At 35.0% G+C, this 288,358-nt stretch overlaps 1 protein-coding gene across 1 annotated transcript; it reads right to left on the bottom strand.

Moving 5' to 3' along the window:
• Positions 1-55,581: 55,581 nt before the first annotated feature.
• On the bottom strand, positions 55,582-230,034 carry CDH10 (cadherin 10). Its single transcript, XM_045998781.1, has 12 exons — positions 229,734-230,034; positions 164,275-164,630; positions 110,934-111,228; positions 109,066-109,185; positions 108,452-108,619; positions 82,415-82,602; positions 80,413-80,666; positions 75,830-75,966; positions 70,517-70,638; positions 65,232-65,340; positions 59,177-59,428; positions 55,582-56,579 (listed from the first exon to the last, which is right to left on the bottom strand). The coding sequence occupies exons 2-12, from the start codon at positions 164,503-164,505 to the stop codon at positions 56,089-56,091; spliced, it is 2,367 nt and encodes a 788-aa protein (XP_045854737.1). The 5' UTR covers positions 164,506-164,630; positions 229,734-230,034; the 3' UTR covers positions 55,582-56,088.
• Positions 230,035-288,358: the final 58,324 nt, after the last annotated feature.

Below are 288,358 nucleotides of genomic sequence, written 5' to 3'. Positions count from 1 at the left end.
GAGTTATTCCAGTGGTCACTAAGGACAGGCTCTGTTGACTATCATTTAAGGCTTGTTGGATGAACTTCATGAGGTCTTCTCTGTGTGCCAAAATGTGCTCTAGACAAACGGAGGGGGAAAAAAAGGTGGCAGCCAAATGATCAAACCAGTGGAAAACAGAACGTGCCATTTAGTCTTGAGGAGACTGGCAGCTTTAGGAACTTGACCAGGTTGTACATATCGTACATGTTGAATAGGAATGGGAGAACTGTCAGGGATAAGGAGATGGACCGGAAGCAAGGTGTACTAGACCAGGCCCCCCCATTTTCTCGCTTCTTTCAATAATGCATGTTTCGTTTGAGGCACAGTGTATTTCAACAGTCTGGCTTGCAGCAAAACAACAGGATCCTCGTAAAGATTGAGTAGTTTCCCCCTCTTCCAGGGTGCAAAGTAATTCACCCATCCTGGTGGGACATCCCATTGCAAGTTCCAGGACATAAAGCCTTTTCTAATTGCAAGTTCCAGGAGATAAAGCCTTTTCTAATTGCAAGCTCCAGGAGATAAAGCCTTTTCTATTTCTTTTTCTTTTCTTTTTTTTTTTTTTTTTGGTAGTTTCAAATTTTTATTTAAATTCCAGTTAGTTAACAGGTGTGGAATTTCATGATTCATCACTTACATACAACACCCAATGCTCATCACAGGTGTCCTCCTTAATACTCATCACTCATTTAACCCATCCCCCCACCTACCTCTCCTCCATCAACCCTCCGTTTGGTCTCTATAGTGAAGAGTTTCTTTTAATGGTTTGCTTCTCTCTTTTTTCTCCCCATGTTCATTTGTTTTGTTTCTTGAATTCCACATATGAGTGACTGTGTATGGTATTTGTCTTTCTCTGACTGTTTATTTTACTTAGCATAGTACTCTCTAGTTACTTCCACATTGTTATTAATGGCAAGATTTCATTTTTATGGTTGAGTAATACTCCATTATAGATACAGCACATCTTCTTTACCTTCATCAGCTGATGGACTTTTGGGCTCTTTCCATAATCTGGCTATTGCTGATAATGCTGCTACAAAAATTGGGGTACATGTATCCCTTCAAATTAGGATAATGCCTTTTATTTTCTTCTTTTTTAAGGTTTTATTTATTTTTAGAGAGAGAGAGATGTGAGCGGGGGTAAGGGCAGAGGGAACGGAAAAGAAAGAATTTCATGCAGACTCCATGCTGAGTGTGGAGACTGATGTGGTGCTCAATCCTGTGACCTGAGACAAAATCAAGTGTTGATATTTAACACTGAGCCACCCAGGCACCGCAGGATCATGCTTTTTCTACGTGTTATGGAACTTGGTGTTTTCAGCAGCAGAGCACACTGATCCAGTGAGAGTTGGGGCAATGGCTCTTTCCTGAGACTTTCACACTTTACGGGTGTTTCAGCAGAGTTCTACAATCTGGCATATACTATTGATATGATTGATCATTCAAACTTATTAAAGCCTGGCATAGTACTTTTGTCCACTGGCCCATGTGATTTTATTGTTAGTAATTTAATCTGCTGCACAAATACTCCATTCTTTTTTTCTACCAGCTCTGCTGCCTGTGAATTATATCAGAAATCTATTCAGTGCCATATTCTTTTGCCCAGACTAGCATACCATGACCTTTGAAATGGGTTGCCCAATCACTGTCTCTTTAATGAGGGTATCTATACATGATACACAGCTTTTCTAATCCCCTAATGGTGCAGCCTGGTTTGGGCAGCAACAGGGTAAACTTGGATTAGCCCAGATCCAATATCCACACAAACCAAAGCATATTAGAAACTTCACTTGGAGGGAGAGGTCAGTATACTTAATCTGATAATCCCTCACCATTTGCGAATTCCAGTGGATGACCCAGATTTCTTTGGCAATTGCTTTGGGCATTGTTTGCAACATACAAGAAATGCTGTTACTATAGTAATGAAGTCACTTATTTCAAGTGTAATAATATAGGCATTCTTGGCAATACTCTATCCCATCTAAGCACTACGGTGGCCACTTTTTCTATGAATCCAATTGGCTGTATCTACTGAAGGGTCAGATGTTAGGACTCATACCTGAGCTAGGGCATTAGCTTCTACTTGATGACCTTTTCCAACAAGAAGATTTGAAAATGATGAATAAACTGAGGGAGTAACATTTAAAATAAATAAAAGTAGTTCAAGCCTGTGCTATTAGTGTGGAAATAAACCAAATATAAATGAAAACGAATCTAGAGCCCCAAACAAAATATTAATCCATTTACTCATTAATTTATATTCTAATTTAAAATGCCAGAGTTATGCTCTTGTTTATATCATATTATTATCAGTGGGTCAAAAATAGACAATTTATTTCTTTTATTTTTCCATTTTATTCTTAATTCCCACTTTATTATTATTTCCCTAACTCCAGTAGATGTTCTACTCAAAAAACATTAAGTGTCCTTGAGTATATGTCTTTGAGCATATGCTTGGTTTTTATCCTAGGTTTGTACTGCTTAACTTACATTAATATTTTGCCATATACATTTTTCACTTCTTTTTTTTTAAACATTTTTTTAAAAGATTTTATTTATTTATTTGTCAGAGAGAGAGAGACAGAGAGAGAAAGATCACAAGTAGGCAGAGAGGTAGGCAGAGGCAGAGGGAGAAGCAGGCTCCCTGCCGAGCAAGGAGCCCTATATGGGACTCGATCCCAGGATGCTAGGATCATGACCTGAGCCGAAGGCAGCTGCTTAACCAACTGAGCCACCCAGGCGTCTACATTTTTCACTTCTTGATCTTTCTCATGCATCATGTGTATTATCACACATATCTACATTGTTAAATAGACATTTAGTTTTTGTTTCCATATTCCATAGTGTTTGTCTGATATTGCCCTGCAATAAAAACTTATGTTGTTTCCAAATTCTCATTCATACCCCAAACTATAGATACCAACTGTATAGACCATTTATATTTTTGCATGTAGTGTATCAGATTGCTTTAAACCAACTACTAAATATTCTACCCCTTCCTATGTATTTCAGTTACCATCTTTGTCATATCTACCTATGCACTTATATTTCTGTCCTTTCTGTTATGTTTCATTAGTCTTTTATTTTCCTGACTTTTTAGCAGAACAATTTTTTTGAAAAAAAATATGGCTTTGTAGTATACTTTTATACCTGCTATGTTGATTTCTACTTTTTTGCTCTTAAGAAATTAATTAGTAATGGACTTTTACACTTTTAAAATTTTAAAATTACTTTGTGCCTTGGATGAGAGGAAACTACCCATCTCTACTAGGATCCTGTTGTCCCAGTGCAAGGCTAAGGACATGTTTTATTTCCCTGAGGCAAGGGAAATAAAAGCAAAAATAAACTATTGGGACCACATAAAAATAAAAAGTTTTTTGGGGCACCTGGGTGACTCAGTGGGTTAGGCCACTGCCTTTGGCTCAGGTCATGATCTCAGGTTCCTGGGATCAAGTCCCGCATCGGGCTCTCTGCTTGGCAGGGAGACTGCTTCCCTCTCTCTCTCTCTGCCTGCCTCTCCATCTACTTGTGATCTCTCTCTATCAAAGAAATAAATAAATAATCTTAAAAAAATAAAAAATAAATAAAAAGTTTCTGTACAACAAAGGAAATAACCAACAAAAACTAAAAGACATCCTACTGAATAGGAGAAGATATTGTTAAATAACATACCTAAGAAAGGGTTAGTATCCAAAATCTGTAAAGAACTGATACAACTCGACATCAAACAAAACAAAACAAAACAAAACCAAAAAACACTACTAATAATAACTCAATTAAAAAGTACACAAACGACATGAACAGACATTTCTCCAAAGAAGACAGACATATGGTCAACAGACACATAAAAAGATGCTCATCATCACTTATCATCAGGGAAATGCAAATCAGAACCAGAAGGAGAGATCATCTCACACTTGTCAGAATGGCTAAAATCAAAACCAAAAGAAACAACAAGTGTTGACAATGATGTAAAGAAAAAGGAACCCTCTTGCACAGTTTATGGGAATGCAAACTGGAGCAGTCAGTGAGGAAAACAGTATGGCGTTTCCTTAGAAAGTTAAAAATAGAACTACTCTATGATCTGGTAAATGCACTACTGGGTATTTATACAGAGAATCAAAAACACTAATTCAAAAGGATTCAAGTAACTTATGTTTATTGCAGCAGTATTTACAGTAGCCAAATTATGGAAGGAACCCAAGTGTCCATTGATAAATGAATGGATAAAGAAGGAGTGGTGTATATATTCATTGGAATATTACTCAGCCATGAAAAAGAATGAAATCTTGCCATTTGCAACAACATGACTGGAGCTAAAGTATATAATTCTAAGCAAAATAAGTCAGTCAGAGAATGATAAATACCATATGTATTCACTCATATGTGGAATTTAAGAAGCAAAACAAGCAAAGTAAAAAGGAGAGATTGAGAGAGAGAGAGATAAGCCAAGAAACAAACTCTTAACTAAAGAACAAACTGATGGTTACCAAAGGGGAGGTGGGTGCGGGATGTGTGAAATAAGTTATGGGTATTAAGGAGGGCATCTGGTGTGATGAGCACTGGAAATTGTATGGGAATATTGAGTTGAATATTGAGTGGTTATGTTGTACACCTGAAACTAATATAACACTGTATGTTAACTACACTGGAATTAAAATAAGAACTTGATTTTATACATACTTCTTTGCTCTTAAGAAATTAATTTGTAATGGACTACTTTTTAAGAAATATAAGTGTGTAGAGTTGTTAAAAATACATAATTGAACTTATTTTTCTGTTACTGGGAGGGTGGGCCATCAAAAACTTAACGATGAAAAAATGTGTAACCCATGAACTAGTTTGCCTATTTTTTTTATCAAATCTTCTTTATATTGCTTGCTGCCATATGTTTTCTTATTGTCTTGTTCCTTCTTTATGTATTAACACTTAAATAATTTACTTTTTTGGTTTCTAATGATATCAATCTCCATTTTGGTTTATATAATAAATGCTATTCTACATAAAATTAAAGTTTACAAGCTGACTTATATTTTACAGTTATAATGAACTGTCACCAATTCTTATTTTAAGATTACAAGGAAGGTACAGAGATTTCCCAATACCTTCTGCCTCCACGCATGCATAGCCTTCCCATCATCGCCATCACTCACAAGAATGTTAAATTTTTTATACCAAGGATAAATCTACATTGACACATCATAATCACCCTAAGAACATTAGGGTTCAAGGTTGGTGTTGTACATTCTACAGGCTTAGGTAAATGTAGTAGGACATATACCCATTACTATAACACCAAACAGAGTATTTTCATTGACCTAAATGTTCTCTGTGTTCTGCCTAAACATTCCTCCTGCCTCCAACTCTGGCAATCATAGACTATTTAATTATATTCAGAGTTTTGCCTTTTTCAGAATGTCTTATAGTCAGAAGCATACTATATATAGGGTTTTCAGATTGAACTCTTTCATTTAGTAATAAACATAAAGCCCCTCCATGTCTTTCCATGAGTTGATAGCTCATTTCTTGTTTGTGCTAAATAATATTCCATTGTCTGGGTATACTACAATTTGCTTATTCATTCAACTATTGAAGGACATACTGGTTGCTTCCAAGTTTGGACAATTATGAATAAAGCTGCTATAAGATCCATGTGTAGCTTTTTGTATGGACATACATTTTCACTTCCTTTGGGTACATATCAAGAAGCGTGAATGCTCAATTCTTTGACATGTCTGTTTAATTTTTGAAGAAACCACCAAACTGTTTTCCCAAGTAGCTATGCCATTTTTCATTCCCACCAGCGAAATATAGGAGCTCCTGTTGCTTCTCCTCATCACCAGATTTGACATTCCCAGTCTTCTGTATTTAGAGGATTCTAATAGGTATGCAGTGATTTCTTCTTCTTGTTTTAATTTGCATTTCCCCGATACATAATGTGGAGCATCTTTTCATGTGCTTATTTGTCACCTGTACATCTTCTTTGCTCATATATTTATTGATATTTAGCCTATATTTTAAAACTCTGCTTTCATATTGTTGATTTTTAAGAGTTCTTTGTATATTTTGGGTAATAGTTCTTTATCACATGTGTCTTTTACAAATTATTTCTCCCACTCTGTGGTTTGACTTCTCATTTTTTGATACTGTCTTTTACAGAGCAAAAGTTTTCAATTTTAATGAAGTTCAACTTATCAGTCATTTCTTTCATGGGTGATGCCTTCCGTGCTGTATCTAAAAAGGCATCTTATCCAAGTCATACTGCTTTTCTCCTATGTTATTATCTCCTAAGGGTTTTATAGTTTTGTGTTTCATTTATGTCTATGATCCATTTTGAGTTAATTTGTGGAGGATGTAACCTCTGTTCTAGATTCATTTCTTTGGTGTGGGTGTCCAGTTATTCCAGAACTATTTGTTGAAGAGAATATCTTTGTTCTAGTGCATTGCCTTTGCTACATTGGCAAAAATCAGTTGACTGTATTTGTGGAGGTCTATTTCTGTGCTTTGTATTCCTTTATATTGATCTATTTGTCTATTCCTTCACCCATGAAACACTGTCTTGATTATTTTAGCTTTATAGTAAGTCTTGAAGTTGAGTAGCTTCTGTCCTCCTACTTGATTCTTCTCCTTTAATATTTTATTGGTTATTCTGGATCTTTGCCTTTTCCATATAAACTTTGGAATCCGTTCTTCAGTATCCATAAAATAACTTACTGAGAATGATATATCTTTTTAATGTGCCTGATAAAATCTGCAAATAATAAAAAAAAACCTTTTCTCACCTTAACAGATATCATACATTTTCTCACAGCATTATTTCCTATTTAAAAATATTGGCAAGATTCAACTTGAATGATAACAGTACTGGCAGACATGCTTTTATAAATTCTTTATCCAACTTTAAAAGAAATGCATGTTAGTTACTCCACAGATTTTAATGATTGCTTTAAGTGCACGCAATATAAACATCATAAGTTTAGAATGTTCCCATTTATTCCTTCATATGGAGTGTGGTTTTTTTTTTAATCACACATGTAAAACGAATTTATCGAAATGTTTTTCTGAATCTATTGATATTATCACTGCAATAGCAAAAATACAAAGTAGATTACAAATGAAACACTGGCAATAAAACAGTCCAAGATTTAAACAAAGCTTTGCAGTGCATAGAAAGATTTCCCATTAACTATTACTCTTTTCTGATAATCCCCCAAGAAACACACTATATCCTGATGACACTTTTTTCTTAAATGTCTTCTATTTCCAAAAGATTTTCACACAAATTTTTTATGTCAGTTTTCCAGATCCACATACTTCTCTCTCTCCTCTCACTTCTGAAGAAGCATCCCCATTTTTTGGAAGAAAGCCAACAGCTCATGCTGGTTATCCCTTTTTTTCCCCCAATCTGGAAATTTATTATGTCATAAATTTGACATTTCAAATCTGCAAGGTAAATATTAACTATTCAAAAATTATGTTGGATAATGGCTTCTGCATATAGGAAATTAAATTTAAGTTTATAGTTTGCATATATAGAAATTAATGGAAATTAGAGAACTAGTCATAAATAGAAAAACTCAAAAAGTATTGGAAAAACACATTTATGACTGAGAAAGAGATTTTATAAACAGCATCCAAAAATTAACTATATCAACATTAAAGACAGAAAATGATTTGGGGCACCTGGGTGGCTTAGTTGGGTAAGCAACTGCCTTCAGCTCAGGTCATGATCCTTGGAGTCCCAGAATCAAGTCCTACATTGGGCTCCCTGCTCTGCAGGCAGTCTGCTTCTCCCTCTGACCCTCCCCCTTCTCATGCTCTCTCTCTGTCTCTCTCTCTCAAATAACTAAAATCTTTAAAAAATAGATAATGATTTAAAAACAACATTTTTAAAGAAATAATCTTTAGCTATACAATATTGACAAGGTATTACTATCTAAGCCAAAGGAAAAAAGAAAATATATCATGAGTGATATCTTAGTAAAATAAACTCCCAAGAACTAAAGACTATAGAAATATTTAATAGACTTTTAGGTAACATATGACATTGAATTAAAGAAATTAAACATATAGGAAATTCAAACATGTAAAAATACAAAGAGACAAGATGATTTTAAAATTATTTAAATGGGATCTCTAAGACTGTTATTAAGTTTGAATCATAAAAGCTTATTGAATTTTAACCAGCAAATTCAACTTGACTGAAAAAATAGAAAACCTAAAATTAAGATACACATTATAGTTTAGATAGAAAGAAGGAAAAATATAAAAGGGAGTATAAAGAATCAGGAGGTTATTTAGCATGTATAGTAGATATTGCCATGGAAGGAAACAGAAGGAATGGAGAGATGGCAAAGGAATAATTTTGTGAAAGAAATCATTTCTCAGATTCAAAAGGCAGTTTTACGTAGGATAAATCTGAATGTCAGAATATCAGTAAAACTTCAGGGAACTAAATGTGATGACAAGTTTTTAAAGCAATTAGATCTTGGCATATCAATATCTAGAGTTAAGTTATTAAAAATTAATATAGTATCTTAGAGATTACTGAGAAAAACAATTAGTCACCAAGCGTGTCAGATACAAATCTGTGCTACCCTAGAACAGATTATTTTAAGGTTGTACATATATTTTTCAAACGTTTTAAGACAAATAAATAAATAAAATGTGTTAAGTCTAGGATACATGATAAAATTTCAAAAGTAGCCTTTTAAGGAAAAGAATAACAATGTACAAATTTTAAACCAGTGTGTGGAGAGGTGAGAAAATAAACAAACATCCAAAGTCCAAATATATCAGGAAAAAAAAAAGATAAAAAGATTAAGAAAAGGAACACACAAATTATAATGATAGAAATTAGTCCTAACATACTGAAAATCATAATCAAAATGGCCTAACTTCTACATACAAGGTAGATGATTTTAAGAATATTATAGTAGGAAAATTCTAAGTAAAGGAAAACTGTTGTTGCTATAATATCAATAGAAAAAATAACTGTAAAGCAAAAGTCTGGTAAGAGATAAACTGAGGCACATTGCGTTTACAAAAATTTATTTGAACAAACATCAACTTCAGTGAGATAAAGCCAAACCAAAACTGGTTAGGAGCACTCCATGGACGGAAGGTAGTTGAAAGGCTTTTATGGAGAAGATGTGGAAGGAAAGCAAATTGTATGTACATATATACAGCTGTGTATATACATGTATATATAATTTGCTTGTCTATTGCTTCAGCAATTGCTTTATTTTAAAAAACCTATTTGACTGTTTGTGATTAATTGTTTTTATTTATTTACTTATGTGTTTATTTATTTATGATTTTATTTATTTATTTGAGAGAGCATGCACAAGTGAGTAGAAGGGCAGAGGTAGAAACAGACTCCTCCCCACTAACTGAGGAACTCCCCACTAACTTGAGCTCCACATGGGGCTTGATCGCAGGCCCCTGAGATCATGACCTGAGCTGAAGTCAGATGCTTAACTGACTGAGTCACCCAGGTATCCCCGTGACTAGTTGTTCTTAAGTTTCATTTCCTCATATTTGAGTGTATTGTTTTGGCTTAGGTTTCATTTCCTTATGTAGGCGACCAAGGCGTTAGAGACACTTCAGTCTAATGGTCTCCTTGTTTAATTACTTTAAAAAGCCTTATTAGGCATCAAAAGTGTTATTAGTCTATCCATAAACTGGACCAGAACAGGAATGGGAAAGAAAAACAATGATTTATACTCACTTATGAATCTTGATACAAAAGGCTTAAGTAAATTAGCAGCAGTTAAAAAGTAAACAGGATCTTATTGTATTTATTTGCAGAAATGCAGGAACAATTTAACACTGAACAAGCTAGTGATGCAAATGACCATATTAACAGACCACCGGAAAAAAAATACGTAGAGATGTCATTAAAGATAGTCAATCAGGATTTAAATTAAAATATCTTGTTGACTAGAAATAGAAGGGAATGAATTACCTTAATCATAGAATCTACCAAACCTTACAGCAGCCACATTAACGGCGAACATTTGTGAATTTTTCACTTTTTAAAATACTCAACACCACTTTCCAGGTACCCTCTCTCATCACTTGTGTTTGCTACTGTGCTGGGCATCTTGGCAGTGGAAGCGAGCGCCCCATGCGGTCACCTGCGTCTGTGCAACCTTACAAGGCTCCTCCCACGCATGCTCACACACAGGCTTACCTCCGACAGAACGTGGCTCAGTTCCCGACTGCTACAGTAATGTGAAGATGACAGTAAAGTGAGTCAAATGTGTGTTTTTTTGGCTTCCCAGTGGATGTGAAAGTTATGCTTGCGCTCCACTGCAAGTGCACTAAGTGTACAATGGCGCTACGTCTACAAAAATTTTTCATACCTTAATTTAAAAACATTTTACTGCTAAAAGATGCTAACATCAACTGAGCATTCAGGAAGTTGGAATCACTGATTGTTACAGATTGTTATAGTTCACCATAACAAATTAAATAATAATGAAAAGGTTTGGACTATTGCGAGAGTTGCCAAATGTGCTACAGACATGAAGTGAGCAAATGCTGTTGGGAAAATGGTGCCCATAGACTTGCTGCACACAGAATTGCCATAGAACGTCAATTTGTGAACAACTTAATATCTCAAAGCACGATGGAATGAGGCCTGCCTGTATATCCTAATGATACACCTGATGGCTAGAAGAAATAAGCAAAGCTAACTTCTTTGCAGTTTCTGTCACCAACATGTTGGATACAATCTGCAAATAGTCCCTAAAATACAGCCAAAGAGTCCCATATGTATTTATTTCAGAAAATCAATTGTTTCTTACCTAAGCAATACACAATTAAAACATGTGCTGGAAAAAAATACTACTTCAAATAGTAATTAGAAAGTATTTCTAACATACGCTTGTTGGAGAGAGAAGCTAAGAATAGAATGCTAACATGTTGTTTAATTTGAACAGGCTAAAAGCACATAGAAGGACTTTTTAAGTTTAGGCTATCATTGATAGCTTAAGAGAAGAGATATGTAATGAAGGTTTATGCACGGCAAGTAAATAAAATTTGCTCAAGAAAGAAACAATAGAGGGTCGAACAGAAAAAATTTGAGTGAAACTCAGGTCATGAATGGGCTTATTATCTCAGTTTACAGAAATGACCTTTATTCTCCTGTCAGTGCTGATGGCAAAGAAACTGGTGCAACTTGAAAAACTGATTTAATAAAAACAGGGTTATATTTTAGGAAGAAGACAACTCTAGCAGCTGGACTGAAGCAGGGAGAGACTGAAGACAGGAAGATCATTTATGTCTATCTTCTCTATTATCATTTTAACTTTACATTTAACACACATTAAAACTTTCCAGTGAAGTTACTTTTGTAATCCATAACCATTCAAGCAGTGCTACCCTTGGAATGTGCATTAGTGTTTTCCTTCAGCATATTTATTTTTTGTAGCCTATAAACTTCCTCATATATCTTCTTAAAATTGCCATCACCACACAAAAAATCTCTTTCATATCTTATTAATATTGCAATAACCATTAAGACTATGAAACATATATCTCAGTAATATGGCAATACCCATTAGCTTATTTTAATGCTAATAAAATATATAAACATGTCACTGTACTATAGACTGCTAAGTTTATATGCGTTCATCGGTTGATGACTTTAATAGTATAATGAAAATGGAGATAGGTAGTAGAGTGGAAAGCCACGGACTTTGCAGTCTCATAGGCCTGACCTTAATTCCTGGCTCTACAGTTTTCCTGTGAAGAACCTAAACATTTTTTCTTCCCAGATTTAGATTTAAATCTCTTTACAGCTATGAATGGCAATGCTAACCACACAATGTGTGTTAATATCATTAGAAAAAATAACTGAGATGACGTATATGAGATGACATGTGAGATTTCTAGGCTACTTACTAGGCTATCATAGGTCCCAAATAAAAGGAGCGCGTTCAAGTTTCCCCTAACGCCACATAAAACAGTGAGAGGGAAAAGAAAGTATGATAGAAATGTCTTTACTCCTGTGTATGTGTGCATGTGTGTGTGTGTATGTGTGTGTGTGCATGTGTGTCATGGGTGAAGGTGGAGGACTTCCACAGGCTCCTAATAAAAAATATTAAAATGAGAACGGAAAAAATTAATTATTCATGCCCAATATATTCAAATAATTGAAAGCATACCAGTGATTAACTAAAGGTTTAGCAGTTAATGTAAGTCATTATTAATATCATGGTAGGTTAAACGAAATTCTTAAAAACAAAATCTACAAAATGATATAAATATTGAGAAAAGTTATAATTTTTCATGCCTATATTACTCACATGGTAATATATAATCAACAAAGTATATATAATACCTACCCTTACCGGAAATACAATATTTATCTTTAGAATCACCTTTAAATCCAATAAAACTTTAAAGATTTTAAAAGAGGATGTTTGTGCCCATGTGAGAGCTGTGTGTGTGGGGGTGTTTATTCAGATGATAAGAATGAAGTTGGAAGATAAGAGCACTGCAATTGACAAGACCACATAGTGATGTGGACTAGTGGCAACACAGAACCATAACAGCCAAAGCTAATGCCTTTTGTCCTAACCACGGGATCCATGATCAGGGGACTCTGGGGGCCCTGAAATCTGGTGCCCTGCGTCCGACAAGCTCAAGCCTTGGAGCTTTAACTGGATCAGTCTGGAGCAGTCTTTTTTTTTTTTTTTTTTATTCAAAAGAGGTATTTGTGTGTCAGCAAGCTCTCTGATATTCTTATATTGCGCATGGCAGATATTATTTTAAGTAAACTACTTAGAGATGCATATAGTAATGTGCTGTGTTGATTTAGGTCCACTGAAAAGAGTTCAACATGGGATGTACATTCACGAGGGATGAGAGAGGGAGCAGGAGAAGGGGAGACAAGTCCTGGGAGGTAAACAAAATGCCCTTGACATTCCTCTCAGCTGGACTAAACTTTAGACTGGCCTCGAGGTCCCTGACCCTCCTCTGCTGTCACAGGTATGTTCAGGTCATGACCTCTAGACTGTAGACTGCCTATACTCTCACAAAACCCAAATCACTTAAAAATAGAGGTCCTTTTCCTCCTTTTTCTTTAGAAAACAAGTCTTTGTAATTTCTTTGCTCTTTTGAGATGTAAATCTTTTTAATAGCCTTTGCCTGTTTTACAACCTTAGCCTGTGCTTCCCAAGGATCTAGGAGCCATCACTTTGAAATGTAATCATGAAGGAAGGAAGGAAGATAATCCCCATGTCGATCTGAGGAAAGATAAAGGACTAACCTCCATAGACCTTGCTTCAACTTGTAAAAGTATCTACTGTCATTTTTGGGTAAGACTATTGACAAACACTGATGGACTATTAGTTCCCCACCAAGGTTGCTCATTGAAGTTACCCTGCTTCTCTTTCTAATACACTGACCTTAACATTCTTGCCATCGTTGGCCAGTGGGGTCTACAGGAAATGTGGCCATGGCCCCAAACAGAGTTATGGAAACAGAGGGTTAGCAGTCACTTAGGATTCTCCAATATGAGAGTTGAGCAGAGCATTTTTATGGATTCCACTGTGCATACAGCTTATTTCTCTGTACAAGTTCAGGGAGCAGCTCTTCCATGGTTTCTGTGTTTTTTGTTTTTTTTTTTCCCTGGATGGTTGGACTTGTAAGGAATAGTTCCATGTCAAGGGCCGCATGTTGGCCCTCCTCCCTTGTTTTAAAGAAGCACCTTTTTTTTTTTTTTTTTAGGAGTTTTTATTTATCTCACAGTGATGGTATAAATATTTACCCTCAAATAATATTTCACCAAATTAATATTTAACATGCTAAATCCATCAGGGCTAAAAAAATTAATAAACATTATTTGAAGGTATATGTCCCATCACCATTATGAGATGAATAAAGATTTCAAACTTAAAAGTGCTGCCTTTTAAGAATAAATCACTTTAAAATTGTGAGTCTTTTCTCTCATTTTTTGCCCAATATTTTACCTACATCAAATAATCTTTCATACTTGGATTTGTTTTAGCACAAAAGTGTCTTTATTTTGCTTATCTAATAAAGAGCTGTGCTCCATAGTATGAGAGTGTAATAAGATTTTCATATTATGACACTCTTAAAGGTTGTGCTTGCTTTTATTCTGGAGGCAAATATCACCACTTCAAAAGACAAAACAGGCATAGCCAGAAAATTAATACTATGGGTTTCAACTGAATATGAATACTAACTATATGTATACAATGGAGTACATATACAAATACCACATCAGAATTAGAATTTTTGAGAAACTAGGCACAGCTTTAATAGACTGAGCTGATAGCAGTATGTGAGATTTATCAAGTTTTTAAATTTTTTCAGAGAATAGATTTTTGGTTTTGATTTTTCTCTACTGTATATCTGGTTTTCGTTGTTGTTATTTGATTATTTTAAATTTTTTCTTTCTACTTTGAGTTTGATTTATTTTTTTCTACTTTTATAAAAGAATATTTAATCATTGGATTTTAGTCTTTCTCCTTTTTAAATATATGCATTAATGGCTATTAGCTTCTAGTTAAACACTACTTTCCCTACATCCCCAGTCATTTTTTTTTTTTTTTAAGATTTTATTTATTTATTTGACAGGGGGAGATCACAAGTAGCAGAGAGGCATGCAGAGAGAGAGAGAGAGAGAGAGAGAGAGAGAGAGGGAAGCAGGCTCCCTGCTGAGCAGAGAGCCCAATGTGGGACTTGATCCCAGGACCCTGGGATCATGACCTGAGCTGAAGGCAGCAGCTTAACCCACTGAGCCTCCCAGGTGCCCCCCCAGTCATTTCTTTTTGATCGGGCAGTTCAAATTATTTTCAGTTTCTTTATGATTTCTTCTTTGGTCCAAAACTTCATTTTCAAACAGAAAATATCTAGTAATTATTAAATCCACAGTGATTAAAGAGCATCTTCTAAGTGATTTTACATCTTTGAAATATATTGAATATCAAAAACAAATGTATAATAATCTATCATATGATCAATTTGGGGAAATATTTCACTTTTACATGAAAATAATGTGATTCTGTTGATGCTGGGTACAATGTTTTACATCTAAAATGTAGCTCAAGTTTATTATCTGTATTGTGAAAATCTATGTCATTACTGATTATTTTTGTCTGCTGGAGCTACAAGTTAAAGTGAATTAATGTCTCCTGTTATTATCATGGATCAGGTTATTTTCTTTTTAGTTTTATCAATTAATGCTTTGTAATTTTGAAGTATTATTATTATGTACATATTGATTTAAAAGCAGTGTATCTTTCTGGTACATTTTTTACTCCACAGCAAACCCTAAAGAAGTCAGTGTCCTCTCAAAGAATCCTTCCCTCTGCATTTTCCCATCAATTTATGTGTTCAGATGCCTCTTCTTTTCTTACCTGGACTCCTACAATACTTTCTTTTACTCCTCTAGTCTTCCCTTATTCTCTTCAGTCTATCACAAGGACTACTTCTTAAGGTATATTTCTACTTAAATCATGGTTCTGCTCAGAACATCATTTTCCTTTAGGGCTGTTGCAGGTCAACTAATTTAAGATTAAAAGAAGCAGAGTCTTAACCAAACAGGTGACTTGAGAATAACTTCTGTGAATTTTACTGATGAAAACAATGCATGGCTGGAAGAAAGGAGTACAGAAGCAAGTTCACTGCTTGTGAATTGAAGTTGCCCTAACCATATCTGGCATGCACTTGTGGACCACACTAATCTCCAAATTAGGACTAAAGGCTCATACATTGGCCTCTCCTGAACTCAAGGAGTGGGGTGTTAGAGGGAGGTTTCTCAACCTTCCTGGGGAGTCCAAGGCAGAACTGTTCCTAGACTTGCATAGAGTCACTGGATTTTCCTCCTCCTCTTACGCCACTTGGGCCTAAGTGCAGTTTTGGGCCTGCTACCTTGAGGGTAAAAGATATTGTTACATTTAATGAAGAAATGTGCCAGAATATGGCTTAATGATAGTTTGGTGATAGATCATGTTTGGAAATAGTTCAACTTAACAGTAAATGCTACTTTCCTTGGAAGACTTAGTGACATAAGTTTATACTCAATTCAGTCATATAAAAGTAATTTCAAAGGGTGAAACTTATGAAAGAACTCTCCTACTTTGAAATTAACTAGTATTTGGTTTGCTGCAATGGATATTAAGCTAATCTAATTCTTGTTAAAACAACAAGTATGACATTAGTTTGTATAGGCTTTTTAAGGTATTAGGCAACCTTTTCATAGAGTACTGGAATTTACTGAGGAAAAAAGATAAACAATTTTTTTAAAGAACTTATTTTGCTTATTTCTAGTTCGAATCAAAATCTACAATTATTCTGTAGACCACTCAAAGTATTATGATATTTTTATGGATAGGGAGAAATTTGACAAGTTGAAATTTGATACGGTCACATTAGATAAAAACACTCCCAGTTTACTATGGCAATGTTAATTCATAATTCTGTTAAGGTGAAAACTATTTTAGACATTCAAAATTAAATTTCACATATTAAAGTTGATATTATTCTAAGAGGATTTTGATTATTTATTTTTTTCATTCGCTCCATCTTGTATTTTCATAGATAAAAGTTAAGTGTGTAAATTATATTGGACCTTCTGTGACTGAAGAACAAGAACGGTGGTTAGTGGACAAGGAAAAAATATTTTAGTAGTTAAGGGAATAAACTGCTCAAAAGTTATTTTTTCTTTCAAAGTGCCTATTAGCTTTCATTCACATAACAAATACTCCATATTTCGTTATTCTTTTCCTAAGTCTTCAATTTTGACCCTTGACTATAATTTCTTCATCCAGTCTTGTAAGGAGAAGGCAATGGGGTTAGGTTAATACAGTGATTCAAGGCAAGTGCCAAGGGCACTTCTCATGAGACTTATATTCTCCATAGAGAATCACAGAAGCATGGAGCACGGTGATATATATGAGTGTGGCACTGAAGTTCTACAGATGGATGTAGATATATTGAGTTAAGCACTTAGAGCAATTGCTTTCAGTCATCTCAATGATAAGCAGTCACAGATGAGATGTGTGCATTTGAGATGAAAGAGGTTGGTGTAAATTTAAATCAAATCCAAAGTCTGACATTTATTTCATTTTGGTTGGAGAGGAAAGAAATATATTTAAGGTTGAGAAACAACTTTAAATACTCAAGATAAGTTAAAAAGAGTTAGAAATTCTGTCACAGAATCTTCACTTAGCTTCACTGTACAAAAATGAGTTGTCAACAGCCTTGTGTATTTGTGTTTAGGTAAATAGAAGACTTCTTTGATGGGAAGAAATCAGATTAATGTGTGAAGATGTTTGTGTAATTATGAGAGACAATCAAAAAGGGGAACCATGGGGGCGCCTGGGTGGCTCAGTGGGTTAAGGCCTCTGCCTTCAGCTCAGGTCATGATCCCAGGGTCCTGGGATCGAGCTCCACATCGAGCTCTCTGCTCTGCAGGGAGCCTGCTTCCTCCTCTCTCTCTGCCTGCCTCTCTGCCTAGTTGTGATTTCTCTCTATCAAATAAATAAAATATTAAAAAAAAAGGGGGGGACCATGGTCATAAGGAAGTATACATAGTATTCTAGGTCCTTTCAATATAAATCACGCTGTACATAGAGTAGATAAGACAAAGTGATATATAAAAAAATTAAAATCACTGTGTCCTATTGACTACAATATACAACGAAACATAAGCTGTTGCTCATCATAAACTACTGTGAATTTAGACTTTTCAAGAAAATTTCTATATTTTTTAATTATACATATGACCCTTTCATATACAATGTCCCCAGTATTTTTTAATAAGTAAATCAGAAAAAAGGAGGTAAATGAGACAGAATTAATACTCAGAAACATTCATGAAATATTTTAGTTTATCTAATATTTATTATATACAGAATCATCTTGAGGAACTTTCCCCAATTGCCAAAACATGCCAATAGGAACGATTGCTCAATACCAGGTTCTAAACAAAATGGAGGGGCTGGAATTTTATTTTTATCCCATCTGCATTTTTTTATTCAGTGTGCCAACATATAGCATATCATTAGGTTTTCATGTAGTGTTCAATGATTCATTAGTTGCCTATAACACCCAGTGCTCATCACAACATGTGCCCTCCTTAACACCCATCACCTGGCCACCCCATATTTCCACCCCCATTCCTTCTGTAGCCCTCAATTTGGTTCCCAGAGTCCAGAGTCTGTCATGGTTTGTCTCCCTCTCTGATTTCTTCCCATCCAGTTTTCCCTCCCTTGCCTTGTGGTCCTCCATGCTATTCCTTACATTCCACATATGAGTGAAACCATATGATGTGGCTGGAATTTTTTACTGTGTGCCACACCTAAAGAGGGAATTAAAGTTAACATTCAACTAAATGAACAAGAGCTTCTGCAGGGCAGAAGGTTTTTATGACCTGGACATTCACCTTCATGATGAATGTAGCTAGGAACAGAGAAGATATGAATGACTAATACTTAATAGTAGTTTTGACCAACACTGGAAACTTTCCCCAATTGCTTACAAGGGGGAAGTAAGTGGGAAATTTTGCTTTTAAGATGTTATCTGAAATAGCAAATTCTACAGCAATCCCTGAAAATGATCACAATTTACTTTAAGTGTAGATCCCCTATATAAAGCACATTCCTCCCCTTATCACAAAAATAGAGGTATACTCATCTTTGGCCATTGACAAGCATTGCCCCCAACAAAAGGAGATATTTTGATTAGCTATTTTATCCAAAATAACTACTTGTTTAAAAATAAAAAGTCTTCTTACTCACAAATTTTTGAAATATTTAAAATAAACTTATTTCTCCTGTCACATTCAAGAGGTTATTATTTCTCCTTTTTATCATTGGGTTTGCAGGCCATAAATATGCTCTGAATGTGCTCTCTTTTTGCCATTTCTCACAAAAATAATATACCATTATAAGTGTAGAGAACTATGAAGTTAATCTACACAGCTCCACAGATACTGGCAGAGGGCAGGAGTCCCTTGGGTCAAAAATAAAGACCTGTATTATTCACTCAGAATTAGACAGCATGAAAAAAAAAAAAAAAGAATTAGGCAGCATGATTCTGTATTTGCATTGGATTCCTCTTGCCCCCCACCCTTGAGATTCACTAAGGTAATCTGGAAGTGGGCCAACTGTGCAAAGAACATACAGTGGATTTTTGGAATAGCTAAGGAACTCCAAGATTAAGAAAACCATATCTTATGAAGGGGTTGCTACCAAACCTGACCAAAATTTGCCCCAGATGGGGACACCATTTTTATCAGACTTGTCAGGAAACATACCTGTCCTCTCCCCTCAAAAGGAGACATGATTTCTATCATTCAAGGCTTTTTGCTATACAAACATCCTTGAAAATAGAGGTAGCAACAAAAGCTATCACAAGCCATGTAAAAATACCTTGGAGGATGACCTTCAAATACAAACTATAAACCAAAATATTTGAGAATCAACTAAGAGAAAGCAGAAGTTGAGATGACATCCTGAATAAAATATATGAATCAAATAGAATAGGAAGTCTAATCCCTCTTTAACATTACATGTGCTCATTAATTAAAACTTAATGATAATTGGGGCACTTGGGTGGCTCAGTGGGTTAAGCTTCTGCCTTCGGCTCAGGTCATGATCTCAGGGTCCTGGGATCAAGCCCCACATCAGGTTCTCTGCTCAGCAGGGAGCCTGCTTCCCCCTCTCTCTCTGCCTGCCTCTCTGCCTACTTATGATCTCTGTGAAATAAATAAATAAAATCTTAAAAAAAAACTTAATTATAATCAGTATCTTCTCTGTAACAAGTTCTTTCTACAGTGCCTTTTTTTTTTTTTTTTTTTTTTTTTGGTAAGTGCTCTTGCTTCTTTTCCATTGCCAGAATATTCAAGGGAAGTTTCTTCTGCACTGTTGACCTTTTGTTTAATTTAGTAATCATATTTTTCAGTAGTTGCCACTTATGACCTTGAGATATTTTGTGATCACTTCATGCAAACTACTGGTATAGATGTTATAAACCAAGGAAACACTAAGTTCAATCATTTTTCAAAAGGTCTTTATTTTCTTTAAAAAAATAAAACAGTTACAAGTAGGAAAACATAAACATTAAAGAATTTACACAAAATAAAAGGGATCCAGATACAATAAATGCAAAGAAAATAAATTATTATGCTAAGATTTCATCACTTTTTGAAAGGATTTTATCTTTTACAATAGCCCTAAACAGGCTTTTCTATTTTTTTTTTTCTTTTCAACTGGAGACATTACCTGTTTTTATTGGCTGAAGCTTACTATAGATTTGTAGCTTCAACTGAAATATATGGTCTATTTAACCTTCATCAGCCTTATTGTAACTTTTCCCCATGGTGCCAGAGAATAGATTTCCTGAAATTTACAGCCACTCTGCTCTTGGTGTATTGGAATTGGCACAGTATACAATATCTCAAATAGTAATTCCTATTACCTAACTGTACAGACCTAAAGTGAGACAAATCCATTGTACCAATCAAGCAAGACTTCTCAGGCAGCTCATGACTAATTGATATGAAAGTTCCTCTAGTTTCAAGTTTCTCACCACCACTGGGCAACATTTCATTAACAATATTCTAATCACTTGTTTTTTTTTTTTTTAAATTGACTATACAATGAGAAAAAGAAAAACATTTGCTTTGTATTTCATAGTATGTTCTTATAAATAATTTATAGTACTTCATTTATTTTACATTTTGTACAAGCTGTTTCTCCCCTTATTTTTTAAAGATTTATTCAAATTCCAATTAGTTAATATACAGCGTAATATTAGTTTCAGGTGTACAATTTAGTGATTCAACACTTCCATACATCACCTGGTGCTCATCACAAATGCATTACTTAATCTCCATCACCTATTTCACCATTACCCCACCAACTTCCCCTCTGATAATCATGAGTTAGTCCTCTGTATTTCAGACCCTGTTTCCTGGTTTGCCTCTTTTTTTTCTCTTATACTTGCTGTGTTTTGTTTCTTAAATTCCATATATAAGTGAAATCATATGGTATTTGCCTCTCTGACTGACTTATTTTTCTTAGCACAATACTCTCTAGTATATACTCTCTAGTATATATACTCTCTACCCACGTAGTTGCAAATGGCAAGATTTCACTTTCTTTATGGCTGAGTTTTATATATATATGTGCCACATGTACCACCTCTTCTTTATTCATTTATTCATTAGTCAATGGACATTTGGGCTGTTTCCATAATTTGGCTATTGTAGATAATGATGCTATCAGCATCGGGATGCATATATCCCTTTGAATTAGTATTTTTGTATTCTTTGGGTAAATTCCTAGCACTATAATTCCTGGATCATAGGGTAGTTCTATTTTTAACCTTTTCAGGAACCTCCATACTGTGTTCCAGAGTGGCTGCACCAGTTTGCATTCCCACCAACAGTGCAAGAGAGTTCCCACTTCTCCACATGTGTGCCAAAACTTGCTGTTTCTTGTGTTGTTGATTTTAGCCATACTGACAGATGGGAGGTGATATCTCATCATAGTTTTGATATGTAGTTCCCTGATGATGAGTGATGTTGAGCATCATTTCATTTGACTGTTGGCCACCGGCATGTCTTCTTTGGAAAAATGTCTATTCATGTCTTCTGCCCATTTTTTAATTGATAAGCCTCTAGCCAGATGTATCAAAAAAAAAAAAAAAGGATCCAAATAAATAAACTTACAAGTGAAAGGAAAGAAATAACAACACAGACCACAGGAATGCAAACAATTGTAAGGTAATATTATAAAAACTCTGTGCCAACAAATTGGGCAACTTGGAGGAAATAGATAAACTCTTAGATATAGATAAACATATAAACTATCAAACTGAAGTGGTAAGAAACAAGAACTTGAAAAGACCAATAACCAGCAAAAACATTGAATCAGTATTTAAAAAAAAGAGAAAATCTCCCAACAAACAAAAGTCCAGGGCCAGATGGCTTCACAGGTAAATTTTATCAAACATTTAAAGAAGAGTTAATACTCTTCTCAAACTATTCCAAAAAATCGAAAAGGAAAGAAAACTTTCAAATTCATTCTATGACACCAGTATTGCCTTGATACCAAAACTAAATAAAAACTTCACTTAAAAAAAAGAGAACTATAGGATAGTATACCTGATCAAAATAGATGCAAAAAAAATTTCTTAATAAAATACTAGCAAACTGAATCCAAAAATACATTAAAAGAATCATTCACCAAGATCAAAGAGGATTTATTCCTGGGTTGCAAGGAGGGTTCTATATTTGCAATTCAATCAGCTTGATATACCATATTAGTAAAAGAGGGGATAAGAACCATATGATCATTTTAATAGACACAGAAAAACCACTTGACAAAGTACAATATTCATAATAAAAATCCCCAACAAAGTAGGTTTAGAGGGAACATACCTCAACATACTAAAGGCCATATATAACAAACCCACTACTAATATAACCCTTGGTGGGAAAAAACAGAATTTTTTTCTCTACAGTTGGGAACAAGACAGGGTTGTCCACCATCACCACTGCTATTTAACATACAGCAGGAAGTCCTAGTCTCACAATCAGAAAACAAAAAGAAATAAATGCATCCAAATTAGCAAGGAAGAAGTCAAACTTTCACTATATGCAGATGACATGATACTCTATCTAAGAAACTCCGGGGTCCTGGGATTGAGCCATGCATTGAGCTCTCTGCTCAGAAGGGAGCCTACTCCACCACCACCCCCCCCCCCCCCGCCTGCCACTCTACCTACTTGTGATCTCTCTCTGTCAAATAAATAAATAAAATCTTTAAGAAAGCCAAAAGACCCAACAAAAACCCTGCTAGAATTGATAAACAAATGCAGTGAATTTGCAGGATACAAAATCAACATAGGGACATATTGCATTTATATACATCAAAAATGAAGCAACAAAAAGAGAAGTTAAGAATCAATCCCATTAACAGTCACACCAAAAACAATAAGATACACTGGAATAAATCTAACCAAAAAGGTGAAGGACCTGTACTCTGAAAACTATAATATACTGATAAAAGAAATTGAAAATGACACAAAGAAATGGGAAGACAGTCCATACTCATGGATTGGAAGAACAAATATTGTTAAAATATCAAAACTAGACAAAACAATGTATACATTTTATGCAATCCCTATCAAAATACCACTAGAGCTATAACAAACAATCCTAAAATGTGTATGGAACCACGAAAGATCCTACATAGCCAAAGCAACCTTGAAAAAGAAAAGAAAAACTAGAGGTATCACAATTCCAGACTTTAACTTCTATTCCAAAGCTGTCATCTGGTCCCTTGAATTTAGTTGGATATCTACCAAGCCATTCTGAACACACACAAATTCAAACTGAGATGTAAGAAGATGTATCTTATCTCTAAAAGTAGAAAAACTACTTATTGCAAGGAAGGGGGTGCAGAACCTTGAATATCAGAAGATAAACAGGGGAAGATGTAGCCTCCATAAGCTGGCCACCAGAAAGTGATATAAGACCAGAACGAAAAATCAGAACACCTGGAAATATGGTCTAGTAAAAGACACCCTTTTCTGAAAAGAGCACAGGGGATGAATAGGGCAGAATTCTGGGTGCATCACTGTGGTCTCAGGAATCCAGGAGACCCAGAAAAAACAAGAGAGCCTGAACTGATAGACTGCCTAAGCAGCCAGACTGGGGAGACTGTCAGTGAACTGACAGAGTGGGGCCAGTAGGGAGACCACCCTCTGCCTGACCACCCTGAAAATGTCTAGTTTGGGTTGTTTAACCTCCTAGTGGGCATATAAAATAGCTTGCACCTATGACAGGGCAACAGCTCTCAGGGCAGTGTGGCCCATGAAAGGACACTCGGGCAACACCAAGCCTTGAACTGGGATCCACGGAAGAGGGTGCATGCATGAGCCCACTGCTGCTAGCAATTGCAAAGTCACAAAGCACAGAGATGTTCATGGGTCCCTGTAACTTCCCAAAGGGGAGGAGGCTGCAGTGGGCATGAATATAGTGAGTCTGTGGAGTTTGGTACACGCAAATGTGGAGGTTTGACCTGGAGAGTTTAATGGAGAAAGGGAAACTGGACCCTGTGGCTCTGGGCCACAGATTTCCATATGGCCATATTTGTACTGACTCTCTAAAGAGGCACTGAAAGCCACTAGGGAACAAAAGCCCAAACAACTAGTTCACATTAAGTCCATCCCCCTGACAAGGGGTGGGGCAACTCTACCCAGGCAAAGACCCCTGAGAAGTATAGCAGCAGGCTCTTCCCCCAGAAGACATACTAGAAAAACAGGTTAATGATAAGCTTATTTCCCACAGGACTGTAAAACTCCAGTGCCAGAGGAAAATAATGTAGGGAGCTTTAGGTATTCCCTCATGACTTTTCATACCTCGGGCTAAAATTTTGCATTTCTTTTTTGTTCTTTTCTTATTCTTTTTTTTTTTTTTTTTTGAACTCTGCTCCCATTTCAAATAGATTCTTATTTCCCAACTTATGTTTTTAAGCTGCTTTTTAACTTTTAGTTTTTCACATCTACATTTTATAGATTCATGCCCCATACTAGCTTGTTTTTCATTCTATTCAATTTTATCTTGAATATATATACACACACACATATATATGTATATATATGTATATGTACCCACATATACATATGTATATACATATATACACACATATGTGTGTATATATATTTAAGATATGTGTGATATACACACACATATATATGTATATATACACATACACACATATACATATGTACATGTGCACATATGTACATATGTATATGTGTGTATGTGTATATATACATATATATATATATAAATATATATATATAAAATTTCTTTGCAATTTTAGGACATAGTGTCTTCTAATATAGAGACCAAAAATCAATCAGGAACAGGCAGATCACCCTACTTTGTCCACCTTTACAGATTATAACCCCCCTCCCCCCTTTTTTTATTGTTTTGGATCATCTTGGGTTTGGTTGCATGACTGTGGTAGCTTCTGACCACTTTGGATTTTTTCTAGGATGCATTTTGCTCGGGCTGTGGTTGGTATTTTGGACTCTGTTTACTCACTAAGCCATCCATTGACAGAAGGACTGGGAGGAGGAACTCTCAACAACGAAAAGAACCAGAGACAATGTTCTCTACCACAGAATTAATGCACATGGATAAAAGCAAGATGTCAGAGGTATAATTCAGGATAGCAATCTTGAAGTCAATAGCTAGGCTTGAAAAAGCATTAGTGACAATATAGAATCTCTAAGGGCAGAAATGAGATCTAATCAGGACAAACTTAAAAATGCTATGAATGAGAAGCAGTCTAAGCTGGATACTCTAAGAGCCAAGGTAAAATGAGGCAGAAGAGTAAATCAGTAATCCAGAAGATAAGCTGATAGAAAGGAAGGAAGTTGAGGAAAATAGGGATAGGCAGCTGATAGCCATTGAAAACAGAGAAATCAATGCTGCCATAAAAATGTTCCAATGTCAGAATTATTGGGATCCCTGAGGAGGTGTAGAGTGAGGACTATAAGGTACATTTGAGCAAACCATAGCTGAGAACTTCCCTAATCTAGGGAAGGAAACAAGCATTCCGGCCTGAGGCAGAGAGGACCCCTCCCAAAATCAATAAAAATAGATCAACACCCTAACATATAATAGTCAACCTTGCAAATCTTAGAGCCAAGGAAACCATCCTGAGAGCATCTAGAGGGAAGAGATTTCTTAGATACAGAGACAGAAAATCAGAATAACATCAGACCTATCCAGAGACCTGGCAACCCAGAAACGTCTGGCAGGACATATTGAAGGTACTAAATGAGAAGAACATGCAGCCAAGAATACTTTATCCAGCAAGGCTGTCATTCAGAATGGAAGGAGAGATAAAGAGTTTCCAGGATAGGCCAAAATTGAAAGAATATGTGATCGCCAAGCCAGCCCTGAAAGAAATATTAAGAGGGATTCGATAAATGAAGAAAGACCCCAAGAGTAATATAGATCAGAAATTAACATCTATAGAAACAGGGACTTTACAGACAATGCAATGGCCCTAAGTTCTTATCTTTCAATAGTTACTCTCAATGTAAATGGGCTGAACATTCCCATTAAAAGACACAGAGTTTCAGATTGGATAAAAAATCAAGACCAATCCATATGCTGTCTACAAAAGACTCATTTTGAATCTAAAGTCACCTCCAGATTGAAAATGAGGGGATGGAGAACAATTTACCATGACAATTCATCTCCCTAAAAAAGCTGTGGTTGCAACCTTCATATCAGACAAATTGTATTTTAAAACAAAGACAGTAGTAAGAGATGTAGAGGAACACTATATCATACTTAAAGGGTCTATCCAACGAGAAAATCTAACAATTGTAAGTATCTATACCCCCAACAGGGAAGCAGTCAATTTTATAAACCAATTAACAACCAAAATAAAGAAACATATTGATAATAATACATTAATAGTAGGAGACTTCAACACTCCATTCACAGCAATGGACAGATCATCTAAGCAGAAGATCAACAAACAAGAGATTTGAATGACATATTTTACCAGACTGTGCTTTAAGAGCTTGAAGGAAAATGTCAGAGAAAGATGTTTCTCAGTGCCTCCATTCTTCAGTTTTATTCAAAATCATCTTGGACATCAAACTCATTATTCTCTCTTGTCCCTGAAGTTGGTAAGAAGGCTTGAATTCAGATATTGACTTTCTCCAGCACAAATGGCTTGCATGCCTTCTCTAAGTCTTAATCCTTTATCAGATGCCTCTAAAATGTACCACTTCAGCTTCAACTTTCTGCAGAGTCATTTAGTGATCTTTGGACTACATCAGCCAATCTAAGAAATTTATGACTTATTCTCCTTTCAGTTTTTTTTTTCCCTACAAGTACTTTTCATGATAGCATTCTTACATTTTAGCATGGATTATACTTCTAGGTCCAAGTTTAAAAATATATTTTCTAGGAACATACATGAAATGTTCTTTTTTCCCTCATTTTCCCCTCCTACTACTTTGCTTTATACTCTGGGACCATATCACATTTATTTTGGTCAAAGTCATAGAAACAGAAATAACAATGTTAAAAATAGCAATATAGATATACTTTACTACTGTCAAAGTACTTTAATAAGAATTATTAATATACTTGACATTTATGTCAGCTCTCTGAGATCCGAAAATAATTCTCATGTTCGTATTACAGATGTGAAAACTGAGGCATATTAAGGACATGGTATATCCTTAAGTCTTACAATACTGAAAGAAAAGGTCAGAGACTGAACCTGGGATTTTTTTTTTTTCTTTTTTAATTAAAACTAAAAAAAAAGAGAAAAAAGCATACCCTTGACAATATCTCACAGAGCTTTCCTTTATTATTAGTTGTTTCATGCATTTATGTTTTGACTAATCATTTGGAGTTAAAAGGAAATTAGACATTTATTTGCTTGAATAATCTCAAATCATTATGCATATTCACATTAAAAAATTCTTGTGCTTTTTTCCATGTAAGAGTTCTTTAATTTGTATCCCATGAAGAAGCAACTGAAGCTGTCAGACTTCACATGCTGATGTTCTGTTTGATAACAACCTGTGTTGGTACTTTCTTATATAACTGCTAAGAGTCCTTGTATTTGTGCAAATCCATTTCCATTTTTGGAATCATTAGGCATACATAATGTAGTTCATTACTATCAGAATTTCATGCTCATATAATATAATTGACTCATAGTAATTAGTGGGATGCTCATTTCTGCCTGAAGTTAGAAATTTTCCTTTTTCTTCCTTTTTGACTCTTGGGTCAGAGATATAAAGCTAAGTAGAAATTTGTATAATTATCCTGTGGATTTCAAAAGTTCTAGAATGTCTAACCAATTTAAGTGATTAAATAGTTTTTTTCTCTTTTTTTTTCAAAATCTGTGAATTCAGGGAAATATAAAGCCTTTCAGATGTAATTAAATTAAGAAATCACATTTTATTTCACTTTGCCTAGCCAACTTCTTATTATCAACATTCCTAGCCTATATACTAAAAAATAATTAATTAAAATTTTATTTTAATCACTACATTGCTGGTATTTTAAAAAACCAAGACTTTTTTCTTAATTTCACACCATTTGTTCCCACACTTTTTTCAGTCATGCATTCATTTATCAGCTATTCATTTTATGTGTCAGATACTCAGGTAGGTAATTAAATAGAAAAACAAATAGGGCATGTCCTTGTTTTTACTTTGTATATTACATATTACATATTACATATTACATTCTAAAGGAGTAGGCAAAAATAGCCAAAGTAGAATGTAAGAAATACTCTAACAGAGGTGTGTATGTGTTACTTCAGTAAAACAGAGGAAGAGGAAGACACATTTGGTCTGCAGGTAAATTGGTTGTCAGGGAAGCTTTGCCAGAAAAGGCTGCTTTTAATCAGAATCCTAGAGTCTGGAGTAGTTTGCTGGGTATACCAGGCAGGATATAGGGAAAAGACACACACAAGACAAAACAGGCATCTTAAAATGCATGTATATTTCAAGCAGAGTGAGCAAAATATTGTTTGGGGAAAAGAATGGTGAAGAATATTGGGTGGGTGTCTTAGTGAGAAAACAACTTTTAAATGTTAAATTTGAAAGGGACATTAAAGTATGGTTGAATTATAGATAATGGAAAAGGCAGAACTTGGCTTGAATCCTCCTTCTACACTGTAACAACTGCCTCACCTTGGACAAATTGCTTGACAGCTATGTCTTGGTTTTCATACTTGAAATATGTGAGTGAATTTATAGGTTTTTCAGATTTAAATAAAATGCTAAAACTCATGTGGCGAGCAGAGTGCTGAACTCTACTCAGATTTCAACTATCAATGTGGTTCCTATTTTTATTACTACCACATTATTAGGGCTTTATTCCATAGGAAGATCATTCCAGCAGCTCTGTAGAGGGCTCATCGGTAGAGGAAAATACTGCAGGCTAGGGAGTCTCTTGATAGAGTATTACAACCACCCAGTCTACTGGATAAAGCAGAATAACAATATTGATAATAATAACAAAAACACTATATCAAATCATTTAGTGCCAAGGAAACAGAACCAGTATTTCACACACACACACACACACACACACACACACGTACACAGATACAGAGAGATAGACAGATAGAAAGAGACAAACAGAAGACGGAGACAGAGACAAGAAAGCAAAGAGGTAGAGATAGATTTATATGAAGGAATTGGCTCGCGTGATTGTGGGGACTAGAAACTGAAATCTGCGAGCTAGGTGGCAGGCTGGAAACGCAGACAGAATTTCTATGTTACAGTCATTTTGGCAGAATTCCTTCTCCTTCCAGAAACCTCAATTTTTGCTCTTAAAGCCTTAACTGGTTGGCCTTCACATTAGGAAGGATAATCTCCTTTACTCAGTTCTACTGGTTTTAAGTGTTAATCACATCTGAAAAATCTAGATAACCGTGACGCCTGGGTGGCTCAGTCGACCGAGTGTCTGTCTTCAGCTTGGGTCATGATTCCACAGTCCTGGGATAAAGTTCCATATTGGGTTCCCTGCTCGGTGGGCAGCATGCTTCTCCCTCTGCCTCTGCCCATCCCTCTGCCTGTGCTCTCTCTCTCTCTGATGAATAAATAAAATCTTAAAAAAAAAAATATATATATATATATATATATATATATATATATTCACACACACACATACACACACACACATATAACTTCACAGCAATATCTAGATTGGTGTTTGACCAAACCACTGGACACCATAGCCTCACCAATTTGACACATAAGATTAACCTTCACAACAGGGCTGATGAAACCAAGGTTTAGTACACTGAACTGCTAACATGTGAGATGTTCGAGAGGTAATGGCTGAGCCCCTGACTAATCTGACTTCAGACTCAGAATGTGTCCATCTGCTGTCTTGTCTCCTAATAAGAGTAGATAATGGAGATGAGAGTTTCCATGTGAAAACTGTGTCTACATGATGGAAATGGGAAAGCAGAGGGAGCATAAAATTGTTTCCAATAGTTACTTTTTAATGATTAGGTGACTGGTGGAGAGAGTCTGAAAAGGAGCGATTATGGAGGATGAAGAAATGGTGTGTTACGAATCACAGAAGTTTGAGTCCTACAAAGATCAACCTGTTACCTCCCTGAGTAAAAAACGTGGATTAAAAAAAAAATCATTGTTCCTTGCCTCTTTCCTTTCCAAATATCATCCCTGCTGCGTGAAATGTCTTTCCACATTTATCCACACCCAGCTCCCCACTCCTCCAAGTTTTGGATAGACGAGCGTGTTGGTTGTGAAGTCTTCCGTGAGTTTCCAGGCACACTTAGTCATCTCTCCCTTGCCTCCTTAGGCACAGCTTTGCCAATGCTGTCACACTCGCCAGCAGCCTCCTGCAGATGGCGACCCATGTCTGACCCGGCTTTGTGTACTCACAGCTCACAGAGTGTTTGGTCCCCAACACTGGGCAACAAGCCACTCCTGAACGAATAAAGATTAATCTCCTCATTTTATTAATGTGAGTATGTGTACGGTTGGTCAGGATTCTAAAATATTATGACAGATTTATGAATCCTTTTAAATATCTGGCTTAAGTATGAAGTAATAGGTTCGCTGTTCTATAAAGTGGAACCTAACTGTAAATTAAAATGTTGTCCCTGAACTCATTCACACCTCCCTGTGTTTTGTTTGTGTCAGGATTGATCCCAAATTATATATCATTCTTATGCCTCTATGTTCACGTGATTAAATGTGCTAGAAAAAATACCATTGATATGTCACTGCTTATTATGGTCTAACTTGAACTAAGTCTAAAAATAAATAATTAAAGAGGGGAAGGAATTAGTATATATTGGCTCACTGAATAAATTCAGCTTTAGAAAAAGGCTTTACTTCCTTTCATATTGAAAGGGGCAAACAAATTAGTCTTTTGCATTCTTTTTTTTTTTTTTTTGGCGTCTCACCCAGGTATTTCTTTATTTTATTTTTTTAACTCAGGAAAATAAGGGGGCTTTCTAATATTTTGATGCAGTTATATAACATTGCACTACAACTTAAAACTTTATAATCAAATAATTGATTCCAATTCTAATGACTAACATTTAGTTAATAATAGCAACTTTAGGAGTACATATTCTGCTCAAATGATAATACATATGAATTTATTTGGAAGGAGTGTGGATTTATCTACTTATATTTATATATTGTAATTTATATTCTGCTTTATATTCTGATCTATATATTCACTTTCAAGGCCCTGGAGTTTTGTCTGTCTTTGCAACATTGGACCACAGCGGAAGCGGGTCAGTCTTTCTGGGACACATAGGTGTCCAGTGAAATTGTGCTTGGCAGCTGGCATAGCCGGTGAACACATCATTGGCTGAGCACAAGAGCTCCCCTCTCAGTTGGAGCCACTTTCTGATTCGTTTTTGCATCTGTATATGGTTTTAGGCCAAAAATGAATGGATTAGCAGCAACTTGGAGCAGCATGATGACTACATACATGGGACTTTCTTTTGTAAAGACTTTAAATTTGTGTAATATTGGCATATAAAATTCCAGAAAGAAAAACAGAATGTCCGCTCACTTTCATGAGAAAATAATTCTACTATAAATAATAAAGATGCACAAATAAGGATATTTACAACCATCAACATTAAAGAAGCATAGAAAATACACCTTTTTTAGATCAAAGAATGTTTTTAGTATGCAGCATATTCTGTCAGAACCTTTGTTGACCTAGTTACACTTGACCTAGTCCATTCTAGGTGAAATGTTTCTTTCTTCATTCTCCTATTCTTTAACTGATTGGTTGTACAGTGTTATATATTCTTAATTGTAAGCCTTTGAATAAACATAGAATAGCTAACTCAATAGTATGTGGAATACAAAATATACCCTATTCAGATACAAATTTTTCATTTCCTTTACTATTAAATTATGTGGATAAATAACAAGTTGTAATTAGGTTAATTTACTCTATCCTAAATATATGTTTCTTTTATAAATGTTTCCTACTCTTAAAATGAATGTGCATATTTGGATTAGCATGTCTTTTCTGAATCTCCCCTTAGTTCTAAAAATTCAGGAGAATTGTATTAGCCTCTAGAACATTCTTAGAGTGCCTCCAGGGAGCTTCTCAGGTGCCAGCCCCTTCTTCCTATCTCACCTATAGTTTAAGGCACTTTACGATGCTTTACATAAAGGACATTGCCCTCATTTCTTTCTTGTATTTTTTTCAACTTTCTCTCTTGTAATAATTCAACAAACATATAGAGTGCCCACTAGATGTCAGACAATCTCCTAGTAATTAAAAAAGAAAGAAGAAAGAAGGAAAACTTTTCTTGATATCTTCACATGTGTAGAAAGAATGACACAAGAAAGAGCACAATGTGAGGAAGAACTAATTTTCTGTTATTTTCTCTTTGAAAATGAGGACGTATCCTGCTTCCTGAACATTTTCCAACTGGAGCTGGTTTTACAATTGACTGGATTATAACTCCATATCTTTAAACAATATTTCTGTAACAAATTAGCACAATAACAAATTACTCTTTTAAAGACTCATTTATAGAAGATGCTGCATTATTCATGCAGAAAATATATATATATATTTTTTTATTTATTTGACAGATAGAGATCCCAAGTAGGGAGAGAGGCAGGCAGAGAGAGAGAGAGAGAGGAGGAAGCAGGCTCCCTGCCAAGCAGAGAGCCCGATGTGGGGCTCGATCCCAGGACCCTGGGATCATGACCTGAGTGAAAGGCAGAGGCTTTAACCCACTGAGCCACCCAGGCGCCCCCTCATGCAGAAAATATTTTAAAGAAGTTTATAAATAATGTATTTTTTCATTTATTCACAAAACATCATTGGAGGTCCTATTCACAGTTTCTGTGAAGAAAACATAATAAAAAATGGTGCTTACTCAAACCTAGTGAGAGAGAAATTAATATAATAGTAGTCAGAAATGCATGTTGGAATGTGAACTTTACATGCTCAATTAACAAAGACAGAATTTAGGTGCCAATATAGAACTTAATTCCATTCTTATACCTTTGGGCAATTTTCACATTAAAAAAAAAAATCTATGACATGAATAAGACTTTATTAATTTTAACCAAAGATAAGCAGTCTTAAAAGAAAATAAAAGTTCAAGTTAAGAAAACATTTTGCATGTCTTGATATTATATTGCAGAAGAGGTCCATTTCTTTTTCTTATTCAATAAATATTATTTTGACAATACTTAGGCATGCTCCTAACTAAAAAGAGGCTTTAAGAAACCATAAGGCATTCACATTCTAAGGGAATTTACAGATTTCTACATTAAAAGAAGATTATTTCAAACTGTATTTTAAATTCAATATGCTGTATATGATAATTTACATTATGCTGAAGTAAAAATGTAATCTACAAGTTCATTGGTTGATTCTTATTTATTTTTTTAAAGATTTATTTGTTTGTTTTAGAGAAAGAGTGCAGGAATGAAGGGGGAGGGGCAAAGGGATAGAGAGAGAGAGAAAGGGAATCCCAAGCAGACTCTCCACTGAACTCAGAGCCCTCTTGTGGCGGCGGGGGATGGGGGTTGCTCCATCTCATGACCCTGAGATCATGACCTGAGTAGAAATCAAGAGCTGGACACTCAACTATCTGAGCTACCCAGGGGCCTCAGTTGATTCTTTTTCATATATGCAATATCCAAAGACATATCTTAGAAGAAGATTTTTTATGATATCTATTCTAAATCTATGATATCTATTCTAAAATCTTCTATTTTCTATGTTTATCATTTAATTTTATTGTTTTATTGTTTTAGTTCATTGCTTTAGTCTCACTGTAAAAGTTTTTTTTTGATGACTCTTACTTAATTTAATAACAACAACAACATAATTATTAATATATTATATAATTATTAATGATGATAACAACATTATTATTTGTAAATCCTATTCCAGTTCTAAGTTTCTATGTTCTGTTCCTAGATGTTGTGTAAGTTGGACAGAAGGTACTGCTCCTACTGAGAGGTACATTCCAGGGTCATTTCCTTTGGATGTGATCTGTTCCTTCCTTTCAGAGTGTAATTACCTTCCAAGAATATTTCTCCATCTCTTCATTCGCAGGACTGACGCTGCTCCAGCTCATGATCAAGTGCCACTACTGTGAGTTCTGAGAAAAATGGGAAGAACTCAAATGGTCTACTCATTCCAAATCTATTTCCCCCATTAGTCGCCTTGACAACCAGTGTTTCTAAGTTCATTGTTGCCTCTTACATGCATGGAGTCAGTTTGGCACTCTCTGGTGCTGGTCCTACTTTTGCAGTAATTATCTGCTATACTTGTTCTGGGAAGTGGTTTCTTGAAGTTTGAGATATGAACATGTGTACTTTCTAAATGTTAGGGTTCCCCTCAGTATCTCTGTAAAGTGACATCATTTTTTGTTGTTTTGTTAGACATCCATAGGTTTATTCTTACTTGTGAAATACTTTTTTGGGTTCATTTAATGGAATGTTAAGTGAGAGAGATAGAGTGTACATATTATTTTATTATTTTGTTCCATGTTGCAAGCTTATATTTATCTCTCAGTACCCTGAACACTGTACTCTTCCCAACACAATTTGTTGCTTAAATAGTTTTTTATTTGAAAATGGGCTTCTTTGATTCTTTGTTTCCATTCCTCGGGGGATGATAACAATATTCCCTCACTATACCTACACAAAACTTTAAAGTCTTGTTTCCTCTTCAATCCTATCCCCTCCATTTAAACTACTCAGTGAGATTTAATCTGTTAGCTGTAACTGGGTTCTTTTTCCTCTAATACTTTATATGAAATGTTGTCAAAATTTCCTTCACTTCCAATTTTCACTCCCACTATTTGGTTCCACAGCTACTGTTTCTTGACTGGCCTATTGCATTCAGCTCAGTGGTCATTGCCTTCTTTAATGTGCCCAGCTAATTAATTTATTTTACAGCAGATAAAATTATTCCTAAAGTGTAAATCAGATCTCATTTTCCCATGAATCTCCAATGACTTTGGAGAATGACCTATCATCCTAAATGGAACACAAAATCCTTCATGATTTTCAGCTCATATCTTTCTGACCGATTCCTGGCATCCATTAAATTTGGAGTTCTTTTCTCTGGTCCTCCAATTTCTAATATCCTTGATTGTGCATAGATCTCAACTGAGAAGTCTAGTCACACTAGTGTACAAATGGACATTTCAGAAAAACAGTCTGTTAATTTCTTGAATACCTATTGATTACAGACACTAAATGTGGAGGAGGTGGACTCTTGTGCCATTATTAAAACTCTCCCTCTCTTGTTTTCTAAGTATTTTCACCGCTGGCTTCTGTACACTTCTCAGGAACCAAAGAAAGGAAAAGACAACAACAACAAAAACTCTCTCAGAAAAGCATGAATAATAGTCCACCAGACTTACCCTTTTTTGACTCATTTTATTCACCAACAACATAAGAAATTCCTTTGGTGCCTCAGAGTTAACTTTCTAATATCAGATTAAGCCATATAAAATTATCAGATTTTTTCTTAGTCAAAAATGTCACATTTTGCCAATGTTATGTGATTTAACCTGGTATGTACACTATTGCATTCTACAAAATACTAGCAGCAGTAATTGTCTCTACCTCGTTACATTTCCAGTGATGACATGGTACTGCTCAGAGTTTGGTCTATCAGACACCTCACATGCTGATCTACCTCTTAATGTTATTTCATTCAGGTAAAGATATTTTTTCTGGCTGAAATGGCTCTAGCACTTTTTTAAAGAGATCGACTTTATTTCTTAGAGCAGTTTTAAGTTCACAACATAATAGAGTGGAAAATACAAAGTTTCCATTTACCCTCTGTCCCACATAGGACAGTCTCCCCTACTGCCAATATCCCCTAACTAGAGTGGGGCATTCGTAGCAATCAATAATGTTACAATGGCACATCATAATTGCCCTAAATCCTTAGCTTACGTTGAGTTAACTGTTGGTCTTGTACATTCTATGGGTTATGATGAATGCATAATGACATGTATTCACCATTATGGTGTCATACAGAATAGTTTCACCACGTAGAAAGTCCTCTCTGCTCCACCTATCCATCCTTTCCTCTCTTATCCCAATTCCTGGCATCCACTGATCTTCTTACATCTCCATAGTTTTGCCTTTTCCAAAATGTCATATAGCTGGAATCATGTAGTATGTAGCCTTTCCCGATTAGCTTCTTTCACTTAGTAGGATCCATTTAAAACTTGTCTATGTTTTTTCATGACTCATTTCTTTTTAGTGCTGAACCATACTTATTTACACATTCATCTACTGAAAGACATCCTAGTTGTTTATAAGTTTTGGCAATTTTGAATAAAGCTTCTGTAAACATCCATGTGCAGGTTCTTCTATGGACATGTGTTTCAGCTTGCTTGAATAAATACCAAGGGCATGATTGCAGGATGCTAAGAGTATATTTAGTTCTATTAAAAAAAAAAAAAAGACCAAACTGCCTTCTAAAGTGGTGATGTCATTATGAATTTTCATCAGACTTCACCACTTTTGTTAGCTAGGAGAACTCTCATCACTATTCGGGTGGAGCTCTCTTCTCTCTCTCTCTCTTTTAATGAAACTTTCACAATCTCCAGGTAAAACCAGGCCTTTTTTATCTCTATTCCACCAGAAATATTATTTTCTTAAAGCGTATGTTATGTAGACCCCGAATGAAGTCAAATCTAGGAAAAGAGGACAAGTGTCCTTGCAAAGGTCAACTCACTTCAGAAAGGTCTTGGTATAAGATCGTGACTTATATCAAATAAGAGAACTGAGTTACTACAGAACACTTGTTCTTGGGGGGAATGTATGTGTGTGTGTATACACATACACACACACACACACACATACATATATGTATGTATATGTATATATATATGTGTCCCGGGAATATATAATATATGAGTATTGCCAGTATCTTTTTAGAGTCCACCACACTAATCTATGGCTGCATATCAGTGAATGAAATTACAGTTTGCTCATGACTTTTCATGTGGGAGGCTTGATCTATTTTGGCAGAAGCTTTTATCTGAGTACCACATGGGAAGAGAGACTTCCTACCCTCAACATTGAAGTAGTACTTGGCAGATTGGGAACAGCACAGTGCCCTTGTCCAGGGTGCTTCCTATTGGGAACAGCTGCAGGATGGCAGAATTCAGCAGGAGAATTTGACTGGAGGAAGGGACTGCCTGGTCACAGGTTTATCCTGTCTTTGAAACCATGATCTTTGAACAGAATTCTTAAGGAAATTGAGACCAACACTTAATGACGTCCCTAAATGAGTTGATTTGTAACTCATCCTTAAGGGTTAACGACTGATAAAAATTATTCAGGATAGGGAATCAGTAGGGAATACCTCAAAATCAGCAGAAGGCCAGTGCCTTTGAAATATTGCTAATGAAATAAGCATGCAACAGAATCTACCAGTTATAGGAATGATTAGAGATCAAATAAAATAATGCATATTATTATACTTTGAAATAACATTCTATACAAGGTAAAGTATTATTTATTATAGAAATAAATATACTTTAATTATATTTTTAAAACCCTTAAAATAACTACATACTACTGCAGTTAATATCCCTTAATGGTTAAGATTAGTATAGGAAAAAGTCTTAAAAATTATTTCATTCAGTATGAAAATACAAATATAATTATTTGTTTCAGTTTTTTATTTTATAAATTCTTCCGGCATTTTTGACATTACTATTATCAAAGAAAAAAAGGGAGTTCACATAATATAGTAGATAACAGGCCTGAGGATCTAAAAAATTCAATACAAATCCTCAGGAGGATAACCTGTTACAATTTTTTAAATTTCTACATTGAAAAAATGACCATCATCAGGTTTTAAAAATGTATTCACATGTTTAAATGCCTGCCAAACCGGTAGTGAATCTTTAAATATTATTGTTTGTCTTATCATTAAACGAAGTGACATTGACAGAAACAAGGATATCTGCCAAGAAGAAACATTTGTTATTTCTTGTTCAAGAAGGTAGTAGAGATTGGACACAGTAATTCACCAAATACTCAACTTAGAGATTTTAGAAAAAAAGTTTTTGTATTATTTGAAAGTTGAAAAATGCTTATACAAATTTATATGTAATATAGATTTGGATTGTATACATTTTCTGTGAGAGTACTAAATGATAGTATGCATTTGACTGATTAGGCAAGATTGCTAAATATGGTAGTGGTTAAGAACATAGGTTCAACTTACAGTGTTAAATTTACAGTGTCAAATCTTGTTTTGGCAAATTATTATTATCTCAGTGACCTTGGATAAATTAACAGTAATTTTTTCACTGAGATGGTAGGGGGATTGAATAAGGTGACATCTATAAATGATTTAGAATAATGTGTTCAACATTTAAAATCAGTCAGTGTAATTTACCATATTAACAGAATAAAGAATAAAATCGATATGATCATCTTAATAGATGTAGACAAGATATTTAACAAAATGCAAAACCCAGTTGTAATAAACACTTTCAGTGACATAGTTACAAAGGAAACATCTTTAACATGATTTAACATTCCATGGAAAATCTATGGCAAGCATAATACTTAGTAAACAGACGACAATTTCCTTAAGCTGATTGGGAACAAAGCAAGGTTGTCTGCTCTCACTTCTATTCAATATTGTGCAAAAAGGAAAGAAAAAAATAGTTCTGATAAGAACAGAATTTTAAAAATTTGGCAGAAAACATAATTACATTTATATAAAATACTAGTTAATCTGGGGGAAAAATTAAGATTTTTAAAATTTTTTTTAATTTTTAAAAATTAAGATTATTAATAAGCAAATTTATCAAGATCATAGGCTTCAAATCAATATGAAACTTAATTATATTTTAGTATACCAGTAAACTATTGGAAATTATCAGTTTTAAAACAACAGCACTCACAACAATTTAATTTTTTTTTTAAGATTTTATTTATTTATTTGACAGAGAAAGATCACAAGTAGGCAGAGATGCAGGCAGAGAGAGTGAGAGGGAAGCAGGCTCCCTGCAGAGCAGAGAGCCCGATGTGGGACTTGATCCCAGGACCCTGAGATCATGACCTGAGCCGAAGGCAGCGGCTTAAACCACTGAGCCACCCAGGCGCCCCACACAACAATTTAATTTTAATTTAACTTAAATTTGGGGGCTCCTGCATGGCTCAATGGGTTAATCCTCTGCCTTTGGCTCAGGTCATGATCTCAGGGTCCTGGGATCAAGCCCTGCATCTGGCTCTCAGCTCAGCAGGGAGCCTGCTTCCCTCTCTCTCTCTGCCTGCCTCTCTGCCTACTTCTGATTTCTGCCTGTCAAATAAATAACCAAAATCTTTAAAAAAATAATTTAACCTAATTTTAAACTAAAAAATATATTATCTGGCAATAAATATGATAATCCCATTATAATGAAAACTATAAAATAGAGTAGAGAGAAATTAAAGAAAATCCAAATAAATGGAAAGGTGGTTTATATCACAAATTTAAGGGATTTAAGTACTATTAATACATAATCTTCTCAAAAACAATACATAAATTCAATATCCATCTCTGTAAATAACTCTAGAGGCTTTCTTACAGAAATTGACAAATTGATTCTAAAATGGACACACAAATGTAAAGGACCAAAAGAGAAGAGTTATGGTGCTTAATTTTAATACCATAGTTAGTATAAATAGGAGAATGTAGTGGTAGCAAATAGATCAATAGAACAGAGTCTCGAAATAGACATAAACAGACATAATCAATTAAATTTTAATGCAAGTACAAAGGTAATTAACTGCCGAAAGGTTTTTCTCTTCAACAGATGTTTTGAAACAACTGAAAATACATATCAGGGAAAATAAATCAACATCCCTACATCAAATGATTCATAAAAATTAAGTTGAAATGGATAATTGAACTGAGTGTAAAAGTTCAAACTATAAGCTTCAGAAGCAAACTTCGGATGTTATCTTTGCAACCTCTAAGTAGGTAAAGATTTATAAAAATACCAAAATAATTAAATATGGAAGAAAAAGAGAATAAATTGACTTTATCAAAATTATACACTTCTGCTGCTCAAAATATTGATAAAATGGAAGGGCAATCCACTAATTAGCAGGAAGCACTTAATAGATGTGAAGCTGTCAACAGACTTGTATCCAGAATTATCTCTGTCTCTGTTTGCACATGTGTGCCCATGTATAATTCAATTATAAGAGTAACAGTTTATAAGATGAGCAAAAGTCTTCTGAATCCCATGAGAGGATACTCAAAATATTAGTCATCAGGGATGCAAATTAAAACCACCGTGAAAAAGCACTTCATAATCATTTTAACGATAAAAATTAAAGTCTGATGCCACCATGTTAGTGAGAATGAGTGCTATTGAATCCCACACGCATTTCTGCCAGGAGTATAAGATACTACAGTCACAGCAGAACGTAGTTTGGCAGTTTCTTGTAAACAAGATCTATAATATAGTGCATCAATTCCAATCCACTAAACATATGACGCAGCAATTACTCCCAAGAGAATATTCCCAAAACTTCATTCATAGTAACCAAAAGGGAAATGACACTAATATCCATTAATGTCTTTATCCACTAATGGATAAAGAAATTGAGGCATTCAAACAATTCGTATCTGGTAATAAAATGGACAAACAACTGATGCATGCAGAGATATCGATGAATTTCAAAACTCTGTGGTAAGTGAAAGAAGCCAGTTACAACATGGTACATATAGCATGATGCCATTTATATTAAGTTCTAGACAGGCAAGTAATGGTGAGACAAGTAATGGTGAGAAGTCAGAAATTTGTTTTGCGCTGGAGGACTTGAGAGTGTGTATTTACTGACATAGGATCTAAGAAACATACAGTAGTGATGAAAATGTTCTAAGGTTAATTGGGATGGAGATTGCATCTTGCACATATTTGGCAAAACCCCCCAAATTCTATACTTAAAACACATCTTATAAAACAAAACAAAAAAACAAACAAACGAAAAACAAGAGTCCACCTGAAAGCAAAATAATTTAATCTATGACTAATGAACTATAACAAAAAACAGCTACAAGGAAATATTATATATAAAAAACATATAATAATATCTATATACTTATATAAATATAAAATTACATGTAGTATATGACAGTTTTATTATCTATACATATAACAGCATCATATGGCTATATGCATATATATGTATATTTATATGATGAATGACTGTATATACACATATACAGGTGGGGGTTTATATGTAACATATGTGATATGTCTCCCAGGATACACCAGTAAATGTTTAAAAAGATGGTTAGGAACAAACAAGAAAATTCAATATACATTTAAATACATTTTAAAGTTTGATCTTCTTTAGTTATTCAACTATATTTTGAAAAGTTCATTTGAATATCATCTTAAAAAGCATGTTTACATACTTAGATATTATCATTATTGTCACACCAAGGTAAAGCTTATTTTTAATATGTTGGTGATTCATGCAGATCATTTTAAGCAGATAAATTTTGTTTGTATTCTTAACATATTATTATTTCTTAAAAAGCAGTGTTTGTTTTTGGTTTTCTTGGGTTTTTTTGCTCTTTATAATAACAGAATAAAGTAGGGGCTTTTTTCTCTTCCTTGTGAGACAATCCTAAAATATTCTTAATAATTACAGTCTTAATTATAAACATACTTAAAGTTTAATAAGTAAATATAAGTCTGCTTCTTTTTTCTTTTCTGTAACAAAAAAAGAGAGTATTAACTAATATTTCCTTTAATCTTATTCTTTACCTATAAATTCAAATCCTCTTTTCTCAAATAATTGAGAAGATATATAATCCAAGACATAAGACGGTAGATTGTTAAGAAAGACTTGAGCCAAAAATCAGGCATTTGACCAAGGGAAAAACACACTTTGGCTCCCAGACTCTACCTTCAACCCACAAGAAGGACTGAGATTGATGGAACTGGCTTTACCAATACCACTAAATGCCGAAAACTTTGTGGGAATATATAAAGAGCCTATCTGGAAGGAATGGGAGGAATGCAACCCAACATTGGAGAAGCCACTACCTTTGGGTGAGCGAAGACAAGAGGACACACATTACGATAGAACAGCCTGGGAAAATATATTACCTGTGTTGTTGTTCTTTTGCAAACTGACCAAGAGGTATCTTATCCTACTGTTGTACAGTACAGAATGAGAGAGTCCTGGAGTTCATATGGCCAGCAATGTGCAAAGCAAAGTATATCAGTGTGTTCCTTCTTGTTTTTCCAAATCTACTTCCTAGCATGCATCATTTTCAAAATGCTTATCGACTACAACAGACAATTGCAGGCTAAAGATTGCATAGTGCCTAAAACAGTGGTGATTAAGAAGTTATTTGATGTTATAGGAAAACCTGTATACACCCAACACATAGGTGCGTGTGCACACACACACACCCACACACACACACCCCAAAAGTTTTACTAATACTAATATCCAAATCAAGCATCTAAATACATACCCAAGGTAAACATTCTGAGTTTTTAAAAAGTATCAAAAATCCCACAAAATGAAGTATCCAAATTAAGAAAAATACACAAAAAGAAGGATAGAATGCAAAGAGATTTGATTGGATTCAATAAGTCAAGAAAAAGAAAAATATACATCAAAAATAAAAGATGATATACAAAGGTGACAAATTAAAATAGATTAGGATGATATCTAATAAAACAAACTTATGAAAGGAAACAAAGAGAAATGAAAATGAAATAAAGAAGTGGAAGTGTCCAAAGTAAAAGTGATTGAAATAGAGGACGGGCAGATAAAGTCCACTATTCATGTACTTGAAGTTCTTGATGAAGAAAGCAAAACAGGCAAGGAATACATAAAACCACAACATCAAAAAATATTGTGGAAATGGTTTTTATTATCTTTTCTAAATATTTTATTTATGTATTTGACAGACAAAGATCACAAGTAGGCAGAGAGGCAGGCAGAGAAAGAGGAAGGGAAGCAGGATCCCGGCTGAGCAAAGAACCCAAAGCAGGGCTCAGGTCTGAAGACCCTGGGCGGAAGGCAGAGGCTTTAACCCACTGAACCACCCAGGCGCCCCTGGAAATGGTTTTTAAAACCTTAAATACATCTATTGAAATTTGAAATATTGAAATATTGTCTACTATATACCTTGGAAAAACAAGGCTGCAAAAAAAAAAAATCAATCCTAAGATATATTTTAGTTAAAGTTTTAGACCTTAAAACAAAGAAAAACGATCTGTGAAAACACTAAAAATACTGAACTACATAGAAATCAGTGAAATTCCAATGGCGTTAGCTTTTTTTAAATGCTACATGATAAAACTGGGCAATGAGATAGCAGACTTTCAAGAAACTCAGGAAACAAACACCAAAGATTTTATATTCCATCAAAAATGGATTCAGAAGCAACATTTTGAAAAGACAAAAATTCAGGTAATGCCCATGGTTGAGAGGGTAACTGGTCTAAGATTACTGCCTTGGCATCCAGTTCGTATAGCCTGAAGGGGCTTTGAACTACCCCAGCCACCCCCATGAGCCACAAGTGTATGCAAGTTCCTGCTATGCCTCTCCAAACTACCTGTGATAAGAATTTTTTTTCTCTCTCCAGAGTCTTCCCCTCATGTCACCCCTGTATAGAGTCCCCAAGAAACTCATCAAGACCTGATTCCTTTGATATGAATTGACCAACCTGGTCTTAGCCCAGGAATCACAAAGCACTTCCTTTGTGGACCCAACTAAAAGCATGTATCTGAGATCCTGCCCCACTCCTTCTGCCTATATCCTGTCTTGACATTTTATGGCCCCTCAAGGCAGGCTGTGTACCTCCTCCAGAACCCATGAATTAAACTTCTTTATTTCACTCTCCCTTGTTGTACCCTGACTCACCATTGGACACTTCAACACTTTAACACATGTTATTTAGTTAACAAAGTCACAACAATTGGCTTCACCAACAGAATTGGGATAGACCTTGGCGGAGGGGGTGGGGGGCATGTCTTTTAACTGCAAATGATTCTTTTTTTTTTTTTTTTTGAAGATTTTATTTATTTATTTGACTGAGAGAGATCACAAGCAGGCAGAGAGGCAGGCCAAGAGAGAGAGGGAAGCAGGCTCCCTGCTGAGCAGAGAGCCTGATGCAGGACTCGATCCCAGGACCCTGAGATCATGACCTGAGCCGAAGGCAGAGGCTTAACCCACTGAACCACCCAGGTGCCCTGCTGCAAATGATTCTAATGGCTAAATAGAAATGGCTGAAGCACCTAGCCCCAGCTCCCCCTAAGGCACTCCAGGAATTAAAAAGCTTCTTACTAAACCTAAAATGCCCATGGAAGAACTGGGCACTCCTCTGTGCCACAGCAGAACAATGTGTCAATGCTCTGGTTCTACCTTCTTAAGGCCTAGGGGACAGTCCTCAAGATCCTGTTGCCATGACACTAGGACCTTGGCCAATCCCAGTGAGGTCGACAGGGGCACCCTGGAGAGGAAATCAGCTGAGTATGAGTCAAACCAGTGTTCTGAGACATTCCACTCCATCTCTGAGCAACACAAAAGTAACAGCAGAGAGGATGGGCCGTTGCCCGAATATCAAAGCACCGGCCACTGAGGTCAGCCATGACTTCAAGGTACTCATTCAGCTCAGTCCTCCGATTCCTCTCCCTGTAAGACATCAGCTCACAATCAAGCTGTGCACCAGGCGCAGCACATATTAGGTCCCTTCACTGTTCAGAGGCATCAAGTTCCACACTTGTCCAGTCCACTTAAGGCTACTTGTGCTCTTACATGCAAATCAGTGTCTTGCCATTGGAGAGAATTTCAATGAACTCCCTTGAAGATGGTCCAGCGAGTCACTCAGCAGGCCCTGCTCTAGGCCCTCAGGGCTCAGATTTCTGAGTTGAGTCACAGGTGACATCTCATGGACATCGGTGTGATTCCATCTGGCTGCCCATGGGGTTTGGCATCCAATGCCTGCCCCAGAGAGCAGCCAGGTACATGCCACTCAAGCAGCAAAGTGTGAGAGCTCCCTGGACCCTTTAAGAGGCAGAGGCCCTCTCAGGCTCACGGCTCATACTGCTTCACACAAGTCCCCATCCTGCCTTGACAGTCTTAGCCTGACAACTGAGGTCTCACTGTTCAAAGGGGATGGGGTACCTTCAGGAAAGGGCGAAATTGGATATCAAGGGCCTTTCTAGATAATGGGAGAATGTAGCATCCCCAGTGCTCAGGCTCTTGCCCACTGACATGAAGGTGCTTCTACAGTACCCTCAGGAATGGCCCCACTGGCAGTCAGGAGGAGGACTGGGGACCAACTGACTGACAAGGGAGGGGAGTCAGTGTTCTTCAACAATGGCAGCACCACTGTTGTCCACGGTGCAGCGTGCTGGGAGGGTGCACCATTTCATCCTGCTCGTGGCATATCCCTAGTCCAGGAGGCGTCTCCTGTCTGGGTCCATCTGATAGATCAGTGGCAGTGGGGCTGGCTCTGTAACAGGCCATAAAATGAAAGCTGCAAAGGGCAGCATTTTTATTGATTCCTGGGTGGTAGCCAATAGGCTCACAGTTTGGTCTGGACAATGACAAAATAATAATATCATGATTCAAGGAAAGTCTCTCTGGGGTGTCTCCATGTGCGAAGAGATAGCCAACTCACATATGTTGACTATGATCACTCATGTCTGTGCACACATGCCAGCAAACACCAGAAGCACATTATATTAACATTGCAGACTACTTATTTAAATTGCATGCCTGTTCCAAGGCCCCACATGAGCCACCGCCTAGAGTATCAGTCACAACTCCAGATACAGAACAATCCTTACCCCTAGGCCCCACCCCAAGATGCCATTCTCTATTAGCAGAGTGAACCCACGTTGCATCAGGTAATGTGGAGTAATAGCACCACTGACTGGGCATACAGGGGTAATATCACCTCCTCACCCTGGCTCTAGCCAAAGTAGTGAAATTGTCCCCGCTTTTGGTCCCAAATAAATAAAATTCTAGAAGACTCCCAGGTAGGGACACGTGCCCCTAGGCAACAGACCTTAGGCTGAAAGGCTTACTGATTTTATTGGACCACTGCGCCCTTCAGTGGAACGAGTAGGTATGCAGCTACGATCATTTCTGCTTCGCAGGGATTCCCGGGACTGCTTCCTCCAGAAATGCTGCTTCCCATCATGTAAACTCTTTCTTAATCAGATATGTGCTCTTCTGTTTAGGCCCACTAGATGCTACACATCCAGGTTAAAGTTCTTACTTCCTCTCCAAGTTGTTCCATCATGGGCTGTAGAACAGGGAATCTCATGGCATTTCCATCTAGCTTAGCAGCCCCAAACAGCTGAATTTACAGAGGCATAACTGTCTATTCCAAGATATGCTCCTTAAGTTTTAAACAATAAATGTTCCCCAAATGGAGAGATATTTTATCCCAAGCTTTAACACAGATCTGGTCCTCAGATTTTCCAACCTCCCACACCAACTACCAGTCTCCCAGTACTTACAGGGAACCTTAGTCTTGGACATTAGAAAGGACATCGTTCACATCCTCTTACCGAAAAATGCTCCCCTCACCATCTTGATTTTTCCCACACACTGGCCACATACTTGAAGATGTATTGTACAATACCGCTCTCGTATCAGAGAGTGCAAGGGGACAAAGCCCTATGAAATTGCTTGGAAAGCACGATCATACAGATTTTACTGGCCCAGACAATTCAGCAGTGAATTTCAGGCCAAATGGGTGTGTTTAAAAACTACCACATTTTCCTGTTATTAGAAAGTTTATTCTCCATAACCCTGATGAAAGAAAGTGCTATCACCACTAGGTAAGATATTAAGATTGATTATTTTATCTTCACCAATAGTAAACTTGGGTTAAAAGGACTACCTCAAGAGTTGAGTCACATGTGTCCCCCGCTCCACTATGCAAAAAGTGTACAACCTTGGGCAATTTATGTAATTCTCACTTATATTTTTCTAATATGTCAAATGGAGATACTAACTGTAATTACCTCACAGAGTCATTATGACGATTAAATGTGTTAGTATATGTGAGACACTTTGAACAGTTCTTGACATTTTAATAGGCATATATATGTTAGTTATCATCATCATCATCTCTGTCATCATAATCATTACTATTACTATTATGGTAAATAAGACACAGCCTTACAATTCTATGTACAAGTTTTCCAAGCATACACATTAAAGATACTATTAATCACTGACATTTTAAGTACATCTTATGTACTTAATTTACCAGTTAGTACTAATTTACCATTGTAAAAATGCACCATTGCATTTTAAGTGATTCGGAGACTAGCCTTTCTATTTGTCCTTATTTTTTCTACTTTTCAACAAAATTTTAAAGTGTATACTAGGGACAGCTGGGTGGCTTGGTCAGTTAAGCATCTGCTTTCGGCTCAAATTGTGATCCCAGGGTCCTGGGATTGAGCCCTGCATCACATCAGGCTCCTTGCTCAGCAGAGAGCCTGCTTCTCCCTCTGCCCTTCCCCCATCTGGTGTTTGTGCATGCTCTCTCTATCAAATAAATAAGAAATAAAATCTTAAAAAAATAAAAATAATAAAGTTATACTGATGAATGTATCAAGATACAATTTTTTTTTAATATTTTATTTATTTGACAGAGATAGAGGTCACAAGTAGGCAGAGAGACAGGCAGAGAGAGAGGGAGAAACAGGCTCCCCGCTTGAGCAGAGAGCCCGACGCGGGGCTCGAACCCAGGACCCTGAGATCATGACCTGAGCCGAAGGCAGAGGCTTAAACCACTGAGCCACCCAGGCGCCCCTCAAGATACAAAATTTTAAAAAAAGATTAAAATTAAATGTGTTCGATATTCTGTATTAGTAATGCACTAAGATTTTAGCTTCACAGATAGAGAACCTGAGACATAATGTGATTGTCTTTAAATAACTTAAGTTACTCTCTTTGCCAAAAAATAAACTAAAAATTGAATTTCACTTTTTTTCCGTTCCTGTCTCAAAAATAAAGTTTATAAAAGAGTGCATTGAGTTTGGGTTTCCTTCCATCCAGTTATCTAAATGCTGTCTGCTCAAGCTATCACTTTTGGGAAGATGATGTAAGAACGTTTCAATATATGGTTGGCATAATTGTGCATAGCTGCTGTCAAGAATTCCTAGGCAGAGACTGTCATCTGAAAAGGTTACTGTGACATTTCTAGAATATGCTTTTTCAAATATGAATGAAACATGTTGCCTTTTTGGTTGAGGGTAGGGTAGGCATGGAACCTGACATTTTCCACAGTGCCAAAATTAGAAAACAAAGTATTAGAATGCCCAGATTAATCACTCAACAAGTATTTGTGTAGTACCTGCTTAGGTGTCCCCTGCACTGTTCAGGACTTGCATTTTATCAGGTATAAGTGTTTAATCAAATGAAACCGAAAAATCAAGGAAGGAGTTGCTTTAACCTAAATTATATAGATCTGCCAAGAGAATGTTCCATACGTTGGCTACTGAAATACCTACACACTTTTGAATGAATATTTTCTATGCTCAGTATTATTATAAATGTAGAATCAAATTCTGCCCTTAATAAAATTTCTTTGAAGAAATAGAAATACGAAATCTATGCAGCTAAGATGTGTATATATATATGTATATCTCAAATCATTACATTGTACACCTTAATCTTATACAATGTTATATGTCAATTATGTTTCAAGAAAGCTGGAAAAAAATAATAATTTCAAACAAGTAACTTGCAGTACTAAAGACTTGCTTTTCTAAAAGAAAAGTATGCCAGAAGTAAAATCAACCACTAAGCTTGGCTGTTCTTTACAAAGATGAATTGACATTAACAAAACTATTTAGGAAAGACTTATTTTAGGTTATATTAGTAATAAGGATAATGGAAATAAATATAAACTGCAACACAATGGCATGGATTTTACACATTGGTTTAATAAACTCATTTAAAATCCTTTTGACTATGAAAGGAGAGAGGCAAAGATCATGGCAAAAGTCTTAGGAATGCTTCTAAATATTTCACATTGTGTAGGAGGTTTATTCAGATAAATTTGGGAACGAAGTTGCTGTGCAATCCTTCCTGTGGAGTTGTAAATGTCATGTTCCAAATTCAGGATAATTCCACAGCTGGAAAAGAGTTTTCGCAAACGGTCTACCAGTTTTCTATTATGCTCTTAGTAATTGTTAATCCTTTCTTATACAAATCCCTTAATTTAATAAAGACTGCTCATTGTGCTACTTTATGCATACTTTAAAATAATCCCATTTATAATAATAGTAGAAAATAGGGTTGAACAAATTATCTTTATTTGCCTTTTTTTGGTTTTGCTCTTACTAATTAGAATTGTGAAAAGTGCTTTTTTCCCCCCTCTTCTTTTCCTTAGTTGAATTCCATGTCTGAAAATGAAATAGCTCATTCAGTATAGAGATAAATACTATATTTGTAGCCTTAAAGAAATAGTGAAATTATCAGGGGATTGAATGCAAACTATAATATGTATAATAAATGTTTCAGTGACTAAAATAAAAAAAAAACATGTATATATAATTAGATATAAATTATACATTACATATATTGTTTTGCTGGCTTTGGTTTGGAATATTATATAAAAAGGTATATATGTGCATATACTTTTTTTTAACCATCAGGGCTCTTTGCCTCCAAGCATCTTTATTCATTCATATCAGTTCTCTTGGCTTGTTTCCTTGGTTTTGTTGTGGGTTCCTGATTCAAGGTTGTGTCTAGAGTCCCTACTCAAGTAAGTTTGAAGGCGGTCCTCATTGCATATGAGTAAATCTGTATGTTTTTGGCAATTCCAACATGTGAAATTTTCTAAAAGTGATCAAGAAAATAGAGTCTTCTGTTCCATCTCAACATTCTTTTTCATCATAATCTTCCTCAAAACCTTCCCTGATCAACAGTCCCTTTATTTGTCCTTTTCACAGCACTATTAAAGTCCCCCAAATTGTGACACAGACCCCAGTGACACCAAAATAAAACCTGAAAAAGTAGTCATCTGTATTTCTAGCACTATTTTATTTTATGTCAATTCCCACTATCATAATTTTTGGTACTTCACAAATGTTCCAAATACATTTGTAATATAACTTCATTTGAAATAATGTTTTGCCTTTCTCAGATTTGTGTGTCCTTGAAGATTTATCTCTGCTCTCCTAAAGCAATTAGCCAAAATAATCATTGGCTAATTAACTTTTTTTTTCATTTTATTTATTTTTCTCAGCGTAACAGTATTCATTGTTTTTGCACAACACCCAGTGCTCCATGCAAAATGTGTCCTCCCTATTACCCACCACCTGTTCCCCAACCTCCCACCCCGACCCTTCAAAACCCTCAGGTTGTTTTTCAGAGTCCATAGTCTCTTATGGTTCGCCTCCCCTCCCCAATGTCCATAGCCCCCTCCCCCTCCCCCAGTCCCACCTCCCCCCAGCAAACCCCAGTTTGTTTTGTGAGATTAAGAGTCATTTATGGTTTGTCTCCCTCCCAATCCCATCTTGTTTCATTTATTCTTCTCCTATCCCCCTAACCCCCCATGTTGCTTCTCCATGTCCTCATATCAGGGAGATCATATGATAGTTGTCTTTCTCCGATTGACTTATTTCACTAAGCATGATACGCTCTAGTTCCATCCACGTCGTCGCAAATGGCAAGATTTCATTTCTTTTGATGGCTGCATAGTATTCCATTGTGTATATATACCACATCTTCTTGATCCATTCATCTGTTGATGGACATCTAGGTTCTTTCCATAGTTTGGCTATTGTAGACATTGCTGCTATAAACATTCGGGTACACATGCCCCTTCGGATCACTATGTTTGTATCTTTAGGGTAAATACCCAGTAGTGCAATTGCTGGGTCATAGGGTAGTTCTATTTTCAACATTTTGAGGAACCTCCATGCTGTTTTCCAGAGTGGTTGCACCAGCTTACATTCCCACCAACAGTGGAGGAGGGTTCCCCTTTCTCCGCATCCTCACCAGCATCTGTCATTTCCTGACTTGTTAATTTTAGCCATTCTGACTGGTGTGAGGTGATATCTCATGGTGGTTTTGATTTGTATTTCCCTGATGCCGAGTGACGTGGAGCACTTTTTCATGTGTCTGTTGGCCATCTGGATGTCTTCTTTGCAGAAATGTCTGTTCATGTCCTCTGCCCATTTCTTGATTGGATTGTTTGTTCTTTGGGTGTTGAGTTTGCTAAGTTCCTTATAGATTTTGGATACTAGCCCTTTATCTGATATGTCGTTTGCAAATATCTTCTCCCATTCTGTCAGTTGTCTTTTGGTTTTGTTAACTGTTTCCTTTGCTGTGCAAAAGCTAATTAACATTTATCTTTAAAATGATAGCCCAGTATAGAACCAGTCTGGAAACAAAACGTTTTCTAGTAAATGATCAAAAAAGCCACTGAGATTCCTCCTATAACTTTAAGAAGTTCACTATCTAAAGAAGGAAGAAATATCAGATACAAAGAATGTGTATATCTATATACATACATGTAAAATTAAGTATAATATGTGATCAATCCAATAGTACAATATTTATTAATCCTTCCAATTAATTGAGCACCTAAACAGACATAATTCTGTCTATTGAGCATCACAATGAATAAAACACAAAATCCTTGCTTTCATGAATTTTACATTCTATTTGAGAGAGACAGAAAGTAATCATAGTTAACAAGTAAGTCATAGAATATGTTAAAAAGGTAGTAGTGTTAGGGAGAAAACATGTGCAATATAAGCAATAGGACAGTCTACATCTCTCAAGTAGTTTGGATAGGGGAAGACCTTGATTTAAAAATAACATTAATAAAGATTTTTTTTATTATTATTATTTGATAAAGAATTTGAAAAAGGTAGGGACACAAGCTATGGAGGATAAATTGCCAGTGCAAACTCATGAAGACAAAAAGAAAGAGCAAAGAGTCAGTGACTGGAGCATAGTAAATAAATAGGAAAAGAGATCAAATGGCTTTGCAGAGGCTTTAAGGATATTATAAGAACGTTGCCTTTGACTCTGAGTTAAGATGAGGGAAGAGTAGAGTTTAGAACCAGGGAACAACCAAACGTGAAATTTATTTTGAAAGTATTTTGTAGATCTCAGTGCTGACAGGAGAGTGTAAGTGGGGAAGGCAACAACAGCGAGACCAAGTAGGAAGTTAATTGCTCCTAGTAATTGAGAGGTTGGAGGTTTAGTGCAGAATAATGGTAATGGTGAGAAGTGGTGGAATCCTGTGTATGTTTTTAAAAATGAAATGAATTCAACTTCTTGAGTGTGGGATTTACAAGAAAAAGTATGATTGCAAAGTCTTGACCTTGGGCTTAACATTGTAGTAAAAGGGAAAAGACAGCCCTTGCAACTAGATGCTACTGTTATACTATTTACAACCTCGGTGAGCCAGTACTGCACTCTTTCAAAGCAATGGGAGAGTCCCAGCCGCTGGAGAGATGACACAAGGAGACCAAAGGTTCACTTTATTTCAAACTCAGTAACAGGCTTCACTTCCAACAGATCTGAGTCAAGAAGATTCCTTTGTGGCTACCAGGGAGACTGCCCAGGTATTGCAGTGTTGCAGTGTTGCTTATGGGTGCCCCCCAGGCTCAAGTTCCTGGGACAGGGGAGCTGCTGCAGCTTTTGGTTAGTGGGTGTCTGGCAACAGATGGCCAGGTTGGGGGGGGGGTAATAGCTGGTGAAGGCATAATGAAGGCATTACATATAAATACTTGGGTAGATGTATTTGTCACTGAACCAAGATATTCCTAATTCTCAATCGTAAATCTTAGGGGATTTTACATTTTTTTAGACTATTTTAGACATCTAATTACTCATAATTTGTATGTTTAAGTCTACCAATAAATTTCTGGAACTTTTGCATTTGTGTGATAGTATCTACTTGGCATATAGAGAGAAACTTCAGCATAAAAGCATTAATTTATCTTTCCATAAACTTTCTTTGATATTTTGTTGAAAATAAACCAATGAGGATTGATTGACTTAATCACCATTTCTAATGACCAAAGGTTATAAATTATTTTATTTCACTCATCTGAATATTTAAAACATGAAAAAGGATGACAATAATTTTTCTTCTGTGTTTAAAAAAATTAATTACAGTAGAAGTTAGGTATTTTGTTAAAAATTCTGAGTGTTTTTATAACTATTTCACAATTTTTTCCATTTTCACTAAGAATTATTAACATATATAAAATTTATCCACAATTTTTTATTACATCTCTAGGGTCTAGACCACCCTTTGATTTTTATAATAGGTGCTCGGAATATTTGATGGATGAAGGAATAAATGGATGAATAAATGAAAGGCCCACAGTGTTCTGACATAATCAATGACACAATACTAGAGACATTTTCCACATTTCCAATATTAAAAAAATTGGACATAGAATAATCTGTGATTGAGCATTCTTTGGAAAAGCATCATACAAGGGAGATTACTGAGAGAGTTTGAACAATGAGAGTCATTGTAGGGACACTTTTTATTTTCAGGATCTCTAAGAACTTTTAACATTTGACCTTCATTGTAAAAATATAATAGGATATCTGTAACTAAGGACTGCTTCAGAACTCAGAAAAAAAACTATTTCTATACAACATAGTTCCTCTATTGCCAAAGAAACTTGCTAATCAGTCTCCTTCAGGATAATTTTTGGAGACCTGATTTGATGATACTAAAGATGACTGTCATCATAATTTTTAAATTTATTTAAAGTGGGTGATGAAATAAGTGACAGGGCAAGTTAATATCAGTTTGAAATTATCTGAATGAGGATAATTAAAAATATTCAAATAAGAATTCCAATTACTGATATGCAATATTAATAAAAATAGCTAACACTGGAAATTTTTGAACTAATTTTCAATCAAATGAATATTATATTTTGAATCATAATTAATGTGAAATGTTCATAAGATATACATTCTTTTAACTTTTCTACTTTTTGTTGATTTTATTTGAATGGATTATCCTAGGGTATTGAGGGTTTTCTCTCCCTTCACTTTGTTCCCACCCCCCTCCCCCCTTAAACTCCATCCTTTAAACAGTCAGCCTTCTAGTTGTATGAATGGGTTCTTGGAATATAAGAAGTCAAACAAGTTAAGTTTTACTATGATTTGATTTGACAACCCTTCTAATGTGACTAATTTTAACTAGACTACATGCCTTGTTTTTCTTTTATAAATACATTACCATGCAAACTAAAATGTCTATAGTCAGAGAAATGTGTGCCTTTTTACCCTGTAAAGTAGGGGACAAAATACATCATTCAAGAAGACTGAAATAAATAATTCCACATTAAGGATATGTCGATATTGTACTCTCCCTCCAAAAGCATAGCATTTTCACTAATTGGAAAGTACAAATCTTTGGTATTGTTTATGATATACTCAGCAGGGAATGTGACTTCCTAGCGCAGGCCCAACAGAGTGCTCCATTTATAAATAAATCATATTTGGAGCTTGAGAAACAAGAGATCAGTTGGTGGCAGTTGGCCTCTGTGAATCTCAGGAACTCCAGATAATTAACTACCAGTATTTTTTTTCCTCCTCTATTGAATCATTCATTGACAGAAAAACAGACTTAATTACAAATAAATATGTAATGCATTTTTGAAAACTTGACATAATCACATTGCTATATCTTAATGGCATATTCAGCATTATTACTGTCATTACTAGGCATTTTCAAAGTCACCATGGGAGGTAAGTATATTTTCCATTAAAGGATTATTTCAGGCTGAACTCTGTCTAAACTATTATTACCTATAACCCTCAGTAGCACAAATGTCATAGAAAAATAAGACAATGTTATATTCTTTCAGTTATTACTTAAGTGAGTAGAGCAAAACGAAATTACTATATTGCTGATGTTTCGGGACAGTTAGCATAAAGATGGCCATGTTTTAAATTGGCTTACAGGATAAATTTTAAGTGGTCTATATATAACTATTTCTTTTAATATGACAATTATTTCACAAGTCAAAACATAACAAAAATTCACTGGAGAAATAATTCTACCTCGATTTTGTTAATTTGGCTAGAGGTCTCCATAGTAATTATAATGATTTGGTGTCCTCACCTGCATTCATTGTCATTTTGTACCAAGATAGTGAGTCCACAAAGAAAAGTTTTCTTGCTAGGGATGGGATAGCTGGGTGGCTCAGTCAGTTAATCATCTGCCTTTGGCTTAGGTCATGATCCCAGGGTCCTGGGATCGAGTCCCACATCAGGTTCCTTGTTCACTGAGGAATTTGCTTCCCCCTCTGTGCTCTTCCCCCTGTTCATGCTGTCTTTCTCCTTCTCTCTCTGACAAATAAATAAATTAAAAAAAATTTTTTTTTTCTTCCTAGGGAAAAAAAATGAAGCTGGAGTCAAGGTAGTTGTAAAAACTTGTTTATTTTTTTTAAAAATAAATACAAAAATATAAATATAAAACATTAGCAGATAGAATTTGATGAAATGAAATTGCACAAACGTTTGTATACCAGGTTGCAAATCACACCTACTAACACCACATGTACATTTTTTTTTCTTTTTAATTTAATGTACAGAACAGGATATACCTTAAATTTTTTCTTCACCTTTTTAAAAGCTTCATTGGCAAGGGCAGGACGTGTATCTAACAGAAGCGGCTTGTTTGTGAGGTTGCTTAAGGGAGAACTATCCTGTTCGTGTTTCTGAAATTACCTTTTATTTCTAAGATGGACAACACTGAATTTCCATAGCTTTGGCTCTTGGAAGTGATTAAATAAAATTTCGTATATATTCCGTGAGACATCCTACAGGAAAAAAAAAATTAATGTAATTAATGAACAAATTAAAAAGGAAATGGGAAAAAATTGTGCTGCGTGGCAGGAAAATTCTCCTGAATATCAAATATTGTGTAGTGGAGACGGCGTCCGTCCAGTTACTTCCTCTTGCTTGAACAGAATAGATGATGCGTATCCTCGGTTACGAGTCTTTGTCACTTTCCCCGCCACCGTACATCTCCGCCAGCTTATTAAACCGAGGGCCCCACTCTCGGAGGTAATCGTAGTTTTGGTCTCCGTCCGTAGTACCTGATTCTAGGGAGCTCAGAGACTCTGCCACCGAATCGTTTCCTTCGTAGGCGTAGGTTGCGAGCGAGTCGTAGGGGGGCGCCGTGGGGTCGAGGTCGTGCTCTTTGAGCCTTTCGTTAATGAAATCCCGGACGTCCGTGTTATCCGGCGCTGTGGGAGTCCTCCGAGGGATAAATAAAGTTTCCGGAATGATATCTCGCCGGAGCTTCTTCTCCTCGATGGCCGCGGGGTTCCGCAGGGTGCCGATATCAAAGGCCTGCGTGTCCTCCTCTCCGCCACCTTCGTCGTTATAGCTCACGATGTTGTCTCTGATGTCTTCTTTAGACAGGATCAGAGGCTCCTTTTTCCGCTGTCTTTTCAGGGCTGCAAACAGGACTACTATAACTTGAAAAAAAAAAAAAAAAGAAAGAAAAGGAGATTCATTAGCGGGCCGTCTACAACACTCCATAAATAACACGCGGAAGGACTGGGGAGGAATTGAAGGGATTGAGGTTGTCCGGGTCAGGCTAGGATTTCAGCTTAATGTTGTACTTCCATCGGTTCTGGAGCGGGGGTGGCGGCGGGGGGACAGAGGCAGCTGAAGACTTAGCCAGGATGGGTGGGGTAGCAAGCCGTGTTTTTAATGCATTTTTAAAGCCATCTGGGATATTTCTCAAAGGCTGTGAGATATTTTGTCTATTTTTCTAAGAACTGCTTGAAGTGAGTTCCTTATTGTACAGACATTATTTATACTTTGCATTGAATAGTGACATAAGGTGTTACATAAAAAATAGACACAAATTGAATTCCGCTTCAAGTAAAACAATTAAGGAGGACGAAAATATGCTCATATTTTGCACATCCCTGTACAATATTAAAAAGGCAACATGCTTCACAAAATAGTGTTGGTTTTGGTTAAATAGCTTTGCTGATGGATTTACAGCACCGGTTTAGCCATCTCTGGGGTATGACATAGAAATATATATCACAGATGAGACCAAAAAGAAAGTTATCCAGTCATGTGATAGCAAAGAGTAAATTTCAATTTCTACATTGAATTACCTGTAGAAAGCATGTAGATATAGCTAGATATATATCAAACAACAGGAGATCTACAAATAGAAATGTATATTATTCAGAAAGGGCATCTCCTGGATGCCTGGGTGGCTCAGTGGGTAAACCTCTGCCTTCCGCGCAGGTCATGATCTGATTGAGCCCTGGGATTGAGCCCCCCATCAGGCTCTCTGTTCAGCGGGGAGCCTGTTCCTCCTCTCTCTCTCTGCCTGCCTCTCTGCCTACTTGTGATCTCTGTCTTTCAAATGAATAAATAAAATCTTTAAAAAAACAGAAGAATGGCATTTCCTTACTACTGATACCTAAGAAGTTATCACTAATAGCAACATAATGATTTTACTAATCATGATGATAATAGCATAAAAGATAGGAGAATGTTAAAGTCTCTCTGTCTGTATTAGTTTCCCACTCTCATTCACTATTTCCAAACATTATGGACACGATCCTTGAAAAGAATAATTTTCAAGGAAACAGATCTGAATCCAATTAAATAAGAAAAGAGGGGAAAGTATTTTACAGGTATATGTATGATAAAATAGCTATATTTATTTAGCTTCTTTAGAAGAAACATTTAACAGATATGGGATTTATGATTATTATGAACTGAATGTATCCTTTCAAAATTCATGTTAAAGCCCAAATCCCCAAAGTGATGGTATTTGGAAGTGGTGAGGTGCTTAGGGGATAATTAAGTCAAAGCATGGAGCTGTCATGAATTGGATTAGGTGGTTTTATGAAAAGAAACAAGAGAGAAGACTGCTGTCTATCCTATGGGGATACAGCATAGACAGCCACCACGAAACCAGGAAGTACGCCCCCACCAAATCTGGAATCTGCCAGTGCCTTGATTTTGGACTTTCCAGCCTCCAAAATGGTGAGAAATACATTTCTGTAGTTAAAACCATCCAGTCTATGGTATGGTTAGAGCGGACTGAACTAAGAGAATTACATTAGTATAGGGAGGGCTCTTAAATCTTTTCTTTTTTATTAACACAGGACAGTCAGACTACCTGCCTTCAAGCTTCTGTGAAAGGGCAAACAAGGGAAATTTTTAATGCAAAAAAAAAAAATTAATAATAATAAGGTTTTAACCAACTAGTAAGTATTCTTGACCTTCAAAGTGGTTAAAAATAAATAGGCCACCACTAAGACAGAAAAAAATACATTTATTCTTCAAGTCTTTCAGAAAAATTTGCTTAAATTCATATATTCATGCACACACATAAACTCATAATGTAAAGATTTTAAACCTTAGATGGTTTATTGTCAGCCAAACGATCTTACCCAGTAAAAAATGTTCTAATAATGAGGTTAATGAATCTTACTAAGATTGGCTCCAAAACCCAAGTTCATTTTACTGCTTCTTAAAATGTCAGATACGATGTTTTTTGATTAGGGTCACAGGAATATACACAATAGTTTTAAGATAATGCAACTGAAGAATAAACTTAATCTGATTTTTCATTCAAAAGCAGTTAAAAAGCAATTTGCTCCAGGTTATAAAATCAAGTATTATTGTTTCAGGGAAAGGTGAACCATGTAAAGGGCCATTTTAATATGATTTCAGTGGAAAAGTTCCATCCATCCATCGTACAAGTAAAAAGCTGGGAATAAACTTTACATTTCCTGAAAAACTCGCTACAATGGACAGCAAAGTACCTGGCCTTCGTTGAGCCCCTCAGAAATTGTGTAACCTTGAAAAATCTTTCAGATAGCTCTAATTTTCAGTCTCGTGATTTAAGAAAGGCAATAAATATCTGATCAGATAAACTATTTTAATATAAACAACATCCCATCATTAATGTAGGTCTATCTTAGATGATGGAGTTAATGGGGGAGGAGTTATTTTCATCACAGAATCTCTTATCCACAAATACACTAACGCCAACAGTCCAGGAAATAATCACGTTTTCTATGAGGTCGCTTACCCAGCAGAATAATGATGCAGAGTAGAATGGCGATGAGGGCGCCGGTGCTCAGGCCAGCGGGGAGGAGCAAGGCTTCGGCGCTGCAGGACTGCATGTTGCCTTGGCTGTCACAGGCGCACACGCGGATGGTCAGCGTGCCTGTGCTGCTCTGAATCGGGTAATCGTTGTCCGAGATCACCACAGGCAAGAGATACGTACTTATTTCGTGTCTATTGAATCCATTTTTTCTGGTTAAGATTCTGGCGGTATTATCTACAATAAATTTTAACATATTACAGATGGCTTGGGATCGTCAATTTCTCTCATGCTGATCCCCGTGGGTTGATAGACAAGTAAAGAGATGTTTATGTAAAATATAAAATGAAGATCGGTTTTCCTGTAACATGCCTACAATGCAACATTTTAAAATACAGATAAGATAAATTAGGTAATTTGAGGAGTCTCAGACTATGACTATTTATTTGATTTCCAAGTTTTTGGCAGATAATGCTTTTAAGATGGTGAGTTTTTATAAGTGAACATTTTATCAGGATAACAAGGATAAGGGCATACTGTTTTTCAGAGTTTTCAGAAAACACCAATAAGCATACCCAGAAAAAAAATCATAGTGAATGTTTTCTATTTATGTATGCATATATGTTTATACATACACACATACACACAGAATACACACATTAACCCAATACACATGAAGAAAAATATGAACGAGGATATTTTACGGATAGTTGCGCTTTTAAAATCAATGACACGCTCGAAATCCTTCAAGAGTCACAATATATGAACAATGGTGAACAAGTTTGGTTTTTTATTTCTTTTTAAGATTTTATTATTTATTTATGTATTTTATTTATTTATTTCTTATGTATTTATTTATTTCAGAGAGAGAGAAAGAGAGAGTGTGAACAGGGGAAGGGGCACAGGGAAAGCGAGAGACAGAATCCCAGGCAGACTCCACACTGAGCACAGACCTGCTGCAGGGCCCGATCCCATGACCCTGGGATCCTGACCTGAACCTAAATCAAGAGTGGGACACTCAACCAAGACACCCAGGTGACCCAGAAAGTTATTTAATGTTTCTGAACTTTTGATTTCTACTCATTAAAACGAATACAATCTATAACCCATCTGGCCACTGATGCGGACTACTTGATAAATGCACAGGCAGATGTAAGGATTTAAAAAACCCAAGCATCCTACTAACTAGTATATTGCTACAGATATTTTCTTTATCTGATAACATCCAGTATCCTTCAATGGCGGTTGTGCTTTTACTTTTTTTTTTTGAGGTTGTGCTTTTAACAAAGAAGATTTCACCTAACCCCTATAATCAATATTTTAAAAAAAATCAGTATGTAGATATTCTGTTTGTCCAATGCACTTAGTCTTCTTTAGCCAACCCGATAAGCCTGCGCAAAATGCTAATGTAGGGAAAGGAGTGAGTCAGCCAGTTGCTAAATCAAATATGATGGGGAAAAAAGATGAAAATTTCTTGCAGGTAGAGTTGTTGAACATAAAACAATAATTTCCTAAATTATTAGTAAGAAGTCATTTCTACTACATCAGTTAACTATAAAGGCTAGGAAAGAAAATTACCAAAATATAAGACGTACATAAGCAAATTTAAAAAATAAATTTAATCCTGGCATTTTGAAATTTGACTTATCTTCCAAAAAGTATTAGGGTATAATTCTTCCGTTCTCAAACCTACACTAAAATAAATATTTATATGCATATGGGTATATTTTTTCCCATTTTCTTTTTTTAAGTTTTTAATTATATTTTAGTTAGCATACAATGTAATATTAATTTCAGGTGTAGAATTTAGTAATTTATCACTTCTACACAACACCCGGTACTCATCATAAGTGCATTCCTTAATCCCCATCACCTACTGGACCTGTTCACTCACCCACCTCCCCTCTGATAACCATCAGTTTGTTCTCAACAGTTAAGTGTTTATTTCTTGGTTTGCCCCTCTTTTTCCCTTTATACCTTTGTGTTGTTTTTTTTTCTTAATTCCACAACTGAGTGAAATCATACGGTATTTGTCTTTCTCTGACTGACCTATTTAGCTTAGCATAATACTCTGAAGCTCTCCCCATGTCATATCAAATGACCAAGATTTCATTCTTTTTTGGTGGCTAAGCAATATATATATATGTATATATATGGCACTTCCTCTTTATCCATTCATCAGTTGATGGACACTAGGACTGTTCCCATAATTTGGCTATTGTAGATAATGCCGCTATAAACATTGAGGTGCATATATCCCTTGAATTAGTACTTTTGTGTTCTTTGGGTAAGTAACTAGTAGTGCAATGACTATATCACAGGGTGCTTCTATTTTTAACTTTCTGAGAACCTCCATACTGTTTTCCAGGGTGGGTGCAGAAGTTTGCATTCCCACCAACAGTGCAAGAGGGTTATCCTTTCTCCACATCCTTGTCAACACTCATTCATGTTAACAACCCTCAACAAAGTAGGTTTAGAGGGACCATGTCTCAATATCATGAAGGCCATACATGAAAAACCCACAACTAATATCCTCCTCAATGGGGAAAAACTGAAATCTTTTTCTCCAAGGTCAAGAATAAGAAGGGATATCACTTCTCACCACTGTTATTTAACAAAATACTGGAAGTCCAAGCCTCAGCAATCAGACAACCAAAAGAAATAAAAGACATCAGAATCAGCAAGGAAGAAGTAAAGTTTCTACTGTTTCCAGATGGCATGATACTCCATAAGGAAACCTAAAGACTCCACTAAAAAACACTAGAACTGATAATGGGATTTAGTGAAGTTGCAGGATACAAAATCAATGTAGAGAAATCTGTTGCATTTCTATATATCGATAATGAAAATTAAATTAAGGAATCAATTCTCAAAAACCAAAAGATATGTAGGAATAAACCTAACCAAAGGATGAAAGATCTGTACTCTGAAAAGTATAAAACACTGATGAAAGAAACTGAAGATGACACAAGGAAGTGGAAAGACATTCCGTGCTCATGGATTGGAAGGACAAATACTGTTAAAATGTCTATACTACCCAAACAGCCTGCACATTTAATACAATCCCCACCATTTTTCCACAACTAGAAAAAACAATTCTAAAATCTGTATGGAACCCCGAATAGCTAAAGCAAACTTGAAAAGGCAAAGCAAAGCTGGATACATCATACTTCCAGACTTCAGCTTCTATTACAAAGCTATAGTGATCCAAACAGTACTGGCGTAAAAACAGACACATTGATCAACAGAACAGAATAGAAAACCCAGAAATGAAACCATAACTATATGGTCAACTAATGTGTAACAAAGTAGTAAAGAATATCCAAGGAGGAGAAGACAGTCTCTTCAACAAATTGTGTTGGAAAAACCGGACAACGACATGCAAAAGAATAGAAGTGAACAATTTTTTTTTTTAAATGTCAAGCACCAAAATAAATTCTAAATGGACTAAAGACCTAAATGACTTAAATGTTAGTTAGACCTGAAACCATAAAAATCCTAGAGGAGAACACAGGCAGTAACCTCTTTGACTTGGCCATAGCACCTTCTTTCTAGATATTTCTCTGGAGGCCAGGGAAACAAAACCAAAGATAAACTATTGGGAATTCGTCAAAATTAAAAGCATCTACACAGTGAAAAGAAACAGTCAACAAAACTAAAAAGCTTTCTAAGGAATGAGACAACATATTTGCAAATGACATATCTGATAAATGGTTAGTATCTAAAATATATAAGGAATTTATAAAACTCAACAGCCAAGAAACAACTCCCCAAAACAAAAATAAAAACAAAAAAAAACCCAACTAAACCAATTAAAAAGTGGGCAGAAGATATGAATAGATATTCCCAAAGAAAACATACAGATGGCCAACAGAGACATGAAAAGTGCTCAATATCACTGATCATCAGGAAAATACAAATCAAAACTATAATGAGACATCACCTCACACCTGTCAGAATGACTAAAATCAACAACAGAAGAAACAACAGATGTTGGCATATCGGTATATTTAGGATCTTCTTGTCTTATTCTTTGTTAACTTTTCAAAAGGTTCTAAATCTTATTTTTGCCTACAATACTTTTAATACATTGAAGAATAAAATCAAGTTTTACCCTAAACTAACCATCCTATTCAAATCATTTTATTAAACATTCAGAAAGTCATCATACAGTTATGCTTTTGACCTATAAGTTAAGGAATGGGAATTTTAAGAATCAAAAGCTCCAAGTCTGGTATCACAGAAACAGGGAATTAATTTTTAAAAATGATAACATAAAATTAAAGTTTTCTAATATGAACATTTAGACAAATACAAGGGCATTTTCTTAAGAAGAGCAATAAGGTGATGTCTGTATCATTGGAATTTCTTTCAAAATGCACTCCTTAATCCCCATCACCTACTGGACCTATTCACTTGCCCACCTCCCCTCTGATAACCATCAGTTTGGTTTAATAAAAAAAAAAACAAAACAGTGAGTTTATGCACTTTGGAATAGTGAGTTATGCAATAGTGAGTTCATTCCATCTGACTTTAGTGGTACTCTATATAATGACATGTTCAAATACATACTCATATGGCTTCGATTCTTGTTTTGAATAACTTATATAAGATCAGGAAGTCTTCTGAATATAGAAAGATGGCCCTACTTGTTAAAAATAAATTAAGATTCGTCTTAAGGTGCTTACCTATTAACTGTGAGATGCTGTGATAAGGTAACACTATTTCAAGTCTCTATTACTTTTTAAAATTGAGAGATGGCTTGTTGGGATCCATGACTCAGTTTAACAGAAACATAAAACAAATTAAAATTCACTTAGAAAGAGATATAATATTGTCAAATCAGTACCAGGGATGTCTAATCTAAGTTCTATATTTAGGAAGCCAGATTGAGCAAATAAAATGATGGGTGCTGTTTTGCTGATATTCAAATGGAACTGGACATCTTGTACCTTATCTGCCAACTCTATGACAATTTTTCACATTGCAATTATTTTAGATGAACATCAGATGTTGAGATGGAAAAGATGTTCAGATGGAAAAGAGACATTTCAAAAACTACGATTTATTAAACAGATGTTACCAGTGGATGCCCTCTTTTCAACTGAATCGTGTAGTTCCTGCCATATCAAACACCTCAAACAATAATTGGATTAATGTAAAACTATCCATTATCTTACACTTCTTTCTGACATTCTGAAAGCCACCGAGAGGTGATAGTGCAGTCTGGTTCTGCCAGTGGATATATATTGTTACAGAGGTATTATAAATATGCCAATGAGGTTATTAAATGTATTTTAAGAATAACTATATCTACCCCCATATAAGATAAGTATGCCTTTTTAAAGAAAGATTAGCTGATATAATTAGTTTAACATAAATTTATTAAGGGGAACCAGGCTCTAACTATATACTTTTGTTTAGACTAGAATAATTACCATGTATATTTTTCAAAGAATAAAGCTGTTCAGCTTTTTAAAAATAGTAACCATTTTCATATTTTTTCCTCTAAAATATGTTTTTGTCCTGGGGAATATAAGAAATATAAACAGTATTTTTAATCACAGAGACATTATAAAATTTATATATTGCACAGAAGAATAGTGTATCTTACCTTTGCAACTGCTTTTGTAGTTAAGCCCCTCACAGACTAATATGGATACTTCTTCTCACTCATATTCCATGCTTCTTTGGTTTTGTGAGTATGTTGCCACTAAATCTCATTGAAATTTGCACAAGGATCTCACTGAATCATTCATTTCTCTACCCCATGTGTCTGATTATTTCCAGCCTTTCTAATGTTTTCAAGATTCAAACTTTTGAATAGTATTCATATTGAACCTTCTTTCACATCTTTATTGTTTTGAAATTTAAGAGAATGAACACAGTCAAGAAAGAAATTAATATCTCATTAAATGTCTGATGAAAACAACGTTTTGTAACACAGATCAGTACATTAATACATAAAGTGATTGTTACTTTGGAGAAAAGGTCTTGCTAATGTCACCTGAAATCATAATGATGACGGTCTAAAATTTACCTTCATTATCCTGTACTGTGAAGTTTGGATTGACAGCAGCTAAACTGAAGAAAAATTTCTGTCCACCTAAAGGGTCATCTTTGTCTACTGCGCTTATAGTCTGTATTAGCTGCAGAAAAGAGAAAAATGCATATTTATCAAACATCTATGGTTATAATCTGCTTTACAATATGTAATTTTTTAACATTTACTTTTGTCTAAATTTAAAGGCAGTTGATTTTCTTCCTTGTGCATGAATCTTTATTTTATTCCATCTTTTTAATTATTACATTGACTTTAACAAAGTCTCTATCTCTCTCTCTCCCTCCCTCTCTTTTTTCTGTCTCTATTTCTCTTTCCCTCCTTCTCAATTTCTCCTAAATATTATCCATTTCTTCAAAATAATAAATGGCAAAATTATATTCTTTGCAGTCTTATTAACTTAGATATAGTATTTGACATGAGTAGGTTATTACATATGTATTTAAACAATGATCTGGAAAAGCTTATCTAATGGAGGAAAAAGTTAGGAAACTATTGTGATTATGGCTTTTGTCCTTATCAAAAGTGAAAATTATTCAAAGAATGTATAGATTTCATAGATAATATTATGCAAAACTTTTTAAAGGAAAGACTTAAAGATTATGATCTACTTTAATAGTAATGGTTCACTTTATTTGTATTGTCAATAAAATTACATTTTTAATTCAATATATGTATTATTTTATAATCATCTCTGATTTATTTGATAAGATACAATATAAGGAGCTATCTGGTAACAAAGCATAAAATGTAACACTTAGATCACTTTGAACATGTATGATTAATATTATATAAATATATATGTACCATATGGCTATGTACTTTTTTGCATATATATAGAATTTGTCCTTAACTTATATGTATAACAACATTTTATGTAATTTTTTGCATATCTTAATTTTGCAAGAGAGCATCAGAAGTTGTTAAATTTGTATACCATATATAAATGGTGAGATTTATGCTTAACTGAAAAGAATATGCCTTACCACATTGACTTATTTAACATTATATCAATACTTGATGAAAATATTTGTTGCTGATGTTTTGTTGGTGTAAAAAGAGATTTCAAGTTTAAAATATTACATAATTGTAAAAAAATAAGGAATTATTTTAACCTTTCTATACTCAATTAATTTTCTTTTAAATTACCTTATAAAAATAAAAATGTGATAAATTTTAGCTTCTCCCTATTTTAATTACAACCCTAGCCACTGATTTCAAAATAATACAAGAAATATAATTAGATCTAACAAAGATAAATGTTTATCATCTAGGAATAAGCAGCCCAAAAAATCGTTTAAACCAAGTAATTTTAAAATAGATTTTAAAATGTAACATAACTTATTTAATGAAGTTTTAATGGTAATTTAAGTTTAAATAGAAAGCAAGGATTTATTGCTAATTGTTTACCTATCCAATACAAACCAAAAATGGTACATATGTGAAGGAATTAAAGAGAAAAATGTATAGAAAGTATTAGCTAATACCCTTTAAGAGGTTTCAATTCAGTTACAAAATCATCCTTGATGGACTTGTTTGTCAAGCAGTCTAAAAGATTTTATTTTTAGTGATTTAAGAATAAGTTGAAGGGAGAAAATGACATAAATGAAACAACATCAAGTAAGGTAGTAGACTTAATAAAATTTCTATGTTTGTATATATCATTGAGATTAATGATTTAGCACATATATAGATACAAAATAATAGAAATTTAAAAGTAAAGCTAACAGTCTTTTAAAAAAACAAAAATATAATATCTCATAATAAATGTGCATTTTCAACTGTGATTACAAATTATAACTTCAGTTTATATTTATAAACCAAAATAATACATTTCAGAGAACAAAATGGCCATATCTTTACATATATCTGTAAGAAGTTATAATGGTTTACAAAAAAATTCTTAATTAATATGTTATTTGAATAAAAGATGATAGCATTGTTGGTTTCAAAATTAGAAATTCACTGATATATATTTTTTTTAAGATTTTATTTATTTATTTGACAGAGAGATCACAAGTAGGCAGAGAGGCAGGCAGAGAGAAAGCAGGAAGCAGGCTTCCCGCTGAGCAGAAAGCCCAATGCAATGTGCTTTCTATCCCAGAACCCTGGGGTCATGACCTGAGCCAAAGGCAGAGGCTTTAACCCACTGAGCCACCCAGGTGCCCCGACTGATATATTTTCTTAAATGTTATTAAGGAACTAGCCCCTGAGTTGGTCAAGGATCAAATACATTTTGTTTTGGCATATATGTGTTTATTTGTTTCAGTATATGTACCATATATACATGGGTATAACATATACATAGGCATATGTACATATGTGTGTATGTATATACATGTAATATGTGCTAAAATAGAATTCAGAAGTTGGCAACATGAAGGAGATAAAACCACCTGGTCTTTCTATATAAACACTTGCAATGTTATTCCTCCTGGAGTCAAGTTCATTTTGACTCATTTCCAATATGCCACAATTATGGGGGGAAAATAAAAACGCTGGTGATGTCCAGTATTCATTTTGAACATATGAAGAACAGACACAGATAAATCATTTATATTTAATCTCCTTAGCTGTTATATAATTGGTTTGCATTTTTCTAGGCTATTCTAAAATAATCTCAAATAAACTTGAGGGTTTTTTCAGTGATCATAGCGTAATGGAGTGTGGGATGACGACAGGATTTTAAGATATTTAAGTAAGAAAACTGGTCACTAAGTTTTAATGTTTTAGCTTTTTCAGTGGAAAGAGTACCAGTTAGGGAAGTAACTAAACATTGTTCCATGGAAATATGTAATGGGATATTTGGGGTCTGACAAAGGCCTAGAGCTTAGATACAATCTGTGGGTAAGTGTAAGCAGCAGTCCTCCCTGGGAAGACTCGGGAAAACCTGGGAGACTGAAATGCTATTCCTTCCCATAAAGATTGAAAATTATTAAAATATATTGACTGAAGGAGTAAAATTTATTGACTGAAGGAGTGAGACGTGCGTGAGGGAAAATGAAAGAAAATTGAAATGGCTAGTCTTCTCGCCTCTCCTTTTCCAAGATGCTCTTTTTGAGATGGAAAAGACAGGGAGTTAGGGAGCCTATTCAGGTGGAAGAGGAGACTGTGAATTTACACCAGGTTTAAGTTGCATCTTTTCCAAAGGGGAAAGTCTCCTACCCTTAGAGTAGAGAATAGGCAGAAAAGGAAGAGGGAATGGCAACTAACTTTACCTGTCTTCTTATTTTGTCCACACACCAAATAGAGGGAATCATTCCCTATGCCGTCCTTCAAAGTACCACTTTAATAAAACAGTACTTAATTCAGAGGAGAATTGAGTGGGTTGAAATACTCTATAAATAACTAAAGTACACCCGGGAGTTCTAACAAGCTACAACATCCCTAGAAGGAGGGGAGACAGAGTTAACATAAATTTCAAGGAAGGTTCCGTGAAGGACTTTTCCAAATAACCCCCTTGGTTTTGCCTGCTAGGCTCTTGCAACCTAGAATTCCATCACTGAGTACATAATGGTTTAGTTCAAGCAACCTTTTATCAGCCAGGAGACCAAAATGACATTTAACAAACTGATCTTATTAAATATAACTACTATGGGAAGCTATAGCACATTCAGCCAATTAGATAAAAATTACTAATCATGTTATTCTTATCAAGTTTGTCCAAATAGGCTACTTTTTAAATTAAAATTGTCTTTTTTTTTTTTTTTTAGATTTTTATTTATTTATTTGACAGACAGAGATCACAAGTAAGCAGAGAGGCAGGCAGAGAGAGAGGAGAAAGCAGGCTCCCCGCAGAGCAGAGAGCCCGATGTGGGGCTCGATCCCAGGACTCCAGGATCATGACCTGAGCTGAAGGCAGAGGCTTTAACCCACTGAGCCACCCAGGCGCCCCAAATTAAAATTGTCTTTGATTTTATTATTTTCCTGCAATGTGCCAACTGGTTTCTAAAATCCCCAAATTATAAAGTTACAGAACCAGATTTAGTTTTTATTTTTTAAAGAGGCATAAGGGGAAAAAAAACCACAATCCCTTATTTTGTATATTTTGAACACATTTGGAAATCAGTATTTTAAATGACTCAAATGCTCTGAAAAGATATCTCTTGAAAATCAAATGGAATAACCATAGAGGGAGCAATGCATGAGGCAGTTGTAAAGTGGGTAATTTATCTCTTAGAGAAAAGGCTTCAACTTATATCCTGCTGAGCCTGCCAAGCAAAGGACTATTTGGAATGGTATTTTCAGGGCAAACACTGTTTCCTTACTAAGTAGGTCAGAAGTAGCTTTGTCATTTAAATATTCCAAATTAAACATTTCCATAACATTTTCAAATAAAAAAAAAAATGAATCCAATTGCAGCAATTTCACCATTTCAAACAATAGACAGGCTATTGAATTCCTGTTAGAATCTTCAGAAGGAAGACTTCGTGTTATCCCACAACGTAATTTGCATAAAAATGTAACAATGACATTGATGTTTATAGAGAGCATCAAATGATGTCAAAACACAATGTAGTTTTGTGATGGCTCCTCTTTCTTTAATAAAACACATTTGATTCCCAATTATTATTTATAACATGCAGCTTCCTTCTGTGAAGATAGTACTCAAACCAATTAAGAACATTTCTTTTCAGCCATATACACTGGAGCTTTTCAAACAACAAAATGAGTCCACTGAGAAAAAGACTTAAAGAGTTATAAACAAAGCTGATATAGAATGTTCTAAAGGAGGAAAACTAAGTCATTAAGCACTCTAAGTGTTGCTATAATGATGAAGTACAAGTATACATTTAAGGAGTGAATCCTGCAGCCCTGTTTTGAAATCATTTGCATACATTGGAATACTGATGCAATATTTTGCTGATCCCATGTATCTGTCCGTGTTCTCCTAACTTCCATCTCCCATCTCTTCTAGCGGTTATCAATATTTACGTAGAAAAATAGCAGAGGGCTATTTTTCCTGGTTTTGTTTGAGAAAATTTACAAAGTGAAAGTTATTTCTTCTTACATCTTGATTGTTGTGGCAATAATGATATCTTATACTTTTATACTTATACATTTGAACTTCACAAAAGAAATGTGAAACAAGCTATAGGGTCATTTGGAACCCTAAAATATCAGCCTTTTTTTAATTTTTAATATTACTGGGACTTATATGAGCATTTTTATTTCTGTTTATTCATTCTTCTTAAGATTGGGAATGGAAAACATTTAATAAGCCATTAAAATTTTCCAAAACTTTTAGTCTTATGGGTGCTCACCTGCCCTGGTCTTGCATTTTCACATACAAAAGTGTCATAGAACACAGCAAATTGTGGGGCATTGTCGTTAACGTCCAAAATTCTCACAAAAACAGCCACGCGAGTCATCTCTTTGGGATTGTCTAGAGAAGGGAAAAGAAAAATTTGTTTAGGAAGACACATTTGTGCACCAGGTTTAATTTATACAAGCATCTTGTGGATATTAAGTGCTCACATAAAAATAAGCATTGTGTTCATTCTGCCAACATAATAAGCAAATACAATAAAGAAAATTACTACAGAGCCTAATTAAGTAGTCGTAAATTCAGTTATTATTGGTCTCAAGAGAACTAGTATTATTTTGGAAAATCTTTTAAAAAGCACAATCCAGTGTAACTGAGTTCATTTTGTATTTGTGGCTTTACTCCCCAAATATGTAAAATAAGAACAAGTATTTATTAAAATTTGTCATGCCGTATTATATTAAGCTTTGCTGAGTTTTTGGATGAAGAAATAATTTTAAATAAACTATTAACTTGCCCAAGCTCATTAGCTCCTAAGTGGGAGTTGTTATATTACAACTTAACCTCCTGACTACTTTAATCATGAAAATGTGGTCCAATGGCTACTCTGAACTCCCCTTTTGGAAATTTTAATATATAGCTACTAATTTTATGAGTTCAGTGGAAATTCACAGGAAAATATAAGCACTTGAATGTTTCATTAATTGTTACCTGTACCACTTCGGTAACCCAGGCTCAATTTTGTATAACAAAATTAGCTCAATAGTGACATATAGTATAATAATCATGATTTTTTTTTGCTACAAATATTGAAATCAAAAGCATCCAAGTGTTCACATAAAAATACGCATTAAAAATCGTCTTGATTTGTAAATGGAATTTTAAAATATGAATGTCTATTTGGTTTAACCTTGGGTAACACCCTCGTATTAGTCAGAATTGTATTATCTCCACAAATGGGCTTTTCTAGGCACTAGTACTGGTATCTGAGAGTGTTCTGACATCTTAAATTCAGGTTATATTTATCAGCCTTGTGATATCCCAAGCTTAGTCTTTGGATGCAGTTCAGCTTCTGTGTGGACTTCAGCAAAGTCAAACTGAAGATCAACAGAAAAGAAGAAAGGAGGTAAGTTGCTAAAAGCAAAGCAAAACAAATCGAATAACAGATGAGTGAGGGACAATAGCAATCTTATTAAACAGACTCTACTAACATGGGTCAGGGATCATACTATTTACCTTTGTGAAACGTATCTGACTTGCTAATTTTATCTATAGAGTTTTCAATATACAAGGGTAAGAAAGTATTGTCTTGTACAGATAGGGAGGTTATTACCATGCAAAATAATTTATTTCTCTGCCTTTCTCTCCATGTAATTATAATGTTAGTAAAATAATGAAGTCAGCACTTTTAAAAATAATGTGGAAGAAATGATTACTCAGCAGGGACGTTTACAAGGTTGAGTCCTTATGAAGGAAGGCAGACAGAATTCTAAATCCGTGTGAAGTGTCTTTATCTGCTTTCTTTTTTTCAAGAGAACCTTTGAAAGGCATCCTGCGACACTCCTTTCCAGTCTTATCACCCACGTGCATTCCATTCTTAGGTTTTGATTTCCCATTTGCTAATGTAAGTGCCTTTTGTTTACTTCTTAGCACGTCAGGTGGTTGGAGAGTCCAGACCCTGGTGCAGAACAGAGCTGCTTGAATTCCCAGATTCACCACTCACTCATTGTGTGCCTTTGGTCAATTTATTCCATCTCTCAAATGCCTCAATTTACCCAATTAGAAATCAAAATAGAACTTCTAATCTATGGAGTTATTTGAAAAATGAAGTCAATTAATGCATGAAAACTATCAAACGCTATTATCAAAATATTAGTTCCTTGGTAAACACTCAATATATGTCAACTATTAAAATCATCTTTATTATCACTGTGATACCTCTTTCATCTTCTTACATTGCTTGAGAGTTTATGCTACGTCAGTTCACACAAAGTACTCACACAATAAAAAAAGATGTTAACTAGTTTCCCTACAGTTCATACATTTGGGGAGCAGTGGAGAAAGGAGAAAAAAAAAAGAAGAAAAATTCTATTCCTATCTTTTTCTAACCCACCTAGTCCTAAACCATTTGCAAATAACCAGAGTTCACCTACAAAGGGTTCACCACAAATGAATCCACAACCTACTAGAGCTATGGCGTTTTTATGAGTATAAGTGGGAAGGTATGATTCTTCCATATTTTCTAGCATGTGGTGTTTCAACCTAATAGAGTTAGTGAACACAAGCAAAATATTTTCTTTCGATTGTCTTGTCATCAATGTAACACTTGCTAGAAGTCAAGAGAGGCAGAACAATATCAGATCTGAAAACTGCACTGTCAGGCCTTTCCCTGACACAAAATGAAGATTCTCCAGCTTTACAGATAACCCAAAAAGTCTCTTCAAATCAAAAGCTAAATCCACAAGGATAAATGTGTTTGTAAAACATTAGGCTTAGAATCACCTGTTCAAACAACAGTGCTCACACTAATCTTTTCACTGGTAGATATTGCAGCTTATGTACAAGTAAAAACATAAAGCATTCCATGAAGCATCATAGGGAACGGTAGCTGGAATATTTACCACCCAATTCTCTCTCAGAGTCATGCAGGCACACTCTACTCTAGCAAGAATGTATCAGCAATAAAGGACCTTAGAACGTGAAAGCATTCCGATCTATTCACGGTCTTTGCCCTATCCAAGAAAACAAAAGCTTAAATCATTATCTAGAAACCCCAGCCTTTAGAAAGGTGTATCTTTTCTACTTGCTTAGCACAAGAATTTCCACTCTCAGGGAACTAGGTATAGATAATGGAGTTCTTTGGTCATAAACTTTGCTCTACTGTTCTCAGAATGTATTGCAATGACTATAGTCAAGTTTTCAGATGTGGTGAGAGGAACGCATTAGTTTCTACAACGGATTTCTACGATCCAATTGTGACCTTAATTTTAGATTCTTAATTCTCCAAATGGCATTTAAAAAATATTTTTGAAGAAGGAAAAGAGAAGTTATTTCATGGTGCAATGCACAAAATATTCACCTGAGGTGGCGCTTGCCATATGATGTGATACCTGCTGTGGAAGGTAGAATTAAAGTGTTAGAGGCAGGGCTTGAAAATGCACTGGTAAGAAGTACATTTAAAAGTCATTCTGCCTTACTTAGGGCTTGGTGTAATGCACACTTACCACAAACCCAGTGCTTAAAATCTAGTAAAAACAATTTCCTATATGCCGTGTCCCTCTCTTCCTTATCCATTTAATGCCCAGAACAGCATAATGGGCTTCTGACTGCTTGTGGCTTGGCAGGTAGGCATTTCCAGCAGTTACTCCATAAATTGATTTCACTTAAGGGCAAAAAATAGGTTTAGTTCTTAAAAAGAAGAACGTAATTGGCTTAGCTTTTTACAGAATTGTAATTACTTCAACTAGCTTTAGAACCTAAATTTCTCAAAGTATCTGAAATGGAAAATGCAATTCCTAACTCATTAGGCTTGAATTGGGATCTTGAATCAAGCAGAGAGCACAGACGACCATGATGCTAGAATGATCAGATTGGACCCTGTCGGACACATCTAACTGCGGTGATATGGAGAGAGATAATAGGGAAAAAAAAAAAAAAAGGAAAAAGACAAAAGAAAGAAAAGAAAGAAAAAAGCTTTCCTTAAAAGAAAAACAAAAAAAAATTCTTCAGTCGCTCTTAAAAGACACAGCCGTTTATACCTCACTACGGAAAAACTGGGTCATTTCGATGGTGGAATTAATCAGTATTTCAGAGCCAGATTTAAGGAGAAAGCTAAATCTACCATTTTATCCTGAAGCTTTGAATTCATTGTTAATGATCAGTCCAGCCTCGTTCCATCTTTCTGAGACTTTTGGCAATTTGGCCCCATTGCTCTGCCTTCCAAATCCTGGAACGGTGTCTTCAAATAACTTGACCTTGATACGTGTTTGCGAATTCAGCTTCCTATTTCAGGTCTGGAATTTATAGGCTTAGTTTTTCACCATCATTCAGTCCCTAATTAATGCTTCTTTTTTAAAATAAAGAGTTGCTTCATTCCAGTAAATCACAGCACAGGAAGTGCAGACCTGAACAAGTTTGCCTGAGTGGACAAAGTGGCTGCACAGGCATGTGTCGCTGTACAGGGCTTCACTCTAAGAAGGGCCCCATGCTTATTTTAAGGCTCTGCTATTCCCATGTTAAATGTTTTGGTCATTTTTGAGCAAGACGTCTGACGTTTTGTTTTATAATGCCCCCCACAAATTATGCGGCAAGTCCTGTGAATAGGCAAGAACCTTTGCAATTAGAGACAGATGTGATTTTGAATCCTGGATCTGACTGTTATTACTTGGATAAAATTCTGTAAATTGGGTGTAGAATTAAGTATTGGATCTGGAAAGAGAAGGATTAGTTTTAAATCTCAGTTTTACTACTTCTGGCATGGTGACTTTGGGCAAGGTACCAAAACCTCTGGATCCTTAGTTCCTTCTCTGTGAAAAAAGGTCAGTAAGAATATTACTAGAAATTAATATAAAATTCCTAGAATAATACCTGGCATAGAGTGCTTAATGTTAGCTATTATTACCAATACCTTGTTTGCTCATCTGTAAAGAGGAAGAAATAATACTTACCTACATGCTTGTTAAATGGTACATACCCGCATTTAGCATACATTTTAATTTATAGCATCTATGTAATAAATCTAATTCATGTATTTCCCCCCAAAAGAGGATATCTTTAGGTCCAATTCTAGATAATTTTTATTAGTCAATATTAAATGTTGATTTGGTCTACCTATAACTATCCCTCAGTATATAGGGCAACTATTGAAAAGAATTATAGATGTTGAGAAGTCTTTTTTTTTTTTGCTTGAAATCAATGCTTTATTCTTTTTTTATCAAGATTTTACTTAAATTCAAGTTAGTTAATATATAGTGTAGTATTAGTTTGAAGCCTTTTAAAACCTTAGATTAAAATTACAATTCATGTGTATAATGAGAAGAAATTATTATTATTTTTAAAGATTTTATTTATTTATTTGACAGACAGAGATCACAAGTTGGCAGAGAGACAGAGAGAGAGAGGAGAAAGCAGGCTCCCCGCTGAGTAGAGAGCCTGATGCGGGGCTTGATCCCAGGAACCTGGGATCATGACCCAAGCTGAAGGCAGAGGCTTTAACCCACTGAGCCACCCAGGTGCCCCGAGAAGAAATCATTTTTAATATGAAATAAAACCCAATATATGTTAAATATTATATACATATAGTTTATCTTACTGATTTCAGCAGCTATAACAGTAAGATTGTGCCATTGAGATAGTTCACGGTCAAGTGGCTTTGATGTATAAAGGGATCCATTTCCAGAATGTATGTTAAAGATCCTGTCAAGGTCTGTATGGCGATCCAAGGAAAATCTGGACATAGAAAGTGAAGAAAAATACATGGCAACATTACCGGTTTGTAGGAGAAAATGGTGTAATGTGAACACACACGTAGTAAAATGCAATAATTTCTTAGGAGTATATACAATACTGATGTAGAATGAAGACTGTTTCGTCAATTTATCACACACACATATATGTACAGAACACGCTCCCTCCTACCTCCCCCATCTCCCCCACCCCCCCACCGCCCTAAATCTCTACCTTCCTCCTCTTCCCAAGGCATGAGCTGGCACTTTGTTCAGCATTTAAAATGATGGCCTTTCGAATATTTGTTTTATTAAATCACTATCTATTGCCATATTGAACTGACTGGGAAGTTTTTTTTTTTTTTTTCTCACAAAGTAGTTGGCATTACAGATGGTTACATTACCGACTGACCTTACCTTGGAGCTGAAAATTCTGTTAAGGAGTTACTGTAAGGATCAAATGCAAAAAAGCATTCTTTTTCATAGTTATAAAATTGGAGCCAATATTAGTTTCAACAGACTAGTGTGTTATCAATTTATGATGCTGTTTATTAACTCTATGGTATGATACTCATGTAGCTTCAGTTTATTAACCATATATATCATTTAAAAATGTATACATTTTAACTAGAGATGTTTTAAAAGCAGAAAAGTTGGGATAAGAGTTTTCATACATTTGTGCCAAGTAAAGTCTTAGTAAAAAAATAAAGTCTTAGCATATGTATAAGAAACCAACTATGCTGTAAATTGATTAAAGTCATTGTGTTGGATATCATTCTAAAGTCAGGTTTATCAATCAGGTTGCTAAAGTTGGGATAAATCCCATTATTTGGGAGATTGTCAGGCAAGGTTTAAAATAGTTATATCCCTCATCAGTTCCCACCACTTCACAATCCTGGTGGCTTAAAAATGCTTTAGTCCTTGGGTTAACAAGCATAATCCTCAAGTAATACTTAATTTCCATATTAAAAAAAAAGTAAAACAAAACAAAGATGACAAGTCTGGGAGTAACATTCAATAATGGCATATCTTTTCCCAAGCCCCAACTGTCACTTACATTAGGAAAACTTCATGGAATACTATTTTTAAATTGTGGTTTTGAATAATAGTACAAAATAATGTTTAAGTGCCATAAAACTCTTTTCTCTTTTAATGTTCCAAACCTGTTCCAAAAATCAGTTGAAACGTATAATCCTTATGCTGGGTTTTGAATAATTGCATTAGAAGAACAACTTAAGCCATCAATAGGGCTAATGTGATTCTACTTTGAAGGACTGCTTAATTTAGATTTTTATTTTAAGAGTTAGATTTTTATTTTAAATCAGCTCTAACTGGAACAGACCAGTAATTAACAAATCTCCTTAATAAGCCCTAGCCCTCTCTATTAATACAATATAAACTCAGTTTTGCTTTTAAACCCTTCACACATAAGCTTCCATAACACTGAATCTCTGGAATAATTCACAAATTCTCTTTCAAGTAGACAAAATTATTTTACTACTGAAAGACTCAATGTAAATTTACCTTCTCCTTTGAGTGTTTCCTGATTACTAAAGTAGAAGCTTATTTGTCTCCTTCCCTCCCAAAGTATCTTTTACCACTCATCTCTAAATGTAGTATCAAAGTGTACCATTTACCACATTGTATTAGGAATTCATTTCAACATCAAAATGTGGTTACATTTCAGACAGGAAATCAAGCATGAAAAAAACAAGTATCATTCTTGAAGTATATTAAGCACTCAATGAATATTATTTCTCATACTGGGTCGTCTTCCCTAACAGACTGTGAACTTCTTGAGAAATATGTTAATATCTGATATGGTGATCCACAAATATTTGTTAAAGAAAGAAAGAACAACTGAATTCTTTGGCATTTTGGCAAATAAGGTTTTTCATTTCTATAGAAACATCATGTGAAGTTGCAATATATAAATCAATATAAAGCATTATTGTCCTTGTCAAATCATCTTACATGTGTTTTATCTAATTTCTTATAATTTAGTTTAAAAACTAATGACACAATTTAGAGGATTATGTAAAATTGTATTAAAGATAAAGAGAGACCCTGGTTCTTTTTCAAACATGATGTAATTATATTTTCCAATTCTCTGTTGGCAAATTATGTATGCTAATTTTTATTTTCCTTTTTAGATCATTTCCAGAACAAGCATTTAAGTAAATCCCTTTGATTCTCGCATTAACATCCATAATATGACCTGAACAATTTATATGCCCAGTATTATATTATCTATCCCATAAATACATTGCATTAGTAAAACTACTTTATCCCTGATTTTATATCAGTTAGTTTTATCATTATTAACACCTAAAAATATTCAATTGCATTTTCTACATCAAGTTAGCATAAATTCAATTATATGACAACCTTTTTGGAATAGATTTTGTCATTAGTAAGCATTAATTCTGTTACCATATAGTATAGGTAAATGGATTCTTCCCTTAGATTTGCATTCTGATTAAATATTTTATTTTTGTTTCAAAAATCCACAGGCATAGTTTGACATATAATAACCACCAGTCTATAAGAGGATATAAAATCTACTTCATTGTGTGAAGAGTATCTTTGTATTGCCACTTTATAACACTACTGGATTTAAATTGAACTCTTTTTAAAAAATATTATATTTCACCAAAAAAAAGGCCACTTTAAAACCAGGAACACAGCACACAGCCTGCTAAAGTTTCTTAGGAGCTATGCCAGGAAAATGCTTGGTAAGTATTGAATAGGTAAAATTAAACATGTATATTGGTTCTATAAAAGATCCAAAGGGGGAAAAAAAATCCAAGCAATACAGCAATTTCAATGAAGACAAATGGACTGGGGAAGAGGCAATTATGGAGAATTCATGTTGGCAGCTGGGAGCTGTACATCATTACCATATATGTAACCTGTGATGCTCTACGTGGATGGATGGACCTAGAGAGTATAATGTTAGACAAAGTAAGTCAGAGAAAGACAAATACCATATGATTTCACTCATATGTGGAATTTAAGAGACAAAACAAATGGGCAAAGAAAAGGAGAGAGAGACAGAGACAGAGACAGAGACAGAGAGAAACCAAAAAACAAAACAAAACAAAAACAAAGACAAAGACAAAAACAAACAAACAAAAAAAACAGACTCTAAGCTGCAGAGAACAAACAGATGGTTACCAGAGGGGAGCTGGTTGGGGATTGGGTGAAACAGGTGATGAGACTGAGAATAGACTGGTCTTGATGAGCACGGACTAACATATGGAACTGTTGTATCACTATATTGTACATCTGAAACTGTATGTTAACCACACTGGAATTAAACACACACACACACACAAGCAAACAAAAAGAAAATATTTAGATAAAATTATATAAATCAAATACTAATTTTAATATATAGAAGATATGACTTCACTTGAAGATGTGGCAGAAACTATCGCACTTTTAACTTTAACATGAGTTACAGTCGCGAGGCATACAAAATTAGAGATTCTCTACATCCTGCTGCTGTATTCTTAGGAATCAGAGAAGAGTGTGCTTGGAAATTGTTAACCATCATTTAAACTCTTACTTGTCCGGTCCATGTGGAACAAGGAGGAGACAAAATTAACCTGTTGAGAATAGGGAAGGGAATGAAATCCAAAACACGTGCTACACTAACAGTTTAACATGAACAGTCATTTTGATGGTCAATATATATATATATATATATATATAGATCTCTGTATTTCTGTAAAATGATAGAACAGATGTCAATAAAAACTTCCGAGTCTTTCTCATTTGTATATTTATTCATATCCCATACATTTTTAAGCTGCCATAAGAAAGCAAAGCAAAAACAAAACAAAACAAAACAAAACAGAAAAACAACACACACACACACAAACTGAAATTACTGTGATCTTTCTGGAATGCTCTGATTTTTTAAAAATATTTTTTGATACAGCCAAAATAGAAACAAATGAACAAAACCTTCCCTTCTTTGATGGTAGGAGTAGAGAGGATTTTCTAAAATGTAACTTAATTGCATTATGAGGGTGCTGTAATTATATTCTTTTAACTGTTACAACTCTCAACTTATCATTTAAGTTTCATTCATTTAATTGAAAGCCAAATAAAGTGAATCGGTTACACTGTAAATACACAGCTGACACAGAGCCCTTTATCTGTACCTGGGTCAGAACAAATACCTTAAAAAGACAGACAAATGATGCAAGCTAGGTTTTAGGCTAAAAGGCATGATTTAAACTGGACCAAAAGATAAAGCTATACATGACTTGCCCCAAAACATTCAGAGACAATTTACTTCAAACACCTGTGCTCCTCAAATTCGTGTACAGCTAAGGAGAGACTCATATATTTCACTGCATTAAATGCTATAAATAGAATTTCATGATCTCTAGGCTTATTTTAATTCCCATTCTTTCATCTGAAACATAGCCATAGTTACCTAATGGGGCTAGAAGCAGAATCTGGGTCCCTTGCCATTACGGTTCCAATGATCGTCCCTACTTCAATATCTTCATGAACTTCAAACAGGTAGGAGGATCGGCTAAAAATAGGAGGTTCATCCACATCTTCTACAGAGATTTTTACAATTGTTGTATCTTTAAATGGTCCCAGGTAATAAAAACGTGGATCCACATGGGTATTTTCTGCTTCAACCTTCAGAGTGTAAAGTCTTCGACTCTCATAGTCAAGAGGCTGTATAAATAAGTAAATCATCAAATTAGAGTGAGGGAAATTGGATTATATGTTCCTTTCAAGTCACAGTGTGATTTTTAAAGCCTGGCTGAGTTCTGTCAGGTTGCTCATTAAGTGTAAATAATTAAAAGCAATAAAAAATAGTAATATAACCTTTACATATTGGATAGGGTTCAATTTTTACTTTTTATGGATTCAATGTGTAATACTTCAGAACATAGGAAAATTAGATTTTAAATCTTGGACCCATTGGAAAGGATATTAAAACCTACTTATATGTGGTGACTAGTTACAAAAAAACGAGCTGGGAAACCGTGTTGTGTTTACGTGTGTATGTGTGTGGGCTGAGGTGTTGGCTACTGCTTAATGTTGGTAAGCAAAAAATTTTATGTTTATGTTGTGATATTTCCACTCAGCTTAATGGCATGGTACTACATAAACTATAAAATTTTGAAAACTAATATAAAACTCTCAACAGTTGGGGTGCCTGGGTGGCTCAGTGGGTTAAAGCCTCTGCCTTCGGCTCGAGTCATGATCCCAGGGTCCTGGGATCGAGCCCTGCATCGGGCTCTCTGCTCAGCAGGGAGCCTGCTTCCTCCTCCTCTCTCTCTCTCTCTGCCAGTCTCTTTGTCTACTCATGATCTCTATCTGTCAAATAAATAACTAAAATCTTAAAAAAAAAAAAAACTCTCAACAGTTGTATGAAATACCGAAGATAAGGAAAACATTGAGTAAAGAACAGAGAAAAACTTTGATAGCAACCTAGTAATTAGGTTACATATGAAACAAAATTCTGGAATTTAAATATTGATGTAGTTTAACTGTCACAAATATAAAATCAAGCTCCTCCCCTCTCACGTCTATAAAAGGTACAGTTTGTTAACAGAAAAAAAGACATTGTTGATTTACAGTCCTTCAACCTTCCTTTTTTTTCTTTTTTAATCTGATAAACTGTAGATTCTATTTGCATTACTATTACTTTTCAGGCATGAAAAACAACAAAGAAGCTGCGTCCTCCTTTGTTGGTCCCTGTCCATTTAAAACCCTTTGGTTGTATATCTTGGCCTTCACAACAGACTCTCTGGATAGCTTTGCCATTACTCAGTGTTTTCAGTGGTTACTTCGTGCAATAGAATATGTAGCACATTTCATTGGGATCTTTCCCTGGGCCTTATTTTTTTCTTATAATGGTGGTATTGACTCTACCATAAAAAAAAAAAAGCTAGTTACCTTTAAACTGTATCACTGAGCATATGTTAGCAGAAAAGTTTAATTTATGTAGCAGAAGGGAAAATGTGAACAATTAAATTATCTTCCAGAATACGCTCTCTTTTTATTAGCAACTCTAATTATTGCTTCATACATCTGCATAGATGGCATGCTACTTTTTATGCCTCCAACTGTGATGATACATTGCCGTTATTAGCTATTAACAGCTTTTTTCTGCAGAATATAATGTTGTTATGGGGGGGCTTTTATTCAGGTGGCTCAGAAATAGGGTCACCCATCTATTAATTTGCCTTTTAAACTTTGTGAGAACTCAGGTTTCATGCTCCAACCAACAAAAACATTTGGTCAAAATGTGTCCAAGGATATCTTTGGCTTTATGTTTCTTGTACTTGTGCCTGACATAATCACATTGGGACTGATACTGCTGTCTCCTAATGGATAACGTGCGAGTGGAGAGCGCATAAAGAGATCTTTATTTGCTAAATGTGCAGGTGCTTATTTATACTGAGGCTGGGCACCTTTTTCACAGTTATGATGCCTTCCTGTGTGTCCGTCTCAGTTATGATGTCAAACATATCCGTCCCATCGCCATCAATGATTCGGTACTCTACTTCTGCGTTTTTCCCTGTGTCAGCGTCCGTTGCTTTTACGCTCCCGATGGCTGTGCCAACTGGCGAAGACTCGAGAACTCGGAGGTGGATGGTGTCTGCAAAATATAGAGAAAAGGGAAGGGGGGGGGGAGAGGTAGAAATATCTCAATAGAATATTCAAGAGTAAACTGTGTATGAGAAAATATTCCAAATCTAGAGCACTACATCAATGTTGACTGATGAATGAGTTGAATACACACGGTATGGATAACATTAAATTAAGGTCTAGGAATGGAAAAAGTGGAATTTGGGAGGCTTGGGTCTGTGCATTTTACAAATACTGAGTACCAGTCTCTAAGAGTGTTAAGAATTCTGGTTTGAAAATGAGCACATTGTCTTTTTTTTTTTTCCTTTTTTTTTTTTTTGCATTTGCATAAATAACTAGAGATCAGCTTTGAGCGCGGGGAGGTACCTGTGTTTGTTTATACCATCACAACAAATCCCAGGATATACAGTGAATATTTAAATTTCATTATTTCCCCTTTGTTGTATTTAGTTACTAACTACCCTTAGGTTATTTGAGTTGAAGGACAGAACATTACAAAATTCCATGAATTCAGCTGTAATGGAGAGGAATCCTATTTTCCAGTTGTGACAGGAGAAACAAAGGATAGTCTGTAGGAGAAATACAAGGAGGCCCTTCACGGTATCACTGCGAAAACACTCAATTCTGACAAATTCCTCTCTGTTCCACAGCAAAACAAGAATTTAGCTAAGCCCCTAGTGCACCTAGATGTGCTTCCAGTGGGAACAACCTCTACCGCTAATGAGATTTATGTTCTAGCACCTGATCATAAACCACATATTACTGACAGATTAATCGACCTGAAGCACACTTCTGATTATAGCACGTTCATGCTCATAAACCCTAAGTAATTCTCCTTAATATAGACAATAAAGCCCAGACCTCTTAGCTAGTCATGCTCTTGCCTGAGTATATCTTTCCCACTGTATTTTCCTTTAGTCACTTCTCTGAAAGATTTGCACCACACTGGACATTTCAAAGTGTGCTTGTCAAAACTTAATTTCCTAAATCTCTTTGTTTTTCACATGCTATTTCACTCATGTAAAATTCTTCCCCCACTATCCTCTCATAATCACAGTACAATTTATCAGATCTGAGGAAATGGCCCTGTTAGAGTGTTCAGTAAGTGTTTGAGGGTTGTGCTCCTCAAAATTCATATACTGACGCCAGAACCCCCATTCAGTACCACAGAATGTGACTACATTAGGAGACAGGGTCTTTAAAGAGGTGATTAAGAGGGGCGCCTGGGTTGCTCAGTGGGTTAAAGTCTGCCTTCAGCTCAGATCATGATCCCAGAGTCCTGGGATCGAGCCCCACATCAGGCTCTCTGCTCCGTGGGGAGCCTGCTTCCTCCTCTCTCTCTCTGCCTGCCTCTCTGCCTACTAATGATCTCTGTCAAATAAATAAATAAAATATATTTTAAAAAAGAGGTAATTAAGATTAAATAGGGTCATTAGGGGAGGCTCTAATCCAGTATGGTTGGTTCCTTACAAGAGTAGGAGATCTGGACACAGTCACAGAGCAGAGACTGTGCGAAGACACAGGGATAAGATGGCCGTCTAAAAGCCAAGTAGAGGCCTCAGAAGAAACCGACCCTGCTGCTCTTGAACCTCAGTCTTGGACTTTCAGCTTCCAGATCGGTGAGGAATCAAACTTCTGTTGTTTAAGGCACCCAATCTGGAGCACCTTGTTATGGCGGCCCTAACAACCTCACACATGCACTTCTCTCTATCTGCTCAGTTTGGGAAGTTGTTTCCGAGGAGACATCAGCAAGATGTGGCTTCCTCTACACCCCAATTAGTCTCAGTCTCAGTTCTTTTTTTGTTTGTTTTTACATTTTCCTCTCCACATTTTCCTCTCCATCTATTTTTGGTAACACATTTCTAAAAGCAACTCTCGACTCATTCCTTGGCTAGTGTCTTATTGGCTCTCTACCTTTGCCGTTTCCTCTAGAAGTCCCTGTCCCTGAATATTCAGATGCTCTCACTCCCGTCCTTCAGATGACAGCTCAACTGTGACCTCCTCAGAAGCTTTCATCAATAACCTTACTGAAAAAAAGCAGCCGTATTGGGGAAAAAAAAAAAAAAAAAACTCCCAATTTTCTTCCTAATACTTGCAACAGCTAGTTGTTTTATTATTTACTTATTTATTTATATGTACCACGAAGACGTAATGCAAAACAGGGACTTGGTATTTTTCTGCCATTATTTTCTCCTTCTATTTCTTTGAATGTAGTAGCCACTATATACTGATTTGTGTATTGGATAATGAGAAGCTTTCTAAATTACCTCCCACAGCTTTACTTGACTAAATCCAATCAAATCTCAGATACTCTCATCACACACTGTGGCCATAGTATCACTTTGAAAACAATGCTCTTATGGATATTTATTCAGAGCTTCAGACTTCTTTGATTGGTCCCATTATACTTAAAATAAAACATACATAAGCTTGTCCTCCATAAATTGGCTTCTCTGTCTTGTCATCCTTTCTCTTAATTAATATTCTCTACAACACTGGTCTTTTTTAGATTTAGGTATCTCCACTATGTTTTTCTTATTTTGATTTTCCACACAACTCTTTGCCTGGCCACCTCTGATGCTCTCTGTTGAAAATATCTATTTCACTATGCTTCTATCAGAACATCATCAACTCAACATATTGACTGCAAGAACTTTCTTTAAAAAAATTAAATTTTATAGAAGCAGCACTTTGACAAATTAATTTATTATATTGTAGCAGAAATAACTTTTCTAAAATAAAAAAATAATATCACTGCTCTACTGAAAACACTTATTATTGACATTAGGATAATTTTTAAAATTTCATTATTTAGTTTATAATGTCTATAAAATTTGCTTTCTGATAAAATCTTCAGTATCATGATTATCTATTCTCAGATCTAGAGTGTATGTGAAATATAGCCATAATAATTTTTTTCAATTAATGATTAGTTAACTAGGCCAAGAATATGGAATATATGGAATATTTAACAAAATAAGTAAAAATAATATGAATGATTTGATTGATATACTTATGAAATCTCCACAAATGACCTAGAGGATGTAGATTTTTTTTAAGTAGACATTAAGCACTGAATCTTATTTGATCAAGAATTAAATTATTAGACATGCTTGAATAAATTTTAACAAATCAGTATCAACTCTCTGACCCTGCTACAATTAAAGCAGAGGTTACTATGAAGAAAAGCACTCCTAAATACTTAGAGTCCTGAAAAGTTAAAAGAAAACTAAAAGTAATTCCTATGTAACTAATGGTTCAAATAAGATACAAATATAGAGACTGAAAAATAATTGAACCAGGAATGAAAAGAAATTAAACCATGGGGCAAGAAAAATAATTCTACTTAGAGAAGGTAATTTACAACTTTATGTGTTTTTATACAAAGAAAAGACAAGTTGAAATTAATGAGCTAAGGCTTAAACATAAGAACCTAGAAAAGAAAGACATAATAACCATCAAAGAAAAAGAAGGAAATAACTAAGATTTAAAAACAAGTTGAAAACAAATACAGAAACAAGAGTATAAAAACGTCAGAAGTTAGTTTTTTAAAGAACTCTCAAAATAAATATATATGACAAAAATGGTTCATGGAAAGGGGAAAAAGGGCAAAAACTATTAAGAATTATTTTAAAGAAATGCAACTACAGAAAATGTAGTTTAAAAGATTAGAAAATATTATGAACACTTTTATGTCAATAAAATTAACTAGTTAGCTAAACTGGTAAATTCCTAAAGATAATTAAAAATATACCAATGATACCAAAGAGGAAATAAAGTATGATTTTAAATACAATTTAATACATGATTAAATATCATTTAATATATGATATATGATTTAAAATGATCTGTCCTCCTAAATACTAGCAGCTCAAATATTTTTTTAAAGATTTTATTTATTTATTTTTGAGAGAGAGAGAGAGAGAGAGAGAGAAAGAGAGCATGCACACATGAGTGGGGAGGTGGCGCAAAGGGAGAAGCAGTCTTTGCCCACTGAGCAGAAAGCCTGATGCAGGACTGGATCCCAGTACCCTGGGATTATGACTTAAGCCAAAAGCAGAGGATTAACCCCCTGAACCACCCAGGCGCCCTTAGCAGCTCAAATATTTTTAAGGAACATTCATGAAGCCGAAAATTCCTTATTATCAGTTCTTATTTAAATTTTCCTATAGAAAAGAAAAATGAGGACTCTTTCCGAGCTCCTTTTGAGATCAATATAACCCTGATACCAACAGCAGACAAGAGTCCATGGTTATATAGTGTGGACTAAGATTCAAGATCCACCACACCTAATTGCATAACATTTAGCAAGTTCATTTTTTAAATTTTTGACCCACCAACATTTACCAACATTTGGAGTTAGTTTTCACCAACATAGTTGAGTTTAGTTTTGGGGAAATGTTATTTTAATCACTTTACTATTAACTAATTCCAATTCGGATTTCACCGGCTTTTCCATTAAAGCCTTTTCAGAGGAGTGCGTGGGTGGCTCAGTTGATTGAGCATCTGACTCTTGAGTTACCCTCAAGTCATGATCTCAGAGGTCATGAGGTCAAGCCCTGCATTTGGCTCTGCACTCAGCACCGAGTCTGCTTGAGATTTGTTCTTCCCCTCTCCATCTGCCTCTCCCAAATACCCTCAAAATAAATAAATAGATAGACAGATAGATAGATAAATAAATAGATAAAGCCTTGCAGAGATCCCGCTTTGCATTTGGTGGTCATGTTCAATTACTCCCTCAAATCTGTGAGAACTTTTCAGTCTTTCCTTGTCTTCTCTATCTTCTATGTCTTGACGCTTTTAAGGAATACTGGTCAGTTACTCTGTAAAATGTCTTTCAATCCGGGTCTGTCTTATATTTTCTCATGATTAGATTGAGGTTTTGCATTTTTGTCAACAGTACACAGAAATGATCTATTCTCACTGTATCACATATCAGGGAGCAAATGATGTCAGTCTGTCGGTTAAGAAGGTATTTCTGTCAGTTTCCACCATTAGTAATAAGCGATTTTTAAAATAATTAATGTATATCTTGGAAGATATACTGTAAGATTATGCAAATATTCTGTTTCTCCTCAAAAATCTGCCCATCAATTTTAGTACTGATCAGTGATCTCCTCTTCAGTGATTAATACTGTGATTTTCTAATGATGATTTTCTATTTTGTTGATTCTTTTCACATTTACTACTTGGAATTCTCCTGAAAGGAAGAGCTGCTCCTTCTTCCCTTTTATTTATTAATATTAGTATACATTTTAATTAGTATAGACTCAAAGACATTTTATTTTATACTGTGTATTTCAATCCAATAATATCCTATATATTGCTTTGTGTAAATTCTTACAGGTTTCTTCAGTGGGCGATCTTTTAGGTTGTTTATGATGTCTTTTCAACATGGCTCCATCACTTTTTTTAAAAACTAATGTCAAAAAAATTTGGAAGGGGAGGTGAACCATATGAGACTATGGACTCTGAAAAACAACCTGAGGGTATTGAAGGGTCAGGGGTGGGAGGTTGGGGGAACAGGTGGTGGGTAATGGGGAGGGCACGTTTTGCATGGAGCACTGGGTGTTGTGCAAAAACAATGAATACTGTTACGCTGAAAAAATAAATAAAATGGAAAAAAAAAAACAAACTAATTTCAACACTCAACATGGGGAAGAACTCACAACTCCAAGTCAGGAGTCAAACGCTCTACCAACTTAGCCAGCCGGGTGCCCCATCACTTTTTTTTTTTTCTTTTCTTTTCTTTTCTTTCCTTCTTTCTTTTTTTTTTTTTTTTTGAGTACTTCCCTTAATATCAGGCATCACAAAATGTTACAGGTTCATCTTATATTTTCTTTGACCAAGCCCTTAAAATCAGCTATATCTCAAAGTCCTTGCTCCATTTAATAGAAATAGAACCATAATTTTGGGTATTATGTGGTATTCAAAGACTTATAATAAATGGAATAAGTCTTGATTCATAATGTGAAATGTGTCAAAAAGCCAAAAGGAAGGTAACTATTTGTATTTGAAATAAGAAACCTAATTATACCTTTGATATAAAAATAGAGATAACAGTAAGTTATTGTCTTTCAACTTGCTAATTGATCTTTGTTTTAAAAATAAAACATCTGTATCCTTCAAAAGGAATTTAGATGCTATGATTTATAATATTAGTGTTAAGCTTTTATAGCCTAAAGGAAAATCCTGTACTATAATAGAATAAAATATTTCATACTGTTATTATAATATTGTTATAATATTAAAACTGATTTTATAAATTCATACTTAGAAACTAGTGTATTTTTATTTTTATTTTAATTGTGGTCTCTGAAAAGGTCTAGAATTTTATTCCACCAGCATGAAACACAGCCCTAATGTCATCACCCTTCTATGCCCAAATGCTGGTCACAAGAGTTTTCTATAGTATGAGCTAAATTTTATTGGAGATTTGCTATTCCAAATTGGAGGAATGGAAAGGAAAGTAAGATTAGGATTTCCTCAGACAGAAATTGAGATATCAGATTAATGGGATCATAGAAAAACACAGAAATCAACTTGTTACTACTGTCCATCATTTTGAAAATTTGATCATCAATAATATAATAATTTAGTTGATTGAAAAACATTAAATCAGGCTCCTGGCAATGCAAGCTAAGTAACTCAGTTCAACTGAAAAACAGTAACTATGGATCACAAATTGAGATAGAAATATACATTTGAAGTTATTAAAAATGTACAAACCCCAAACTGACAGAAAATAAAAACCTACAAAAGTAAATAGAAAACTGAAGTCACCTTTTGGCCTGAGGATATTTGCTATTTCCATAAAATTGATCATTATTTTTATGGCCTCTTGAAGTAGGGAGGACATACATCACCCTCCAAGTCATCCACAGACTAGTTATACAACAGCAACTAGTCTCCTCAATAAAGTTAAGACTCGTGTTTTGCTTGGAAACATGGTCTAGGCACAAACCACCCTCACAAACTTTAAATTCATACTATGGGTTCAAATGACCCTAAAGAACTATATTTTTACAGACATAAGAGCTTTCGCCGCTAGGGGAGACAGCTGACACCATGGCCTCCGTCAACACAAAGGGTCAACACAAAAGGTCATCAGGCAGTCTGCAATGACTTCAAGGAGACTCTGTATGGATGAGAAAAGCATTGAAGTTGTGCTACCTGGGAGGACCCTTCTTCACTGCCTCTTGCCATCTCTTTCTTTTTCAAGTGCTTTTTAGAAAAGGGAGAGACCTTAAGACAAAAGATATGTTATAGTTCCATGAAAATATAGTTGTAAATACTTGGCTCATAAAGATACAAAGGAAGGAAAATGATGGCATTAGGTGCCATAACATAGAAGACAACATATCAAATGCCTCAAATGTCTCCTGAGATACACACACACACACACACACACACACACATAGATACACAAACACATACATATGAATATATATCTCCATATGTACTTATATGAACACATATTCTTATCAAATAAGTAGTTCTTTAATATTTTAATGGACTATTTTATCAACAGTCTTTACAAATAAGCTTTTAAAATTTCCTAATGAAAATTAATTCAGCCCTGTCAGAGGGTTGCAGGAATTTTTGCCTTGATTATGACAAGATTACTTCTTCGAATTAACATCAAAAGTTTCTTCTCTTCTTCCTTCATGTTTCAGAATAATTCTTGAACTATAAAATATTAAGTCATACCTGCATATTAATTAAATTATTTTATTGCTAAAGACAACTTTAACCTGCATAGAAGGGTGATGACATGGAGATATGTTAAGTTCCGATTTTATCCTGCAAAGGTCTTCACATATGCAAAAGTTTTAGTACAAATTCTGAGCCAGATCTTTTTGGTTTTCCACAACAATCCTCAATGCGCGCACACACACACACACACACACACACTCGCAAACTGCTTCTAAAACTTTAATTTACAAGTAAATATAGGCCAATAATTTAGGAATCTTTAGTAAGGGAAATATTTCTAAAATAAGACAAATGATTAACAAAGCATAAAATAAAAGGTTGTAAATCAATCTATGCCCTAATTAACAATTTCTATAAATAAAAGACAATACAGAGATAGTGAAACATATTTTTTAAAAAAGAACAATTTCATATTGGCAAACATATTATCTCTAAAGATTCATAAGAAAAGACAGAGAAGCCACCAGAAAAATTAGTCAAGGATATGATCAATGAACAGTTTATAGTAGAGGAAACAAGAAAGACAAATAAAAATACACTGGATTTCGGGACGCCTGGGTGGCTCAGTTGGTTAAGCGGCTGTCTTCGGCTCAGGTCATGATCCCGGTGTCTTGGGATCGAGTCCCACATCGGGTTCCTTGCTGGGCAGGGAGCCTGCTTCTCCCTCTGCCTCTGCCTGCCACTCTGTCTGCCTGTGTTCTCTCTCTCTCTCTCTGACAAATAAATAAATAAAATCTTAAAAAAAAATACACTGGATTTTAATCAAACAAATGCAAATTAAGGCCATGATGTGCTACCATTTTATACCTACTAAGCTGGAAAAATTTAAAGCTGACAAAACCAAGTATTAAAAGTATGTGGTATAATGGGAACAATTATGCAGAGCTGATGGGTGTTAAATTTGGTGCAATGAGTTTGGGAAATGTATTAATTAGCTAGGGCTGCTTTAACGAAGTACAAAAAAGTAGGTGGCTTAATACAATAGGTAATTGTCTTATGGTTCTGGAGTCTAGAAGTCTGAAGTCCAGGTATCTGGCATGGCCATGCTTTCTATCATAGCTATGGGAAAAACACTTCTTTCCCTCTTCTAGCTTCTGGTGTTTGAGAACAATCTTTTGTGTTCATTGACTTATAAGTCCATCAGTCCAGTTACATGGCTGTCTTCTGCCTGTTGGTTCACATTGTCTTTACTGTGTGAATATTTCTATGTCCAAATTGCCTTTTTTATATGCACACCAGTCATAATGGATTAAAGCCCTAACCCTAAAGACCTCCTTTTAAATTGATTACCTCTTTAAAGACCCTATTTTTATATAAAGGCACATTCTGACATACTGAGATTTTACACTTAAGAATAGAATTTTTAGGGACACCTGGGTGCACAGTTGGTGGAGCGGATGACTCTTGGTTTCAGCTCAGTCCAGATCAGGGTTGTGAGATCCTGCCCTCGGACCTGGGTCAGGCTCCGCACTCAACAGGGAATCTGCTTGAGATTCTCTCTCTCTCCTTCTCCCTCTGTCCCTACCCAACTCGAGTCTCTCTCTCTCTCAAATACATAAATAAATATTTAAAGAAAGGGAAAAAAAATTGAAGGGATGCAATTCAACCCATAACAGGAAACGGTATGGGATTACATAATGTGAAGTTAAATAGTAGCATAAACAAAATCCAGCAGTGCATATGAGAATAGTTGCAGAAATGCCATATGGAATTACTATTTGTAAAATGAAAAGAGAGAGAAGAGAACCCAAATGCCAGACAGCATGAGAATAGGTAAATAAACTTTTTACATAACACACATTCCTACATAATTCAAAAATGAAAACTGTGAGCTACAGTTATGTGGGAAAAATACAGATGAATCTTAGATACATAATAAGTGGAAATAGGAATGTATCAGAAAATTATAAACAGTGTGATATCATTTTCATAAACCATAAACAATCAGAAAACAGTATGTTCAGTGATATATAAATGCTATATGTATATTTATAATCTCTCTATGTAAATATATATATCAAACAACATTAAATCTGAGCATCATACATGTTAACCAATCTATTTTTAAATTCCTTGAATGATTTAAAGTGGTACTACTTATATTCTCTTGTAGTTATTATACACTATGTGAAAATTTAAAACAAACAAGCAAACCCATACACACCACAAATAGTCGTCAAGCAGCACTTAAAAGTATTGGTAGTGTTCCTAGCACTTGACAGATGCAGACATTTTCCTTTTAGGATTGAACAACAAGCTTCACAAATTTCAACTATATATCCCAGATTTATAAATTATATATTGTATATATTACATATTATTAAAATAATATATTATATAGTAATATATTATTTTATGTCATTCTATCATATATTTAAAAATATATTTGGGCATTATATATTATCCATATAATTATATAATATTTTATAAATATTAATTATATATTAAGTTGTATAGTACTATATGATATTAATATAAATTAATTATAAAGTAATATAAATATTATATATAGTAACAATAACATGTGTAAGTGTGTGTGTGTGTGTGTGTGTGTATGAAGCAATACAACAAAACGTGAGTATCACAGGAAAACAAAAGAAAAGCACTAAAAAGTAACAACAATAAAAAATTCCAGGAGCGCCTGGGTGGCTCAGTGGGTTAAAGCCTCTGCCTTCAGCTCAGGTCATGATCCCAGAGTCCTGGGATCGAGCCCCACATCGGGCTCTCTGCTCAGCAGGGAACCTGCTTCCTCCTCCTCTCCTCTCTCTCTCTCTCTCTGCCTACTTGTGATCTCTGTCAAATAAATAAATAAAATCTTTAAAAAAAAAAAATTCCAAAAGCAAGAAAATGAAACAAAATCCTGTAGTTAAATCAGATCAACAAAACAATTAATGTGGACATTTTAAAGTATATTCAATATGCCTTAAGAAGTAAAAGAAGTGGTCATAAAAATCTCACCATATAATAACTATAAAAAGTGGCTGGGTTTTTTTGTTATAGAGTCAAATACAAGAAATAGATATTTACAATATGATAATTGAAGTTAAAAAATAATGGATGGGGGCGCCTGGGTGGTTCAGTGAGTTAAAGCCTCTGCCTTTGGCTCAGGTCATGATCCCAAGATCCTGGGATCAAGCCCTGCATCAGGCTCTCTGCTCAGCAGGGAGCCTGCTTCCTCCTCTCTCTCTGCCTGCCTCTCTGCCTACTTGAGATCTCTGTCTGTCAAATTAAAAAAAAAAAAAATCTTAAAAAGAAATAATAATGGATGAACTAAGTTGAAGATCATGATCATCCAAGGGGGACTTTGTGAGCAAGAGGATAAATGGAAGGAAGTAGACACCATGAAAATGAAGATGTAACTGTAAGGTTGGGGAAAAAAAAGACATGGATTAAAATGTCAATGGACCTTACAAGGTAACCCCTGATGCTAGAAAAATATTAAGCAATGTCATCAAAATTTGATGATGAAATTATTTTGTACCTCGCCAGCATATTAATCAAGTGCGATAACCGGATAAGGACATTTTCAGACTCAGCAACTTTCTCTGTCTTTGAGCCTTTTCAAAGAACCTAATGAAGAATGTATTCCAGGAAAATAAGAGGCTAAATTAAGATATGGGAATACATGAGAACTAGACGGCTTTGTATCCAAATTACAGAAGTAAAGAGTCTGGGATGGCAGGATTTTCTGAGTTCTAAAGATGAGCCACCCGTGTTGAAATGAGAATACTAAGGGCTCTAGGTGTGCAGCCCTGAATGCTGGCAAATGGAAGCTAAATGCTATAGAGCTGCTCGCTGACGAATTCTGAGCAGCTGTCCACACAGCACACTGAAAATTCAAAGTTGTAGTATCTTGGAAAAATACAACTTTGCTCAAGAGGATCTTTAATATTCAGTAGTTGAAATTATTACATGGGAAATCAAATGTCTGGCCAGTGCATCCTCTATCAAACATGTTGGCACACAAGATCAAAACTTTACATAGTTAATAGCATAGTATTTTGATATGCTCATTGTGAAAATTGCAGGGATTTTTTAGACAATTAAAAAATCTATATATAGCTAGTGCTTCTGTGAAAATGCTGTTGGGACAGAAAAAAGAGAGACAGAATGGTGGAAATTAAAAAATTAATTACATATTATTTAAATTTGCTAAAATAACTGATAGAGAAATGGGAAAAAAAACAATATATTTACAAAGGGGGAGAATAGGCTGAAATGTTGCTGAGCTTCCTTTTCATCAATGGTGAAAGGAAGTCAAAGACGATATATATAAAAATATTTCATCAAATAATACAATATTGCTTACATAATTGCAGCATGAAGTAAAAAGTAAGTTTAAAGTTGTTTTCTGTAAGGATTAGAGCTATAGGTAAGGAAGAGTGGAAGAGGTGTCTCATTTTCCTTTTTTTTTTTTAATCTATAAACAATACTTTGATGCAAAATATTTTTTAAAACTTCAGTAGAAAATGTTCCTGGTATTAGGGATTGTCAGGTTCTGGTGAAAGGTTTCCATATCATGGATCTTCTTTTAACAAATCGAGAAAGAACAAAAGAACAAAAGGTTTTATTGTTTCATTAATTTTACTGTCACATAGATTTTACTGAGTATTGTCTCTGGGAATTTGTTCTCCCACTTTTTATTTTTAGCTTGGACATTTTTGAGAATGCTTGTATTTTTAGCCACATGCTTAGATTCTGAAAATCTGTCTGCTTTAAACTTGTCATTATAGTTCTGGTCAAGGATCCAAAATTATTTATCATTTCATTTTATTTCTTAGTTGGTGCAGGATTTATTTCCACCACAAAGTTTATTTCCTTTTGAGGAGAGTAGGCATTATCTGTGTTAATTTTCAGTACCTTCCGAAACTTGCACAGGTAAGCAATCACGTTTCATTGATTCATATTATCATAAGCCTAAATTATATATTACATATATATGCATCTATGCATATGTATATCAGTTCTCTTCCACAATAATTTGTTGGAAGAGACACACAAACACACACTCACACAGACATATAGAAGGTGAGTTGTGAATGTGTGTGTAACATACATGCACGTACATATATATATTTTTTTATCCCAGAAACATTAATAAAAGTGTTTTCAAGGAGTCTCATACTTTCCAAAGAGGTCACGATAAAGATCGAGCCCATTCATCAAAATAGTATAGATTTAATTCTCTGTTAAGTAATTCAACAGCTATATTATAAAGATAGATATGTTGTATATACACATAAAAGATGCACATTCATGATTATTTTAATTATATGGCAACTTAAGTAATTAATTTGTTCAAGAACTATTTATTCAACTTGTGGAGCATAAGGAATAACATGGAGGACATTGGGAGATGGCAAGAAGTGAGTTGGAGGAAATCGGAGGGGGAGATGAACCATGAGAGACTGTGGACTCTGAGAAACAAACTGAGGGTTTTGCAGGGGAGGGGGGTAGCGGGGTGTGGGTGAGTCTGGTGGTGGGTATTATGGAGCACTTGTATAGCATGGAGCACTGGGTGTGGTGCATAAACAATGAATTTTGGAACACTAAAGAAAAAGAAATTTAAAAAAAAAGAACTATTTATTCAGTGCCCAACATATATAATTTGATAATGCTTTCTCTGGAATTATGTTAATGCTCATTAACCTATTTAGGGAAATTTATTTGGTCTATTTTCAAGTTAATAGACTACATTTCTATTTTTTAAATGCATGAAAGAGCTATTCATTCACATTTCCTAATTCATGTCCAAGAGTAGTGTATGGAAGGCAAGTATCCTAGTTTGTCAAACTAACTGAAATTACTTAACTTTCACTAGGAAGAGCCTGCAAGGGTGTTTACCATGTAGGCGGAGCAGCGGGAGGGGCATCAGAAAGGAGACAGATTGTTATGCATACAGTTACAAAAGCAAAGTAGCTCCTGTCACCCATCTCACGTTTCATTTTTCCTTAAAGACATCTATTTGCATGCTCCTTATTTTTTATCTTACAGTTGATGGAGCTTTAATTATGTGGTACGCTTTCCTATCAATTCCAATTTATAGTTGTTTTAAAATCATTCCCAGGTGTCAGATTGAATCATTTGCTTCTCTTTTAATGTTCAGAGCAGATAAATGCTTCTTCCTGGTGAGTATGCTCTTACTTTGGTTATTGACTTAAACACAAAGGCAGGGATGCAAGGAGGAGCTGTCATTTCTGTATCACATAGGGGAAGTCGCATTTAGAAGTACAATCTGAAACGTCATATTGCAAAGACTTCCCAAGGACTGGGCAAAAATACAGGGTAAGTGCACTTTGAGACCATTATTGACAACCTCACACAACACCTGAATTTTCACTATTAAAGATTTCAAACAATTTCAATGTATTTCTTGTTTTCTAGGATTCAAGACTAAACATTTCAGGTCACTTATTTTACCAAAATTTTGATCAATAGGACCTTGGCCCTTGAATATTAAAGACACTGCAGATTTGTGTACTAGAATTAGAAATAATTGACGGCTCGATGTGCGAACCTTTGGAGGAAAGACATAAGACAGCCAGAGTAAGAGCTGTGACAAGGTGACATCCCTAGAAACCACAGAAGAGGTGCCAGGAAGCAATGGGAGGGCAACAAGGGCAAACTCGGGTTTTGAGCTTGGCAACAAAGAGCTGCTGTTTTGTTTTGTTGATAAAAAACAGTAAGGTTCAAAGAGATATAATTTATCTTTTTCCTTTGTTCCCTGCCCTTGTCTCTATTCACATTTACATAAGAACTCTCTACATTTCCAGCATTGTGATAAAAAAAAGCACCACATATATGAATCAACAAAATAATTTAACATTAGTTTAATTTTTTTATTTGCTTTGTGTGTAATCTTATTGTAACATCTCTATGCGGCATAATAATCTCAAACAATACTTGCTTTAAGAAAAATGACACAATTATGCATGTTTATAAACCATTCCATTGTATAATGTTTAAAAGATGTTTTTTAATGAGCTTAACAGGAAGAAATTAAAAACAAGATAAAGCTCCTTGGAGGAAACTGCACAGTAGTTACGGAAATTATGCAATGCTAAATGGGCATTTAGGAGAGAGGAGAGGAGAGCTGAAAGCCACACTGGAGACTGACAAAGGAATGAGGCTTTGCAACTGAAGGTCCTCACCAGAGGAAAGACAGAAACCTAAATTTGTGAGCGCTGGAGACATGATCACCAACTTCGCTTTGGGCATTGAAGTTAAATTAGAGCAAAACGAGATGCTGGGTGATGTCTTAGTTTCCTGTTCATTGAGGAAAGCCACAGGACAAAGCTTTTAGAGAAGCTGCCATTGATCCCCAAAGGGTAGGAAATCCATCTTGATATACATCTTGGAAACTGTCTCCAAGGTAACTGGCATCCATAGATGCGCACAATTGCAATGTATAGAAACGAGAATGTATATAGGACTTGGGGAGGTTAAGATAACCTTAAATTAGTCATTCATAAACAGATTACACTGTATCAGATACTCCCTCTGTTTGCAATGTGTTTCCCAGAAGGCATAATAAAATTCTGTAACAGCTAAACATATTTGCACAGCTAGTGCTTATCTAAGTATTTATATCTATACCTATTAAGGGGTATTTTTCAACTTTGCTCTGGAGGATCCAAAGGAACTTTGAATCCCATTTTGCGAAATGCCAAGTAGCTTAGTCTAAGGCAACTTTCCATGGAATAACAGGAGAGTTTCAAGTGAATTTTTGTATACTTTCCATGCACATTATTTCTCTGAAGGATTTATATATTTCAGCACACCAAGAGTACTGTGCACTGTCTACGGCCATACCACCCTGGACACGCCCGATCTCGTCTGGAATATTGTGCATTTCCCCAGTTCTGTCACTCTAAACATTGAGCTTAGCTGAGATCACACACGTCTCTTTTCACTTGTATGTCACGCATGTACCTCAGATCCGCATATCTCACTACTCCTAGAGATTTAAAACCTACTGTCTTTCCACAGGCATCGTAATTCAAAATGTTCAAATCAAAATGAAATCGCTCTCTGTCTTCAAACAAGTTCTTCTGGTATAAAGCTAGAAAATAGCTTTTTCCTTTGCTCTCTTCTCTCCCTCAGACCTTTTATCGACCTAATTACTAAGTCCTGTCGCTTGCCCACTTAGATATATCTCTAATCCCTCCTCTCTCAGCATTGGTTCAGACCCTCATCCACGTTTGCTTCTCTGATCCAAGCAGTGAGCTTCATTGCTGCCAGAATAATTAGCCAAAAGGAAGAACTGTGCCTGCGGCTCTCTCAAAAAATATTCCTTCAGCTAATATATATGGCATTTTATTTTTATATCCATCCCTTTTCCTGATGCTAACCCTGCCTTCTCATCTCCCCATCCCCGCTGCTAACCCTGGGTCCGGCCACACCAAATTGTACTCATTTCCCTGATACGACCTTTTTTCTTCTTGTCCTTCTTAATGAAAATGCCCTCCCCTCAATGCCCATTGTTTTCCCATCTAGAAAACTCCTAAATAATTGTCTCTTTCCTGATCTTCCTGATCCACTTACATCTAAAGAGTTCATCATTTTATGATTTAGACTTTAATTGGCAATTATAGCATGAATCTTACTGTATCGTTCCCCAATTATATGTGTGCACATGACATATACATATGAACACATACTTGTGTATATATACTTATATATACTTGTGTATATATACTTGTACTCATGCATATGTATTTACATATAATCTATATCTACCACGAAAGCAAGAAGAAAAGTGAAGAAGAGAATGGGTATGAGAGAAACTACAATGTAACAAACAAGGGGGTATATGTGTGTATGTGTGCATGAGAGAGAGAGGAGGGAAATAGAGAATTTGTGTCTATACAACCTTTCAAAATAAAACAATTTATGGATGTATCCTGTATCTCGTATCCCTCTTTATTCATTTATTAATATTTCCTAGCATAGTTCCTGCCCACACGAGAGAGTTTCAGTCGGTGCTTTATAAATCAAAGAATGCTTTTATAACATAATTTCTTTGTAATTCTTATAAACTATAGATATTAGGACCATGGGGAAGAATCCTACAAATATTTTGGTGGTCCCAGAAAAAATCACAGGTATATCTAACCAATATAAATTACAGAATAATATAAATTATATATATCTTTTAAATATAAAGATATTCAATTTTTTCTAGACAATAAAAAAGGGAACAAGAAGCATTTTCAATTTCATTCCTTTTTTCTCATGCTAGAGCTTCTTCCTTGGGACATACCTGACTCTTGCTCTAGTTGAAATGTGCTTGATAATTTTAAAATATGCAGATCAGCCCGAGGCCTACATTACCTTGGAATCCCCAGTGGAGGAGAGGTTGACTCTATTTACAAAGCGAAAATCAGCACTTATTAAATCAAATCTCTCTTGTACGAGGCAGGGATTATGGTAGTCTCACAGCTCACTGAATGAACGGGCCTTAAGTCCCTATGTATATCATATAGACGTTTCCTTGGAAGACCCTGTCTCATGCAAACTTGTTCATTTATCTGTCCAAGGAGTAGAAGGATCCCAGCAAAAAGTCAGTCATGTGTGGTCCCTGAGTATTGCAAATACACCAATCAATAAAGGTTTCATTTCCCTGTTTGTGTAAAATGCATAGACATTTTAAGAATTTAGTACACCTTATATAAAGTTGTCTGTGTAATCTATATATAAGTAGTGAATCATGGAATTAATGAAAAGCAAGATGCTCCAGGGAAGATAAAGAGAATCTTTGATGTACCAACTTCTTTCTTGGTGTAGTAGTTTTTGAACCAAAGAAGCTTGATCCCCAATCTGACTTTTATTTCCCAGTTGTAGAACTTTGAACAAGTAACTTAAGTTGACATGTTTCTGTTTGTTTGTTTTTTTTAACTAATAAAATGGCATGGGCAATTATATTGTTATTATAATTACAAAAATGTGAAGTTTTAATGAGTTAATATTTGTATTATATTTTATAGTGTTTAGCAAATGCTGTAATATTGTGTCTATTACTATTATTTTTTTAAAGGTTTTATTTATTTATTTGACAGACAGAGATCACAAGTAGGCAGAGAGGCAGGCAGAGAGAGGGGAAAGGAAGCAGGCTCCCTGCCGAGCAGACAGCCCAGGGCTCAATCCCAGGGCCCTAGAATCATGAGCTGAGCTGAAGGCAGAGGCTTAACCCACTGAGCCACCCAGGCGTCCCTATTACTATTATTTTTACAATGCTGCTTTATTTTATTTAAATTTAGGCAAACCAGATAACCCATATTTATGTAACTTAATAGGCTAAATAAGGTTAGTGGCTAATCTAGGTCATTCAGATAAAACACGCAAATATACATATGAAATCTTTTTGTAGACTCTGAGTGATTCTGGAATTGTTTACTATTGCTTCTAAATTGGGTATAGTTTTGTATAATCTTTAGAGACACTTTGATGGGAATATAAAGAGATAGTATTAAAATAGTGAGAAAATTAGAGTCTCATTAAGTTTATTTGCACACCCAAAATGTCCCATTACCTATAATTTATCTTCATAGAAACTGTCTTATAAAGGGGGAAATCTGTGTTAATTTTCAGAACTAATAACCCAATGAAGGACTGATTTTTGTTGTTATTCTTAATAATTCATGGCAAAAAGTATCATAGAAGCAATAAATTCACTTGGGATAGCTCTTAGAATTTATGTAACAAATATTATGTCAAATTCTCATATATTTGATGATTATCTACATACATAATGTCCTAAAACTTATCTTAAGAGAGTCAATGATAAATAAACACAAATAAAACTATCACTCAGTTTGCTTGCATTTTATAAATCCTCCCCCCCATAAAGTCTCAGCTTAGCTGACATTACATAAATATACAGCTACTGCTCCCTCACTCCTACCTGTCCACCTAAGCTTGGTGCAAACATGTCTGTGACTCAATACTAAGTAGAAGAGGGGCATGTTTCTATGACAGTTGGTTTTCTCAGGAGCCCATACCCACAGTTAAGATGATGAGAAAATAATCTACTCTCTCTGTCTTTTGTTTGTGATAGGATGTGTGGGAAATCACCTAAATGTGAGTAAAGAGCTGTGGTCTTGAACTATGCCCTTGAGCTGGCTCATTTGTGGTTTGGAGCTTCTTGCCTGGGTATCAGATATTTAGCTTCCTTCCTTCTTCTTGAATCCTAGTGAAATATCGGCCATCAAAAAACTAAAGCCAAGGGTACCTGGGTGGCTCAGTGGGTGAAAGCCTTTGCCTTCTGCTCAGGTCATGATCCCAGAGTCCTGGGATGGAGCCCCGCATCGGGTTCTCTCTCTGCCTGCCTCTCTGCCTACTTGTGACCGCCCCCCTTTGTCAAATAAATAATAATAATAATAATAATAATAATAATAATAATAAAATCTTAAAAAAAAAAAAACAAAAAAACTAGAGCCAAGACCTAGGTACCAGCTGGCAGGATAGGACCCTGGCCAAAAGAAGATGGGACAAAGGCACTCAACTATTCAAGCAGGATACCGGGAGCTCAGATTTCAGGGGAGGAAGTGTGATGTTCTCCGTGTTAGCCTGGTGACACAGCAACACTCAGGACCACTGAACATTTGACTGGTTGACGAGTGGGAAAAGGCGCTCTGGAGTCCGCATTCATGCAAGTATTTATTTGTTCTTGTGAGGCAAGCACGTTCATTTTGCTGTGGCCAGGGAGGTTACAGGTCTCTCCAGGCTTAAGGTGTTTTTATTTAATCTTTGGCCACAAAAGAACAGCAGCACAGCAGCAGAGACAGGAAAATAGTAAGATCAGAAATATTAGATATACTCCTGGAGAAGGAAAAGGGAAGGGGAGGAAATCCATTTTTATCAAGAACCTATTATATATTGCCTTTACTACGGAAGACGTTTTACATATTTGACCTTATTTCTTAACTGCGACACTCTCAGTATTGTACAGAACTAAGGTCTAGAAAAGCTAAATTGCCTAATTTTATGCACTTTCAGTTTCTGAAATTATGCAGGACTCCTTAGACAAGCCCCCCGCAACATAACCCCCCCTAAAAGAGTACCCCTGCCATTCTCTAGCCCCTTAACCGCTTTATGTTCCTCACAGCACTTACCACACCTCCTCACATTACATTCATGCCCTTATCACTTTATTGTCTAAACCTTCAACCTGGAGCACAGGTCTTTTGTTCACCACTGCAGCTTAATTCCTGCTCAGGGGCTGGCGGAAAGGAGGCGTGCAGAAATTATCTACTAAGCCACCCTTAATTCAAGATTTTTTTTCTAACTACTACAATATATTCTTTTTCTATTTTATTTTCTTGTTCCTCTTAGCTTCTTAAAGTATAGGCGTTATTTCTTCAATCCTTTTTCCTGCTTTTCTTTTATTCCTCAACTTAATATCCTCCAGTTTCTTCCAAATGATTGCAACTAAAACCAGTTGGGAAAGATCAACCACGATTGCTCCCATTATGTAAATTCCAATAGCTGCTATCTTGTGCTCATTTAATTGGACTTCTTGGAAACAACTGTCACTTTTGTCCTTTCCATTCTATTTTTCTTTGGGCTTTTTAGCATTAAGTTACAAAATATATAAAAATAAAAAATACAGAAAAGCAAACATTAAAATCATCTATTATTTCATCACCAAAAAATCTCCACAACCACCTTGAAGCATTTATCTTTTTTTTTCCTGAACAGAATACGCGCTTTCATAAATCAGAAATTTGCTAATTTCCAACTTTGTGAATTCTTCTTGTCCTCTCTTTATGGCATTCAGTAGTTTTAAGAAAAGAATTGAATCAAAAGGTAAGTTTTCCAAGAGCTCCTGGGTGGCTCAGCCAGTTAAGTATCTGATTCTTGGTTTAGGCTCAGGTCATAATCTTGGGGTCCTGGGATTGAGCCTCACGTTGGGCTCCACAGTCAACATGGAGTCTGCTTGACATTCTTTCTCTTCCTCTGCCCCTCCCCCTGCCTATGCGCGCGTTCTCTCTCTCTCCCTCTCTAAAATAAACAAACCTTTTAAAAAAGAGAGGCAAAAAAGCTCTCCAAAAAAGCTTCAACCGAACTGATGCACTCAGACCCTCGCCCCCCTATTTGGATAAGTGCTGCTCTTGTGTTCGCCCATTGCATTCTCTGCAAACTTCCCTTATCACACATGATTTTCTATTGAAATATTCTCTCCCCTGTTAGACAATAAGCCACTCATAATGAGGAATCAGGACATTAATCTTGATATGCTAAGGTGCAAACACAGTGCTTGCCAGTGGAACATAAGCAATAGATTTTTGTTCCTCACTTATTGTTTCAAAAATAAATTATGTCACTTGAAGTAACCCAGGACTATGAAACAATGTCAACAGAGGCATTTTTTTGGGAGTGAAAAATATAAGTTAGTATCTAGAGCAAAACAGCAGAAAATACTTTTGGGACTTCGGTTTTCAGGTGCTCCCTAACCTTCTAATGCATTGTCTCTCTTTTGGAATCATACTAAAGGTGGGTGCCCATGTTATATTAGCGTCACCTGTCCATCCACCTCTAAAAGCACAAGATGATGATGATAACTTACGTCAGGCTCTCCTGACCTAAGTTTGTTAATACCAATAAAAATTTACTATTGTCAAATTCCCTGTTAGTATATAGCTCTTTGATCTAATCTCCCACCAACTTCCTGTTGTTTGGGGTTCAGCCACAACGTCTTTAGTTCTTGACATTCATCCCTCAATTTCTTTTTTTTTTTTTAAAGATTTTATTTGTTTATTTGACAGATAGAAATAACAAGTAGGCAGAGAGGCAGGCAGAGAGAGAGAAGGGGAAGCAAGCTCCCTGCTGAGCAGAGAGCCTGATGCGGGGCTCGATCCCAGGACCCTGAGATCATGACCTGAGCTGAAGGCAGAGGCTTTAACCCACTGAGCCACCCAGGTGCCCCTCATCCCTCAATTTCTAATCGAAGCACTTCTCACATGCCATTACCTCTGCTTGGTGGATTTTCCCATCTCTTTCTATGGCTGGGTCGATTCCATCTTGCCATGTTTGGATAAAATATTACCTCTTGAACAAGACCTTCCCTTTTCCTTCCCTCGGCACACACAGGTTTGTCTTTTTATCCATGACTGAGCCAAGACCTTGTATGTACATATTGTTTTTACTTATGTCTGATCTGCCTCCCTTACTGTAATGAAAGGTCATAGTGACAAAAACCAGGACTTTTTCTTTCTTTTTTTTTTTTTGACAAAATTCATATATCTCATTTCTATAATAGTGTTTGGTACAAGTGTGCTTTTAATAAATATTTTTAGGTAAATGAATTCATGATTTCACTTGTACAGACCCTCATATAACATATCAAAGTTTCCTAGCCACAGCACTATTGACACTTTGGGCCAAGTTATTCTTTCTCGTGTGAATTGCAAGGCTGTTCAGTAGCATTCCTATCTTCTACCCAGTAGATGCTAGGGGTAGCCACTAGTTGAGACAAGCAAAAATGTCTCAGGACATTGCTAAATGTTCTCTGGGTGGCAAAATTGTCCCTGACTGAGAATGACTGCTGTAGATCCAGACAATAAAATAAGGTCAACAACGAGGCAGGACATCTGAGTTTCCACCTCTAGCTGTTGTTCCAAATGACTAAGATTTTTATCTATCACAGATGAGCATTCTGGGAAATGTTGAATTCGGATCAGCCAATCTACATGGAAACTTAAGTTCTGAGGCTACTTTTATAATATTGACTAACAATAGTAATAGAGCAGCACTTGCACAAATCAACATTACTGAACCCGTAAACACGTTAGCGCCAGCCACTGAGCCAAGTGCTTCAGAGATGTCGGTGATTTAGTCTTACACTGGTCCATGGAGTGTGCACTGCTATCCAGGTTTACTGAATGGCACTGAAAAACAGAGCGTTCAATTGAACTGACCAATGGGAGAAAGCTACTAAGTGAAGAGGACAGCACTGGGACTCATGCAGAAGGACCCCACAGTCTGCTCTGTCAAGGTCCTATCATATGGCTGCCACTAGCCAAGCTACTCACTCTCATGCAGCTATTGACAGGAAATGGGGTTAGTCTGAACTGAGACTTGATCCAACTAGAAAATACTTGATGTCAGTGGGTATTTCAAAGAATTATGGGGAAAAAATTATTAAAATATCTGAATAAGTTTCATATTGATATGTATAAAGGACAATATTGCTAAAGAAAATATATGGTTAAAATACATATCTTCTGCTTCTTTTAACTTTTTCATATGGCTGATAAAAAAATAATAATTACATATGTGGCACGCACTTTTTTGGATTTACATTGTATTTCTATTAGGCAGCACTGGTTTGTTGTCCTTATCATTTCCACTCTGAATCTCCTTCACTTTCTCCATACATTGGGTAGAATAATAATAATAATAATAATAATAATAATAATAAGGAGTCTACATAGGTTAGTACTGAGTTCTCAATGTTATCCTGCATATGGTCTTCATAAACTGTGGAACTCTCTCCAAACATTGGTTATTTAATAAAATGATTAGAAATTAAAAACTAGTTTTCTGGATGTTAGATAACTTAAGCTATCAAGTAATATTCTAATTGTGATGACTGTGTGTTCCCAATAGTAAGGTATGGTTGCAAATATTCATAGCAGAAAAGATAATTGAGAAAATAAAAATCCACAAATTATGTTTCTGTCTATAATTAAAAAACAATGAGACAAGATACAAGGTACTCTAAAATCCCTCTAAATGTGCTGTACTGTACATCTGGAGTTGGACATGGATTTCAACACACCTCTTTCATTACTTATAGCTTGCCTTAACATCTACAACCTTGGTTTCCTCATTTCTAAAATGGAGATCATAATACTGAGCTGAATGAGTTATTGGGATTAAATATAATAGGTCAATAAATAACTTGGTACAATGTCTCCCAAAAAATGTTATTCAGAAAATAAGTTATGTTGCTGCTTCTTTTTATTATCATCATTATATTACTATCATTATTATTATTATTACCAGAGCTATGACTATTATAATTACGTTAGGGCTTGTGTAAAGTTCCTATCAGCTATCAACCATAAATTCTGACTTCACAAAAGTAAAGGAAATAATTATGAAATGAATTAATAGTAGTAGTAGTAAAATGAATTTTCATTGGACATTATGATTTTTCAAATATCTAATCTTTGCTTTTTTTTTTTTTTTAAAGATTTTATTTATTTATTTGACAGACAGAGATCACAAGTAGGTGGAGAGGCAGGCAGAGAGAGGAAGGGAAGCAGGCTCCCTGCTGAGCAGAGAGCCCGATGTGGGGCTCGATCCCAGGACCCTGGGATCATGACCTGAGCCGAAGGCAGCGGCTTAATCCACTGAGCCACCCAGGCGCCCCCTAATCTTTGCTTTTAATTAGAGTTATTAATTTGCTTAATTGGATGAGGCATTTTTAGATAAGCTGCATTTTTGATACATGGCTATATATGTTCCTGAGCATTTAAAATATAATACTGCTCTTAATGATCATTTATTATTGACAAAGTACTTTTTTGAGGAATACCTTTGATTGTTGCGAATAATGAGATTAATTGGTTATGGTTCATTCTCCTGGTAATAAGTTCATGCTAAGAGGTGGTCAGAAATATATGCACAATGTGAAATTTGAATTTTAATGCAACTAAGCATTAGATTTATTAGTCTTGAGATTAATCCTAGTCTTGAGATTTATTCTAAAAGAACTATTAAGGATTATTATTGGTTTTCTTTTCCCTGCCCATGCTACAGGTAATCTGGAGCTGTAATCTGGTTATTTGAAAAGAGCATAAATGAATACTCTTTTCTCTGTGTTTTGGGCCAACTACCATAATAGCAATCTAATAGACGTATAACTTAATATCTAACAAAAGGATCATCACAAATAATAAGCAAAAAATTAGTGTGCTCAAAAACATTCCATATGAATTTTATAATTTATCTACACACATGATTTTAAACAATTCAATTGAAATTGTCGCTATTATTAATAATCAATGTTAGATAAAAATAGCATAGAAGAGAGGTAAAATGCTTTTAAACAGTCAAAATAACCCTAATTTATTCTTCTTTGTAGTCTTTAGTATAAAAATATAAATATCACAAAATAGCTACATTTTAGTATGATATCACAAAAGTATTTAAGCTAAAACCAAACTAAAATTGAAGGATCGATTTAGAAATTAATACACAGCAAATGTTAAAACTTAAGGACTTATAACCTACTACAGCCTTTATATTATGCTACGTTTCTAACAACATAAAATTCTACCCTGAAGTGTAGGATCTTTCAGGTTAGCAGGACATTGTCTGATTCTTGGGAGTGAGAGATCCTCTACTCCCAAGGATCTAAGATCCAACATTACCCTCTCTGGTTGCATATCTACCAAATTTGTATAAAAAGGGAGAATAAATACATGGATTATATGGTCAGAAGCTAATGGTTCTTACCTACTGTTGATCTACTTTGAGAATTTGAAGGGTTCATTTTATAACAAAAATAGATCTAAATAGAAAACAGTAACACTGAAAAGATTCAGTGTTTTATAACTAAATACGTCAGGAATACAAAATGTTTCAATATTAAAAAAAAAAAAGTCTTAGTATCATTATCATTCCAAACACAGAAATAGTAACTTCAAGTCTGACCCAGTGATATTAAATACAAGTCTGATTAGTTTGTTAAGTTCTGGCTTATATCGCCTTTTCGGGCTGAGTCTTCATATTATGACAAATTAGACATTTTATTGAAAAATTTTACCCTCAGGTTAGGATCTTTCCTATTAAATTCTAAGTAGAAATAAACACATTCATAGTAGAAGTATGGCTTTGTTTAAAAAAAACCAAAAACACATTATTTCCTTTTACTAATCAGAAGAAATAGTTCTTGGATTACAGTCATAGATGCGGGTTTTGTGATCACAGATCCCTGTTTCCAAATGAAATATGTCTGAAATGTTTAATTTTTATATTTTAGTAACAGTGAATTCATTGGCATACACATTTTTCCTTCACATTTGTAGCCCATTTTTAATGCTTTTAAAATTAAATGATTGACAATTGCTTTTTGCTTTCTCTTCTCAGTTCAAAGCTTTTGCCCTGTGGAAAGACCATGAAAGGCAGCTTACTCTGGGGGAAGCGAGGCGGATTGTCATTTACATCTGTCAGTGTGATGTTCACCGTGGTGGTCCCCGATAAGCCTCCCATCTGGCCGCCCATATCTTTGGCCTGGATTACCACTTGATATTGCTCCCTGTTTTCTCTGTTCATGTTTGGTAAAGCAGTCCTGATGATGCCTTGAAGAAAATATAAAAGACTTTTGTTATCATCTTTAAAATCTCAGGAAGTAGCTGACTAAGACCACAAATTATCTATCTAGCGATTTTTGAAAGACAAAGTATATTTTTACGCTATCAATTTTTAATTGTCGAGAAATTGCAAAAGTGGTTCAATGTAAATATTTTACCCTGTGTGTGTGTGTGTGTGTGTGTGTGTTTTCTAGCACCTGAAGAGGGCCAGAAGTGCTATATAGTGACCTAAACCCGTAGGTTAAAAAACATAAAAACAGGTACATTTCCATCAGCTCAATCATTCAACTTCGAATTCTTAAATCTTTAACCGTGGCATCATCTCTCTTCAGTAAGTATTACAGTTAATGTTTTGTTCTTATTTTCCCACCTTTTTTCTACTTAAAAAGATCATAAAGATTTAAATTGACAAACACTGATTCATGATTCCTGACCTGTTTCAGGCTCCACAGAGAAATATGGCTGCCCTTGAAGGATGCTGTAAATGACTCTGGCGCTGTTCCCGTAGGAAGGGTCATCGGCATCTGTAGCTGTGACTTGCACCACAGAAGTACCTGAAGTATCCAAACTCAGCTTAGTTCTGCATAGTACCAGAAGGAGGAGCAAAAGCACTGGTTTTCATGGAAGACTCGAATGATTTTGGCTTTAATAATGACCCCTTAAAGAAATACTTATGTATAATTGGCATGAAAATCATGTTTATACTGTTACAGGAAAACTGTGAATTCAGCTACATAGTCAGCCAACAGGTATATTTTCATGCGTGCGTAGATAATGCTACAATATATCAGATTATAATAAATGCAGTTACTTTACAAATGCTAAGGTTTGATATTTAAATTCATTTTTCACATAATAGATTTGTTTAGTGTAAAGGGCATATCTGATCACAAGGGAGTAGGTGTGCTCCTCTTTCCTCCTCTCCACTAATTAACTATAAAAATAATTAACATCTGCTCTAGAATACAATTTTATGAATAGATTAAATTCTAAATTTAGAAACAATCCAAGATGATCCCTAGTTTCATGAACTATTAAAAGCTATTTAATAAAGTTCAAGAAATTGGGGCGCCTGGGTGGCTCAGTGGATTGAGCTGCTGCCTTCAGCTCAGGTCATGGTCTCAGGGTCCTGGGATCGAGCCCCGCATCGGGCTCTCTGCTCCGCAGGGAGCCTGCTTCCTCCTCTCTCTGCCTGCCTCTCTGCCTGCTTGTGATCTCTCTCTCTCTGTCAAATAAATAAATAAAATCTTTAAAAAAAAAAAAAAATATTAAAAAAAAAAAAAATAAATAAAGTTCAAGAAATATAAAAGGGCTTTACAATAAAGCAATTGCCAAAGTCCTTGGGATTTAGTGAAGTAAATATTAAATAATAATCCCAGAACAATGCTTTTGAGAAACGCAGAGTTGAAAATGTGCTGCTACAACTGTTAAAAGAAAAGTATCAGAATTATTTCATCGGTTTATATGACCTCTTCCACGTTTGAGAAATGAATCTATTCTACTAAGTCTAAATATACATCTCTAAAAAAAGTTATCATTGTTTCCTGATATTTACTCTTTTTGTCAATCTCTATTAATAAAAAAAATAAAGCAGTCTGAACTTTTTTTGCTTACAAACACAACTTTCATTTATTTCCAATAAAAAGGAAAATTCCATTATCTTGAATGTTATACTTACAGGTTTTTCAAGCCTTCTGTTTTACAGATTCTACAACCTAATTTTTTAAAATTCTGTATCAGTATGTGATTGTGGAATTTCAATTGGGTTATTTGAATAACAGATTTATATCAGCAGAGTTTTACATATAATGATTATAATTAAAAGATGTTTCAAAATACTTAATATGAAAGAATCAGATAATCTAATCAATTCTACCTTTTTATTATCTAGATAACTTAGACAAATTCTTTAGATAAATTATAGCTAGGCTATGGATGCAAAGACTCTATGACTATAGTGTTCTGAATGTTTGTATTTGAGGTCAGATTTTATACAGCTACTATACAAATCTATGTAATGAAGATATATTTCCATAGTTTTTTTTTTTACTGAAGCTCAATGATATTTTCTTGGGTTTTTGAGGGAAGTATCTACTTATTTGTAAAGACTTACAAGTCCATAGCGTGTAAGAAATTATTAATATTTTTTTCTGACTCATTTTCTGCATGAGGAAATTAAGTAAGTACTTTTGGAGGGGATCAAAGAAAATGTTAATTGACTGATTATAGTACTTTAAGAATTTCTTGATAATCATTTTTTATGCTTTTGGGATACCATGATAAATTTTATAAATGAACTTACCCACAACGGACATTTCTGGAACACTAGCTGTATAAATTTCTTCTGGGAACGTAGGTTCATTGTCATTGATATCATGGATTTTGATCACAAACTCAGACTCTGGTTCTACTGGTCTCAAAGTTCTTCTGTTAATAGCTTGTGCGCGCAGAGTATAAAAGGCCTTTTCTTCCCTATCAATTCTCCTTGTGGCATGAATGTCACCTGTTTTTTCATCAATAATAAAAAGAGTACCTGCTCCATCTCCAGATAAAATATATTTGAGTGATCCATCTCCTTTATCTTGGTCTGAATGAAGCTAGGGGAAATAAAAAAGAGCACATCCATGATAATGTCTAAAGGTACATAATGCTGAAAGAATTCAGAGTCTCTCGTGTCCCATCACTGAATAATGGGGTCAGTTATCTTAGTTCCTGAAATGAGAGTTGAATAAGTATGAACACACTCATGCATATATCTTAAACAATGAGACTAGCATCTCACACGTCAGTATGATTTTTACTCTAAATGGGAAAAAGTAATAAAAATAAACACAGTTCCCTTCTTTGCTTTGCTTGGTAAATAACCATTTTCATAGGCAATTAACTCCTGACAAAGATGTATGCCATCAGTCTTGACATGCTTGTGTCAACATTACTTCTCTCATCTCTTTCGGTGAGTAAAATATTCTTTTACTTTCATATTTTGAGGAAATTCTTACAAGCTTGTTATTGCATTTCCATTGGCGAATTAGTGATGTCTTAACTGTAAGACAGGCAATGTCTTTGTAATGTCTATGTAAGAGACATAGCTCCTATGTTAGAAACACTATGTATTATTTTTTGATTCACTCGGGCACACACACACACCACAAAAAAGATGGCCCCACAGATATATCTGGGACTCAGGGAAAGAGTATAAACAGATGTCTATATTTTAAAATTATAAATCAAGTTAATAAATTCTACAATAAAATGTGCTCTATATAGGTTCCTATTTACCTTGTGAAGTCTATCTTCTTAATAACCATAAGCAAGTTTTGTACAGGAAAAAGGAAATACAAAGCATGTGGGTTTCTTGCCCTTTGCCTATGTCCACAACACTAATCTTCCAGAATTCACTCGTCATGTCGAAGAGCTTTGCAAGCATTCACGTGGACTCCTCAGCCCAGTGTGTCACCCATCCCAGTGCAAATGCTACCCAGGATTCCATGATTTCACAGGCAAATTCTATCTATGTTGTATTTTAACAGATGTTCACTAGGCCTGCCCCCAGGATTAAAGATGTATATAACAGTGGGTATGACTGGCCTTTGGGCGACTGACCTGTAGGAGAGAGTCTCCTTGGACCTAAAAGTAAGCTCAAGGATGTCTGGGCAGGGAATAATGGGTCCCAAGTACCTTGAGTATGATCTGGAAATTGATGTGTAGATTCCATATATGAATATCCCCTGCTCTCCATGGAATTCTTACCCTGAACGGTGTGGGTTAGGTATTGGAGCAACAGAGCATGGCTTTGTAAAATACAAAGATTGTAAGTTTTTCTTTAATTGTACCATCCAACTAATAAACATTTTCTATGTTGAGATCACAGTTTAATTATTTGCAATAAGAGATTATGTCTTTAAAATTTGTTTTTTTTTATCAGATAAGAAATATGAAAACAATGTGTAGATTTTCTAAACTTCTATAAGGCATTTATTATAAGTTAGACATCAATGAAAACTTTTTTTAAAGATTTCATGTAAAATGTAGTCATAAATCAGAATGGGCACACTGATGTATAATTAAAAATTAAAAATGGAAGACAATATCCTTCAATTATTCAAAAAAATACAGAATTAGATATTCATCTAACTAAGGTTTGGTGTTTTGCTTTAGATTATTTACATCAACAGACATTTTCATCTAATTGCATATAGAAATTTAAACCGATTGCTTTCTATTTAATATGGAATTTTACTTCTTTATTTAAAATTTCTTTTTCTTTTTTGAAGCTTATGTCAGTGAACTTGGCTGTGGAAACATTTTTACATGAACATGAAATTGTTTAAAATAAATACATGTTAGAAACACACACCTATGACTAAGATGTTGTATTATTGGTTATTGTTGGGTCTATAAAAGCAGTCTACTCTTTAGTTAATGGTTTTTAATACTTAGCATGAAGCCATAAAATTTAGATCAAACTCAATTTTTCTGATTTCTCGACAAACAACTCATTATTACAGATATAACAAGGGGCAAAAAAAAAAAAAAAAAAAAAAACACCCAAAAAACACAACTGGATATGTTCTTTAAAGAAAAAGATAAGTCGGGTAACAAATAGCTTTTTACTGCATTTTTAGCTATTCATAAACAACAAGATATGGTTGAAAAACTCCAGAACTATCTGCTTTTAGCTTAAAAGTGCTTAGAAGAAACATATGACTGTGTTGTCCAGGGAACCACTCTAAAAAAGTCACAAGATTGATGCTTTTTAGTTATTGAAAATACACATAGTTGCCAGGAAACTTTCCAATTACATGAATGTGCAGCCGTGGCAATTTTCCAAATGGCAAATATAAGCACTGCATATTTCTTATTCTGTCTGGGAATCAAAATAATTCCAGAAAAGATTATTGATATTATCAATCATTTGATCAGATAACTGTGGTTTGTAGTAAACAGTTATGACTTTTATTGTCTATTCATTCAACAATTTTAATTGAGAAATGTGTGTTTACTCTCATAAGAATCAAGTACTTCTAAAAGTAAATCAACAATTCCATTCCTCTGCTATGGAAAATTCAAGTGCTGTGTGTAATAGAAATTCACAGGACATCTCTAAAGCTAGCCCACAGCAGAATGTGTGACTTTCCTACAGCACATAACACTTAAACTACCAGATAAGCAATATGGAGAGGTTTAAACTTGGGAAATTTTTGCATTTTACAAATCATACAGACCACGAGATGAATACAGAATGTAGATTTGGAGTGGGGAAGGATACAGAGCAAGATGGAATCATGAAGACCAGTTCTGCTATTCTAAACAGTTAGACATGCAAATAAAAAAATTCCCTAGAATGGTGAGATCTAATTATTATAAGGTTTAGTTTTGAAATATGAATCACAGCAGGATTTTTACCTTCACTTATACACAGCAAGAGAACATTGCGTCTTGTAATCGTGGAAGTTTCCATGGGATTAGAAAGTTGCGCATGGCAGAACGAAATCAGAGAGATGAGGGTTAAAATCTGGGCTGTAGGGAACCAGAAATGAGTCATAAGGAGGGCCACGTGTCATGATGAGCGCTAGGTGTTAAGGCCAACTAAGAAATGAAAGGATTTCTATTTCCTCATAATTAAGGGAAACAAATGAGACCTACACATTTATAAGTTTTGGTCTTGAAAATGAGTGCTGGGTGTTATATGCAAACAAAGAATCATGGAGCAGTACATCAAAAACTAAAACTGTATAGTGACTAACATAACATAATAAAAAAAAGGGAAAAAAGCCACATGTATAATGCACTTTTCTTAAACCATTAGAGCTTGCATAAAATTTAAAACAAAAAACAAAACAAAACGAACTTATCTTCCTTTCTCACAAGTACTAATACTAGAATAAGGGGCCCAAATGACCACATTTGGGGGCTTACCACTGGCCTGTGTTTATTAAAATGTGATTTAAATAAACATGTCTGGGAACTGGACAAGTAAAGAAACTGCAACGGATATTTACTATGAGGCAGAGAGATGTATTTCTAGACCCCCGAGACCTGGGGAGTTGAAACTGTGGTTGAAACCGTCCCAAGACAAGAGCTAACTCATAGCAGGTATGAACTGATTTCTTAACAGTTACAGAACAAGACCACTGGACAAAATTCTTGAATTATATTCTCCAGCTTAAGTGTTCTCTCTTCTCTTTAATTTGCTCTTTATTATTTTAATTATCTCTTCTTTTGCATATTTTCCCCACCCTTACCCTGGTATAATGTCTCTGCTCCTCATTCCTTATATGCATGATAAAATTTTATTTCACTTCTGACTCATTTACTAAGTAAGTAAAGATCAGACCAGGGTTAGTTAGTCCTTCTAATAATAGAAGGACTCTTCTCTCTCTCATTACTCTTCTCTCTCTCTCTCTCTCTTTTTAAATTTGGATGTTAGGTACCAATACTTGGCTTTATTAATCCTTAATTGAACAAAACCAGTTGTTTATGTTACCGAGAAATACGATTACGGATCATGTGCCAAGTGTCTTACAGCATCCACTTTGAAATAACTTTTGTATTGATTTGACCTTGTGCTATTTTATTACATGAGACATTAAGTTTTCTTTAAACAGAGAAAAAAATGTCAGAATATTGTGGCTTTAGTTCCTCAGTAACACCTGTTCTCCAGTGTGAAACATTTGTGCCACAAATCTTTAAGAAGAATTTTATGTTAATACTGACCTTTTCTTTCCTTGAGGAAAGCCTATTAAAAATTCACAACCTGCTGTGTTCCTTGTAAATTCACAAGCAGATAAAGGACATGGCAAGATACATGACAATTAATGAAAATAGAACAACCTGGTCCTGTGCTGCACATTTAAAAGTCATTTTCCTATTATTTAACTTTTCTATTTAGATGCAGTTAATTATATGACCCATTTGCTTGTATTGAGTAGCTTGCTCAATAATTAAAACTAAATAATCCATTGATTTTAAAGAAATGCTTGAACCACAAATTACGTAAGGAAAGCCTGTTAATTTTGAGTGTGACAAATTTCTGATAAATTTACATTTCATGTAAAGAGTCATCATAAGATATTTGTCCAAAACAAAGTTTGTGACCTAATCTAGGTCTCACAGCTTATCTAGTTTAAGGCCACCTTTTTTTTTTTTTAAGATGAAAAAACCGAGATATGATCAGTTTTGGTTTTTTGTTTGTTTTATGACACAGAAGTTAAATTAAAATTATACCTCAGGACAGCTGTTATGTTGGTGGAATCTTTATCTCTCAATATTAGTTCTTTTTTTAATTTTTCAGTTCCTCACATTAAGAAATATTATCTAAAAAAATCAAAGTATCTATCTGTAAAGTACAGGAAATTTAAATAATTTATTACCAAAAGAATAACTGATAAAAGATTTTACCTTGTGCTTTTACTCTTGGCTGCAAGAAAATGAAGAACAAACTTTAAAAAAGTAAAAAAACTGCCAAGAAAACTAATTACTACTTGTTCAGAGGAATCTGTATTGCTGTGTGAGATTCTTTCTCATTCAGAATATTGATATCTTTTTGGATCTTGGTAATTGTTAATATTTAATTCCATTCCAAAAACTGGAAAAAGGCAGAAGAGAACATTTGAATTATGTTTATAAAATCATGTTAGAATCATATTCATAATAGACTAGGTCTTTTTTTTTAGATTGTACTTATTCATTTGAGAGAGAGAGAGAGCAAGAGGGTGGGGAGGGGGGCGGATGGGGGGGGCAAGCAGATGGAGAGGAAGAAGCAGACTCCACACTGAGCAGGGAGCCCAAGGCTGAGCTTGTTGCCAGGACCCTGGGATCATGACCTGAGCCAAAGGCAGACATTTAACCAACTGAGCCACCCAGGCACCCCTAGACTAGTTCTTTTTTTTTTTTTTTTTTTTTTTAAAGATTTTATTTATTTATTTGACCAGAGAGAAATCACAAGAGAGGCAGGCAGAGAGAGAGGAAGGGAAGCAGGCTCTCCACTGAGCAGAGAGCCCAACGTGGGGCTCGATCCCAGGACCCTGAGATCACGACCTGAGCCGAAGGCAGCGGCTTAACCCACTGAGCCACCCAGGCGCCCCCTTTTTTTTTTTTTTTTTTAAGATTTTATTTATTTATTGAGAGACAGAGAGTGAGCAAGAGAGAGCACAAGCTGGAGGAGGGGCAGAGGGAGAGGGGGAAGCAGGCTTGCCTCTGAGCTGAGAGCCTGGGGCAGGGGGCGGGGCTTGGTTTCAGGACTCTGGGATAGGCAGCTGCTTAACCTACTGAGTCACCCAGGCATCCCTAGCATAGTTCTTTGAAGGATACATTTTGATGAACAAGTCACAAGGTCTATAACATTCACTACCTGAGTTTAAGAATTTTTCGTGTGTGTACATTAACTTTAAAATATCAGAAACTGTTGAATAGATTTTCTAATGCACAGTGATAATTTTATGACCATTACTCTTTCAAGCAGCCGACTTAGTCTATATTTGTTTAAATAAATCCAGAATGTGGCAAATATGCTGGGGTGTTCTGGCAGGATCATCATTAGCAATTTGCTCTAATTGCTCTTGTAATATAGTATCAAATGGAAAATAAGACATTGAATCAAATACTACAAATTTGTATCCAATAAAAAAATAGTAGTAAAGATGGGCAAGCATCAGAAAGCAGCTGAAAGCATGCTAAAGCAAGTAAACACAGTCTGGTCAGACATAAATACATAGTTACTCATTTTGTTGAGAATGGGTAAGAAAAGGGAAGAGGAGTGGTAAATCTTGAACTGGAGGATGTGAAGCTTATGGATTGAGACTGGGCATTATTTTAATATTAATGATATAGAAAAATAAAGCCAATTTTTATGAATCCCAACGAAACAATTTTCTCTTCAAAAACAGAAATGGAGAGGCGAAATTAAAGCTTATCAATGAAATGGATTGTAAAATAATTATGATCATTTTAAAATACCCCAAATATATGATTTAGATTGGCAAATACTTTTCTGAACAATCTTATTCTGGGACCAGAGGCAAGCACAGAGGATTAAATGATGGATGTAATGATGTCTGCTTAGCTTTGGGTCTGGTTAAAAAAAAAAAAAAAAGTGGTTTATTTTCCAAATTTGAGAGAGTTCTCTAGAGAGTGTCCTCCAAGAGGAAAATCCCCACTGGGGTCTAGAGTCAATAACTAGGGATTCCTTTTCCCATTTGGTCTTCCAAGGGAACAGCCTGTTGAACGCTGTGTGGGGTTGTTGTTGTTGTTGTTGTTGTGTTTTGTTATTTTTGCTTATGGACCACCCTAACTGGTGAGTGTAATCTGGCATCATCCTATAGTTTTGGGGCACTCTTTGAAGCCATTAGAAATTACTCAAGAGCCTGCCACAGGTCAGATTTCTTAGCAGAGAGAATTCTAAAATTCAAGAAGATATCAGTTAGAACTGCTGCTAACTCCCATCTTGAAACGTCTCAACTTGGGTACCTTGCTTTACTAGTACTGTACAGATACCAAGATTACACTGAAGGGATTTATTTAAGTTTTCCATAGACATAATTTTACAGGATATTATCTGCTTCAGGACTTTAAATGATATGTATAATACACAGTAATAATATTATTTCTGGTGTATTAGTTTATTCTTTCTAAAGAGAATTATTGGGAAAATATTTTAGATGAGGTTCATATTCTTTTTTTTTTTAAGATTTTTATTTATTTATTCGACAGGCAGAGATCACAAGTAGGCAGAGAGGCAGGCAGAGAGAGAGGAAGGGAAGCAGGCTCCCCGCAGAGCAGAGAGCCTGATGAGGGGCTCGATCCCAGGACCCTGGGATCATGACCTGAGCTGAAGGCAGAGGCTTTAACCCACTGAGCCACCCAGGCACCCCGAGGAGGTTCATATTCTTTTAGAAGCCTGGCATCTTCCTGCTTATAGTTTTGAAAATCATGAAATTATGCAATGTATCCCCTTGTGGTGTGAAAATTATGTGAAACATTTTACACCTCATTTTCCCCCGAAACTTGGAGAAGTCTTCTTAAACACCTTGGATTTATAATATAGGAATATATGTAAACACATGTCTAAATAGTTGTTAAGGAAATGTAAAATAATTAAAACTAAGAGATTTTCATTTTCAATCAACAAGATGAAAAGAAATTAGAGAAGAATTAATAAAGGACAATCACTTCTTTTCTATGGCTACATGGGCAGCTGAGAAACCTTCCTGCCTCCTTTTCACCAAACAAGGGCTGAAAATAGGAGGTGTAAAGTAAGGAAAGGGTTAGGTATAGTTATGCATCAAATAAATTTATTTAAATAAGTATTTCTTGAACTGGATTGAACTAATGTAAATTGAAGGAAATGATGAGAATTCTAAGTGCGATATTATAGGACTTAGAAATTTTGGAGATTTTGCTACAGAGGCAGTATTTGAAGCTATTGGGTTTCTAAGACTTGTAAAGGTGCTTTCATCTTGAAAGCTATAGAGTAACAAGTACATGATTGGATGCCCAAAGGAGGGGGACCAGGCAGCCGCCTGCTGTCTCTAGGGGCTATGGTCAAATAAATGAAAAGGGGTTTGGATCTTTACATGCATTGGATTTTTTGAAGCACTGGCTTAAATGAGAGTCTAAAAAAGGTTATGAGTGCTATCTTATAAAAGAAATTACATACATGTGTCTGTGTATGTGTGTAAAATATAAAAACAATGTTATATGTAGTATCAAAGAGTACAAATATCCTCTAAAATATGGCCACAGATCACTAACTTAAAAACTCCTATTCTAGGTCAACTTTCTCTGTTTTTCACACACAGAAAAAGGAACTGAGAAATCAGTATGGATGTTCTCTTCAGGAAAGGGGATTGCTCACTTGATTGAAAGACTTAGATTTCATCAAATGAGGAAACCTAGTTCCCAGACAATATCATGCCTCTATAACTTGTTTCCTTCCCTACTTCTTTGATTCACAGTCATTTCAAATTTCTTTGTAAGCCTGAATTAACCTCTTTTTCCTTTGTGCTCCAATTATAATTTGTATGTATATGTTATATATGTCTATATATATATGTGTGTGTATATATATGTCTATATATAATATATGTGTATATATGTATTACACACATGTGTGTGTAAAATTTCATAACATCTATAGAAATTTTCAACTACTATTTTTATATAAGTCTTTATGGAACTAAATACACTACAAATATATTTATTTTGAGGATAAAAACCAAGTTTTTATTCCTTTGGACTCTCAACATTTCACAGAATTATTTACTTGTGGAAGAAAATGAACCTCAGCACCAAATGCCACAGTCATGAGGAATAAAGAGTTCATGTTGTACTACTTTCTTAGAAAGCCTAAATATTCTGAATGGAGTGAAATGGAAGTAGAAGTTCATAATGAAAACTCCACATTATCAGTGCATATAAAGAAAATTTTCTTCTTTATATTGAAAAAGATTGGAGCTGTAAGCTAGTAGAAATTCCAGTTAGCTATGAGACTGGATCAGTGATATAAGATCTATACACAGAGTACCAGGGGACAAATTTAAGCTTTTCAGTGAAGAGCCAGGATAGAAATGCAAAACCAAATTTGTCTCTGAAACTGTACGGTAAGTCATTGTAAACACCTGTAATTTATCTTAAAAGTAGGATGAGGTAGTTAGGTAATAATAAAGGGATGATATTCCCACTGACAATGTATATAGAACAGCCAGGCAAATTACAAAGAAAATGGATTGCCAAGGCCAAGATGCTATGTAAACAAGAATTGAATGGACTAAAACTTGGGAGGAGAAAATGGTAGAAAAGTGAACTGGGGACTGGCAGCTGCTTTTTCCCTGTGGGGATTTGCCCACTCTGAGCTGGATTTGGAGGCAAATATCTGTGATTGTCCAAAGAGGATACCTCTGGGGAAAGAAGAAAACAGAACAGAGTTTAGAGTTCCTGTGATAACAGGAGTAAAAACACTGGAGAAATGAAGGTCCTCAAATGACTTCCTGTAAGACAATTGTTGAATTGTGGGTCTGTAGATAGCTAAAGGTCCAGGCTGGAAGCCTCTGAGAACCAAAATATAATTGTCCACATTCCTAGAGACTTGAGGTTCTAAGACTTGAAAGGAAAAACAACAGTGACTAGGTGAAATGAAGTTCTCCCAGGGAAAGTCAAACTGAACCCAAGGAAATGCAGAAATTTTTCATTTCGGGGCATACAGTAATTCTCAGTGCCTCTACAGGTTAAAAGTGTGGATTGAATCCTTGACAAACAGGGAGAAAAGAAAACAGGACACGTATTGTTTTTCATGCAAAGCTTAAGTGACAAAATACAGCTTATTCTCCTAGAGATTTCTGCCAATTGTTGAAGCAGCTTCATGCAAATGATCAATTTCTTTCTTTTTTTTTTTTTTTGAAGGGTAGAACTGTGGAATTCTGTGGCAGAGGAGTTAGGAGCCACTCTTACTCTCTCATAAAAGGTTCACCCTCTCAGGGCACCTGGGTGGCTCAGTGGGCTAAAGCCTCTGCTTTCGGCTCAGGTCATGATCCCAGGGTCCTGGGATCGAGCCCCACGTCGGGCACTCTGCTCCTCAGAGATCCTGCTTCCTCCTCTCTCTCCCTGCCTGCCTCTCTTGCCTACTTGTAACCTCTGACTGTCAAATAAATAAAATCTTTAAAAAAAAAAAAAGGTTCACCCTCTCATAAAAGGAATAAACTGCAGTAGAAATAGTCTTACCAAATGGCTATTCTAGCCTGATCTTCCTCAATCCCTGATTGAATTGTGGTCATGTATTAAGGTTCTCCAAAAAGCAGAACCAATAAGAGACATATATCTATAATTTTTTCCATCTTATCTTTTCTTTCTTTCTTTTTTTTTTTAAAGATTTTATTTATTTATTTGACAGACAGAGATCGCAAGTAGGCAGAGAGGCAGGCAGAGAGAGAGGAGGAAGCAGGCTCCCTGCGGAGCAGACAGCCGGATGTGAGGCTTGATCCCAGGACTCTGGGCCGAAGGCAGAGGTTCTAACCCACTGAGCCACCCAGGTTCCCCTCTTTTTTTTTTTTTTTTTTATAAAGATTTTATTTATTTATTTGACAGAAAGATAGAGAGTACAAGTAGGCAGAGCAGCAGGCAGAGGGAGAGGAAGAAGCAGGCTCTCTGCTGAGCAGGGAGCCCAATGCAGGGCTGGATCCCAGGACCCTGGCATCAACGACTGAGCCAAAGGCAGCTGCTTCACTGACTGAGCCATGCAGGACCCTCTATATCTTATCTTTTCTATCCAGAAAGAGAATAAGGAGTTGGCTCATGGGAATGAAAGCTAGAAAATCTAACATCGGTAAGGAAGAACGAAGTCTCAAAATTTAGGTAAGAGTCGATGTAATCTTCAGTCACGCCAGCAGGTAGAAACTCAGCAATGTTTCTATGTTACAATTTTAAGTTTCTTATAAAAGGTTCAGTTTTTGCTCTTAAGGCCTCCAGCTGATTGGATGAGGCCTGCCCATATCATGGAGAATAATTTGATTTAATTAGAGTTTGTTGATTGTAAAGGTTAATTACATTAAAAAATTACTTTCCTAGAAACATCTAGACTAGTGTTTGGCCAAACAACTGAGCATCACGTTTTAGTCAAGTTAATACATAAAATCAATGATCATGGATGATAACCAAATAATCCAATAAACACAGAAGATTTTCCAGTGAAAAACAACCCATTCTGGAGGCTTCAAATTCTTTATACATAATATGTAATAAGAATAAAAAGTTATTCTACATGCAGAAAAGCAAGATCATATGACTTATGCAAGAGTACAAACAGAATAGAGACTACACATAATTAGCATACTTAACAGACAAATTGAAAGGTAATTATGTACCTTTGAAAATGAAAGGAAAAATGGAAAAAACAGGTGAAAATGTAAATGAACAAGAATCAAAAGAGCATTCTAAAATGAAAGTAGAATGTCTGGCTTTCATAAATCAATAGAGAGATTTTACAACAGATTGGGTATAGTAAAACACAAGATTAGTCTTTTCAAAGGTAAATAGAGGTTGCCAACTTGGAGTTAGGTATATAGAAACTGAAATGCAGAGAGAAAATATATGAGAAAAAATAGATAAGATCATTGGATGCTTGTGAAATAAAATCAAAAGTTACAACACACATGAAATTGGATTCCCAGAAAGAGAGAGGAGAGAGAAACGCAGCACAAATTATATTTGAAGAGAAAATGGGGAAGAATTTTTTAAAACTGGTATAAGATATCTACCAATATGGGCGCCTGCGTGGCTTAGTGGGTTAAAGCCCCTGCCTTCGGCTCGGGTCATGATCCCAGAGTCCTGGGATCGAGCCCCGCATCGGGCTCTCTGCTTGGCAGGGAGCCTGCTTCCTCCTCTCTCTCTGCCTGCCTCTCTGCCTACTTGTGATCTCTGTCTGTCAAATAAATAAATAAATAAAAAATCTTTAAAGTAAAAAAGACGATATCTACCAATAAGTACAATAAGATCTGAGAAACTCTAATGGGACAAATAAAAGTAAAAGCAAACGAATCCCATTATAGTCACGTTTTCAAATTAAAGTGTAGAGAAAACTGTGAAAGTATTCAGGGGAAAAAAAAAAAAGATGCATTAACTTCAAAGCAGCAAGTTTTAGTCCCGAGTGCTGTTTTCTTAATAGAAATGATGGAAGCCAAAACACAACGGAATGACATCTTAAAGCACTGATAGGCAATACCTAGCAACCTAAATTCTACCATGTACAAAAATAGGCTTCACAAAGGAAAGTGCAATAAGTATGTTTTCAGATTAAGAAAAACAAAATAAAACAAAACAAAACAAAAAAAAAACAAAACCTAAGGTGTTTGTCCCACTGGGCATTCAGTAAAAGGAATATGAAACCAAAGTTTTCAAGATGGAAGAAAATGATCTCAAATAAAACTTCTGAAGGGAATTAAAAACACCAGAACTGTAATTATGTGGTAAATATAATGATTACCGAATTTACAAAGTAATAATAGTAATGTCTTTGGATATAGAAGTAAAGCATGTGACAATAACATAATAGAAATAAAGAAGAGGGAATGGAAGTTTAGAATATTCTAAATTTAAATCAGTTCATGACCATACATTGAATTGTGAAGTTTTGATATGCACATTTTCCTTCATGATTATTATACTTCAATACAGAGTTAGCATAATTTATTTTGATGTCTCCCCACCTTCCATCTGATCCCTTCATGCACCATCAACTCCAGGCCTACAAATCTGTCTTTAATCCCAAGGAAAATGGATGCCACCTCAATACAATATAAAGAAAAGCATAGAGAAAAATAAACCAAACACATGAGTGCCAGGATTCCATAAACATCAATATTTTGCCAAATTTATGTCAGGTCATTTTTGCTTTAAGCAGAAAAAAATAATTAAAATAAACTGTAGTTCCTACAATTGAAGAATTCTGTCATTTTGCTCCTTTCCTTATATCCTAACACATGCCACCATCCTGAAGAAACTTTTTTCTTCCACATTTTGTAAGTCTACAATTTTGAGCAATAGTGCTTTTCCTCAACAGAATGTTTTATTTCCACCCTCCCAACAAATCAACTCTTCTCATTTTAGGAAACTGCATAATTACCAAACCAGTTGCTCAAGCTAAAAATCTAGGGGTCATTGATTTTCCTCCCAACTACTCAATTATTCCATAAGCAAATCCTTTCTGACTCCAAACTCTATCTCCAACTGCTTCGAACTGCCTTCACAGCTGCTATCTCAATAAAAATCACCTTACTCTGCCACGATGCTTCCACACCATCTCCCAACTCTATTTCCGTCCTTTCGAGGTTACCACTCTCCACCTTCTTGCCAGTGATCATTGAAAAATGCATATTGATGCATATGACTACTCTGGCCAAAGTTCAGCAATGGCTTCCCATTCAATTTAGAACACTAAACATCGGGGCGCCTGGGTGGCTCAGTGGGTTAAGCCTCTGCCTTCAGCTCGGGTCATGATCTCAGGGTCCTGGGATCGAGCCCCATATCGGGCTCTCTGCTTGGCAGGGAGCCTGCTTCCTCCCCTCTCTGGCTGCTGCTCTGCCTACTTGTAATCTCTCTCTCTCTCTCTCTGTAAAAAAGAAAAAAAAAAAAAAGAACACTAAACATCTCACCCTGGACATAGTAAGGGCCTCGCCCCTGCTCTTGGACATCATGAGGGAGCTGGCTGGTTGGTTTGGGGCCTTCCACCAGCAGTGACTAGAAAGAGCCCCAGCACCCTCCTCAGGTGTGAAAGCCCCCACTTTTCTAAGCCAAATGGATATCATCGGCATTGTTTTTTTCTTTTACTTTTATTGTGATTTAGTTCTGATTTTCCAATTTGAGGTCTTGTTGCTCTACTGCTATATTCTTAATATTTTTCTCTATGCCATCTATTGAAATTTTTACAGTTGATATGATATCTTTACATTCTGAAGACAACATTTTCTATGTGAAAATTATATACATGTAGCACATAACATTTTCCACTGGTGGTTGCAACAATATTTCTAGCCTATTTCCCCTTCTGATAACTTATCACTGCCTAATCAAGAAAAATAACTCCACACTCCTCTTTGGAATCCCCATCAAGAAGCAGAGTCTAATTCCTTTCCCTTGAATCTCTTGTAATGAACAGAATGTAGTTAAGATAATGCTGCATAATTTTCTAGGGTGTGTTAGAAAACGTGGGGGATAAAAAGTGAAAAATTTACTGCCTTCTAAATATAACACGTGGACTATGGCCTTCAGTCACTGTGTAAGCAATCCAGTTGTGGAGCTATCAGGCTCTAAGGAATCCCTACTACACGTGGAGAAACCACAGGAAGAGAAGCACAGAGACAGACAAAGAGACAGACAGACCAACAGACAGAGACAAGAACCACGGCAAATAAAAAGATTCTTGTTGTGACAAGTCATTACATTTTGTGATGTTAGGCAGCAATGGCTAATCATAGAGTAATCTTTTATTTTTTTAAATTTTTTAGTGTAAAATATATGCACTTATACATATTAATATTGTATTATATATACATTGTATATAAATATATGTTCATCTTAAATACATGAAGAAGTTGTTTTTATGCTTTTTCTGCACATATTCTCTAATTCTTTCAAATTGTTTTTTGTATTTTTTCACTATGACTTATACTAACAGCTCTCTTCAAATGTCTTGATAGTTTAACTAGATATATAATGTTATGTACCAAATAATTTTTTCCTCAGAAAATTTTAGAAATGTGCTATTTTTATCTAACATCCATTTTTGGCTATTGAAGAAATCAACAGAATCTGCTTTTTATTTGATTATAATAAAAATAATTTTTAAAAAAGATATTCTGGGCATATTTAATCCAAAGTTCTTGTCCTCACAGTTTAAAAATCTCATAATAATAGTTCTAGAAATTAAGTGCCTTCATGTTAATCCTTTATGGAGTCTTTTCAACTTAATCCACTGATGTCTGACCTCAGCTTTGGGGAAAAAAATGTATTGTTTAATATTTGATTATCTCTGCATTTTCTGATCTTTATTCTCATTCTGTGTGTGTGTGTGTGTGTGTGTGTGTGTGTGTTCTTTTTCTCTCTCACCTTCACCTGTTCATCTTTTTCTAGTTTGTAATAGCTTATTAGTTCTTTAGAATTTATCCTTGACTCTATTATCCCTATCACCTCCTTTTAAAATTTGCTTTATTATAAAACCTGTTTCAAATGATTCTTTTTATAAAAAAATGTCCTACATTTTCCCCATTCTCTTAGAAGATACAGTTTAGTTATTCTAAAGTTCCTAACTGTTCTCTGACTTATTTCTTGTTTCCCCTGAGAGTGATGCTCTATTTATTAAATGAGGTACTTCCTTTTTTGTGTTACAGGAAATCCTAAAGTGTTACTGACATTTGGTTATTCTTCTACATTTGTGTAAAAGGTTCATTAGAGGCTTTAAATGGCTTTTCTCCTCCCTTACAAGACTGTTAAATGAGCATGAGGACAGCATGCTGTCCAAATAAGGTCCTCAAGTGGCAGAGCAGTTCCTAAGCAAAGCTTGGTAGCAGCTGTTGGTTAGCCTGCCATGCTTCGGTAGATGTGGCCACTAAAGATAAACTGAGGTCAACAGATTTAGACAGTTTATTACTCTGAAGCAGAGCAGCCTGACTAAACTTCATGTTTGTACTGGTTTCCCTTGTTCCCCAGTTCCTAAGGGGTGATGCAGAATCACACAGTGGATTTGTATCACAGCTGAAAGACACCAAGCCCAGGAAATCCCCAAGGAAATTTCTAGCATTACCTTTATTGCCCTGGAATAAGCAAAAGAGAGACAGAGAGTTTTTTACCTACGACTCTGAAACACCACTGAGGAGTGAGTTATTTTCTATTTGTACTATTCTGTAGCGTAAACTCATATAAGCAAATTGGCTGTTAATACCTAGAAGTGCAGAAATGTAAGAGGTTTATGAAAAGTTGTCTTCCAACAAAAATAGAATATGTCTATTGGGATTAAGAACTTCAAAATAAACTGTGCAAATGGGAAACAGGAAGTGAAGCTCCCACTATCCCATGCACAAATATTGGGTATTAGTGATACCCTCTTGAGAGCCGTAACCACTTCTTGGAAGATACCTGATTGACAGTTTTGCTTATGCTGGTAGAGGTAGGAGGAGGGGCAGTAGGAGGAAAAAGCCAATTAATATAGCTGACTGCCAATGAGTCCAAATTAAAGTTGAAATTAATACTTTCATATGAGCTTTCTTTTCTACTACGCTCATTAAAAGTTTACTTCTGTTCTGGTGAAGGGTGTAGCTATCACTTTGGACCCAATCCACTTTTAGTTGCCCATAAAGTTTTCACAATTTTTGTTCAACTGAAGTCTCATCCATTCCCTCTGTTTTTAGTTTGTACATATCTTTTCATTTTCTTCTTTTTTAGGTGGGAAAGGAAATAACAAATAGTGACCAGGTTGCTATGTTGAACAAAACCTACCTTCAAAAAAACAATAGTGCAATTGTATTGGGTCATATTGAAACTGTAAGCTCTCATTGTTCTATAAAAAGTGTGGTTTAGGGGTGCCTGGGTGGCTCAGTGGGTTAAGCCTCTGCCTTTCGCTCAGGTCATGATCCCAGCGTCCTGGGATCGAGCCCCGCATCGGGCTCTCTGCTTGATGGGGAGCCTGCTTCCTCCTCTCTCTCTCTCTCTCTCTATGCCTGCCTCTCTCCCTACTTGTGATCTCTATCTGTCAAATAAATAAATAAAATCTTTAAAAAAAAAAAGTGTGGTTTAAATTACATTATTAAATAAAATATAATAAATCCATTGAAATAATAATTAATATAATACAATATATAATATAATAAAATATAACAGGTTGGGAAGATAGTGCTAATTTTAATTTTTTGCTGTAGAATGCCCAGATTTCTAGAATATTTAAAAAACTATAAAATGTTTCCCTTTGCTCATTTGTTTCTTAAATTCCACATATGAATGAAATCATGTAGTACTTGTTTTTCTCTGACTTATTTCACTTAGCATAATACTCTCTAGTTCTACCCATGTTGTTGTAAATGGAAAAATTTCATTCCTTTCTATGGCTGAATAAAACTCCATGTATATATACTTCTTTTTTTTTCCATTTTATTTTATTTTATTTCTTTTCAGTGTTCCAGCATTCATTGTTTATGCACCACACCCAGTGCTCCATGCAATACATGCCCTCCTTAATACCCACCACCAGGCTCACCAACCCCCCACTCCCCTCCCCTCCAAAACCCTCAGTTTGTTTCTCAGAGTCCACAGTCTCTCATGGTTTATCTCCCCCTCCGATTTCCCCCAACTCACTTCTCTCCATCCCTTAACATCCTCCATGTTATTCCTTATGCTCTGCAAGTAAGTGAATGGACAATTGGACTGTTTCTATAGCTTGACCCTTATGGATAGTGCTGTTATAAACACTGGGGTACATGGATCCCTTTGAATTAGTATTTTCATATTCTTTGAGTAAATAATTAGTAATGCCAGAGAGAGGCAAACCAAGAAACAGACTCTTAACGATAGAGAACAAACTGATGGTTACCAGAGAGGAGGTGGGTCAGGAATCAGTTAAAAGGTGATGGGGATTAAGGAGTGCACTTGTGATGAGCACAGAGTGATGTACTGAAGCACTGAATTACTATAGTATATGCCTGAAACTAATATAAGTTAACTAACTGGAATTAAAATAAAAACTTAAAAAATAAATAAAGTCTATAAATATAGCTATTCTCTAGGATTAATGAGCTCAGTAGGCCTTCTTTATAAGGCTTAATTAAAATGATTAACTCAAAGCTCCATTCTTACTGAAAAATCCATTAAAGGTTCTTTTACCTTTAATGATTAAACAAAATTTTTGATTGAACTAACCATTAAACAGTAATTTCTTGGATGACTTTTTAAATTTAACGACTAGAAAACTATAAAGAATAAATTTAAAATATTAATAAAATTCAATAAAATATTTAATACGTCTCTATTAAGAAGCAGTCTATGGACTCTGAAAAACAACCTGAGGGTTTTGAAGGGTCAGGGGTGGGAGGTTGGGGGAACAGGTGGTGGGTAATAGGGAGGGCACGTTTTGCATGGAGCACTGGGTGTTGTGCAAAAACAATGAATACTGTTATGCTGAAAAAAATAAATAAAATGGGAAAAAAAAAAAGAAGCAGTCCTCTGATCTATAATAGAGACCAATGTATGACAGCATGTATGACAGCCTATAACAGCAGAAATTAATTGAGCATAATTTATTCTTCTTATTACACACTGATGACTATTAACATTCACTTGTATTATAGAGTTGTTCACAAAAAGATTTTTGCATATATTTTCATGCATTTGAAATTACTTAAAACCAAACTGATAAATTTGAATCACGGATTTTTTCATGTTTCTTCTATATAAATTATAACTATAAATTATAACTTAAGGTATTCTTCTTTTCAAGTTTGTTAGACCACCTTATTTCCTTTGCTTAAATACTTTGAAAACATTAATGTGTGTGTGTGGTGGCAATGTGGCAAGGGGGCGGTTGATGATTTCTGTTGTTGGTACTGTATTCTACAACTTTGAAGACAGCTAAAAGTGGGGTTATTAAAATCTCTCTTTTTTATTTTGTAAATACTTTAGTATCTCTCTGTTTGTAGTAAAATAGAACCTATTGCTGGCTGGAAAAAATGTCCAATATATTTCCATATAATTCCATGCTTAATTTCAATTAGAATCCTCCCCACATAAAAATAAAGATAACACACCGTTAATGTTTCATAGTTTAATTTCATTTTTCAACTAAGTTGTCTGCTTGCATTCTTCAGTCATTAGTCAAGGAAAAAGAGAATGAAACGAATTTCCATTCAGTTAGAAGAAGAAAAAGAAGAAGCTGAAGAAGAAGCAGAAGAAGCAGAAGCAGAAGAAGAAGAAGAAGAAGAAGAAGAAGAAGACGACGACGACAACGACGACAGTGATGGCAATGGCCTGCGGGCGCCTAGAGGTATCTCTGTCCACAAGAACAAATAACTACTTCAGCTTCTTTAGCAACTGATGTTGTTCCAAAAAGCACTGTGCTGAATTTGACAATTACTTTTTTTCATAGTCATGAAACAAAATAAGATGAATGGAATGGATTGAAGATGTAACTAATGATGCATAGCAGTTTTCTCAAGCAGGAATTGAATTTAATTGTTTTTAACTCTTTTGAGAAATCATGACAGAAATTTTATATTTTGCTTAAAATGTTTAACAACCTTAGAATTCAAGAATACTTTTGTGCTTATTATATTTTAATGAAATAGTAAACAAAATAAGCATAGAAAGAAAAGGCAAAGTATATGCTTTAAATTGAGAATAATAAAATAAGGATATTTTAAAACAGAGACTGTTTAAGTGTTGAAAATCTGTAAGACTTTCCCTAAGTAATGTTGAAAATTACTATGTTTGGGGGCAAATTTTCTGTAATTGAACTTGTTTAATACAATGCTAGTATATTTATTTTATCACCTCAGAAAATTTGGTTATATAGAAATTGCATAGAGAATTTAGATAACTATAATTCTTTAGTAATTCATTATAAGCTATGATTGGGATTCTGAATTTTCTGGAACATTCATAGTTTCAAATATTCTCCCAAACTATTATTTATGTTTAGCAAGTAAACTATGACAAAATAATATGAGGAAATAAGTAAAGTAATAAAATCTATTGGAATGAAAATTTAAAAAATCCTAATTAGTCTGGAGAGCTAATTTAGAATATTACATTTTTTATTTTAGATGACCACACAATCAGTGGCCTACTGGATGAACACTATCCAGTCCTCAAAAGGCGTAAGTATATATCTTAAGAAATATTAAAATGCATGACCATTCTCAGGGTATGCTTTTGAGTTTGAACAAAGAAAATAGTCAAAGTCAAGAAATGAAGATGTCAGCATAGAAATACAAAGAGAAAAAGGAACAGAGAAGAAAAAGTCAAAGAAAAATTATAAGGAGGGGCATCCAGATTATTATAATTTAAATGAGTTTGGTTCAACATACACTTCCAAATACATTCACTATGTTAGAATCTGGGGTTCATTATTGAAGAAGTCTTCATTTTTACCCTGCTGTGACCTGCTGATATAATGTAATATATCACATTGTGATAAATATATGTGATAAATGTAATGTATCATATTAGTTACTAAAATATTTTACATGAATGTGTTTTAAGATTTGGTGTCTTTTTGCATATGCCTAATCCAATGTCATTCAGTGTCCTGATTTTTAAATTTAAAAAGTTTTTTGTTTTGTTTTTTTTGTATCCTATCCCTTAAACACACATTTGCTTAGGGTGACTTAGTGGGGAGAGGAAGGAGGGAGGACTGCATAGTATGAATTATTTGTTTTAACTGGTCCCTGTAGAGAGTTATTCCCATAAAAACATTCACTTGATTCCTTATTTTGTTTTACTAGCCCACACAAATAAACATCCTGTTAGGAAATAAATACCAAAGCAATTATTCTCCCCTTGTTTAATAGAAATAAACAGATAAAGAAAATAAGCTGTGGTTATTTTACTCTTCAAGAAAATCATCTTACAAACTCTTTAGCCAAGTGGCATACCACAGCCAACTTTAGTAATGAGTAGACATCTGTTGAAATTTGTTGTTTGGTTCTGACATTTTTTAGCTATGAATCTGCACATACAAATGTATATCTAGGCACATAAAAGAAACATTCTTAATGAATACTTTTTATAACCAATGAATGCAGAGTTATAATATGCATAAACTGACCCTAGATCAATATCCAATCAACAACACTTTCTTTAAACATTTCACTATTGGACTGATTTATACTGCAGTACTCTGTTTTGAGAAATGTGTTTATTGGAAGAGAAAATTCAAAATTTCTGGTCTACTGAAAATATATCATGGGCAAGGAAGAGAAAAACAGTCTGTTCTAATAAGAAAATCTGTGGTGAAAATATTACCAGAAATGGATACATCTAACAATGGAACAAGTTATAACAGTAACTGATAGGTTTTAAAGAAGAAAAAAACTAGTTGCAAAATGACTCTTTGAGGACATAGATCAAATTTCCTAAGAGAGAAATGTCATAGCCTAGTTTAATATCACTATTCAGAAAACAAAGATTGAAAATTTTCTTTTGGAACTATTTAACTGATTAAAATGGAAAAAAAATCCATTTATTTACTAGGCCAGATTTCAGTTTTCATATTCTTTTAGGTCAGAGAATAATATAATTGTGTGATTATATTTCCCATGTTTTAAAGTGTGATTTTTAAAAATATTTTGATACTTCCATCTCATTGCCCTTAAATTATTTATCAGTTTTCATTAATATATCTCCAAATTGTGTACATCTATTTGTTTCTTTAACTTAACATTTTTTGACTTTACTTAGGAAACCATGATTCCAGCTGCTCAGTTAAGGCAAGATTTTCTTTTCTTTTTTCTTTTTTTTTTTTTAAATTATTTGACAGAGGGAGAGAGAGATCACAAGTAGGCAGAGAGGCAGACAGAGAGAGAGGGGGAAGCAGGCTCCCTGCTGAGCAGAGAGCCCGATGCCAGGCTCGATCCCAGGACCTTGAGATCATGACCTGAGCAGAAAGCAGAGGCTTAACCCACTGAGCCACCCAAGTGCTCCTAAAGGCAAGATTTTCTTAAGGACGCCTGGCTGGCTCAGTCTTGGGGGTGTGAGGTTGAAGCTGACATTGGGTGTAGAGATTACTTAAAATTAAAATCTTTGAAGAAAAAAAAAAAGCAAGATTTTCTTTTCCTTTTTGATTAAATTAAAATAAGATAATGATGTTTCCTTTAGAAATATTTCCAGTTCCCTGTGTGTCTGTTTGTGCGTATCTGTGTGCAATAATTTCCACAGTCCCCTTTGGCTTACATATTTCTGGCATATTCAACAGGCCAATAGGAAAATATGTTCGGAAAGAAGCCCTACCACTGACATAGCACATAGCCGGCATGTCATCTTTACTTATACTGCCCCTTCCATTTCTGAATAGTTCCTTTAGAGTCTTCTTTTCATTGATGTAATTAAAATTGCATTGAGTTAAATAAGCTATTGTGTTTTGTCACTGATGTGTGCCCTAAACTGTAATAATGTTGGTCATTTGGAGAGGGCTTGATAGATTTTAAAAAGTTTGCATATTTGTTATCTAATTTTGACTTTCAAAATTACAACTTGCATAAACAGATGTTGTTATTTCCTTTAAAAATATGAAAACTGCTCTCTAGGAGATTAGATCATGTTTTCAAGGAATCTTGGCTGCTAATGTGCACTGAAGTTGAAACTCGGGAGTTTTTCTTCTATAAATAGTTGTCAGTATTTTGAGAGTAAAGCAATTTCAGGTTGACTATTTAATGCTTATAAACTTACATATTCAATAAAAACCCTATCCCCCCAAAATAAAATAAAGTTATGTTTTCTCTGTGATGTTTTACATAATTGACTAATTACTATAGTTAAATAATCCAAGTTTCCTGGTAATAGAGTACTACATTTGAATTCTAGCTATATAATTTACTGGTTAAATAAGTAGCTTTGATACTTAGCTTCTATAAGCCTCACTTTCTGCTCGGCAAAGTAGAAATAGCAATCCTTGTGTTGCAAAGTGCTATGTAAATTTAGCATTTAAAGTGCCCAACAATAACTGGCATATACTTTGCTTCTAATAAATAATAACCAGTATTATTTTTATCATTTAATGTTTAAAATTATAGATAGTAAAATATACAAATGCAACAGAATATATATGGAATTTGAAAGCAGAAATATCAGAGGTTTCAACATATCAACATAAATTTCATACTATTTACTATTTACTTCATAAATATGTGCTTGGTATAAATTAGCATTTATTTCATAATCAAAAAATATTTTAAATATAAATTAAAAAATGGACTTCTGGTTTACAGTTCAGCCTCTGAAAATCTTACAGTTTCCCTTCATCTTAAGTAGAACAGAAACTTAACTAGAACTAGAACTAGAAATCTGAACAGTTTGAAGAATCAATAGCTCTTCTTGGGTCCATAAGTGAGGGAAAGACACGGGGCAAAATACTATCCACAAGATTAGAGGCAGAAAGGTAATCACAGGGACTCACTTAACAAACCAGAGATTCATAAGCTGAAACAAACACAGGAACCTGTACCAGGGTAGAGACACCTAAACTATAATTATGAATTGATGGAAATACAGTGAAGACCACTCTGAGTTAAAAAAACCAAGGGACTCAGTTACAAGGAGTACTATACAATATTGTGAGACTTATTTCCAGGAGTTTGAACAGGTTTCCACAGTAAATATCTGAGAAAAGTCCTCTCAGGCTTCCAGGAGAGGGAGAGGAAAAAGAACCATTTTGAAATATGCCAAAGAACTGCATTCCTCTTAACAAAGCCTGTCCTCAGGAGAAACTAGTTAACTAGGGCCTAACATGCTTGGGTATTAACAGAACCTAACTTTCCTAGGAAAGGGAAATACCCAACTCCAATCAGCTCTAACCTTCGACTTGGGAGAGTTTAATCACTCAACTCTAGGATCCTCTTGGGCGGTGGAGAAAAAACTGAGAAACATTTGTAAGGTTCACAGTCCAGAGGTAAAGGATCACTTATAGAATGCCTCCCTCCCCCTCACACCTCATCATCACATTAACAAAGAAATATTTATCCAGTAAATCAGGTCCAGCTATAAGGGGGGGGGGGAGACAAAGGGCATATTAAAAGGCAAAAAACAAACAAACAAACAAAAAATATGAACAAAATCACAATATGAAGAGAGAGAACAGGCATCAGAACTAGACATTAGAGATGTAAGAATTATCAAAATGGAGATTTAGATCAGCTATGATTGATATGTTAAGGGCTCTAATGGAGAAAGTAGACAGCACGCAAGAACAGATGGGCAATGTAGGAAGATAGATGGAAAATCCAAGAAAGAACCAAAAAGAAATGATAGAGATAATAAAAATAAAAAATTGTCACAAAAATGAAAAATGTCTTTGATGGGCAGATTGGCAGACTGTTCAGGGCTGAGGAGAAAAATCTCTGAGTCACAGTATATATGAACAGAATTCTCAAAAACTGGAGAGCAAAGGCAAAGATTTTAATGAGCAGAACAAAATATTCAAGGACTGTGAGGCAACTACAAAAGGTGTAACATGTATTTAATTAGAATACCAAAAGGAGAAGGATCTGACCTATAGAGGAATAAAGATAAGTTTTATGTTTTATGTTGGCTTCTCAGAAATTATGGAAGAAAGGGGTGCTTGGGTGACTCAGTCGGTTAAGGATCTGACTCTTGATCTCAGCTCACGTCTTGATCTCAGGGTCATGTTTTGAGTTCTACATTGGGCTCCATGTTGGGCATGGAGATTACAGGAAAGGAAAGGAAAGGGAAAGGAAGGGAAGGGAAGGGAAGAGAAGGGAAGGGAAGAGAAAGGGAAAGGGAAAGGGAAAAAAAGGAAAGGAAAGGAAAAGAATGGAATTATGCAAGAAGAAAGTAGTGGAAGTAAACATTTAAAGTGCTGGTAGAAAAAAATAAAATAAAAAATAAAATGCTGATAGAAAATTTAAAAAGATCACTAACCTTCAATTCTGTCCTCTTAAATTATTTTTTTCAAAAGTGAAGCAGAAATAAAGACTTTCTCAAATGACAACTGAGGGAATTTGTTGCCAGTAGACCTGCCTTGCAAGAAATGTTGAGAGTATCTTTAGAAAGAAGGAAAATAATATAGGTTTAGGTCTATATAAAGTAAACAACAGCCTTGGAGAAGGAATACTTGAAGGTAAAATAAAACCTTTTTGAGGGGCGCCTGGGTGGCTCAGTGGGTTAAAGCCTCTGCCTTCGGCTCAGGTCATGATCCCAGGGTCCTGGGATTGAGCCCCACATAGGGCTCTCTACTCCACAGGAAGCCTGCTTCCTCCTCTCTCTCTGCCTGCCTCTCTGCCTAGTTGTAATTTCTCTCTGTCAAATAAATAAAATATTAAAAAAAAACCTTTTTGATTTTATTATTCTTATTTGATCTGATAACATTTTTCAAGATAATAATTCCAAAAGTGTATTTGATTGTGCATGATTATGCATGTATCTTATATAAATGTTTATATGTGCTTATATTGAAGTAAAATGAATAACAGCAATTATACAAAGGAAGCATGGGAGAAATGGAAATTATGCTGTTATTATAAGATTCTCACACTATTTGGAAAGTGGTAGAGTGTTATTTGAAAGTGAACTTGGATTAGCTGTAAATGTATATGGCAAATTACATCAACCACTAAGAAAAAAAATTGAAACAAAAAAAAAATTATAACCACTATGCTAAGAAAAAGAGAGAAAATGGAGTCATTTAAAATGCTTAATTAAAATCAGAAAAGGCAGAAGAAGAGTGGAAGATTAAAATAGGACCAAAGGACAATGGTAGCAAATAGGAAACGAGAATTAATATGGTATCTATAGCATCTATATCAATAATCACTCTGAAATAAATGGTCTAAATCCACCAATTAAAAGATAGAGACCATCAGAGTAGATCAAAAGACCAGATCTAAGTATATGTTATCTACAAGAGACTCATTTTAAATATAAAGACACATATAGATTAAAAGTAAAAGTGTTGAAAAATATACCAGGCTAACACTAATCAAATGAAAGCAGTTTTAGTTTGTATTAGAAAGGAGTAGCTGTATTAATTCCAGACAGAGAAGACTTCAAAGCAAGAGAAGTTACCAGGGATAAAATAGGGCATTACATAATGATAAAAGAGTCAGTTCTTCAAGAGGACAGAAGAATTCATAATGTGTATATGCCTAACAAGAGAGCATCAACCTACATGAGGCAAAAACTGAGAGACTTACAAGGAGAAATGAATGAATCCCCTTTCAGAGAGACTTCAATACTCTTCTATCAGAAATAGACATGATCAGCAGGCAGAAAATCAATAAAGACATAGTGAACTCAACAACACAATCAATCCATTGGATATAACTGATTATCTATAGACCATTTGATCCAACAACAGCAGAATACATAGTTTCCTTAGACTCATATGGAATAGTCATCAAAATAAACCACAATCTGAACTGTAAAAAAATTCAACATCTTTAATAGAATAGAATCATACAATGTCTGGTCTCAGAACACAGTGATATTAAACTAGAAATTGGGGCACCTGCGTGGCTCAGTGGGTTAAGCCTCTGCCTTCTGCTTGAGTCATGATCTCAGGGTTCTGGGATCAAACCCCAAATCGAGCTCTCTGCTTGGCAGGGATCCTGTTTCCCCCTCTTTCTCTGCCTCCTTCTAATCTCTCTCTCTGTGTCAAATAAATAAATAAAATATTTAAAAAAACAAACTAGAAATCAGTAACAGAAATATAACCAGAATATTCCCAAGTAAGCAATAAGTAAACAACCTACTTCTAAATAACACATATGTACAAAACATTATGATAAATTTTAAAAAGTATTTTTAATTAAATGAAAATGAAAACACAACTTATCAAAATGAGTGGGATGCAGGGAAAGCAATGCTTGGAAATTTACATCAATGAAAGCAAAGTAGAAAAGAAAAAAATGTCTAAGATCAATTATCTAATTTTCCACATTAGGAACTTTAAAAAAAAAAGAGCAAGCAAATTAATTTCAAAATAAAGCAGTAGAAGAGAAAAAAGAGCAGAAGTGAGTGATATTGAAAACAGGAAGTCCTAGAGAAAATCAACTATAAAAAGTTGGTTTTATGAAAAAATTCAATAAAATTTATAAGCTCCTAGCTAGGTTAACTAAAGAAAAAAAAAACAGATGACACAAATTACTGATATCATAAATGAAAGAGGGGTGATCATACAGATCTCATGGACACCAAAGTGTAATAAAGGAAACTATGAGTAATTCTATGTGCACAAATTTGTTAACCTAGATGTAATGGATCAATTCCTTGAGAGACACAATCAGCCAAACCTCACACAAGCAAAAGACAATCTCAATAGGCATATATATGTGTGTGTATGTATGTGTGTATATATATATATATCTCAAAGAAATGGAATAATCACTTTACAAAGCAGAAAGTGTCAGGCACAGTTGGCTTCACTGGTAAATTCTATCAAAATTCAAGGTATAGATTTCATCAGTTCTCTACAATCTCTTCCAGAAGATAGAAGCAGAGGAAATACTTTGCACCTCATCTATGAAGCCACCATTACCTTAATACCAAAACTAGACAAAGGCATCATAAGAAAACTGCAGGCCAATATCTCAAAAACATAAATGTAAGATACCTCAATGAAATATTATGACTCAAACCAATGAAAAAAAAAATATACATCACAACCAAATGGGATTTATATATCCCAGGTACGCAAGGCTGGTCCATCACTCAAAAATTTAATTAAATAATCAATCTTATCAACAAGCTAAAAAAAGTCACATAATCATACCAAGATAAAAACTGTTTGACAAATCCAAAACCCATTCATGTTAAAAACTCTCAGTAAACAAGAAATAGAGGAATTTTTTTTCAACTTGTTGAAGAATATCTACAAAAAACTATAGCTAATCGCATATTTTATTTATAATAAGAAACTCAAAGGTATCCTACTAGAAAGGATATCCCCATTCACCATTCCTTTTCAACATCACACTGGAATCTCTAGCTAATTCAATACACAAGAAATGGAAAAGGAAATAAAGGGTATACTGATTAGGAAGGAAAAAGTTAGAAATTTTTTACATTTATTTATTTACAGATAACATGATTATCCACATAGAAAATCTGAATCAACAAAAAATTGGAAACAATAAACAAACATAGTAAAGTTGTTGGATATAAGGTTAAAATATAAAAGTCAATCAATTACCTATACAACAGAAATTAAAAAATGCAATTTCTAACTAAAAACCCAATACCATTTACATTGGCACTTCCCAAAATAACATACTTAGGTAGAAATTTACTACAATACATATAAGATCTATCCAAGTTCATGGACAGGAAAACTTAATATTGTTAATGTGTTAGTTCCTCCCAACTTGATCTATAGATTCACTACAATCCTTAATATTTATCCTTATTTAATAAAACCTGTTTGTAATAAATCTCCCATATCTGCCATTATGTTGAAGCCCTAATCCCCAGTTTGGCTGTACTTGGCAATGTGGCCTCTAAGGAGTAGTAACTGTGGTCATAAATGTCATAAGTGTGGGCCTCTGATCCTACAAGATTAGTCCCTTTATAAGAAAAGACATAGGGGCAGTCATTAAGTGTCTGCCTTTGGCTTAGGTCATGATCCTAGGACCCTGGCTTTGAGCCCCCCATGGGGCTGCCTGCTCAGCAGGAAGGCTGCTTCTCCCTCCCTCACTTCCCCTGCTTATGTTCCCTTTCTCACTATGTCTCTCTCTGTCAAAGAAATAAATAAAATAAATAAGAAGAGACATAGAGAACTCACTATCTTTTTGCCTTCATGAGCACACACCCTGAAGAAAGTCCATGTGAGAACATAGTGAGAAAACAATCACTTGCAAGCCAGGAAGACCTTTCAACAGAAAATAAATCTGCTGGACCTCGATTTGGGACCTTTAGCCTCCAGAATGGTGAGAAAATACATTTCTGTTGTGTAAGCCAACAGTCTATGTTATTTTGTAATGGCAGCCCAAGCAGATTAATATAAGGTGTTAATTCTATAAAACTTTATTTATAAATCCAATTAAAATCCAAATAATAGTATATATTAAATATATTTTTGGTGAAGTTAAAATATATTTAAAATACAAGTGCTATAGAATTGTCAAAAATACTTGAAATAGGGGCAGGCCGGTGGCTCAGTATATTAAGCGTCTGACTCTTGGTTTTGGCTTAGGTCATGATCTCTGTGTCATAAGATTAAGCCCTGGGTAGGACTCTGTGCTGGGTGTGGAGCCAGCTTGAGAATCTCTTTCTCCCTCCCCTTCTGCCCTCCACTCAGAAAAAAAAAAAAATACTTCAAATAAAATCAAGGTTGCTGCGCTTACTTGATTTCAAAACCTACCTCAAATCTGCAGTAAGCAGGATAACATCATAATGTCATAATAATACACAAGTAGATCAATGGAACAAAATAATCATTCACAATTAGACTATAATGATAGCGTCAACTGATTTTTGACTAAGGCATGACAGGATTTCAATGAGAACAGAAAAATGTTTTCACAAATTGTGCTGGAATCACTGATTCTCTGCATGGAAGAACAAGGGCAGCAGCAACAACCACGGAATCTCTATTCATACACTGCACTATACACAAAAATGTGTGTGAGTCTAAATAGAAAATATAAAACTATAAAATTTCCAGTAGGAACTATAGGAGAAGAAAAACCTCTTATGGTAAACAAAAAATTGTTAGACTAGAGGCTCAGTTAGCACTATAAAAGGAAAAAAAGAGTATATATATAAAATGGTCTTTTATTAAAATTAAAACCTTTCAAGCAACATGAAGAAAATGAATGAGCGAACTAAAAACTGGGGGAAAAAATCATTCATAGTAACTACATATCTGATAAAGAATTTATATCCAAAATACATAAAAAACTCCTATGACTCAATTATAGAAGCCCCAAACCCAATAAAATATTAGGCAAAACTCAAAAAGATACTTCATAAAGGTATATCTACAAATGGTCATTAGCTATTTTATTAAATTATAGTAAGATACTCAATGCCATTAGTCATCAGGGAAATGCAAATAAAACCACATTGAGAAACCATTATGCACTCTGTGGAATGGCTCAGTTTTTAAGACACTAACCACCAATATTATTCAAGATGATGAGCAACCAACCAGGAGCTGTCATATGTTAAGTAAGAGTATCAAACGGTACATATAGCTACTTTGGAAAACCAGAATTTCCTCATGAAGTTTACTATGTACATAGCTCATGACCCAGAAGTTTCACTTCTATGCATCTATGCATTTACAGGAAGGAAGCAGGATAGGAAGGAAGGAAGGAAAGAAGAGAGTAGGAAGGAAGGAAGGAAATACATGTACACAAAAGTTCCCAAATAGCCATCAACAGGAAACTGGATAAACAAATTGTGGCATACTAATCCAACAAAACACCACTCACCAATAACTAGGAATGATCCACTGATAAATACAATAGCACACAAAATCCTCAAAAAATATTCAGAGGAAAAGAAACCACATATAAGAGAGTGTCTGCTATAAATTCATTTATAAAATTCCAAGTGAGGAGATACTAATCTCTGTTGAAAAAGATGAGAACAGTGGTTGTCTGTTGGGCAACAACAAGGGGTTGACTGAGAAGGAGCACAGGAACTTTCTAGGGTGATGGAAATACCTTAGGCTTCATGTGACGACAGAGGTATATGCATTTTTCAAGACACATTAGACTATACCTAAGATCAGTGTGTTTTGTTATAGGTAAATTACAGTACAAAAATTCAAAAATGCTCTTCTTGAAGAAATCTGAGGAAATTAAATATGCCAACAAATAGTATATCCACTTTCTCTAACTTTGTAACTGTGTGTATATTTTTTCTTTGATTTTTATCAGCTATATTAATATAGAATTATAAAAGGCAATGGTGTCTCAAATTTGGTCTCACCCAAATACTTGATTTGTCGTTATAGTCAAGCCAGAAACCCAAGGTAGTAAACGTTTGCCTGTAATTATAAACAGAATTGAAGGCAGAGCATGGTATTCAACACAAATGCTGTGATCTACTCTCCAGAAAAAATATCTACAAGACTGTTTGCCTTAACTATGTATTTTAAGTTTTAGATGGAGGCATAAGGAACTTCCAACATTTTTTATGTGGACTTGTTATTAAAAGAAATAACTATAGAATAGGAATAAAAGGGAAAACATTAATGTATTGAACATATTACCTCTAAAAAGGAATATTGGGTATAAAAAATGTATTCTTAATTCACATTTTACAAAATCATTTAAAATGAAAGAATTTTAAATAAACATCCCAATTAAAAAATGGGGAAAGCACTTGATAGACAATTTCTCAAAAAAAGATAGGTGGATGGCCAATAAGCCTATGAAAAGATGTTCACTACACTTGTCTTGAGAGACATACAAAACAAAACCACAATGAGATCCCATTAGGATGCCTATTAAAAAACAAAGTAAAATAAAGCTGTGGCAAAGATGTGGAGAAACTGTAACACTTACACATTGCTGGTGGGAATGAAAAAAATAAGTAATTTTAGGAACTTTATTAGCATACTAATTTTAATATATGTGATGTGTAATGCTTTTTATTCATATACTAAAAGAAATGCAATAAATCCATGCCCTTGAAGACTCACTAAATATTTTCAAAATAATTTCTATTGTCAAAAACAGGTTTTCCTTGGAGTCATTAAGGTAGTATCTAAAGTAATCTGTGCAAATTTATATTTAAAATGACTATACTTTCTCCTACTTTAAATTATTTCGTGTTTTTATAAAATTTTGGTAGGCCTAGTAAATTTATTTCAAATATATACAGGTTTTTTTTTCAGATCTTTGTTCTACATTGGGAAAAAACTGTCATCTATGTGTGTATTTGTATGAGCAAGTGTGTGCTTTCCTTGAGATATTTTTATGAAAATGTTCCAATTTTCTATCACATTGGGGATTTGTTATTTTCTTAGAGATATTAATTTGTAGAAACCTCGGATGTTTCTACAAATTAATATCTCTAAGAAATGATCTTAGCAGTGATCTTAGCAGTGATAAAATATTTCTACTCAATTTTGTTTTAACTGAAAATGGGTAAAAGTATAAGGATGTGGCCATTTTCATTTAATGAAAGAAGATCCTGACAGGATATTTAAGCTCCAGACACGGAGGAGGTGAGCTGAGGCTATAAGGCCTGCATCACTGACGAACTCTCTATTCAATTCTAATTCTTGCACCTTCTTTCATAGGTGTTTATGCCAAGGAACTTGCTAATACATATTCTGAAAGGCTACATCATGCAACACTTGAAATACATACTACTTGACATTTGTGATGAGCATTGCGTGTCATATGTAAATGAAGAATTACCCAATTCTACTCCTGCTACCAATATTACACAATATGTAATTGACTAGAGCTTATATAAAAACTTGGAACAAACAAAGTTATAGAATTATCTAGACCTGAAAACAAAACAAAACAAACATACTACTTACTTGTTATCCACTCCTGCAAATAATTTATGGTAGTAAAATACTCCCTGTATTTCTATCTCATCAGACTTCAAGATTTAAAACTGGTCTCCTCTAGAAAAATCTAGAAAATTCTGCTCATAATATATTTGTGCTTCATAATTTTTACTTAATTTGTTCCGGAATTTTTTTAACCAATTTTATAAGCTCACTTTTGTGGATGCTTTGAAATCACTTTGGTTTTTCCAAAGAAATTTATGACCTGACTAAGTTTACAGTTACGTGAGATGAAAAGTGTGTTAGCAGCTGCTGGTTTGAAGTCCTGCTGGCCGACTGTCTATTTTAATAAAGATTTGTTACGTGATATGAAGAAAGAAAATAAAGACTGTCCATGAACTCATTCCTTCTTTTAGATACTGAGTGTTATTTGGAATTTTGTATCAGCTAAAATCCGATTTAAGAGTTTTTACATAGAATCAATCCTCTCTCACTTTATGTGGCATCCACCATAATCAACATCTTTGGTAGTCAGTTGTGGATGTTATATGCAGGGTAAATATGTTAATAATTTATATGCTTCAGTGAATTTTAATAGTGAGATTCATGAGGAACCTTGAAGATTACAGAGACGAAGGGAAAGAGTTTAAGAAGTTAGAAAAAAAAAAAAACCAAGATGTAAGAAATAATAGAAATGGCTTCAATTAAACTAAAAGAATAAACAAACTAAGAAGAGATTTATTAATGCTACAAGCTACAGGGGTCAGCAGAAAGAAAATGCCTCAGAGAAAGGACTAAGTGAGGAATTATGTGACAGGAAAATAAATTAATTTAAGTCAGAGGCCAGGAAAGTATTATCATTCAGTTTTGAGTCAAGATCAGTATAAGAATAGTAAAATAATTAAAAGAGTCCATGAGAACTAAAGATACTGGTTAGAGTAAAATAACAGGAAGGCAAAAAGGGGAAGAGATTATTAACATCTACTGAGTATTTGCAATATGCTAGAAAACATACCTAATCTATTCCACAAATTATTATATTCAGTTCCAGGGACATCTTGCTGGGGAAAAGAAAAATGCTGCTATATAGTGGTGAATGGGCAACTCTTTTTTTTTAACAACAGCTCTTCGCTGGCAGGAGGCCTGATTTGTAGTGCCTGACAATTTCTGTTGTGTAAATGTCACATTATACTTAGTTTAAAACTACCACTGTGGCAAAACAAAACAAAAATAACAAAACTACCACCGTGGCATCAACTGACATGTAAACATCCTGAAAAATTAATAATGGGGTCTTGCAAGCAGGCATGAACTGGTTCTACCACACCACTGCTGCTATATCTAGCCTAGAAACAAAGATGCTAATACAAATAATAACTCCAGGAAAGGGTAGACTCAAATTTTTATAGACTTCTCTGGTTCAAAAATTCATGATATTTTTACTAAACCAGACTTAAGGAAAAACAAAAAATCCTTGTTGTCTGTATCACTATGGAGGAGTCAATATAATTCCAGAGATCTGGCTGGGCCAGAAGCTAAAATTAATCTAGAACTTAAAAGGACCCAAGGGGCAGAGCTAAAGGAATGAAGTTAATCTTTCTCTGCACATCCAGAATGGTGTTTTTGAGACTTGCCTTAGAACTCCAGTTAAAAAATAACAATACATAAAGACATTTCCCTTTTCCTCATCCTCAAAACATCTGAAGGAATTTAGGAGATCTAGATGGGAAAACACCCGCCCCATCTTTGAAGAAACCAAGTGATATGCCAAGGCTAGCCAAATGCAGTGAATTGTAAATGGCAGGAGAAAAAATACCAAGAGAGAATGACTGGAGCTGAAGAGCTTAAAAAAACACTGGTAGAGTTCAATTTGACAAAGTATTTGACATTACATGACAAGAAAAAAAATCAACACCCTCTTATTTAAAAAAAAAGGAATGGTTATATGGTTGATGGCAAGAGTAAAGAAGCTGTTTTGACACATGCATGGCAGGGTAAAATGAATCAAACAGAAGAGTCATATTTGCAGGAAGTTATGTTAATATGAGACTGAAAGATAAAACTACATTTTGAACAGTCCCAGAGTAACCAACTTGAATGGCTCCAAAGAAGATTTCAAAAATCTAGCTCCTTATTTATGCCACATTCATGTCTAGCTCACATTATATCCACGTAATCAGAGAATTCCTTGCACTCTTGCCTCTGATTCATTAATTTTATGTCAATAATTGGACCAGAAAAAGTATTTTATTTAGTAAGAAGTTAAAAGGGACCAGCTCAGAATCTATTTAATTTTACTAGAATAAGAAAAAAAAAAGACAAAAAGATATATCCCCCCAAAAAAGGTCATCAGAAAATTATGAAAGAGACATGAAATTTTTTACAGTGTAACATAATTTACATGGAATTACAAAATATCATACAGGAACTAATTAATATAGTGTTTTTTAAAGCCACATAAAAATGATAAGCACAACACGCATAACAGGAGTGAATTATTAAAAATTGTAGCAAGAAAATGTGCTTCTCGGGACTCCTGGGTGGCTCAGTGGTTAAGCTGCTGTCTTCGGCTCAGATGATCCCAGGGTCCTGGGATTGAGTCCCGCATCTGGCTCCTTGCTCAGTGAGGAACCTGCTTCTCTCTCTGCCTCTGTCTGCCACTCTGCCTGCTTGTGTTCTCTATCTCTCTGATTGATAAATAAATAAAGAAAGATAAGAAAAAAAGAAAATCTTTAAAAAAAAAAAGAAAATATCCTTCTCTATTAAAAAAGTCCAAATCATTGACATGAGAGTTGATAGAAGATATTCCAATAACACAAAAGAAGGTTAAAATATAAACAGAATTTAAGAAAAAATGGGAAAAATTTAAAAAAGCACTGTAACAGTGGAAACAACAAAAGAGACAGAACTTTCTATAAATAGTAAACAAAAGAGAAATCTAGACAAAGAGAACCAAACAAAATGAATTAGAAAGATTAGATGGACACATCTAATAAATGAATGATATCCAAAATATACAAAGAGCTCTGAAAACTCAACAATAAGACAACAAACAACCTAAATAAAAATGTGCAACAGACCTTAAAAGATACTTCACCAAAGAAGATATACACATGGCAAATAAGCATATGAAAGTATTCTCTACCTCATATGCCATCAGGGAAATGCGAATTAAAACAGCAACGAGATACTAGCACACATCTATTAAAGTGGCCAAAACTCAGAACACTATTTACAACACCTAAGTTTGGTGAAATGTGAAACAGCAGGAACTCTCACAATGTTGGTGAGAATACAAAATGTTATAGCCACTTTGGAAGACAATTCAGTGCTTCCATACAACAGATTCTTTTTTTTTTTTTTTTTTTTTAAAGATTTTATTTATTTATTTGACAGAGAGAGAGATCACAAGTAGACAGACAGGCAGGCAGAGAGAGAGGAGGAAGCAGGCTCCCTGCGGAGCAGAGAGCCCGATGTGGGGCTCGATCCCAGGAATCCAGAAATTATGTTCCTTGGTATTTACCTAAAGGAGTTGAAAACTTCTGTCCACCCGATATACAGATGTTTATAGCAACTTTATTTATAGTTGCCAAAACTTAGAATCAACCAAGATGGCCATTCAACCAAGATGAATGGATAAGCAAACTGTGGTATACTCAGACAATTAAATATCACCCAGGGCTAAAAAGAAAGGAACTATAAAGCTGTGAAAAGACATAGTGAAACTTTAAAAAATGTACATTACAAAATAAAAGAAGCCAATCTGAAATGACTATATATTGTTTTATTCCAAATATACAGCAGTTTGGAAAAGGTAAAAACTATCATGAAAAGATCATTGGTTATCAGTGTTAGGGGATGGGGAGAGATTAATAAGTGGAGTGCTAGGGTTTTTAGGGCAGTGACATAGTCCCTGTGATTCCATAATGGTGGATACATGTCACTACACATTGTCCAAACCCATAAAATGTACAATATAAAGAGTAAACTATAAGGTAAACAATGAATTTGGATTATTATAATGTGTTGATATAGGTTCATCAACTGTAATATACCATTCTGATAATGGGGCAGTTGTATATGTGTCTATGAGAAATATCTGTACTTCTCAATTTTGCTTTGAACCTAAAATTGCTCTTAAAAATTAATTAAAATATGAAAGGGAATAAATAACAAGAATAACTTTGTAGGGGAACTGCATTTTAATCCAATCTTCATAGTTATCGCCAGTAAGGGGACACACTGAAATCTTGTACCATCTCGTAGGATGGTACATCCCTTCTGTGATCTCCAGCCAAAGATGCATAACCTAAATCCAATCAGGAGAAAATATCAAACAAACCCAAGCTGAAGGACATTTTACAAAGTAACTGGTCTGTATTTTTCAAAGGTGTCAAAGTCATGAGGTCAAAGATTGAGAGCTATGTTAGAAGACAGAGGGAAACCAAAAAAGCATGACAACTAAATGCAATGTAGAACTGTGAACTGCATCATTTTGTTTTAAAGGATGTTACTGTGACAACTGGCAAAATTTGAGTAGGACTTGAGGTAGATGTTTGTAATGCAGTAATGTTAATCACAACACAACCATTAAAATAAGGAAACTGTGTAAGACAATGCTTTTGTTTGAAAAAAGAAAAAGAACTGTTAAATTTTTGAATGTGGAATAAAAAGATTTTGAGAGAAGAATAAAGAAAAGAACAAAAGAAGTTGTGTCCAAGAAGAAAATCAGGGAGAAAATTTAGATAAAACAAATTCATTAACTCCATAAAAGTAATCAAATCAATCAGATGTATGAATACATATTCAAATGACTAAATACAATATATACTGGTAAAAGTTGAGAAATTGCTTGGAAAAACTCATGTTGAAAACAATTTAAAATGCAGGAGAGAATATAAACAGTAGTTCAGTAAAAGCAATGAAGACAAGATGTAGCAACAAAATCTAATGGAAAGTAGAAACCTAGATCAGTTAGTAGAACAACAGATCACAAAGCTCTTTTTTCTATGAGAATATGTTTATACATGAAAACTCACTTTTCAGTTTTGTGGCCCACCTTGGGTAACAGGCACACCATTCAAGGCCAAAGATATATATTCAACATGCAAAAAATAAACAGCTATGAACAGCTGCTCATGCTATAGAACTGGAGAGAAATTTACCTTAAAAGAAGCTCTAGGAATAAAAGAAAGTCAATGCATGAATAGTAAAGGTGAAAATAAAACAACTGACCATGAGAAGCTTTGACTACAGGCTGGTCCTCACCAATATTCTGAGTCAGATTAAAAATATGCAAATAAACAAGAGAACTCTGAGATTAAAAACTTCAAAGCATGCAGACAAAAATAATTTCATTATCTTCAAAGGGAGGCAGACTGTCAGCTGATTTCTCAATAGCAACAATTCATTAATAATGCAGGAGACAGAAAAATGTTACCTGAGGTGGTTGCCATTCTCAAATTCTATACCCGCAAAAACTGACTTGTTAGCACAAGGCCAGAAAAGTATCATCAGATAAACAAAGTTGAAGATATCATCACCACTGTTTGTATTAATACATATTAGGGCCACTGAATCCTGAATGAATGTGTGAGATCTAAGAAGAAAGAGTGAAGAGAATGCAAAATACATAAATCTAAAGCAAAGAAGGAACATAAAAGACAATGATAGTATAATTCACATTGGAGATGAAAGTACTAACATATTCTGTGATACTTGTACAACCCAGCCTCTAGTTCACCTACAGAATAAAAAAATTCTTAAAGATAGTTTACAACAAAGAGAAAAGAGTGTGAGAACCTGCCAGAGCATAAAAGATGCTCACCCTCTATCATGTATATGATGAAAAGAATGTAGGTGCTCAAGGAAGTACAGATTTATTAAATGACTGTATAAATGGTTATGAATGAGCAGACATAGATATTCATTTAATTCTAAATAGTGCACGCACTCTATTTTATATCATTATTTTTCACAATGGAAATAGCATTTCCCAGCCACATTTCCATGTGCTTTTATAGTTTGTATATTTGTTAAAACTTGTTCAAGCCCTATATTGTGCTGAGATACCTTAACCGTTTAGTCATTATACAGTCATTGGGGGTTTGGATAGGTTCCCATCTGTTGCTTTGTAAATAGCATTTCCATAAACATTTTTATTTTTTATTTTTTGGAATTAATAATTTATAAATTGTGCATTCATCCAGGCTGTGATATGATGCTGAGAATGACACTTGAGCTCTGTGGTCATCAGTATCTCCTAAGTCCATAACCAGAGTCTACTCTTGAAAAAAATATCAGGATAAACCAATTGACAGACATTCTACTGACATTCTACAGACATTCTAAAATACCTGATTAGTACACCTCAAAAATGTCAAAGTCATCAAATCAAAAGAAACATGAGAACTTCCGCAGTCCAGAGAAGCCTAACACATGATAATCAAATACAATAGGGTCTCCTGTTAGGATCCTGAAAAAGAAAATGGTCATTAGGAAAGACATAATGAAATCTAAATGAAGTATTAAGTGTAGTTAATAATAATGTATACATATTATTTGTTACTTATGAAGTACTATAGTAATTTAAAATCTTAGCAATAGAAGAATCTGGGTGTGCAGTTAATAGAAATTCTCTACACTTTTACAACTCTTCCATAAAACTAAAATAGTTTTTAAATAAAACAATATATTTTTTAAAAGTCTTTTGGAGACTCCTTCCTGCATTATTTTATTTCTTCCAAGAAAGATTTAATAGGTGGCAAAAGTGCAACTTACAGAAACTAAGAAGGAAAGAGAATCTGAGTGTCCCTATGAGGGTTAAGGACAATAAGAGTCCAGTTTTGTTTTTTTTTTTAACAATAAAACTACATACCATAGGGTATTTTTAATGAATTCTACTAACATTCATGAAAGCAATAATTCAATCACACATAAATTATTTAAGGTAATGGAAAAAGTATAGTATTTCCCATCTCATTTTATGTGATTGTCATAACTTTGACATCTAAATATGGTAGGAATAGATCCAAAGAAATTTCACAGGATATCTTAGATAAAAATACATGATTTATAATAGTAGAATTTTTTAAAAAAGAGCAAATGGAATACAATAATGGAATGCCATTATATCAATTCAACAACTGAAAGCTATTATATCAATTCAACAATGTCAACAATTCAATAGATATATAAATATATTTGATAGCATTTCATATTCATGTATAACTTAAAAACAAAGCATACTGGAACATAAGGCAGTCTTCAGCATAACAAATATTTTGAAAAACAACCCTAAAAAACTTCACAATTAATAGTAAAATGTTGAACTCTAAAAAAAAAAAATCATGAGCAACATAAAGATGCTCCCTTTCATATCATTTATTCAATCTATCATCAGAGGTTTCTTGCAGAAAGAAAAAAGAAAAGTTTCTTTCTTTTTTTCTTGATCCTAGTAACACTTCTCCTGCTAGATACTGCTGCATACATTGTTCCTCTACCGAAAGACTCTCAGAGTTGCTGGCATGTACTTACTCCAATTTCTCTCACTCCGTTCCTTTTTAATCCATTGCAATGAGAATTCAGAATGACCATATCATCAAAACCATAACACAAGTTCACCTATAATCTCCAAAGTTAGTATTCAAAACTCTCAACATACTTGATATTCCAGCAACTGTCAACATAGTTAGAATATTCTCTCCTCCAAACATCTTCTTCACCTGTATTCTAAGACCCGCCCCCCAAGGCTCTTAGTGTTCCTTCCAGTTCACTGACTATTCATCTCCATTGCACTGTTGGTTCTTCATCCCTCCCCGCATGTCCTCCTCTACCTCACATGCATCTCAAAGTGGGTTTGCCCCTGAAAACAGCCCTATGTTCTCTCTTCTCATTACACTCACTTTCTTGATATCGTAGTCCCATTCTTTTAAATATCACCTATAGGCTGATGACTCCTAAGAGGTTCCAGCTTGAAACTCTTTCCTGAACTTATATAAACTCCCCAAACTACATTTGTTTTAATGCATCTAAAGATAAACATATTTCTTAGTCCTACTGCTCTGTTACTTCAAGTAAAAAAAAAATCCATCTCTCTGGTTGCTTGGGCCAAATTTTTTTGAGTCATACACAACAGTCCCTAACGCTCCATGTAGAACAAACACTGCAGAAATGTCTCTTGTATCAACTTTAAAGTCAGAAGCCAGAAAGATATTTTTAAAATGTAATTCATGCAATGACAGTCTTCTGCTAAAAATTGTACAAGATCTTCCCATTCCATTCAGGATAAAAGTCAGAACACCTACAAGGTCCTGTCCACACACAGTTGCCTATTGCTGCTGCAACAAATTCCCACAACCTCAGTAGCTCAAAACCACACAAATTAATTCTCCTATAGATCTGGAAATCAGAAGTTTAAAATCAAGGTGGTGGCAGGGCTCCATTCATACTGGAGTCTTCAGGTACTTCCTCCCAGCTTCCAGATTCTGGAGGCTTTTTGCACTCCTTGACTTGCATCACTCCCTCCATGTTCAAAGCTCATCACTCTAACCTCTAATTCCACTGTTACACCTCTTTTTTTGACTTTGACCCTCTTGCCTCTTTCCATTTGATTACACTGGGATCACCTGAATAAAGCAGCCTACTCTCCCAATTTCAATGTCCTTTATCTCATTATAGCTGCGTAGTGTTGTTTTGCTATTTAAAATAACATACTCACAAATTTTGACAATTAAGATGTGGATATCTTTGGGGGCCGTTTTTCTGTCTACCATCCTCTACAAGATCTGGGCATCTCATTACCTCTCAGTCTTCCCTTTCCACCACCTGTCTCTTGATTCTTTTGTTCCACACTCATTTTGTTGCCCTCCTCATTGAATATTCACAAGGAGCCCCCTGATTGGCCTGTTTGCAAGAACTATTTCTTCTTTATGCAAATATATATATATGTACATATATATGTACGTACATACATATATACACACATATATCACGCATGTATGTACATACACATATATATTTGCATAAAGAAGAAATAGTTCTTGCAGTGTGTGTGTGTGTGTGTGTGTGTGTGTGTATCTCCACTGATAACTGCTTGTTACCTTTTTAACTTCCTTCGAATCCTTTGCTCAGATATCACCTTCTCAGTGAGGAAATACCTGCCCATCACCACCCGCTCTGTCTCATCCCCCACCTCACCCCTTGTTTTATCTCGTCTTTTCTGATAGCTTCATCTTTTAACATATTGTCAGAGTAATATACTTATTATGTTTATTTTAACAATCCCTAGGAAAGGAATAGATGACCTAAAGAAATAATCAGTAAAACACTTGAAAAACGTTTTCCCAGAAATGAAATCTCACTATTATTTAGGAAAATGCAAGTCAAACCACTAGATTTTGGGGGGGGGGGTTTAAGATTTTTATTTATTTATTGGGCAGACAGTGATCACAAGTAGGCAGAGAGGCAGGCAGAGAGAGAGATGGGGAAGCAGGCTCCCCGGAGAGCAGAGAGCCTGATGTGGGGCTCAATCCCAGGACTCTGGGATCATGACCTGAGCTGAAGGCATAGGCTTTAACCCACTGAGCCACCCAGGTGCCCAAGGGGAGGGATTTTTTAAATAACAAGTATGTATGTCTAGAGTAATAGAAACTCTCATATACTGTCAGTGGGAGTGTGTATTTGTTAAAATTTAGGAAACTAAGATGGCACCATCTGGAAAAATTGAAGCTAGACACACAGTATATAGATCAGCAACTTTACCCCTAATTATATATTCTAAACTTATTCAATATACATATGTATCAGGATGCATGTTCAGATGTTTAAAGAAGCATTGCTAGTAATATGCAAAGCTAGGAGGAAGGAACAACATCATAGTTCCATTATTAATAGTATATCAGTAAATCCAAATATATTCATATAAAGAGATCCTCTGCATAACAATATGGGTTAATTTCATAAACCTATATGAGCAAAAGAGGAAAAACACAAAAGAATATATGAACAATGATTATTCCTAATTTCAGAAATATTTAAAGCTCTATTATTCGGTTTAGGAATGGCTACATAGAAGTTCAAACTGTAAAGAAATGCAAGGCATTATTGACGCTAAATGAAGCTTATAGATGCCTTCATAAGGGAGAAATGGTGTTAATAGAGCCATAGACAGGGTTTCATAAAGTTAGCAGTTTTCCATTTCCTTTGACTCATATTTATTCATTAAAGTTTAGACGTGTTGGGGCACCTGGGTGGCTCAGTGGATTAAGCCACTGCCTTGGCTCAGGTCATGATCTCAGGGTCCTGAGATCGAGCCCCGCATCGGGCTCTCTGCTCCAAAGGGAGCCTGCTTCCTCCTCTCTCTCTGCCTGCCTCTCTGCCTACTTGTGATCTCTCTCTCTGTCAAATAAATAAATAAAATCTTTAAAAAAAAAAAATCTTAAAAAAAAAAAGTTTAGACGTGTTTTATTTAATCTTCTGTATGGATTACACTGGAAACTTAAAAAAAATAAAGGTCAGTTAATAAGAAGAACTTAGAAATTAAAAAAAAAAAACCTGCCTATCTTGTCAGTAGAAAAATTGGTAAAATATATAAACACTCATTTAAATAAATGGAAAACGCTTTAAACACATGAAGAAACACTCATCCTTATTTAAAATAAGAAAAAAAGTTTTCATTCATAAGACTGGAAAAATTTAAAAATGATAATTCAGATATTTGATATAATTGTGGAGAAATAGTTACCATTGCAGTTGATATGATAAATTGAAACATTATTGGAGAGCAATTTTGCAATACCTACAAATGTTTAAAATTTCTCAAGCCTTTGCTTCAACATCTCCACTTTAAGTCATATTCCCAAAGATTTACCTGCAATGTCTAAAATAAGTTCATATTATTACTAAATGATTTTTTTTAAATAACTAAATGCCAGTCAAAAGGAAAATGATGACTTATGACACATACACAGGAAAGAATACTATGCTGCAATTGAAGTTTTATTTTTTTAAATTAAGCAAAGCATTATGTACTGAAACTGAGACTTCTCAAGTCATATTTTTAAGTTAAAAAAACTCACAGTGTATAAGATTGCATAAAGTACGTCACCATTTATGTAAAAACATACATCATACATTGTGTGTTTATATGAAATTCTATAATGTCTCTTGAAACATATACCCACTTCCAAAAGCACCTGAAATGCCATTGGTTCTTAGGATGAGAGCTATGGCTGTATAAGGATCATGGTGGGAGTCTTAGTTTTAACAGAATACTCTATTCTGCTCTTTAAATTTTATACAAGGTGAATGTATTACCAATTCCATACATAAATTAAATAATAAACACATGACAAAATAAGTTTGACATCTCTATGATGTGGTAGAAATATCCCTGGGCACCTGGGTGGTTCAGTCGGTTTGGCAGGGTCCTGGGATCCAGGTCCACGTTGGGCTCCCTGTTCAGTGAGGAGTTTGCTTCTCCCTCTCCCTTTGCTCCTCCCCCTGTTTATGCTCTCTCTCTTTCTCTCTCAAATAAATAAATAAATAAATAGATAAATAAATAAATAAATATCATCTTATAATAAGAAAGAAAAAGGAATATCCCAGTTACATACACAATTGTAGTTTTCTGTTGATATCATTCAGAAAACTCAGCTAACATGCTTATCATTGTACTTCTTAAATAAGAATATAATTTTTTTGGTGAGGTACACACATAATATTAATAACAACAAGAACGGTGTAATGAGGTGTAATAGTGGATAGCATATAGTCTGGAGTCATACTTTCTGGGTTAAGACTTCAGTTCTACAAGTTTCTTGTTGGTGACCTTAGGCAACTTATTTAGACAATAAGGACATATTTTTCTTACTTGTGAATGAGAGATAATATAAAACTACCTGATGTGATTATTAGAATATTAAATAGTCATAGATAAAATAAATTTTATAATTATCATCAGGATATATCAGGATTTTTCAGATTATTACAAATTATATCATAAAACAATATGTGATACATTTACACCATTTTTATTGTTGTTGTTCCAGAAGTGTGTTAAATATTAGTGGCAAGAAAGGTGGGTTTTTTTTAATTGTTTCATTTCTGTTGGTGATTTAAGTCAGAATACTCTTTTTGTTTGGTGATTATGATTATGTGTGATGCTGTCAGTTTCACGGATATTTTCAATTATACTTTTAAAATTTTTTTTAAGATTTAGAGAGAAGGAGAGAGCACAGAGGGAGAGTGAGAGGGAGGAACAGACTCCCTATTGAGCAGTGACCCCAATATGGAACTTGATTCCAGAGCCCAGGGATCATGACCCAAGTGGAGGGCAGATGCTTAGCCTACTGCCCCTTCCTAACTTTTAATAAGGGAAGTGAGCGCATCTGTTGTGCATATTTACATCCTCTCTTTCTGTTCACATCATAATATCTCTCAAAATACCTCTCACTCTTCACTTATTTTGTCTCGTTGATAATATGCCTATGAGAAACCAGTGTGTTGCCTTCTTCTTTCTAAACCAAGGCTGTCTGTCTGACTGCCACTCACTCAGATCATGAGAGTAACTTTCTCCTCGGTCCACACTGTTTTTTAAGTTGCTACACTTGTCTTTTGGCTGTGTTTGCTTTACACCTCAGGATCAGTCACCTGTTCCTTGGAGCTTTTTCTCTCCCTTAGCCTTTATAAATAATCCTAGTCTTACCCCTCTTCCCCACCACCCAGCTTCTCCTCCTCTGCCTCTACCTCTATTTTACTTTATTTCTTATCAAAAGTCATGTCCTTGATCTTTACTTCATCTCTTTATTGTTTCCCTTCAATTTGACCATCAAGGATGCAGGAGCTTGGGCCATTCACAACTCACAACTCTATCCTTCTGCTCTGCTAGACTCAGAATAGTCAAACACATATGCACAAACTAAATTTGGTGCTAGATTTGATGCAGGTTTGTGACAAAATTGGTACCAAGGAAAACTGGAAAACTCAGTGGTCTCAGAGCTTTTTGGGGGTACTTGGAAGACACAACATTGAACTAAGAAGTTCACTGATGGAATTTATGATAAACAGCAGCCAAAATGGGATATGTTCCTTAAGAAAAATGTCTATAATAGTACATGTTCTTACTTGGTAGAATTTCCTACTTGGTAAAATAATTTTAGTACTGGGCTGAGAGTTAACATCTTAATTTAAAATTCTAAATTTAATAGTTTTATATAATCTATAGACACATAAAGTATGGTTTAGCATGTGAATTAAAGAATTTTACCTAAAGAGGGAATCTGAAATTTACATAAAATACCCTTTGCCTATTAGAGATTAGAGTCCTAAAGAGAGAACCAAAGGTATATATATCATATCCCATCAAATTACTCCTCCTTTTTCTTTTTCTTTTTCTTTTTTTTAAAAGATTTACTTATTGATTTCCAAGCTAGAGAGAGAGGGAGAGGGAGAGTGCATGTGTTGGAGGGCGGCAGAGGGGGAGAGGCAGACCCGCGCTGAACCAGAGTCCCACACACGCACGTGGCTTGACCAGGGACCCCCAAGCTCATAACCTGAGCCAAAATCCAGAGTCAAATCCTTAACTAACTGAGCCACCCAGGGGTCTCTGCTCACTTTTCTAAATTTAGTCTATCTACATGGAAACTTAAATGTTCATACTGTTCTTTATTTTAGCTTTTAGTCACAATTATGAGAAGCCATGGAACAGTTACCCAATTAACATCACAATAATAATAATGGCAATAGTAGTAATAATAAAACAAAATATTAAAGTTAAATAATATTCTTAATAAAACAAATGTAAAAATGTAACTATAATACACGAAAATTTAAGAATTTAGTTCAGAAAATTTATTAAAGTGTCCCTTCCTTTTCATGCTTTAATAAGAAGCAACTGAGAATTTGAAGATGTGAACATACACCTGAGTATGAGACACTGATGAACAAACATTAACATACCATCCCACTTTTTCATTTTCTTTACTGAAAAGAACATTATTCTTCAGTACAATGGGGACAAAATTTAATTGAGTATATAATTATGTATTGTCTCCAAGAAAGAAAATGAAAGGGCTTTGGTAGAAATTCATAATACCATAATAATAATTTCCCATGCTTCATGACCATTACACACACACCTGCTACTTATAAATTACGTTGAGATACTTTCTGCTGAGCAGATTTATGTGAGATTTAATACATGTTTTCATCTATAGAGACTTCTCTCGAGTTTTTGCTAAAACTAATCTACTCAATTTTCATATACTCTTCATTATAAAATAATTATGTTTCTTAAAAGTTTATATTTGAAAAATTACGGATCAAATTGTAATTTAAATTTTTATTTGAATTTGACTATTTTTATATAATAGGTAAAGTTTTTCAAAATTTATTTGACAGGAAAATGTTGAGTCATTCCATATTATCAGTCTATTATTATTTTGAATAATATCTACTTGTATCTACTTCAAAGTATTTCTAGTCTTCATGAATTCATTGGCCTAACATCACAGAAAAAGAAAAGATTTAGAAAACAAATCCATAATTATCTTTTATCTAAAACATATACTAATAAAAGTAAGTTCAGGGGATATAAAATAAGGAGGTAGATTTTAAAAGATGCTATGTGAGGAGCTGAAGAAACCGAAAGAGAAGCAGCAGCTTCTGTGGGAAGGGATTAATAAAATGGTGAACATGAGACAGGAATATACAAAAGGAAGACTGTGGTGGGGGAGAAGAGATCACAACCTTCACAGTATTTCGGGGTTAGTAACTCAAGTGGGAAAAAAAGGAGAATGAGAGGGTAGATTTCCCACAAATCCCTCGAGGACAGTATGGGCAGCGGAGTGTGGTAAATGTGTTTAGGTGGTGGTTGTGTCTGTGTATGTGTGTGTGTGTGTGTGTGTGTGTTGTTTCATGAAGGTTATAAAATGAAGTCATGACATGTATACATGAGTAACCTTGATATCTGATAACACGCCATGTAAATAACTTCATGGGAGAGTGTAGTAAAAATATGTTTTCACTCCTATCAGTAAGAACTTATAAATAAAAGAATGATTGTAGTTATTTATATATGAGAATCCCATACTTAATTCTATTTATCTTGTTCTTTTTTTTTTTAAGATTTTATTTGTTTATTTGACAGACAGAAATCACAAGTAGGCAGAGAGGCAGGCAGAGAGAGAGGAGGAAGCCGACTCCCTGCTGAGCGGAGAGCCCGATGATGCAGGGCTCCATCCCAGGACTCCGGGATCATAACCTGAGCCGAAAGCAGAGGCTTTAACCCACTGAGCCAACCAGGCACCCCTTGTTCTTTTTTTTTTGTTTTTAACATCCAACATTTGAAACTTGACATTTTGCTATTTTTGCTATATTTTGAAACTGCTAAAAGGGATCCTTTTCCTATTATTTTAAATGGGAAAAACAACAACAAAATACTCACACATGGCACCTAAACTCAAAACCAGTTTCCTAAAAAGTAAACAAAGTAAGATCTGTATAATAGGAATAACAAGCTATAATGTTAATATGTAAAATACTTAAACCCGTATTACCTGATCATCTGAAGGTTAATATGAATGAACATGGCTTCTCTGTGTGTTTATAAATCTTGGAAAAAATTTCTTTTTGACAGCCTTCATCATCTTTAAACCATCTATGTGTGGTTTTGAAATTTTATCTTCAATGCAAGTGTATCTGGAATGCAACTCAATACCTTCTTAAATATTGCTTTGTTAATATACTGAGCTTTGACAATGTAAGCATATTTTCCCTATATAACTGCTGGCTGAAATATCATTGTATTGAGAGATATAAATATTGTATGCATTTTGAGAATTAAAAACCAAGAGGTGGTCTGCCTGGAAAACATTATCAATGTTTTACAGGGCATGCCTCTATTTAAAAATGCTTTTATTGCTTCTTGCTTGAGGAGTAGTGTAAAAAGGCCTTAAAAACTCCACTGCATTTTTGCTTCATTTCGTGGTCTTTATGTATCAGAGAAATAATGTCTCTATTCATCTAAAAGTCCAAATGTGTCTTCGTCAGGAAGGTCTATAGCCATGTCATCTAAAGGAGTCTATGCCAATGTCTACCAACTCATCCTGATTTATTTTCTTCCAGATCTTTTTCTGTTTAAAGTTGCTACTATTTGTTTTATGCCTCATTCTTTCAATGGCTGCAATTAATGAGGTCCAAATAGAAAAGAACTCTCTGCCAACACTCCTCCAGCCCCCATCCCACCACTAAAATCAGGTCTATATACATTGAACAGCTAAACAGTTTTCTGTTGTTGTTTTTGTTTGTTTTTAATATAAAGTCTTTTTGGTCATGTTTGAATAAAAAAAAAAAAAGTCACCTGGAATTTTTAGTTTTAAGAACAATATCATTACAGTTATTAGAATATCCAACTCTCTGAAGAGAACATCCAATCAAAATGTTTGCAATTCTCTGAACTTCTATGTAGCATTAAGTTTCTCCACGTACTCAATTCAGGTCTGTTCACGCCAGAAAGACTGCACGGGAGAGGGTGGGGCAGCTTCTTGTCTCTATCCTAGTCCCAACTACTCTATCTCCATTGTAACCAGGTTTGACTTATTTGTAACTATATGGCAAAAGGAACATGGTCCAATATGGCGGGCAAAGTTGGCATTACTGGTATTCTGTTTAAAGTTGGGTTATTCTTTCATGGATCACATTTTTTCAGTTTTTGGAAGATCTCTCTTCTAGAAATCTCCAGTGAGCAATTTTTATGAGGCATTGTACATTAAAAGACATCCAAAAAAATAAACACATAAATAAAAAATAAAAGTACCTCAATTCTCCAATCTCAAATTTTAATAACATTTATGATTGATTTATGTCACGTAAATCCCCAAACTGTTTTATTTCCACTTTAGTTACAAGAACTGCAGACATAGAACATGGCAGTATTTGGTACTTATTTTTCTGTTCTTGGCTTTTGGGTTCTTTGCTCTATCAAAGATTAAAAGGTCCCATAAAATGCTGTTAGCTTTATTTATTATTTTCTTTTCTCTGAAAGGCAGATACTTGGTGAGCAGAGAAATTATATTTTTGCCATAATATACTCAGTAACAGAGTAGTAGTACATAAGAAGCATGCCTTCTACATATGTATTGAAATAATGAATGCATACTTTATTCCTAGTAGGTTTGTGGAGCCCACCAGTCTACGGAGAAGGATGATCAAGAGGTTGGAGCCAAATGTATGCCTAAGGATCAGATAGGACATGAAGGAGAGGAGACCTTGAAAGAAATCTAAGTTTCACAAAGCAAAAACTCATGGCAACTCTGGAAGGAAGAAATAAAATTATAAATGAGAGTAGGTCCAGAAGCAGGAACCCAGAAAGAACTAAAATAAAAATTGAGCTCTTTAGGAAAATGTAAACAACTGGCAAACTAGGACAGGATTTCTCCATCTTGTCACTATTTACGCTTCGAACTAGAAAATTCTATGGAGGTCTGTCCTGTGCATTGAAGGATTTTTCAGCAGTAACCTTTGATTCTGCCAACTAGATGCCAGTCGCACCCTCCGCACCTGCCACCACCTGGTCGTTTTCATTAAATCAAGAAATGTAGGCAGTTACTCTAATTACTTTTGAAGTATTACTATGTTTTCACTTCCAGGAGTGAATTGTCTTACTAACTATGCTGACTCAGAATCAGGTTTATTGTTACCCAAGTATGTTATTAAATTTTTGGTGTTTGGGGATTTTTCTCTGTATCTGGTTTTGATTAAAAATCTAATTTTAACATGTTCTTCTCCATTTAAGAATAATTATATAAAATGCAGACAAAATTTTTGCAGTAAATAAAATTAGTATTTCTCTTAGAACTATCTATCTGTTACAGCTTAAAGTAAATTCAAGAGTATCTAGTTTAATGTCATTATTTATTTTGTTTGAATATTTGGAAACTAGAGATTCAAAATTATTTGTCCAGGGCAACTGAATCAGACCATAAGAAGCTGTGATTATAAGTTGTACTTAAACTAATAAAAATAGTTTATAATCACAATGTTTTTCAAATATTAAGCTGGAGAACAGCAATACAACTATAGAAGGTTGCAAAATGAAAGCAATATAGTACATGAAGCAGATTACTTGAAGTTCAAGTTTTAAACCCCTTGCTATGGAAGGTAAAGTCAATTTTGTGATTATCTCACTGAAAATAAAAAATAAAAATACTTACAACAAATATATTTTGGTTTAAAGTGCATTTGACTGAATGTTGTAGAGGAAAATTTTGATCATTGAGAGCTGAATGATGAAATAAATGCTTTGAGTTCATTTTTGGTTGGCTTGGTTTCTTAATCAGTCTGAGACAAACTGGTAGAAATGAGGTTACGTCTCAGTTCCTCTGACTGTTGGTTACATGCTTCTCCTAAGCTTCCCTCTGCTTTTACCCAGAGGAAGCAATTGTTTTTTTCCCTCTGTTTTAACCCCTCAAGTAGTAATGGACTTTTATATGAGAAATTATATGCCATCTATTCTTTATAGGATTTGGTTGGCAAATTGTATAGTACTTATTTTTTTTGAAGATTACTTATTTATTTGACAGAGAGAGAGAGAGAAAGTGTGTGCACAAGCAGGGAGAGTAGGAGAGGGAGAAGCAGAGTCCCTGCTGAGCAGGGATCCTGATGTGGGGCTTGATCCCAGGACCTTGGGATCATGACTTCAGCCTGAGGCAACTGCAATTGCTTAACTGACTGAGCCACCCAGGTGCCCCAGATTGTTTAGTATTTAAAAAAGTGCTCTCCCTTTTCACATATGTGCTTTCAGCCTTGTCTTCACTCCATCAGTATAATTCTCTCTTCTTATTCTGAGTTCCCCAACTATTCCCCACTACAGTGGGGTGTCTATCATCTTCCCATATGTCAAGTAATTAGAACATGCATTACTACTACATCTAAATTAACCTAGTTAGACACTGAATCACTTAGCATTAGCATTACCTTCCTACTTTAAAGGTAGTAAAAACTGGAAGTAAAGGATGAATATATAATAAATGTATTATAAGTACTGTTAGAAAGAATATTTAGGGGATTTGAATTTTTATATTCATTTTAATGTATGTTTATTAAAGTTTTGTACATTGCCTTTTTGACATATATAGATCTGTATATTTATATCTAAATTAAGGTTTTTAACTTGCTTTTATCAAGCAGAGAAAGGAAGAATAAAATTTGGGTTGTGTATCAAGATGCATATATCTCAAGTATTTACCAGCTTTAATTGCCCATAGGGATTTAAATTCTAGACTAGTTTTCCCCAACAAAGAGCCAAGTAGTACCAGATGATCCTGGGAATTCAATTCAGTGCAACTCAGATCAATTCAACCAACTAAATATTAAGCTCTACTCAAAGAGCTAGAGACAAAGTGAAGTATGAAGTAAAGGTCTTTGATCTCAAGGTGTTGACATTCTTCTGGGAGAGAAAAAATGAAAGGACATAAGTCACCTGTCATGTGAGAGTATATAATGTAATGGTAATTTCTCAACACTTACTAAATCCTCATGAAAATGAACTAGATGATGGAAAACACATGCAAATATGCCAAGTAAGTCCTATGTTCAGGAAGAACCAAAGGAAACTATTTACTTTATAGCTTCTTTGGTCTAGATTTATGTTACTATATTTTCACTTGATTGCTTTCATAAACTTAAAGTTGCCTATCGTAGCAACCATAAAATGTACCTTAACCCTCTCATTTTAGGCATCTCGTCAGATGTGACCTGTGATAATTCTGGCTATGACGGTCTTTCTCGTAAGATTGTCACATTGCTGGTGCTTTTCCTTCTCCTTTCAGTCAACGTAACATTTAACATTTAATGTCATCTTTGTCATATTGCCAGACATTTAAAAAGGACTGAAATAATTAGAACATGAGAAAACATATCCAAGTGTTTTAAAATCAGTGAAAAATACTTCCAAAATTGATTTTAAAAATAGTTTAAAAGTAGTTTTTCTTAGAGGATAAAAACTTTTAGCACAATTTTAATTATTTGAACAAAGCTATTAAAGTTTAGGTTAATACAAAGTTCTCCATCATGGTAATAGGTCATACTTTTACAGTGTTAATAGATAATGTGTTAACATGTGATCGTATTTGATTTTATTTTGCTAGTGTATTTTTCTGTTTTCTTTGATATATTTTCATATGGTCCATAAAAGTGACCATGACTATGAACATGAATTCTTTCTTAAGACATTATCTAACTTCTACTACATTCAGAGAGAGCCAAAAAAGAAAACTGAAAATGAATACATGGTAGTATATAGAAGCATCCATTGTTACTCTTCATTCCACTCCCAACCACAACTAATTTTCCTCACTAATTTTTATAATTGAATAAGATGAAAACTTGTCTCTGTGCACATATCACAGTAAGTAAGCTACTTCTACCTGCTTGTCTTCTACTTATTTTTCCTTTATATAAATGTGCCCATAGTGACACTTGAGAAAAATAAATAACACTCATATCTGAAACAAATTTTCTTATAAAAAAGCTATTTTGGGGGGCCTTAGGCCATACTTTTAATGACATTTGTTTTTTCATTCTGTAGAATATTAAACAATTTCTAAATGTCTTTTCTTCCTTGCTGAAATCAAGAGCAGTGAGAAACAGTCATTTTAAATGGCTACATTGGCATATAGTTTTCTCACTATCACTGATTTCTAACTACAAATTCTAAAAGTGCAATTTTTAGTACTTCTTTAATCCATAAGGAAATGTACATAATTAATTCTAGCAAATGAATCGCTACTTTTATCATGCTGTGTTTATGTATCCCATAGTTTCTCAAATTATAATTTGTATTCTATAAACAATAATTACTTGAGGATTAGAGAATCAAATTTATGAGAACGATGATTTTAAAACCCTCAAATTTTCCTAAGATAATAAAGAAAGAATTTAAATATTTGCCACTTCAATGCAGACTTACCTTGCCCACATATTGATAATCAGATCCTGTATATTCCTCCAGTAAGAAAAATTGATTCCACATCCAACCACGTTTTTGACGATGCAGAATTTTGCCATCACTCCTAGGCACCCGTGCACCTAAAATTCTTTTCTGGGGCACAGGAGTCCTTCTGAACATTATCTCTGGAGAACAGAAATGTGGCAGGCATATCCAGAGTAGAAATAGTACCAAAAATTGATATATTGTCATAGTTCACTTCTTGAAAATTTCCAACGTGGATGAAGAGAAAGCAGTCTTATTTTATTGGGTTGAATTTTACTGTGTTTCAACTGGTTTCCAACATCTCATCAACATTTGGGACATGTTTCCAAAAGCTTCAAATAAAGAAACAAATTAAAAAAGTCAGTGGACAACATTTTGAACGTTACCTGTCACTTCAACATTAAAGTGATAAAGATTAACTAATAGCAACAAAAATATTTACTTTCCCTCTTTTATATAAAATACTGAGTAGTTTTTGGGAGATATTACTTGTCTAGTATCATCTTAAATTTAAGAAAAGATAATGGTAAATAACTTCTTTAAAGCAAATTCTAAGGAAGGGACGTATTATGCTTTCATTTATTTTGTCTTTTGTCGTAACAGTTTCCAGGAATTATAATACCTATATAAAGTGGAGATGTAGTTAATTTTGCATGCCGATTTTTCCAGAGTAACTTTACATAAATTAAAACACTGAAAACAAAATAGTGACTTTAAAAATTATAGAAAACATGCATCTGTTGTGCAATGCAAGAATATTTAAATTTTTATATATTTATTTGTTTTTTTAGATGGGGTGAGGCAGAAAGTATGGAGGTAGAAGTAGGGGCATGTGATTTTATTTGGTTTTATTTTGCTACTGTATTTCTATTTCCTGCCTCCTTCAGGACTTTCTTGAAACCTCCCCTCATATTCCATATACAGGAATATACTACAAGTGCTTTATTTATTGATTGGGGATATATTCTGTCTCCCTGCTATAATCGCTTGGGTTGTTTTGCTGCTCTAATAAGTGTCTTCAACAGACTCTTGCACAAAGACAATCAATAAACATTTGAACTGAATAAATACACTGTAAGTTGATTCAAAAATCTAAGTACCATCTCCTTTTCTATATGGCTATGCCTCTATATTATGTATGGAAACACATATTTTGAAAACATAGCTATTTTATTCTTCACTTACATTATTGTCAATTCTAACATTATTTTTATTTCAAAATCTTCCATGTAGATTTTTTTTTCCATTTTATTTTTTCAGCATAACAGTATTCATTGTTTTTGCACAACACCCAGTGCTCCATGCAAAAGTGCCCTCCCTATTACCCACCACCTCTTCCCCCCAACCTCCCACCCCTGACCCGTCAAAACCCTCAGGTTGTTTTTCAGAGTCCATAGTCTCTTATGGTTCGCCTCCCCTTCCAAATTTTTTTTTTTTTAATAAACATATAATGTATTTTTTATCCCCAGGGGTACAGGTCTGTGAATCGCCAGGTTTACACACTTCACAGCACTCACGATAGCACATACCCTCCCCAATGTCCATAGCCCCCTCCCCCTCTCCCAACCCCACCTCCCCCCAGCAACCCCCAGTTTGTTTTGTGAGATTAAGAGTCATTTATGGTTTGTCTCCCTCCCAATCCCATCTTGTTTCATTTATTCTTCTCCTATCCCCCTAACCCCCCATGTTGCTTCTCCATGTCCTCATATCAGGGAGATCATGTAGATTGTTTTTGTTTGTTTGTTTTCTGTTAGGCACGAATCTTATTTCAGCCCATGATAAAATATTTGTTATAAAGAAGTGGTTTGGGGACCAAAAGGCTTGAATTCTTCTTCTCTAACATGGCAACAGATTCTAAGGACTCCAGCATAGGCACTGACATTTATGCTCTCATCCACGATGATCTGTAAGCAATCTGTTTACTTTTTTGGGTTTTGTTTTATTAAGAAGATTTAAAGGTTAATGCAAACATGCTTTTACAAATAAGGTAAATGGTGAAGCAGTATTTCCCTTGAGTGTATTAAATGACAGTGGAACTCTTTTTTTTTTTATTTTTTTTTTTTTATTTTTTTTTGACAGTGGAACTCTTGACAGCATGGGGAACATTCGACAGGATAGACGTAAACTGAATTAAAGCAACAACATGTCATGCCACACTTTGAGTATAGAAATTATCTGATACATAAAATGATTTTACATTACAAAGGACTGACTTTACAGAAACTTAAATTGATTGGATTCTAAGTCATAGGAACATTTACCAAAGCAATGCCTGTCTTTTTATGTAACAGGGCATGATAGATGGTATTCTCCAGAAACATACACTGTTCCTAAGAGATAGAAGAAAGAGTGTCATTCAGACTACCTGCTCTTTTCTGTCAAAGCTTTAACATTTATTGAAGCAACAATTATTCTCATCTCTCTTTTATTCATTAAAAAAATATCTCAACAACTATATGATATATTGGTGAACATTCTTAATGCAATTATAACATTATCTACAATTTTAAAAGCTTAAGCACCAATATTTTGGGGAAGGAGTAGGTGGAGAGGCTACCTATAAAAGTTGTAGGTAAATTATTGGAGCTCCACATAGGTGTGGGATCTTTTTTTTCATCATTGCTTTAGTTTCTATCTTTGAATGCCTGAAGGGTCTACCATGAAATGCATTATTTAATATTGATTTAAGATCATTAAAATATGTTTAAAATATATTCTACATAAATATCATTTGAAAAGTCATTTCAAACAATAACAAGATCAAGTAAAATTTTAAAAAGCAAAAGTTTTAAATTTTCATTATTTTGATTTATGAATTTTTTTCATAAATTTCATAATTTTTTTTCATTACATTGGGCTTTGGGTCCCATATCTAAAAATTTTTGCCTAACTAACAGTCAAGAAAATTTATCTCTTCTGTTCTCTTTTCAAAGTTTTATAGTCTTAGTTGTTACATTTAAGTCTATGATCCAACTTAAATCAAGTTTTATATATGGTGTGAGATATGAATTGAAGCTCTTCATTTGGTTTATGAATATCCAGTTACTGGAGGCTCCATTTGTTGAAAAGTCCATTCTTTCTCCACTGAATTGCCTCTGTGCTTTAGTCAAAAATCAGTATGTCTACGTATGTGTGGGTCTATTTTTAGTCTCTCTAGTTCATTACATTCATCTATTTGCCCAGCTTTATATCAATAGCACACTATCTTGATTACTGTAGTTTATTTTTTTAAAGTTTTTTTTTATTTATCTGAGAGAGAGAGCACAAGTAGGGTAGCAGCAGAGGGAGAGGGAGAAGCAGGCTCCCCAATGACCAAGGAGCCTGATGGGGCCCTGGGATCATGACCTGAGCCTAAGGCAAAAATTCAATTGACTGAGCCACACAGATTACTATAATTTATAAATGTTGAAATCAGATAATGTTAGTGCTTCAAATTTGCTCCTCTTTTAATTTGTGTGTGTTTGTGTGTGTGTGTACTTATTATTTTAGTTGTTTTGCCTTTTATATTTAAATTTTGTAATTACCTCAGGGCACCTGGGTGGCTCAGTCAAACAGTTGAATGTCTGTCTTTGGCTTGGGTTATCATCTTGAGGTCCTGGGATCAAGTCCTACTCTGGACTCCCTGCTCACCAGAAGTCTGCTTCTCCCTCACCCTCTGCCCATGCCCACACTCATGCTCTCTCTCTCTTGCAACTAAATAAATAAAATCTTTTAAAAATCATAATTACCTTGAAATTTTTATATAAAAGCCTGTGGGGATTTTGATGGGGATTGCATTGAAACTTTAGATGAATTTGGGGAAAATGGACATCATAGCAACATGATTCTTCTGACCTATAAACCCTGTATATCTCTATATTGAAGAGCTTGTCTCAGTAATGTTTTCTAGATTTCAGTATACAAATATTGCTCATTTGTTGTGAAATATAACCCTAATATTTTAATTTTTTTGCTATATTATTTTTATTTTTAAGCCACTTTCTTGAGGTATGATTGAGATCCAAAAAGTTGTACATGTTTAACATATACAACTTGATGAGGTTGAACATGATAAAATGCCTTATTTAATACTGGTTTAAGATCATTAAAATATGTCTAAAATAAATTTTAGGTGGAAAAAGCCAGACATATTTAATAACAGATTGCAAATCATAATTGATTATAGGCATATCTAGAATATATGAAGAATGCTCAAAATCCAAGTAAAAGCACAAAGCCCAATAAATAAATGGGGAAAAAAGCTGAACTGATATTTTCCCTAAAAACATAGAAAGCAAAAAGTACATGAAAACATATCCAACATTGTTCATTATTTAAGAAAAGCAAATTAAAATGATTAACTATTGACAAGTGTTAGTGAGGATGTGGAGAAAGTAGAACTATTCTACACTACTGATGGGAATGTAAAATAGTACAATGCCCTTGGCAGACAAAGTGGTAGGTTGAATAATGGCCCCACAAAGATATTCACATTCTAATCCCTGGAACCTGTGGAATCCGTGAATATATTACTTTGTAAGGTGAAAGGGACTTTGCAGATGGTAGTAAGTGCAAGGCTGTAGAGATTCAGGAGAGTCCCCTGATTATTCAGGTGGGATCCTCGTAATCATAAGGATCCTTGTAAGAGGAAGGCAGGAGGATCAGGGTCAAGAGCAAGAGATAAGATCAAAGAAGAAGTCAGAGTGTCTTGTGCAAGAGGGCAGTAGCCAGAATGCAGGAAGCCTAGAAGCTAAAAAAAAAAACCAAAAAACAAAAAAAACCTGTGGATTCTCCTAAGAGCCTCCAGATGGAGCATAGCCCCTTGGACAACTTAATTTTAGACTTTGACCTCTAGATATGCAATAGATAAATCTATGTTGGAGTAAGTCACTCAGTTTGTGCTAAATTGTTACAGCAGGAATAGGATTGGCAGATGCTTAAAATCATAAAAATACATCTACGATATGATCTAGTCTGCTCCCAGATATTTATAAAAGAGGAATGAAAGCATGTGCTTATCTAAAATCTGGGCGGTTCAGGTCAGCTGAGTGTCATGGTTTTGGTTTTGGTTCAGGTTTTGGTTCAGGTCATGACCTCATGGGTTGTGAGATCTAGCCCCCCACCCCCACCTCAGGCTGGGCTCGAAACTCAGTGGGGAGTCCCCTTGAATATTATTTCTCTCTGCTCCTCCTCCTCTCAAATAAATAAATAAATCTTTAAAACATTGTATATGAAGGTGTATAGAAATTTATGGATAATGGCAAAAAACCTGGAAACCAAACGTTACAGGTGAATGGATAAGCAAATTATAGTATTTCTGTACAAAAGAATGTTACTTAGCAATCAAAAAGAATAATCTTTTTTGTTCCACAAGTAAGGAGCCTGAAGTTACTACCCCAATGTAACAAACCAAAGCTGAACAGACTGAAAAATCAACTCTTCTGGACCCATGAGATCCACAGGAGGACTCTGGGCGAACTCATAGTCCTGAGATGGGAGAGACAGAGAGATGAATAAAGGAAACATGACTTCGCAGCAAAGACTCAAGAGCAGAAACCATTTGGAACCAGTAATTATACAGGAAACCTGAACTATAACTGACAAATTACTGGAGGCTTACTGCACACAACTCTGAAAATGAAAACCTCCAGGGCCATCCAAGGATGGGTCCAGGCCTCCTCAATATTACGAGATTTATCTGCAGTAGCTCACCAGGTTCCTACAGTAAAATCTGAGAAAAATCCCCTATGTTTTCAACTGGAGGCGTGGAAAACATTTTGAAATGCCCAGATCATTCTTTTCCTAACAAGGTCTGCCCTCAGGGGAAACTAGTTAACCAGAGTCTAATTTATGGAGTATTATCAAAGCCTAATTGACCTGGGGGAAGGAAATATATGGTTCAGTTCTATCTAGTCATCATGTTTCACCTACAGAAGGAAAAAAATGAGAAATGTTTGAGAAGTTCACAATCCAAGGGCATAGCCTCACAGGCTCACTGAGAGTACTAACCACAGGCTATAGTAGGCTTCCCCTGACCCTCCACGTAACCCATCATATTCCTATAGGACTATTTATAGCAGTTCCATATCCCGTATGTGTCCAATTATTAAAAAAAATTATAAAGCGTACAAAAAGGCAAAGAATCACAAACTAAAGAGACACAGCAAGCATCAGAAATCAGACATGGCAGGGCTGTTGAAATTATCAGAGTTGGAATTTAAAGCAACTATGATTAATATGTTAGGTGTTCTGACGCATGAAGTAGATAGCATACAAGAACAGATGGGCAATGTAAGCAGAGATAGAAATCCTAAGGACTAAAAGGAACTGCAAGAGATTAAAAAAAAAACCTGTACTGTAAATGAAAAAGGACTTTGATAGGCTTATTAGTAGACTGGACATGGTTGAATGTCCAAGGACATCCTTGGTTAAAAAAAAATTACCATTCAGGTAAGTGATGTTGATAATGGGAGAGACTATGAAAATGTGGTGGCAGTGGGTGTTTGAGGAATCTCTGTACGTTCCTCTTACATTTCTTAGAAACCTGAACATACTGTAAGAAAAAAAAAAGAACAACTTATAAACACACACACAAAATAAAAATAGGAAATTATAGGAAACAAACCAACAGTTAATTTGTCCAATGTTAATTCTTCCTAGGTAGGTTCTTTATAGCTACAAGCCCAGTTATTAGCATTTTCAAAATATTGCTCCTTCATTATAGATGCCACAAATAATTACTCTTCACTAACCTGGCTCAAAATACAGAGCATCTTTGACACTTTCATTAAATCAAGTATATCTCCAACCTGGTCTGTCAATATATACTCTTGCTTTTGTTTTTTTCTTCCTGGCTGTCAGCTCTTCCCACCCCCATACTATGTGCCAGCACACTATATAGTTTTTTAAAGATTTTATTTATTTATTTGACACAGAGAAATCTCAAGTAGGCAGAGAGGCAGGCGGGGGGGCGGGGGCAGGCTCCCCGCAGGCTTCAGTCCCAAGACCCTGAGATCATGACCTGAGCCGAAGGCAGAGGCTTAACCCACTGAGCCACCCAGGCGCCCTGTGCCAACACACTATTTAAATCATCATTATTTCATGCAGAAAGTGTTTACTATCGAACTAAAAAATTTCCTTAACCTTCATCTTTTTTACTTTGTAATATATCCTACAGGGTGTTAGCTAAATTAATTTTCCAAAACCCACTTCACCAAGACCCAAATCAATTAAAAATTTTTAACATGTCTAACTACCAGGAAGATAACATCTGAGCTTTACAGTTCATTGTAATCTGGAACCAGGTGATATTTTTTTAAAAAATATATTACATTATTTCCAATTGTTTATTTCATTTAAAGTCTGACTTTTTAAGTATGTAACTTTTTACATACATAAACTACTCCCTCACTAATACATAATTCCAAATCATGTCTAGATATTTATAGTCTGTTGAATTTCCCTCACTAGTGAATTGTTACATGCATAACCGAACATTCTTTTTTTTATTATTTTTATATTTTATTTCTTTGACAGAGAGAAATCACAACTAGGCAGAGAGGCAGGCAGAGAGAGAGGAGGAAGCAGGCTCCCTGCTGAGCAGAGAGCCCCATGTGGGGCTCCATCCCAGGACCCTGGGATGATGACCCGAGCCGAAGGCAGAGGCTTTAACCCACTGAGCCACCCAGGCGCCCCATAACTGAACATTCTTGAATGAAGCAATAAATATAAGAGTTTTTCTGAACAAGTTAGATTACTTATGGTGAAAAATAACAGCTAAATTTTAGAATATGAAAATATAATGTAAGGGAGTGATACTTGTTTGAAATTGTAAACAGAATTATAATTAGAAGGAATTAAATGGGTTCAGACAACAGTTAAACTATTTTCTGATATGAAAATGTTAAAAATTAATGAGATTCTATATTCATTTCCAGTTAACAAATTTATTTTCAAGAAATCTTTTCAACACCACAGTACCTTATTTTAATCTCAAAAATCACTTAGTATGAATATCACATGAAACTTAAAAATTTTTGAACAATCTCTTAGCATTCTGCATTCCTGTCATTCCTTTAAATCAGTGCTTGGCAACATTTAATGTAAATTCACATCTCCTAGGGCTCTGGTTAGATGTCAGTGTCTCATTTAGTAAGTTTGGGTGGAGCACAAGCTTCTGCATTTCTAACAAGCTCCCCAGTAATGCCAATGAGGCTGGACCACCCACTTTGAGCAGAAAAACACAAAGACCTCTCTAAACCTAAATCATCTTCAGAACATGTTCATGACTTTTTCCTGTTTAATGTGGCATGTTACAATGATGGGAAAATACAATATAAGGTGACTACAGGAAGATCATTATTATTTCCAAATAATCAGCTTTTTTCCATATTTTTTTTAATCAGAAGAAACTGTTTGATTCAAGTCAGCACACCACAGTAATTAATCTGCTCATACTACAAACTGTTTTCCTTTATATGTACACTTTCAAATCTTTGTATGAATTTTATTTCATTTTTACGAGAGAGTTTTCATTATTCTTCTGAAATATTTATCAAAACCATTGTTTTCTCTAAATATGCTAATTTTATTTATAAATAGTAAGCCAAGAATGGCAGATTACAGAATATAGTATAATAGACATTTTGACACATCTCAATTATTAATTAGGTCTCCACACATCACAGATGACCAATTAAGTTATAATCCATCCTTGGCTAATAAAAGGAATTAGTCATTCTTCAGTCAGTTGATTATGTTGATTAAGATCTTAATGTACTAGCTTTTAAATTTTTCTTTAATTTTGTCATTTATAATCATAATAGAAAATCCTAAATGTTATTAACACCAAATCCAAGCCTCTATGGATGAACAATTTTAATCCTTTTGGAGTTTCATAGCACCAATACAGCCTAATGACATTTCAGGATCAAGAACTAAAGGAACATTTTTCAGGTGTGTTTATACAATTTAAATGAGCCAGTGCATACTAAATATTTCCTTTTTATGCAGCTGATATCATTTTATGCATCTAGTATAAAGCACTATGTGAGATAATTGAATCAAAGCACTACACTAAGGACTCAAATAATATGAGTCCATATGCTTGATCATATTTTCCAAGAGTTCATTACACATTACCTACTGTGCTCTAATGTCACAGGAAATGTGTAATTCTATGTTGAATATTTATCACTCTATCTTAAGTATGTGTCTGCATATGTATCTCTGTTTAGACTGTAAGTTTAAAACAGGGTCTCATGTCTTGAATCACAAGTTAAAATAAAGGGACTGCACAAAGTATAAAACATTTTTGGAATTGGACTGAATATTATTATTCTTTCAAAAGTATTTCAATGAGAAGGAAACTGGGTTTCTTTTTCTAAAAAAAAAAAAAGGCACAACAACGTGTCAAGGGCCCTTTATAGCATTTTATACTCACATCCTATTTCAACGTAACATTACAGAATTCACACAAAACATTAGTCAAATTGGAAATCAATATATCCTTTTTGAATGAAATATGTAACACAAAGGTTTGCTAGTATCAGATAAGTTATCAAACATTGCTAGGATTGTTACCAATGCAGACAGAATTCCAAGAAGCTCTGATCTTTGCTATTCTCCTCAGATTAAAATTCCCCTTCAAGCAAAACCATGTGAAATTAATTTTATTCCCCAGGAATGTGACCTGCACACAAACCAGCAATACACTTCTCCACTCTACTACGTGCTAACATTTTAACATGATAATTAGCAAAACCAGATAGGACACACATAAATTTAGGGCAGTGTGTGGATAGAGCATGTGGCAGGAGTCAAGAGAGCATCGTTGAGTGAGACACATAAGTTGGTGTGGCCATTTTCTCCAAGGTCCCTGCTAATAAGCTAAAAAAAATAGCACCCAAGAGTTCTTGCTTCGCTCTCTGCAGCCTTTTTAACTTCAGTAGCAAGTGACAGTCCCAGAGGTAACGTGATCTTCACTCAAGTTAGCAGTGCTAATACAGCTGTGACATTACACCTGCTGCTTCCTGGAAGTCTCATTCTATTGTAGCTAGGATTTATTTCACTATGTGGAAATTGGTAGCAAGAATGCTCTCAGGGTGACTTAAAGATGTTAGGAGAAAAGCCATCTGGTACCCAATTTTCTTTGATCCAGGACTTGAACTGCTTCTGAAAAGCAATAAATGAAGAGACAGGGAGAGAGGGCTTGAGAGTTTTGTTAGGAATTCCTTCCCAAGAGAGGGCATGATTCCTCATTTAATGCATTCTTTGTAGTACATCAAGCAAAAATTTCCATAGCTAGAAGAAAGAAAAAAAAAACACTTAAAGATAACTTCCTTTCGAAGTTATGTGAAGACCTGCGCATGTACTAATAAATAACATGCAAGCAATCACTACGCACTTCAGTGTGTTCTACGTGAATTTATAGCACAGGCACGAAATTGGGGTCAACCAATAGAAAACTGTGTTCTTGCTGTTCAACCTAAAAGTGCAGAAAGACATGACATGAACTTGTAAAATTAGTCAAAAGTACAAATGTGGAGATACATTATCGGTCATAAAATATCTACTTCATTTATAATATAGTTATTACATGTGGATAAGCACAGTAATCATAAGACAGATCTTTACTGGCCTGCATTTATGAGACGGCCGGGCTTAAATAAAAGAAGCAGACAATTTTATCAGCACTAATTTTTAATTCTAATTATGCTTCAATATTTGTGCAATACTAAAAGCCCATTTGTAGATAGCCTATCTTATCTCTATGTGGAGGCCCATTACATAAAAAAAGGATTAACTCCTAAATTATGCATCTGTAGCTGAAATATAAAATTGGAATAGCATTGTGTTTAATTTCATCTTCTTGAGGGCAGAAAGGACTATACTGTAATTTATTTTCTATTTTTCATAATGCCTGGCTCAATGTTAAATAGTACTTTCGTCATAGTTTTCAACTGAACTAAAAAGACAGTATACAGTTTATTTCTTTATTTTCTATTTTTTATTCATATTTTTAAGTCTTTAAGATTTCATTGCTTAAGTATAGACTCTAGACTCTAAAACATTGCATGAGTTTTGTAGATACTTTAATAGTTTAATAGTTTAAATAATTTAATAATTTAATACTTTAATAGTTTAATAGTTCAAATTAAGTTAAATACTTTAATACTTTAATAGTTTACTTTTGTCGTTCAAATTAAGCCAGATTATAATGAGCACCCCAATACGCTAATTGTACCAATAGTTGTGTGTGGATGTGTTTTGTTTTGTTTTTCTCAATCTCAGTGGAGTGTGCTTAGAATTTTCACTATGTAGATGGAGTCACTGAGGTTCAGAACTGTTCTCTTGGCAATGCTTAGAGAGCACTTTCTGTGCGCCATACATTTTGCTCTCTGGAAGCTGTCAAATGTGAACAAAGCTGAAACAACTCTCCCCGTCTAAGAACTAAGTGTTGATGAGCACCAAATCCAAACATGGATGGCCTGAGAAAGCTTTCTGCAGAAGATCCTGTCCTCCACGACACACAGGGAAGAGGAAACAGTGTCATTGTGCGTACAGGTGTGCATGATGCGTGCAAACTAGCGTGGTGGTTAAACCGAGTTCTGGCAACCCAGTGGGATGGACTGGTGTCCCATGAATTGGAATAATGGGTCATGAATATGTAATGGGTCACAAACAGGAAAGACAAGGTGCAAATCTCGGGGCGGGGGAAGCAAGGAGGATGTGCATGGACAAAATGGAACACTTCACTTTGATTTTATGACACAATTCTTCAGACGCCTAAGCTCAAACCTAAATTTAGGTCCAGGCCTGTTATGATGCAGAGTCCAAGTCATCTGATTCTTCAACCACAACTTTCTCTCAATCAGGTTTGTCTTATCAAGGAGGAAGCAGAAAGCAAGCGGAGAACAAAGCACAAGCCAACAACCCACAATCTCCCCCCACCCCGCAGGTGGTATATGTGTGTATTCCTCAGGCCCTCCTGCCTGAGCTAAAGCTGCAGGAAGGGAAAACAAATGGATAACTTACAGGGATTATAGTCCTGCAGGACAGGAGTGTCCTTGAGTTTACAAATGTCTTAGTGATTTACTGAAGGAAAAAAAAAAAATCTTATCAATAGTCTGACTTCCAGAGACCCATAGACTCAATTTCCTGGAGCCCTAACATCACCCATCCATCCATACTGATGTGGAAAACAAAGGTAGAAGGACTGTAAATAAAATAAAATTTCCTTAGAATTTATCACCCATTGACAAGTCCTTGAAATAGGCAGAGTGACACTGCCCTAGGGACTTAACTGACTCTTTGTTAAGGGCAAAAGGCAATCTTAGCCTGATCCCCAGGATCCTGTAAGTCTACTCTAACATATAAAAATTTCTTTGGAAACCTCCTTTATTTCTATCTCCACCCCCACCCCAAGATACATGTTGGGAATCATCCCCAAAGTATATGACCCACTGATACACATCTGAAGGGTCTCATTGACTAAGAGATAGGCAGGACTAGGTAGGGAGAGATAGGTAGGGGGCTAAGGGATCACGCTCACAGAAATACCAAAAAATGCAGAGGTGTGAGGAAACCAGAGAGGAGGGAACAAACCAGACCATGCTGCCTTAGCTGGGCTCTCGTTCTAACAGTCACTTGTGACCAATAAAGAATTACCAGGCCCTAAAAAGGGAGTAAACCATTAAAGATGTTATCACCAGTCCTTACACAAACCAAGATGTCACAAGATTGTTAAGGCCACAAGCTCTCTGGTCAGTTCTAAATAAAAGACCATCAGTGGAGACCCACGCTGGCACCTCCGTTGGGATCTCGCTCACTCTGGAGAGCTCCTTCTGTATCCTAGCTTAATAAAACTCTCATCACTTTCCTCACTCTCCTTTGTCTGTGAGATTCATTCTTCAACTGTGTGAGGCAAGAATCCCACTCTCCTGCTTCATTATGACTTTCATGGGCCCTATGTAGTTTATCTTTGTGGGCTTTTTCCTCGATAAAATAATAATAACAAATATATTTTATAATGGCATTTATATAAAGACACATATATTAATATTACATATTAAAGCATTGTCTTTGACCTAAAAGTTCAATTTTTACCTCGGATTTTAAAAGAAATAAACCCATTTTGATGAGTCCCTCTCCTAAAAGTACTGGAAACCCTAAGTTCTGTACATACTCCGCCTAACGGGGAAGTTGGTTCTGACCGTAGCAGCAAACTTATGATCAGACACTTTTGAACTGAGCTTCAGAAATAAATTTTTTCACCCATAATTTAATCTGACGGATATGGAAACAGTTTCAAGAGTAAGGTTACACGATGTGCTCAGTCTCAAATAGTTAGTGTCATAACCACAAATATAACTCAGGTCACCAGATTTCCCTTGCACTGTTCTGAAATGTCTTGCATAATTTAATAATGACAAGATGTTATCATGATTAAAACTTAACACTTAAACACTGTTAGCAAGAAGACATCCTGGCTAGCTGCCAGTTTGCTGAGCACAGAAAAAATGAACCTACTTGAAGGGGAAGATCTGACAACACAAGAAGTGTGTGAACTACAGATTGTGAAACTATCTGGATACATATATATATATATATATGTGTGTATATATATATATGTGTATATATATATATATGTATATATATAGTAAGTTCCTGGATAAAGAGTATCTATTAAAAATGTTAATGAGAATGTGTTTGGACATATAAATTCCACGGATTGTTTTTGACTTAAAACATCACTGACGGGGGCACCTGGGTGGCTCAATTGGTTAATCAGCCAACTCTTGGTTTCGGCTTAGCTCATGATCTCAGGGTCCTGGAATCAAGCCCCCGTTTTGGGCTCTGTGTTCCGTGCAGAGGAGTCTGCTGAAGATTCTCTCTTTCCCTCTCTCCCTCTGTTCCTCGCCTTGTGCTCTCTCTCTCTCAAATAATTAAATAAAGTTATAAAAACAAACAAAAAGACATGTCATTGACATGCTGAATTTCAAGTACAAATTTGCAATTCAAGTCGCTTTGAGAACAAAGTTTCAGTAGCAATCTTTCTTTTTAAAGAATTGTGTTTTAAGAAGGAAAGTTAGAATTAAGACATAAAATTAGTTAATTAAAAAATATTTAAAATTTTCTTTAAGAAACATAGATATATGTAGTAGTTTCTGTCCCTTACTCTGACGAACTTACATTCCCTGATCCTGGCCTCATCACTATCAACCAGTCAATTCTCAGCATTGTCTTTTGGAATTCCAGTGGGAATAGGGCTCTCAGTTTTTCATGTGTTAAGTTTTATGACCACCTCTTTTAAAAAGTTTTGGTTTCCATGTATGTGTATTTGAATTTTTTTTTTTTTTTAGTGCAAACATCAGTGGAGGAATCATCACCTGTCTGTCATTATTTTTAACCATTTGAAAGTATTATAGTTTAATGTCTGTTTTACTGAATCATTTAGTGACTAAATCCAGTGTAATACAAAAAAGTCACTATCGCAAAAATCCACACTATTGAAGGCAATAAAGTTTGTAAGCTTCCAGATATTAAAGGAAACAACTGGTTCCTGAAAAAATTATATACTTGACCCATATTCAGTCACAATCACTGTGGGAACTAGAAAGATGCATCATTTTAATAAGAATTTAGTGAGTTAAGATCAGTGCCAGAAACAAAGTAGTACATCTAAATTCTGAACCATTAAGACACAATCTATAAAATCACAGTGACTCAAGTCAACTGCAAATTGCTCAGCATTTCCTAGCTCCCTTGGATGGGTGGTAGATCTTCTGTATACAACCCCTTCTGTGTGCATGATACATTCTGAATTTCTGCGTGGGGATTCTTATTACATGGCATTACATCCTGACTTTTGGATTATTCCTCCAAACATGAATTCTACATCTTGGAAAAAAGCATATTTTTATTGTTTTGGGTGTTTGTGTATGTGTTTGCGTTCTTGTGCATGAATGGCTTTTAATGGACTGAGATAATCAAAGGAAATATATGGCATATGCATTGCATTTGAGGAGTTTTTAACTTATTTTCCTGTCTCCTACAACCACCAAGAAAGAATCATAAATACTTGGGCGTGGGGAGATAAGTAGGGGATATAGAAAAAAGGAAGTTCAATGTAGATTAAATTTTCATTTTTTTTCCTCATAAGTCAGCTATGGAATGAGAATAAGTGGTCGCAAAGAAGGCACATACCTCAAGTGCTAATTTTCTAAAATGGAAGTCTCCTATATTCATTCAAGATCTCTCCTGATTTCTTTTGTCAACATGAATATTCACCTTTTAAAGCACAATACATTGATCACTTCCATAACTCATCTTGAATTATAGCAGTTTCATTTGATGTTAAAACTCTAAAACCACTAAGCATGATACCCTCTAGTCAATCGGAGAAAGACAACTATCATATGATCTCCCTGATATGAGGATATGGAGATGCAACATGGGGGGTTAAGGGGATAGGAGAAGAATAAATGAAACAAGATGGGATTGGGAGGGAGACAAACCATAAACTCTTAATCTCACAAAACAAACTGGGGGTTGCTGGGGGGAGGTGCGGTTGGGAGAGGGGGAGGGGGTTATGGACATTGGGGAGGGTATGTGCTATGGTGAGTGCTGTGAAGTGTATAAACCTGGTGATTGGGCGCCTGGATGGCTCAGTGGGTTAAGCCGCTGCCTTCGGCTCAGGTCATGATCTCAGGTCCTGGGATCGAGTCCCGCATTGGGCTCTCTGCTCGGCAGGGAGCCTGCTTCCCTCTCTCTCTCTCTGCCTGCCTCTCTATCTACCTGTGATCTCTCTCTGTCAAATAAATAAATAAAATCTTTAAAAACAAACAAACAAACAAACAAACAAACAAAAAACCTGGTGATTCACAGACCTGTACCCCTGGGGATAAAAATACATTATATGTTTACAAAAAAAAAAAAATTGGAAGGGGAGGCAAACCATAAGAGACTATGGACTCTGAAAAACAACCTGAGGGTTTTGAAGGGTCGGGGGTGGGAGGTTGGGGGAACAGGTGGTGGGTAATAGGGAGGGCACGTATTGCATGGAGCACTGGGTGTTGTGCAAAAACAATGAATACTGTTACGCTGAAAAAATAAATAAATTTAAATATTGAAAAAAAACTCTAAAACCAGAGCTGACTTCAATTTTTATTTTTTTAGATTAATTTATTTGAGAAAGAGAGAGCAGAGAAGGAATCCTCAAGCAGACTTCCTGCTGAGCATGGAGCCAACATGGGGCGTGATCCCAGAACCCTGAGATCATCCCCTGAGCCAAAGTCAAGAGTGGGCCGCTTAACCAACTGAGTCACCCAGACACCCTGATTTCAATTTTTAAAATAGAAGTAGGACAACTACCAGGGAAGAGATAAAACATCTGTGGTATATCCATAGGAACAGAGAGCAGAGTGTGATGGGAAACATAGCACTGTGCCTAAGTCGAAGTATCAGTAGTTTCTGCCCTCTTCAGCTTTAGTTATAAAGACTATTCAGTTCAACCTGTACTCTTGGTCTATGGATTCTAAAGCAAACCAAGCAGGATACACACGGGAATTCACACACATCAACAGTGGACTCATATGTCTAATGCTGAATATACTTTAAAGCTCCAAAAAAGAAGAATCCATAGCACTGGGAAAAGGATGATAAAACTATATGACAAGACACACAAAAAACAAAATATCATTTAAGATCACAAAGCTCATAATGGTCCTTTCCAATTCCATCCCCCCAAATATTTGATATGTCTGGTATGTAGTGCAAATAGTATACCCTAAGTTTGCAACTGCAAAGTGTGATTACAAAATCATAATTGAAATTGTGCAACTGGAAAAAATTAATATTGGAGGTTAATAAAAAATAATGTTAGTGTATGTACTCACATCATCACAAATGGCAAGATTGCATTCTTTTTTATGGCTGAATAATATTTCATTATTCTTTATCCATTCATCAGTTGATGGACACTTGGGCTGTTTCCATAATTTGGCTATTGCAGATCATGGTGCTATAAACATTGGAGTATATGTATCCCTTTGAATTAGTATTTTTGTGTTCTTTGGGTAAATACTTAGTAATGCAATTGCTGGATCATAAAGTAGTTCTATTTTTAATTTTTTAAAAAACCTCCATATTGTTTTGCATTCCCACCAAGAGTACAAGACATTTCCTTTTTTTCCCACCCTTGCCAACACCTGTTGTTTTTTGTGTTGTTGATTTTAAATTGAATAAAATTTCAAAAAATGATGTATTTTAAAATTTGTAGGGTGTAGTTAAAGAAGTGTTTGGAGGGATATTTATAGCATTGAATATCAATTGCAGTAAAAAGAAACATAAGTCAAATCAATTATCTAAGCATTTTTATTTTTTATTTATTTACTTTTTTAAAAGATTTTATTTATTTATTTGACAGAGAGAGATCACAAGTAGGCAGAGAGGCAGGCAGAGAGAGTGAAAGGTAAGCAGGCTCTCTGCCAAGCAGAGAGCCCGATGCGGGACTCGATCCCAGGACCCTGAGATCATGACCTGAGCCGAAGGCAGTGGCTTAAACCACTGAGCCACCCAGGCGCCCTATCTAAGCATTTTTAAATAAACTATTAAAAGAAGAATCAATCTTAAGAAGACAAAAGCATATATATACACATAATAAATATATATTTAATATATAATTATATATTATGATATATATATATATAGTATGTCTTTTATAAGGGACATAATAAACTGAAAATACAAATCATAAACTTAGGGAAAATAATTACAAACACATATGTGGTAAAGCACTTGTCCTTATTACGTTTAAAAATACCAAAGTCAATAATTAAAGAACCCAATTAAAAATAGGCACAGGCTTGAATAGGCATTGCAATAGTAACAAAGAATACTTATGCCAAATAATTACATAAAGAGATGCTCAACATCATTCACCATTAATAAAAACCTGAAAAGTAAAACTACAATGTTTACCATTATACTACATTAAATAGCTAAAATAAAATGTAAAAAAGACATTAACAAGTGTGGGAAGGATGCAAAGCATATGAAACTTCTATTCTTTGCAGGTGGAAATGCAAAATATTCTAGCCACTTTAGGATACAAATTGGGGTTTCTTAAAATGTTACATATATACTTACCATTTGACATAACTTTCTCATTCTAGGTATTTGTCCAGGAGAATTAAAAACATTTGTTCGCATGAAACTATAGTATATATAAATGACCATACCCACATTTTTTGCAATTCATTAACCAGGAAAGGATCTGAATGTCCTCAAATGGGTGCTGGGTAAAGGTGCTCGCAAACATTCACTGACATGCTCCTTGTCAGTGGAAACATATGAACTACTGATACAGCAACATGAATGAACCTCAAATGCATTAAAAAAAAGACTTAAAAATCATATATAGTGTCTAAGTCCATTTATATGACATTCTTGAAAGAATAGAAATAGGGGGACTCAAACCATAAAAGATTAGTGGCTGCTGGGGCCTAATTACCACAGAGTGACACGAAGGAACTTTCTGGGGGAGATGGAAATGTTCTCTATCTTTTCTGCAAGGATGGCCATGAGAGTGTATACATTTGTCAAAATTCATTGAATTTTACCTAAAAAGGATGAATTTACTTATGTAAATTACACCTTCATACAGATGGCTAATAGGTAATGAAGAGATGCTCAGCATCGCTAACCATCAGGGACATGGAAATCAAAACCACAATGAAATCTCATCTTGCAACAGTCAGAGTGCTTATTACATAGAAGGATAACTGTCATTTCTCAAAAAGGATATTTAGCTTCATTGTACTTATCTTTATCAAATATTAAATATTTTAATAATTTTAAAAGCATTTAGGAATGTGTGCTTTTGTAAATTACCCATAAAAGTAACTACTACATGGTATTTACAAATCTAATTTGGCAGTATCCAGAAAAGGTTTATTATTTTGAAATTTTATTCAAATCAGTGGATCCTTTATTCTACTCTGACACACTGGTGGTCCAAAGAAAAGGATGCCCTAAGCTCTATACCCAACTTATTTCCTTTTATTCTTTAATTCTAGCTACTTACCAGTTGTCAAAACAACAGACTAAACCTATTACCTAGCAGTGTGCCAAGGATCCTTTTAAAATCTATGTAATCTCATCAAGACTTTATAACCTGAGTTTGGCCTGCCACTCACAGTTTCAGAAAACAGGGAGTCAGTGCAATGGTGCAAACATTATCAGGGCTCTGAGAGTCCATGCCTGCTTATGGGAGTGTGTAATTTAATAAAGTGTTCATTGATGTCAGCGCCCTAGCTCATCACACTTGTGTTGAGCTCAAGGCTACAGCACAGAGACTCCTACTGCTAATTAGATGACTAAAGTAAGATTACATTTTCCCTTGGAGCCAGACTCAAAGGTAGGAAAGTTATTCTCAAAGGGAGTTCGATTTTGGAGTATATGATGGAACAGAACAAAAATAGGGAAAGGTACACTTTAGGAGAGCCAGCTAGAGAAACGAACTAGACAGAGTTGCATTATAAATGAGAACAAAAGTTATGAAATACACCACCAGGCTCCCAATGTTCCCACTTTATTCACACACAAATTTATAACATAAATTATAAATAAGGAATAATATTTTTATGACTTACACGTTAAACTTTCTAACAATCTCTTGTAAATTCCAGAGAAATTCAAGAGCCATGAGTTAGAATTCCATATATTGTATTTTACACTTTACTGTCTAGGGATGCCTATTAGCTATACCTTTCAAAATTATGTCCAAAAAAGTCAAATTAATGATTTCTCAAAAGGAGTTGAATTATGTAACATTCACAAAGCTAGGAAAGATTTTTCATCCGAGATCATACAAATGGAAGTTTTGTTAATATTGAAGCAAAAGCAAATATTCTGTGATGATTATCATAAAAGTGTTTTATTAATGCTTTAAATATTTTATCTCCTACTCTAACCTAAATATTAGAGATTATTTTATGATAAAAAATTATCAGTAAGTATTATTATAAAGGTAATTTTATATTTAAAGCAAGGCCCCCCCTTTTTTTAATTTGATAATATCAACCTGGACATTTTAGCTGCCCGACAAATTGAAGTCTTTGTTTGCCACTGATATATCCTTGACAAGAAGTAGTTAGTATTTGGAAGAAGTACACTAAACAGTGTATGTGATGCAATATTTTGTATTTTTAATAATTACATAGATAGTCTTACAAAATAAGTAGACTGCAAATTATCACATTTTAAATCAGCGGTAATGAAAAAAGATATGGAATAGTAGTAGATTCTATTAGCAAGATGAGCCATCTTTCTTGACTTTCCTTACTTTACCTGTCAACACAGTATGTATTGCTCTTTAATGGTTTGATTTATTTATGTTCCAAATATTTTAACAAAAAATTTCAAAATATAAAATATCAGCAGAAATTGCATTATCTCAATATTTGTGAAAAAAAATTAAAATTGTTATTATCCCATCACTTAATCAATCCATTCAACAAAAAACTATTTAATTCTTAGTATGAACCAGATACTGTGATATATAACCAGTATTTAAAGGTACAACAAAACTCACTTAAACAACAAAACAAACTTAATGTTCACTGAATTAACAGCATTTTTAAAGTTATTAAGATTTGTGCATTTAAAAAATTTCTCATGACACATGTTGATAGTTGCTACACCCCCAATTAATTTAACACCGTTCTTTGGGCTGGAGATTTTGGGTGTTAGGTTCCAAAGGTTTAGATAGAATAAAATGGTTATTATTTCACACTGAGTTTCAAATTGTATTTTCTCTAGTGTATCTGTAGAAAGACAGTAATTGTTGAATTTGTAAAGCTTTAATAAGAACCTCAGTATGGAGAGAAGTAAGGATAAAATCAGAATTCTCACTCCACTGGAAAGGAGGAAACCACTAGGAATTCTGAAGAAGGGCTCTCAGGAAAACAAATGGAATGGCAAGTGGTCAAAGAGGGTTAGTCTCTTGGCTTCTGACCATTTCTTCCTCTTCTATGCCTCTAGTCAACATCTTTAAGACTTGGTGGGGTGGAAGTGGGGGGAAGAGCTAGAAGCACAGACTGGGTGGGTAGATAGAAATGGCTGATGAATGTGTCTAGGTGGATGAGTCAGAGGGCAGACGGACAGAGTCCCATATAATCAAGTACATCTTGAAGAATCAATTCATGAGCCAGCACAAGTATTAGAAGGAGGAGAAGAAAAGACAAGGAAGTGGGACCACAGACTTCAGCCACGAGATTACAACAGGACACTACCAGAAGATATGAAGCCAACCATACTACACCAGAGACTGGCAAACTCTGGAGGAATCTACCAAAATAATCATCCCTGAAATGATTACAGTGTACTTTTTAAGGACTAGCTACATTGCAACAGAGACCAACAGGTATCCAAGGAACCAGGCACTGCCACCAGAAGACTATGAGAGCTTCCCTGCAATGTTCTGCTTTCTGTTCTTCCCTATTAGACTTCTTTCTACACACCCATTGCTCAGCCTGGCTGGAGTCATCCTCACCACTGCTAACCATCTCCTAATTCCCCTGGTCATTTGGCTCTGTGTCCATGATCAGACACCCATCAGAATTACTAACAATGCTGTTAGCTGTCAGATGTCTGTTTATCTTTTCCAGAATTCAGGCAATAATACCTGGTAAGCACTATAATGCAAGACAGTGGTGTAGAGCCAAGACACTGGAAGCAAGCCCATTAAAAGTTATCGGCATATTTTAAGGGGTTCCTGGACTCAGAAATATTCCATATTGATATACATACACTGGACATTTTTAGCTAGTTGATTTTTTTTTGTAGGGCCTAATTTTATCTTGAGACACATCTGGAAAATTGACTTTCATTTATGACCAATTATTACATTCCAACCACTGAGCAAAGTACTCTCACAAATGCTGTTACTTCTTAAAATACTGTGAATTAGATTTCTAATTATATGATTGAGAAAAATAAGGCAAAAGCACTTAAGATGCATGTGTTGCACTAGAGAAAATAACATCTTATTAAATAGCTTCTTAAATATAAATTGAATTCTTTAATTTTAATTTCAATAAACAGTAGTTTTATAGGCCATTTAAAAATTTCATTGATTGGGGTCATCTGTATTTTTATTTCCACTATGCTAATTGTAGTTGATTAAATTTAGAGATAGATATTTAAATATTAATATTTTTCATATTATATATATGAATGTTTGGCCTCCATTTCAAAAAACACTTATGATTAAAACATTACATTTTCTTTGGATGGCAATCCTAAATAGCTCTACCAAATGGAGTTATGATTCCTGAATATAGAGATTATATATTGATTTAATTTACTTCTGGTGAAATCTTCATACTAACATCAATAAATAGTTCCTGGCAATATTCTCGTCCTTAATTTTATTTTTCTCAGTCCAAATCCTCAAGAATATTTTGAGTGCCTGTACTTATGTGCATTTGGGGGTACAGAAGACAGATGGGGAATGATAGAGAGGTAAAGAAATGTAAACAGGTGAGAGTACCGGACAAAACAGGAATGCCGCCCCTTTTACTGAGCTCCTGAGAGGAAAACAATTCCCCCCTTAGCTGTCTCTGAAGGATCAATAATTAATACCTATTAAAAGACAATTAAAAAGAACAAAATCCTCCAAAGGGTCAACATTGGCTAAGTGACTATTATAGCCAGACATATTTCTATATAGTTTAAATACTGTTTCCCATTTTAAATTATTCACTGCTCTGGGAAAGGACTTTTTTTTTTTAAGATGTATTTATTTGAGAGAGAGAATGAGAGAGCAGGCAGAGAACTGGGAGAGGGTGGGAAACTCTAGCAGACTACTCACTAAGTGCAGAGCCTGACCCCGGGTTGTGGGGTAGGGGTTGGGTAGTCAGTCTCACAACCCTGAGATTATGACCTAAGCAGAAATCAAGATTGGTCACTCAACCAACTGAGCCACCCATGCACCTCGTAAAAGGACTTTATTACTTCGTTTTTTTTAATCCCTAGGACTTAGCATGGATCCTTGTACATACAGTCACTCAATAAATTACTGGGAAACAATTATTGGAAAGTAACATATTATTTTTCCTCGGCAGGATACCCACATCTATATCATATAAACTATTAATACCATTTAACTGATAAATCGCACAAGTCTGAGGAATTATGCAAATGTCTCATGTGGCATAGCTAGTAAGTGACTAAGCTAAGATTTTAGAAGAGTCTCTTTCTTTCCTCTTTATTATATGATCTGGTTCATATAATAAATAAGACTGTTCAATTTATAAAACAGCAATAAACATAGTTACAGAAGACAGAATGAAACAGGATTACTAGAAATGTTGTTTAAAAGTTCCTATCACCTGTTTTTCAGAATAGGTTTTTGTTAATTGGTAGGTATATGTCTAACATGGTCCCCAGCGATCTCTTCCTCCTGGTGTTCACAATGGTGTGTAATCCCTCCCTCTCTAACATTGGGCTCACCTAGTGACTTGTTTCTAACCAACAGAATACAGGAAACATGAAAGAATAAGTCCAAAGATTGTGACTTACATCTTCCTAGCAGACTCTCTGTTGCCTTCTCTGCTTACATGATCGAATGACAGGCTGCCATGTTGGAGAGGATCATGTGACAAACAGCTGACTCTGGCCGAGGGCCAAGAGCCGTCAAAGAACTGAGGCCCTCTGTCCAACAACTTATGAGTAACTGAGTTCTGCCAACAACCACCTATTCAGTCCTTCTCATGGCTCCTTTGACTGTGCCTGTGAGAAAGATCGTATACTCGACCCAGCCAAGTTAAGCCTGGATTCATGACCCACCGCCACTGTGATATAATCAAAGTATGTTGTTTTAAGCAGATAAATTTTCTGATAATTTGTTACATGTTAATATATAACTAACATGATAAAATTCAAAAAGATTAATTAAAAACAACATACATTCCAGAAAAAGGTATCAGTTGCTTATAATCACACAAATAGATGTAGTTTAGGGACAATGTGTCCTAAAGCTTCTTGGAAGTAAGAATAGTTACTTGTTATATTGTTATACTTAACTAATGAATCATTGAACACTGCATCAAGGACTAATTATGTACCATACAGTGGCTAACTGAACATTAAAAAAAAAAAAGGCATAGTTACTTGAACTACAATAAATGCCATATTTTTTTCTTTTTTTTTCATTTTATTTATTTTTTCAGCGTAACAGTATTCATTGTTTTTGCACAACACCCAGTGCTCCATGCAAAACGTGCCCTCCCTAATTACCCACCACCTGTTCCCCAACCTCCCACCCCTGACTCTTCAAAACCCTCAGGTTGTTTTTCAGAGTCCATAGTCTCTTATGGTTCGCCTCCCCTTCCAAATTTTTTTTTTAATAAACATATAATGTATTTTTATCCCCAGAGGTACAGGTCTGTGAATAAATGCCATATTTTATCTGGTTCCAATCACAATAAGGTACTTCAGAAAGAAAATTTTTCAAAAATTGTTATTTGTTTTTTGTAGATAGATACACCAGTTCTTATGACCTTAACAACTCAAAGATACATTGTTTTTTCACATGTTAGCACCTTTGAAAGGAGAAAACATCTTTCAATGAATGACACGGTTGAATTAAAAGAAGTTTATTCTCTTACCGATATAAAATAACAGTGTTAATAAAATTGATAAACCATAATAATTTATAAATGTGTTAAGGTATAAAATTTTAATATTCTTTTTTTGCTCTGTAATATTGGATTACAAATCTGACTCATGAATACAGTGGTCCTTAGAAATTCAAAGAAGTCACCTAAGAAAATATACAGCCCTAAAATTTATACACATATTTCTTACAATAGTCTAAAAAGTTGTTTTTTATTTGTTTGATTTTAGTGCTTTTATTTTTTTTTATTTTTTAAAGATTTTATTTATTTATTTGACAGAGAGAGAGAGATCACAAGTAGACAGAGCAGCAGGTAGAGAGATGGGGGAAGCAGGCTCCCTGCTGAGCAGAGAGCCAGATGTGGGGCTTGATTCCAGGACCCTGAGATCATGACCTCAGCCAAAGGCAAAGGTTTAACCCACTGAGCCACCCAAGTGCCCCAAGTTTATTGCTTTTAATCAGTACAGTGAAATTGGTATGACCCTAATTGAACTTTTGAGAATGCATGATAGTTTTTCAACTCATCAAAAATGTATATGTTATGACAGCCTCTGATGGAATATCACTATTATATTTTTGAGTCTTTTTTAAAGGATGATTGAACTTTTGAATTAGGATTGTGCAGTACCTTATTTGCAAGCATAAGGACACACCCTTCAGAGATGTAAGTCATATCTTTTGTTTCTGAGACAAACTTTAGGAATATCATTGTCATCTAGAATAATCCTCGACGACTTTGATATGGAAAAAAAAAAAAACATAGAAGAGTGCAATGTAATGTTTTTCATTCTACTTTTGCTAAAGGTATCTGCTTCCTAAAATTGAGGGGCACATCAGCAGTAGAGAACATGTGGAAAGTGGCCTAGGTATCAGCACTCAACTGATATTATTCATATTTTGACTATAGTTGTGGTGAACAAAAGTATCGTAAAAGTAAAAACTCAGAAAAAACAATGCATTTGTACTCTCTGCTGTAAATATATCAATGAGCAAGTATAAATAACTAGATGGTTGATAAGACTCATTTTTACAGCAGTATGATTCACTTTTATAGCCTTGCTAGCAGAAAAAAGAGATTAAATCATCTTTATTTTCTACATATTCTCTTACTTTCCTGTACAGTAGTTTTCAAAATTTTGTTCATTGTTTCCACTGCATTCTTTGCCCTATTCTTTGGGTTGCAAGCATCCTTTTCACTGGAAAAAAAATGAAGTATAGCTTTCATTTATTATAAAAATTAAAGGAAGTCCTTGGAAGTCATTGAGGCAGCTTGTGAAGATGTTTTCAGTAAGTAGGAATTGGAACCATGTTGCAATATAGGACAGGCTGGCAATTGTCTCAAGGTTTATAGAAACTAATTTGGGGGCACATGATTTATTGGTCATTAAAGAGCCAGGCTCTCGCAAAGATACAATATATAGTACAGAGGAAATCTTTTCATTATCTTTAGAGTATAAAGACTTCTAACAGAAAGGCCTTTGTGAATGGGCTTCTATTGTTCTCCCACCACCACTGAAAACACCTTGACTTCACTATTCAGCAAGTAGATGTTTGTTGAGTGAAGCATTTAAGAATAGAAAAATTACAGATGCAACCTGATGTCTGAGGAATTATTTATTTGTAGGGATACCTAAACAGCCAAGTCTAACAGATGGTCTTCAGAGTAAAAATATGTGTTCTAAAAGAGTGTGACTAAAGTCAGACCAGACAGCTAAGGCACATAGTCTTATTATTCCGATTGTATGGTTGGTGTTAGTGCATGGCTATAATTCAAACTCAGTGGATCTGAAAGTGTTAAAAAAATAATGATTCATCTTGATAGGACAAACACTGGATATGAGGACAGACATTATCATTGCCACGATAATTTACGAGGTGGGAAAATGTAAAGACGTATAGATGAAAGGCACGTTCAAACAACGGGAACTGGCATAACACAACAGGCAGTATATTCCCCTTCTAAGCCCATAGAGAAATAGAAAAATATCTACTACTGTCATGAAATTCATTCTGGTTTGCACCCTTTCAACAAAAGACACACTTCCTCCTGATTGGATAGAAGTTAGACAATATAAATATGGAATAGAAAAAGTAAGAGTGATGAAATTGTATTTGCTGATCTCTCTGCAATCAAGGATGGACACATGTATTTTAAAATTTGGGATAATAGAGGGTTATTAAGTTTTTGGTAACAGATCCAGCATGACGCTACGGAAGCCAGTGAAATGGGTGAGGAATCAGTCCCACAATGTTTTCTCTGCCATTGCCTTTAACAACCTTCCTACTGCCCTGGCCACCATCTGATGAAGCTAGTTTTGTTGTGTTTTTCAAACAAGATAAGCAGAGATCTGGGCACAATTATCAGGCTCCTGATGGTCTGCAATAATTATCTCTGCCAACTAAAATGATATTTGAGGATGAAACCTGGACACTATTGAAAGTGAGGCAGAGCACAGATCCATATTTATCTCGGCTTTCTTCATTTTGCCACCTGCTTGCTCATTGTTTACCAGCTGCATCCAAAAGAACAGGGCTTATTTTTTTAAGGTGGCCCCCACCCCCACTGCTTTTCTGTTGCCTAAAATAGTAGCTGACTAAATGTGTAGGCTTTGGCTTCAACCATAATACCATCCTCAACTGCAAGAGCTTAGCACTTGGAGGCATTCACATGTTCTGATGTCTCCAGCGATTGTGGCCATTGCCCCAATTCACTTATGTACATGCTTAACTATGCTTTTTTTTTTCTTTTTAAGTTAAATTCAGGTATACTTTATATATAAAAATACACGTATTTAATGTATGCATTTTGATGAGTTTGGATATATGCATGCACCTGTGACATCATCCCCACAATCAAGGTAATAAACATGTCCATCACTTCCAAAAGATTCTGTGCATCCCTTGTTTTTGCATGTGGTAAAAACACTTAGCATGAGATCTACCCTTTTACATTTTTAAATGCATAACACAATATTATTAACTATAGGCTCTATGTTGCACAACAGATCTCTAGAACTTATTCATCTCCTATAACTGTAACTTTGTACCCATTGAAGGTCAACTCCCCATTTCCTCTTCCCCAGGTTGTCTCCAGTTGCCCAAGTTACTCAGAATGCATTATAAACTACCTCTGTCTATTTTTCTAATGTCATCTTTCATATGTTTCTCTTGATTGGTTTTCTTCTCCCTCCATTTATTTCCACCATTACATCAAGGCCATTTCTGCATCAGTATCTTTATACCCGCTGCTCCTCCTGTGTGGAAAGCTCTCTGCTCACATTTTGCATATAACACATTTCACATTTCTCAAGTCTCAACTCAATATCACCTCCTCAGAAATCTGTCTTACTTAAAACTAGGCCTCAAAGATATTCCTGTTCACCTCATTCGTTTCTTTTGTAGACTGTTATCACACAGTGATATTAGTGCTATTTTTATCTGTTACTTAACTCTTTGTCATCTATTCCTAAAATACACCATAATACATGATTCCAGGGAACTAGTATTTGTTGTTCTTTGTTAAATACACAAACACAGAGCAGTACCGAATACATGGTAGAACAATATTCTATTAGCAACACACCGACTGAAACAGAGAATGAATGAATAACTTAAGTCTTTTCTAAATCTAGGGAGCTTCCCTAAAGTCTTCTATATCTCTCATGGATTGTGCTTCTTCTCATGAGTATAAAGCTCCAAATGATATAAACATACCTCTCTAACTTTCACTTGACTTCCAGGTACAATTTAGACTCTCATTTTCAAGGCTATCCATTAGACTGACTTTTTTTTTTATCCGGATGATGCCATATAGTAATGCATATATGGGATTCCATAAAGTGATCAAGGCATGTCTTTTGGAAATTACGCCTTAGAGCATGAAGTGGTCCTGAGTGTGATTAGCCATGGCAGATGTTAACTACCCAAATCTGTTGGCAATTAGAGGTTATGATTTTGACTATAGCTTTTTGTAATTTATCTTTCCACATTGTCAAGCTAGCATGCCTTCTGTTTCTTTAAATTATTTCAATAAGAACCATACTCTATTCATGCAATGTTACCTATAGTTATTTTCTTATACTGTTTTGAAAGAAAATATGTATTTCATGACATTGCATGGGTATGGTTCTTTTCAGCATACTAAAAAGAAGAGGAGGGTCAATGTGTAATAATTTTCAAGATGTATCGAGGTTTGGTTAAAAAAAAGAAAGAAAAAGAAAAGTAGACCAATTATTTCATCTTTCTGCTGCAAAGGCCAAGTATTATTTAAGTGTTCACTACTTAATTCATAATAAAATAAGAATGATTTTAATGTGTGTTTCCCAAATCTAATGAGAATTAGCAATTTTTAAGCAATAAATTTGGATTATAATTAGCATTATGGTTTTCAAGATTTCTTGCATTTTTAGAGAAGAACATAGAATATGGGTTCTACACCTGGGTATTTCTTAAAGCTAAGAGGCCATAAAAAGAAGAAAGCATAAAATAAATAGGTATAAAAACAAATGGTATCATTGATAAATGTGAATGAAATTAATACGAAGTTGGGAGCTATTACTAGATTGCAGTTATTTTGGAAACCCTGGACATAACTAATATTTTCTATATTTAAAAAAAAAAAGTGTGGCATCTTGTACAAGGTAAGATGTTTAGCAGCATCCCTGGCCTCTATTCACCCACTTCCAGGAATGGGTCACTTTGCTCAATTGTGACAGACAATTGTGTTCAATTATGACAGACAAAATATCTCCAGATGTTGCCAAATATTTCCTGGGGAAATAGAAGCAAAATTGTCCCCAATTAATAACCACACTATGGTAACATCACCTATAATATTTGTATTTAGATGAATAACTTAATTAAAGATTGAAATATTTGTATTTAAATGAATAACTTAATTAAGGACTGAAAGCAAACCCTAAATAAACTGTGGACGTTAAAAAGGAAAGGAAGATTGGGGGCTGAAATTAGAAACTAAGTCCTGAAAAGAGGAAAGCATTGTGCATATGTTTGTTAATTAATTTGTATGAAACTTAGAATGCAAGTCATTTTTTTTAATAGACTATCATTCTGTGTTCCCATTTCTAAAACTATTTTTATAAAAGCCTGAAGTTCAAAATGACCTGAGTTCATCTAATCCAAATCAGTAACTGTATAGATGCAAAAAATGAGTCATCATAGGGGTAAATTATTTCCCTAAGGGTTCATACTGGCATAGCTAATCCAATAATCCAAAACTCTGATTCAAGTCACACAAAATTCCCTAGCACATTCTGTATGTTCTCAGGCGAACACTTAGGCTTTCCCTGCAACACACTGAACCAAAACTCAGGAAAATATCAAAAAGCTCCTATACACTAAATTATGTGGTTGATATGGCTTAGTAAATTCTGAAATAATAGGCACAGAGACTAGCTGATAAATTGGCAAATGAGGAATATGGGCGAAGGTAGAGGAAGAATGCTTAGGTTCAGAGAATCTCAAAAAGTCACTTTTCGTAAGAAACAGCGTACGGTATATATTTGTTAGGGTTTTTATCCTAAAAGTCTAACCATCTACCTTTATTCTTCCCTTGGTTTTCATTAGAATGCATTAATTCAACGTATCTTTTTGAAAGAAAATTTTCATTTTTGGTTTGGAGGCAATAATGACAATAAAATATTTGTAGTATTTTTTTTTTAAGATTTTATTTGTTTATTTGAAGAGAAAGAGATCACAAGCAGGCAGAGAGGCAGGCAGAGAGAGAGGGGGAAGCAGGCTCCCCGCCAAGCAGAGAGCCCGATGCTGGGCTTGATCCCAGGATACTGAAATCATGACCGTAGCCGAAGGCAGAGGTTTAACCCACTGAACCACCCAGGCATCCCAAATTTTTGATGACTTAGTGATCTTGGCTTATCTGATAGGTATAGTACTGCTCTACATTTATTTATTTCTTTTTTTTAAGATTTTTATTTATTTACCTGACAGACAGAGATCACAAGTAGGCAGAGAGGCAGCAGAGAGAGAGAAGAGGAAGCAGGCTCCCTGCTGAGCAGAGAGCCCGATGCGGGGCTCGATCCCAGGACCCTGAGATCATGACCTGAGCCGAAGGCAGAGGCTTTAACCCACTGAGCCACCCAGGTGCCCCAGTACTGCTCTACATTTAAAAAGAAACAGTTGGCACTAATTTAAAATATGGGAAAAAACATATATTTAGCCAAATTTACCAATGAATATATTGATTATGTGAAATGCAATTTGATTTTCATAGCCTAGGTATGTCAACATAAATTCTAGAATCTTTTTTTTTTTTTAAAGATTCTATTTATTTGTTTGACAGAGAGAGAGATCACAAGTAGACAGACAGGCAGGCAGAGAGAGAGGAGGAAGCAGGCTCCCCGCGGAGCAGAGAGCCCGACGCGGGGCTCGATCCCAGGACCCTGAGATCATGACCCGAGCCGAAGGCAGCGGCTTAATCCACTGAGCCACCCAGGCGCCCCTCAACATAAATTCTAAATGACTGAAAGAGGAAATGTAAAAGTGAAGCTATCATTTAATATCTTTCATATCTCATAAGGAAAACAGAAGACTAGAGAAATATCCATCCACAAATTAATGGAAGGTACTACCAAGAAATAATTAAATAACCACTTTCAAGTCTTCATATGCTCTTTCTGTTAGGGTTATATATCTATACTCTTTACCATGCCACCTCTAAAGAGAAGAGAAGAGCTTCCTAATTGAGTGAATGACACCCACATCCCTACTCCATTCCCTTTCATGTTGGTCATGTAACTTGGTTAGGCCAGCTGACTGGCAGCCTCAAGATCAAGAAGACTACTAAGACTTTGTTTTGTTTACACAAGAACATCAAAGAAATAGCAGACAAATAGAAGCTTTGATTTATGTATTTCCAAGTATGCATTCATTTCATATCAAAAAGATAATTTGGATACTTTTTGAGCAACAATTGGAGGGGGGAAAAAAAGCACAACTTAGGATCCTGATGGAATCTAAATCAAAATGAACTGAAAGGTAATTATGAAAATATCACACCACCATTATAGACAGGAGCTTTTAAAAAGTCTTTAAAGAAAAAACTGACTATATTAAATAAGATAAAAATACAGTTAATGTAAAAACTATAATAATAACAAACCTATACATTTTTAATGACAACATGCATATTTGGAAAAACTATATGTAACATATACGATAAAAGATTTAATAATTCAAAGGGACAAAGTACTTTGACAAATTAATAAAAAAATGAGAACCACAATAAAAAGTGAGTAAAAAATGAATAGGCAATGTCTCCAAAAAAGATAAGAATCAGTGTATTATATATTTGTCACTATTTTTATTGACAAGTTTGTTTTTTAATTCCTGAATCCCAGAACAGAATTCCAAAAAAATAGATTTCTCATCCTTGCAATTAGGAAACCCACATGTGAATTTGGTTGCACAAACTGGTAAAACCATTTACAGGCAAAAGCACCTCAGGGCAATAAGGTAATGTTGACTTTATTATCAGGCCTAGTCTAGCTGATGGCTAAAAAAAAAAAAGATCCAGCTGAAATTAAAAATGAATTTTTATCATCCTATGGTCTGCTGTAGCAAAATAGCTGATTAAATTATGACCCATGGTAACCTAGAATAAAATGCTCACTGAGCACAAGGCTTTGAGGAATCAGGTGGCTGTTGCAAGAGAGCAACATATAAGGCATGAGGACTGTGTGAATTGTGAAAGAACTGGTTGTTTCAAATTGTACTGGCAGTTTAAAGAAGAATAACAAGCTCAAAGCCCTAAATCTTGGTTCAGGGTACAGAGAGAAACCATGGGAATAATCTTGTATCATCTACAACTGTACACCTAAGGCAGAGAGTTTAGGTCTGAGCATTTTCGATACAATTTCGATACAATTGAAAATTTGATCCTGCCAATTATAAAATGTTAAGTTGATTGCATACACAACTCCATTACTAAGACAGCATAAAAACTAGTGAATTAATTTAGAACAAGTAAGATTCTGAATATTGGAGTAGGGAAATAGGGTAGGCTCCGAATGGCTCAGTGTCCCTCAAAATCCCAAATATCCCTGACTCTTCACTGTTAGCAAAAGCACCCCTTCCTCCCAAGTGCAATAAGGTCCTTTATTTTGCTTTTGCTTGAAATCCAATAAGGACTTCATTTGAGTACTTTACAAGGGAAAACTATTCTTATTATGTCCATCATCCACCATTTCTAATTACCTCATGATCTAAATTAGAATCAGAAACCAATGTGCCCAAGGGAGACAATTATGAATTCAGATTCTAGAAGTCACAATTAAGCATAAAAACATTGCAAGAATTTTTGGATTTGTATCAGCAAAAATCTAGAAAATACAGATTTTGAAAGTAACAACCCCAGGATTACAGAACATAATTTTATGATGCAACATTTATTAATATCATTGCCCTTCCTATGAACTTTGGAATTATTGTGATAACCTCAGCACATGGTAATGGGGTTTGCTTTGTTGTTTTATTAGCAAATTAAAATACGGACTTAATGAAGACTCTGAGATGCCCAAAACTCTGCTATTTTTTGTATAAAGGGATTCATTTAATCAAGAAAATGAGAATGGTAGACCAGTTTTATCATATGTAATTCACTCAATTTACTCCTTATATATCTTAAAAAAGGATAAAACTATTTTCTAAACTATTTCTAAATATTAAGAAATGCGTATATGATGACAAAGCCGCATCTTCAAAAAGTATTGTTGAGGTTTTTCCCTGTTGGCTAAGAATGCTGCTAAGAGATTATGCAGTTAAAAATCTTCCCTATTTCTATGCACAAGAGGAGACCCTGAGTATTGGTATTTTAGAGTAAATGTGAGACTATGTGAGAGCACATAATGCCAATGGATCATCAGATGCAAGATGTAATTTCTGCAGTTAATAGTGGTTCAAAAGAGCATTTTTCAGTGACTAATACAGTCTCTATGATTGAAACAGATGTATAGCACTCCAAGGTCTGCAAGAATTATATACCTGAAAATCCTTTAGGTTGCTCAGACAGAAAAAATGATGCTCCAACTACCACAGAGATTTGTCTCTTTAGCCAAATTCCAGAATTGCTTCACTTCAAAGACTCAGAGACTGGTGAATTATTGAGTCTTTGACCATACCTGGGTAATAACCATGATAACAGCAGAAATAGCTTCTCCCTAACTTTTCCAAATGAGATTTTTTGGGTTAACTGTGAACTAGGAGGACAGAAATAGCTAGACATTTTGAGAACTTTGATAAAATTTTCAAGCTTATGAAAATACTCAAGGACCTACAAGATTTTCTGATCCACTACCCAGAATGGAGACAAATGAGCATTAAAATGGACTTTTGATTTAATTTTATCTCATGATCAGTTTAGTAAAGCCTCAAACTTATCCAATATCAATGTATACAGTTTCTAGGCAATTTTATTGAAATGGACATGCTCAGAAACTGGAAGAAAATCCCCAATAGCTAGCTAGCATTCATTCCTTTTTTCTCTTCCTTAAATATTTAATTTCATATTCAGATTTTTATACTCCATTCCCACTTTGTCAGTATGTAAAGACTTTTATACTCCATTCCCACTTTGTCAGTATGTAAAGACTTAACCATATCTGATTTTACAAATTCCAGCAATCCCATGCCCTTGTTCCTGACTGCTTTAAGGACAGAATTCTAAGAGTATCTGTTTAGTTATTATGATAGACCTGTATCACTCTCCCTGTTTCCTGCATGGTCGTCATTGAGAAGAAAGCATGTAACCTAGATTACTACTATTTTACAACCATAAGGGGCCTTATCACTGGAAGAATTAAAAATTGTGAATGAAAGAGAATAGATCCAGAGGGAACTAGGTTATTGAGAAGTGTAAGATCCCTATATCAATCAACTATAAGTTTGACCCATTTCTGCCCTTCTAGTTAACTGAACCAATAAATTATTTTCGAGATGAAACTATATTCACTAACTGGAAGTTCACGAAAATTTGCAAACAAAATCATCCTAACTTTCTCTGACTAGCTGTAGATGCGTAACTGGAAATAAAATGGTATTTGTTGGTTCAGCTCTATATACAGGACAATGTACTATAATTATGTTAATTATGAAATTTTGCTAGCCCAGGTATTTAATTTTTTCTTGATGAGAGAGCAAATTTTTTATTAAACAAGAATAATTCTGGCAATCTTAATATTAAATGTGAAAAAAACACCATGATACTATTACTCACTTGGAAATGTGAGATATTTCTAAAGAAATTTCCAGTTAAGAAGACGTTTGATGATCACTTCAGCGGAATTTATACTTTCCAAGAATTTGCCATTTGGATTCCTAAGAGTATGTTTTTCTACAGGTAATATCTTATTCATTAGGACCACTAAGACATTTCATAAGGGGTTTAAAATTTATCAATGGACTTACTTATTAATGTTGTACCATAGATTTTACCTGTTATTTAAAAGTTTTAAAAATGGGGCGCCTGGGTGGCTCAGTGGATTAAGCCGCTGCCTTCGGCTCAGGTCATGATCTCAGGGTCCTGGGATTGAGCCCCGCATCAGGCTCTCTGCTCCACAGGGAGCCTGCTTCCTCCTCTCTCTCTGCCTGCCTCTCTGCCTGCTTGTGATCTCTCTCTCCGTCAAATAAATAAATAAAATCTTTAAAAAAAAAAAAGTTTTAAAAATAGTTTCTAAAAAGACATATGGATTTGAAACTTTGAACATTTGGGTCTTAAGTCAAAACCATAAATTAACCCAGTGAATAGTTTAAAACCTATAACTTCACTAATTTAGTTCATAAATCTAGTATTCAATGTCAGGTATTTAAAGTTAAATAACATGCCTACATTTTCTTCCTAAAATTGAGATGTTCACACGTAATTTATATTCAATTTCATAGACAAGAACCTAATTTACATCTTGCTGAAATGTGTAAATGGGTGCTTAGAGTTACCCTTTCTGTGTTCTTGCCCTTTCAGTTTAAAGATATAAGTTAACACTTGTATAAATATTTAAGAATTAGGAAATTCACATCGCTGTTGTATATACTCTTACTAATTCAAAAATAAACTCATGTTTTGAGTTATTTTTAAGTTTGACTCTTTTAGTAGATTACTGACCAGTCTTACAGAACACACTAAAATAATAAATAACACATAAAAATTAAAATTTTGACAGAGGCTCTTGAAATCTGCAAATAACTGAAAATTTAAAAATCAAGAATAAAATTTTAAATATATACTGAGGATAATTAAGAATATAGGAAATTTATTACTGACACTACGCAATACCTCTAGATACTTCTCAATATATCATTTAATTTCAGTATAAAATAACCTCTACAAAAGAAAGAGAAGTCTAATTAAAGAAAATGATCATGATAAAGACTTCATGATCATGAATAAACATTTGATTAAACTGTTATAATACTCAAACATTACTTAGATAATTATACAATATAAATTTTTTTTATAATTCTATAAAGTGGCCAACATCAGTTAATGTTTAAATAGGTTTTAAACAGTTAAATGGTTCTCAGTTAGATAGAACCAGTACTTCTTTAAAATCACTATGTCAGAATATAATTAAGATCAGTGTTTAAAAGATAAAGTTAGTACAAATTTAGAACTTTAATAAAAATATAAAATTCAAAAAGAAAAAGGGTTTCATGTTTATCCACTTAATATTTGTGCATAAAAGTAGTATAGTCAAATGAATCTTAATAGTGACATTTAAATTGAGTAAATACTATGTGAATTGAAAATATGTAAAATATAACTGTCAATAAAACACTCAGCAACCAGCTTTACAAAATTTTCATGATTTGTATGGTTCAACCACAGTTGTCTCCTTAACTGGTTTGAACTTTTGCTTCATAACTAATTAGCCTTCAGTAACATTCCAAAGAGTACAGATTCCATGGAACAAAAAATTACTGCCATCATGCCCATGTTAAGTTATTTTAATCCAGTATCATCGAAAACTACACTTATAATAATAGTTTATTTTTTCTGAGATGGATTCTTGAACGAACAAATGATAAATCACCTTGTGATCTATACAAAACGGATGAGGGGAAGAATGAACTCCTGCCGAATGCACATTGATTGGACATTGATGAATTGGGGGGTATAATCTACTTTTTTCACAACTGCAGGAAATACAGAAAAATCACAATACATTTTTGACAATGGTGTATAAAATGAGGCCGGAGACACACCAATGGCTAAAATTCTTAGTCTCTTTGGACTGTTATGGTATAAAAATGCCACTGACTTGGTGACTTAAATAACAAAAATTTATTTTTCATAGTTGTGGATGCTGGGAAGTCCAAGATCAAGGTGCCAGAAGATTCTATATTTGCTGAAAATCCCCTTCCTGGTTCCTAGGCCACCATTTTCTTGCTGTGTCCTCACATGGTGGAAGGAGCACGGGGGGCAACTGGGGTCCCCCTTATAAGGGCACAAATCTCATTCAAGGCTACGCCTTCCTTATCTAATCACCACTCCTACAAATACCCTCACATTGAGGATTAGGTTTCAACATAAGTCCTGACAGGATAAAAACCTCAATATATAGCAGATCCCTTATAATTCTAAAACTGTATAGCTCTATTACCAAGAACCGATTTTAAGGTGGCTAACTAGGTTTGTAGGTATATTGAAAGTGATGAGATAAAGTAATGTCCTAATGAATCTTCTTACCCCAAAGACACAAATGTAATGATTCGAAGGGGCACCTGCACCCCAATGTTTATAGCAATAATGTCCACACAGTCAAACTATGGAAAGAGCCCAGATATCCATTGATAGATGAATAGATAAAGAAGAAGTGATATTTATCTACAATGGAATATTACACAGCCATCAAAAATTGAAATCTTGCCACTTGGAACAATGTGGGTGGAACTAGAGGGTATTATGCTAAGTGAAATAAGTCAATCAGAGAAAGACAATTATCATATGATCTCATTGATATGTGGAATTTAAGAACAAGGCAGAGGATCATAGGGGAAGAGAAGAAAAAATGAAAAAAGACAAAACCAGAGAGGGAGACAAACCATAAGATACTCTTAATCTTAGGAAACAAACTGAGGGTTGCTGGAGGGGAGGAGGGTAGGGGATGTGCCTGGGTGATGGACATTGGGGAGGTTATGTGTTGTGGTGAGTGCTGACTGTTGTGTAATACTGATGAATCACAGACCTGTACCACTGAAACAAATAAATAATACATTATATAGTAATTAAAAATAAAAAATAATACATAAATAAATAAATAAATCAAGAAAAAAGTAATAAATTTGTCTGTGATCTGAGTTATACATTAGAGACCCAGTTATATACATCTTTATATATAATTTTATATGCATATGCTTTTAAAATTTCTATGTAGTTTATAAATTAATTGCAGTTTATTTATCTTTTTATCCACCTTCATACCACTCCTCACCACATCTAACAAAGAAAACAAAAACAAACAAGAAAGTATAGCATACAGTATCTTCACTTGATCTTAGCCAAAAGGCCGAGAGGAGATAGCATACGGTATCTTGGAGTTGTTTTCATATACACTCAGAGTGAATGATATTTTTCCTTCCTCCCACATCCAGACAAAAAAGACTGAGCATGTTAAATTCAAATAAATTTCACTAAATACAAAGGGTGTAATTTTCCATTATCAATCATTTTAACCTTAATTCCTCCAAAAAGTACTCACTGAGAGGACTGATATTTTTAAGCATCAGGAATTCTTCCTAATCAAAAATTTTCCAAGGTTTTTAAAAATTATAAATATTTCTCCTTTTATGTTAAATAGGAAAAAGTGTTATTATTAGAAAGTGTATCAGACAGAATATAGAGGTTACATATTGATAAAATTGTATATTGAAATATGGGATGTGCATTGGTATATAGAAAGAAAATTATGTTTCATGTTGATATAAAATTTTATAATATATTTGAATATGGAACCATAAGTACTTTGGGAACATTTCTTTTCAATAGTCTGCATGAAGAGAAAATTAAACACAAGCCAAAATGTTTGAAAATCTTTCAAAATTTTTTAATAAGTTCTACAAATGCAATTTGACATTCTCTGTCCATTCTTTTTACTACGTTTATATTAATGCCTGTATTTTAAAATATAAAAATATTGCAAGAGAAATTCAAATAACCAAAAATGAGATTTTAGACATGCTAATAAGCATCACAAATGCTTCAAATGTCTCTCTTTAAAAAAAAAAGCATCATTCTGGCTCTTCTCTTTCTTCTCCCTCTACAAATATAACACTGCCATAAAAATTCATGTGTGTATTTTTGATGCTTATTTTTTTCTATTTTTGCCAAAATTTATGTATCCAAAAACAACACATAGCATAATTTTGGATTGTTTCTGCTTTTATAGTATAGCACTAGACTTTTTTTTCTTTTTTAATTTTTGCTACACTGAGATTTGTTCATAAAAAGGAATACTGTTAGCAGTATAATGAATGTGGTATAGTCACAGGTACTGACCTAGACACTTCTCTGAAAAATCCTGTTAACTTCTTTCCTTTTCAGTTTTATCCATACTGACCTCAGACATAAAGCTCTAATCTGTCACAGATATTTAAAATTTTGATCAGTATAAACAAAACAAGTTTTTTTGATATTCCTGAACATAGATATTTTCCTATTGTCCTTTTGACAGACAGCTCAAAATAAAGCAGTTAATTATTTATACTTGTTACATTTTGACAAAATTATATATATTAAAAGAAGATTCCATATTGTTTTTAAATGTACATAACTTCCTCAATAACTAGGCGACCAAATATACTGAGAAAGAGTAGTACTAAGAAGTGAAGTTCTTCATTTTGTGTAGAATTAACAAGATTTCATTATAAATCAATTAAGATAAGAAAAAAATGTATAGAAGACATATAAAATGTGATTGAGTGCTCTTTGTTCTCAAAATCTGGCCTTTGAATAAAGGAATGTCTCTAAAAATGAAGCAGCGCATTAACTCTGCATTTGATTTAAAATCATATAAATCCAACTATTTTTCTAGGAGGGTGGTAAGGACAGGACATATACCTGTCAAAGTTCTACTTTTCTGACCTTTATATATTGTTTAGAATTACTCTGGGCAGTCAACTCTGAATATGCCAGTTATATATGACCACAGTTATGAGGCAAACAGGGTTTTTTTTTTTCCTTCTCATTGCCACAGTTTTGTAAGCGGTGCCCGTACCAGTCAGTATTCATATTAGACATAAAGAATGTTGACAGAAGAGGTGCAGACAAAATATACAAATTCCAGAAAGCAGCGATCAATTTACCTGACTGACTAGCTCTGGACAGTTTGTTTTAACTTTTGAAGGTTTATGGAAAATTCTTTTTAGGCTCATCTTATTGTCAAGGTCTAGTTGTCAGCATAATCTACGAGACATTTCCACCTAGCAGCATCTGACTTCATGTTGTGAAGTTGAAACTGGGCTATATCTGCCAACATGTAGTGGGAACTGGTAGCTCTGATGCAGTTTAATTCAGGAAGGAACCCCTCCCATCAGCTGTTTACTCAAAGACAGTCAGAACTGCCAGGTCAGGGGAGCCATGCCTTGGAGCCTATAAGTGCCCTTGCCTCTCACCCTTGCTCACCATTCTGAGGAATGTGAGAGCATCATTGGGGAGAAAGAAAACCAAAGAAGTGATCTAGTCTCCTTGCAATCTCCAGGATTGCTCACCACCTAAAAACCCTACAGAATCTCCATATCCATTCACTTATTTAAACATTCAACCATGCATATGAATTGAGAAGACACAGAGCTGAACAGATCAAACAATATTCTCAGCCAGCACTGAGCTTACATTTCTATTGGAAGGATTCAAACAAAAAAACACAATAAATAAGTAATGCACCAGAAACAAAACAAGCAAATTCACAGTCATCAAGAAGGTTGATTTCATACCAATAACAAACAAATGGGATAAGTTAAATATATAGGATGTTGGATGTTGGATGTTAGGAAACACCGAAACTGGATAAATGGCTCAGGAAGTGTTGAAGGTTTTCTATTTTATTTTATTTTATTTTTAAATATTTTATTTATTTATTTGACAGAGGGAGATAACAAGTAGGCAGAGCAGCAGGCAGAGAGAGAGAAGGGAAGCAGCCTCCCAGCTGAGCAGAGAGCCCGACGTGGGGCTTGATCCCAGGACCCTGGGATCACGACCTGAGCCAAAAGCAGAGGCTTTAACCCACTGAGCCACCCAGCCCCCTGAAGGATTTTTATTTTAAATAGAGATAACAGGGAAAACCTTTCTGAAGGGGTCAGTAAAGACTGCTTTGGGGAAAGGAAAGGAGGAAAGGAAAGGAAGGCAAGCCTGAATTGGCATACACATGTATATATACACATATGTAGGTGCATGTATATGTATGTATGTAAAATATGTGTGTAAAAACACATATGTAAAATAGGTATGTTATGTGTGTCTATATATATTTATGTGTGTGTGTGTATATATATACACATATATATATTTACATATGTGTGTGTATGTGTGTGTATATCTATGTCCCTAAAATCTTTCCATGCAGAAGGGACATAAAAATACAAAAGCTCCACCCAAAGCAGGGGCAAAATAAAATGTTACATGCTCTGCTAGAAGCCAAAATGGTAGAGGTGGTAGTCAGCCCTGGGAAAGAGGAGATGTGCTCGGAAAGAGAATGGGGACCAGATCCTAGAGGGGCCTTGCCAGCTCCTGCAAAGTCTTTGGCTTTTGTACTACATGAAGCGTTTGCACAGAGGAGTGACATAAGCTCACGTACTGGGGCTGAGAGCAGGCAGAGGTGGGAGAGGCATGGAAACAGGGAGACCCTTCTGACGGCCACTCAACTTAGAGTGAAGACGCCAGGAAAATGTCGGTATAAGCACATTCACACAAAACCGCTGACTCTTGGCAAAACATGTTCGTTTATTAGCGCCACGCTCGAACCGACTGTGCTAACCGGCCCGCTAAAGCATATTCATTGAATGTGGTGAAATTTTTTCAGCTTTTGATTGTTGTAAGCAAGAGTACAAGTGGTGCAAGAAGAGCGTATGGTCCTGTGTGGGCTGTGAGAACCTGCAAGGAGGGAGAAGATAGGGGCATGAGGGACGAGGGGACATTCTCCTAGCTAACCATGCAAGATTCCTGATCTCTGCTGATATTAGGAGATTTGTTCTGATAGGCTGTGAAATTTGGAATGCATTCGGATGAATGAGGATGTGCAGAATCAGATACGTGTTTTAGCCAAATCCCTCTCGCTTCTAATGAGAAGATGGATCACCATTCCTAGTCCCTGTCAGCTTTGAAAGTGATAATCATGATTCATTTGAAATCTGCTAATATAAACCTCGAGATACACAGTATGTCTTACTCTTCTTCAGGTCTCCCGTACTTAAAGTTTCTAGGACAAAGGAGGCATTTATTTGTGGTGGTAGTTATTGTGGTGGTAGTTATGGGATTTCTCAGTATTTATGAGACACCAACCATGACTTCATGTATTTTAACTACAAAGGAAAATACAGGTAGCTTGGGGGGGAGGAGCCTTATAATGTCACATTTATATTTTACCCACATCCATATATTTTTTTTTAAATAAATCTTTCCTTAGAATCACTCCACTTTGTAAAACTTTTAAAAAATGGAAAAAAACAGAAATCATCTAATTCAATTCTTTCACTTCAAAAAGAGGATTCTGAGACCAAATAAAGCTCCGCAACTTGCATATTTGACCTTAGTTCTGGCACTTTCTAGGACATGTAAAAATGTGAGGCAGCTTCAAAGAGTGCTGTACTTAGAATGCCAACCATGTGGAAAAGAAGAAAAAAAGATAGTATGTCTCTGCCAGAAATGAGTACTATTTCACCCTCCCTTGGTGTTACACAGGAAGAAGATATAGGATTGGGGAAAATGAATCTACTGGATCAGGGCAGCCTCCTCATGCTCATTCACAGCCAGTTCCATGCCAGCGGTTCCCACAGATGCCGGGCAGCTAGTCAGGCACACTCCCTATTGGGGGACTAGTTTTATTTAACAGTCTTGAACAGCTGGAGAGCACACAGCTAATGACCACTTGAGCATGAAAGTGTCTGATGACTGCATATAAAATATGACATGCAATGAAGATAAAAGGTAATAGCAATATATAACAGAACAAATGTGCAGTGACAGCCCAAAACATGTAAATTGCATAACAAATTTTACAAGAGAGTGTCATTGTAAAGTGCATTCTTATGGTGGAGTATTTCTTTCAAATCAGAAATAATTTAAACAATCAGAGAACTTATCTTTTCAAATACCGCAAAGCTACATGAAAGGAAAATGATGCAAAGATAGCAAGAGAATAAGAAAACCCCAAACCGAGAGATTTGCAGGGCCGGTAGGAGTTTTTCAATAGCATTTAAGCATCATGTGAACAAAAATATTTACGAAATCAAATAACCCTCTGGTCAGAGTATCTCTTACCTTGCAGAAAAGGAAAGCTATCAAAACAAAGCAAGCAGAAGGCAATGCTGAATTCCAAATGCAGCAGCAGGGTGAGATGTACTTTTAAATAACCGCATATATGTTTTTGGGGATTTGTCTCACAGCATGTGCCTTTTTTTTCCCCCTTCACATAACTGTCAACTGTATCAGTGATGAAAATGAAAATGTATCACTCAAAACTATTTTTTGCATTTTCGGAACTGTACCTTATCTAGTGAGAAATGAAAGTTCTCTTTCTTTTTTTTCCCCTACGAAATACATTTCTGTAACATTTCTTCACGATCACAGTGTAACAGCAGGTTGGAGGGAAAAAAAAAAAAACAACAAAAAACAAAAAACAGGACGTAGCCAGATACCCACACAGCAAGTGGTTTTTAGAGAGCTCACTAGGTGCTCCAAGCTATAGTAGGGACAAAAATCTAGCCTTCAAAGCAGCAGCATCCTGTGGTGAGGAAGGAACCACAGTTAGACCAATAACACCCCCTCCTCTGCACTGTTTCCTCCACAGCACTTATCACCATCACCCTCTTAAACAGTTTTGTTAGGTTTTTATCGTGTGATCCCCACCCTGGAATGTGAATTCCACAAGGGCATCGATTTTTATATACGGATTTTTGTCCCACTGCTTCAATCAATATATAAATGAATCAATACAAAGTTACCAAATACTACTGAAAATTATTCAATCAAATTGTGGGTAAGTAACATAAACAAGAAGGAGGAAAACATTCTGAGACATTTAAAGAAAGCTAGACACGAGACCAGGAATGGTGGTCATGGGGGGGATGAGGTTTCTATGTCAGTATATAAAATTATGTAGCAAATTCCATGGTAATCACCACACAAAGGTGAAACTTAAATCATTTCATTTGTATTCCCAGGCTCATTAACCATATCCAAAAGTAGGGTTTTTTTTTTTTTCTTTTAAAAAAAAATAATTTTGTCGGGGCGCCTGAGTGGCTCAGTGGGTTAAAGCCTCTGCCTTCGGCTCAGATATGATTCCAGGGTCCTGGGATCGAGCCCCGCATCGGGCTCTCTGCTCAGCAGGGAGCCTGCTCCCCCCTCTCTCTCTGTCTGCCTCTCTGCCTACTTGTGATCTCTGTCTATCAAATAAATAAATAAAATCTTTAAAAAAATAATAATTTTGTCATTTCATTTTTGAGATTCTATATTCAGAAAGGAAATTAGAAGTCAACTCTTCTAAATGCCCAATTTTGGGGGAAAGCAAGATAAACCCAACAGGTATAAATGCATGTGTTAAAGATCCTTTGATTGGTGGAAAGGGCAAGACAGGAACTCCTATTCTGAAATGCTCACTCTTTTTATTATGAACTTCTATGGCCCACTTGCCTGAATGTTCTTGTGCAATGCTGACTGCATCGCCTCCAAGAAATATAGTGAAGCTGGAAAATTCTTACAGAAAGACAACTAAACTATTGTTGAAGAAATGGAGAGGCTTTGTCTAGGAAGACCTTACAGATTAGAATCTTCAATCTGGATACTCTGACATCTATTAAATCATGAAGAAGGTTGATAGTGTGAAAGCCAAGCTATCCACAAACTTCAATTATACAAGGTCTAAGGGCATCCTTTGAAGTTTAAAAGAGATAAATTTAGGACAAATAATGGGAAGTGCCATACTACTTTATTTATTAGATAGAGTGCTTATGGAAGTAACACGGGCTGAAAATATAATAGGCTCATAAAAGGTTTAGATAAAAAACATACAATAAATCAATCGTAGACTATTTAAGGGAAGTGGCCCGATATACCATTAAAACTGCTTTTATCTTTGTCCAAGTACAGGGCTTTTCTTGCTCTTTAGTTAAATTTGAAGTGATCAAGCTTGAACATTTTCACACCGAAATTAAGGAACCAGGTGTCTCGGTAATGTGGGCTAAGTAGCAAGAGTTGATGTGGGGCAGCTGTTGACACAAAACAACTACTCAATAGCCAACTGTCGACTGAATTAATTTCCTGTAGTCAAGATAAGATTTCCAGACCACCAATATCACATGATTAGATACACTGAACTCTCTCTGAAGGTGTGCTCTCTTTGAACGTTGGGATTAAATCTTTACCTGTAGCAGCAAGATCTGTCTGGTCTGGAATATATACACACATATATTCACAAATCCACAGACATGAAAATATATCAAAGGCTCTTTTTCTACCAGACATGCACTCTAGATTTTGGTACACAGAAGGGTCTCTTTTGAAACATCTGAGTTTCTTGGTGTTAGAAATCTATGAGCTTTTCTAGTCATGAAGTCCATCACATTTTAAAATGTTAATCTTAGCTGTAGGAAAAAAAAATATCACCATTATATATCACTCTCACTTAGTAATTGTGATTTACAACTACTAAATATCAAGAGATAATTCTGGATTTGTCATGGGCTTTTACGTTGAGTTGTGTTCTCTTATAATTCCTGCTGCTACATTGATGTAAATGACTTGCAGAATACTGTTATAGGAACTACTGGAATGTGTAAAAACTAAGCAGGAGAGCTTTTTTTTTTGTAAATGACAAACAGTTATACTTATAACACAAAAAGTAGCAATTGCAAACAAAAATGATACAATTAGTAGCATTCAAATTAATACCAATTTTATGGAACAGATTATTTTGGTTCCCAAAGTCTAATTGGTTGAATGTGAATATGGCACAGAAAATTAAAACGGGAATTGTTTAGAGATAGAATATATAGAACAAAGTAAGTTCTTGGTTCACATTCCTCTATGTGGCAAAACTTTCAAATTATTCATATAGCAATTTACAATAAATAGCATTTACAATGCAATAGTATTTACAGATCACTTGGCAAAACTCATAAGATTTATAATATTTCCAACTCTGTTCTTTTTTCAGAAACTTAAAAGAAGCATGAAAGTAACAATGAGCACAACGGAGAAGCGGAGAACCTGGAATAACATATGTTACAAGATACTCACCTTCAATATATGATTCTATTAAATACATCCATACTATCATGAAAGCTCACGGTTTTCAAAATTCATACAACCTAAATCTGGTTTGAGAAACACTGGTTTATGTCACTATCTCAACACGGTTTCTAATGATTATTCTTTATAGAAATATACAATTCCTTTTATGGTTGGAGCCACATGGGAAAAAACAATGTTATTGAGTGTTTTCCTGGTGATAACTGTTGAATTTATTAAAGCTCAGTAAGTAGTGTCTGTATGTACATTCACTTATCAGGATTTTTCTTCTTTGTATTAAGAGACAAGGAGTGAGTCAATTAATGTTACAAGGATGAGTTTAAGAGTTTGGAATCTTTCATGTCTCTTATGCTCAGTAAGCTTTATGATGATTGACAAGTTTTTTAAAAATTAAATCCTGTTTTGAAAGTAACTCATATTTGTAACTTTCTAATAAAACAATATACAATGTATTAATTAATGTACAATGTACAGGGGTCCCTGGGTGGCTCAGTGGTTAAGTGTCTGTCTTCAGCTCAGGTCGTGATCCAGGGTCCTGAGATCGAGCCCCTATCTGCTCAGCAGGAGGCCTGCTAGTCCCTCTCCCACAACCCCTCTTTTGTTCCCTCTCTGTTTCTTTCTCTGTCAAATAAAAAAAAAAATGTACAATTTACAATTGAAGATGGTTCTCTAACTGTAGACACATGAATCCCTTACCCTATACCTAGAGGCAACCATTGTGGCTATTTTTCTTCCTACCTCAAAAATATTCTATGGTCAGAAACCTCAGTATAGGCCTTATTTCTCTAGTTGGAGGCATTAAAAACGAGTATGTTAAGAGAATGGCATGACATCCATGAGAAATTTATGGCTACTTTTTAGGTTAGATGTTTTAGCAAAACTTTTCATACTACTTTTCCTTCTCTTCATCACTCATAAATTTTGATAACTCAATTGTACTTACTAATTAAGCAGTACCAAAAAGATGGCACATTTGTTATACTTTTACATGCTAAACCCCACTCATTTTTAGGCCGATTTTCTCTCATTGAAAAGGAAACAACAAAAATAGCCATGGGTAGATAGAACTTTTACCAAAAAGAAAACAGGAATAGGAAAAAATAGGTCATCCGTTTTCTCTGTCAGCTATGCGTACATGTGAACTTGAGGTAGACGGTTAGAACTGAATGACCATATTATTGGAGTTTTCATTCTGGTTCTCTCACATACTAGTTTTGGGATTTGTGAAAGTCATCTAACCCCTCTATACCTTGTTTCTCTCCTTTGAAAAATGGAGATAATATTTTTCATCGCTTTAATGATGATTAAGAAACACCGCAGATGTAAATCACTATGAACAATGTCTGGCACTTACAAAATTCTCAGTAAGTGACAGTTATCATTATTATGAGGATTATCAATATTCAGCATTTGCTTTAATATTTTGTAGTAACGATCTAGCATCTCCTACAAATAGTGTGAGTTATAACACTCGCATATTACATGTGTTACCTCAGTTAACTATAAAAGATAAATAAGCACATGAAATCGATTTTGTCTGAGTTTCCATTTTAGAGTGAGGAACCTTAACTACTTTTAGAGCATGGTAGAAATAACACAGGGATGGGAATTTTAAGACATAAGTTCTACTTTGTATTTTGCCAATAACTGGCTATGGGATTAAGAACAAGTTGTTTGGGGGTGCCTGGATGGCTCAGTGGGTTAAAGCCTCTGCCTTCAGCTCGGGTCATGATCCCAGGGTCCTGGGATCGAGCCCCACATCCGAGCCCCACATCCGAGCCCCACATCTGATCCTCTGCTCAGCAGGGGACCTGCTTCCTCCTCTTTCTCTGCCTGCCTCTCTGCCTACTTGTGATCTCTGTCAAATAAATAAATAAAATCTTTAACAAGTTGTTTTCTTTTTTTTTTTTAAGATTTTATTTATTTATTTGACAGACAGAGATCACAAGTAGGCAGAGAGCAGGCAGAGAAAGAGAGGAAGAAGCAGGCTCCCTGCTGAGCAGAGAATCGGATGTGGGGCTCGGATGTGGGGCTCGGATGTGGGGCTCGGATGTGGGGCTCGATCCCAGGACTCTGGGATCATGACCCGAGCCAAAGGCAGAGGCTTTAACCTACTGAGCCACCAAGGTGCCCCAACAAGTTGTTTTCTGAAGAGAAACACACACACACACACACACACACACACACACACACACACACACACGGGCCTCAAATGAAGCAGAATTTTTCAAAAGCTATCAGCACATCGAAGATGTTAACTCATTACTGTCACCATCAGTAGTTTTAACAGCATTGGAACACCAGATCCCGTCCGCACACACAGACTGGAGAGACTTACTCTTCCATCAGTGGTAGAAGGGGCTAAGCAGTAGTCAGGCCATAAAGAACTATGAAGTGGAGAAAATCGCAGGCGCCATGTGGTAACCCAGAGCATGCGTGTGTTCAAGAGCACATACAAGAAAACTGCTGGTGGTGGTGGACGGGCAGATAGACTTGGACATACTCTTTAACAGCAAAATTCCATTGGCACTACCAGTTGGCTTAGCTTGGGGAACACTTTCTGGTTGACTTTGAGGCACTTAATTGATATTAACACCACCACACAAGGCATGCAAAATGCCAAGAATAACAGTTGATTATTTTTTTAGCCTCATTTGTCCTAATGAATTCAGGATAAAACAACACCTTTTTTTTGAAGAGATTTAAAATAGTACGTCTTTTGTGAACTTCTTAATCATGTCGGAACCCCTTAACTTGTTTGCAAGTTTCTTCATACATACAGTATTCTCAGCATAAACCCAGCTTTGTTCCTTAGCAACCAGCCAATTTTCCATATCTGTTTCTGTTTTTGTTCATAGTGATAAAAATCATGAAGTGACTGCCCTTCGTGTATTTCCTATACTGCCTCCAAGTAGAGGTCAAATTACAACCCTTCTCCCCCATTATTTCAACTTTCAAAATTATACTAATGATTCCTAATACTTGGTAGTTTAGAGTCATTTTAATGCTTAATTATATACGACCAAGTATTGCCTGTGCTACTTTGTTTCTCAATATTTATTGACAAATTATATTTCTCAATATATATATTATATATACAAATTATATTTATCTCAGTTACAACACAAGGCTCTGTAAGGTGCTTAAAACAATAAATGGTTATTTTTTTTAAATAAACATATAATGTATTTTTATCCCCAGGGGTACAGGTCTGTGAATCGCCAGGTTTACACACTTCACAGCACTCATGATAGCACTTACCCTCCCCAATGTCCATAGCCCCCTCCCCCTCTCCCAATCCCACCTCCCCCCAGCAACCCCCAGTTTGTTTTGTGAGATTAAGAGTCATTTATGGTTTGTCTCCCTCCCAATCCCATCTTGTTTCATTTATTCTTCTCCTATCCCCCTACCCCCCATGTTGCTTCTCCATGTCCTCATATCAGGGAGATCATAAGATAGTTGTCTTTCTCCGATTGACTTATTTCACTAAGCATGATACGCTCTAGTTCCATCCATGTCGTCGCAAATGGCATGATTTCATTTCTTTTGATGGCTGCATAGTATTCCATTGTGTATATATACCACATCTTCTTTATCCATTCATCTGTTGATGGACATCCAGGTTCTTTCCATAGTTTAAGCAAGAATCAATTAAAATGAATCAAATAAAAGTGTGTATATTTCTAAATGAGTACTATCCCCTTCAATGTGGTTAGTTTCAAGAAAAAAAATACTTGTTATTTTCAATGTATTTATGAAAGTTTCTCTTTTAAAACCAATTTTGTTATCCATTTATGGGCTCAGACATAAAAGCACCATAGTATTTTCTAGTTACAATTATTTATCTGGTGTGCACATTCAAATCATTCAGCAATAATTTTAAAATATGAAAAGCCATAGCATAAGTCCAAAAATTCTGATGCAGTAGGTCTAGGGATGGGGTCAGTTGTGCATATTAAATGAATAAAATAATCAGTTTGAGGGGAAAAACAAACTGCTTTAGAGTTCTTGCTTTTAAAAGAAAAAGTTGCCTGTGATTAAAGCAAAGATAGTGACTATTGTTCACTGGAAAGGAAAACACCTTTTGCATCTTCAATGAGTTAGTCTTTCAGTTACTGGTAGTATATTGATCTTTAAATTATGATCCATAATACATGTTCTACTTTTCTGATGCATGAATTTCCTTATCACACATTTGCTGCTATGTGGGAGTTACTGAGCTCAGTGCTGGTGTTGGGGATAAAAATGAAAATGATCCTGGTTTTAAAAAAGTAATTATATATAAAAAAGAAGGAAGTCATATACAAAAAAAAAAAATAACTCAAGGCAGATGATGGCCCATGGTAACAAAGAAGTGTAAACAAAGAGTTAAGACTTTTCTAAAAGTTAGGGAGACTTTCTAGCAGGAGAACTGAAAGAGCCTCTTGAGAAAAAAGTAACATTTGGAGCCTACCTAAATGTAAGAGTTTTAATAAGGAGAACCTCGGGGCAGAGTGACAATATAAATAAAGCCAGAGGGATGGAAAGTACTAATAATTAAATAATATATAGGACAAGGAGAATTCTAGAACTGAGAGTTGGTCAATTTGTCTGTACTAATGAAACAAATTATTTAAGCGAGGGCAGGGTGGGGGCATGCAGAAGGACCTACAATGATTCAAAAGAAGAGAGAAATAGATCAGGTTAGATTAAAGAATTTGGACTTTACCCTGCAAACAGTAATAATGCTGATAATATTTACCAGGAATTTATAATTGCAAAACAAATCTCCCACTTTTTTTTCCAGTTACATTTAAACCTTTTCGTAGGTTTAAGAAGTAGCCATCATTGTCTCATGTTCTAGACAAGGCAACTGAGCCTTAGCTAGATTAAATACGTTGGCCAAGATTCACACGTTGCTTGGTGGCAGAGGTGAAACCATGGAGTGAGAACTCGGGAGTGAGAATTCCCAACTCTGGAGTGAGAATAATTTACCACTCCGTAGTAGTATCTGTCAAAACGGAAATGTGCAGGAAAATTTTTAAGCTAATGAGTGACACAGCTTTTTGGGTTCAATTTTAATCTTCATCTCCAAAGGAAGCCTTTCTTAGACTCTAACATTGAGATATGCCCTCCTCTTTAACTTCATGGTACCCTGTGCTTCTACTGTTTCTAGCAAGTATCAGACCATATTGTAATCTCTGTTCCGCTTATCTCCTGGAAAATACCAGAAAGCATTTGAGGTTAGAAATTTGAATATTACTTATTTTCCATCACATCTTGGTACCCAATTTATTGCCTTCTTCATAATGAAAAATCAATAAGTAATAGTAACTGAATAATTATATGAAAAATGAATTAAGAAAAATATACTTTAGGAATGATTAGAGCAGGGAGAGAGAAATCACCTACGAGGTTGGGATTTGCACACACTCATGTCTCTTATTTCATTAGTTTCACCTTTAATAACCAGTTAAATAATGAATCATAATAATGAAATAACACCTTTCAAGTTCCCCTTCATCTCCTCCATGATTAAATTGCCATGTTCTCTCATCTACATTCCCCTAAAACCTCATTTATCCTACCAGCGAAACACTAAATAATTACAACTGTATTTACCTTTTTTGTTTTTTAAGATTTATTTACATATTTTATACAGAGAGAAAGCACAGGGTGGGAGCAGGATACAGAGAGAGAGAGAGTCTTAAGCAGTCTCTGCCCTGAGTGCAGAGCCCAACATGGGGGCTCAGTCTCAGGACCCGGAGATCACAACCTGAGCTGGAACCAAGAGTAAGATGCTTAACCAGCTGCACCACCCACGTACCCCTGTATTTACCTTTAAATGTTGCTTTCTCCTACTGTATTTTCATCTCATTGAGGAAAGGACCAAATTATAACCGTTACCTAAGTTCCTAGCAAACTCTACAAACATATTTAAAACTCTTAAAAAAATATATGGTTGAACGGAGGAGGAAAGATGTAATTTGAACCTCTTCTGTAGCATTGAGTTGGAATCAGAAAAAAGGATCAATTTTATAATTTTTATAGAGTTAGAATTAAAAAGATTAATCAAATAATCATATGGGGGGAGAATTAAAATGTACAAACAACGCATAGCCCTAAGTAAAAATGATAAAATGTTCAAATATGGTCTTAGGAATGATGATTAATGCCTATCACTTGAGGCTGAACAGGTATGCTATGTTTTAAACTAACACTGAGAAGGAACTAGAAATTTTTAACTCAAAGTGTTTTGGGTTGTTTCTGGGTTTTTACTCACCAGGGCAAGTGTTTTTAATAAGTTTCTCTCCATATTTACGATTGTCTGCCTACTATCCATTCTGCAAAAAAAAAAAAAACTTTGCCCAGAGCAATAGCCCTAAATGTGAGAATTATGTCATCAAAAGGTTTCATCTAAACTTTGAACATTTCTAAACTCTTAAACACAACATTTAAATTTCTCTCTCTCTTTTGGAGTTGAAATAAATACTTCATATGTTTGTTTGAAATAATACAGTGTGCAGCAGGGGAAAAAAAAAAAAGCCCTATCAGTCTTTTGAGAATAAAAGCAAATCAATAGTAATACCTCTTAGAATAGAAGCACTTCTGTTGACAGAGGGAACATGGCTTAATGGGAAGCGAGGTAATCTTTGTTTTCAGTCAGACTATCAGGCTGTGCATGAGAAATAACATGCCCTGACCACTTGTTTTACATTAAGAGGCAACCTGGTGTGTTCAAAATTGAGACAGAAAACTATTTGCTCTATAAAGGTGGACACCTTATGGCTTTCACACAGAACATGGCAATAATCTTCATAGGATTTTTTTGTAATTTTATGAGTTTATCTTCAGTTCCCAGTGAGCTCTATTCTTTTAATTAAAGTCAATCATCCCACCTACCCAAAGGAGACAATTCAGAAGCTGATCACATTGTGGGGTGTAATTGTGATTAAGCTAAGCCATGTCCAGTCTTGGAACTGAAGTATTAGTCAGGTGACAACGACGAAGACAACGATGATGACGACAATGATGATGATGATGAAGATATGCTGATGAACAGTGTTATTTCAGGTTGGTAACATAAATGTGCCCAGTGGTACGGACAAATAGAGAAATAGAGATAACTATAGATATAGCTCTAGACATAGAAATAAATCAAAGGAAATTTTTTTCTCATCTTTTGCTATGGGCAATGAGTGAAGAAAATTTATTCTAATCAAATTTATTTTCACCTGTAGAGAATAAATTAAACAATGAGGAGTAAGACCATATAAGGGATGACTGTTCCGGATTTTAAAATCTAGAAGAGCTTATTTTTAGTTTCTGGAAAATAATTTTATTGTTTTGTTTTTAAGTGTAGGTATTTCATTGTAAATAAGAGATGCGGTAACTGTGAGTCGTGCTCTGATGCAAGTGTGTTATTTGGTTAATTTAAAAGAAGAAGAAGAAGAAGAAAACAGTAAAAAAAGGTTTGATGTTTGGAGGTTAGGTTATGCCACACAAAGTAAAAATTATTCTAGTATTTATGGAAAAATGAAGGCAAGCACATTTGTCTCCCTAAACTTTGAATGAGCTCAACTGAAAAGCACATTCAGTAACAATCATTTGTTTGCTTTTCATGCCATCTGCATATTTACATTTAAGTCTTGCAATAACGCAGCCCTTGATTTCTTTGTGACGTACACCGGAAGATTTAGAAGACACTTTGCTTGAGAAAGTTGAACATTTAAGGAGTCATTCGGGTTGACTTGAAGCTACACAGCAAAATATATTTTAAGTTAAAAATTGTATTTTGCCTCAAAAGTGTTGTTTAAAATATTTTGTTTAGATTTTACAAAATAATCAGCCTTACATGTACATGTTCATGGAAAAATTAGATTGAATTCCTCGAAAAAGATCCATTTTTAATGCTATTTCTTAGTCCTTAAGTTCACATTGGTTTCAATGTTTCCAAATATTCAGTTGGAAAAGAATCTGAAACCAGAGCATTCCCGAATATGCTATGGTATGACCACAAGGTGGCTCCAAAGACCGCAGATTATTATTTTACCTCTTAAAAAAGGTGAATAGAATTTTACCAGAAATATTAGCAATAATTTACCCTATAAATGGGACAATACTTCAAAAATATAAACTCATTTCAACCTTCTAATTATTTTTTTGAAGTATAATTGATAGTATTTTAAAATGCAGCTATTCAAAACAACACATCAAATGGTTTAAACCTTGAAGAATTTGAAGAATTTTGAAAGGAAATGATTATTTAGCCTGCATAATTAATTATTCAATAACATCTCTTTTGTTTAGGCTTTTATAATTAATTTCACCTTTAATTTTGCATAATTTGATTGATTCTCACCCGATTTCCAACGAAATGAAAATACCTGCAAGTTAATGAACTTTTTCTCTAGCATAAAGAATTTTAAAAATAAAGAGAAATCCTGTCCAATTTTTAATCTTTGGAAGGCTTAATTCTAAAAGTACATGATTTGAGAAAATCTAGTAAACTAAAATATCTAATATTAATATATTTTAGTTAGACATCTTAATCAGCCATAAGATTAAATCACTTAGTTAAATATTATAATAAAATTTGGGGGAAAATGAATGCTATTAAATAATCACAGCGTATAATAAAGATGACATAAAAAGACAGTGAATTTGATTAGATAAATAAATAAATAAATATGTAATAGATACAAATCTATAGCGATGACAAAAAATGACTAACTTTATTATGTTCAGAGAATTATATCTGTTGGCTAAGTTTTGTAGTCTCTATGATGACTCACTTCTCCTTCACATGTGGTTGGATAATAAAGTACTAAGTATATTCGTTCAATATATGAACTTCTAAAATATATATTAATTAGTCCTGGGTTATAAATAAAATTTAAAAAATGAAAACTGTGATATAATGCTGGATTTTAAAAATGAAGTTTTAGAATGAAAGATATTTATGGACTAACAGAAATATGTATTTTATGACCTTAATGTTTTGGTTTGTTTCTGTATCATAAAATTCATTTCAGATGCTTTTTAAATTGCCATATAGAGCCCCAAGACAGGAAGGGGAAAAAAGTGATTTTAAATTGATCTTCATACCACCTTAAATATGAAGGATGAAAAGAAAGAATTATCTAAATAAAACCTGTTAAAATTTCCACATTTTGCTGCAGATTCTACGTCTTCATCAGACAGTTTCTGGAACCTAATCTAAGAAAGCGGTAGTCCACTGACCTTTCAGCTTGTAATATAGACTGCAGAATTATTCTCGAGATTTATGGGTATCCAAACTTTAATGGGATTATTTCTAAAACGCACTGCCTCTGTTCATCATTCTTGTTCTAATTCTCATTACTCTGACCTCAAGAAGGAGAATCTGTGAAAAGAACCATTACTACAATGTATTCAGAAATGGTTCATGTTTCACCTGAGCGAGTTTATGTGGCTTATGGAACTCACAACTGTAAGTCTCTATCTTTCTAATGCTTTTCCCCCTCCTCTGTCCCTTTTTTAGGTCCTTAACATCATTTTCAAAATTCATATCCATTAATTCCCTAGTTCATGCAATTACTGTATGTGATTCTGAGAATGTAATTCAAGTTTTCTGGTTATGTTCTTTCTGTATGCAGCCAACATTTTCATAATCATTAGGGGATGAGCATAACAGTTATATAACAGTTATATACTGAGCCCTTGTCAGTTACCGCAGTAGATTGTATGAGCCCTTTCGAATTCTAACGATAGATAAACTGTGTCTTCGGAAATTATATGATTCAAACTTCCATTTCACAAACAAACAAACAAAAAATTGAAATAAAGAGTTTGTGATGTTATCACAATGTGAATTAGTGACAAAATCTGACCTAAAACAACAAGGATTTTCTATTCAAGCACAAAATTATTATTATATGGTATAAGTTAAAATTTTAAAAAAAATTTTGAAAAAGTGAAATAAAGTACCTTCAATGTTAATTTTAAAAAGGATAGGTCCAGAGCTCTTGGGTATTTCAGTCGGTTAGGAGTCTGCCTTTGGCTCAGGTCAGGATCCTAAGATCCTGAGATGTAGTCCCAGCAGCTGGCTCCCCGCTCAGTGGGGAGTCTGCTTCTCCCTCTCCTTTTGCCCCTCCCACCCCACTTGTGCTCCTTCTCTCTTTCTCTCCCTCCTCTCTCTCAAATAAAATCTTTAAAAATTAAAAAAAAAACATAGATCACATGAATTTATATATAGTAATAGTAATACCAATACAAATAATAGGTAACAATAACGTGTAGCACAGAAAACCTATTTTCAGGTGATTGCATTTTACATTTATAATTTCTAAAAATCATAACAATTGCACTATTATGTAAGTACAATTCTTCACCTTATTTTCCAGATGAAAAACTATCTGGAATATTAAATATTAAATACATAGTAAGTGACAGGATTTGAAGCCAGACAGCTTGGTGCCATCCTCCATGCTTTTATCCATCAAAGAAATTCTAGGAAAGGCACTCTTGCCAGCCTTACCATTCCAAGAAAGGGAATCTCGATGCATCTGGCATGTAGCCTTATGACTGCGTAGTCTCTCTATTATATAACCTTCATCAGGTGTCCTCACAAATACAGAATACCGTAACAGGAAAACTTCTTCTCAGAGTGACCAAGTTTCAAACTCAATCGCTTCCATGGCAGGATTTTAATTACTTGAGGGGATGTGAGAGCTTCTGTTAACAATTTTCAGCAATAGATTTTGGGGGTCTACTTGGTCTTTGGTTACAACCTTTTTATTAGGCTTCTTGTCTGGGATGCACATATTCGTCTCAAATTTGAGTCCTTGATGCAAGACAACAATTGGCTACTGCCAAAAGGAAGTAAAACATACATCACCAGCCAAGAGGGCGGCTCCTAACTGAAGCACCAATTCAGAATCCACTGAATGAATCTGAGGGCACACAAAAATGGATCTTGAACTCATCTAACACATTCTGACATTTTCTTGAAAGATATCATGTGGATCAAATACAATTTAAAAAAAATAGGTGAATTAGAGCCCCATATTATTCACTTTAAAAGTATGCAGTACTACTCTACTCATCTTTCTTACCAAAAACTGGGCAATAATTATAAATCGTGTGTTTATTCATCCCATGCCTCACTGTAGCAGAGGTTTTGTTTATTTTAGCTGGGTTTCTCTCTCTCTCTCTCCTTGTGTGTAACTCTCGACACTTGCAGTGTGTCTGGCTTATGGTAGGCACTTAAAGAATATGTGCCAAACGGAGGAATGAGAGAATGAATGAATTAAACCAGATACTGAGAGGTTTTTTTCCCAGTGTTTAAATAACAGAAAATCAAAACTGAAGATTCTGTGTTAGGTGGAGAAATGGGTGAATGCCTAAAGGATGTTCTGGTACCTAATTCACTGCTATTCTATGAAAATTGAAATATTTAAAACATAACTGTCTAATATTTCTATTATAACTCATGTAATAATCACTGTGAGTATATTTATGGTGACTATGTTACATTAGAACCACCTGTCCTCAAGGACAAGATTTGTACTGGATTCATCTTTATGTCTTTGCATGTGGCACTAAGGGTCTGGCTCATAGAAACTGCCTCCAAAATGAATAAAATCCATTAGAAGCTGAGGGAAAATCGAACAAGTTATTGTTTAGATTCCAAGAAACTATTTAAATTTATAAAGTAAAGTGAAAATGAAAAATATAGCATGCAAAAGAATACGATAGCCTAAAACCAAAGAGAGTTAAATTAATGATTGTGAACTTTAGATTATCACGGTACTTCGCCTGCCGCCACAATTAAAAATTGACAATTCTCACAAGGATTTTTTGAGAACAATGGTTTATATTGGACATATTATTTGGCTTCTAGAAAGGACAAGGCTCTTCTAATCCATACATTTTTTTAAATCTTGAACCTGCCCAGAAATGAGTTTGATACAGATCCCACCTACAAAGTGAAGTGAACTGATATCTTTGCTCTAAAGTCAAGATTATGTAGTCATTTCTCAAATTTCACATCTCCCCTGTGCTGGATGCCAAGTGCAGGTTGTAAACCTAACAATCACATGACTTTGTCCTAAAAAAGAGAACACTGTTCCCCCCACTTTGTTCAGATTTCATATTCTGATGGACACTAATCCAATTCTAAGAAAAAAAAAAAAGTTTAGTTAAGAAATGATCCATTGAGCACTGGGTGTTGTGCAAAAACAATGAATACTGTTACACTGAAAAAATAAATAAATTGAATTAAAAAAAAAAGAAATGATCCATTGTAACTTAGATTGTATGGCTAATTCATTTCCCCAGCATTTATTAATTAATTTATTTATTAGTATTGAAAAGAATATTTGTGTCTATTCCCAAGACAGTGAATTTTTATAAATTAATTTTCAAAATGTAGAAATAACTAGTATTAAATGTGGAAAATTTGGGCATAAATTTTAAAAGGCATAGTGACTAGAACAGAAGAGATTCTTAGACAATGTGGAGAGTTCTCATACTTTTACTTGCATCCATCCAGAAAGTTTTACATCAGTAGGAAAAAAAAATCCTCCTTTGTTTCATAGAGACATTCTATAGAAAATCTCCAATCTTAACTTCAGTGGGAATACACACACACACACACACACACACACACACACACACTTATACACATGCACACACACGAAGAAAAAGTCAAGGAGAAAGAGGGAAGAGTGCCTCTAGATCCATGCCTGTATTTAGGATGCTATGTCGAACAAATCTCCAAAAAAATAGCTGAAGCCTTAGAGAAGGAATTGATCAAGAAATAAAGACTTCCCATAGGTTTTTATTTGTAGGCAAAGGCTTTTACAGCAGTCCCCCTTTATCTGCTGGGAATACATTCCAAGACCCTTAGTGGATGGCTGAAACTACAGGCAGTACCAAACCACACATAAAGTTCTTTTTTTTTTTTTTTTGATACATACATATTTGTGATAAAGTCCAATTTATATAGGCATATTAAGAGATTAACAATAAAATAGGACAACTGTAACAATATACTATAATAAAAGTTACATGAATGTGGTCTCTCTCTCAAAATATGGGTACTCATCCTTCTTCTGAAGATAATGTGAGGTGATAAAATGCCTGGGTGATGGGAAGAAATGAGGTGAATCATGTAGACACTGTATCACAGCATGAGGCCACTAGTGACCTTGTGAGGATATGTCAGAAAGAGGATCATCTGCTTTCAGACGACCGTGGACTATGGGTAACTGAAGCTGTGGAAAGCAAAACCGTGGATAAGGGGGACCACTGTCCTCAAACTTAGGAAACTAGATGTAGAGAGAATACATGTGCATGTTGGTGGTTTTCTCTCTCCAGAGACTAAACATCAAAAAGTCACTCTGGTGACAAAATACTGTTCAAGACGACAGAGAAAGAACAACATCCAACTTACCATGATTTAGGAAGAAATCCAAAAAGAAAAAAAGAAGAAAGAAAAGAAGAAAATTTTGCACTTGACGAAGCTAATTTTTAGTCACTGTGTACTCAATTTTTGCTTATTTGATTTAATAAGTCAACACATATTATTTTATTCCAATGGCTTCTTCCCTTTTCTTTAAAAGCAAAGCAAATAAATACTATACTGCTGGTATTAAAAGTATAGTGATTCATATTATTTAGATTTAAACCAATGAGTTAGAGGTAGTAAAATTTGAATATTCTAGTTTATTTAAAGCAAATATTTTAAATAAAATAATAAATATATTCTACATTTAGACTTACATGGTAAGTACAAAATCAGTAAAGTCCCTCAGATAGTATAAATATATTCAAATCTACCTAAATAAAACTTTAATAATTTAAAACCAATTCTTGTAAGTTAAATTATCCAGAAATATTATGTGCTTCATCTAAATTTGAAGTCTGGTTCAAGAATTATGGAAACATTCATTACTTTTAGAAATCCCAGAAGTTACCATGGTTTCAAATGAAGTTGATTTAACTTTGTTTTATTGGGAGTAGAGTTACATACAAAAGGCAAATCAGTCACATTTTAAAAATTTATATTAGCATTATGCAAAAAAAAGTTCTCAATAACCTAGGCAAGTATATTGATTATCTTTGATCTACTCATATAACCATGTCAAATTTCAACTTTGAGTCTTGTATTTGTAAGTACTGCACGAACATTGCAGAGAATTACTAGAATAACCCAAGTTTAAAAAACTTATTCAATTTATTGGTTATTTTAATTTTCCATATATTCTGCTTAATTTGATTATGGTTACAGGTTATGTCTCCCAAATTTTCAACTGAAAATGAGAAGGAGCAATGATAGTTCTTTACAATATCTACAATAGACGTTTGCTCATTATGTATCAGTTTACATTCTTATGTTACAAACTGGCAATATTTGCATCATGCAACAAAGAAGAATCAACATGTCTAATGAAAGACTGCTTCCTGGAAAGTGCAATTTATGCTTAATTTATTTTTAAAACCAGGACTGTCAAATTATCTCAATATATTCTGTTACAGTAAATCAACAAAGATTCCCAATCAATAAACCGATGTACTGAACATAATAACTCGTGTCTATGCACTCTACATTCTGATACTTTGGAGAAGTCATTCCATTAATAAATGCTGAATTCCCCATACTTTGCTTGCTAGTGCAGTAAACTACATTGATGCCAATTTCAATTCCTTAGAAGCCTAGGTGTTAGAACATATAAAAGAATTGCTTTTGTTTTCAAAGGACATGAACCAGCCAACTGAACTGTCATACACTTTATGCTATAATGCGAAGAATAATGTAATAAATCAAATGTAGAATGTGGCTGATGATAGAATACTGGCTATAAAAACCACAGGATTTAGAGAAATATTATTTCATATAGGGTAATATTTTTAAAGAGCATGTGGAACAATCATTCAAGGACCTTGGTAATTGCCATAAATAAAGGAGGGGAGGAGGGAGGCAGGAGGAGGGAGACAGAAAGAGGGGGAAAAGGGTGGGGGGATGAGAGAGAGAGAATGCACTGAAAAATTTCTGAGCATCAGCAGGGCTCTGAAGTGCTTAGACATGTCACTTAATGCTGAATTCCTTGTTTCGAAGCAATGTTGTATTATACCTTGTAGCCTATTGCTTAATTCTGTCCTGAAGTCAAAGTGTTACTCAACTTTATGTATTTGTGCATCATGTACAGTATGGAGAATCAAGGCTGCTTTCAAAACGAAGGGGGATCATACAGAGAGCACATGGTTTGGTAAAGTGCTCTATAATGTTACTGACAAACTCTCTACTACATCCCTCTGCTATCAGGGATTGTTCTATGAGGGCATTTCAACTCCCAAAGGCAGTCGTTATTTTCAAGAAATGCTCTATCAGAGTCCTTAAAATGAGGTAAAATCTAATTTTATTTTATTCACTCTTACTCAATTTCCAGTTTCCCCCTTCTTTAAATCCACCAGCAACGTGGAATGTTTAACAAACATCTCTTAGTACTGGAGAGGTCAGATCATCACATGCACTTTAAGAGAAAAATGGGATAAAAAATAAAGACATTTGTGAAAACATAGCATCTTTATTCTTTAAAAGATCAAATTATTATTTTTTTTTGCAAGAAGTTGCATTGATAGTAAAGAGTTAAGTGCAAGTTATTTTGAAACAAGTTTTACGAAACTCTCAGGTTATTTAACTGATCAATGTTAACATAACATTAAGGATAATGCATTCCCAGCAATCTGCAACTTTAACGTGATAGATGCTTTCTTACAATGTTTGCCTTTTGAGTTAGTTGAAGTGAGCAGTGACAAAGGAGGTATGGTAAAGGCAAAAATGGCCTCATGCTTTATATATCCTTACGAAAGACAACTCAACTGGATTTGAAAGGGCTCCAAGTCTCATACTAAAATGTCAAGTGAAGTGAGGCAGCTGTTTAGCAAGAAAGCAAGAAGTGAAGAGAGGTGACCCTGAGCTGATATTGTTATCTTAGAACTAAAACAGGCACTCCTTGTTGATTGAAATTTTCTCATTCTTAGGCGTGAAAAAAAAATCTGTAATTTTGAGTATTGAACTTATTAGAGATAAAAGCAGGGAATGTTATATTAGTGCTCTGTGGACATAACCCAATGGCTTCAACTAGAAAAAAAAGAAGGCAGATTTAAAAATGCTTAAATTTAGGGTATTTCTTTCTACCTGCATATTTCAAATTATTTTAATTATGACAAAAGAAAATTTTCTCAGTGAACTCATTGGTCTGAACAAAGTGTCAAGAAAGGGAAAATATATTTTCTTATGTTTGCTTTCATTTCTCAAATATGTGCTCATGATGATATTCCTTGGGCTCTGATTTCCTTTTCAAAATATTCGTAAGAGGGACCATATATACTTAGTACAATGCTTCATCAGTATCACCATTGCTCAGTATAAGCCTAACAAGAATGAGGGCACCGTTCTTGCTACTTGGTTTTTAACTTCAGCCTATTTCAGACATGACTGCTAAATATAATATGGTTAGTAAAGTGGCTTTTCTGAAGTCCTAACCAGATAATATTTTAGTGTAAACAGAAGCAGAGTTTTCAAACGTAGACCTGAAGTTTGGAGGTCAAATCTCTGCATAAAATTACTTATGGTTGATACAAATAAATGCTTCTATTTCTCTGCTCATACTTTGTTACTTTATTTCAGTATTTTACAGCATTTCTAATGTGGCAACCGTATTAGAATGCAATTTGTGTAGTCGAAATAACAATGTATTATGGCTAGTGCTTTTAAAACCCAAGGGGTAGACTGGAGATAGTTGGGTTTATATCCATGAGTTGTATTAATTGCTTACTATGCAACACTCTTACTGATAATAACACTTAACAAAAATATGGTTCACTTTGCTGCTGAATCAGCATCATTGCTGCTAATGCTGTTCGTGTGCTGCAGCCTAGCGGAATGATTTGGTATAAAAATGACATATTCCAGGAGGACACAGTGTTATCACTTGCTGCAAAGTAGGTTAAGACATAGAAAAGAAGTCATATGTCCAAAAATCCCCTAGATAATATATACTCTGGCTCAGTTATTTGTTTATATGAGAAATGAAGTGAAGATCATGAAATGAATCCTAGAGCCTGAACAGGGTTCATATATTTTGGAATTAACCTTTCAGTTTCAAGTATACTCTTTCAAGAAAAAAAAATCATACCTCTTTCAGATTACGCTACTTTCTTAATAATGTGCCAGAAATTTATATCTCCCTAGGTAGAAAAATCAATTTTCTATCCTTTTTTTTCATTTTAAAGAAAAATCTCCATATAGTTAAAAAAAATCTAACAGTGTAAAATTAAATTGAATACCTGTCTAGCACTGCTGTCGCCAAATAGCCAGTTTTTATAAACATCTAGAAATATCACCTAAAGCACCATTCAGGTACCAGGGAATTTAACCACTGACCTCACATACATGCATATGTATTTGGATGCCATACACACTCTATGTTCCTTCCTATTCTCCTGGCTCCCCCTCCCCAACACTCCTCCACAAGACATATAAGTGCACGGAATTCTATTCTTTGATTGGAGTCAGGGAAGGCATATGCATTCACCAGGAAAGTCAATTTGTTAGCAGCAAGTATTTGAAACCAAAAAAGTATCTGATTTCATGAAAACAGACATTGACTCATACTTCAATAACAGCTGAAAAAAAAAGTGAAAGCAAATGAATGAAGCATTTCTTTATGTTTTTATCATCAGAATGGATTTGTATTTGAAGGGTCCCTAAGACACAGATGCATTCTGCTTATATGGGTGTCCTCCCCCCGCCCCATAAACTACTATTTCCTTATGCATTACACACTGAATACATATGTGCCTCATTGACTACCCCACAGGGAACAGGGACAAGGTGGATGATTTATGCAACTTATTTACCTACTTCTCTATGACACAACCTCTTCCTTTTTTCTTCATCACTTTAACTAAAAATGAACCTAGAGCTCTTGTCAATGACATAATGTTTTCATGAAAGTTCTACTAATTAAAAATCCTCACCATACCAGACCTAAAAAAATGAGCACACTCTTGCCAAGTGTTATTCACCACAGAGAAGCTCTTGTAGCTACATTTTAAAGAAGGATAGAGAGGGGGATGGTGTAGAGGGAGAAAGTCTACTAATATATGCATTGAAGTATAACAGTTGTCAGCATCGGAGGGACAGATGATTTTTAATATAGATCCTTTAAGAAAAAAGAAGAAGAAATAATGCATTTCCCAGCAGCTGAGAGTAATGGATGTGCAGTTTTGGATAACAGAGGCTTTTACTGGAATGAAGAACCACTATTATAGGAAAGAGGTTTCTGTTTTGTTTTTTTTTTTTTTAAGCAAAAGATGATAGGGCAGTTTTAAAACGATGTTTGTCTTTGATTGCACCTGTAGACCCCCTCCCCTTTTTAATGAGAAGGAGGTAGTAGGTTTCTATTGTAGCGGCATAAAAACACTTTCGGACTACTGCTTTTGCCCATACTTACAGTGTTATCAGTAGTTACTTGTTGGGGACATGCATTTGGACTTGCAATGTGCTGCATTAATTTAACACCACATAAAATATGGATTTTATTGCAGCAGAGACAATAAATGCTGCAATTGCTGACTACATGCATTTAGACCCCTTCGTCCCCTTTCCCCTGTCACTTCTGACTCAGATACACAATGTGAATGTAGGAATTATGCCTCTTCTATTTTTGATGAATGCCAATCTATTTTATTTATGTAGATGCTTAGTGGCCATTGAGAGTTTCAAAGAATCTGTCTTCTGCCTGTCATTTCTCTTTATATTGAACGTACGCTGAACTATGACTAGGAATAAGTGCAGAGTGGATCCATTCATATGGAATGCAAAGTAATGTTAGATGATGCTAGAGTTCACAGCAACAAGGTTACCTCTTCAACTGATTTTTTAAATAAAGACGAACAAGTATAAGCATGACAAATTACACTCCATGATATATTTTTGGCATTTGTTCAGAGTGAATGAATTCACAAACTCTAATATCATGACCCACTGTTGAGCATAATATATAATTTATCTAGTTTTACATTACCTCTTAGAGATATTCAAAGCAGGTGTTTCTAGACTCTAATATAGAGAGTTTTATGCTTACTGATTTCTTCATGTGTTAAAGATAATTATTTGGAAATAATTGTTAAATACAACTTAAAAACACACATTTCCCAACCCCCAGGGAAAGAAAATAAAAGACCTTAAGGGGGCTGGGGGGGGAAAGGGGGGGAGGCGGAGGGGGGGGAGAGATGAAGTCTTCCTACCTTTTTTATCAGCTTCTGGATAACGGAAGTTGGTTCCAGCCAAAATCACCCTGGAGAAATTGCCACTACGTCCCCTTTTTGTTTGTTTTCGGCTGTTATTTTCTATCACTGATGCTACTTCAATCTAACTCGAGCTTTCTCTCAGCATCACTTTCAACTCTGGACGGCAGGGAACCGAAGAACACGGGGGCGAGCTCTCTCTGATTGGCTTTCATTCAGGGCTTCTGATTAAGGGGAAAAAAAGGGAGAGGAGGGGAAAAAAGCCCTTCCTCACACGGAGAGAAAGGTTCTGCTGATAGAGCGGCAGTACTCGCCATGGGAAGGTTAGAGACTGGGGAAGTGCTGGCTTTTGCTCGCACACAGCTATTTGCAAGTGAATGCGAAGGGGAGGGCGCATCGGAGACGAGGGCTGGGATGAAAGGCTTCCCCTCCCCCGCAGGGCAGAAAGACTCTCTGTTTCCAGGCTAAGGTAATCAGCCCAATCTAATCCGGCTGCGTCCCTAACGCAATCTCAGGAACTGGACCGCTTCTTCCAATTCTTTAATAGACACTTCTTCTTCTGACATATATATTCCTGCACCATCCTGACACCAGACTGCTGAAATACAAGTATTAACGGAGTGCCAAGTCACGTTGCAGCCAGATCTGATACGTTACCAGAGTGATTTGGGTGGAGGTTTATGATTTTTATTTATTTTTGCTTGCAGTGAACTTTCTTTTTTGATTCTCCAGATACATTATTTTTATTACTTATTGCCACACGAGATCATACCTTACTGATCGTTTTGGAATGTCTGTGAGGCAGTCTTGTCTCCTTAATCTTATATGCATTGCATTTTTATATTCTGCAGATAACATATTTTATTCATAACTTAAATATGCAATTAATGCTATTAAAATCTTTAGACTTTGGACTTGTCACAGTCATATATATATATATATACATATATATATATACACATATATATATTTATATACACATACATACATGCATATATTTTTTTCCCCTCAGAAATTTGAGTTTCACGCCCAAATGTGTGTGGAGGTAGATGTAAATACATCTGGGTGATTCTATTTATTTATCAACCATCTAATTGTCCATCTCTCTGTTCTTCAATCTCTACATTAAGTTGTATTCGGTCAAAACCTTACCAAAGGATGTCAGTATAGCTCCAGAAAATAATGAACACCTTTATATTTTTCTGGCTACATGTAGATTTGTCTTTAAAGTAAATACACTTTTTACACATACAATGAAATAATATATTATAAAATAATTTTAAAGCTGGAGGAGGAATGAAGGTAATCTTGTCTAGCAAGGCTCTAATAAGAATAGATAATACTGCTCAGAAATGTTAAATGACTTGCTTAAGATGACAGTGCTAACTAGAGATAGGGTTAAAACTACAATGAGTTGATAATTTATATTTACAGAAATATAGAACATACACATTTACATATATTTATAATTCCAGTTTAGTACTATTTCTGAGATGTCATACCACCTCCTAAGTACATATTTGATTATTGCAACATCAGTGGCCTCTTTATACAGTCAGCATAATGAGAAAGGAAAGAAACTCAGTCTGGGGGCATCAGAGAGGGGGAGGGAGATATTAAATTATATTTCAAAAAAGTTTTAATATACCAAATGTTATTATATGAACCATGTCCCCAACTAGTTTTATATTTTAAAATAACAAATATTCCTGCTCAACAAAATGATAGAGGAGAAAGAGACTTTTAGAAACTCTTGATTTCACAGATGAGGGCACGAGAATCTGAAAAATTGTAGTATGTGTGACAATAGAGTTAGGAATCTTTTTTTTTTTTTAAGATCTTATTTATTTATTTGACAGAGAGAGATCACAAGTAGGCAGAGAGGCAGGCAGAGAGAGAGGAGGAAGCAGGCTCCCTGCGGAGCAGAGAGCCCGATGTGGGGCTCGATTCCAGGACCCTGAGATTATGACCTGAGCCGAAGGCAGCGGCTTAATCCACTGAGCCACCCAGGCGCCCCTTAGAGTTAGGATTCTTAAATTTATCTCTGGATTGCTTACCCATAGTGTTTTTTTCTTTTTCTTCAACAGAGTGCCTTAAGTTTAGAGTCAGTTAAAAAAATAAATAAGCAAATAAGTATTCCATTTTTCCCCTGCAATGTATTTGTTAATATACATTAATATACATTTGTGTTTGATATACTATTGCCATGGATGTATTAAAGTTGGTATCAAGAGAAATTATAGAATCTCATATTCTCTATGAGATACAGTGTTTGATTAAATGTGGGGGTGCTGGTGTGTACATGATGGCCTTTTATTAGATTAACTATTTTGTACATCTGTTGCTAGTTTCAAGATAAATGGTTGCATGATGTGAGGAGCTGTTTGGATTGCATTTAAATGGATCTAGTTTAAAAAATAACCAAAGGCTGAGATCAGATGTGAAATGCTATTTTATTCGTGAAAATACATGATGTGATGATGTATTCCTAAAATAATCGCTTCTTAACAAGATGGAAGTTTGTTCTTCTCTTAAATAAATCTCTGAGTTGATATCATTTGGTGCTCTGGGTAGTCATCAGAAACTCGGGTTTCTTCTGTTTTTATGCTTAAATAATCTTAGGAGTTGAACTCATATATATGATCCAAAAGAGGCCACCACCACATCAGCTTTTTAGAAAGAGGTATAAATTGAAGAAGAAAAGGATGCCCTCTTACATTGGATTCTTCTATGATTTCCTTGGTTGGAAACAAGATAGTCAGCCACAAATTTGTTGTGAGAGGAACTTGGAAATGTAGTATCTTTTCTGGAAAGCCATTTGCCCAGCTAATTATCTAAATATCTCTGATATTATCAGAGAAGGAGGTAATAGAATTGGATACAAATAGCGACAATGCCACCATATCAATGTATCCTAGAGTAGTTTATTTTCTGGATTTTTAGAGAAAAAAATGAAAATGTTATTCTTGTCTAAAATTAAACTTTGTCGGGGCACCTTGGTGTCTCAGTCATCAAGTGTCTGCTTTCAGCTCAGGTCATGATCCCAGGGTCCTCAGATGGAGCGCAGCTTAGGGCCCCTGCTTGGCGGGAACCCTGGTTCTCCCTCTCTGACTCCCCCTGCTTGTGTTCCCTCTCTCACTGTGTCTCTCTGTCAAATAAATAAACACAATCTTTTAAATAAATAAGCAAATAAATAGGATTAAAATTTGTCATGGTATTGGAGAATGGTATCTGCAAAAATGATTGTAATAATATTTGAAAACTTTAAAATATGAAACAGTGGTTTTGCCTGGTATTGCATTTTGTTTTAGGACCAGGTAATGTATTTGGTAAATGATAAGCAAGACATCTATGTATTCCAAAGTTCAGAAGTTATAGAGATGAAAAAGAGAGAGAGCATTCAAACTATGAATGTATTAAAACTTATCCCATTTTCCTTAATGCATTCCTTTTATTTTTAATGCATTCCTTTTAAAAGAGAGACTCATATGCTACCTTATTGAATATAAGCTTTAATAATAAAATTAAAATACAGAACAGAGCATTACCTAAAAATTAAAACCTTTGGTAAGGAGTTCAGTTTTATTAAGGAATTCTGTTTTATTCTTCGATTCCTTCTTTTTTTCACTCTGTATTAAATGGGTTAACTTGGGATTCTGCTCATTTCTCTCTTTCTTTTGTATTTTTTCTATAAATATTATGTAAACTAGTTATGCGAATTAGATAAACTCTTACAGTCAGTCACCAATGTTAAGAAATAGTAGCTCATGAAAAGTCAGAAAAACAGACAGTAAGGTCTGTATGAATGCGATGAATGACTCAGAGGCTCATCAGTGTCCTTCATTGTAAGGAAAGATCACATGTCCATTATAATAATTATTATAAAATAAAATATATAGCTTTCATCAGCTTTTATTTTATATATATATATATTTTAGATTTTTGCCAGGGATGGGGAGGGCAGAACGAGAGGGAAAGAGAAAATCTCAAAAAGGCTCTGTGCCCAGTGCAGAGCGCCACTCAGAGTTTTATTTCACAACACTGAGACCATGACCTGAGCAGAAATCAATAGTCAGACGCTTAACCAACTGAGCCACCCAGGTGCCCGTATTTCTGTACTTTTAAAACTAAATGAGAAATTGCACAGAAGATGCCTTACTATAATCATAAAACTCTCAAGAAATCTGCCTACTTGTGATCTCTGTCAAATAAATAAATAAAAATCTAAAAAAATTTTAAAAAATTAAAAAAAAATAATGGGACTCTGTGAAGGCTGACCCCCTTCAGCAAGTGTAAAATACTCAATTTTATTAAAAACAATTAATAAAACAACCATCTATTTTGTGTAGAATTGGATGTCTAGAAGTTGTCATGCTGTTGCTAAACCATAACTGTCAATCTTTAGGGTGTCATTTACTAAAGAGCTACATACCTGTTAAAATCAATAGCTTCTCAGCCACCCTTTCCTGGGTTCCTCCTAATGGTATTAGAGAGAACATCAATTTCCAATATAACAGGAAATAACCCAACCTAGTTCTCTTCCCATGGCTATGAGATGAATGTAAAGAATGTCTACACTGCTTCCTTCTCCACAAATACATTGGAGGAAAAACAATTTTGCGTAGCTTTTTGACACATTTTTCTTTTCTTATTTCCTTTCAGTCTGCCTTATGGACTGTAGAGTCTGGAAAACTAAAAATTACATTCCTCTGGCAGTGAGTGTTCGGGGTGGGGGTGGGGAGTGATTCATATGCTGTTTTTCAGATGTCCTCATGATCCTTAAATTAGAAATTGAGTCAAATAAGGAGAAAGAGAAGGTGGAAGCCATTGATTTGGACACCATGGAGGGAGCCCAGTTTTGCAGTCACCCTTACCTGAGGCAGTATTGATGGCTGTTTGCACCACAGCAAGGGACCTGTGATTCCGGGGCTGGAAGTACATTTGCTAATCACCTGTCCCTTCTCTTGCTACTCATGTTGTAAACTACCATCTACATTAAAAATGCAATTATTATTATTATTACCATTATTGTTATCACCTAAAGTGGCTAGAGTGGTTTCTGTTATCTGCAAGTGAACTGTTCACTGAAACCTCTGTTTCTAACAGTAACAGAAGTTACTGTTACAGAAGTAACTTCTGTTACTGCTACTGTTTAATCATATTTCAACATTTCTTAGATTAAGTTACTTGGAAGTGGGAAGATGGAGGATTGAGCCAGGGAAAAGTTAAAGTATCAAACAGCCAGTTATGTTTTTTAAAATGTAATTATTTTGAAAAACAATCAAGAGTAAATGAAAGAACATTTGATCTTCAATTTCCCTTGGCCTTCTTGCCCCTTCCCCTTTATAAGTCTATGTTCTGTGTACTTTGGGTATAAAAGTCAGGACTGGTTTTCTCCTAATTTTCTTAGACCAAACCTAAATAACACTGCTTGATTTTTTTCCCTTCCATTTTTATTTTTTATTTTTTTAAAGATTTAATTTATTTATTTGAGAGAGAGAAAGAAAGAGAGAGAGAAATAAGAGAGAGCATGAGAAGGGAGAGGTCAGCAGGAAAAGCAGACTCCCTGCTCGGCAGGGAGCCTGGGACTCCAGGATCATGATCTGAGTTGAAGACAGTCGCTCAACCAACTGAGCCACCCAGGCGCCCTCCCTTCCATTTTTAATGTAAAAATTTTGGTTACATATGAAAAGATTTATGAGTAAATTGAGTCCCATTTTCTTAGTCAGACGGGGGGAAAAAAAAGATTGAATACTTCTCATGTTGATTGAAAAGTAAATTCTTATTCAGTCTGATTGCTTGTATCTATCCTAGAGTAAGGTTAGTGGCTTATTTTAAATTTTCAAAAATTGGTGCAGTGAAAGTAATCAGGAATGAATTTTCCATTGTCTGGTTGTGATTTCAGTTTATGCCTAAAAAAGTGAATGAAAGAAAAATATTTCAAACAAAAAAACAGTGACAAACAATAAACCATAAATATAATATATCTACAATTGCATTTAGTGAACAAAAATATAACCCTTTTTTTTTTTTTTTTTTTGAGAAAGGGAGTGTGTGAATGGGGGAAGGGCAGACTGACAGGGAGAGAGAGAATTCTAAGCAGGCCCAGTGCAGAACCAGACTCCAGGCTCAATCTCATGACTCTGAGATCATGACCTAAGCTGAAATCATCAGCTGCTTAACTGACTGAGCCCCCCAGGCCACCCTAAAAATATGATCTTTAACTTTACATTTTAAGTTGTATTGTTAATGCAAAGACTAGGTCTGAGTGGTACAAATAGCACTTTAATTAATAAGCTCATTAAAAAATTCTAAGAATTCTTTGACTCTTTTTAAGAAAAGATAGTATTTTTAAATAAATTATTATAGAAAGATTAGACAAGTTATATCTATTGTTTTATTTATTTTTTTCTTAAAATATTTCATTCTTCCTTCTTCTTTCTTTCCCTCATTATTTGTCAAGAACTTAATTTTGTGGCATTTTAACCTACTCATAAGCTATAAAATTAGTTCGCCAGCTTCACAGATACTCAGCAGAAAAGTGTGAGACTTCTAAGTCAGAGACAAAAGGCATAGGAAGCAGCACGGTTGTCGTATTTGTGTCAGTTTCCCTTGTCTCCCACATCTCATTTGAACAAGCCTGCAGTGGGCTCAGGCGGGTGTTGCCCATGCGGTGTCTCGGCATCGTAACTGAGGGACACCATCCGTAGGGAACCCCACCTTTTATATAATGGACTGTGAACAATATCTGAGCCTCCTCAGTTTTCGAGAAGGTTCTTCCTGTTTCACCACCCCTCAGATGATATCCAATCCCCGTTTTCTGCCTTCAGCAAGAATCCTTTACAGTCACATTAGCCAGAAATCCCCTCCCGCCCCCACGTTAGGCCTGATGTTTCCTCTTAGTAATTTTCCATCCACTGACCCCCACCACGCTTCTTGGCTCTAAATTCCCACTTGCCTGTGCTGTGTTCAGAGTTGAATCTCTCTTTCCCCCAGTGAGACCCCACTGCAGTAGTCCCTACACCGATCCCAATGGCCACCTTGGACAAAGTCTTCCTTACTGTGCTTTAGTGGTGTCACTGAATAATTTTCTCTTTAATGTCTGGAACAGTGGTTCTCAAAATGCAGTCTACAGATCAGGGTTAGCATCACCTGGGACTTTGTTCTGAATGAGGATTCTCGGACCTACTGAGTCAGAGGGTCAGTTCTAAACTACGGGAGTGGTCAGCATTCTGTGTTTTCAAATGTTTTTCTGAGAGGTAAAATTTGAGAGTCTGTGGGCTGCAGTATCTTTCAAGCAATCTAGAAAGGAAAGAAACCCAGACTTAAAACTCATGGTTTACAAATAAGAGATTTGTTTATGCAATCACTTATTATTTTTAACACACACATATATGTGTGTATATATATGCAGAATCACTGCAAAACATATGCTATTTATGAAATTGTGGGGGAGAGCTATAACCGTGGTCCTGGCTAAATAAGGATTTAACCATCTAATGAGAGAGACAGAAATGAAGACAAGTGATACACGAAAGTAAATGAAGGGGAAGAAAGAAGGGAATTTTGCCAAGTGTGTCGTGAATGTAGAAGTAGTTACTCTGAAGATTTCGAAATACAATGTTAACAACTCTGATGAATGTCAGTTTCGGTTTTCATTTCGGCAATCAACATGCTAGGAGAAGAATGGCAATGAAAATTCCTGGCCATGATGCTTCATCCTAGCAGCCTGTTGATTAAACAAAGTCCTATCACAGTTGCCAAGAGAACAGACCAGAAGGAGGAGGAGTTCTGAACTCCTTTCTTGTAATCTCCAGGGCTGGTGGTAGTTTGCTTTGCATACAAATGTCTTTCCTTACCCCTCTTGTGATGACACTCACTCCTGTGTAATCATGTGATGACATTATTGGAAGTGGGAATAAAACAATGAGAGGAGACAGGAAGGGGAGAGTTTCATAAAATCAGATTCCAAAACTAAAGAAAACCAACAAATATCTTTTTTTTCTTATAGGCAGAGTTCTCTTTATGGGAATGCAACCTGTATAGTCACACACAATTCTGTGCTTAAAAAGGGGCAGCTCAGAGAGTCAAGTATCATATGGTCTCACTTATTTGTGGAGCATAACAAAGAACATGGAGGGCATGGGGAGATGGAGAGGAGAAGAGAGTTGAGGGAAATTGGAAGAGGAGATGAACCATGAGAGACTATGGACTCTGAAAAACAACCTGAGGGCTTTGAAGGGGTGGGGGTGGGAGGCTGGGGAACCAGGTGCTGGGTGATAGGGAGGGCACGTATTGCATGGAGCACTGGGTGTGGTGCAAAAACAATGAGTACTGTTACGCTGAAAATAAATAAATAAATTTAAAAAAAAAAGAAAAAAGGGGGCAGCTCAGGAATTAATGCGCTGGGGTACACTTGGCAATTTCTTAATAACTTGTGGACAAGAGGCTCCGTGTTTCATTTCGCATCAGGTCCCTTGATCTTGTAGTGGAACTGCTTTGTAACCCGCTGACAACCCTGATGCAGAATGATGTCACCCATGGACTAAAAAGGTCCTGTCATAGACAAATGTTTGAACAGTAATCAATGTTGACATTTAACAGACAAACACATCGATAAATCGGTCATTAGTAAACAAGGACAATAAAGTGTGCTTGACTCGTGTTAAGCTGGGCTTGACTCTGTAACATTTGATCTCTGGTGTCAAGGCATTGGCATAAGGCCTCAATGAAAACAGTAGGTAAAATTTCATTCATTCATATATTCAGTTGTTCATTCACCAGCTACTGGCTGGGCTGCTACAATGTGCATAATTTTGGTGAGCACTGGGGGTGTGACGGTAATCAATAGCTCAGTCTCTTAACCGCATAGAGCTCCCTCTCTAACAGGAGAAAAGAATAATTAGTTAATCTCACGAATTATTATATTATTATTCACTTTGGTCAGTCCTCTGAAGGAAGGCACTTGATTCTACCCAGTCTTGATCTAACTGGGGATGGGGTAGGGGGAGCAAGTAGGATGAGGGGCTGGTAAGAAGGTCACAGAAATTTCCTAGATGAAGTGAGGCTTGAGATGAAATTAGAAACAAGATGGAATGTCCTTTATTCCAGTGACTTTGAGAAGAAATCATTTCCTGTTTTGTCTGGTTGTACTTAAATCATGCCCTCCTGACACCTAATTGGCCAAGCAGTTTCATTACTGCAGATTGTCTGTTAACTCCTGCCACAATAGATTCCTAATTTATCAGACAGGTTATGCATATATGTACCTCTTTTATTGCCCTAAGAACATCATGTTGCTTATGCTATCTGTCACTGGAATAGCACGAAAACATATTTCAGCTACTACAGTGTCCCAAAGGCACATCTGTCTAGCCCCTGAGGAAGTACTTTAATTTTTGCCAACTTTTCAGCCACATTTCAGCATTAGAAAAAGCAAGACAATAACATCTATTGATCCATTTGTTAATTCTTTGGTAGCAGACCATATTTTAGGGAAATCATGGGAGAAAAAATTCTGTTTGGAACAATTCATTTATATAATATGATATTTAATAATGTAAAGATTATTTGATTAATTATTTAAATATTTAAAATTATTTAATTATTTAATTAATATGTGAAGATGTATTGAATCATTTTATACCATAGTCCCTGCATCAAAGTACCCTTTGGAGGAAAAGTCACCAAGGTTTATCAAATATTCATTTTTTTTAATATTTAGATTTTTTTAAAAAAAACACAATCTCATTCAGCCTTTGGTTAAACCAGGAGCCAAAATAAATGCACTTTGCTTAGAAGAGTCTTATTTTTAGATAAAGATTAACATTTCATAAATTTCATCATTTGATTGGTACAGTAACTATTCAGTTACATACAAGATCTTAGGGTAAGTATGGCATAATACTTAACATTTTGAATTTCTTATCTTAACTCATTTAATACAGATGGATTAAAAGTCTTTGTAAAGTGACACCAGTTTGGCTCAGTCAGTTAAGCCTCTGCCTTCAGCTCAGGTCATGATCCCAGGGTCCTGGGATCCAGTTCTGCATCCGGCTCCCTGCTTGGTGGAAAGCCAATTTGTCTCTCTCCCTCGATTTTTCCCCCTGCTTGTATAATTTATCCCTCTTTCTCTGTCAAATAAATAAATAAAATCTTTTTAAAAGTTAAAAAAATCAAAGAGTTTGTAAAAAATATACAATCGAACACAAATTTTAGGTGATTTTAAAAATTTATCACCAGTTCAATTACTGCGTGGTTTAAAATATTAGATCTGGGGTACGTAGGAGGCTCAGTAGCTTAAGCTTCTGACTCTTGATTTCAGTTCAGGTCATGATCTCAGGGTTGTGAGATCAAGCCCTGCTTTGGGCTCTGCCCTGAGTGTGGAACCTGCTTAAGATTCTCGCTCTCCCTTTCACTCTCTATCCCTCCACTCTCTGCTTGCACTCACTATACATAAATCAGTCAATCAATAAATAGAATGTTAAATTTAAATTTAAGAAAAAAAGTAAATTAAAAATAAGAATGATCACTTGTCGAATTCCTGAGTTGATTTCTATAAATATTGTTCCAGGAGTGGAAATTTTTTAAGTGTATTTTTTTATCAGCTTTTTAAAAAAATTATTTTCCATCATTCTAGTAGAGTAAAATGATCTTCCTTTAAAGTAAAAAGAAAATGATCAATATTTAAGAAAAACAAAAGTACATCATTTAACAATATAACAAGGGTTAAACATAGAAATCCAAACATTAAGAGGTGCATGGATCGCTCAGTCTGTTCAGCGAATGATTCTTGATTTCAGCTCAGGCCATGATGTCAGGTTCATTAGATCAAGCCCCACATGGAGCTCTGCATTGGATTTCTCACTTGATGCAGAATCTGCTTAAGATTCTCTCCCTCTCCCTCTGCCTAGCTCCCCCACCCCAGCTCATGTACACACTCTCTCTCAAAAAAAAAAAAAAAAAAAAATCCGAACTATAGGAAACACTTAAGTTGTAATACTCTCAATACTTTCAATGTTACCTCATATCAAATAACAAAACCCTAAAACTTTTACTTTAGTATTTTTTAAAAATATTTTATTTATTTATTTGACACAGAGAGAGAGATCACAACCAGGCAGAAAGGCAGACAGAGAGGGGGGAAGCAGGCTCCCTGTTGGGCAGAGAGCCTGATGCAGGGCTCAATTCTAGGACCCTGAGATCATGACCTGCGTTGAAGGCAGATGCCCAACCAACTGAACCACCCAGGTGCCCCAAACTTTCAAATGTGTTTGTCTAGACATGATATGATAATCATCAAAGTAAGTTTACACCTTATTACTTGTTTATTAAAAATAATTCCTTTTTTTAAGTTAGTGATTCATCACTTACATATAATACCCACTGCTCATCAAAACAAGTGCCCTCCTTAATACCCATCACCCATCTAGCCCATCCCCCCACCCACCTCCCTCCAGCAACCTTCAGTTTGTTCTCTATAGTTAAGTCTCTTATGGTTTGCTTCCCTTTCTCTCAAAAAGAACTCCTTTTTCAGTCTTAATCCTCTGCTGCCTTCCACTCTCACTCATGTCTCATTCTGTAACTCATCCAGTCCTATATGACATATTTTTGAATAAGTTCATGCTCACTCCAATATTAATCAGTCTAGATGTTTCAGTTTCTTATATTTTGCACTGGGGTTGGGAGAGGCAGTAGCAAGGAGAGAAGGCCTCAACTGAAGAAGATATACAGGCACTTGGAAGTGGGAAAGTACTGAGTTTGAATCAGAGCCCCAGGATAGGGAGGCCTCCTAGCTCAGCCTCATCATTGGAGGCTTATGGACCTGGCTTGGGATAGGTGTTGTCATCACAAAGAGTGGGCTGTTTCCCCACCAAAAAAACAGGATGGAAGATAAAGTGGACTGTGCTAAAATATGACTCTAGGATTCACTATCCTAGTAAAGTTCTACATATATACATTCTTTTTTTTTAAGATTTTATTTATTTATTTGACAGATAGAGATCACAAGTAGGCAGAGAGGCAGGCAGAGAGAGAGGGGGAGGCAGGCCTCCTGCTGAGCAGAGAGCCCGATGCGGGGCTCCATCCCAGAACCCTGAGATCATGACCTGAGCCGAAGGCAGAGGCTTTAACCCCCTGAGCCACCCAGGTGCCCCTCTACATACATTCTTTTTTTTTTTTTAATTTTTTTTTTATTTGTTTATTTACAGCATAACAGTGTTCATTGTTTTGGCATCACACCCAGTGCTCCATGCAGTACGTGCCCTCCCCATTACCCACCACCTGGTTCCTCAACCTCCCACCCCACCCCACCCCCCTTCAAAACCCTCTGGTTGTTTTTCAGAGTCCATAGTCTCTCATGGTTCATCTCCCCTTCCAATTTCCTCGACATACATTCTTAAGTGTCTCTGTCTCTGTCTCTCTGATCAGTATAATGTGTCATTTAATTAATTTTTATATTTTCTTCTTAAAGAAGAAATTATACAAAAATAGAAGCCATTGCAAAATTTGTGAAATTGATAAGCACGTACAGATCAGAAAATGTAAATCTTTAGTGTATTAGCGGTATTGACACAGCTGTATGAGCTGTACTTACTAGGTGGAGGTATTTAAAGTTTTCATAATAAACAGTAATACACAAATAGCTTAGGTGATATTATCAAGAGAAGTACATTGAAGATATTAATTAATAGAACTTTGAGAATCCTTATCATGATATTATGATCTTTTAGCTTTTGTTGTCCCCTTGTTTACAGTCCATTGTACAGGTGACATGGCATGTGCTCATTTTTAAAGTCAGTAAAAATGAATATGTAGATTTTTGTTTGAATGCAAACAAAAATATAATGTTATTTATATGTAATCCTTAAAAATAAAGTATAATGAAAAATTAAAATGGTAACAATCAGGATAGATTTATGATCATAGCCAAAGGGAATTAAATTCAGATGATCATTATTTCAATGAGTTTTAACACTTTTCATTAGAAGGCATTGATGTTCTATTCTTATGCTCCACAAATAAGTGAAACCTTATGATCATTGACTCTCTCTCCTAACACAGAAGACATTGGGAGATGGAGAGGAGAAGTGAGTTGGGGGAAATTGGAGGGGGAGATGAACTATGAGAGACTGTGGACTCTGAGAAACAAACTGAGGGTGTTGGAGGCAGGGGGTTGGGTGAGCCTGGTGGTGGGTATTAAGGAGGGCACGTATTGCATGGAGCACTGGGTGTGGTGCTAAAACAATGAATGCAAAATAAAATGAAAATAAAATAAAATTAAATTAAATTTAAAAAAAAGAAGAAAACATTGATGTGCAATACTCATTATCAAATGTTTGGACTTCATTTGTTTTCTCCAGCAACCCTCCCTGCTACATACACTTTGGAATTTTGGGGAGGAAATCTAGCTTAACAGCCAATGTGCTGTTAAAAAAAAAAAAAAAAAGCCAGTGTGCTTTGTATTTCGTAAAGAATAAAGTGTCACTGGTTATAAACTTTCAATATAGGATTTGTTCATTTTTATCTACTTAACCCTACAGTTCCTTGGATGGGTTTGGAGATGTGTTAGTTTGCAAACAGATAGCTATGATAAAAAATATATGACATATTATTTCATTAAACCTGTAAAGTCTATTCTTATATTTAAATGAAGTCACAGATTTCTTGAGCAATATTTCTTTTCTTTCTTTTTTGTTAGAAAGAGAGAGGAGGAGCAGAGGGAGACAAGGAGAGTGAATATTAGGCAGAGTCCGTGCCCAGCAGAGCCTGACATGAGACTCACTCTCACAATGCTGAAATCATGACCTGAGCTGAAATTGAGTCCACTTCCTAAACAACTGAGCCACCCAGGTGCCCCTTTAGCAATATTTCTTAATTTCAATATTAAGTCTACTATTCCTGGTCATGAATATTTATTTTAGTTATTAAAAACACCTGACTTCTTTATTCACTTAAAAAATATTTATTTTTGGAAAATATCATTTATTTTATTGACAGAGAGAAACACAGCGAGAGAGAGAACACAAGCAGGGGAAATGGGAGAAGGAGAACAGGCTTCCTGCAGAGAAGGGACCCTTATGCAGGGCTTGATCCCAGGACCTTGGGATCATGAGTTGAGCCGAAGGCAGATGCTTAAGGACTGAGCCCCCCGGGTGCCCCACCATTTAAAAAATATTTCTTTAATGCCTCTCAGGCATTAAACAGTCCCAGGGACTCTTCTAGGCCTTGGGGATACATCGATAAAGAAAATACATAAAGTCTTTGTTCTCAAGTAGTTTGCATTCAGCTAAGAGGACAAAAAAAGTAAGCAATTGAACAAGCATAAAATACCACAGATGGTGGTTAAGTTTTACATGCAAAAATAAAGCAGGGTAAGGAAGTGCATGTTATAGGTAGAAGAATGGCCCCCAAGGATGTCCACACCCCAATCCTTGAAACTTGTGAATATGCAGTCTTACATAATAAGAGAGGCTTTGCAAATGTATTTCAGTTAAGGATCTTGAGATGAAGAGTTTATCCTACAATATTCTGGCAGACTCAATGTAATCATATAAGTCTTTAAAAGCAGAGAACATTTTTCAGTTCAAAAAGAGATATGGAAACGGAGGAAGAGAACCAGTGGAATGGTGGCATGAGAAGGACACGGCTAAGTTACTGACCTTGAGGATGGATGAGTCAAGGATGCCGTCTGTCTCTGAAAGCTGGAAGACACAAAAGAATGGATTCCATTTCTGATTTCCAACATTTCTTACAATTCCACACCTCCCATATGTTGAATTTATCTCTCTTTCACCCTGCCTTCAGCATCAGACATGACTAGTATTGTTTTCATTGACTGAAAAACTTCAGAAAAATAGTTAAGAGACCATTTTCATGCTCAATGCCCCACTTCTGTGCTGCTCACCCAGAAGATCCTATCTTCAGCATCTTCTTACCTGTCTTCCTAACCAGAGTGCAAACTATACATTGTTTACTTGTAAATTCTCGTTAATGATTTTTTTAGATGAAACTAATTTGATAACCCAAATAAGAATATTTGAAGGTACATGCAAATTCATTGAGATGAGATTTCAGTATTATACGATTCTGCTCTTTGATTTTCTAAGCAATGGCAATTGGTTCCCAGGTGATGTTAAGTGGGAATGAGGACTTTTGGCCTATTAAGTGACAGGTTCTAACATTAAAAAATGGCTACTATTGTTTTCATTAATTAAAAAAAATGACAGCCATTGTATTTTAGAAGAATACAGTATTAGGAATGAGGAGGCCTAGGTGTGGATTCTTAAAATTAAATTAAAAAGTGAATGAACTTACACATGGCTAATAGACACATGTAGAAATGTTCAACATCACTAGCCATCATGGAAATACACATCAAAACCAGTGAGATACAACCTTATACCAGTTAGATTGGCCAAGATTAACAAAATCAAGTGTTGGCCAGGATGTAGAGAAAGGGGAACCCTTTTACACTATTGGTGAGAATGCAAGCTGGTGCAGCCACTCCAGTATGGAGATTCCTCAAGATGTTAAAAATAGAACTACCCTACAACCCAGTGATTGCACTGCTGGGTATCTACCCCAAAGATACAGATGTAATGAAAATAAGGGGCACATGCACCCCAATGTTCATAGCAGCAATGTCCATGATAGCCAAACTATGAAAGGAGCCAAGATGCCCTTCAACAGATGAATGGATAAAGAAGATGTGGTTCACGTATACAATGGAATATTACTCAGCCATCAGAAAGGATGAATATCCACCATTTGCATAAACATGGATGGAACTGGAGGGGATTATGCTAAGTGAAATACGTCAAGCAGAGAAAGTCATTTACCATACAGTTTCACTCATATGTGGGATATAAGAAGTAGCACAGAGGACCATAAGGGAGGGGAGGGAAAACTGAATGGGGAGAAATCAGAGAGGGAGAAAAACCAGGAGAGACTCTGGACTCTGGGGACCAAACTGAGGGTTACATAAGGGAGGGGCTGGGGGGATGGGATAACTGGGTGATGGGTATTAAGGAGGGTACATGTGGTGATGAGCACTGGGTGTTATACTCAACTAATTAGTCATTGAACACTACATCAAAAACTAATGGTGTACTATATGCTGGCTAATTGAACATAATTAAAAAAAACAAAAAAAGCATAATAAATCAAAAACAGTAAGATTAAAGATGAATAAATATTAAATCAGAAATAAATGATTTGGAAAGAAAAAAAGCAAATGAATCAGAATAAAGTCAAAGATAATTTGTATTTAATTAAAACACTTACAATAACTGCCATCTTGTTGAAAAGTAGATCTCAATAATAAACTCTCAAAATTCATATTAAGTATATAAATTTACACTTACCATAAATTCAAAAATTGTACATAATATTTAGTGTGATGTAACTTAAATATGTATATCTCTTATTGTATTACAGTAAAGTAGTATTTTTAAGCCTTTACTGATCAGCATAAACCCCCAAGAAAACATCCACTGAGAAAATAAGTTTAATGCCAAGTAATAAAATTATTTTGATCACATACTTTGTAGATTATCATCAAACATCTGAAGTATTACCACAAATTCAGAAATTCTTAAAGGAAAAATAAAATGTTCTTTCTTGCCTGGACATGTGAACTTTCTGCAGGTTAATTTGTGTTCCTACAAGATTTACTGTGTTAATACTGACCTTTGATAAGCTGTCATGTAGGCATACACATCCGGTGGATTCTTATAAGTGCAGATAGCACCACATAGATAGAAAAAAAATGTATTAAATAGTAAATAGTTGGTAATAAATATTAGTACCAACTGAGTCATGACCTAGTTATTGAGTTAATAATATAATAATAAAATATGCTCACTAATTTGTGTCTAAATATAAAAAGATCACTTAAAGCTAAAATAATGGCTCTTTCTGTTTCACAATAAAAAGTGTATATTCTACAAAATTCAGAATTTTGAAAATAATAGTATCAAATTATTATTCTGTTAATTTATTGAAACCATCTAAAATTACCAATGCAGAATGGCTTCCATTAACCTCATTGCTTTTTTAAAAAATTAATGTGAGGTGTGATCAATAGCCATGCAAGGGAAACCACAACTTATCCATGTTAAAATCATCATTAATCAACAGGGTTATTTTCCTTCCTGCACATTAAATTTAGTAATGTCAAAATAAAAATGTTCAGTTATGCTTTTCAAACATTTAATTAATGATTGTTCTGTATAGGTCTTATTTTTTTCTCACCAAATTAAATCATAAAGTTACTAATTTTAACATATGCCATTCATTTGCTATTTGACATTTTAGTTATAAGTTAAATAACTTATAACCTGGTGGCTCAATTGATTAACCATCTGCTTTTGGCTTGGCTCATGATCTCAGAGTCCTGGGATTGAGCCCTAGGACCTCCTGCTCAGTGGAGGGTCTGCTTCTCCCCCTCCCTGTGCCCCCTTCCCTTGGCTTGTGCACTCTCTCTATCTCTCTCAAATAAATAAAACTTAAAAAAAAAATAAGTTCAATAACCAGTCATTATGTCTTAGTATTTGGCTACCACGTTAATGAAAATTTTTTGATGTCCTATAGCAAACACGTCAGAAAGGATGAATTGTGATATTTAATAGTGTTCTTTGATTGTCGCATGATCTAACTTTTAGTCTGTGACTACATTATGTGACCTCTTTTATGACATGTTGATTGTTAACTCACTAAATCATAAAATTTTGGATCTGGTTGGAACCTTGGAAGTAAACTTTTCCAAAATCATTGTTTGAAAGTTGAATAAAATGAGTCAGAAAAATATTAATCCTTGCAGAGTGTTAACATGCTGATCTTTAGCAAAACTGGAATCCTTCAAACAAATGAATACTTAAACATTTATTTATTCTTGTGCATACTGTCACAGAATTAGAAGCACACTGAATCACATGTCTTTTGGAGACTAAGGCACTTGTTAATGTGAAGCTATATGTTTGAAGTGGAGGATTAAAACAACAACAATACTCATTTATGCAAATAATGTACCTTTATGTAGAGTCACGTGGGCCACACTGCTCATCAACCCCCTTTGCAGAATTAGCAGTTTTATCCTTTTTTTTTTAATGAAAGACTGATTCTCTATTTGCATATTTCCATTTACACTGTCTTACCCCACTCCCCAAATTTAAGAAAATATTTACATTTTCAGGACCACTCTCCAAGGTTAGGGTACCAACCTATGGCTGATGGACGGAATTAATGGGACAGTGAAAAACAAACTGATGACCTCAGCTGTTTTGTTTTGATTTACCGTGACCTCACCAATTGAAAAACCAGTTTTTATGTCCCACGTAGAATTACTGCGGCTCTGTGGGCTGTAACTTATTTGACAAAGGTTAAGGCACATGGGTCAATGCAGACTACAAAGAAGCTTTCATCATGATAATTTTCTCTGAAATAGAGTTTTGAAATATTATTACTTTTGGTGCAGGGTATGTTTCAATTCCCCAAAGAAATTTTTATCTCCTTATCTGCAAAAAGTACAGTAGAGCACAGAATAATAAGTCCATAAAGAAACCAAAATAATATCGAGTTTTAACTAAAGGTAATATCTATTTTTCAAAAACCAAATACACACAAAAACAACAAAAGCAAATGAAGAGTTTAGACGGTCAATGGTCTTTATTTTTCATGTATAAACGGGAAAGCAGCCGAGGGCTTTTAATTCCAGTTCTTTCATTTTCATGTCTTTCCTGAGAAACCTTATCTAAACCTAGGTTCTGAAAGTTTCTAATCTGTGGTACTGAATGAAGGTAGGAGCTATAATGAAGACCTGTGGGAGATTATTAGCTGAAGCTTTATAGGCTTGGGATGTTTATTTTTTGTTTGTTTGTTTTGTCCATGTTCAGATTTTAAATCCACACAGACTTAAGATGGGCACCTGGGTGGCTCAGTGGGTTAAGCCTCTGCCTTCAGCTCAGGTCATGATCTCAGGGTCCTAGGATTGAGTTCTGCATTGGGCTCTCTGCTCAGCAGGGAGCCTGCTTCCCCCCTCTCTCTCTTCCTGCCTCTCTGCTTACTTGTGATCTCTCTCTCTCTCTGTCAAACAAACAAATAAAATCTTTTAAAAAAATAAGATAAAATCCACAAACTTAAGAAATTAAAGAGACTTATGTAAAACCATTGTTCACTACCATATTCTTAACAGCAAATCATATTCAAGCACTGAGTTATTTCTAGTTGCTTGTCTACTCGGTATTATTATTGTCTTAGAAGTACTACTTATCGGGGCACCTGGGTGGCTCAGTCAGTTAAGCGGCTGCCTTCAGCTCAGGTCATGATCCCAGGGTCCTGGGACGGAGCCCCAAGTTGGGCTCTCTGCTCAGCTGAGAGCTTTCTGCTCCCTCTCTCTCTGCTGGCTTCTCTGCCTACTTGTGTTCTATCTGCGTGTCAAATAAATAAAATCTTTTAAAAAAAAAAGTACTACTAATTGTTCTGAAGGGTTAATATTAATAAAATTTTAACAAAGGCAGTTTGGAAAATGCTCCATATGTATGCCCTCAGGAAAAAGTTCTTCTAAGATAATGTCTTTCAAATATTGTTTCAATTATAGAACATTACATGGAAAAATTGTACTATAAATTGATCACCATCTGACAACATCTTACATTTTTTCTCTCATTTACATTTCACTATTGGTCAATTATAAATGTAAAACTGCCAAACAATCATTCACTGACTCAATAACACATTTAGGGGACTGAGAGCATATATAAAATAGCACAGTATGTATGAAATGTTATGCAATATAAACCTATATTTTGCTGCTTTAAACTATACCAGCCTTTGTATTTGTGGCTATATTAACAAAACAATACAACTACTTGAGCTTTTTGAAAATGCCGTCAACTTGTTTTTAAAATGTTAAATAATATTTTTGATAGGTTTTGGAAAAACCGATTTTTAGTCCTGAGTTAAGCAAATTTCAATTTAATGTAGATACTGACTGTGTCTATCTAGAGGAATAGGCATGGTTTCATTTAGAAACTTCTAGTCTAAATGAAGCATCTGTATGTGTCTTTGGTGCTTCATTGATAATGTCTAAACTGAGATATATTTTTGGGGAGGTAAGGTATCAATCTCAGTATATTTGTAGAGCTGGGTGTATTAGGCAGAGCCTGAATGTTATTTTTTCTTGTCTGTTTTTTCTCTTTCGTCTTGGGGTCAGTGACAGTGATGTAACAGTGGTGATTAGAATTTGTGTTGTCAATGGGATGAGAGACAAAATATTTCATTGTATTACTTTACATTAGAGAAAGTGTGCTGCAGTTCTTGCCATAATATCATGGCTCTGTCATTCAGTAGCTGTGTGGTATTGTGTAGATGACTTAAATTCTCTCTACCTTCATTTCCTCATCTACAAAATGGAGGTGGGGGGGAATGCCTTTATCTCCTTCTGTATTACTCTCAGTGTTGCTAGTACTTTAAATATACAACTGCTGCTATAGAAAACAGCATGCAGGTTCCTCAAAAAATCAAGAGTTGCACTACTATGGGACCCAACAATCTCGTGTGAGGGTGTATATCCAAAGGAATTGAAATCGGGATATTGAAGTGGTGTTAGCAGTCCCATATTCATTACAGCACTATTCACAAGAACCAAGGTGTGGAAACATTCCAAGTGTCCATTGAGAGATGAGTGGATTTAAAAATGGAGTGTGTACATTCAATGGGATAATATTCCATCTTAAAAAAGAAGGAAATTCTGCGATAACGAGACAGCATAGATGAAGCTGGAGGATATTCTGTAAGTGAAATAATCCAGTCACGGAAGACGATTACTTATGTGAGGTTCCTTAACTAGTCAAAGGGATAGAACCACACGTGGAATGGTGGTTGCCAGGGCTAGGGAAGGGGGAAATGGGAAATTTCTAATCAACAGGCATAAAACTTCACTTATGCAAGATGAGTAAGTTCTAGAGATCTGCTGTACAACATTATACCTATAATTAACAATATTATTTCGTGCCCAGAAAAATTTATTAAGAGGGTTGATCTCATGCTAAGTATTCTTGCCACAGTAAAATACGACTTAAAAAAATTACAGCAGCCTGAAAATACATTTGAAATCATTAAAAGTTTTATGGGAATACACCAGGTAATCTCCCTTATAAATGCAAAACAGTGTTGCTTTCAATATGCTTTGCCAAATCTGGTCTAGTCTTCCTTAAAATCAACTGTTTCAATGGGATACAGCAAAAGCTTCCTAATATTTTGGCTTACTTTATATCTTTGTGTTCATTTCAAAAAGTCTGGAAAATAAAAGCTAGATATTATTATCCTTGAAAACACATATATTTTTGATTTTAAAAATTACTATATGAATATTAGTCATCAGTAAATCAAACATAACTTTAATCAGAGAAAATGAATTATTAGTATTTAAAAAGGATTTTAGACTCACTTTATCTTATAAAGGATATGTAGAATTACTCTAAGCATTGTGTTGCATTTAAGTGAATCAAATATTTAATTAAAGAATATATAACCATAAAATTTTGTTTCTTAGAGTTCTCAGGGGAAACGCCCTTAAATAGCCATTGTTAAATTATTTAGGTTAAAAAATAGTGTATACTTATGTATTTCCTTGAAAAATAATTTTTATGCATTTACTTATGCATTCAGGTTATGTTTAGCTATCAATATGGCCAAATGTAATATATTCTTTAATAGGAATGCAGTTTTTTTTTTCCAGGGAGGCAGTTAATTTTGTTGGATGATTATCATTTTAAAGTAATTCAGAGAGGCTTCCAATCTAGTGTTTCAACTAAAGCCTAGGACTAAGTAAGTTAAGCATGAGCTAAACTGCTCCCTATGGGGAATAAACAATGTAGGCAAAGACTCCCATTTCCATCTCTTTAGAGGAAGTTTCCCAAGACAGAGCTGGTTTGAAGTAGATGTTGAGATGGGATTTGAGATGGGAAATTCTCTCTTGTGTTGTAAGAGAACTATTGCTAGTGTACACAATAACACATTCACTCAAATCAACATTTTTTCAGTAATGCCATGTAGAATGGGTTTCATATAGAAAAATGCTAAGATATACTTTCCAGTGTTAGCTTAAAGCAGAAACAGAGGTTTTTTTGAGTGAGGATGGTAGCCATATCTGGCTCTCAATGTGTATGTATGCAAATGTGTGTATGTGTGTGTTTCTTGTGCAGTTCAAAATCAGAGTGCCTTTATAAAATAGGTAATAATTTATCAATAGCTCGATTCTTTTAAATATATGTATCAAAACTAAAGTAGACTTATAGTCCACAGAAATATTTGTCAAATTATTTTTTCTCTCTTTCATGAACTGCCCTTATCCTCTGTAGCTACTCCTCTATGCCCTCATTACTCTCTCAGTACACCTCTACCCCAAAATATCTTCCTTACATTTTTAACTAAGTGTATTGTTGGTGCATTTTCCCTTTTTAAAAATGTAAACTGTGTATATCTTCTCACTTAACCAGGGCCCTTCCAGGTTAAAAACAAAACAAAACAAAACCCATTTATCTATCTATCTTATGGTTAGCAGTTTTAGGCACCCATGTGCCCATAGAAAGAATCAAATAACAGTCTTTATTTTCCTTTGATGGCCTCAGCAGCTGAGAAGCCTATGACAGACCAAGGCAGTAGGAAAACAATAGTTTCTTCAATACCACACAACATGGTCGTTTTAGCATTCAGCTCCCTGTCTGTTTGTAATTTTTGGAGCTCTTATCTATGAAAGGCTCATTAACTGTCGGAAGCATGGTGAAGTGGTTAAAAACATGGATCCTGCATGCAAAATTCCAAAGTCCAAATATTGGCTTTGTTGTCAACTAGCTGGGCAATGCTAGGAAAGTCATTTATCCTTTCTACAACTCATTTTTCTCATCTGTGAAACGGGGGACCTAATAGACTTACCTCATAGATTTGTTTTAAGAATTAAAAGAGGTAATTTACCCTTCAGAATAAGGTAATTAATGGAAGTAGAAGGGAAATATGCAAATCCACTTTTATCATATGCAAAATGTGAAAATTACTAGTATTACAAACCAAAGATTAAAACTTAGCATAGGTAAAATACAATTAAAATAATTACATTTGTTTTCATCTATTAATGTCATCAACATTTTTTATTTTCTTTCTTTTCCAAATGTAACTTTAGTCATCTATTGTCCAGTGAATAATGGCAATGGCAATATGGCCCTTTCTTTACATAGTTCCCCACCTATGCCAGAGCTAATGTAGCACACTTCAAATATGTTACCTGATAAAAATCATGTTTATCACCATCATCAATATCCTTAGGAAAAGCCATTACACTGTTTCCGACTTACAGGAAAGAAAAAATGGGAACAAAAAGTAAGGAGACAATTTAAAAAATCCAGTCAATTTTTCATCTTTAGTACACTTTTTCCTTTAAAAAGAAAATAAACTTATTATACTTAACAACTTCAAATTATAACTTGTTCTAACCATTTCAGCTGTCCTTTACTTGTTTTTTAGCAATTAAAATTGCATTGATCAAAACCATCTACCTGAAGTTTTATTCTGGATCCTTGCAAATATGTTTGATTAGAATTTCACAGAATTAAAGATGCAGCAATCCAAAAAATATAATTAATTATCCCATTATAATAATCACAGACATGACTATGAAAAATCTATCTCTCTATAATTGTCAAGATATGGCTTACAAATTTTTCCAGATTTGTTTACACCTAAAAATAGATCAATAAGATGGCTGCAGTGAACAGAGAGCTATAATATAGCTTATAATATTCTTCTAAAATATAGAAGAATAATATAACTGCATAACTAAATCAATTGAGTGTCTTAGATTTCTCGTTCAAATCACAGGCTAACTGTAATATATGTTTGTGCAAATTCTTTCACACTTTTCAGATGTTGAGTGATTTGGCATCTAGGGATAAAATGTATCATATGTAAGCCTATTTATTATGGTAAACTAAATAAAGTACCACCTCTTTTATTTTTTTCTGATTTCAATCTAATTATTACAGCTGTTAGAGATTTCACAACTTAAAGTGAGATTTGCATACTAATTAATATTTTCGGGGGAGGGGGAAGAGGCCAGGTTTTCTTCCCCTCCCCCCAAGGAAAAATTTCTAAATTTTCCAGGTGCTAAATCTGTTTACTAAAAGACAGGCATTTCACCCAGATAGTTGAGACAGAGCACAAAACTGATAAGCCTGGTATCATTTCAAATCAAACTTAAAGTTTAAGAAATTCTGTTTCTCACCGTCCTACTCATTTCACATTGGAAATTTTCAGCCACAGTGGTGTATCCAATTTGATATCTTCTGCATGTTTTAAAATAGCTATGCAATCTTTATTGTTGATATCAGGGATATATCATTTAGGACTATTATCAAAAAGTGTTATATTTTGGTTGTTGAAAGTGTTGCAATAGCAGAAGCACACAGATCTAATTAGCTTTTGATACACAGCACACTGGGTCAAATAAGATAGTAGAATTATCATTCAATCCGCAAAGATTATTGAAAACAAAGTGTGTCTGAAACATAAATGTATAACTCTAGAAAAGGAATAACATAGACCATATTACAATTCAGAAAACACTCTCAATTACAGTCTTCAGAGGGGGAAAATGAGGCCAGAAAATTTAAGAAGTGTGTCAAAGTCACACAGCCAAGTGTTAGGTCAGAGCTACAAGTTACATCTATTTGAATATAGATTTTAAGTTCAATTTCCTATGAACCATTTTAAAAAATAGCCTTTAACTTTGTACTTATCTGGAAGAATTTTGCTTTCAAGTTGAGGAGTCATGAGTAATGTATATGACTCAAAAAGTGAGAAAGCCAAGTCAGTATGAAAAGTAGTGCTAAATCATGTTTTAAATATCAGTGAGTGTTAACGGTTGTGGAAGAATTCTTTATTTGGCAGATGAAAATTGAATTAGATCTTAAAGAAATAAACAATTTGAAGAGGATGCATGATTAGACAAGGCACAGTGCTACATATTTTGAATAGTGCAAATTAAATGGCATATAATGATTTGAATACATCCTCCAAGTACAGTACAGAAAATCCTATTTCTACTAAACATGTATGTGTATATGTATATGAACACATGTGCAAATTTATGTGTATATATATTTTGCATACAAAATTAAATAAATTTAAAATGAATTTCCAATTTTATGGACAAACCAAAATTAAGGAGTTATTATCATTACTAGTATTAACATTATCATCTAAATATTTGCTAACATTGTAAATAAAATGTCAATAAGAGTTTCTAGTTCAGTAATAACAACACAGCTCAGTATCAGCTGGTATCAGACAAATCTCACAGAGAGGACAAAATATAAAATTAACTAAATGAATAAACAAATAATACTTAACTATTTGCAAGAAAGGAAATAGAATAATTACTAAAAGGAAAGCACAAGGAAAAAAATCAGATAGAAATTTGAGTATATCCCAACTAAAAAAAAAAAAAAAAGAAATATATGAAGGTTTTTTTGTGTTTTTTTTTGAAGTGAAATTCTGATAATACTTTAACCTGAGTGACATCTTCAGTCTCTGGGGCATAAATTGAGTAGAATTCAAATAGAAAGATGCAATCTTGTTGATTTAAGGTGTCAAAAGAGTTCTGGTTACCAGACTGGCTGGAAGTTGAGGAAGTCCTGCAAAGAAAGAAGCCATCCCAAAGGGGCAATTCTACTATTTGCCTTCAAGTCCCTTTAAGTTCTTGAATGGATCCTGACTTACATATGTAAAAGGGAGAATTTGAGAAATCTGCCAGAAAATAACTATTGGAAAGCTAAAACTGCTGAGCCATAGGAGAAACAATGTATGAAGGGTGAGCTCAAAACATTAGCAGGTACATAGTAAACATTTCAGATGTATCACTTAAGACCTAAAATCACCACACCTTAAAATTAAGACAGCATTGCAGGACTAAAGAAGTTTTCCTTGAAAAAAAGAAAGGATGACACCAAGCTTCCACAAATTTAAGCTGACAGCCAGTAATTAGATTTTGTACTAGGAAAAAAAAATGATAAACGTATTTTCAAAGATGATAACAAAATTCATTCTCTACACACCATCATACACATTATCCAGTTTACAGTGAAAAATAACTAGACATGAAATAACAGGAAACGGGACCAAAGATCAAGAGAAAAAGCAGCCCATATAAATAGAAGTTGAGTTAACATGGGTATTAAAATGAAGAGAAAAGCACCTTAAAACATGGTGGGCAGAATCCTAAAATGACTTACCAAGATTTTCTGTCCTACTTCCTGGGACTATAATACAATGAGCTATCACAACCATGATCATACCATGTAACAGGGAAAACATAAAGCAGATAAAATTAAGGTTACTACTTGTGGTGATCAATATTGCTTGATAACTTGGAGAATATATTTGAATGAGATTAACATTTAAGCAGATAGTCTTCTCTCTTTTTGATTTGGATTACAAAAAATTGTGAAACATTAGTGCTAGTTTTTAAGATAGAGGGGTGAAATGCAAAACCTGAAGCGGCTTCTAGAATGAGAGTTCTTTAAAAGCTGAAAGTAGCCCTAGGCCATGAGCTGGAAAGACAATGCTTATTTTGGTCCTACAACCACAAATAAATTTATCTGCAAAAGACAGGAATGAACTTAGAAATGGATTCTTTCCCAGAACCAGGAAACAAGAGCCCAGAGCAGCTGACACTCTGATTTCAGACTTGTGGGAACCTATGCATGTAGCAGACACTAATAGAGTGTATCATGATTAATGATCTTAAAAGGTGTGAGATAATGAATGGATATTATTTTAAGCAGTGAAGTTTGTGTCATTTGCTATGAAGTAATAAAAAGAATATAAAGCAGATATTATACATTCTCTCTTTTTTTTAATTTTAAGTAATCTCTACAGCCAACTTGAGTCTTAAATTTACAAGCCTGAGATTAAAAGTCACATGGTCTACCAACTGACCCAGCTGGGCATTTCTTAGCACATATTATAAATTCTTAAGTTCATGGACTTACACAAAAAATGTGGTCTTAATAAACAAAGAGACGATCTCAAAAAAAAAGTAGAAACTACACCAAAGAATCAAATAAAAATTCTATATGAAAGCTATTATATCTGAAATTTAAGGAAAAGGCAGGGACTTAATAGCAGATTGGAGAAGATCCAATATGAAGATCCAATATGAAATCCAATATGAAATGGATAAAGATCCATTTAATGAAGATCCAATATGAAATAAAAAGAAAAAAAATCATACCAAAAATGAAAAATGAAAAGGAATAGAATCTCAGTGAGTTGTGAGAATGATGAACCAGGCTAGTACATATCTAACTGAAAGAACAGAATGAGTAGAGAAAAAGAATGGAAAAGAAAAAAACTTCTTTGAAAAAATACTTACTCACAGTCTTGCAAATTTAGTGAAAACAGTATATTAGAAATCTAAGAAACTCAGTAGAAAAACATATATTGGGTGAAGAAAGGCCCACATGAACAAACCACTGAAAATCAGAGCTAGAAAAATTCTTGAAATTGGCTTAAAAAATCATACATTATATCCAGGAAACAATGACAGGAAAGACAGTAGACTTTTTATCATTAATAAACTAGTACAATAAAAAGTAATTGTCATTTCAGAATTCAATATCCAGTGAAGACCTCCTTTTAAAAAGAGCACAAAATAAAAACAATTTAGAAAAAAACAAATACTGAGAAAATTCATGCCACTACAAGCAATGCTAAAGAAAATTCTTTTATTATAATAGGAAAATTGCACAAGAGCACAAGATAGGAACTTGAATCTATGGAATGAAAAGTATCCAAAAAGTAAGTATATGGGAAAATACAAAAGGTAATACCTATGTTTCTTTTAAATTATTTTTAAAAATAAATGACTGTTTAATACAAACATTAAAACATTATGAAGATTCAGTAGTAAGACACTGTGGTAGTGACCTAAGTTTTATAAATTTGATCAATGAAGCCGAAGACAGAAACTGATAATAGCCCACCTTTATATAGACAATTGATTTTCAAAAAGAGTGCAAGAAGTTCAGAATGAATGTCTTTTTCTTTTTTAAGATTTATTTACTTATTTGAGAGAGGAAGGGCAGAGGGAAAGGGGAGAAAGAACCTCAAATCTTGAGCAGACTCCATACACAGCATGGAGTCCAATCCAGGGTTCAACCTCATGACCTTGAGATCAAGACCTGAACCAAAACCAAGAGTCAGAAGCCCAACTGACTGTGCCACCCAGGTGTCCAGAATATCTTTAATAATAATAATAATAATAATAATAATTTGAGTATAACTTATACACAATGCTACATTAGTTTCAGGTATAAAACATGGTGATTCCATTTCTCTATACAGTTTACAACATGCCCACCACCTACCATCTGTCACCATACAATGCTATTAACAATACCATTGACTATACTCCCTATACTGTACATGTCATGTCTGTAACTTATTATACAATTAATGTCTTTTCAACAAATGAATGTCTTTTCAATAAATGTAGGGAGAAAAAACCTCCTAAATCCTCACTTAATTCCATTGACAACAATTAATTTAAGATGGATGGCAAGCCTAAACATAAATGTTAAAATTATAAAATTTCCAGAAGAAAATGTATGAAAGAATCTTCATGACCTTGGGGTAGATAAAGATTTCTTAGAATGGGGGGGGGGGAATGGAACGTAGAAAAAAAAAGAAGAAAATTTATAAATTTGACTTTATCAAAATTAAAATATTCAGATTTTGAGTTTTAGTCCCAATATGTTTAAAGGTTATAGGTTATCATATCTGTATTTATATCAATAATTGAATTAACCAACTGAAATTTAATTACTTTTTTTGGTCGCATCAAAGGCCTGAGGTTGCAAAGCAAATCTCCACTCTGAAAACTGGAAAGACAGGTGAATCCAGATAATCAAAGCTGAGATTAGTTTACCTGGAATACAAACACAGAATCTATAAACCTGAAGGACATTTAAAGGTAATTTTGATGAATTTTTGGAGTTTGAATGCGGACTAGCTTGAGAGTGCAAAATTTCTGAGGGTATGGCCTTGGGGATAGGAGTGCTCCATGAATTTGTGAACTTTATCTTCGGAAAAGTCACCAGGTTCTCAAAGATCCCCTCAAGGCTCTGGCAGTGCCTAAAGCATTCCCCATTACAAAGGCCTAGTCTCCAGGGTAACAATATTTTACTAAGGCCTTATCTCAGTAAGAAGAATTGCCTCCAATTTCATCTCCCATTCAGGTCTTACTTTCAGATAAGGGGAGGGGACAATACCACTTTATAAAGCAAAACAAGCAAAACAACAACAACAACAAAAACACTGTGAAAGTTAAAACCCAGGGACAGAGGCCCACTTAAAGATGGAGATGGAGCCATAAGATTTTAAAAGGCTTCCCTTCCCTTCCCTTCCCCCAAACCAACAGGATGTTGGCATAATAAGAACGCATTGCTGCTGAAAGGAGGGCTAGAAGCAGACTCTCTGAGGGAAACCCCATGTTAAGATGGCAACAAAAACACAAGAGGGATTTGAAGCTTCTGGCACTTACATCTTTAGCAAACATTAAATCCAACCCAACCCTAGCCCGAATACCACAAATTCTTGCCTTAAAAGCCTATTTACCTAAGGTTCTAGAACCCCTTGAACATGTCTCGTTTTCAACAAACATCAGAAAGTATGCCAAAAAAGCAAGAAAAAAAAATATCTGAGGACACAGAACAAGTACCAGAACAAGTCTCGGATATGACACAGATGTTGGGATTATCAGCCAGGGAATTTATAGTAACTATGATTGATACATTAAGGGCTTTAATGGAAATAAGAGAAGACATTCAAATACAAGCAGAGAGAGAGAGAGAGAGAGAGCGAGAGAGAAACTAAGAAAGAATCAGAAAAACATTTTAGAAATTACAAACACTGTAACAGATTGAAGAATGTTTTGGATAGACTCAACAGTAGCCCAGACATAGCCAAAGAAAGCACCAGTAGCTTGAAGACAAGTCAATAGAAACTTCCTAAACTGAAATGAAAGATGAAAAATGGGGAGATAAAAAACATTAGAAAGCATCCAAGGTATGTGGGACAATTTTAAAAAGTGTAACATATAATCGATACACTAAAAGGAGATAAAAGAGAGTGGAGGAGAAGAAATATTTGTAGAATTGATGATCAAGAACTCTTTAAAATTAAAGACAGATATCAAAGTACAGGTTTAGGAAGTTCAGAGAATATCAAGCAAAATAAATTAGAAAACATAAACAAAAACACATCTAGGTTTTCAAAATTCAGGAAAGCATTGACAAATGGTTTTGAAAGCCAGAGAAAAACAAAACCTTATGTAAAGAAGAACAAGAATAAGAATTACAATGGGCGTCTCCTCAGAAACTATGCAAACAATAATAGAAAAAACCCAATATACTTGAATTGTTAGAAAAACAAACAAACAAAACAAGAGTAAAGCAAAAAAAAAAAAAAAAAAAAAGCCAACCTAGAATACTATGTCAAGGAGAATTTCCCTTCAAAAGCGAAGGAGAAATAGATTTTCTCAGACAAAAAGTAGTAGAACTCATGGTCATGCAAGAAATGTTAAAAGAAGCTCTTTGGGGGAAAGTGAAGTATATAAGCCAGAGACTCAAATTTTTATAAGAAGAGGAGTAATGTCAGGAAAGAAATAAATGAAGATTAAATAAATCTTTTATATTTCTTATTCTTACTTTATATAAAAGATAAAGGTTCATTTAAAAGAATACAGCAGCAGAGTATTGGGTGATTACAGCGTATATATATGAAACGAATGGTAGTAATGACATGAGGGATTAGAGGAAGGAATTAAGAATCTGCTGTTAAAAAGTGTATATGAAGTGGAATAGTGCTAGTTGAAGGTAGACTTATATTAGTTAAAAATGTATATTCAAAAATTTAGGGCAAATACTTTATTTTAATTCAAAGAAGGGAGATCAACAAAACTGCATAAAATTCTCAAAACTAGAGAAAGGAGAAAATGAAGGGGCAGAAGGCAAAGAAAAAAACTAACGAATAAGGATCAGTTACAACATGATAGATATTAGTTCAACTATGTCAACAATTATTGAAAATGTGAATTATCTAAATAGACCAATTAAAAGGTAGGTTGTCAAAGGGCATAAAACAATAATAAGAACCGACCAGTTGTTTTCTGTATGTAACTCATTTTAAATACAAAGACGAAAACAACTTAAAGAAATGGGATAGAGAAAGAGGTACCATATTAATTCTAAAGAAACAAAACACACACACACACACACACACACACACACACACACACCCTGGAAAAGCTATTTTAATTTCAAGTGAGGCAAACTTCAGAAAGTATTATTAAGAAAAATAAGAGATACCATATTTTGAAAAAGGGGTGATTCTCCAAGATGGCATAACAATCCCAAACATCTATTCAACTAACAATAAAACATCAAAATACACAAGGTCAAATCTGATAGAACTGAGAGAAAAAGAAATCCACTATTATAATCAGACTTTAACAGCCTCTGCCAGTAATTGATAGATAAAATAGACAGAAACTCAGTAAAGATACAATTGACCACAGCAGCACCATCAATCACCTGGATTTAACTGACATTTGTAGAATATTCCACCCAACAACAGCAGAATACACATTCTTCTAGCAAACAGCAGAATACACAATCTTCTAACAAACTGTAATGTATCAATACAAAAGACTAATATTTAGTGAATAAAAATCAGCTGTTAAGCTACAAAAAGACTTGGATGAATCTTAAACCCTTATTGTTAAGTGAAAGAAGTCAGACAGCAAAGGCTACGTTATAGTCTGTATGATTCCAACTATATGACATTGTGAAAAAGGAAAATTATAAGGATAGTAAAAAGTGGTAGTTTCTAGAAGTCTGAAGAGAGAGTGGGATTGAATAAGTGAAGCACAGGGAATTTTTTAGAGTAATGAAACTATTCTGTATGTAATGGTGGGTACATGATATAACACGTTTTTCAAAACCCAAAGAATTTTACAGAACAAAAAGTAAAACGTTTATGTATGAAAATTTTAAAACATCATTTAGGAGTTCTGGGCATCTGAGAATGGAATCTGAACTGATGAAACCACCTAGTTGCACCACAAATAAAGGAAACATCCTCCCTTAAGGGAGTCAGGAAAAAAGTACTGACAAATAATTTTGGAAATGAGTGGATTCTGTAAGACTAAAAGCAAAAATAGCTGTACACAAGCACTGCGCTCTAGCTAATAATGTTGTTTCACACTGAGTTAGTGGTTAATAATTCTTATACCCTCTACAGTACACTGTAAGTGAACAAATAAGTATACTGTTGACAGACTGTGAGAGCCAAGTTACTTAAACTTTCCTAACACCAAATGCTGACAAGAATAGGGAGTAACGGGGATTCTCATTCATTACCAGTCAGAAAACAAAATGTTAACAGTCACGTTAGAAGAAGTTTGCAGTTCCTTACAAAGCTAAATATAAGCTTAACATATGATACAGGAATCATTCTTCTAGGTATTTACTCAAATGAGTTGAGAATGTATGTCTACACAGAAATCTGCATAAAAATTTATTCATAATTGTCCCAAATTAGAAACAACCAAGATGTTCTTCAATAAGAGAATGGATAAACTGTGGAATGTTATTTAGTCATTCAACAGAATGTTATTTAGTGATAAAAAGAAACGAGCTATCAAGCTTTAAAAGAGATAGAGAAAACTTAAATGCGTATGGCTAACTGAAAAAAAAAGAGTCCGGGGGCACCAGGGTGGCTCAGTTGATCAAGCATCAGACTCTTGGTTTTGGCTCAGGTCATGATCTCATGGGTCATGCGATCAAGCCCCGTGTTGGGATGTGTGCTTAATGTGGAGTCTGTTAGAAAGATTCTCTCTATCTGCCCACCGCACCCCCCCCCAAATAAATAAATAAATCTTAAACAAGCAAACAAAAAACAAAGAGGAGAGTCTGAAAGGGCTACATACTGTATGATTCCAACTAAATGACATTCTAGAAAAAGTAAAACTTCAGGGGGCTTAGTTAAGATACAGGTAGGGATAAACAGTTGGAGCACAGGGGATATTTAGGGTAGTAAAACTATTGTGTATGAAACTGTAATGGCGGATACATACGATTACACAATTGTCAAAACCCATAGAATATGCAACACAAAAAGGAAACTCTGTTGTAAACTATGAGCTATAGGTAATAATGTATCAAGATTGACTTGTCAATTAAAACAATATGCCTCATTAAAGCAAAATATTAATAATAAGGGGTAAGGGGGAAAGGAGAAATATGAGAACTCTCTGTTTTCTGCTCATTTTTTCTGTTAACTCTAACACTGCTTTAAAAATAAACAGGATTAATTACAGATAAATCAATAAATCATAAACACACACATACACTTGAAAATGAGGGCATATGTTAAAGGGACACAGTGGTAAACTGAAAAATTCCTCAATAGCCAAAACTAAGAACATTTTGAGCAACAAAAACTCACAAACCATTGTATTAAAGTATTAAAGATACGACCATGAGTTCATACTGATAAAACTAAATTATTGAATCGATAAATAATGGGGGGAAAGCCAAATCTCCAGTGCCAAAGAATTCCAAACCATTTATTCAAATATTTCCCTCATGGTAGCACCCTTTGTTAACCCTTCAGTTTGGGATGTGTATAGTGAATCTCTCTTTTCCAAATAATAGATTAAGGAATGAGAAGGGGAAGGGGATGTGTGTAACTTTTACAGCGGCGAAACCTCACAAATATTTCCTCAGCCAGTTCGTCGAGGTCAACCTCAACAATAGTCAAGTTTGGTTGATAGTATGTATTTAATGATGTGATGAAATGGCACTTGATATTAGCCGTGTTCCTCTCAAATATATAGAACTTCAGTCTCATAGTGAGAAAAATGCTAGACAAATGCCACCTGAGAGACATTCTACAAAATCCTTGACCAGCACTTCCTAAAACAGTTATGATCATCAAAGACACTTAAGAAACAGTCATGACCAATAGGAGCCTAAGAAGACAAAGCTACTATGTATAATATTTATCCTGGATGGGATCCTGCAGCAGAAAAAAGATACTAGGGGAAAAAGTAAACTTATCTCAAAAAGTATGAACTTCAGTTACTAATAGTGCACTGATATTGCTTCATTAACAGTAACAAATGTACCATATTATTATAAGATATTATTAATAAAGGAAACGATGTGGAATATATGGGGATTTCTGTACTATCTTTGAAATTTTTGTGTATATACAAAATTGTTTTAAAATAAAAATCCTATTTAGAAAAGATTTTCACTGCTTTTTGAAACTTACTTAAGTAAATGAATAAGCCAGACAAGGATACGTATGACAGATATTTATATTCAGGATATATATTCCTATAGGCTGATAATAATATTAACAGTAATAATAACGAATGAAGTTTAGAAGTTATAAAGGAAATCATATGAAAAGCCAAGAAGCAGCTAAGTACTCAACATCACGAATCATCAGAAAGAAATACATATGAAACCATCTCCTGCCTGATAACATGGATAAAATTAAAAGTACTGTATGCACCAAATTTTACAAGGATTGGAGGAATCAGCTCTCACAGACATTGCTGATGGGAATGTAAAACAGGGCAACCACTTTGGAAAAGGGTTTGGCAATATCTTAAAACTTAAAGATATACCTACCCTATAAAGCAGCCAACGTAGTTCTGGATATTTAGCTAAGTAAAATAAACACCTACGTCCTCCAAAGAAAACTTGCTCATGAGTGTTTATAGCCGATTTATTCATAATGGATAAAAACTGATAGCTCAAAAGTCCTCCAACTGGGTAACGGATAAGCTATTTGGATATATCCATGACCCCTTACTTACACAATGGAGTAACAAAACTCCTTTCTGCAACGAAAGGAATGGACCTTTAAAATGCAAAACACAGACAAATCTCAAAACATTATGATAAAAATGTCAGCAACAAAATAATACATACTCTATACTTCAATTTATATGAAGTTCAAGAATAAGCAAAACTAATTCTGTGCAGATAGGAATAAGAATAGGGTTTACTTATGAGTAGATGAGGATTAGTTTGAAGTGGGCGTAAAGGAACTTTCCGGAGGGATGGAAACATGTTTCATCTTAATTGTTTTGGTGCTTACATGGGTGTCTGCATTTACAGAAACTCATTAAATTAAGTTCTCTGCAGTTTATTGTATGTAAAATTTATCTCAATATAACATTTGTCATATTGGATGAAGAGCTATTAAACTATGTGTTGTTTATAGCTGCCCATAGTAAGTTTTGGGAAGCAATTTATTTTTGCCACAGTTTGATTCTTTTTTGAGTAAGTTGATGACAGATTCCTTTTTTTTTTTTTAAGTTTGCAAGACAGCATGCTCGCTTATTTTTATAAATATGTATCCCCAAGAGATGGCTTTTAAAATACTTATACATGCATATGTTTTGGGTTTTACCTTATTACCCCCAATTATGTAACAGCAGTCCTTTAAATGCCACTTTTTTTCTAAAAAAAAAATAAATCTTACAATTCAGACTGAGAAACTGAAGGCACGAGAAAATAATGGGCGAGATGTTCTGAGTTCCTCATTGACAAGACTAGCGGTTGTTGTATTCCAGGGGAAGAGATGTCAAAGTATATATAGTAGGGCGGGGGGAAGGGATTGAAAATATACTATAGGACTGAGGGCAGAAAAAGAACAGAAGGTCTAGAATGACAACCACGATTTGTCGGTTGCTGTACAATTTACACATTAGCAAGAGCTTACCTGGGTGATACGGTTATGTCCCTCAGGCAAAGAGCTCCTTATGGAGGCCAGATGGCATGCCTATTTCCCTGGTGTCGGTATCTCAGAATGTCTGTTTTACTCAGTTTATTTTAAATAAACATTTCTCCTTCTACTGAAATATTATACCATATACAGCAGAAAGCAGAAGGGATGATGATGCAGCATAAAAACTGGAAACATCCACAAGAAGCTAGGACAGCAGGTGCACTTGGCTGAAGAATGGAAAAGGCACAGTGTGGCACAGATAACAGGAGATTAGAAGAAATGCACAGACATTTTGTAGGAAGAAAAATTTGGTAACAAATAAGTTTGAAAAGAAAACACAACAATATGATCCTAGCCTGGGTACTGCTGAGAACAGAAGCAAAATTTACGTAGAATAGAAAGTTAAGTGCTCATCTCAGAAACAAAACCAAAGCAAGAATAATAATAATAATTATTATTATCATTAAAGGAATAGAATTAGAACCTTACTATAATTATGCAATTACAAAACAAATTGTAACTACTACATACTGATGCAGAGGTGGGCAAACCATGACCCACCGTCCGAATCTGGTCAGTGTTTAATATGGCTTGGCAATAAGAATGTTTTTTACATTTTAAAATTATTGTGAAAAAAGCAAACAGAACGACAAACCAGCAAAATACAAAGAAGAATATTCGACAGAAACTGTATGTGCTACAAAGCCAAAACATTTATTATCTAGCCCTTTATAAAAAAAACAAAAACAAAAACAAAACAACGTTCTCCCGCTACACTAGCCAGTTAGTCCGCATTTAATTAATCCAATCATTTCTTTAACTCATTTTCTTGGACTCATTAATAAAGATGTTTCATGCCTACCATGTGCCAGTGTGGCATAAGCTGGAGCAGCACTGAGGGAGGCACTGGCTGGAGCACGTCCTCCTGCAGGTAAAGGGATCAAATGCCAACAGATATTTGGAAAATATGTGATTACAATAGTGACAAGTTCTGAAAAGAACCATATACATTTTCTAACAGGGAGCATGGATCAAGGGATTTTGTCTGAACTAAATACTTCTGACGGCTTCCATGAAAAAGTAGTCACCAGATCGAGCTTTGCAAGATAAATATGAAGTGGTCAGGATGTAAAACATGGAAAAAGGGAGAACATTCCAGATAGACATAATATAATGTGTCAAATCTTCCATAACTGAATGTACTTTGATGCATTTAGGAAAGAAAAAATAAGAGCAATCTTTTTGAAACAAAGATAACAAGGAATAAGAAAGAAAGTGAGCTGACGTGTGGCAGAGAAGAAAGCAAGAATGAAATTTTTCAGTTTCTTGTGGTCTGTGAGTGGTTGGCAATGTTTTTCTGTCTACCTAGCTCATGTGTAGAGTTAACTTTTACTGAACTTTCCCTCCAGCCCAGAAATCAGCAGGAGTCCCAAGCTTAGCAGTCCAGTGGTTGGTTCAGGGCTATCCATGTAAATTTTGTTGAGACCATCTTATTTCTTCTTGGACATTTATCAGAGCAATATATCAGGAAACATACTTTTTTTCTTTCTATGGAAACTCAAGCTATAATGTCATGTAAGTCTGGATATGCCACTGGCATCTTGAATCCATATGCAGAAGACTGTTGGAGAAGAAAGTCAGTGAAAAGAAAAACATTACTAAGAGAGAGATAGGGGGGAAAAAAGAGAGAGAGTCAGATCCCTGAGGACATAATAGAAGCATCTATTCAGCCATGTCTGAAGAATATATCACTGGGTTTTTGTCAGCTTTGTGAAATAATAATTTAGTTGCATATTAAATCTTTGAAGTTGGATTTTTGTTACTGACAGCTGAAAGGGTCCTTAAGCACTGTGGATTTTATAAACCCATACTGGTAGTAATTTTATCTCATGTTCCCTAAAGTGTTCTTAATTTCCTCATTTTGAGGTACATGGGAAGAAATGAAATAAAGTGGAAATTCGTGAGAAAGAATTTCCTTCAGAATCTGTTGTCTGTCCCATGGAGGGGGAATGAAGTGGAGAAAAAATACTTAGAATTATTTTTTCACTCAACATATATTAAACACCTGTCATGTGCTTGACATTTTTCTAGGTACTAAGGATGTAAAAGCAAATGAATAATAATAATAAAAAAAATTCCCTGCCCTCACAGAACCTCTGTTTTAGTGAACTTAATTTTAATTTTTGAGAATATCTTAATTTAAAATTCAAACTAAATCAGTAATATCACAGTATGGTGCTGCATATGTAGAATAGAAAAACATGATTTACTAACGTCACCCATATAATTCACTTGTGATTTCTGTGACTGGAACTTAGAAGGAAATGAGCCAATACATGTGGAGTCTGGCTTCTGATATAACTGTCTTTTCAAGACATAAGCACTGAGGTGGTTGTTCTGCTCTGACTTTGACAAACTTGAGTTCCTACAATTTATATAATATTGTGAGACTGAAATCAATTGCTCTGATTCTCTTTGGACGAAAAATAAGTAGGGGCTTGTATGGTTGAATCAGTGGTTCCAGAGGAGCGAGTAGCGAATGCACCATTAGTGATTTCCTTCCTCAGGAAAAGTCCTTTTCTGGCTTGGATAATGCAGGACTGGATAGTTGGTGTTACTTCCTTCCCTCTCCAGAGAATAGTTCAGAGTGGACGGTTGGGACAAATGTGCAGACACAGTCCCTGCTAGAGCACCAATGCCCCAATTCAGGTTCAGGGCACTCAAACTACTGTGAAGGTTCTGGAAGAAAAACAAAACAAAACAAAAGAAAAAAACAAAAAAAGCCAGCTCTGTTAAAGGGAAAGAAGTTTGACTTGACTCTGGTATGTGATTTGATCATACGTAGAAGTCAAGGAAGAAAGGTTCTTTTAAGCTTTCTGAGCTATTTAATAGAGTAGGTGTCAAAGTAGAATTTCTGTGTGTGCTCATATCAAAGGCAATTTTGAACTAGGTGGAATATGGATTGTGAGTTATGAATTGGGTTAGCATCATCGAAACCACCACACTATTAAAATCCCCTTTTGACTTGTTTGACCTTGCCTTATTATCTACCCCCACAACCATCCCTAGTACCTTAGCAGCCCCCAGGAGAAGAGACTAGGGTTTGTTCTTTAGAGGATACCTACTGTTTAGAGGCGGACTTAACCCCTTGTGGGTGTGAGAAGCATTTTTTAAATCAAATGAATAAATGAATGAACAAGATCATTGGCTGAATCAGATTTGAAGAAATGAACAAATTTGTTTCTAATAAACCTTCAACTATGTATCTGGAGTCTTTGTTCTAATCATATTTTATTCATAATTGGAACATATTAATTGGCAACTAATTGAAACCAATAATCTTTTGTGTGAGTAGAGTATGCATCCATGAATACAGTATGATCTGGCCTGTGATAAGAAGAGGAGATAAGAATATTATAAGACTCACGCACAGAAAACACCTCCCACCATAGATAATTGAATCAATAACTCTGTCATGACAAATCAGTCTGTTAAACTGCAAAGTTGGAGGCCTTATAAGCTTCTCCTTAAAATACATGCGTATTTTTTTTAAAGATTTTATTTATTTATTTATTTGAGTGAGAGAGAGAGAGCATGTGTGCACCTGAGCGGCGGGGGGTGGGGGGGGGAGAGGCAGAGGGAGAGGAAGAGAAGCAGACTCCCCACTGACTGGAGATCCCAACGCAGGGTACAATCCCAGGACCCCGAGATCATGACCTGAGCCGAAGTCAGCCATTTAACCGACAGTCACCCAGGTGCCCTTAAAATGAATGCCTATTATTTGTAGGAAAGGAGAGTAACAAAGACCAGTGGTTTGTCCTAATACACTATTGGTCCCTGATACAGCACCACAGATTTCTTTATTATGAAAACTCAGAAAAATATGGAAGGGCATAGAACAACAGCAAAAATGTAAACATAAACCAAGTTCAAGAAGTGTGAGAAAAATGCAAAAGGTCCAGCAAGAACCTTATTCCTGAGCCAGAAGCATCTCAATGTGTTCACTAATTATTTACCACTCAACTGATACTCAAACGTGCTTAAGTTAATAATGCATTTAACCCCCCAATAAAACCTACTTTGAGTACATCAGCTGGGATACTCTTAGATTGCCAGTGGAGCACCTCTGTTTCCACACAGAGCAGTAACAATAGCGACAGTGTCTGTCGAGGCTTGTCCTAGATCTTCCTCTGCTGATCCAGTAAATGATCCAGTAGCGATGAGAAGCACATGTACTGGAAAAATGAATGGAGTGAGAGAATGAGTTCTGTTATGGAGGCCTGTATGTTATGCTTGAAGGAGGCTGGCATCCCTCTGGAGCTAATGGTGTAATGATCCTTCCATTTACTGCACATAAACTGGTGTAGGATTTTTCTCAATGATGGAGTATAAACGTATAGATCCCAGAAGATGATAATAGTCTTGCTTCAGGGTAAGCTATCCTCTAGCTTAAAATAATTCTGTTTTGTTGCGAGGCTTTGCAAGGCAGTATTGATAATATACTCCACAGATGCTGAATTTTATATACAAAATATAAAACAAGATTTGGGTACAGATGAGAATCTTTATGTAAGGAACAGATAACTCATGGTCTTGACGCGTCTATCAAAACCCCACGTGCTGGCACCACATTGAATGCAGAGCACCTTTTCTTCATAATTTATATCTGTCCCTGCACCAGGAATCATCATGGTAAACTTTTTACTGTTTTCTCAGCTCTCTCTCTGCCTCCTCCTGCTCCTTACTCTCCCTTTTCATGTGTGGATTGGATCGGTTTACAGGGAAGAACATATAATCAGCGTTCTCCACAGGGTAACTAAAAAGGCTGAAAGCTTATGGATTGAAAACAGCACAATTATTATGCAAACACTTACATATATGAAAAATACCTCTCAATGGCAGAGAGGAAGTTAAAAGTGTACAGCTTAAGTGTAAGATGACCCTTGTATACTATAAATAATGTCATACCAGGAAATGCCACTTTTCAAGTATTTTATTTCACTACTTATGAGGACAGATCAATTAAAGACAGGGATCAGAAAATACTTTGTGTTGATGCTCTAGGCTGAATGATATGCTCGTATATAGATTCTTTGTGGTGTTAACTCCACTGAACTTTATGCTTCCCCGGATGCCCTGTTGGTTTTCAGCATATGTGTGTGCAGTCACTAGCGTGTGACCTTCTACTATTTACCACTTAAATATCTGCTCCCTTGACTTGCCAGCTGTACTAAGCGATGTTCCCAGGTATATTTTTGGCCCTGTCAGCAATTTAAGTAACGGGACATAGCTGTGAGTTCTCAAAAATTCTCCTTCCTTTTCCCACTGAATTGAGCATCTTCCACATCAACATGATCGATTACAAGTCGAATATATGATCTTACAATCGTCATACTTTAACATTTTTCTTCCATTTAATTTCGATATTCAAAACATGTATCTTCACAGGGGATAGATCCATGCAGAGGGAAAGATAAGATGCACGTTACGTGTTTGAGACAAATTGCTTTAGGATAGTTACTTGATGATTTTTTTTGGCTGTGTTTTCTTCCTATTTCTCCTTTTGTCCAGAGAAAATAATCTGAACTAGCTGTAAGATGAGGTAAATGGTAACAGTAGTAGGACTTTTGGCCTTCATCAGGATAGAAGAGAAAATCAGAAGCTCTAAAAGCCTTACTGTCTTCTGCAAAGTTAATTTTCTTTGGAAGCTATATTAATTCCTTCAGGACACATGGGCCCTATTTACTCTTGAGTTTGTTACTGCTCTCCTTATAAACCTCCTTCCAGTGGTCCTGAATCATATTCAAATCCTTGAAATATGCCTAAGTTATTGAAGTATAAGAAAAGAGTTAATTAAGATACCTCAATTATCTCAAAAAAGGATGTGGCTTGACAAATTACAGTGAGCATTTTTTTTTCTTTCAGATTGAACTTTTGTACTTTTTTTTCTGACTACATTTTCTTTCTTTTTTTAAAAGATTTTATTTATTTATTTGACAGAGATCACAAGTAGACAGAGAGGCAGACAGAGAGAGAGAGCAAGAGAAACAGGCTCCCTGCTGAGCAGAAAGCGTGATGTGGGACGTGATCCCAGGACCCGAGATCATGACCTGAGCCGAAGACAGAGGCTTAACCCCCTGAGCCACCCAGGTGCCCCCGACTACATTTTCCTCTTCCTTGAACAGGATAAATTTCAACCAGCAGGGCCACTAATAGTCTCACTTTCACTATCTAATGATAACTGTATTCAGATGAAATGGTCTTTGACATATTTAATTCTCCTGTTTAATGTTCTCAGAACCCCTTTGTTCTGAATGTGAGAAGATGGAATCCCCTGAATTAAGCAAACAGCAGAATAGGTTGCAACAGAGTATTGACTGTGATTTTCAAAATATTTTAGGATAGCTGATCTACTTGTCTGCTGCAGAAGATTTCAAGTTTGGGACACTTGCCTAGGTCTCCTTATTTGAATATTTCTGTACAATAATTTTAAACTTCTCCTTGACTCAGTCTAGGGCTCATAGAAGAATATGAGTATACTAGAGTGAGTTAGAATATTCTTTCAACTCGAGAACTGATATACTTTCTTAATTCTAAAATTGTGTGGTTGTTCCTGCTGAAATACTGCTACTCAACTCTCAGTCTTTTAAATTCTTGTTACATTTATCTTATAGCCCTTACTTTTTTTTTTAAGATTTATTTATTTGAGGGGCACCTGGGTGGCTCAGTGGTTAAAGCCTCTGCCTTTTGCTCAGGTCATGATCCCAGGGTCCTGGGATCGAGCCCCTCATCGTGCTCTCTGCTTGGCGGGGAGCCTGCTTCCTCCTCTCTCTGCCTGCCTCTCTCCCTACTTGTGATCTCTATCTGTCAAATAAATAAATAAAATCTAAAAAAAAAAAAGATTTATTTATTTGAGAGAGAGAGAGAGCAAGCACAGAGAGGGGCAGAGGGAGAGAATTTCAAGCAGATGTCGCTCTGAGCGTGGAGCCCAAAATGGGGCTAGATCTCAGGACCTTGAGATCATGATCTGAGTTGAAATCAAGAGTCAGATATGTCCCCTCACAGCCTTAGTTTTGTTTTAAACACACACACACACACACACACACACACACACACACACAATAACATCTCTAAAACTTCTATATTCATTTCGTATACATACACACATTATATACATATATCCTTAATTTTTTCCTGTTTTATAATTGTTGTCACTGTGTTTTTTGACATTATTCATCCATTTCTTTTTGACAATTAAAATTATACTTAATAAAAACTAATTTTATGTCATTAAGTCAACTAATTTGGGGTAAATTGTATCTACTAGTTTTCTTTGTTCGTTTGTTTATGATGTCGCATTTACTCATGTGTTTTTGTGATTGTGACTCATTCAAGATGTAGCTTAACTTTCCCTTTTGCATCTCTATTTCTGTGTTTTACTTTCTCTGTCAAGAAGTTTTGGCAATGACTTCAACTAACTCCAGTCCCTAGAAATGCAAAAGCAGCTTGGGGACCTTGTCACTTGATGAGAGCGGATATGGTAGAATCAAGCACTAGCAATCATGGTGGTTTGCCTCAATCACCACCTCTTCCAGGACCTCCGAATAATTCATAGCCTCAGGGAGTGATAATCAGCAGCTTGTTCCATTTACTTCTCAGAAACAGATTCTGTCCCTGATGCCTGCTTTAGAGTAGGGAGCCTTGTTTTGCTACTGTGCTCTAAATGGAATGGTTTATTACAGAGGAAAACTTTCTTCTCCTCTCTAGTGTCTGACCGCTGAGGGTCAGGAGGCTTGAAACTTCAGCCCCGTAGTCTGATTTATGTTTAAGTTCTGATTACAGATTATGGAAATGGTTATAGGTGAACTCAGCAAATTATTTTCTAAATCTTAGATTATTAATTAAAACTATTATGAGCTAGGTAGTAAATAAATCTACTTTTGAAATCCATGAGAACTAAACTTCATACCTAAGAACATTGTAAACTGTGGCATTTTTTTCCTCTTTGAAAACTGTATTTTCCTCCGTTAACCTTATTTTGGACTACATTACAACATTATCCATAGATTGACTATATAAAAATAGTAATCCTAGAAATCCAGTGAGTATGATTTTGGCTATTGTTAGTAAGTTCTCTACACTAAGACTCACAGAATTATTATATTGTTTGGCAAATGGTTACACAGAAAATTCAACGTTGTCTCTAAAATGTCAGATTCTGGGGCACCTAGGTGGCTCAGTTGGTTTAGCATCTGCCTTCAGCTCAGATCGTGATCCCAGGGTCTTGGGATGGAGTACCTCATCAGGCTCCCTGATCAGCAGGAAGTCTGCTTCTCCCTCTCCCTCTGCCTGACGCTTCTCCTGTTTGTGCACGCTCACTCTCTCTCTCTCTCAAATAAATGAATAAATAAATCTTAAAAAACAAAACAAAAACAACCAAAACATCAGATTCATAATCCAAATAAGAACATGAAAATGAAAAGAAAGCTTTAGAGTATGTTCATCTGACATATTCAATTTTTCTAGCTAAGTGATTATTGATTTGCTGGAATAAATGTTGATATACAGGGTTAAATAGACTTTTTTTTAATCATGAAAAGATGAAATTAAAATGTAAAATTTTCATTTTGCAAATAAGAATATGTGTATTTTGTTTCTGGAAGGAAGTTTATCCCTAGGTTAACCTATTTCATTTATAAGTAATGTCATGATCACTGTTTATAATTAAGTTACTGTTGGGTATATATTGTATATGTATTTTGAGATAACATAAATAAGGACATTGAATATGTTCACTACTAAGTTTGTGTGTGTGAAGTTGCATTCATTAATATTAAAAGAATATTGATATTTCATGACTGTTGAGTGAATACACTCTTCTTGTTAAATATTATCAGAGACATTATGCAGATAATTGTTTTATATATTTTTCAGTGAGAAATTAGCACTAATTGGAGCAAAAGTCTTATGTGTTGATTATGTTTTTTAAAACATTGTGGATGAGACGATCCAAGAATAACCTTAAAATCATTTATATCTGATGTAGTGCTCTCATGTATATTTCTTCCTAGGTAAAGTGGATAAGTGATAATTATTTAGAGATTTTGAGACCACTAAATTACTTGCCTTCAATGAAATCAAGAGAGTTCAGATATAATTTTTTTTTTCAAAACTTATGCACTCCTCTTTATCCAAGATTAAGTAAATTTGAAGTTTTCCTTTTACTTTTATCATTTCTGCTGAGGCTAATTAAATGGGTTAGCAGTCTTCCTAGTTGGATAGAAGGTATGTAGGCCTTTAACCCAATAGGGTCTTTCATAGTACTTTGGATTGGAAGGTACAAATTACTCTACTCTGCTCACTGAGTATCTGATTTCTATAATAGGTTATAAATACACTCTTCATATTGTGAGTCAAACCATAATAAGATAACCAGTAATCCAGTAATTTTAGCCAAACTATATATTTTTTCAAAGATATGTGTGGAAGTTTGATAAATATTTCAATCTTACTAATAAAAAAGTTTAAATGTACTGTTCTCCAGAATTATTAAAATTAATACAAATATCGTTACATAGAAAGACAAAAAATAGATATGAGATTGCAATTAAACACATTATTTTATACTTATATGCATACATATTTTTATATTTTTATAAAAAGTGAATATGGTATCTTAAATGTCTCACAGCAGAACAAATAATGAGAATTGTCCTCTTATAAAAAACATAGATGCCACAAAAGCAAATAGCGTGGCACCTTTTAATTATGAGAAATCAATGGGATGGAATAGATAGGCCAATATAATTTAAAAATCATCACAAATACATGATGGGAAGATAACTATTTAGAAGTGGATTTTATTAAATTGACTCTTTGGGGTTTTTTTAAGCTTTTATTTAAATTATAGTTAGTTAACATAGTGTAATATGAGTTTAGGTGCATAATATAGTGATTCAACACTTTCCTATAACCCCTAATGCTCATGCTCATCACAACAGGTGCACCTCTAGACCCTGTCACCCAGTTCACCCATCCTCTCCACCTGTCTCTTCTGGTAACGATCAGATTGTTCTCTATAGTTAAGACTCTGTTTCTTAGTTTGCTTCTCTTTCTCTCTCTCTCTCTCTCCCCCCCCTTTGCTAATTTTTTTTCCTTAAATTCCACATTTGCTCATTTTTTTTCCTTAAATTCCACATAAAATCATATGGTATTTTTCTTTCAATGATTGACTTATTCCACTTACCATTATGCTTTCTAGCTTTATCCATGTCATTGTAAATAGCAAGATTTCATTCTTTTTTATGGCTGGGTAATATTCCATATATATATATATATATGGAATATATATATATACATGTATATATACATATATAAATGAATATATGTATGTATGTATATATATGTATATATGTATATATACACATGTATATACACATATATACATGTATATATACATACACACGTACATACACACATATGTGTGTATGTACATGTGTATACGTATGATGAAAAGAAGTCTCATATATATGTTTATCAGTTGATGGACAGTTGGGCTCCTCCCATAATTTGGCTATTGTAGATAATGCTGCTATACACTGGGGTGCATGAATCCCTCTGAATTAATGTTTTTCTCTTCTTTGGGTAAATACCTAGTAGTGTGATTGCTGGATCATAAGGTGGTTCTACTTTTCACTTTTTGAGGAACTTCCATACTCTTTTCCAGAGTGGCTGTACCAGTTTGCATTCCTACCAACTTTGCAGGAGGGTTCCCCTTTCTCCACATCCTCACCAGCTCCTGTTACTTTTTGTGTTGTTGATTTTAGCCATTCTGATGGGTGTGAGGTGAAATCTCATTGTAGTTTTGACTTGCATTTCCCTGATGATGAGTGATACTGAGCATCTTTTCATGTGTCTTTTGGCCCCTCTGTATATCTTTTTGGAGAAACGTCTATTCATGCTCATTTTCAATTGGATTATATGATTTTGGATGTTAAGTTTTAAAAGTTGTTTATATATTTTGTATACTGACCCTTACCAGATGTCATTTGGAAATACTTTTTCACATTCCACAGGTTGCCAGTTAGTTGTGTTGATTATTTCCTTCACTGTACAGAAGCTTTTTATTTTGATGCTGTCCCAGTAGTTTATTTTTGCTTTTGTTTCCTTTGCCTCAGGAGACATATCTAGAAAGAAGTTGCTATGCCCAATGTCAAAAAGTTACCGCCTGTGTTCTCCTCTAGGACGATTATGGTTTCAAGTTTTGAATTTAGGTCTTTCATCCATTTTGAATGTAGCTTTATGTATAGTGTAAGAAAGTGTTCCAGTTCCATTCTTCTGTTTGTTGCTGTCCAGTTTTCCCAACACTCTTTGTTGAAAAGACTGTCTCTTTCCCAAAAGATATTCTTTCCTGCTTTGTCCAAGATTAATTGGCCATATAGTTGTGGGTTCATTTCTGAGTTTTCTATTTGGTTCTATTGATCTACGTGTCTACTTTTGTGCTAGCACCATACTGTTTTGATGACCACAGCTTTGTAATAGAGCTTGAAGTCTGGAGTTGTGATGCCTCCAGGTTTGCTTCTCTTTTTCAAGGTTGCTTGGGCTATTCTGGGTCCTTTGTGGTTCCATACAAATTGACTCTTTGTAATATAAATTTTATATTAAGCTTTCTCCAGTGTCTTCGAAAGCTCAAGTTGCTACAACAAATACCATGGACTATATGGCTTAAGCAACATCTATTTCTCACAATTCTGAAACCCTGGGAAGTCCAAGATCAGCGTGCCAGCCAATTTGGTTTCTAGTGATGATCTTCTTCTTGGTTTGTAGATGAATACTTTCTTGCTCTATCTTCACATGGTGGAAAGAGAGTTAATTTTTCTCCTTTGTTTTCTTATAGGAATGTTAATCCCATCTGGAGGGCACTACTCTCATGAATAAATTGCTTTCCAAAGCCCTCACCTCCAAATGAGGATTAGGGATTCAACATGAGTTTTGGGGGAAACAAACATTCAGTCCAAAGCACACAGCATCAAATTTATAAATACATAAAGTGCATAAAGGATACTAGTTAGAGTTAAATGTAGCCAAAAAATTTATAAAATACAATGTTCTAACTGCTATTAAAAATAAATAAACTCCTTCTAAGCTGAATATTTGCCTGAAAAAAAGAAAAGCAATGGGCGCCTGGGTGGCTCAGTGGGTTAAGTCTCTGCCTTCAGTTGGGGTCATGATCTCAAGGTCCTGGGATTGAGTCCTGCATTGGGCTCTCTGCTCAGCAGGGAACCTGTTTCCTCCTCTCTCTCTGCCTGCCTCTCTGCCTACTTGTGATCTCTCTCTGTCAAATAAATAAATAAAATCTTTAAAAAAAGAAAAGAAAAGCAAAACCAAAAGATACTTCCTGGATTTGACAATCTACACAGGAAATATGACAATAGCAAAGCATCAACAAAATTAACATATGAAACTGGGAAGAAATTGCAAGAAAATATGAAAGGCAAAGGCTTAAAGTCCATATACATAAACATTCTTAATTCCTATCACATAGAGAAAAATATGCAGTATTAGTCAATTCCACAAATATAAACAAAAGATATTCAATATACAGTAACCAAAATAAGACAAATAGAAAGAAACTACCCTTTCACTCCTAGGGCACTTGCAAAAAATGTATTTCTTAATTTTTAATTCTTTTTTTTATTTTTAGTTTTTTAAAGATTTTATTTATTTATTTGTCAGAGAGAGAGAGTAAACGAGCCTATGCAGGAGCAGGAAGAGTAGCCAGCAAAGGGAGAATTGGGATCCCACTGCAGGGAGTCCAACGAGGAACTTGATCCCGGGACCTTGGGATCATGACTTGAGCCGAAGGCAGATGCTTAACCAACTTAAATATATATATATATATATATATATATATATATATATATATATATATGTTTAAATAAGATATAACCTTAAGGGATGCCTAGGTGGCTCAGTTGGTTAAGTGTCTGCCTTTGACTCTGGTCATGATTCCAGAGTCCTGGGATGGAGCCCCATGTTGGGCTTCCTGCTCAGTGGGGAGCATGCTTCTCCTTCTCTCTCTGCCCTCTCCTGCCCATGCTCTCTTTCTCTCTCTCTCAAATGTTTAAGTAAAATCTTAAAAAATATATATATGCCTTAAGTAGGTGATAAGTGAACTTGGCAGTATTAAAAATAATGTAGTAGCACATATTTATCGAGCATACCTTATGTGCAGGACATTTTTCTGGAACCTTAATTATATTGTGCCACAAATTAAACCTCACAAAATCCTTATGAAATAAGCATTATTATTATTAATAAGCATAGGCATAGAGAGATTCAAAACTTGTTTAAGTTTTCATAATCAGTGGAGTGGCAGAGCCAGTATTCATTTTCAAACTCTCCTCCCTGGAGGACAAGTTCTCAACCATAATGCAGTGCTTGTAGGTTTCAGTAATAATATTTACCAGTTATAAACACTATTTTGCCAGACATTATGGTAGATGTCTATCTATTGATAGATAGATAGGTCGATAGATATCTCAAGTAATCTCTAGAGTAAAATGTATGTTCTTCTTGGCCTAGACAAGGAAACTGAGGCTCAAAGAGTTCATGTAAATTTCCAAAGTAACTGTTAAACAGTGTAACTGGGTATTAAATTCCAACTCATGGAGTTTTGTGCCTTTTCCACTTTGGCAGATGGGTCTTTCTCTAAAGTAAAATTAGAGTATACATAGTAAAGATTTCAGTAATTTAGAACATGCTATTTCATTTGTAGGAATATCTACTGAGGAAATCATAATAAGTGGAGACAATAAGTCATATTTGTGAATGTACTTGGCAACCCTGATTGCAAAAAGGTAGAAGCAATTCAAATACCTAACTGTAGAGAATTATTAAATCCAAATACTGGCTAGAATGTAGGTATTGAGAATCAGGTGTTCAAAGATTATTTGATGATATATGCATACATTAATTTTTTCTCTATCCATACACACAAGATATATAATGATGGAGCGAAGTTCACAAAAGCTAATAGCGGGGATTACTATATTAATTTACATATTATATTATATTATTATATATTATATATAATTTGTATTACATATAAATCATACATATATATAAAATATAAATTATAATTTCACTGTTTTTTAAAGTTTCCTGTTTCCTGTTATTTATTTTGGATATGTGACCTAGCAAACAAGAATGATGGCAAATACAACGGCAGAAAATGAAATGCCAAAAATGAAAGTTAAATAATTAAATAAGTAAAAACTTGAAAAATGTTTGTATCTTCTCACATAATGAACATCTCATGGCAATTGGGCAGTCCATTGAGTCTCTAAATTAGAGCAGATTTGGATGTTTCTGACAGTGTTCAGATTTTGTTTTCATCCTCCGAGATACTGAGATTCACTAGGGAAACCTAGCGTTCCAAATGTGTTAGAAAATACATAATGTGTCAACACATTGTGACATGGGAGTGATACTAGTAAAAGCTGTTTGGGTCTATTAATAACACAAAACCCGTTCATTCTAATAGCTGGGAAAATATAATTCTTTCTTTTACTTTATTTTTTCTTTTTTGTATTTGTAGCATTATTTTGTAAATTAAGAGAAATGGTGTATATATATCTACATATATGACATATGATAAATAGTATGGAAATATCTTCTTCATTTGGAGCTAGTTATTTGCAAATTATATCCAGAACTTTGTTTCTTTTCTCCATTTCTCTCTCCCCATTGTATTATCCCTAATGCTATCATACAAATTACAAATGAGAGAAGACTATTCAGCAAATTTAATGAATTGGTATAACATTAGTTGGTGAAATTTATTTGTTGGCTGTTATGCTGTTTCTAATGCCACTTTTTCCCAAAGTGGTAGAGAAAGGAGAGAACAAGAACAATAGGTAAGTGAATCTGACTTTGTGAAAATGTTGCTATTTTTAAAAATCTCAATTTGTTCAGAAACATCAACATGTGTTTTTTTTAACTTTTTTTAATTGCTGTTTGAACTTTGAAGGTCCTAATCTTGGCTAATACATTGAATTGCTTCCATTTGGTCAATAATATTTTGGAGAGATGACAGCGAAACCTGTCTGGATGTATACTGATTATTGCAGTTTCTACAGAAGTGTGTGTAACTAATGTGACGTATGACAAGGTGACCCAATGATAGTGATGGTAGTGATAACAAGTGGATTAGAAATCTCAGCACAGTTGTCAACTCAATTTAGTAAGGCAAAAGAAAACTCTGCAAGATTTTTTCCCTTGGGTAGCTTATTTTCCATTTAGTTTGCGCTTTCATTATTATTTTAGATTGAAATTAACTTATTTCCTCAATCTCATCTTTAATATGCTAAGATATGTCAAATGTGTCCAATTGCATTGAACAATTTGAATACATTCTATTTTAATCTTATTGATTACATTGATCTCATTCTGCTCCTCAAACAACACAGCCAAAAATATGCCATCCCTTTCTGCAAATGAAACTTCTAGGTAAAGGTTAATTACAAGGCTTTTAAATGAAACAACTGAAAGAGACAATGATCAATTGAAAATAGACCCTAATAGAATATGAGAATTTTCCCTTACAACATAAGGGTTGGAATTATAAACCACAGATGCCAGTTCCCAGCTCCCCATGCCAGCTGGGGGTACATTTGATCCCACTCTTTCCCATTGGATTTGAAAACTGCTTAATTATCCTTGTATTCTAATGACTGTGTTTGCAGCAGGGCATTGAGACCTAAATCCTTTCTCTACACAGAGATGGGTTTCAGTTTATCTGTTAAAAAGGGGGATTTTTTTTTTCTTATGCAGATACATATTCAACTTTGAGATAGTAAGAAAAAGACACATTTGCATGCTTTCAATTAAAAAAAATGTGCAGTAAATCTGTTCTGTGTGCGTGTGTGTGTGAGAGAGAGGGGGAATGTGTGTGTACAAGCGCGTGAGGGGCGGTTGGGGAGAGAGATGCAAACTGGCACTTTTTCAGGGACAGTCTAGCTATTTGCTATTCCACAGTTGCTTCAGGAGTCTGCGGTGGCAGCTGGTAGTTCTCTGATGGCCATGCTTCCAGGAAACAGCAGAGAGCTGAAACTTAACCTACAACAATATAAACTCAATCCTATTAACAACTTCCTACCCTTCCCCCTTTATACGGAACCCTTCCCAGAAAACATCTGTCTTCCTGGTCTCCCTTTTGCATGCATAAAGTCACTTCTAAAGTTCACAGCTTCCTGAGCATTTTTCTATTTTCTATTTAAAAATGTGTTTTTGCCACCATCATCTGACAACCTTTCAGCAAGCAGAAGTTGTGCCTACTATTCAGCTTTATTGTCTCTGTCAAGAATACTCAGCTCACATTCTAAGCAGTGAAGGGCATGCGTGACTAATGAGAAGCAAAAATTATTGGGGGCAATGCTGTGAAATAAGACAATTTTTTCCTATAGAAAAATAAACCTTAATAATCTCATCCTCCTCCTAGAACCCTCCTAGAACCCTTCCTCCCAATTGCTTGTTTGGTGTGGGGATAGTTTATTTTATTTTATTTTTGTTTCAGGGTATTTACTAGTATTTCCTTTCCACTAATATTGCACATTCATCCATTAACATTAAACTAAATGTATTTCAAGACTCATTGGTCACCACCAGTACTTCCCGTCTCCTGTCTCCTTTTAACTTCCCTGTTAAAATCCATGTTCTTAACTCAAATATATTTTCATTAAGAATACTGTTTGATGACTTCCTTCCAATAGATCCATAAAAGGCACATTCTTTTAATTTTTGTTGTAGTTCACAAATGCCAGGTAGGTTTGATATTTTGGTCAGGGGCATGATAGTTGAATCGCAGTCTGAACTTCTCAGTAGTCAATAGATGTTCTCCCTTCATCTTCCACCTTCTATTTTTGAAGATGAGAAGTCCACTAAAAAAAAAAAAAAAAAAAAAAAAAAAAAAAAAAAAAAAAAAATCTGGTACGTCAATTGTTATTTCCTGGAAGGTGGTTCCTTTTTTGGGAGGGAGGGATAAACCTCCGTATTATATTTCACCAAAATATTGCCTCTCTTACTCTCTATTCATTTTCCATTAACAACTTGATACATAGTCGCACATGAGAAATATTAGGACACATAAATGAATATTGGTAGAGTGCCTGCTAATGCTAGCTACTCTGCTAGATACAAATGTAGGCCCTTTTACCCTCTGCTCAATAAGTTTAGAGTGGGTAAGTAAAGTGGGCAATTACACACTTTATTATAAAGAATACTGAGTGAGAATTGTTTGGGGTCTCAATGAATTTCTTTCTGGGGAAGTAAATAATTGATTTGTTTTAACAGATCATACAAAAGTCATCAGGGCTTTAAAAACAACAAACCTGTTGTCTCTCTGTTTAGTTTTCGTACCAAATGTCTAAAAGTTTTAGCTTAGTAAGAGAACATAGGGTGATAGTCTCTTCCTTTGTATCCTTGTTCATTCACCATTTGGGCACCTAGTTTGTTAATTATGGCAAAAACACAGAGAAAGCAATTTTGCTGAACCTGACCCAGCATTCATACTCATCTGCAATCTAAACCAAATTTCAGGGTTTCATCCATGTTATATGAGGAGCTACATAGTTACCAGGTTTAGGAATAGGAAAGAGTCAGCGATTCTCCTCGACAGAAGAAAGGGCATATAAGAACGGCTGGAAGTAAGAAAGAGAATAAAAAGCAGGTAGGAGATCATAAAGTACACACAGCCACATTAAAAATATGAACTTGAATGCTAGAAGGAGGCACTGAATGGGCATGGATTTTTGATGTGAACTGATGTGAAAAATCATTCTAGAAGCCTCTACAGACAGGAGCTATATTGGAATGATCTTCTGGTTGTGTGATAAATAGGCATGGAAACAATATAACCCGTATTTTCATGAAATGCTTTCCATTTAACTCAAAACATTAGTAATAGGGGAAACTATCTAAAGAAATCTAATAGGTATAAAGGAGCCACTATTTTATTTGTAATAATGGGACATGTTTTTGTAAATTTTGTACTTGATTCATATCTTAGCTAGTGTAAGACATATTAGCTTTTGTTTAAAATTTAGCTACTTCTTCGCTTTTGAAAAAAATCTCTTTAGAAAGCAGACACTAGTTGTGGAATGGTTTCTGCAACTCGCAAGGCACCACTGAAATTCTGAGATTTCCTTAAACAATAAAATCAATCTTCAGAGCATTGATCTGACCAAAATGAACAAAAATCCCAGTCACAATTTTGAAAAACAGCTTCGTAAGGTTAGTATTCCAAAATGTTTTTTAAAACCAGATAAAACTCAATACCCAAAAAACAAATAATCCAAATAAAAATTGGGCAGAAGACATGAACAGACATTTCTCCAAAGAAGAGAGACGGACAGATGGCCAACAGATACATGAAAGGATGCTCGTCATCACTCATCACCAGGGAAAGGCAAATCAAAACCACAATGGGATACCACCTCACATCCGTCAGCATGGCTACAGTCAACAACGCAAGTAACAAGTGTTCACAAGGATGTGGAGAAAATGGAACCCTCTTGCGCTGTTGGTGGGAATGCAAACTGGTACAGTCAGTCTGGAAACAGTATGGAGTTCCCCAAAAAGTTAAAAATAAAATTACCTTATGATCCAGTAATTGCACTACTGGCTATTTATCCAAAGAATACAAAAATGCTAATTTGAAAGGATACATGCACCCCTATGTTTATTGCAGCAATGGATGAACAGATGAAGAAATGGTATACATATATACATATATATACACATACATATATATGTATACACACACGATTGAACATTATTCAGCCATAAAAGTCATGAAATCTTGCCATTTGCAATGATGTGGGTAGAGCTAAAGAATATAAAGCCAAGTGAAATAAGTTAGAGAAAGACAAATACCACATGATTTCACTCATCTATGGAATTTAAGAAACAAAACAAATGAGCAAAAGAGAGAGAGAGAAATCAAGAAATAGACTCTTAACTATAAAGAATAAACTGTTGGTTTTCAGAGGGGAGCTGGGTGGGGGGATGAGTGAAGTAGGTGATGGGGATTCAGGAGTGCACTTGTCATAATGAGCACCGAGTATAGAATTTCTGAGCCACAATATTGTATACCTGAAACTAATGTAGCGCTGTATCTAATTCCAGTTAACTACACTGGAATTAAAAGTTAAAACTTAGTAAAAAAAAATAAAAACAAAACACAGCTTTTTATCAATATACTTTTGTACAGTTGGCTAAGAGGGGCATAATCAAAATGCATTTTGTTTGAGGATTTGTGAAAATTGAAAAGCTAATAGTTTCAGGTTATTTAGAAATTGTCACTTAAAGCAGCAATTCAAATGTTTATATTCAAATATTTTAAATGTAAATTAATATTTAGGTGTATTATTGAAAATATACAGCTGTTCCACAGAAAGCTTTCGGGGTTCTTTTCTACACTGAGACTATCATAGTCATAAGGTACTGTAACATATCTGGTTCTGTTTGAGGCAATATCCTCGGAGGGCAGAATACATATTCAATTTGTATGTAGTTTGTGAGAATGTGCCTATGTGTAATTGCATGAGTGCACATGTATGTCCTGCTGGGTTAGGTTGCAACCTTCAATAAACAGTTCTTCAACATAATTTATTTTTTAAAGATTTTTTTTTAATTTGACAGAGAGAGAGAGATCACAAGTAGGCAGAGAGGCAGGCAGAGAGAGGGGTGGGGGGAAGCAGGCTCCCCGCTGAGCAGAGAGCCTGATGCGGGGCTCAATCTCAGGACCCTGAGATCATAACCTGAGCAAAAGGCAGGGGCCTTAACCCACTGAGACACTCAGGTACCACTTCAACATAATTTTTGTATGTTTTTTTCTTTTAACATGGACTCTTGAAAATAAAAGACAGTTGTTACTCTAATGATTTATTGGCTGGTTGGCATATCTTCTAGTTCTACCACCATCTAGCTTTTTTTTTTAGATTTACTGAAATACTGTCGCACGGTTTTCTTTAACTTTAAAATAATGTAGGTATTCCACCCCTGCCCCCAAGAAGCAACTATCTTACTCCACATAAAAATTATTTCAATGTTCTTTCTCTTCAAACAATCTCCAGAAGCAAACATACTAAACAGTTAGTTATTAATTCTTATGGATGTTATTTTGATTACCCTCAAATTAATTTTAGGCATCACTTGCTAGTTGACACTTTCTTTTATCTGATATATAACTAAATTAAATATTATTCCAGGGGTGCCTGGATGGCTTAGTTGGTTAAGTGACCGAATCTTGATTTTGGCTCAGGTGGTGATCTCAAGTTCTTGGGATGGGTTGGGCTCCATGCTCAACACAGAGCCTGCTTAAGGATTTTCTCCTTTCCCCTCTACCCCTCCACCCACCTGCATTCTCTCTCTGCCTCTTTCTTAAAATAAATAAATAGATCTTCTAAAACTATACTATTCCAGTTCTTCTTAAAATATAAGGTTCTCTTTTTAAAAACTTTTTGTCATATCAAGATTGTTTCTTTTTACTTTAGGTTATGTAAGATGAGAATATTTGTTACCCAGAATTATTCTTTTGCCCCTGTGACCTCCAACCTGTGTTGATTTTAATTTCAAAAAATAATCTTAGCATATCATTGATTTTCTTTCTCATTTTCTTTTCTTTTTTCTTTCTTTTACTTTAATTATTTCCTTTCTCCTTTTTGGAGTATAACCTGTTTTTTTTTTTTGTTTTTTTTTTTTTGCACTTCTTGTGTGTGTTGGTAGGTATAACATTTTCTTGAGCTTTCACTTACTGGAATTATACTGAACTTTAAAGTTAGTGTGATATAGAATTCTAAATTTCCTTTTTTTTTTTTTTCATTTTTCAGCTTCAAAGATGTTATCCCATTGTTTTCTGACCTGTTTCTGATGAGAATGAAGCCATCATTATATGTTGTTTGTTACACTTAAGATAGTTTATGCATTAGTTACCTTCTCTTTTTCCTTTTTTTCTTTTGACATGTTGGCTTCCAGCATGTTAACTATTATATACCCACGCATCTTTCTTTTTCTTTTTTTTTTTTTTTGTATTTACCATTAGCATCAGTCAAACTTTTGGATAAATAGGTTTATCAAAAAATGTTTCTAGTTAGTATGTTTTCAAATATTTTTCTGCATAATTTCACTTTTGGGATTCCAATTACACTTATATTATAATGTTTGATATTATGCAAAATGAGACATTGTTAATTGCTTGCAAATATTTTATCTGAGTATGCTTTAAATTTGATAATGTCTATTAATCTGTGGAAGTTTACTTATCCTTTCTTCTGCAATCTCTAGTTTGCTGGTATGCTCATCTAGTCAGTTTTTCATATTCTACATTGTAATTTTAATTCATTAATCTTTAAGCACTGACAATAGTTTAATAAAATAATTAAAAATAAAAAATAATGTTAACATCCTGGTGAATTTCATTTAAAAAACTGTTTTCATGAGCGCCTGGGTGGCTCAGTGGCTTAAAGTCTCTGCCTTCGGCTTGGGTCATGACCCCATGATCCCAGGGTCCTGGGATCGAGCTCTGCATCAGACTCTCTGCTCAGCAAGGAGCCTGCTTCCCTTCCCCTCTCTCTGCCTGCCTCTCTGCCTACTTGTGATCTCTGTCTGTCAAAGAAATAAATAAAATCTAGGGACACCCGGGTGGCTCAGGTGGTTGGACGACTGTCTTCGGCTCAGGTCATGATCCTGGCGTTTCTGGATCGAGTCCCGCATCCGGCTCCCAGCTCCACGGAGTCTGCTTCTCCCTCTGACCTTCTACTCGCTCATGCTCTCTCTCACTGACTCTCTCTCAATAAATAAATAAAAAATCTTAAAAAAAAAAGAAGGAAAGAAAATCTTAAAAAAAAACTGTTTTCATAGTGAAATATCTTATATTTCTTAGTGAATCTTATTTTTTAGGTACAGAAAACATGAAGACAGAACAAGCAGAGAATCCAAGAAATGCTGCTTAATTACATGGAACTAAAAGAAAGAAAGGTGAATTACTTATTCTTGCTTGTAGATAATCATCACATTTTTATATAAGGAAATAATAATAATATATCAGTTAGTGAGTTACAGATAACTTTAAGTTTTAAAATATTTTTGCTGAATGAATCAGATAATAGACTCATCCATAAATATAATAATTCTCTCCCACAATGACTTTCTTAAAAAATAAATATTTAATGTAGATAATTTAGAGTGGCAATTTACAATTGCTGTTTTCAGAATGGACCCAGAAAAATGTTGTTCAATTTGAGATTCAAGCAGTATAGATTCTGATGAAAGCGATAAAACAAACTTTAATCAGCTTTCGCTGTTTTCCTGTCTGATACTGTCAAAAATTTTGTGAGCAATAAAAGCAGAATGATCACATGGATAGATAAGAAATAGTAAGTTCTTAAAATAAGCAACCATATGCTCTAGTCTTTGAGAAAAGAAGAAGAATTTCCAGATAAAATGGAGAAAATCTTTAAGGAAGTAGGCCAGGAAAGGAAGAAAAAGAAAGAAAGAAAGAAAGGAAGGAAGGAAAGAAGGAAGGAAGGAAGAAAGAAAGGAAGGCAATGTTTTAGGAAATTTAATTAAAAATAAAATAGTGGCATGATGTAATAAGAGAAAAATTATGCATTATTATATAAAATAATTTTTTTTTCATTTTTTCTTCTTCTCCCCATATTATTTAAAGAATTATACTCTCTTAACTCAGGCTACCATAACAA

This window comes from Meles meles, chromosome 3, assembly GCF_922984935.1.
Source record: "Meles meles chromosome 3, mMelMel3.1 paternal haplotype, whole genome shotgun sequence".
Taxonomy (NCBI): domain Eukaryota; kingdom Metazoa; phylum Chordata; class Mammalia; order Carnivora; family Mustelidae; genus Meles; species Meles meles.
Note: the sequence above shows the minus strand (reverse complement) of the source record. Positions and strands in the feature narration are given on the sequence as shown.

Excerpts from the sequence above, each read along its gene's own strand:
- CDH10 (XM_045998781.1), bottom strand. The coding sequence starts at position 164,505 with ATGACAATATATCAATTTTTGGTACTATTTCTACTCTGGATATGCCTG. Across the intron at positions 75,967-80,412 it reads TCTGCTTCTAGCCCCATTAG|ATTTTCCTTGGATCGCCATA; the intron begins GTAACTATGGCT and ends TTCTATGTCCAG. Across the intron at positions 70,639-75,829 it reads TGTTATAGCTGCTGAAATCA|ACAATCCCAAAGAGATGACT; the intron begins GTAAGATAAACT and ends TCCCTTCTCTAG.